At 37.5% G+C, this 288,203-nt stretch overlaps 4 protein-coding genes across 8 annotated transcripts; 1 reads left to right on the forward strand and 3 right to left on the reverse strand.

The window, feature by feature from the left end:
- Positions 1–39,878: 39,878 nt before the first annotated feature.
- Positions 39,879–56,839, reverse strand: SMPDL3A (sphingomyelin phosphodiesterase acid like 3A). The gene is made up of 8 exons (XM_028117030.2): positions 56,606–56,839; positions 51,311–51,524; positions 50,025–50,169; positions 45,463–45,559; positions 44,530–44,699; positions 43,889–44,069; positions 42,190–42,314; positions 39,879–40,512 (listed from the first exon to the last, which is right to left on the reverse strand). The coding sequence occupies exons 1-8, from the start codon at positions 56,715–56,717 to the stop codon at positions 40,195–40,197; spliced, it is 1,362 nt and encodes a 453-aa protein (XP_027972831.1). The 5' UTR covers positions 56,718–56,839; the 3' UTR covers positions 39,879–40,194.
- A 5,854-nt stretch (positions 56,840–62,693) lies between these two features.
- FABP7 (fatty acid binding protein 7) lies at positions 62,694–64,189 on the reverse strand. Its single transcript, XM_028117031.2, has 3 exons — positions 64,117–64,189; positions 63,504–63,676; positions 62,694–62,885 (listed from the first exon to the last, which is right to left on the reverse strand). The coding sequence occupies exons 1-3, from the start codon at positions 64,187–64,189 to the stop codon at positions 62,694–62,696; spliced, it is 438 nt and encodes a 145-aa protein (XP_027972832.1).
- Positions 64,190–98,515: 34,326 nt separating this feature from the next.
- On the reverse strand, positions 98,516–201,164 carry PKIB (cAMP-dependent protein kinase inhibitor beta). Of its 5 annotated transcripts, none has more exons than XM_028117045.2 (4): positions 200,864–201,164; positions 177,442–177,539; positions 104,171–104,347; positions 98,518–99,526 (listed from the first exon to the last, which is right to left on the reverse strand). In XM_028117045.2, exons 3-4 carry the CDS (start codon positions 104,337–104,339, stop codon positions 99,459–99,461), a joined length of 237 nt encoding a protein of 78 aa, XP_027972846.1. In that variant the 5' UTR covers positions 104,340–104,347; positions 177,442–177,539; positions 200,864–201,164; the 3' UTR covers positions 98,518–99,458. The 5 variants fall into 5 exon arrangements, with proteins under 5 accessions (XP_027972843.1, XP_027972846.1, XP_087880380.1 ...); XM_088024252.1 differs by lacking the exon at positions 200,864–201,164 and adding an exon at positions 139,107–139,174 and having other exon boundaries at positions 98,519–99,526; XM_088024253.1 differs by lacking the exon at positions 200,864–201,164 and adding an exon at positions 139,107–139,174 and having other exon boundaries at positions 98,519–99,526; positions 177,438–177,482.
- A 57,333-nt stretch (positions 201,165–258,497) lies between these two features.
- On the forward strand, positions 258,498–259,162 carry LOC114219533 (small ribosomal subunit protein eS8). Its single transcript, XM_028117076.2, has one exon. The coding sequence runs from the start codon at positions 258,505–258,507 to the stop codon at positions 259,129–259,131; it is 627 nt and encodes a 208-aa protein (XP_027972877.1). The 5' UTR covers positions 258,498–258,504; the 3' UTR covers positions 259,132–259,162.
- The last annotated feature ends 29,041 nt before the right edge of the window (positions 259,163–288,203 follow it).

Below are 288,203 nucleotides of genomic sequence, written 5' to 3' on the forward strand. Positions count from 1 at the left end.
GCTGAGCAGCATTGCGATAGCAATAACAAGAATCACAACCCCATCAGGGAAAGCTATAGTGCCCGATGGTGGTGAGATACTACTCTTTATCTCCTCTAATCTAAGGGGTATGATACTCCCCTTCTTGCCCTTTCCACCTGAAATCCTAAAGTAATCTCTGATAGTCCGTCTCATAATCCAGCCATTCTTCAGTTGCTGTTGAATTCGCTCTTTTGGTTATTTCTGCCTGTTTCTCTTGCCTCCTTTACCCTTAAACTCCCACCCAGTTTATGGTGATTTCCCTTTAGTTTATTAAATAGCTGCTTAGAGAACTTCCTCCACATGGCTTGCTTGTGTTGATGCTGCAATTTGGCTAATTTCCTAAAGATCCTCACTATCATTTAATATCGAAATTTGTCATAGAATCAGTGAAGAGTTGCAAGATAAGAGTTTCCCAAGCACAGATGGTATGTCTTACCCTGTGCTAAGTTCTGCCAAAACAATTATACATATGTCTATAAAATAGGGCCTATTCCATCCTAGGTACTGCAGAGGACTCAAGAAAGTATATAGCAATAGGTTCTCAAGAATGTATAACTCCAGAGAAAGGGCAAAAGGAAACTAATTATTTAGCTCTTAACATTACCCTCACAATAAACCAAAGGAATCGTTACTATTACTCCCATTTTATAAGTGAAAAGCAACCAGAAGTTCACAAAGATTAGGAAACTTGCCCAATATCCCAGAGTGAGAAGAAATAGACTCATGATTGAAAGTATTTAACACCATAATAATCCCCATATTATACTGGAGGAGGGAGAGAAGTACCCGATACACCATAACACGAGGGAAAATAGAGAACATGTAGCAACAAAATGACTTGTATATTTAACGAAGGCGAAATCACATCTGGTAAGGGAAACTGGAAAGGATTCAGGATTTCCGAGATGCCTTGGAAAAAGGTCAAAATTTCAACAGGTGCATCTGGAGAAAAATGCAAAGGTCTGTAAAGATATCCTTAAAACAAGTGACTTTAGCATGATCACAAGATACAGAATAAACACACAAATATCCACGGCATTTCTACGTACTAGCAATGTATGTTTGAAAACTGATTTCAAAAACAATACTATTTACAATAGCTCCCTCCAAAATGAAATAGGTATAAATCTAACAGAACATTTTCCAGGTCTATATGCTAAAAACTACAAAATGCTAATGAAATAAATCAAAGACCTAAATAAATGGAGAGACATGCCATGTTCAAGGATCTGAAGACTCAAGATGGTAAAGATGGCAATTTTCCCCAAATTTATCTATAGACTGAATGCATTCCAATAAAAATCCCAGCAGGGCTTTTTGTGTTTAGAGACAATATAATTCTAAAATTTATATGGAAGGACAGAGAAACTAGAATAGCAAAATAATTTTGAAAAAGAATAATAAATTTGTTTCTCAGACTATGGACTCTGAGAAACAAACTGAGGGTTCTAGAGGGGAGAGGGTGGGGGGATGGGTTAGCCTGATGATGGGTATTAAAGAGGGCACGTACTGCATGGAGCACTGGGTGTTATACACAAACAATGAATCATGGAACACGATGTAACGTGTGGTGATTAACATAGCATAATAAAATAAAATTAAAAAAAAGAATAATAAACTTGAAGGAATCACTCTACCCGATTTTAAGACTTACTATAAAAGTATAGTAATCAAGATAGTGTGGTCTTAGCAGAGAGACAGACACATAGACTAGTGGAACAGAAAAGAGAGCCAAGAAATGGACCCAAACAGGTATGGCCATTAGATTTTTGACAAAAGTGCCAAAGAAATTCAGTGAAGGATATTCTTTTCAACAGTGAGAGAACAACTGGATATCCATATGCTAAAGAAAAAAAAGAACTTGACCTAAACCTCATGTCTTATACAAAAGTTAACTCAAAATGTATCATATCTAAATATAATATATAAAGATATAAGTCTCTCAGAAGAACATAGAAAATCTCTATAACTTGGAGTTAGGCAAAGAATTTTTAACATGACACCAAAAACAAGATCTTTGAAAGGGAAAAACTCGATAAATTGGAGTTCATCAAAATAAAAAACTTTAAGTCTGCTAAAGACACTGTCAAGGAAATGCAAAAGACAAGCTTCAAACTAGGAGAAAATATTTGCAAATTAAATACTCAATAAAGGACTTGGATTCAAATATATAGAAATATATAAAAACTCCATAAACTAAATAGTAGGCTAAAAGCAACTCCATTGGAAAATAGACCAAAGAATTGAACAGAACAGGGTTATGCAGAAAATAAAAGATCTTCAGCATTATTAACCATTAAGGAGATGCAAATTAAAACCACATTGAGGGGGTGCCTCCATGGCTCAGTCGGTTAAGCATCTGCCTTCAGCTCAGGCCATGATCTCAGGGTCCTGGGATGAAGCCCCGCATCGGGCTCTCTGCTCAGCGGGGAGCCTGCTTCTCTCTATCCCTCTGCCTCTCCCCTCCACTTGTTCTCTCTCTCAAATAAATAAATAAAATCTTAAAAACACACACACACACATTGAGGGGCACCTGGGTGGCTCAGTCGGTTAGGTGACCGACTTTTGGTTTCATCTCGGGTCATGATCTCTGGGTCATGAGATTGAGCCTGCAGTCAGTCTCTGCACTCAGTGGGGAGTCTGCTTGAGATTCTCTCTCTCTCCTTCTCTCTCTGCCCCTCCCCCACTTGTGCTCTCTTTCTCTCTCTCTAAAATAAAGAAATAAAATCTTTAAAAAAAAAAACAACACACAGGCGCCTGGGTGGCTCAGTTGGTTAAGCGACTGCTTTCGGCTCAGGTCATGATCCTGGAGTCCTGGGATCGAGTCCCATATTGGGCTCCCTGCTCGGCAGGGAGTCTGCTTCTCCCTCTGACCCTCTTCCCTCTCGTGCTCTCTATCTCTCATTCTCTCTCTCTTAAATAAATAAATAAAATCTTTTAAAAAAAAACACACACATTGAGATACTACTTCTCAGAGTAGCTAAAATTAAAACTGTTAACAATACCTCACCAGCTGGTGAGGATGCAGAGCAAGAGAGACTCATATATTGCTGGTGGAAATGCAAAATGATATAGCCACTCTGAAAAAATAGTTTTCCAGTGTTTTATAAAGACAAACACTTCCCATATGACATGGCAATCCAATGTATAGTTGTTATGGACTCAATATGTCCCTCCAAATTCATATGTTGAAATTTTTATCCCCAATGTGATCGTATGAGGAGGTGGTGCCTTTGGAAAATAATTAGGTCATGAGGATGGAGCCCTAATGAATGCAATTAGTGCCCTTATTAAAAGAGCCCACAGGGGCGCCTGGGTGGATCAGTTGTTTAAGCATCTACCTCTTGATTTCAGCTCAGGCCATGATCTCAGGGTCATGAGATCGAGCCCCACATCAGGCTTTGCGCTGAGCATGGAGCCTGCTTGAGAGTCTCTCTCTCCCTCTCCCTCTACCCCTCCCTCTCTCTCTTTCTAAAATTAAAATTAAGATAAAATAAAATACCATAAATGAAAATAAAAGAGTTCACAGAGGGCTTCCTAACTCTCTTTCTGCCATGGGAAGATACAGTGAGAAGTCAGAGTCTGCAGTACAGAAGAGGGTCTTTGCCAGCAACTTATTTGAAATAGGTTAAGAAAGAGGGAGATGAGACTGAGTAATCAAAGATGTCACTTGTTATATGCTATAAATGATATTTTGGGGGAATTTTTGACAAAGGTCAGGAAGGAGTTCTTTCTCCCTGCCAAGTCCCAAACTAATGTATTTACACATCAGGAACAAAGGGTTCATAACACTAAGAGACAGATAAGAGTCTAAAGCATTTTCCAGCAATGTCCTTTTCTTTTCTTTTTTTTTTTTTAAGATTTTATTTATTTATTTGACCTAGAGAGAGAGAGGTGAGCAGAAGGAGAGGGAGAAGCAGGCTCCCTGATGAGCAGGGAGCTCGACGCAGTGCTCCATCCCAGGACCCTGAGATCATGACCTGAGCTGAAGGCAGACGCTTAACCAACTGAGCCACCCAGGCGCCCCAATTTTCTACTCAGGATAACATTAGGTAATAATCAGAGTTACCCAAGTTGTTCCTCAGCTCCCCAAGGGTGCAGCCTCTCCTTGGCCTGTTTTAAAGGTGGAGCACCCTGGGCATCTCCCACACCTAACCACCACCACCACCACCACGCACTGTCAAATACTTATTCTGTTTCACCTCCTAGAGAGGGGATTTGATTTCCTCATTTATATCCAAAATAACCAACACAGATGACATCTAGTTATACTTTTTTCCTTCTCATTTGAGGCCCTAAGCGGCAGCCATCCTTTACTTTCTAATAGAGACAAGTTTGCAAATGACACAGAGCCAGATGTAAGAGCTAAAGAATGCCTGCCTCTTTCCTTCCCTCTCCTCCTAGAAACCTCTAGAATAAGCCCCGCCTTGCTGTGCTTGTCTTTTTAAAAACAGCTTATCAAGCCTATCCATTCTCAAGTGAAGGAGGAAGCTTTGTCACTGAGCAGATTGCTCAAACGCACGCCCTGCATCCCAGCCAGCTTCACGGCAAAAAGCATAGTGCGTGCTTGGTATTTCTGTATCAGTCGCAATTAGAGCTTCAAAAGGCTTTATAATTTTTTACTGCATTTACATGTCTTACCTCAGTTGAGTAGTTTTATACTCATTTTAAAGATGGGAAAGCTAATGTTCAGATTGGTTATGAGCTTAGTCATAGAACTAGGAAATGGCAGAGTCTGGGCTCAAACATTCTGATTCCTAATCTTTTTTTTTTTTTTTTTTTGCTTTTTCCTGATATGACCAAGACACTCTTACTCTTTTTGTTTATAGAAACCCCTGGTCTTTTCTTTATTTGAAATGAGATTAAGGATCAATATTTTTAACCAGTACCAGAGAATTGGTCCACATTCACCATCTCATTATTCTCTCTTTAGCCCAGCAAGCGGGCTATTTGTTTCCACAGGTTAAATTAGAATATTCTGGGCTTTACTTTTCATGTGCAAAATACAGTAGTGGATTATAAACAAGAAACACTCTCCACAAAGAGATATCCAGTGCATTCTCTGTTGGATTCAGCCACAGATTACCAGATTTATTGACCCCCTGGGTTTTTTTCTTTTTAGCTTGTAGAAATTTATAAAATGTAATCAATGGGCTTATTTCAGCGAAACTATTCTCTGCCATATTATTAAGAAATAAATTACTTTCTGAGGAAAGCTAATAAAAATTTCTGCAGGTGTTTATTTTCGCCCAAGAATTTTTAGAATGGAGATTATAGAGGAGATAGAGAGAGGATCTCATATGAACTCTGTGACATTTAGAAATTTCAGTCTTGACAGGTAAAGAAATGTTATGCTAACATAATGTTTTCATATGTATATTTTGGCTACTTGGTCTTTATATTTGGAATTGTGGAAGTGTTTATATTAGCTTTATAAGCACAACGATGTGAATGCATGGATAAGTGCCTTCAAGGCAAAATATACATTCATTTGTAGAAATCCAATCTAGAGCTGTAGATGCCGTTTACTATCTGATGGTTTTATTAATTTTACGGGCTGAATCCTTCCACCATTGTCCATCCGGCAGGTCTGGGCATCTGGAGTACCCAATCATGCATGCTGACAAGGGGCTGTTTCTGGCACTCAAACATCAGTGCTGACCAAACACCTGCAAGAACCAACTCCGGTGCCATCCTCAACCCTCTGCCCAGCTTCCTTTCCCAAATGTGTAGGGACGACCCTCCTTGTGAAGGGATTGCCAAAATGAGGTCATAGACAGCCGGTATCGGGTTTTGTGGTGCTCAGTTAAAATGTGAAGCATGCCCCCCACCCAAATACTCAATGACCCCACCTGCACTAGACTTTTCTCTCTCCAGCCCAAACAACTGATTATGTAACTTCTGGAGTGAACTGCCATCCTTTGGCTGTCAGATCTTAAGACAAGATCTGATAAACTCTTCTACAGAAATGCCAATAGATATAATGTTTGTTATCCTTCTTAGGCCTATATTACAGAATGAAGATATTTTATAAATATATATAATATCTTCATTGTATACACACACATATATAATATCTTAGGATATCATAGGATTATATATATATATATATCCTATTATGGAATGAAAATATATAATATATACATATATATGTATATATATATGTCATGTTTTGTTTCTAAAGGGTTATTTTGAGTAACAGAAGTAAGCTGGAGAAATAGATATATATGATCAGCATCTTTCCAGGGTCATTCTTAAGAACCTTCAAATTATAATAAATTTTATAAAAGGGGGGGAAAAAGCCCTTGTGTGTTTTCTTGGACAGCTGTCCTAACTGGGAGTGCTACAATAAAAGTTGTATCAGCAGCAAGCAGAATATTCAAATCCCAGAGGCAATAACTAGAAGAAGGTATGCCCAGGCACAAAGAATCCTGTTCTTTGGGTAATACAAACAAAAGTTTAAGCATATTTTCTAAATTCAAAGGTAACTTTTACACAGGAAAATTTCAACTATAGATAAAGCAGAATTGATTTTCTAAATCACCCTAATTTATTATACTTTATTTAATAAACATTTTAATTAAAGTTTAACACACATCAAGGATGCAAATCATAAGTCTATAGCTCGATGAATTTTCACAAAATAAATACATTCATGAAATAAGCACTGAGATCGAGAAACAGAATATTCCCAGCACCTCAAAAGACCCCTCATACCCTTTTCAAGTGACTGACTACCTTCCAGGTATAATTGGAGTAACCGTTCTACCCTCTAACACCATAGAATAGCTTTGTCAATGTGCTTTTAAATAGAAACAACTCTGCCATTTTATATTAGTCATATTATTACCTATATGGTATTAAGTCAAAAACACAATAATTAGAGACACTGGTTCTCTTAAGGTATTCTTTGTTTTTCTGAGAGTGTAGCATCTTGAATTATCAAGATCTGCAAGTGCCCAGTTTGAAAAGATGACTTTTTACTACCAGACCCTAAGACAGAAGAGTAATGATACTGAAGGAAGTCACTATATCAAGTGAGCAAGAGCATCATTACTGCAGCATGAAATACAGCTTGGCTTCGGCCGTAAATTCAGAGTAAACTTCCTTTATGTGTAACACTTTATTATTTTATTATTATCAAGGAGAAATATAACTTTGCCTTTAGCCATGTTCAAATCTTCTGAGGGAGAAATATTAAATATATAAACAAGTGAGGAATGAACTTCAGCATTGTAATACATTATGAATATATTTGAGGCATAAAATCTATAATAAATGGATGGAACCAGTACTAGTACATTTCATATTTAAAAAGTGGCTGGTAATACCTCATTGTGGCTGAGCAATTTATAGATTGGGTAGTTGTTTTCCTTACTCTTCACTCAAATAGTCCATCAATTTTCATGTTTTTTAAAAGTTGGGTGATGATTTAATCAGAGCCTGAGTTTCAGGTTTTTTAAAAGTTGGATGATGAGTTGATCAGATTTCCCTACTACCAATTTTACTTTTTTTCAAGGCAGAAAGGAAGTGGAAGAAATAAACTGACCTATAAACCCTCATTATCCCTTGGTAGTTTTTTCCATGAACCATGGACCCTGATAAGTATAGTATGAGAAAAGGGGGAAGAGAACTATTATTGCATGTTCATGAAGCAACTAGGTGGATATAGTTCTTTATTGGTAGCTGCAATAAAATATAGCCCTACTTCCTATGAACTTAAAGTTCAAAATTAAGTTACATCAAGCTTTTCTTCCAAGGTAAACTCATAGGCAGTTGCATTTACCTTTCTGTAAGAATAGAAGGAAATAGCCACATGGGTGGTTCTGAATGGTGGATGTTACTAAAGCTCTTATCATTGAATCTGCTTTTAGTAATAAGTCACAGCACTTCTAACAGAACAATGAAACAATCTTGTAAAGACCTAAGGCATCAGGATGGGGAAAGTAACCACCACTTCTGTTGGACCCAATCTCAACTTCTTCCTAAATTCTACGTCAAGCTGATGGATGTAATCATGTCTCTGACTAATAAAAAAAAAAACATACCGTTTTCCTCTCCTTTGAAGCTGTCACTCAAATAAGGAAAACAAACGTTGTAGCTTCAAATTATTTATTTGATATGGTACAGGAATAGGGTAAATAGATACAGGAGTAAAGCAAAAGAAAAAATTATCAATTAAAATAGTTGCTAATTCTTAAAAAGAGCTGGATGCCAAAATTGTAACATATTTCATAGGACAATTAGAAGACTCTCAGGTTTATTATTTTTTTAAGTTTATTTTGTTTGTTTATTTATTTATTTATTTATTTATTTATTTATTTTTAGTAATCTCTATACCCAACATGGGGCTCAAACTCACGACCCCCAGATCAAGAGTCACATGCTTTTCTTTCCTGAGCCAGCCAGGTGCCCTGAATTTATTTCTTTAAAAAAACAAGTTTCCTATCTCAAAGCCCTGGGAAGAGAGGGAGAGCAGGAAAAAAAGCCCCAAGGATGAAAATGGAGTATCATAAGAGTGGTAGTCCAAGCTGAGGTAGAGACAGAACCTGAAACAATCCCTTGAACTTGTAGCTAAAGTAGTTTTTGCTTTGATCTAGGCATGGGTGTCCTGAGGGCTTAAATTTACTACCAAAAGCAGTAGTTCTCAAAATGTGGTCGCCAGGGCGGCAGCATTAGCATCACCCAGAAACTTAGAAGAAATGCAAATTCCCAGGCTGAACCCCCAACCCTACCGAAGCAGAAACTCGGCCATAGAGCGCAGCGCCCTCTTCCCAGGGATTCCAATACAAGCTGAGCTTTGAGAACCACTGGTCTAAAGCAGGTCAGTAAACTTTTTCTGTAAAAGGCCAGAGAGTTTTAGATTTTGCTATTTGTACTACGCTTGTCACAGCTCCTCAACTCTTCTGGGTAGTGAAAAAGCAGCCATAGACAACGCGTAAACGGACGAGCATGGAACCTTTGCAATAACATTTTGTTCAGAAAAAACGTCCGTGGGCCAATTTGGCCCAATGGTCATGGCTGACTGCTATATAGAAGAAACCTGATGGGAGAAAAGGAAGGAGGCACATTGGCTCACCACTTCTCCCTTCCCGCCTTTTCTCTTGTTGTTCCTGACACCTAGTGATGAGTCCAGAAGGCACCAAAGTACCTTCTAACATGTGTGCACATCCCTGCTTCTAACTGTGCATAGGAAGTACTCAAGCCATTTAGTAATTATGGGTAAGGCACAGAGAAGACAGCAGTAGAAAGGGATGAACATCACCAATTTGTCCATCAGCAGAAGTCCAGAGCTAAGAGGGAAAGAGTAGCCTTAAGACTGAAAATAAACCCCATAACCATCGCTTATCCAAATTTTTGTGTAATTTTCCTAAAGGAAATGTTCCCTATGATTCTATCTTCTCTCTTAAGGAAATAAAGAGGGGGGGAAAAAAGAAGCCTGACATCTTCATTCACCCCCCAACTCAAAATATACAGGTATGGCTGACCACAATGAGATTGATAGCAGACTTGCCACTCACATATCTCCACCTGAATATCTTTCTGGAACACTCAACAAATCTCAGAAATGATCACCTTATCTCAGAGGCTCTCAAACTCTATCAAGCATCACAATCACCCAGAGATCTTGTTAAAACACATTTCTGGGCCCTACCCCCAGAGTCCCTGATTCAATATGTTGGGTTAGGGCATCAGAATTTACATCTCTAACAAGTTTCCAGGTGATGCTAATGATGCTAATCTGGAAAACACACATTGAGAACCACTAACTATGTTCTTCCTTTCATGTTCCCAATCTTAACTGGCAAAATCATCACTTCACATGGGTAACCGAATACATGAGTCATTTTTGACTCATCACTGTCTCTTACCGCCACATTAAATAAGCATCAAGTCAAATCAAGTTTGCCCCTTCAGTATTTTGGAAATCCAGCCCCTCTTTACCATGCTTATTGTCTCTTACCCACACATTAAGTAAGCATCAAGTCAAATCAAGCTTGCCCCTTCAGTATTTTGGAAATCCAGCCCCTCTTTACCCTGCTTATTGTCAATGAATTAGTTTAGGCCATTGTTCCCATACTTTTCACATACTTTGCATATAAAAAATAACTATACCCATAGGCTGTAGAGGTAAGCAAATCTAACTGTAGGTTATTGGGGACAACAGGCCGGAGATTCCTCCAACCACCCTCAGGGATGGGGGGGTCCATCTCTCTGCACAGCTCTTCCCCATTGATTCCATGAGGAAAGCTTATTTGAGGCATTTTTAATCAGATGTCTTGAATACTATTGTAGCTAACTAAACATTCTACCTAATTCCAGATTTGGCACTTCAAACACATGTTCTACTAGACAAAGTGATTTTTTAAAATTATAAGTTAACCAAATACTTTAAGACCAAATACTTATCTCTCCTTGTACCTTATAAAGTGAACACTGAGGGGAGGGTATGTGCTATGGTGAGCGCTGTGAATTGTGCAAGACTGTTGATTCACAGATCTGTACCTCTGAAACAAATAATACATTATATGTTAAAAAAAAAGTGAACATTGAGTTCAGTTGGCACACACCGTGTATCAGCCATAATTCCAACAGGATATCGATGTCATACTTGAAATAAGACCATTCAAGAGGGTTTATTGACAAAGGTGAGGGTGTAGAGCAACAATTCTTGAGCAGCAGTGATTTTACTCCTGGGGACATTGGGCAATGTCTGTAAACATTATCAAGACTGACGGGGGTGATTTGGGTGGGCAGAAGCCAGGGATGCTACTATACATCTTACAATGCATAGGATGGCACTGTGTAACAAAGAATTAGACAACGCACCATGTCGATAATGCTAAGGTGGAGAAACCATGCCACAGAGTAAGTTCTAATTAAATGTTTGTCAAGCTGAACTAAACTTGAACTGCAAACACAATTCCCTTGTGCAACTAATTCTACTTGAGTCAACTGAAGAGGAATTATGAGAGGTGATCTGTGCAGAATGATGGAACCTCCTGGTTATGTTGGGCTCTGGCAGCTAGTTTAAGTTCACCTTTTTGAAGAAAACTGACCTGCCCCAGTTAGTAGCTTTTATGTGGCTGAGGTGTCCCCAGGTTTCCTGAGATGAGCCCAACGTGTCAACATTTTGCTCCAAGGAAAATGCTAAACATGGGCTGAAGTATCACATTAATGGAAATAGGCTGTAGAAAAGTCACATTAATGCATTCATGAAAAATACTCATTGAGAGCTTACTATATTCAAACACTATTCAAAACAAGCTTGAAAGGGACACTTGGGTGGCTCAGTGGGTTAAGCATTTAACTCTGATTTCACCTCAGGTCATGATCTCAGTGTTGTGAGATTGAGCCCCACGTGGGGCTCCACACTGGGCCTTGAGCCTGCTTAAGATTCGTTCACTCCCTCTGCCCCTACCCCACCTCTCTCTCTCTCTCTCAAAAAAAAAAGCTTGAATATACATCTTAAGATAATCTAAAGAAGGTTTAGCTCTGATATTACAGGTAAATCTTAACTCTTAGGTTACAGAATGACGTTTGTCCTTTGAGATTGCCCTTGCTACGGGAAAGACAGTAAGGCCCTAGTGATGAGTCCAACAAGACAGAATGGAGAGAGGGGAGGTTTCCTTAGCCTGTTGGCACCATCCTCCATTATGTCAAATGAAACTACCTATGGTCTGCATAAGAAAATGTTCTGTTTTCCAACCACTAGGGATGATGAAACAGGCATTTGTGTTCTTGACTAATTTGGGGTTGGAAGGATATACTAATGAATTACTCCTTGGAAATAATTAATTAATATCTCTATCAATGAAAGCAGAATAGTTGATAGCCTATATTGTGTCATTTACATGTCATGTGGCCCAAATATATCCATTTATTATGTTATGCTAAAACAGATGAAGTAAACACACAGGATTCTCTCTCCCGCAGCCACAACAGAAATTAGTAATCAATCATGGCACTCTCTCCTCCTGAGCCTGGGCATGGCCTCAGATTCCTTCTATACATAACCTTCAGGAGGCTACTATTAATAGACAGGAATTGGCACTTCAGGTAAAATCTATTTGTGCTTCCTTGGCAAAGATATTGACCCAGGGTGGGCCTTATCAACATGTAAATATGTACCAGGAAAGAATAACTCAGTGACACTATATAATCTTATTTTATTTAGTTTGTCTCTTTCTTAGTTGAGACCTGATAGGATAGAACGTGGAACAATTTAGTTCTGATAAGTGGGCTGGAGCCAAAGATGGGAGGAAATTATCCATGGCAAGAGGTGATAAATTTATATTATAAATGTTTATCTCCACTCTGGATCCCCTAAATTCCAATCGCATATATCTAATCACCCTCCCTTGCATGTTCAACAGACACATCTAGCATTTTAGCCCTAGAGATTTCTGATTTGTCCTCAGATGAAACAACAGGGACTGGATTGAACCACTGCCACCAAGCAGCCCAATATAATAAGACTAGCAAAACAGAAAAAATTATATGAAATGAATTTTTAGACACTGGACAACAGGGAGTGTGAACAGTGATCCCCAAGAGAAGGGCAACAAACAAGGTGAGCCCATGCTTGCCATAGTTAACTGCCTGAAGAGACGTTCCAGGCTGTAGAGCAATGAGAAGGAAACTAGACAGAGCCCAATGGAGTTGAGAAGACAGAGATTTGAGTTCAGAGAGTCTAATGCAGCTAGAATTTGTGAGACAGATCCCAGAGAAGAGGGAGCTACACAGAGACAATTCAAGTCTTGTTGGAGTGCTGATGTGAATGTAGGTGAAAGGAAACTGAGATTGGAGAAGGAATCTTCCAAAAGCAATAGGCAGAACAATTTTAATAGAAAAGGATACAGGGTTGCGAAAACTTAATACTTTCACCAGCCAAAGGAGAAAGACCTTGTAATACGTGGAGCGTTGGGTAATATCCTCAGAAGAGTATGACCTTAATGTTGGGGACAAATAAGACCCGGACTAAAGGGTGCTCTGGACTCACCCTAACAAAGCTTAAGGAAGATCCCAAGTAACTTCACTGCATGCCAGAACAGTGTCCAGCACTATTAAAATGAATACAACACATTCTAGCACCCAACAACATAAAATTCATAATGTCTGTCCTCAGTTTACAAAAAAAGGCAACAAATAAGCAGGATATATGATCTATCACCAGGAGGAAAGTCAATCAGTAGCAACAGAACTAGAATTTGCAGAGATGGTGAAATTAGCAGACAATGAATTTCAAACACTGTTATACTCCACATACTCAAGAAGGTGGAAGAAAACATGACAATTATGAGGGAAGAATCAAATGTAATTTGTAGAGATAGAAGTATAACATCAGAAATGAAAAATATGGAAGAAATTAACCACAGGTCAGACCCTACAAAAGAGAAGATCAGTCAACTTAAAGGTGTTGAAGTGATATCAGAAATGAAAAATATGGAAGAAATTAACCACAGGTTAGACACTACAAAAGAAAAGATCAGTCAACTTAAAGGTGTTGAAGTAAACTTAAAGCAATAGAAAATACCCACACTGAAGCACAGAGAGAAAAAGACTTCAAAAAAAAAAAAAAAAACGAACAATACAGCAATGACCCGTGAGGCAATATCAAGCAATCTAACACAGTGTAACTGGAGACCCAGAAAGGAGAAGTGATAGAAAAAGTCCTTGAAGAAATAATAACCAAAACTGTTCTAAATTTGGTGAAAACTATAAGCCCATATATCCAAGAAGCTCAAAGAACCCCAAAGAAAAAGAAACCACACCAACACACATCAAAATCAAATTGCTGCAAACTGGTGATAAAGAAGATTTAAAAGCAGCTGGGGAAAAAGGTAAATTCAGAGCATGAAGGCCAGGATGACAATAGAATTGTCAGAAACTATGAAAGCCAGAAGACAATAAGGCAACTGAATGTATTGGAAAGAAAGGTGAGGACTGTCAACCTAGAATTCTATATCCAATGAAAATAACTTTCAACAATGAAACTGAAATAAAGATTGTTTCAGATCCTGAAAAAGTGAAGGGATTAATCACCAACAGAAGTGCTCTAAAAGAAAGATTAAAGGAAGTTCTTCTGAAAGAAGGAAAATTACACCAGACAGTTGCTAATTTGGCTCTATGTAAGGGAATGAAGAGTACTGTAAGTGGTAAATATGAGGATAAATATAAAAATGAAAATATCCCAAACTGAGCTTCTGAATTTTTCCTCAAAATCTGCTTCTTGCTCAGCCTTTCCATATCACATTTTAATGACAACTCCATCCTTCCATCTTAAGGTCAAAAATTTTGTAATGGACATTGACTTGTCTTTTTCGCACACATCCTACGTCAAATCATGGCTCTAACTTCAGAACGTGTCCAGAATCTTCCCTCCATAGCTCTCTCCCTGGTGCTCACCTGCATCACTCTGCCTCAGCCTTCTAATTGGCTTCTTGGCTCCTAACACCACAGTGTATTCACAACTCAGAGGTCACGGGAATACTGTAAAAACATAGGGCGCTTCACGTCCCACTTCTATTCACAAAGCCCGAGTGGTTCCCCATGTCATCAAGAGAAAAGCCCAAGTCTTGCTCCCGCCCACAGGCTTCGTAGGGCGCTCCTTTCCACAATCTTTGCCCTGCTCTGTCTTGTCCCCCGCGCCCTCCCTGTCACTCAGCTCAGGGTGCACTGGCCTTCTCAGACACAGGAAGGACTCTCTCCCCTCAACATTTTCGCATTTCCTCTTCCTAGGTCGTTTTCCCCAGACACGATCATGATTTATTCCCTCGTTTCCTTCAAATCTTTTCACAAATGTCGTATTCACTGAGGACTTCCCTGAACACACTATTAATAAAGTCGCAACTTTCGGCCCACACACTCCTACCTGCTTCCCGGATGTATTGCTGTTCACAGTCCTCATGTATTGTATCATGTGCGTACTGTCTTTCGCTCTGCACTCGAACATAAGCTCCACGAGGGAAGGAACACCGTATTTTGTTTTTACTGCTGAAACTCCAGCGCATAGAGCAATGGCAGGCAGTTAGTAGACCTCAATAAATGTTTGTTGAATGAAAGAGTAAAGGAACGGGCTTCACCTAGTCCTGTAGCTGTAGTACATGTTCCTTGTCACCAGATGGCAGCACAATAGCATTAAGGTTTTAAAGAAGGAGGAAAACCCGAAACCCAGGTCCACACACAGATGAGGAGAGGTTTTTCCAAACCCAGGTGGTGTGGTGGAATCTGCGTAGAAAAGACATCAGGGGTAGTTGAATCAACCTTTTTTTTCGGTGTGTGACTTTGAGCTTCACTTCACTCTCTGAGTCTCAGTTTCTTCACATTCAAGGGCTAGCACTAGATTTGTTTACCTCTGCTTCACTTTTGGCCCTAATATTCCATGATTCTAAATTAAATGGGACCCCTGCTCACCCACCCTCCTCTTTTAAAATTCATATGCAAGCTACAAGGTAGAGCAATGTCTTTCCCATAAAGTTGTATTCGAGCTACTGGGAATTCATTAATTCCCCGCCAGTTCAATAGAAAGACCCTTTTGTGTGAAGACTATATGAAGGAGGGAGCTTCATTCGATTTATTTATTCCCACCTCTATATTCTTTTAATGAGACAGAGCAATACTTCTGGAAAGGGAAGAAAGTTAGGACCAATCTAGAGATTCCCAGGGCTCTGAGATAGTGCTAATTAAATGCTGTGGTTTCTTTCCTTTGTTATTAATTTTGGGGAGAAGCTAATATGTACAGCAATTTGAGGCATAGGAGACACTGTCTCCCAGAAAAGAGGCCATTTAAATTCATCCATCAGAGGAAATGACCGAATTTATTTTCCTAACGATGGAGGAGTTTTTCTCTGAAAGAGGCAGCCTTTCTAAAATTGATCAGGGGAGGGCAGTAAAGAGTTACATATAGCTACTAGTCAATAAAGTATTCATACCAGAGAGAATTCTCTTTTAAGCTACTTTATTGTAAGTTTTCCTGCCCCCCCCATAAAATTCACTCACCATTTTGTTGGTTTGAAAAAATTAAAGTGTCATCAAAAGGTGTGGATAATATTTTAGTCACTTAGCAAAGCACTTCAGAATAAAAACTCCCAAATCCCATGTTACCATTGTGAAATGAAGCCTACTATCATAGGCAAGAGAAATCCTTTTTTTCATGATCAGATATTTAAGTGACTTTAATGAGATCTTTTTTATGGGTTTAAATGCATTAATTTCTAGAGTATTTTTTTCTTAGTCCTGGCATTTGACTTATTTCAGAATGTCTAATCCACATTCATGTCTCACAGAACTTTATTTTTGGAAAAGGGGAACATGAATAGACACACAGGTTGGCTTCTTAGTGCTGGCTATTATTATCTTAAAGCAAAATCAACCTAGGAGCTTGTTTTGGTTTTTTTTTTTTTTTTTTTGCCTAACTCCACTGATGTATGTGGGTGTCTCTGGTTGGAAATATATGTGGCTGCTTAAGAAACAAGGAGGGAAAAGGTATCTTGTCATGTACCGAAAGAGCACTAAATAAATACATCTGATTTTCTCATTTTCTGTTAAAATAGCAGGTAAGGGTATCTGGAATGCATCAAATCATCCAAGCTCAATCCTGGCTATGTTCTCATAATCCACAGTTATTTCCTTTGTACCACTTACCAAAACTGGAATTATCTAATTATTTGTGTTTTTTATTCTCTATCTTTATCACCTAGAACTGTACCACCCCCCGCACTTGCCAAATCTCTCCCCATTCAGGGCAATATCCCTGGCAATGTGCATAATGCCTGTTCGGATATCAGGGGCCCAATACGTATTTGTGCTGGAATAAATAAATTCTTCTAGCTTATCAGCCCCAAGGACAGGGAGGGTCTCATAGTCTTCTTCAAATTCCTAGTATTTAGCACACAACATGGTAAGGCATGTAAATCTAGTCAATGTTTCTTAGATGAAGCATAATCTAATTTATTTCTTCTCTCTACAGGATACCACAGTGAACAAAATGAGTTTCATGTTCTCATGAAAACATTCTAGTAAAAGCTGGAGGAACAGAAGTAACAGACATGTGCATGAAAAATAATTAAAATATTCAACAGTGATAAATGTACATAAACTCCGATAGCACGTCAAGAAAGTCTGCTTTGGGTAACTGACAGTCAAGCTCAGAGCTGAAGGCACCGTCCTCTGAAGAGCACAGAAGAATCTCCCAGGCAAGACAATAGCTTGTGCAAAGGCCCTGTGCAGGAGTTTTGGCAGGCTCGAAAAATCAGTGAAGCCAGAAGGATTTGCTGAAGAAAGGTGCGTGCGGCCATCCATCCATGCCATTCTTGGCAATGGAAACCAAAGAAAAGGAGATTTAAAGGGATGATACAAGAATTGTATCATTGCACCCCTGTAATAACAGGGGCGCCTGGGTGGCTCAGTTGGTTGAGCGGCTGCCTTTGCTCAGATCATGATCCAGGAGTCCCAGGATCGAGTCCCACATCGGGCTCCCTGCTCAGCGGGGAGTCTGCTTCTCCCTCTGACCCTCCCCCCTCTCATGCTCTCTCTCTCTCTCTCATTCTCTCTCTCAAATAAATAAATAAAATCTTTAAAAAAAAGAATTGTAATAACAGGACAATCATCTAATAACAAACACAAAGGAATCTTATACTAAGCACTCAAAAGCATAATGTTCAATACCCTTAGCATTTGATTTTGCAGCATTATATAAAGAATCCCCTGCAAAAGCTTAGGGAAATATTATGCTTATAATGCTGCTTTAAATACCAGGATGCAAAATTGCTAAACAGGATAAGTTCAGGGCACCTGGGTGGCTCAGTCGGTTAAGCATCTGCGTTAAGCATCTGCCTTCAGCTCAGGTCATGATTCCAGGGTCCTGGGATCGAGCCCAGCATCGGGCTCTCTGCTTGGTGAGGAGCCAGCTTCTCCCTCCCCCTCTGCCTGCCGCTCTGCCTACTTGTGCTCTCTCTCTCTGTCAAATGAATAAATAAAATCTTAAAAAAAAAAAACGGGATAGGTTGCACGTGGGTGGCTCAGTTGGTGAAGCATCCACCTTCAGCTCAGGTCATGAACCCAGGGTCCTGGGATTGAGCCCCACAACGGGCTCTGTGCTCCACGGGGAGCCTGCTTCTCCCTTCCCACTCCCCCTGCTTGTGTTCCCTCTCTCGCTGTCTCTCTCTCTGTCAAATACATAAATAAAATCTTTAAAAAAAATAAAAAAACAGGATAAGTTCAATGAGGCACATTCTTGGTTCTAGAAATACAACAGTGGACAAAACAGAAAAGGCACCTGTCCTCATGGAGCTTATATATATATTAGTGAGGGACAAAAAAAAAAAAATCACACAAAAGAATGAAATTATTTCATCTGTGACAAGTGTTACAAAGGAAAAGTGCCAGGATCAACTTGGCAGGTTGGATGCCTTCCAGGTCCCCTTCCCAAATATTCTATCAACCAACAAATAAGGCGATTATTAAGAGAGGTTTCCTTTAAGTAGTGGAATGATGGGACAGTTTTCTCCTTTATGTTTTCTGCATTTTCTAATTTTTTTTGCAATGAGAATGTTATTTGACTTATGTAATCAAATTAGCAGAATGTATTAAATAATATGTAAAGATATTCTCATTAACATTTCAGTTGTTAACGATAAAGTTAGGAATCTCCCCTTCCCAGGGAGAGGAGACTCGAATAAAGGAATATTATAAATGAGCTTTATTAAAAGTGACAAAAAGATTTGAGGTCTGTGATTTGGTGCCTCTGCTTCATAACTGTAACAAGTGTTCTCTGCAAAAGTAATCTCTTCTCAGAAGTATAAGAAAGCATACTTTAATACTTTTAACACCGTTGCTTTCTTCTTTAATTTATGAAAAGTATTATCTGCAGAGATACCATTATTAGCTCCATGTGATCAAAAAGAGATTTCTGCAATTCTGTCTTAGATAAGCAGTAAGAAGTGCTCTCAGGAGTTTGGTCTACATGTTATGGAGACGTTAGTGGACATCAGCAGAAGGAAGCTCCTTATTTTAAAAACTTTCTTGATCAGATGTTCAAACTCAGAGTCCAAATACTGTTGATTGCCACAAAACCAACTGTGGAAATGAGTCATCTGTATTGACTATAGTTGTTTCAATAGGACATAGAGCGTATTATTGCTTCGTTTATCCAGGAAAGAGGGTGGTCAGTGTGATAGTCCTCAGGTGGCAGCAACAGGAAAATCAGTGCCTCACATGCAATACACCTCCCCAGACCAGTTTGTGCCCCTGATGAGGAATGACACAAGAGAGGCAAGGGGTACCGGCTCACCTTTTATTTAAATCATGCAATCTACCGTAAGCAATGTAATATGAGATCTGAAGAGAGATTATCCAGAATGTTAAGAAAACAGGAGGAAACATTCTACTTCTTTGATCAAAACCAAAACAAACAAAAGTGTTATTTTCTTTGTCTCTGCTCTGCTAATGCACAAATACTTTTCTAGATGAAAGTTAATGTAACCACCGGAAAAATGGGGAGGAAGTTGTGAGGCGGAGGGACCAATAAAGTCCCAACACAGGCAAGGCTGATATCGTGGACCCATTTCTCACCACACCGTAAATTTTTCTTCATCTTCTGTCTCCCTTTACTTCCCCCTCCCATTTTAGAACCTCAGTGAAAAATGTGTGTGTGTGTGTGTGTGTGTGTGTGTGTGTGTATAGAGAGAGAGAGAGAGTTCATATAGAGAGAGAGAGTCTATATATAGAGAGTCGTCGTTATAGTGAATTCAGGGATTCTCACGGAAAAGCAAGCATGTCTTGCTCTTTTTCCCAGGCTTTCTTGTCTTTTTTTGAAAGACCAAAAAAAGGAAAAAAAAAAAGAAAGAAAAAGAAAAAGCAACAAGGGGAGACTGTTTGGCGCTGCCCAGCTCCCCATCATGCGATGCTGATGTAACGGGCTGGGGGCGCGCGGACTGGCTGCCCGAGAACTGGTCATGCTCTCTTCACACATGGAGCGGCAATCAGCTTACAACTAAATCACATCTGAACACAATCTGTCTCCACAAAGGCTATCAAAGAGGCGGCATTCAAGAGCTGACAAAGCATCTCAAAAGCCAGAAAGAAAAGGAGATCCTGAAGCTGCTGAAGGGGAAGGCTTCCAACAGTAATACCACTCTGTGTGGGCATTGTGCAGCCTACAGAGGGAGAATGACGGATGGAGCATCGTCTGAAGTTCACACTTGGAAAACGCTTCATGTTTAACACCAGGACTTAGAAGAAAGTGCCAAGATACAGAATAAACAAATAAATAAGGAGAAGAGGAAAAGGAAGATGTTGTGTGGTAACAGCGGAACTGATGGTGTTTGTTAAATCTTAGGCTTCCAGTGAACTCAGCTAATTATTCACAAGCAGGAATTTGTGAATTGCATATAATTTGCATGTCATTTATTTTCTAATATAAGCATTAGGAAAAGTCATTTCTTGAAAATTCAAATGCTTTTGTTGGAAGCACTTAAAAAAATTTAACACTGACCAAAGACCATCAAATGATATCTAAAATAGCATTTAGTAAATCTGTTCTTCCTGGGCAGAGATTGTTAGTTAATACACTATAAATTATTTACAGTCACATCATTGATCATCTCAGAAATGGATTGTACTAGAAGAAATGTAGCAGTTCTGACTTAATCTGGCCCTGAGATCTGAACCAATTCTCCTCACAGGATAGTTTGTGTGTGAAATGGAGATGGAGAGACACTTCAGAAAACATACTCCAGTTCAATCCGAGTAGTCCTGTTTCTTACTTTTTTTTCAGAAGTTACTACTCAACATCAAAAATGATTTGTTCAAAGAAATGCATAATAAAATTGCACTGTCATCGATCACATGGTTGAAAGTCATTTGATCCAGTAATTCCATTTCTAGAAACGGATGCTAGGAAAATAATAAAAAATCTACTTGAAGATTGATGTATAAGAATATCCCTTATAGCATTATTTGTTATGGCAAAGCATTGGAAACAGCCTAGATTTCTAACACTAAGTAAATGGTTATATTATTGGTTATATTATTTGTTTTAACTGCTATGTCAATGATTACCCCTGTTTTAAAGAACATTAACTACTAAAATCCCTCAAGAGATTGTGGCCCCCGGCTCCATGCTAAGAGGGCTGCGCTCAGCTTTCTGCTTTGACCTAATCCTCCGTTCCTTGTCTCAGGCTGCTGCCTATCCCCTTCCTTTCTAGTTTTCCACAGGGACTCAGCTTTGCATCTCTCTCCTCAAAATGCCATGCTATAAAACTGGTTCCAGTCCCTAATCTCTCAGCTGCCTTCCCCTCCTTCACACAACTCAGGAGGGAGCAAGGTGGCACATTTCTCAGTCCTGAATTGGAAAATTATTGGTACTTAGGAACCCAATTAAGGAAGAGGGTCTTGCCATTAGGAATCCATGCAGTATCTGGCTATTCCAGAGCCAGACATACAACAGGGACTCACTTTCTGGGAAATCTATTTGCTTGGGGCAGAACCCACACTAAGGAGGTAAGGAACAAGGCTGGATCCAAAGGAATTCAAAGCAGCTGCTTAAGACTCTGTTTATTTTAATAATCTATCTCTGTTATTTTTAAAAATCTATCCATATATTGAAAGCAGCTACCTCACTTACAACAGGATTTGTTATTCAGTCATTAAAGAAGGGTATTCACTTTTTCCACATTGCAGTATTTCTAAGTGACCTTTTATTTTGGATCTGGGGAATTTTGACACAGTGGGGGTCGTGAGCCATAGAAAGATCCTAGATAGATGAGAGTACTGTCTTTTTTTGTAAAATGGGAGGAGGGTGGTTATGAATGAGACAATGGAAAAGGACTGTCTTGAGGCTCTATCATAGGTGCTTTCTTAGGTGGATAAATTTTAGAAAGAGTGACCTTGGAAAATGCCAGCATTATCTGGCATTAACTATATTCTCTTCAAGCTCTAATGTTGCTATGATTACATAATTCCAGGGATAGAGTAGGTACTGGGAATTTCAAGTCCTTCCATCTATATTCAGACAAACAAAAACTAATGCTAAACATGCAAAAAAAAGAAAAAAAGAAAAAAAGAAAAAAGAAAAGAACCATTTCTTGGACTTTCGGGCAAGCCCCCAACTTCTTATTACAAATTACAAAGACGTTTTTTCATAATTACCTCCACTCCAAAGTGCTTCTTCATTTGCAACAAAAGCCAGATTTTCAAACCTTTCCTCCTGCAAATATTAGTGTTTAATTATAAATTCCAGATGCTTCAAAGAGAAATATAATCTAAGGGAAACATGTCTGCAGTGACTTGGACAGTAAAAGAGACACGGTAGGGCTGATTAAGTCTGCCTTAAAACTCTGCAGTAAAAAGCAGGTACCACAAAAATCCCCTGTTGCTAAATCACTGTTGTTCTTTCAGTGATAATAACGTAATAGCAGCAGGAAGCACCAGGAAATGAGGAAGATCCCAGGTCACTGGTACAATGAAAATACCCTTTAAAGTAGTGCTGGGTAAGTTCTTTCATTATAACCTGCCCGTTTTCATCACTAAAAACTTAAAATTTTGAAAATATAAATTAGTGTATTTGATTTTGCATAAGACATTAGGTCATTACAACCGCAAACACAAAAGAAAGCTTTACATTTTCCTTCTTCTCTAAGCTTTAAAGGGAAATGTGAGAGAAGCAGTTCCTTTCCCCAGGAAAATGTAGCTCCCAGTCACATGGCTTCTGGCTACTCATTGCTGCGTTAATATAGGAAAGAAAGAAAGCATTTTTTCAGGATCATTTAAATAGAGGGATGAATATGTCTTAAAGAGAAATGGAAAGAAGCCACGCTAGAAAGGTTATCCATTTTAAAGGCTCAGAAAGAAACTGAAAATGGCTGTGGGAAAGTAAAAAGCATGGTTCCTACAGATCTTGAACTTGGCCTTTTGGGAGAACAGATAGATTCTACCCAGTGCTTGCAGCGTCTAATCCCTATCACCTCCAGGAGAAGAAAGCCTGTAATGAAAGCTGATTACCTCACAACATGCCCCTGAAAGAATGAGCCCTCTACTTTACACTGCTTACTGAGTTACAGGGTTACCATGGTTCAGGCAGCCTCATTACAAGCGATGCTAAACATGCAGTGTGTGAATGGAGATGACATAAAGGCACCGGGGATGGTGCTGTGTGAAATCCAATGGTCCCTTGTTGTAGAACAACAAAACCATCTGCTTGAATGGTGAGTATAGCAAGAGAGAAAGAAGTTCAAGAAAGCATAATTAAGTTGCCTTCTATGCAAAATTTCGTAAGCTACCTAAAGCAATTAAGAAATAGTTTATGACACCTAAGCAAAAAAAAAAAAAAGTGGACCTTTTAGAGAGTAAGAAGAGTGTGAATAAAACAAACCTGACAGTTTTGTCCCTAATCTTTATCACTTGGTTTAAAGTATTCTGTTATTTCTCAGGCCACAGACTGCAGGAAATAACAACCATTGTTGTTTCAGTAAGTTTCACTTTTGTTTCGGTTTTTAGCTTGGAAGTTTTTCTTGAATTACCTTTTTCATATTTTATTTTACTTTTTAACATTTTATTTTAGGCCTATGTATGTGTGTGTGCGTGTGTGTGTGTGTCTGAGTGTGTACGCGCATGTGCGTGCTAGGCTTTTTTTTTTCTGACTTATTTGACAGTTGCAGACACCATGCTCTTTACCCTTCAATACTTACTTCAGTGTGTATTCCAAGAACAAGGACATTTTCTTACCTCACTACAGATAATTATCAAATGCAGAGCTTTACATGAGTGCAATATTATACAATTTACATCTTATTTTCAATCTTCACTAATTATCCCAATCATGTTCTTTTTGGAAATTTCTGTCCCAGTCCAGGACTTTGCACTGCATTTACCTGTCAGGTCTCCTTGGTCCCTTTCTTCTTTTTTTTTTTTTTTTAAGGTTTTATTTATTTTTTTGAGAGAGAGAGAGAATGAGAGAAAGCATGAGAGGGAAGAGGGTCAGAGGGAGGAGCAGACTCCCTGCTGAGCAGGAAGCCCGATGTGGGACTCGATCCCGGGACTCCAGGATCATGACCTGAGCCGAAGGCAGTCGCTTAACCAACTGAGCCACCCAGGCGCCCCATCCTTGGTCCCTTTCAACTAAAATAATTCCTAGTCTTTTGTTTGCTTTAATGACATTAATCTTTTTGAAGATTATGGACCAGCTGTTTCACAGAATGTCTCTCAATGTGGTTTTGTCCGTTGTTTCCTTAAGTGTACATTCATTTACACTACACATCGTAGGCAGGGGTAGCATGTCATTAATGAATCACAACAGGATGCTCAGCTGTTTGTTAGTGACTTTAAAGATTAAGGCTTGGTTAAGGTGGCATCTGCCGGGTTTCTCTATGAGAAAGTTACTCTTAATTTTTATAATTAACGTGTAATCTGTTGGGAGACACTTTGAGATCATAGTTTTAGCATTTTAACATCCATCAGTGATGCTTGCTGGAAATAATTATTAAATGATGGTTGAAAAATAATTTCAGTAGCTTTTGAAAAAAACTATATTGGTAGAAACTAAGAAAAGAGATTTGGATTTTGTCATTTCTCATTTTTATGTCTTTGGATATATGAAGAGATGCTTGTGCAATTTGATCGAACACGCAATTTAACCGACTTCCTAAAATGATACAGAAATGTTTCTTTCCCACTCACATTATCTTTGAATAGGAAGCCTTTTCTCTCATGAGGGTACCTTAATGTGTGCATAAATGCATGTGTGTGTAGCAGTTATATTATTTATTGCTTCTTAAGAAAGATCTGTGGCATAATATATACTGGAGATATATATATATACATATATAGTGTGTGTGTGTGTGTGTGTGCGCGCGCGCATGTGTGTGTTTTCCAGTATAATCCTTATTTCTTCATGCAGTTGTAGGACTTTTCCTCTGTGAACAAAAGGATTGGTGGGTGGATGTCCAAATTATGGATCCTTTTTAAATATCAGATGCTCTGGGGGCCCAGAAGCAGTGCAGAAACTTGAAAATCATTCCATAAACTGGAATAATCAGGTATATGGGAACTAATTTTGTAGCTTGCATAAAATGGATGCTCAATAGACTAAAATGGATAATTGACTGAGCTCCATTAAATACATAATGAGCTGTTAAAAAAAGATAAAAGAAAGTTTTCTAGCAACATATTAAAGGTAACAATGCACTTAGTACGTAAAAGTCAAGATTGAACAAAACTCTTTTATACTTGAAAGGTTACATTTTACCTACTCTGAAGCAATAGAAAAAAGATAAACTCTTTCTTGCATGATTCCTAAATTATATCTTGGTCAGGAGAAAAAGCAAACCGAGATAAACAATAGAAGTGTTAAATTAACAGAAGCAGGTCAAAACAACATCCTGCAGCTTTAGTGTTGGTTGTGTTTTCAACTCATCAATAACCATGGAGTATTTCTTTATAAGAAGGCACGTAGTATCTGAGGAGTGCCGATTCCGAGCTCTCAGAACAGGAAGAATCTAATATGACAGACACAAGAGGCTTCCTGAATAAACACAACATTTTGAAATATCGACGGGCAATTTTCAAAAAAAATCCATCGTCTGACTCAGTTGTGAAATATATAACTAAAATTGTTCTGGTGGAAGAGTTTATTATTGGTTGTCCTGTGAACCTGATGAATCATGCATCACTGTGGAAAGTCCTGGAAACTACAAACTTGCCTGGTATAATGGAAATAGTACTGAACTTGGAAGCCAGAAGGCTTGGGCTTGAGTTTCAGCTTCTTTACTTAATTGGGTATATCCCCTGGGGAGGTTACTCAATCTTTCTGAGTCAACTCTACCCATAAGTAATGGGGCAGATAGGTTAAAATGTTTTTGAAATATTAAAGTGCTAAAAAAGTACATTATTTTGAAAGTCCATGGAGGAAATAAGTGATAAAATGTTTAATCTCATTGAGGGGTAACTTATGGATATTAGAACCGATTAAACTGATAATGCCCCTAAATATTGAAGTTCACTAGATATGCCTAAAATGTTTGGGGCTGGACTTCAAATGACATCTGTCTAGCAGTTCATCATACTGCTGCCCCATGAATTCTTATTCAGAATAAAATCAAAAGGCACAACAATAATTTAAGCTCCGTAAAGATGGGGATATTTTTTCCTGTATCCTTAGTGCCTAAAACAGCACCTAGCATGAAGGAGGAATTTCATAAATACTTGATGAAAGGCTAAATTAATTAACTAGGACTAGGTGTCATCCTATTGTGAGAATCTGGGAAGTATTTGAATTGATAACTAGTTGGGAAGAAAAATTACCCACCTCCGTAAAATATACAGTCAAGCAATGCAAACTGCTGGCTTGAAAGAAGAAACTTTGTCCCTACCCCATTGTCTGCCACTGGCTCAGAAGCACAAGGTATTTACCAACCAGAAATCAAGGCATGTGCCTTTCTCCAGCCAGAGTGCAGAAACCTGAGTGTTAGTTTCCTTCATCCTCAATTGATCTATCTCTTTCTGTAAAAAAATTAGACTAAGACCCCCAGAAAATAAATAGGCAAGAAATAAGGAGGAGAAATGTTTGTAGAACTGTGGAAGATGTAGTCTTCATAAAAAAAATTATACGTACACGAGGGCACCTGGGTGGCTCAGTTAAGCATCTGACTTAGACTCAGGTCATGATCTCAGGGTCCTGGCTGGGATCGAGCCCCGGGTTGAATTCCCTGCTCAGTGGGATGTCTGCTTGTCCCCCTTCCTATGCCCTACCTCCCTCACTCTCTCTCTCTCAAATAAATAAAATCTTTAAAAAAAAATTATGTGGGGGTTCCTGCGTGGCTCAGTTGGTTAAGCGTCTGCCTTCAGTTCAGGTCATGATCACAGAGTCCTGGGATCCAGCCCAGTATCAGGCTCCCTGTTCAGTGGGGAGCCTGCTTCTCCCTCTCCCTCTGCAGCTCCCCCCGCCGACAAATAAATAAACAAAATCTTTTAAAAAATTATATGTATGAATGTAGGATGAGCCCAAATACTACAGAAAATTATGCCTTGTCCCATAATAATGGTGTTTTAGCATCTCAGACAACCAAATAGTAGAGACAAAATAAGATATCAGCTTAAGTCAACAGAACCCCATTCTCTATATGTTTGGCATATATTTAAATTAGCCTAGGAGGTAAGCGGCAATGTGCTGTCCAACTTTAGATCAAATAATATATTGACTAAAATTCAGGGTTGCACTGTGACTTACTTTAAAATACCCCATCGAAGACATAGTGTTATGTATGTGTCACTTAGTTTAAGCTTCAGCTCTAGGGGCAGTCCATTTGTAATCGAAAAGTTCACATGCTTGAAGGATCAATGAACTTTCCATCAAGAATACAGGCCTGGAAGTGGTCAGTGTGGGTCCTAATCAGAAAGCTATTGCTCTGCTAATTTTCACACAATTGCAAAAATGGGTTTTTATTGGTCAAAACAATGGCCTGTGGACTGGCATGATGAATGTTGGAAATGAACTCTCAAAAGTTAAATTAATGATATTCAAAGTATTTCAATTAGCTAAAACAGCATGGCTAGAAAGATGGATGGATGGATGGATAGATAGATAGATGATAGACATAGACAAATATGCATGTATTTTTTAAGAGATACTCATTCCTACCACATAAACAAGGTAGAAGAGCCCAGAAAGATCAGCAGCCTTTAGGGATGATGCCTTAGATTAAAACTCTACCCTCTTTGCCTTCAAAAATGAATCTTGAGGGCTTTGAGTGGTGCCCTGTCCAGCCATATTGGAGCCTGAGCTCAGTAACAAAACAAGTGTGCCCTTTTACGCACTAGCCAAAATGTTCTCCCATATTTTGAACCAAATGGAAAAAGTTAATGGAATCTCTATAATCAAAAATACAACCATATATAAAACCCTGCATTGGCATAATGGGATCAGATGCCATTGTTAACCTTCATAATCGTTATGGAAGGCCAGTAACGACTGGCTACTCAGAAATGACTTTTTTATTGCATAATAATGCAGAAACTTAAACAGTCTGTCTTTATTTAAAATTTTGACATTTTGCTCATAATAAATTATTTTGCATTCATTTTGACTTTTTAAAATATTGACTTTAAATTTTTCTCTTGATTACTAAGTTTTTTGGTAACTCTTCAAATTTTGCACCAGATGCTAATGACTCACCGCCCCGATTTTGAGTGTCAGAGAATGCTACAAGACTGAAACATCTTGTTTCTAGAATTTTGGCACTTGGCTCCAGCAAACCTTTTATTCCAAGTAGTACTCAAAGCACCTCAGTGGATGATGAACTGTATCTTCTAGAGACTATAAAATAAGTAGTGTAAAATTTTTGTTTTGTTTTTATTTTCTATTGTTTTATGTTATCTTACTCATAAATAGTTAGTTTATAATTGTCTCTATGTGTGGTATAACTTAGCTCAAACCAGCTTTCATTTTAACCAGCCACCCAACAATTTCAGGATGGCTACCAATATCTGCCAAAAAGAAACCAAGAGCAAGCTGACTTAGGTTAGTTCCTAACACTCAAGGACAACCAAAGAATGAAATCAAGGGTAATGCAAATTCAGTTTCATTTACCTACATTTTTGTAGCACTTACTATGTGCCAGACATTATTTTACATGCTCTACAAAAATTGACTCACAACAAACTTCCATGTGAAATACTGTTAGCATCTCTGTTTATAGATGAGAAAACTTTCTTCTCTCTCAGTAAAAGGCAGAATCAGGTTTACTTCAGTTGAAACTGCATGACGGAAAAAGTCCACATGGATATTATATAAAACTAACACAGCAAAAGGAAAACAAAAACAAAAACACTGAAACTTAGGACTCAGAGGGGGACTATATTTTTAAATAATTCATCAAAAGAACAAAAAAAATTAGAAACCTTGTTAAAATCCTCCATGTAATGCAAAAACAATTCATAATTATGAAAAATCAGGCAAAACAAGGCAGCAAATCAATTAGAGTTATCTACTCTAACAATTTTTGGGAGAGCAGAGTAAGTTTTATTGTTAAGTTACATGTAAATCTTCATAAAGCCTTCATTAAAAATGTTTCTGCTCCACTCTTGGTTTAAATATACTTAAAACTCAATTGCAGCACTGATTAGCACAAAAATATTCTGGTTCAGAAAAATGTCTCAAAGACTGGCATTTAATGCTATCCATTCTCAGAGTGTGTCATGTGAATTCTATGGGTGGATATAATTTCTGAATTTAGAACTTCTCAGCCTAATAGCCCTTTTTTTCCTCCAGCTTTATTGAGATGTAATTGATATACAGCATAGTGAAAGTTTAAAGTGTACATGTTGATTTGATACATTTATATATTGCAATAGTACTACAACCTTAGCATTAACTAGCACCTCCATCACATCATATAATTACCACTTTTTTTGTGGTAAGTATAACAATTTTTAATTATTTATTTATGTATGTGTCTTCCCTTTTGTTTCATGATTCAGTTACTTTTGTACACTCATACCTTGCCTGCACACAAGAGGCATTAAAAAATGTTTAATGAATAAATGTAGGAATCCACTCCTCCCTTTCCATAAAATAGGTGTTGAACATATGAGTAACTTAAATAAACACATTACAAATGAGCCCACAATTTAATATTCTGTGGCCTGTCATTCTCAACTAAAGAAGATGGATAACATCTTAAAAGTACTCTTATTGAAAAGATCCTCTTTTGCTTCTAAAGTATAAAGATTCCATATGAAAAATATTGGTTCTTTCTGATACAGCAAACATATCCATAAAATATAACAATAAGTAGGGGTGACTGGGTGGCTCAGTTGATTAAGTGTCCAACTCTTGATTTCAGCTCAGGTCATGATCTCATGGTCGTGAGATAGAGCCCCGCATCCAGCTCTGTGCTGAGCATAGAGCCTGTTTAAGATGCTCTCTTTCCCTCTGCACTGCCTCACATCCCCCCACCCCCGGTTAGAGCATGCATGCACTTTCCCTCTCTCTCACTGAAAAAAGAGATCTCAAATGCCTCTAACTAGAAGCCTTACTTCAATACCTTATCATATCACTTCCCCATGACCTCTTACTCACTACACCTCCTCGGTACCACAATGGTAAGGGGACATGATACCCTTCTTTTCTTATGTCTCAAAACCTCCACCTCCTTTCTCAGTTCCTTTTCCTCAACCTGCCAATGCCAGAATCCATCTTCTCTACCTCAACTAGAATAGGGATGCTTCAATTATGTAGGATGGCTGACTAATCAACTCATTACCCTTTTGGGTAAATAAGTTTCAGTCGATGTACTGCCTAAGCCAAACATTTCCATCTTAAACTTTTAATCTCTGCTCAATGGTAAGTTTCATCTATTCATCTGGGAATTCAGGCACCAGCAGAAAATTAAGAAAAACATCTCCAAAAGGTATATACGATTTATTCATTCAACACTCTTCATTATAAAGCTGATTTGCCTATTTGTCAAGCATTGTGCTAGGCACTGGGGATATGAAGCTGAGTAAAGCAGAGCCCTCATCCTCTCAGAACTAATGCAAGAGAGGAAATGAGAGAAAAAGGAGGCATGATAATAGCATTAATGTTTTTAAATAAGGTGCAATGGTAGTCCCGAGAGGAAGATTCATTCTACATGAAGAGGGTAGATAAGTTTTGACAACAAAGGCAATTTTTATGTTGGGTCTTTTAGAAAAAATAGTATTGGAGAGAGAAATAAATGGTGGAGGGAGTAGACTGAGAAAAGGAACAATGTGAGCAAAGGTGAAGAAAATGGGTAATTGTATTTGTGTTTAGAAACTGATCGTCTATTTTAATTAGAATACATCCATGGCCGTCTTTCTAAATTACCAGTTTGAGGACACAGACTTTTTAAAAGGGAATGTATTATATATAGAATAGAATGCAAAAGAGCTGAAGTTTTACAACATAAGAGAAAGAAGTTTTATACTGATTTAATTTTTAAAATTAAAGAAGAGATACATATTGTAGAAAGGAACTCATTTTATTAAAAGATAAGGATGCTGAGGGCTGCTAAAATTTAATGAGGACAATTTTGCAAAACAGGAACTTTAGTTATGTCTTAAAAAACTAAAGTTATAAAATAGGTATGATCCTTATCTTTTCATTATTTCTTTCAATGTTTCATGGAGTGGTTGCCTACATTATGCATATGCATGTAATTACTCCAAGAAGAAGCAACCCAAGTAAGGGATTCTGTAGCAAGAGGAAATCCATTCTCCACCAAAAGAATAGATAGCTCATCAATAATTGAATCAATACTATTTTTCTTTTCCATAACTGTCCTCAACATTTGTCTAGAATGGTTTAGGCAATACCAGTAAGGAGGCAGGCAGACGATACACTTTCATAAGTCAGTCTTATTTATTCCTAACAAATTTTAAATATTGTAGAAATAGTCATACTAGTAGTGTCTAAGTTGGTTTGGCTTCTTTCTTAGGATACTAATTTATTTTTAAAAAGAAACCCTAAAATCCTAAAGAGTTGATTAGCAAAATGTTTAATGAACAAGATGAATTCTTCAGCGCCTGCATCAGCTATAAGACACAAGGATACCCTCAATCTGTTACTCTACCCCCCCACTTACTCCCCACCAGCCTTCTCCTCACCTAGAAATCCCAACTCCCTCATGACACCACCAGCTTCCAGTTTTCCAGCCACAAATCTAGGAATCATCCTTTATTTCTCTCTGTACTTCATCTCTTACATCCATGTCATCAACAAATCCTGCTGCTTCTACTTCCAAAATATATCACAAAATGGGCTACTTTTCTCCACTGCCTCGGCCTCCGTCCACCTACAATCCCCTCAGTGCGACTATTCAAACCCTCCCAATGTCTCCATGCTTTCATTTTGAAGCATTCTCCAAGAAGAGTTAAAACAAATCAATTTTTAAATGCTGGGTTTCTAATTCCCCTTACAGAAAGTGAGTATATGATATTTAACGTATAAAAAATGTATACAGAAAAATAGGGCAAACCTCAGTGTAGCCACTGGACTATACTAGGAAATAAAACTTTACCAACACATTTCAATCCCCTTACCTATCTCTCCAATCAACTTTCTCGTTCACTAACCTCCAACATTCCTGTATTTGATGTTTATTTTACCAGCATACCTCTTTTTGGTGTGCTACAGATGTATCTCTAAGCAATGCTATTTCTTCATTTTTAAAATTTGATATAAATGGTATGATACTGTATTTATTCCTTGGCAACTTGTTTTTTCACTCATTGTTATGCTTGTGACATTTATGAATGTTAATTTTCAGTTCTGCATAATACTCCACTTTCTGAATAAATAATATTTCATTCATCCATTCTCCTGTTGAGGTATATTTAAGTGGCTTTTAGAGTTTTTTATTGTTACTACAAACAATGCTTCCATAGATATTTTTATACTCTTACTGCATATTTTTGAGAGCTTAATCTTAGGTATACTCCTCAGACTAAATTGCTAAGCAGCAGAGAATTTCATCTTCAAATTTATATTATAGAACCGACCCACTGTAGTTATTTTCAGTGATTCAGTTCTTTTGGAAGATAAAATAGCTCCAGTAGTTAGAGGAAGGTGAATACTACGTTCACCTGCCAAGGGTCTAGAGTAATAGAATTCTTTCAGGAGTCTGAATGCAAGATCAGATGATGTCTCAGGACAAGGCAACACGCGGAGGGCTGCTGAATCCACGAAGCAAATTCTTCAACTGCATTCATGCAAGATGGAAGATGTCTGCTCAGTTTAGCCAACACACTCATAATATGCAAAGATATTACTATTATAAATGGGAAGAATTCATTCGAATAGATATTTCTAGTATTGCATACATAAGCAGGTGCATTTTGCCCTTAAATCTCTCTACCCACTGAAATCAGTGGCTCTTATTAAGACCTATCTGCCATTTTCCTCACTTTTGCACCCCTCCTTCCTATCAACAAAACTGGTTTCAAAGTAGCAATTTTAAAAATCTAAGCAGGATGTAGGTTATGAATTTGTCAAAGTGCTATCCATAACCAGAGACAAATCAATACAAGTTTTAGTGTGGCATTATAATATTTATCACATATCTGAATCCCAAATTTGACTGCCTGTTGCAGGAAAGATCAACACTCAGGAGACAAGTGTTGATTGGGAAGGAAAAGGAGCTTTATTCAGGAGGCTGACCACCTGGAAGACTGCAGGCAATGAACAGGTCAGGGCTAGATGGTCTCCAGGAGGGAATCTGAGAGATCTGTCCCTGAAGATGCGGAGGCTTCTTTTGTCTCGAGGAAACTGCCTGTTGATTCCCAACTGCCAGTTTCACTTTTGACTTGAAGGGAAAGGAAAAGAACATTTGGAGCAAGGTGACTACGGGTGAGTTTGTCAGAAGGTGAGTGGACCAGGTGAGTTTTTCAGAAGTGCACAGCGATGTAGTTTTTTGTGACGTGCCAGGTGATTTTGTTGTTGTCTGAGCTCTTCTGTTCTGGGAGAGGCACAACATTTGAGAGAAACTAAGAACTTGAATAACAGTCAATTTCTTCAAGATTCAGGGCAGATATGTTGTGTGTGTGTGTGTGTGTGTGTGTGTGTGTGTGTGTGTGTGTGTGTGTTTATAATCTCTTGTGTAATGGGAAATTCTATTTCTATCCCGCCAATTACCCCTGTTTGGTTGGATTTTGAATAAATGGAAAGAATACAGCCAGGAATCTATGACTCAGAAAAGATGGTTTTCTATTTTTTTTAAGATTCTATTTATTAATTTGACAGAGAGCACTAGCGAGAGCAAGCACAAATGGGGGACAGAGGCAGAGGGAGAAGCAGGCTCCCCGCTGAGCAGGGAGCCCGATGGAGGGCTCGATCCCAGGACCCCGGAATCATGACCTGAGCTGAAGGCAGGCACTTAACCAACTGAGCCACCCAGGTGGCCCAATTTTCTATTTTAATACTGCCTGGCCAATATGCCATCTAGAATCAGATGAGAGATGGTCCCTAAATGGATCTTTAAAATATTACACTATTTTACAGTTAGAGTTTTTTTTGTCAAAGGGCAGGAAAGGATGATGAGATACCCTATGTTCAGGCCTTCATGTCCTTACATCATAAAGATGCTGCTCAGGAAACCAGTAACTTAATGGCGCAGAGACTAAAAGAAAGACCAAAAGTGCATCTTGATGATGTGAATGAAAATCAAAGAGAGAAGGAGGAGGAAGAATATACGGTAAATCTAGCTCTACTGTTTCCTCTGCCAGAGTTCTTACCTCCACCTTCTTCTCCTCCTGTTGGGGCTTTAATCCCACCATCCTATGGGATGTGACAAGGGAATCCTGGAATCGTCTCTCCCTTTAAGACCTGACAGGGTATCCAATTTGGACAGGGAGCACCTACTATGGTGCCTAGGCAATATCCTTTGAGACAATACCCATTAGAGAGCATTGATGCTCAAGGATAGCCACTCAGATATTATTGGACATAAACTCCTTTTTCAATTTCAGACTTAATGAATTGGAAAAAAATGACAATCTCTCTTATAGGGATGACCCCCAAAAGGTGGTGGAACTCTTTTTGAGCATTTTTGTGACCAATCAACCAACTTGAGCAGACATATAAGCTTTAATGAATATGGTATTAACTGCCAACAAAACACAGCTAGTACTAGCTAAAGCAGATGAGGAAATCCAGCCCAAACCCCAGACCCAGCAACTGCTGTCCTATTGGTTGAGTGCAACTGGAACCCAAACCGTTTGAGCATTATCAGTGGTGTAGGATGGCAGGTTTAAGTAAAGAGGTTCCTAGGAGCAGTACAGTTTGGGTAAGATTCAAGAATCAAGGAAAGAAATAACTGAAAACCCAGCAGCCTGGTTAGAAAGAACTTATCAAGCCTGTTGGAAATATACATATTGACCCAGGGGCCCCAGAAACATGACCTTCATTGGACAGAGCACCCCTGATAGATAGAAAAAAACTCCAAAAGGAGAAAGGAACAATAGGAATGAATGAAGAAGCCCTGGGGCTCCCTGTACCTCACTGATCATTTCCCCACAGGATCCCCAGGTACAATTGACAGTAGGCAACCAACTGATGGACTTTTGAGTAGATACAGGGGTCACACACAGTGTCTTGAATACTAAATTGACACGGAATGCCCAGAAGACTGTCTCCATGGTTGGGATCTCAGGTCAAGCACAACAAAGCCCAGCAAAGGGCCATATATACAGAAAATGGCCCATATCATCACCCAGAGATGCCCTATATGTGCAAAGAATAATCAGAAAATGAGAGACACCCACCAAGCCAAGGGATATAATATAAACGGGAATTGGCAAATAGACTTTATACAATGCCTAGAACTACAAGGAATTTTAAATATTTAATAGTGTTTGTAGATACCTTTTTGGGATGGGTTGACTTTTTGGGATGGGTTGAAGATTACCCCACCCAAAAGGAAAAATCTTCAAACATTGTAAGACTCTTGCTAAAGGAAATTTTCCTAGGTTTGGTTTACCCTACACTATTCAGAATGATAATGGACCTGCCTTTGGATTTAATGTGGTACAGAAAGGAAATACTGCTTCACAGATCAACTAGAAATCATATGTTTCATGGAAACCTCAAGGAAAAATAGCAAAAATGAATCATACACTGAAAAAGACTTTGGCCAAAATCTCTCAAGAAACAAACTTGAAATGGGATAAAGTTCTATTGCCCTGCTCTGCATTAGGGTGGCCCCCAGAAGCAGGCTAAAATCAAGCCCTTTTGAGATTATAAATGGAAGACCCTTTCAGAACTCGGCTCTGGGGACAGCACCTTTAGACTAAGAAAGTGAAAATGGGAGTAAACAACATGTAAAACTTTTGAGTCAAATATGGACTGTTTTGCAGAGGTTTGTCCCCTCTAGGTCTATGTATCCATCAGATGAGCCACTACATCCTTTCAGGCCTGGAGACACAGTACTATTAAAGACCTGGAAAAATTAAGGACCCAGTCAGCAGTTGGCTGAGAAATGGTTGGGACCTTGTGAAGTCTTACTAACCACTCATACTTCTCTAAAACTTGCAGGGGTAAAGTCATGGATGCACCATACCAGGGTGAAGAAGGCTCCACCTACTGACAACAAGAGGCCACTAAAACCCCCCTGCTGGGAAAGCCATCATATTCAGGATTTAAAATACTCCTCCGGGAAAGGAAATCCATGACAACTGGGTTTACTCTGTGATCCATATTAACCATGTCTTCTCTCACCCTGGATTGGAAAGACAGGACGCTAGGATGGGTAATTCAGACTTTGGCTGCAGCTACATGTGCTATTGATTGTTGGAGATGTCATCCAAAAACCCGGCCGGTGCTGGACTATGGAGACCCCTTGGTCCACTCCATTTATAACATCTCAGAAATCCCCAAAGGCAATTGGTTTCCAATCCCTAAGGCCAGGATAAAAATGTATAGGGTTAGAGGGCGCCTGGCTGGCTCAACCAGCAGAACACATGACTCTTGATTATGGGGTCACGAGTTCATATCCCACACTGGGCATAAAGCTTACTTAATTAAAAAAAAAGACTATTTAAAAATATATAGTGTTAGAATAGCTAGATTCTCTCAAAATGATCACGAGGCACCCTGGTGTCTCATAGTCCCTCTAAGTACTGTATTAAAAGAGGTTATTTTCAAAGGACAGAAAATAGGCAGCTATTCCCCAGTTAGATATCACATGAAACCATCTCACAAAGGGGACCAGCTCCCTATGTGTGAACAAGAGTCTTGTTTACTTTCTGGCTACGGATGACAGCCATAGCCAGGTTCAGGCAAGCAGAGATTGGATGGACTGAGCTGCCCTGTTGGTAAGCTGATTCTCACGAAGACTTGAGAAAGACTCCACCTTTCGTCATTGTTCTCTGGCTGGGTTTATCTTTACTTGCAAATCAGATAGAGTCCCCTGGGCCACGGATTGTATTACAAATTCCTCTACCCTTTCTGGACACCCCAAGAATCCCCTCGTCCCTCTGCTTGGCTAATGAGACTAAACATTGGGTTAGTTCCCTGAAATTATTTACTAGACTGACTGTGACCACACAGGTAATATCCTTGATGGGGATGAATATTTCTTTGGTTACACAGTGTTGCCATAATGGGAAGCTGCCGCCCAGCAACATGTGCTTTACAACTTGTCCCAAACTCTAACCATCACGAAACCACCAAATCTTTGGCTAACTTGAGCAAATATCATTAGATTCCCTAAAGGCCTGGATAAGCATATGGCCCTAGACTATATCCTAGCTTATCAAGGGGGAGCTTATGTTGCTGCAAATTCATCTTACTGCACTTATATCAATACCTCCTCAGAAGTGAAAACCAGTATTGATAAAATCAGAAAGCAAGCCACTTGGTTGCAACAAACTCTAGATTGCCATGCGCCCCTGTTCCAGAGAGGATGGAACTGGTTCATAAACATCTTGTCCTGGATACCATCAGGACTTAGGTCCATATGAGAAGGCATTCTAAGGCATTCTAAAATTAGGACTCACCCTCATGTTAGTAGTATTATGTGTATACATAGGAATTAAGCTCATTACAATGTGTGCGACAAAACTGTGCAAGCCAGTCACATCAGTTGTGCATAAAGGAATGCTTCAAACCCACATTAACATGTTCCATTCGAAGGCCCTGACTATGCCCTATATCAGCATAGAGAAGCTATGGAAAATGGACTTTGGTCCTTAATCCCATAGATATGGAATGGTAAATTGACAGTGGGGAATTGAGGCTGCCTTGATCTTCATAACTAGCAAGATGGTCTTTAATAGGTGTTCTTAAGTTCATATGATTGATTTACTAACCCTCCTTGTGAATCTATAAATCTTACCTTCTTTTCTAGAAGGAGAAAAGCCCTCACACATTCCAGAACAGGAATTAGGCCTCTTGCACTACCCTCAAGCACTGAAAGTTGTAAAGAGGCACCACTAGATCTACAGAGAATCAAGAAATGATACAGGCCACTGCACCCCCTCACTGATTAATAAGACCTCCTGTCCTTCTAAAACCCTCTTGGTGAGACAGAAACCTCAGAGTTGGCTTTTGGACAAGTGTCTGCCTTCTCTCCAGGTGGCTGGCCTTCTGAATAAAGCTCATATTCCTTTCCAATCAACACTTGTCTCTTGAGTATTGACCTTTCAAACAATGGGCAGCTGAATTTGAGATTTGGCAATAATAACCTGAAAAAAAAGCCATGATAAATAATTGTAACATGCTCTGATTTTAGAATGGTAAAATTCATTTAATTACTGATAAAATCCCTGAATATTACTTGAAATATGAGACCATTTATTTCTATTTTAAGGTAAAAGTAATCTGAACACAAAAAGATAGCGTTAAATATTTTAAGCCATAGAATAACGTAAAAAGGACCCTGCCTGTTCACTGCCCCAAATCCTACCCGTTACAAGAATTTCCTCCACCATAACCCTGCAAACCCAAACTTCTTCACTCCCACTGCAGGGACTCATTTGCAGTCAGTGCACACCATCTTTGGTTTTCGCCATTTAAAATTCTTTTTCTTATATGGTATAAACCTGTTTTTCTTAAAACTTCTGACCATGAGTATAAATATATATAAATACATAATGTAGGCATTTGACAATACCAACTTTGATTATAAAATTGAAGGCAGGATGAATTCTAAATAATGAGATTATTTTATAACAATGAATTTTTGCTTTGTTCCCAGATCCTCACTTTTTTCTAATTAAGAAAATATTTCCTTAATGAATATCGATAGTCTCTTAGATGTTATATTTTTATTTTGCAATATTTGTCTTCTCAGCCCTTTGGAAATCAGAATAATTTAGTGTCATTATGGTGAGATCTCACATGTATAAGGTTGTTTTGTTTTGTTTTGTTTTACACAAGTCAAACCAGTCACAGGATAATGAGTTTAACCCTTGTTGACTGACCTCAGGACTGACCTCAGGTTGATTGTATTCAGTGAGCCAAAGTATTGAGGTTTCCTAAATCTCCAGGCCTCCTCCTCTGCTCTTCTACTCGAATTCTCCCACTTAGCCCTGAAGCAAAGAGCAGCTTGAGGGAAGCTGCTGAGAGGCAAGCAACCGTGGGAGAACCCAAAAAACAATCCCACAAAATAAAAGATAAAATTTTTATCTTCTCTTGAAGTATCGTGACAAAGAAAACACCACTGCTGCATCCTCACAAATTTCTTTGAGAAATACTCATACCTTTCAATTCCTTTCGACAATTATTTACCAAGTGCCACGCACTGGGCCAGGATCTAGGCCTTATGCTAGTACTGCAGTTACAAGAAGCACAACTTGTGACATTCTCTTCCTTAAACGTTAGCGGTACTAAAGAGGACTCCCCTTCATTCACAGAGTAAAGACAGCTAAGCAACTCATGTCCTGTGGTGTTTCCAGGCTCCATGATGGCCTTGATGAGACCTTGGTGTTTTCCCAACAGTAGACAGTGCAGGGAAGCAATGTTAGCCTCAGTTTACACATGAGATTTAAACAGTTTGAACCTCAGTTTACACATAAGTTTTTACGAGTGAATTAAAAGAAAATTTTCCTATTAAAAATAATTCATCATGGAAAAAATAAAACAAGATGAAATCAGAGAGGGAGACAAAACATAAAGAGACTCTTAATCATCAGAAACAAGCTGAGGGTTGCTGGAGGGGAGGGAGTGGGGGGAGGGAGTAACTGGGTGATGGACATTAAGGAGGGCATGTGATGTAATGAGCACTGGGTGTCATGTAAGACTGATGAAACAGTGACCTCTACCTCTGAAACCAATAATACATTATATGTTAATTGCATTTAAATAAAACTAAATATATTAAAAAAATAAAAATAATTCATCATACTTGAGGAGAAACATTTGCTTTATTGCATAAATGACAATTTCAAGAATGTACAAGAGTTTACATTAGATCTATAAACTGGAAGATAAAATAGTCACATCCAGACATCATTCTAGAAATGCGCAGTTCAAATATATTCGATATAATAAAGACTTAGAATGTTACAAATATCTACATTTGAGGATTATAAAAAAGAAAGAAAAGATAGGAATTCTGCTTGCCCACTCAGTAACTCACAAAGATTTATGTAACAATTCCCACAAACTAATCTCAGAAACAGAACAGTGTTACATTTTCTATGAACACAAACCTTGAAATACTAGGGATGGAACTTTATATAATGTTGTTTGAGGCAATCTACATAGGAACTATGATCAAGACTCAAAATTGCACAAATTTGATAGGTCTTACACTTCCCATCACAAATTACACTGCTGTCGTAACTCACAAAGAAGTAATTGTAGTATTTTGTAAACTGCTCACTGCCTAGGACTGCAAATTGTTTAGCTAATCCGTACAAACTTTTTGGCTGCAAATCTTCAATGCTGTAGGTCTGAGTTAGCACATACTCCAGCTTCCAATTGGGTTCTCCCTTTAGATTTGCATCTGTCAGGTTCAAATAATACTGCAACATATCCTATAACAAAAACAAAGCTGGGTTCATTCTTTGGCATATAAAGTACTGCACAGCAAGAAGAGTCCTTATTAGGATTTGTGTGACATTCTTCATTTAAAGTTGTAGTCATTTAAAAACAGCGAGAATTGGTTTTGTTAAAAAAAAAAAGTCCCAATAGAAAAATCTATATTGCTTTTTTCTATGGGAAATAATGAAGGAACATAACAGAAAATAATCTCAACGATACAGAGAGATGTACAAAATAAAAAGCTTTTGATTCACACACCTCAAAAGTAACCACTGCTAATCAAATCCCTGCATATAAATCAGTGGTGTGCTGAGGCCCCTTGTATCAGCTTGTATCAGCTCGCAGAGCCGACAATCCAATTTTCAGCAGTCTTGCAAGGTAACTGACATCACTTTGGCAGCTTAAAATTGGCCGTGATGGGAGTTCTGCATCATGGAAATCGGCACTATAAATTAAAGTGGGTCTTTTTTCCCCAATGAACAACTTGTTAAACATTTATCAGCACTCCAGTGTATGTGTGTTGTTCTAGACTTTATGTACAAACCAAATATAAATATTTAGAATATATATACCTATTTACTATCTTTTTGGCTTTTTCAAAAAATGAAGTTATACAATGCACTGTTTTGCACTATTAAAAATAATTCAGTGCTATATCACGGCATCTTTTCATGTCAGTATGTGTGTCTGTATATACACACACATGTATATGTACATGTATACACATATATAATATATATAATATATATGTATATATACGCGTATGTGTATCTGATGTTCAGATCCAAAAATAGGAAACTAATAGTTGTAAAAATAATTCAGTCAATTGTTTCATTTAATCTAATGTTTACAAATTAAATCAGACTTTCCCTGCGCTTCTTCCTTCATAAAAACATGTTCTACAGAATAAGAGAGCTACTTCCTATTAAATTTATCTAGAAAAAATGCATTTACATCAATAGAGCTTTAATTGAAAATTTCTCTTCAAATTATATTAATTAAAAGGGGCAGTACTCATAAGCAAAACACCCAGCCTTTCGAGGCTAAATTGATCTAAAACATAGTCATGTGTAAGCTCCAGAGAACGTGTGTCTCAAAAATAAATGTCCAGCTCAATTTATTTTCTTTACAAAAAAAAAATTTGCCAACATGTATTAAGTGCTTACTATAAGCCAAGCATTTTTCTAAGTGTTTTACATATATCTGTTCACATAATCCTGACAGCAACTCTGTGAGGTCAGTAATGCTTAGTTTAATCCTCCTTTTACAGACGAATAGCCTGGGGACAAGGAAGTTAGGTAAAACAACTCTTGAAAGAGTAGGGCTTTAGAGTCTGCAATGATCTGCACAACTATGTTTTAGGGAAGAGTAATTAGTAACAAATAGGGCTTAGTGAAAAGCTTCAGTATGTATACAAATCCATAAATCAGGCCCTGCCCAATGTGCTAAACCAACGAGAAGTCCTTAAAAGGACAGAAACAACCTCCCAAAAGCTGACCTCCTATACCCTCAGCATATTAGCAAATGCTGATAGGCCAAATATAAAAAAGAAGAAAGACATCATGAGATTTCAATGTAGAAACAACTTACATAGTTAAGCTGAAAACGTTCAACTAAACTAATGAAAACTGTACAAAGACATGAATAATTCTAAAATTGTGCCAACTTACCAGTAATTTATAATCATGAGGATCATACTGAAATAGCCTGACGCCGGGATTGTTGGTCTGTTTTTGCAAAACACTCTTCACTGGGGTAACAGCAGGAGCCACAAACAAAGAATTTATTGGACTTCCTGGATAAAACATATGTACATAAACATATTTTTTTTTTAAATTGAGTTTAACTTTATTAAAAATGTGAACAAATTCAAGATTAAGAGATTAACAGACATAACAGCCAAATGACATATGATCCTTGATGAATTCTGACTTGAAACAACTATAAAGAGACACTTTTGAGAAAATAGAGGAATCTTTATTACGATTTGGTATTAGATGATACCAAAGAATTTTTGTTGATCTTGTTAGGTAAGTCAATCATATTAAGATTTTGTAAGTTAGGGGCGCCTGGGTAGCTCAGTCGGTTAAGCGTCTGCCTTCGGCTCAGGTCATGATCCCAGGGTCCTGGGATCGAGCCCCATATCAGGCTCCCTGCTCAGTGGGAAGCCTGCTTCTCCCTCTCCCACTCCCCCTGCTTGTGTTCCTGCTCTCTCTGTGTCTCTCTCTGTCGAACAAATAAAATCTTTAAAAAAAAAAAGAAAGATTATGTAAGCTAGTCATATATTTTAGCAATGCACACAGAAGCACGTAGGGCTAAAATAGATCTAATGTTTGAGACTCACTTTCAAATACTTGAGGAAAAGAAAAAAGAATAAAAAAATGAATAGATAAAGCAAATGTGGCAAAATCTTGATAGGTGTTAAATATAAGTGACGGTACATGGGGGGTTGTTTTATTATCCTCTGCTTTTGGGCATATTTGAAAATTTTCATAATAACAAAATCCAAGTTATTACAAGTACACACATACAAAAATACAAAACTAGTTTGTTCTATGCATCTAACTAGAACAATATGCCAATAATGACACATAAGGATCTGATTAGTGTCACCATGTTTTTATACATAGCTACTATAGGACTAAATTTCTGAGTAAAAAAAGCTATCAAATGCTGGAAAATGGTCATTTTTTTACCAAGCCTATTCATTGTAGATGAAAGAGGTAATGCATTTTGAAAACATTCCCCAATTGCTGAAAAAAATACATAGTTTTTTCCCTAGCTGACTACTCTAAAATCAGAACTCTTATTTTGTTAACTCCCAATTTCCTGTCCTTGTGAGGAGGTCATCTTTAAAAATAGGTAATCATTGTTTGATGCTCGAGCTTCTTCTATGTTTTTTTCTTCTAATTCTGAGTAAATGACAATGTTGATTTGCATTTAAAATTAAGTGCTTGATATATTTTAAACCAATGGTAAATTGTGCTTTGCTAATCAAATTCTGAGAAGTAAAACGAATCATATCACAAGAAATTTGAGTCTAGGAGGTAAATAACGAACAGCAGTATTTCTCTAAACGTGAGGATCTGAACGAAAAGTGGAGTGAGCTAAGGGTTTCAGAGTGGTTTTTTGTTGACAGCTATCAAATGATGGTGGCCCCATGGAACAAATAGGGAGAAACCCAACTGCAGGCCTAAATATGAATTAGACACTTGACTTACAAGCAAAGAAGATAATTCAGAAAAATCTGGGGCTGGCAAGTTGATTTAGTGAAACTTTTAATTTGCTGGCTCAATGAAAATTACCGGATACCTACTGCTCTGCTCTAGCATCTTGGACTGGCGAGATGCAAACAAAATATCGTATTACCTTTTTTATCAGAAAGAACCATCATGCTATCTCTGTGAGTGTGTCCATAAAATTGTCCTGCAATGACACTGCTGTATTTTCTGAAAATATCTATCAATTTCTCATTATGGAATTCCCTCATTGCTGTGGTGCTGCTGGAATAGGGCAGATACCCCACCGGAATATGTGCTATGATGTACACCTGGGAAAAAGAAACACAAGGAAAACTGATGAGAATCTTTTTGCACACTTACCACAATCAAATGACAGTTAGATACCCGAGATTGAAAGTATATTAATTAAAATTTAGAAAGCTAATATCCCACCTCTCTTATGCCCCCAAAAAGATAAAATTCTAAAACTATTAATATCACTATATTTGCATTTGACTCATTTAAACTACACTGTTGATGATATTTGGTAACTGTGACCTTGGTCACAATTTTTTTTTTATAAAAAAACAGATATCAGTCAATCCTCAAAGCATTAAAAGCAATGCAAAATCAAACAAACACAACAGAGTTAATTAAACCATAAGGTGTTTCGTGTGAAAACATCTTCAAATTTTAATACTTTTATTAATACCTGACCCCACTCGAGTTAACAAATGCACACATTTCGCCCCTGTTTATGCCCTGATAGATTTGGTCTCTGGGATCTACCTTCTCCTTATTTTGCTGAGAGGTGTTCAGTGTATTCTCGAGCCATTCAAACTGATTTGCTGGGTCAGTCTCATTCAGAGTCATGATATTTGGGCCGTAGTACAAGTTTGTGTTTAGACTGATGATCCTAAGGTTCAGATTAGGTGATACTTTCTGTGAATAAAAGCCCCCTACAAAAAGAAATTTAAGACACACTCTAGAAAAACACACGTAGAGATTCACAGTGACTATGAAAGTAAATTCTTAATTATGGCTCACAAGCCAGTCAGCAAGGTTATACTTATTTCTCATTATTTAGTTTGTATGTACACAGGCTGTTCTTAAATAAGAATCAGGTTTAACACTTACTGGAAACTTACTGTGTGCCAGGTCCAGCGGCAGCCTTCCCACATACCGAGCTAATCACAACAGTTGTGTCCAATATTCAGATGAAACATGAATTGTTTGGGCACTAGGCCATGAGGTATCGAATTTTAGAAAAGAAATATTAGTGCATCAACTTCTACCTCTGCATGTTTGGGGAGTTAAGATGAGAGATAGAATGAAATATAAAATGCAAAGAATGGGAACACAGTTGGACCTTGCCAGAGACTGCCGTGGAAGAGACATCAGATAAACCAGAGCTGCTACAGTCTCCGGGGGGCTGAGGCTTAAAGGCAAAACGCCCCTCACACCCGTGAGCCGGTGATGACAATACCCAAGGAGCTGCTGCAGTGGTACTTTTAGAGCTAGCCCCTGACCTTGGACCTGCTCCCTTTGCCCTGGGTCCGCTCACCACCCCTACCTCTCCTCAGCTTTCAAAGATGACTTATGGCCTCCAGAAAAACTGGGCACATGCAGAATGAATACACCCAAGCAAACATTAAAGATCTTGGTCTAAACAACATGAATAAAAATAGAGACAAATTAAGGATGAATAAATCTTTCACTTACCTTTCCGTAAAGTACGAATAGCTTCTTCATCTAACCAGGGTTTCCAGAGATCTGCTACTGCGTTGTATAACTTGCTGGTGACTACAGGCAGTTGATCCTGGCCACAAACAATATAACCCACCATTGAAACTTTAAAGACACGTGGATTAACTAATTTAAACATTACTTGAGCACATACTACTATGTTAGACATCTGGAGATGCAAGGATGAATCCTAGATAGACGTAACCTTCAAGGAATTTATAACTCAAGGAGACAAAAAAATATATATAATCAATCACCTATAAGACAATGTGCAAGGTGATACCACAAAGGTTCTAGGAGGATAGAGGCATGAATAATTGAGTCTGGCCCACAGCATCAGGGGGAAAGTGAAGAGAACATACAAACCAGGCCTTGAATAATGATTTCATCAAGTTGACAAGAAAGGGCATCAAAGCAAAGACAATGACCCAGACGCCTACATGCACAGTGTAATTTATAGAGAAAAGCACTTTTGCTGGTTGGCCAGGATATAGGATGGATGTGGGAGTGAGCTCATTAAACAGACACAGAGGCAGGTTTGAGTCTGAACATGCACACTGGTATAGCACGCTGAGGGAATGGTTTTAGAACTAAACAATGTCCTCTGAAATGCTCACCCCAGTATAAAACTTCTGAACTTCTTGAATGAAAATTTACAAGCACATGATTTTGATTAGAAGACGTCTCTTTATATCAACAGGTTTTGATTTTTTTTTTTGAAGATTTTATTTATTTATTTGACAGACAGAGAGACACGGCGAGATAGGGAACACAAGCAGGGGGAGTGGGAGAGGGAGAAGCAGGCTCACCGCTGAGCAGGGAGCCCGATGAGGAGCTCGATCCCAGGACCCTGGGATCATGACCTGAGCCAAAGGCAGACGCTTAAAGACTGAGCCACTCAGGCGCCCCACAGGTTTTGATTTTTTAAACAATATGTGTATAAAACATATTTATTATCATAAAGTATTTTTTATCATCCTATTTTATCATATTATAAAGAATCTTTATGGTAACATAAGCTTTAAGGAAGGAAAAATACCCCAAACTTTAAGAAAATACATACTGAATAAAAATGCACAAATCATGTGTGAAATTTGGTAATTATTCCTATTTTTCATTTTAAAAAATTGTATTAATAAACTGAAGCCATTTTCTTCACTCTCCTTATATTCTTCTGTATATTGGTAATATGGACCTATCTCTTAAAGGAGTTTTCCTGTCAGCATTAGTTAAAATGCTTAGTTATTTTTCAAGATGACACCCAAGTTACATTCATTCCTAATACATATCTCTAATACATGATGAAAATATAAGTACATTCAGGGAATGTAATAACCAAATGACTTGTTCTAACTAGAACTAACTATCCTAAGTATATTTTCAGTTTATGTAAGATATCAGAATCATCTGTCTGAAAATCATACAGTGACTTACAAATCAATCCGGATTCTGATTAAAAATTGGTTGTCATCAACATCAAAAACTTAAAAGTGTTAGCCATGCCAACATACTGTTATGGTCATGTGCAATCTTAAAATTACACAAAATTACTCTAGACTCTTCTCTCAACTTTAGATACGAGAAATATGAGCACCAGAGAAGTTAGATGATTCATCCAGCGACAGCTGATCAATTCCAGAGCTCAGTCTAAATCCCAGGTCTTTCCACCATCACTCCTATGTCTAATTATCTAGTGTCCCATGCCATTATCTCAATCCTCTTTGGCTGTGACATGAGCACTGCCAAGAAATGAGGTATAATGAGAAGTGATTCACCCATAAGTTTGTTGGCACCAGTCTTGCCAGTGTAGGAGTAAATGAGGACCCTGGCCCAGACTGCTTCCTTGGGTGGCAACTGGAAGGAATCCCTGGGCTGCCCATGCTAATATCTACTTCTGATGTAATGGGTGGGAATGTGCATCTGTATATGTATGCTTAAGTAACTAGGTTTATGTGCATGTTTATGAGATTAAAATGAAGAATTAATAGTTAACAAATTTGCTCAATTTATTACTAACATATTTGTTACTAACATTCACCAGAATTCGACCTTGGCTATCCATCTGTGAGAGAATTTGTTGTGGGGCTTTCATGTTACATTTGACATTTCTGAAACTGGGGTGGAAGGGTGGAAGTAGAATAATAGAAGATTTTCAGATATAAAGTCATAAGCTAGAAAGAGAAAAAAATTAACTCTTTAAGGTATACAGGCTGCCCAATATACCCTAGCTATACATATAATAGGATGTATTTTAGAATTTAGATATCATCTATATCTTTGAATTATTATAAGATTTGACTTCACAAAAAGAAGACAGAAATAAAAGTAAAATGAAACAAATCCCCAAAGGAGTTAGGAAAAATGTATCCCATGTCACTGCTTATTGCTGTAATAACTGCCACTTTCTACTTACTGAGGGCTTAGTATGTGCCAGGCAAGAAGCCGTGGCCTTTTCATGTAATATCACTAATTCTCACAAAAACTTTCCAGCATAGCTATTTATTGCTCCTATTTATAAATGAGTGACTTATGTGTCAAGGACAGTAAGTGAATTATCCAAGTTAGTCAAGCTGTTAGGAGTAGAGCAGGATGGGGTTTTACATTCTAGTGAATACAACTCTAAACCCCATGTGTTCTCCACAACGCCATTCTGCCTGTCACCTAAAGCATATAAAAACAATGTGTGTGGGGCACCTGGGTGGCTCAGTCAGTTAGGCGGCTGACTCTTGTTTTCGGCTCAGGCCATGATCTCAGGGTCCTGTGATTGAGCCCCTCGTCGGGCTCCATGCTCAGTGGGGAGTCTGCTTCAAGATTCTTTCTCTCCCTTTGTCCCTTTCCCCTCTCACTCTCTCTCTCTCAAATAAATAAAAAATCTTTAAAAAACAAAACAAAACACCAACGTGGGTAACATTTGGCTTCTAGAGATTGTTTATCCCCAAGCCTTTGCTCTGTGTGGTCTACCATCTTAGCAGTAACAAAGTTGACCACCGGCTTACAGGATGACTTGGCAAAGACTAACATATTGTTCATTTCAAGCCTGGAGGCCAGTGCCAAGAAATTACTCGAAACTTAAGCTCATCCTAGAGTACAACTTTTCAAAATCATTCTACTTCGGTGATCAAACCCCTCATGAAGCATTCTTTTGACATGAGATAGAAAAGATATTCTAAGCAAGGAGATAAATCTAGACAAAGAGAGGTAGGAAAGTAAATACCATGTTCAGGAATACTGAACATGTGAATCTGGCAAGAACAAGGGATATATGAAAAAATGTTAGTCTAATTGAACACCAAAGATCCAGGATGTGGGCTCTACAACTAAGCAATTGTGAGCACGTGAACAAACAATGTGACATTTCTGGGCCTCAGTTTTCCCATCTATAAAATGAAGAGTTGATCTAGACCAAGGATCAGCAAATTTTTTCCTATAAAGGGCCAAATAATAAGTATTTTAAGCTTATGGGCCATATAGTCTCTGTGGCCACAAATCTACTCTGCTGTTCTAGCGCAAAATCAGAAATTAGCCACAAGCAATACAGAAAGAAGAGCCACGGCTGTGTTCTGATAAAACTTTATTAACAAAAACAAGTGGCATGCCCAATTTGGACCACAGATCACAGTTTGTCAAGCCCTGAACTAAAAAAACGATCTCTGAGATCTCTTGAATCTGTATAAGTCTAAGATTCTACATTACTCTAACAGGACCCTGTAGGCAGGGCCCAGCATCCAACTGTTATGTATAGGCTGTTTAACAAATGGCCACTCTAATAGGTTGAGACCTGGACTTATCAGCCATTAAATATTCTGAACACAATCTCTGTCTTGAATCACATCTTAATTAGATAAACTAGACTTGAAAAGGAACCTCCCTTTTTGGTTCTTATGATAGTTTGCTATGTTTTGGGTTGGGTTTTTTTTTTAATATTTTTTATTTATCTATTTGAGAGAAACAGAGATAGCGAGAGACAGCATGAGCAGGGAGGAGAGGGAGATGCAGGCTCCCCGCTAAGCAGGGAGCCTGATGTGGGGCTTGATCCAGGGACCTGAGCCAAAGGCAGACACTTAACCAACTGAACCACCCAGCCGTCCCTATGTTTTTGTTTTTAATCACAATCTAGCATAGATCAGAGTGTGGAGAACTGTGTATGTCCAACAGAAATTCTGCAAGATGTTAACATTTGTCAATATTAAACTTCCTTGCTAACCTTATCATGGAAATGTGAATGGATAACAAAATGATTCAAAAGAATGTAGAAATTGAGGAAGAATATGAAGGAAAACAAGAACCAATAATCCATAAACTAGGCAATTTGCTTCCATAACTCACTAAGAACATAACTTTTTTTATGGATTATTAAGAGTCACTTTAAAGTCTCCAAAGCACTTGTCTTACCTTCTTCAATAGTTATTAAGAGCACACTCCCCTACTGCCATGAGCCCCGCTCCCACGCCCTACCATCAGCTAGTTATTGTCATAGTTTTGACGGTTCTGATGGGAAAAATCCTTTAAAAGCTTTTGGAAGTTAAAATCAAATTTACCTGTGGCCAATAGTCATGATTACCCAGTGCAGGGAAAACCTGGAGATTTGGAAAGACACTCCGGATGGTCGTTGTCATATTAGCAATTACATCTATGACTTTGTCTGTTGAGAGTTCATGCACTGGAACATGAGGTGGGCTATCCCTGAAAAAGAGACAGAATCATAGAGAACAAAATCAATTTCTAAACTTTTTTTTTAAGATTTATTTGTTTATTTTAGAGAGAGAGTGCAGGCAGGGGGAGGGGCAGAAGGAGAGGGTGCAAGCAGGGGAGGGGTAGAGGGACGGGGAGAAAGAATCCTCAAGCAGACTCCCTGCCGAGTGTGGAGCCTGGAGTGGGGCTTGATCCCAGGACCCTGAGATCATGACCTGATCTGAAATCAAGAGTCAGCAGCTTAACCGACTGAGTCACCCAGGCGCCCAGAGAACAAAATCAATTTCTATAACAAGTCACTAGATTTATGCATGATGTCTTGTTACCCTGAGGGTAAACTGTACACTTCCACAACAAAACAACAGATGATTTTTAAGAGTTGATAAACTACTCTTCATTTACCTTTCTCCCATAGAGAGTCCTATTTTTAAAAAATTGCATAATACAAATACAAGCCTATTACACCACTTGACAGAAGATTTATGAGAAGCAAATATTTTAGCAACTAAAAGCACAGATTCCAGAGCTAAAATGCCCAGCTTTGCCATGTACTAGCTATGTGCCCTTGAGCAAGTTACTTAGATGCTCAGCCTTCATCTCTTCATCTGTAAAATGGGAATAATAATAATATCAATTGCAAAGATTACATGAGTTATAATGTATAAATTAAATAGCACCATGGTCATTAGAGCCGGCACAGGAAATCTAGACCTCGTCAGTCTGTCATGACAGACAGAATTAATTATATCACCAGGAGATGATATTTACAAAATTGCTATCACAGGTTAACTCCCATTGTAGCCTTTTATTTTTGATTATCTAATCAAGACCTATTATCACATTAATAAACACCTCAAAACACTGATGTAAGTGTTCTGTTTGTGGAGTCATCTCTTAGCTAACATCGACATTTTTCTAGAGCCTGTATACTAAAAAAAATAAAAATTCAGAGACTTCTAAAATCTTCCTTATCTCTAATAATCTAATGATTAATTTGATATAGTATTTTTAAAACCCAAATAATTCTTAACCTAAAACCTAATTAATCTTCATAGGAATTCAGCATTCTAATGAAGCTTAGGACACCATAGATAAATATTGAGTAACTAACGGTATTTATATAGTCACTTACCCTGTCCATATCATGAAAGATGCTTCTTGTCCTGAATTTTTAATAAAATCAAATGCTGACAAAATAAGGTGATATGGGGAATCACACAGAACATCTCCAAAAGGGCCAGGATTGGAGGCATTGGCGCCTTTAGATGAAGCACACACTTTTGTGTGGTCATCTGTGATGTGGTAAGTAGGGTCTAAGTGCAAGTCAGTCACATGCCAAAACTGTCCTGTTGATTAGAAAAGAAATGGTGTTAAATCTACTTCCCTTTAGCAATTCCTATAAAAATATTTACAGTAAAACTAGAGATAGTCCTCCCTGTGATGGAGGAAAGCCTTAATGATTGAAATGTTCATTTGCCCTGGAGGTAAATACAATACTTCTCTGTCAGAAGATGAAGATTCTGAAGATAGTAAGAAGAATTTACTAAAATTTACTACTTACATGTGTCAGAACTCATGAGCTCAGGGATGGCATGACTACCCAACAAAGATTACATAACAAATGTTAAGTTGCATAATGAAATATAGGGAGATATCCTTCTGGGAGGTCACTAAAAATATATATTGTGTCTTAGTATGTTTCCTTCCTTGTAGAATTTAAGGTTTTAGAGTTTATTTATGTTCGTCTTGTGGAAAAATTGACATAGAAACATGATGTGGTCTGTTAGAGTTTCACAGTGAATAGATTGCAGAACCAGGAACTAAATCTCACTCCTACTTTCTTGAAAATCCTTGCCTCTCAACATTAATGGAAAAAGAATATAAATTTTTAATACTAGCTTTAAGCCAAAAGTAGGGATTGCCAGAAGTTCTTAAAAGGTACTAAATACAGGAAAACCTCCTAGTGTACACTTGTATCAAATGTTACTAATATTAAGGAAAGCATTTGTTAAAGAGGATGAAACCTCAGGAAGAAACCGAGAACTCATTTGAGAACATGGGAAAGATTCTTTAATTGAAGGAAATACAAATATAAATAATCATAGTAGTACCTCTCTTTATTAAACATTTGTGCCGGGCATTATAATAAGGAAACTAAATATACTATGTCATTTCATTCTCAAAACTTGAAGTAGGAATCACTGTTCTCATTTTAGAGTTGAAAAACGAATGCTGGGTCAATTAGGAAATTTGCTCAGGTACACACAGCTAATAATGGCAGAGTCAAAATCTGAACCCCATTTTGAAAGGTCCTCCAGTTTGCTTATACCTAATTTACATATATCATCTATGATTTTGCTGCCTTATTTGCAATTAATAAATTATTTTAATATTGAGGCTTTCTCACACTTTGAATTTGGAGTTCACTCTGATGATGTCTAATTTATATCAGAAACACATCGGAAGTGACATAGCAGCTAATCCTACACCAGAAACGTGGAGCAAACAAGTAGAAGGCAAACTTGTATCTGTCGGTACAAAGGTGACAAAGGCTGAGTATGGATGTGAGCAAACACCTGAAAAGAACCCAAAGCTGGGATAATAAAGCAAAAAACTGAAAACTGTTAACTTGTTAAGGTGAAAAAAGTATGTTATAATTGGGTTGTTTTTTCTCCGCAACATTGTTATAATTATATAACTTATTTAAGTTGACAGCTAAGAAGTAGTAGACAGAAGATCCAGGAGAAAGTAGACATAAAGCAGGCTTTAGGATCAGTTATTTGGTATTCCGTCCCCATTTGAAAACATTTGCCAAGAGAGATTTATTTTATTCTTTAATGCAGAAAAATACTCCAACTTTTATTTTTAGCTTAGACATACTTTAGCCAGAGCACAAAGTAGGATTGGCAAGCAGCTCAGAATCATCCTGGAGGCTGTCCTTCTTGGCGTATAAATATATATTACCTCTTATTTTTATGCAAACTTTTTTTAATTATGTGTATAATGTTAAGATACAATAAACTGCAAACAGAACAATATAGTGTTGTGATTAAGAGTGGGGACTCCAGAGTGAAACTACCATGACTTTCAATCCTGAGTGACACAGTTGGTTGAGCTATCAACTCTTGGTTTCGGCTCAGGTCATGATCTCAGGGTCATGGATCTAGACCCGCGTGGGGCTCCACGCTCAGCACAAAGTCCACTTAAGACTCTCTTCCTCTCCCTCTGCCCTTCACACCCTGCTCTTTCTCTCTCTCTCAAATAAATAATCTTTAAAAATCAATCAATCCATCCAAGCTCCACTTACTAATCTAATGTTGTGATCTTGGCTTGTTTTATCTGCAAAATGGGAATATCACTGCCTCCTGTATGAGAGTTAAGTGATTTAGTAGAACAAAGCTCTTCGGAGATACCTGGCATCTAGTAAACTCAACGTTAGTTATACTGTTATTTTTCGACCCCAAGCTTGAATTGAAGATTGAACCTCCTCATCTCTAAGTAAGAGTCAGAATTTATCAAGTACTTACTATAAGTTTCGTAGTGTTTTTTAATGCTTTACATGCATTAACTCATCATTATTTTCAATTTACAGATAAGGAATTGCAGCACACAGAGATTAATTCAAATCACATGTGTCATATACAACAGAGTCGAGCTAGGGATTCAGGAAATCTAACACCAGATTCCATGCTGCTCTTAACCACTGAACTGCTGGCCTCGCTGTGTGTGCTCATCTTCAAATGTCCTTCCGTCCCACTTGCCTCATGTAAAATAGATGACAACACCTGCATGAGATACCGTGATGATTAAGGAACATGAGATAATATTAAAATTTTATAAACCCAAACTGGAAACACATTAAGAACACATCTCTAGTACCTAGATTTATGTATCTTCAGTATCTGGAAGATGTCTGACCTACAGTGGGCCCTCAATAAACATTCTTTAATTAGGCATAGGCAGATTTCAGGATTTCCTCAAGATCACATGGTGACTCAGTAATGAAAGCTGAACCAGAAACAGTCTCTCCAGACTTCCAGTAGAGTGCTCTTTCCACTAACTTGCATTGCCAGATCCAGGTAAGTGAGGGGGTAATTACTGAGGTGCACTGAAGGAAGTCTTTAAATAGAAGCCAAGAGGAGCTCAGCCAGGTTCTTAGCCTGGGATTTATGAATAATGAACCTCTGGAGGCCTCACCTTCCACCTCTAGTGAAATTATAGATAAAGTGCAGTGTGTGTGTGTGTGTGTGTGTGTGTGTGTGTGTGTGTGTGTCTGTGTGTCTAAGGCCACAAACCTGGCCTGTGGCAGAGCCCACACTCTGCTACAGATTCTCTGGTTTGCAGTCCCAAGTTCTTTTCACTACACAATGATTTCTCTCTTGCTCTGCAGATAATATTCAACAAGATTTCCACAAATATATATGCATATGCATGTGTGTGTTGTCAACATAGCTAGATAAATGCTCAACACTATACCAAAAAAAACCCCTTATAATTTATCTAAAAACATAATAATTTATCCTAAAGAATGTAGTAAACCATAATTCAGATGTTTAGACACATTATTGTTTCAAATAGGTATTTTTGTTTGTTTGCTTATAATGTCAGTTCCTACCAAATACTCCCGTAGGCCCTGACCTACTAATTCTTTTTTTTTTTTAAGATTTTATTTATTTATTTGAGAGAGAGCACACACAAGCAGGGGGAGTGGCAGGCAGAGGGAGAGGGAAAAGCAAGCTCCCCACAGAGCAGGGAGCCTGATGCGGAACTTGATCCCAGGACCCTGGGAGCACGAACTGAGCCACAGGCAGATGCTGAACCAACTGAGCCACCCAGGCGCCCTTAACTCTAAAGAGTTGTAGACAAACACAGCCACATAAGGTCTCCCTGGGTTGTTGTCCTCTGACCCCTGGGACTTGACAGGACTGGGAATTTACACATACACACACACACACACACACACACACACACACACACACACACACACACACCAAGGAAGCAGGAGCCAGTCAAGGTGGGTATTGTAAAGGAAGCAATTTGGGATGGGGTCAGGAAGAAAGAGAAGGTCACATCAAGTGGAAAACATATAAAATAATATATCCAGTGAAACTGCTGAGTCGACACGTCAGCAGGTCTTTAAACACCAGTTACTGCATCCTTACCCCCTCCCTAAGTGACTCAGCCTTATAGCTTCCCTATCAAAATGGGGAAGTGTAAGTGAAGATACCCTACACATCAGAAAGCTGTTGTTGAGGCATTCTGCAATCAGATCCTTAAAGCTGAACAGCAAATTTGCCATTGGGTGGTCCCATGCAAGCTGGGACATTTTATCTCAAAATCCGAAACAGTCCCATAATTAAAGAAAAACAACACTAGCTTTAATAAAAGCAGAAACCAGCATGCATAAGTATTTCGGGACAATTTCTTGTTATGACTGACAGTTGGGAAACCAGATTCACAGTTCTTGCTTTCAACTGCCTGACAGCTGAGTCATGAAAACTTGGCTCTCAGACAAAGAGGAGGGATTTTTTTTCAGAGCGTTTCCGAAGTTGTGTGAGAGCAAGAGCGTCAGAGAAGAGGGGAGGTTTCAGCACCAAGCACTGTGCTCGCTGAGGCGGGGGGGTACATTGATCTTTGAAACTGAAGGCTCAAAAGGCATTCAAAAATCTTAAAACTCATTAAACAGGTTGTTGGGCCCCCATTCTCAGAGTTTCGTACTCCATAGGTCTGGGGTGGGTTGGAAACTTGCCTTTCTAACAAATTTAGTTGATGCTGATGCTGATGCTGCTGGTGCCGTACCACATTTTGAGAACCACTACTGCAACAGCTACTGAATTAAAGTGTTAAGAATGAATAAAATTGGTCCCACCCACAGAGAACCCCGTGGCATCCAGGTCCCACAAGTTCTAAGATAGACTAAGAGGTGGGCAGCGTCGAGACTGTGATGGTCCTCTGCTGGAGGAGTGGGAAGAAAAGGCCACCACACCCCGGCGAGCAGGACAGAAGACACCCCGAGTCCCACCGAAATGTACACCCCTGTGGGGAAGAGAAAACTCCGCCGCTCCCCTACGCTCTGGGCAGATCAAGCCCTCTGGGAAGGCGGGACATCCAGCTACTCTCTTCAGTTTTCCCTGGGACAAGCAGAGATCTTCCTTCCTCCGGGGACAAACACCGGAGGAATCTGGTCTCCGCAGCCCCCTGCAGCGCCCTCCACTGGCAAGGATACTTCCCCAGCCCGACCTCCCGCCCGTCGCTAGGCGCTCTGGTCCCGCAGTAGCCCTCCTTCTCCCAGCGCCCAGCGCGTCTGGGGCTCCACTCCCCTGAGCCCCGGCGGGGGCGCACTTCTGCCCCCAAGCACTTCTGAGCACGGGCGCTTTAACCCGGCGCTCTCCGGCAGGTCCCGGCGTGGAAAGGTTTGCGGACTCACCCATGGCCGGAGCGGGACCCGGGCTGCCACCCGGCGCCAGGGGCAGCCCGAACCCGGGACGGCCATGCCAGGCGACCAACAGGCAGCAGACGAGCGCACCCAGCAGCGCCATCGCGGGTCAAGGTCACGAGCCGGGGAACCTGGGGCTGTCTGGCCCGGGGGTGGAGAGAAGGCAGAAGGCTGAGGGTGTAGACGCCCAGCGGTCACGTGCGAGGGCAGATTCCAAAACGAGTGGGTTCGTTTGACCTTCTGCAACTGTCTAGCGATTACCTGCCCTTTTATGTCTTAGCGTCAGTGACTGGCCTAGGAAGGAATGTGCTTGGGCAAACCCCAAGCAGATCATCTTTCCTAAACGCCACTGGCACCAAACGGATGAGGCTCCTCTGCGGAACACACGCAGAGAACCTTGGAAGTATCATAATTTGGAGTAGGTCATCAGAAGTTTTGGATAGCACAGTGGATCTCAAAGGGCGGTCCCTAGACTAACAGCATCGGGACCACCTGGGAATTTTAGTTAGAAATGAAAATTCCCGGGTCCCATCCCGGATCAATGGCATCGGAAACTCAGGAGGGAGGGTAGGAGTAGTTCAGTAATTTGTGTTTTTAATAGCCCTCCGGGTGATGCTAAAGTGATGGTGATGTTTGAGAACACTGCTCAGAGACACTAGGTTTTAGTTTTTTGGTTGTTTGGGGGTTTTGTTTGCTCAACTGAGTTAGAACAATGTCTCAGAACTGTGCTTTAAGTGGTCCAGAGATACATGAAAAGCATAGAGCCAGTTGATTTTACTCTTCTAAGAAATTTTTGGAGATGCTCAGTCTGACAATGGAACCAAGATCCCCAAACTGCTTTGGGTTCTGTGTTCCTTCTTTTACCATTTATGATATAAGGATGCTGATCTCTTTAAGATAAAAAACATATAGCTTAAATTTGTAGGGCATGGAATTCCTTTGGAGAAGAAAATGTCCCGCAGAATGACTAACCTCATAAAAGAGGTTGTTAAATGTATTTGTTTCTCATCAGAGGAAACCTTATATTGTGTCCTGTGTAATGGGAAAGTGCCACATGAAAGGGACTTTGAAATGGGAATTGAGGTGCCTCCATCTAGGTTCATGTATTGCCAGAGTGCTTAAGTCCTGCCTCAGTTTTAGGATAATTCAAAAGCCTTTCTAGAACCAAAATGCTTTCCAGCGGTGGACAGAACGGTCTTTGGAATTTCTCAGTCCACAACCTCAAAAGTCTGGAGGAAAATGGGCAGGGGAAAAAATGGTGAACAGATGAGAGAGTAACTGTAAGGACAGCAAAATAACTTGTGTGTTTCTAGCCCAAACATTTTCAAAGATAGGAAAAGGATTTTTTTTAAGTGTAAAAATAGCAATTTTCGGTCTTCTCCATCCCATCTCCCCAGTTTCCGTTAAGCTTTAGTGGAAGTGGATTGATTGTGAAACAATTCTTCAGTAAGTAAGCATAAAATACCACCTGCACATTTTGAAACCTAAGAAATGCTTGAAATCCTAAAAAGACAACGGGTAGAAACATCATTCTGCCTTCTACTCCCTCTGCTTTCTTTTGTTTTCCTTTATACCTAGTCTCTAAGAAGCACAAAGCTCAGTGCCTCAACATCTCTGCCTTTTCACCTTAGCTTTGGAAATGTATTGATAGGTCCCCATGTTCCAGAAGGAGGAATGGTTTGTTGTGAACGTGTACATTTGGGTGAGAGAGAAAACATGTGACCGAGTGGAAGCCACTGCTTACTCATCATCAGTGGTCCAAGTGTGGATTTCCCAAGACAGCCTTTACTCAAGTTTGCAGACCTTGGGATTTCACAAACGTTTTTCCAGGGCCTGTTGGTCAAATTCCCTGTGGGCTTGGTAATTTTCCCTTTTCTATTAACTGTGTTAAAAACAAAAACAAAAAGGACAAATCAGAAAAGTTAGTACACTGGCAGATTACTGTAAGAGCTGGAATACTGCTTGAAGAAAAACTGATTTGCAACTACCCTGTAAACATTTAGGAGGCAAAAACATTTGTTAATTACTTTCCCAGAAAAATACATTTGGTCCACCACTGCCACCCTTGATCTTTGTAATTGTAATTTTCATTTTGTTCTCATTTAGGCCACCCAAAACCTTTCCCATTCTTCACTCTGCGAGACAGTTGTTATGGAAATAAACGGCAGCAGGATGTTATTTGGCCTAATTATACTGAGCCAAAGCTGCCAAATCCCCATCCTGGGCCTTGTGTCTTTAAGAATAGAGAGGCCAGAATCCATGCTTCTACTGGAGCTTAGGCTGGAATCACCAAGAGAAATCAGTCCTCCAACAGAAGCAAAGATGAAGGGTGTCTGAACAATTTGGAGCAAACACTGTCTCGATGTTCTGTGTCATGCTTTTAAACACAAAGTTATGGGGTGCCTGGGTGGCTCAGTTGGTTTAGCAGCAGGCACTTCATCTCAGTGTTGTGAGTTCAAGCCCTGCATTGGGCTCCACTCTGGACTTGGATCCTACTAAAAAAAATGGGGAGTGGGGGGATAGAGCCTGTGGTTTTAGGAATTTTCATCTTAGCCAGCCTTATCTTGGCATTTGGTAATAAGTGTATTCAAATGTTAAATCCTATAGCTACACTTTAGTTTTTTTCTACTCTTCATTATAGTAATTAAAGTGATCCAATAGTCAGATAATAGTATCATTATGGTGAATTTTGTAAGTTGAAGTAAGTTTCCTCATGCTTATATTGGTAAGTTAATTGGGCCTTGAATTAATTTATAGAAATTTACTGAAATCGGATGGCTGATTAAATGAATATTGCATATTTTTTCTGAAAAAATATTTACCCTATTTTCCTACCAGAGGCTAACAGAGAAAAGATTTCCTAAGGAGTGATCAGGGAAACTAAAACTCTTGCTTTTTTTTTTTTTTTCCTCAGAAGAGATGTTAAATGAAATGTCAATTTTTGAGAAGAAATGAAGGGGAAAATCACAAGGTTTACAGTTCTCAGTATTATTCATTAATCATGAGAATGTGGACATGTAAAGCTAATATTCAATTTCCTCTTCAGTAAACTAAAAATAATAGTATCTGCCTTACCCGTTTCACATTGTTGGTTTGGGGAATTGGCTAAAAAAGTATTTTACAAACATGAAATACAAAATAACATTTGATGTTTCTACTTACAAAGGCAAATCCTAGCCAGTTACAAATAGATATTTACTTTCCCTTGGTCAACTCAGTTCGGACAACTCCCACCCCACCCCCACCCCCCAAAAGAAGGGAATTTGAATGCCTTAATGCATTCTCCATTTTAGCACTCTTATTGACTTAGTTGAGCTCAATGTACTTGTCTGGAGACACATCTTTATAATCCAGGATAAAATTCACTTTCTTTTCCTATATACCTTTCAAAAAGAAGCAAGTTACATGACATTTTGATTATGTGATATTTTGACTATATTTACCTTTAAATATAAATAAGACATTTTCATGTATATCATTTTGCTTCAACAAACTACCTGTTTCTAATAGCAGCACAACCCACCATTACAAGGCTCCTTTGGGTTCTGGCCAAATGAATTTAATTGTCAAAAATTCTCTATGGCAGTCTCAACCAAAACTGTGGCATTTCCACTTTTCCCCAGGCTTCTGCTTGTTTCTTTTTAATTCATATTTTAAACAAAGTGCTAACTTTTCCAGCTTTACCTTATACAGTAAGAAAGGCTATTTTGTCTAAAACCTCCTAATGTCTAATTCCCCGCTAGATTGCTGATATTAAAAACAACGACAAAATTTCTCATGGATGTAAGATTTTTATTCCAATTTGATTTGCATTCCAATGGAAATTATAAAATGTATTCACTTTATTTTAAAAATGTGGCTTAAAATTTTTAACGTGAATTATAAAACATGATAAATCTGCAGATCAAAATTGGGCTAGTTGCAGTAAAAAGTTTTTAAAACAAGTTTTTAAAGCACCGTTTTCTACCTCCACATCAGAGATAACCTTTAATTAGTGATCACCCATGCTGTAAGAGCAGGATAACACTGAGACTTGAGTAAACAGAAAAATTGTAGAGATTTTCCAACCCCAGATCAGGAACCTTTCTATGCCTTCTCATAGTGGCGAACGGCAACCACATCACCAAAAGTAAGAGTCTGAAAGATGCAAAAGATAATCAAATCTTTTTACACAAGAATATCAGTAGCTGAAATTTCTAAAGATTCTCCTATATATAATTTATGTGTTATGCAAAAGAATAATGTCATTTACAAACATTAAATGCTGCATCAGCTCTTCACTTCTTAAAATAAAAAGAAAAGAAACTTTTTTATTTATGGAGTGAATAACACGTATACACAGTTCATGTCTCTAAAAGGAAAATGAACTGAAACACCGAGATTAACTATGTAGATTCAGGTCAAAAGAATTCCTTTTGCCTTAAATTATCAAGGTAATTGGAGCAAAATAGCTATCTGCTTTGAAAGTGAATCTGTTTTCATAACAGATAAATTTTGAAGAATTTTTAGAAAATCCAAATAATTTGGACAAATGGTATTTGGAATGACTGGTTTCAAAGTCATCAGGAAAAAGTAAAGTTACAAATGTTCTCATTGCTTTGGTCATCATACTTTAGCCGACGTGGACCTAGGTGGCCAGGTGGGTATGATATGGAACATGGGCTTTTATGTCAAATTGGAAGAATTGTTCTAAAACCTCTACAAAACCTAGGGAGGTTTTTAATGTTCATTATTTTCATGTGTTGACATGACTTTCAAGAATATAGCATGCTTTCATCATCCATTGTTTTAATCTTTTTTGAAATCAGTCTTTACTGATCAGTCATACATGCCAAAGCTGAACTATCCACTGTCCTGTATCCATGGGAAAAAATGGAGATAAAAGCATAAAGGAGAATCTCAGATTGGATCTTTTATAAATCAGTCCTTTTCTTCGACGATCAGTGCAGAAATAAGTGGGCAAATATTCGTTCACGTAAAAGGAAAACTGATCCTCTGTTATCCATCCCATTTCCACCCATGAAAAGAAGTATGAATAATGTAAGCCCTGTGTCTTAATCTAGAACAGCCCTGATAGCAGCAGTTATGGAGAAGAGAAAAAAAACAACAATTTCCTTAAATCACAAAAACGAGAAACCCCTTTCGTCCACTTAGAAGGAATAGGTACAGCAATACCCACCCCCCCAAAAAACCCCAAATGATATATTTACTATTTTAATGTTATCAAAATACCATTACTCAGTTCACAAAATAGTGCCTGGATGTTAGATTAAGGCATTACATTTTCCCCAGTTTATGATGTTACTCCATTATTAGAGAAGTTTTATTTTATTTTATATCTTACAGGTTTTTACATGACTACCAGTATTGAACAGGCATGTTTACAAGGCACCTTATGCCTCAAAAGAAAGACTGGAAGGAAGTAACCCCAAAATGGTTCCCTCTAAAGAAATACTACACTTTTCTGTTACATCCTAAATTATATGCCCTGAACATATGGAATTTTATAAACTAAAATATAAAATGCTTAAAGATCTGTTATTTATTACAGTAGCTGTAATTTCTCTGATATTCAGGAAACTTGAGATTTTTATAGTAATATCACTCCCTTTATATATTTCCATGAATATTTTTTTAAAGATTTTATTTGTTTGTTTGTTTAGAGAGCGAGAAAGAGAGAGAGCGTGAGCGGGGTGAGGGGGTGGGAGAGGAGCAGAGGGAGAGGGAGAGAATCTCCAGCAGACTCCGCACTGAGCACAGAGCCCTACATGAGGCTTGATCTCACGACACTGAGATTATGTCCTGAGTCGTAACCAAAAGTCAGATGCTTAACAGACTGAGCCACACAGATGTCCCCACGAATATTTTTTATATTTAGATTTCATTTGAGGTTTAGACATTCATGGTAATCCTACACATTCTTTTGGCACAGTTGTAGCTAAATCAGTGGCAACTTTTTAAAAATACGCTACGTAGAATTTTTCTTCTTTTGTATAATTAAAGAGGCAGATCTGAGGATACAGTTAGCTAGGACATTTGTACTTCCTCTGTTTTATGCATGGTCAAAGAACCTTTGTTATCAACGAAGGGAGGGAGGGAGAAGGAGCTGGGGAACAGGAGTGAGCTGTGCCAAGCTAGAAGGAACCAAGGGACAATTGCCATTACTTACCATAGCCATTTTGCCATCCTTAATTTCTCTTACAAAATTTGTTTCTTTGCCATCCCATTTCTGTACATGAACAAGTTTGTCCCCATCCAGGCTAACAACAGACTGAGACCAACAACAAAATGCAGAACATAGCAAAAGGTTCAGATTAGATTCTCATATAAAAATCAAGTGAAGTGGTTTTTGAAGGAACTACATAATTGAATAAATGGTGGGCAACTAATTATCATATTAGTACCATACCCTCTGTTGCTTCTAGAGTCATTATAGAAGCTAATAATTCATAATTTGATTGAAATGTGTACTTCTAAATGCAAAAACTTCATCAGAAATGAAAATCCTGAACAAGTACTCTCAGACCAGTCACTCTACTCTTTTAAACAAAGCTTTAAGATGAGGCAAACTATTTAGTCAAACTGAGGCAATCAGAGAGATTAAGCAAAATGCAGTCTTTATTTTAAATGAACACTGTTACTTTTTGAAATACAGATATGAAAAGAAAAGTGCAGAGTAAGAAATAGACGAGATTTGGGCTATAGTCAGCACCCACTGTTCAGAACATCACATGTGTGCACTAGAATGCGAAATTAATCCTCATGTCCTCTTTGAATTGAAATACAGAGAACATTCTCTACTTCTCATCATCTAAAAAAGAGAACCATGCAGACTCTCTCTTTTATTCCCTGCTCCCCACCCCCTTCCCGCGAAGGCTCGGCTCCTTACCTTACAGTTTCTGTCGTCTGCAGTGGTTTCGTCAAACTCTTCTCCCAGATGGAAACGAATCTCTGTGTTCTTAAATGTGCTTTGAGTCCTGATCACCACTTTGTCCCCATCCTGACTGATGATCACTGTTGGTTTAGTCACGTTTCCCACCTGCCTAGTGGCAAAGCCCACACCTAAAGAAAAGCCATACAGTTAGCTACAACTTCCCAAATAAGTCACATGACGAGAATCTGCTTTACTATTCTGGAATCCGGGCCCTCAAGTGTAAGTTTCATCAGCCCCCTAATCAGCCAACACAACTACTGAGCTATAATCACATATGGATGCTTAATTGGATGAACAAATGGGAAGTGGATGCTGAAGAGAAAACAAAAAGGCACAGAAGCTTCCCATCCTCCACAGACTACCAAATGCCCCATTATTTAGCCCCAGGCAAGAAAGCAGACACATGCCACATTAAAAATCCCTTCTGTGGGAAATGCCTAGCCTAGCATTCGATTACGAAAATAAGGTCTGTCTTTGTCACTCGCCAATCTCATGGGTGAAGAAAGGAATGGGCGTACTACGGAAGCTGCAGGTTAAAAGGAGAGCAGCACATCTTATTTTTACCTACCTAGAGCCTTCATGTACTCGTCGAAGTTCTGGCTGTCCGTCAGCTTCCAGGTAGCACAGAAAGCCTCCACCATCCTTGCCCTTTCTGTCAGCTTTGAAAACAGGTAAGAGACAAGAGGGAGGATCTCTGGATCTTACTGCCACTGCAACTCAGAAGACCGCTTTGCACCTCACTGCAGCTCCTGCCTTCTTATTTGGAAAAGAGGCAGGCAGAAAGCCAAGGATTTGAATTGCAAACGCACCCTCCCAGTGTCCCCCTTTCCAGGAGGCTGTTGCTGGGGGAGGGGGGGAGGGGGAGCTCAAGTGAGGTTCCAATCTGCTTTGTGATTGGCTTAGGCCACTGGGTTAGCGGAGTAGGGCGAGTGCCTCCCTAACCTCACTCTAGCCTTTCTGCTGAGAAAGCTCTGCAAGGATTCAATGGGGCTGGAGGCAGGGAATGGGGGAAATGAGAGAGGGTCTTTCAGGTTTGGCTCAAAAACTTGGCAAAGGCAATTTCAGACTGTGCGGGAAGAAAAAGATGCACAATAGGACATTCAGATTGATTTCCGTTAATGGCAAAGCTGGTTACAAATGAGGACCCCCTTTAAAGAAAACCACTGAAATATCAGACTCTTCAGACAAAAGAGGCTGAATAGTGTCTTTTATTTTCTCTCATATTTACAGGGAGAGCAAAACACAAGCTACAACATGCCAAACTAGGAAAAGAAGAGGGGGAGGGGGTATAAATGCCTTCCCTAGATTGTACAACCAGAATGCTACTCCGTCTGAGTATCAATGGGGCACTAACTAACTTTGGCCTCTACCCAGCACAAACTGAGTGAATTTAAAGATCCATTGTCCTTTCTAAGAATCTGAGAGCCAGACTGAAATGGAAAAGGGACCTAAGGAAGAGTATGGTTAGGACTCATTAATGAGGTGCAAAATAAAAGAATGTTCTTTTTTCTCTCCTTCAACAGATTATAGAATCCATGTGGAAAAATTGAACATAAAATCATTTAATAAGATTTTGAATACATTATATGTTAAAAAAAGAAGAAGAAGAAGAAGATAGCAGGAAGGGAAAAATGAAAGGGGGGGAATCGGAGGGGGAGACGAACCATGAGACACTATGGACTCTGAGAAACAAACTGAGGGTTCTAGAGGGGAGGGGGTGGGGGGATGGGTTAGCCTGGTGATGGGTAGTAAAGAGGGCACGCTCTGCATGGAGCACTGGGTGTTATACGCAAACAATGAATCATGGAACACTACATCAAAAACTAATGATGTAATATATGGTGATTAACATAACATAATAAAATTAAAAATATATATATATATAATATCATAGAACATCTTATATGACCCAAATCATCAAAATCAAATAATTTTGGCAGTGAGATTACTATCCATATGGCTGAGAAATAAATCATGTTTATTAAAGACTAAAAAAAAAATAAGATTTTGAATGACCTGCACTGTAAGACCTTTTGATTTCCTGAGGCCACATCTATGTAAATACCATCTGTATATAAGTTGGGTATTAACAATGGGGGTAGGAATTGGAGAAATTGTGAGAATCAGAGGAGCTTTAGCTTTCCTTTTTCTGATTCAGGGTACCCCCAAGTAGCAAAATACCTCAAGAGTTCTAAGTAGAGTATTTAATGGAGGTCTCTGAAACTACCTTCCCCAGAGGTTCTTCGTGCTTTACTTAGTGTAGACCAAGATGAAAAGTAGGTTCCCTGGCTTTCATGGGGATGGAACAAGGGAATCTGATTTGGCAATTCCTGCTCTCCTCTATCTGCTAGCATTTAAGCCTCAGCCCACTGCCTTTTAGCTTCTGCCCACACCGCAGATGAGACACAAGCCTCAGAACATGTCTCATTCCCCTGCCAGCTCCAAGATTCTACTGTGATGTTTCAAAGATACCTCAAAAGTGCTCTTTTAATATAAATTTAATCTTTACCCATACCTGGCCTTTCTCCAGTTTTCACCATGTTTGTAAATGGCACCATCAGCCACCCCACGGCACAAGCCTGAAAATCTGGAATCATTTCTAACACTCTATTCTCTAAAATCAAAATCAATGTCAAGTTCTATCTATTTTGCTTCCTGAATATTTGTCCAATTGTCATCCACCCCCTGTCTCTACAACCACCATCTTAATTCAAGCAGCCACTGTCTTTTATGAATCCTTTTGATGTGGGAAACAAAGGCAGAAGAAAAATTATTAAATCTCCTTACTACTTAAAGCTCACTGACAAGTCTTTGAAACAGGCAGAGTGACATTCCTCTAGGAACTCAACTGCCTCGATGTTAATACTTTGCTAAGGGCAAGAGGCAATTCTAGTCTGACCACCTTCCCCCCATTCCTGTAAGTCTACTTTAACGTATAAGAATTCCTTTGGAAACTTCCTTTATCTTTACACCCCCAAGATACATGTTGCCAATCATCCACTAAGCATATGACCCACCGACATACATCTGAAGAGTCTCATGACTGAGTTTTTACTAAACAGTGATAAATGACCTTTTCTTAAAAATAGCTAGCCCCCTCAGGATCCTGGAGACACTGTTTCCAAAATGCCAGGAATTGGAGGAACTGTGGGGAATCAGAGAGGTTTTGGCTTTACTTGTTCTGACTCAGGGTACCCCCCAAATAGCAAAATACCTCAAGAGTTCTAAGTAGAGTATTTAACGGAGGCTCTGAAGGTCCCTAACCCTCTCCCAACTTGAAAGTATATAACGGGCCACTCCTCACAGCCCCAGCACAGCTCTTTGTGCCCACAGGTCCTGTCCCCATGCTTTAATAAAACCACTTTTTTTGCACCAAAGGTGTCTCAAGAATTCTTTCTTGGCTTCGAACCCTAACATCTTTCTTACATCACTATGGCAACAGCCTCTCAACTGTTCTTCCTTCGGCCATGCCTGATCTCCAGTTCTTTCCCGACACTGGAGCCTGAGTGACCTTTTAAAATACAAATCTGCATCTTCCTAGTGACAAAAGGTGTTGAGACCCTTTTCATGTGCTGCTCTGCTATTTGTATATCTTCTTTGGTGAAGCGACTGTTCAAATCTTTTGTCCATTTTTAATTGGGTTGTTTGTCTTACTGCTACTGAATTATAGAGTCCTCAATATATTCTAGATACAAGTCATTTGTTTCTTCATTTTCTTCATTTTTTTGATCGTATTAATGGTTTCATTGGTGTGTCAAAATTTATCAGGTATGTACATTAAGTATGTGCAGTTGACTCTATGCTGATTATAGCACAGTAAAGCCATTTTTAAAAATCTAAATTTTTTTATTATTATGTTCAATTAGCCAGCATATAGTACATTATTTGTTTTTTAACATAATAAATAAATAAATAAAAATCTAAATCTTATCTTGCTCCTCTCCTGCCTAAACTCCTTCATATGACTTCCTCCTGCCCTCACATTAAAGAACAAAATTTCTAACATTGTATATACCTGGCCTGCCCCTAACATTTGAAGGACTTGGAGTAAGAACTCAAAGGGAGGCTGACATGCCATTGTGTCTCAACCATAAAAGTTAGGGATCCAACGATGCCCACAGCCTCACCAGTGTCCCAGCTAGAACTCAAAGCCTACCCCTCTACCCTTTCCTGACAGGTCATCCTGTGGCTCCTTGCAGGCCTGAGCACAGATCTGGTGAGGCAGGCGGGCAGAAGCTGATCTGGAATCCCCTAAACCTGGGATGGGGACTAACCTGGACTTGGTGTTGTGCTGACATGACTGAAGATGCCAGAGGCCACCATGAAAAGCCTGAAATGAAACCAACCCAGAGAAAGCAAAGCGTATACAGTCAGACCCTTCTGACATCAGTTGAGCCTTTGAACCAAGTCCCTAAAGCTAGCTCCATCTATGACCTTTTCATAAATTCTCTTTTTTGTTAAATCTAGATGACTAATTAATCCATTATGCAAACAATCCTCTATGATGGAAGTTCTTAGACCATTTTATTTTGTAACATCAGAATATTCTTATATGTTCCATTTAATAAAATATGCTAAAACTAGTAGAATGTTTAAGTATTATTCTAAAATATAATAAATCATTTCTTTTCCATTGTCCAAGAATGTAAGATCATTGAAATTGTACATATTCACCTTAGCTCCTTATAGATCATGGTGCTGAAATTATTCAACCATACTCATTTATTTCTTCCACTCTCTACATAAGGATATAAGTTGATGATATACTAATTTTAACTTAAAACTTATAGTCTGTAACTCTGATTCTTTCTTACCTCATATAAAACATAAAATCTCAGCAATTTAGAGACAGTCTTTTGGTTGTATATTAATATAATGTGAAGTGGAAGAGAATTTTGTTATATACATGTCTATAGTAGAAATTTAAGGAAAAGCCACGTGACGATTTTATAATTCTCTAAACTGACACTTTAACCTTACTCTTTTTAATTATTTAAGATGTATTAGTTTATACCTAAGAATGTTTGCTTTCAAATAATAGGTTATTTTTCTCTGATTATTGGAGATTTTACTAGAAGAGAAAGTGAAAGAATAGCGAAGAGACTGTGTTGTGCTAAGAATGATTCAACTAATAGATATTTTTTCCAATTTTCCTACACCTGAGAGCAGTTTATGATTTTGCTATGGCTTTTATAACACAAATGCATCCACAGGCTTTAGAAAGGAAATACTGTGACAGATTGACCACTCTTTCATGGCTATTTCCTTTATGTATTAACTAATGACAATAAATGAAATAAAGATTTTTTTTTAAATAGTGAAATTAAAGGAACAAAGAAAGAAAAGTTGCTTTGGGAGATCTTGGCAAAATCTCCACGTGGAGTTGAATCTCCTGGCACCTGCTTTATGGTATTTTTTTCCTCTTAAGAAAACAGAAAGTATTAATTTTAACACTGTTCTTGAGCAAAGTAAGCCAACCATGCATAGCTTGAATTGGAATTGCTGGGCCATAGATTAACCTTCAATTTTGGAAGATAATGCCAAAATGTTTTCCAAAATGGATGCACCAGTTTAGGCCCCCACAAGTGGATTCACATCTTCCCCAACACTTAGTATTGACAAGCTTTTTTAAAATAGGCCCATCAGATGCATATAAAATGACAATTTTGTCTTGATTTGTGTTTTCCTAATCTCTAATGAGGTGAACATCTCTTCATGTGTTTATTGGTCTATGGTTCCTTCCTCTGTGAAATATCTATCCATCTTCTGCCCAATATCATGTAGATTGTTTGTGTTTTTCTTATTGCATGTTCTTGATCCTAATTGTTTTAGAGTGTGGTTGTCATGAATATCTTCTGTAAATTTGTAACTCACTTTCTTTAATGTAGCTTTTGATAGCCAAAATTCTTACTTTTTAATTTTTTTTTTAAAGATTTTATTTTATTTGACAGAGAGAGAGCACAAGTGGGTGGATTGGCAAGCAGAGGGAGAGGGAAGGGGAGAAGCAAACTCCCTGCTGAGCAGAGAGCAGGGTTCTGGGATCATGACCTGAGCCAAAGGCAGATGCTTAACCAACTGAGCCACCGAGGCATCCCTTTAAGTTCTTGCTTTTAATATTGTCAAATATATTAATATTTTATTTTATGGTCAATGTGTTTTGTCTTATTTAAGGAAATAGCTTACCCAAGTTCCAAAAGATAATTATCTGTATTTTCTACCAAGAGTTTTAAAGTTTTAACACTTGAGCACTTAACTATCTGGACTATATTTTTACGTGTCGTGAGAAGTAGGGACCCAAACTATACTCACCTCTGTAATTTTCAACATTCCATACATGTGTTGATCTCTGCATCCTATTTAATGCTACTAATCAATTTTAAAATCCCTCTACTATTGTTAAGTCATCTTAATTTTTATAGCTTTGGGACAATCCAGTATGTGGAAGAGCAATTCTCCCCAACTTGTTATTCTTCTTTGGAAATATCCTAACTATTCATGGCCCTTATTTTTATATATATACTAAAATTCTATTAACATCCATAAAGAAATTTTTTAATTGGAATTACACCTATTTTATAGATCAATTTAGAAGAATTGATACCTTTATGTGTTCTTATTTATGTAAATGATGTATCTATTTATAGAGTCTTCAATATTGTGTAATAATGTTTCATCATTTTCCCTCTAATGCTTTTGTACATATACTCTATAGACTTAGATAACTGGGGTTCCCTGAGACTACGGAAAAGAATATCTTCTCCTTAATTATATTTTCTAGTGGTTTGCTGCCATTTCATAGAAATATAACTGACCTTGGGAAACATCTGATCTGTAGCCTGTTCACTACTATCTTATTATTTTAATAACCCATAGATTATTTTTCTAGGTAAATAATGATAGCATATATAAATTATGCTATTTCAACTTACTCGTCTCTGATATAATTTTTCCTATAATATTGTACTAAGAACTTCAACTCAAGGTCAAATATAAGGTAAAAGCATTGTTGTCTCATTCCTGATTTTTAAAGGAATGCTTCTAATGTTCACCTATTTACTATGTCATTTCCAGGATTTTTATAAATCATCTCTTTTTATAGTAACAATGTTCCCTTAAATTCCAGGTTCCCCAATTATTTTTATTATGAATGGGTATGCTGGTGGGTCATATGCCCTTTTGCCATCTAATATAGTGTGCCTTTAAAGCTTAAAATAAAGCAAGAAAGTCTTTGATCTACTCCACCATCTGCCTCCTGGCCACAGGATGTTAGGTCTGTGCCAACCAGAAACCTAGCAAGACATATTTCCTTGGATATTGCAAACAGGAACATTACATTTTAGATTGTTATAATTCTATTCCCTCTTTCCTGCCCTTTCCTTCTCCTCCCTTGAAATTAGAAAAGGGCAGGAAGTAGCTAGCATAATGCTCCCTTAGAAGTGTGGTTTCTACATACATGGTGCTATTATCTCAAGCAAATAGTTTAAAACCACTTAAGCAGTAAATGATGAATATGGTCATTTTTTTGCAAGTATATCCCCAAAGTGTCAGAGAACTAAGCAGTGAGGACAGAACATTCCAATTCATTTCACATTTGTTTCACAACTGGAAGCTGATCCCACCAAATCTACCCTCTAGCTAAGATAGCTCATTCAGACAGCTCCTCTATCTGAGGGGAGGGGTCTATCAGTTACTATCTGTGTAGCAAGTTTAGTTAAAAAAAAAAAAAAAACAAAAAACACTACTCACACTGTATGTAACAAATGCCACATCTGAATGATTATTTCTTTTACTACACTTGATCTTAGCCAAAAGGCAATAACCAAAAAATAATAATCAAATAACACATGAAATCTGTGGGCATATCTACAAAAAAGTAAAGGTCACATTATCCTGACAACAGAGAACAAGAGTATACCCTTGAAAATTTTATCAAAAGAAACAGAAGAAAAAAAAAACAGAAAAATATATCTGGCATATTAATAGGTGCGAGTGGCTTCTATAAGACAAGAGAAGAACTGGGGTGCCTGGGTGGCTCAGTCAGTTAAGCAGCTGCCTTCAGCTCAGGTCATGATCTCAGGGTCCTGGGATGGAGCCCCACATTGGGTTCCCTGTGGGTCTCTCCCTCTGCTGCTCCCTCTCTTGTGCTCTGTCTCTCACTCTCTCTCGCGCTCATCTGCACACACACACTCTCTCTCTCAAATAAATAAATAAGATATTAAAAAAAAAAGACAGGAGCAAGAACCCATAAGAAGAGAACAGATTGAAATAAAGGATAAGCCTAATGAAAACAACAACAACAAAAAGACTGAGATTCAAAACTAAGCTGAATGTGATCAAAAGACGCAAGGAAATTAATAACTAAATAGAAGGTATTATATCAACCGAAGAGACAGTAATAAATAGAATGATATTGTTTGAAGAGACTCTCCAGAATGCAGGGAGACATTGTGAGTAGTGAAAGTGAAAACGTTAGGTATGAAGAGAATGAAAATGCAGCCTAATTATTACAGATATCATTAAGGTAGACATCAAAACAAATGGAATAAACAAAATCATAATTGAGAAAAACTTTCTGTAGCTGAATATAGGCACCAGTATATAGATCAAAATAGCACACCATTTCATATAATAAATGAAAATAGAATCCAAACTCTATTTCTAGCAATATTTTTGAATCAGATATAATTCAAAGAAGTAAACATATAAATAAGGGGAAAAGCCAACAGACATTCAATCAGAGTTGAAAAGACCCATAAAATGTTATAAGAAGTATAGCTGACCAGTCTTTCCATAGCATTTACATACCAAATCAATATAGAGTAATGTCACAGAGTGTTTGAAAACAGCTGTGGTTCAAATCTGTTTTCATTATATGTGAATGTAGAAGACATGTTCTCTTTGAAAAATCAATCAACAGGCATTCTTATTATACCATTTTCATGTGTTGTTTGTCTGCAGGAAGAGACTACATTAGGCAATGGACTTGAGAACCCAACTTACTCTATAATTTTATTTCTCTTACAAATTAGTAAATTCTGATGGCATAATCCAATCCTGACAGCCTAGTTTTGTCTGCTCCTGGGACAAGATCAAGCTTTGCTGTCAAAATGTGTTTCAAAATTCTCAAGATCAAGTCCGAATTTAGAACAATGATAAACACTTTAAGGAAATGGCTTGCAACTCATAGAAAAGATACATACATTAATCCTTTCTCTAAAGGGAGGCTCTTAGGTGCGGGAAGGGAGGATGTGTTCAGTTAAAGAAAGCATATAAAAAGTACTCATCGTTTTGACTTATAATGTCAAGGGTCAGCATGCAGTTTTTATCAAAGAGGTGATGGGTCATAGAAGATTGAAGTAATGCTTCAGTTCAAGATTTCTTGGGGATCCTTTTGGAGAGGATAATCTTTCTGTCTCTTTGAACATCTCCTTTTCAAAATTTTAAGAGATCAGAATTGAGTTAAAATTTATAAATTCTGTCAGCAAGGATTGAATCATTATAATATGTAGTGTTTCCATTTAGAGACCATAGGTGTTAGCTCCATTTATCCAAAGTATGATACTTCTTTCAGGAAAATGTTTACTTTCCACATAAAGTCTGTATCCTCAATCCTTTTACTCTCCTCAAGACAACTTTCAATTGAACAAATAATTAAAACAAAAACAAAATGAAGCAAAACTCCATAACCCAGGGATTAGCATTTTTAATCTTAAATCTATTCAAATTTAGTACTCAAATAAGTTAATATAATAATCTTTGGCTGCCCTATATTAAAATCCTATTATGAGAAGATTTTCTTGTTTTGACTTTGAAAGATTACTGTCCAGGCTTAAAACAGGGTTTCTTCCACTGGCTCTCTGTACATTTTTCCTTAGATAAATTACCTAACCACATTAACCATCTGAATCCTGGTCTAGAAATGATGACATTACTCTAGATCATCACTCAGATTCCTTCTTTGTTAAATGTCCTAGGATTCTCTGATACTTCTACATTATGTTGGTCTATTTTCAAATTTAACTTCATGGAAACCCTGTCAGAGAGTTTAAGAGATCTTGGACATATTTATGTTAACAGTGACCTTGTATGAGCCTTAGCCACTCACCCAGATAGAATTGGGGAAGGAAGAAGGAACTAAATAGCTATGTTTGAGGTTCTTTGGTAAATAAAGCTAACTTTAACCTGTAAATCTCATAAATTTTGTTTCAAAACAAGTTTTATTTCAAAATTTGATTATTCACTTAATGAGGAACTATACACTAGTCACCTTCAAAAATGCAAAAGCACTCATTTTAAGTTGTTATAATGATACATGCTCAACTCACTATTATTTTTCAAGTATTTATGGCTAACAAAATGGCCCTAGTCAACATCAAAGAAAATGCTCAGCAAAGACTCATTTTATTGTTCACAACAATTTTGAAACAAGTAGTGCATTCAAGAAGCCACATTTACAAATTTATTCCTCAAAAACCTCCATTTTCTCATTTCTTGTATTTTGTGGTTTTCATTTTATCCATTTTGGATGAAACAACATAAAATATATATATAACTATGTATATATAATATATAAAAGCACTATATATGGCAGAAAATAATATACAATATAATAAGATATAGTAATACATAACAATGTAAAAATAGAGCGACTTTATTTAAATAAAATCGAAATGTTATAACAAATTAAGATATTGTTTTCAAAAAGAGCCACTTTAAAAAAATTAGCTATTCCAATTGACCAATTTAATAATTAATGTACAACTACTCCTCAGCCATATTTTTACAGTCAAAAAGAAAAAGAATTACACCTAAAAAGCTTAAAGTGCCTATAACAATTAAATGCTAAAAAAAGTTCAATTAACCCAAAAAAAAAGACAGGTGCAGAAGAAAAAAGGAACAAAGAACACATGGGATTGGACAAATAGAAAACAAAGAAAACATGGTAGAATTAAGTATATGTACATATATATTCCTGGGATATGCTTTCTACAAGAAAGTTTACTTTAAATAGAAAGTCACATATGTTAAAAGTGATAGGAAAAATATCATGCAAATGTTAATCGAAGAAAGCTGAAGTGGTTGTGTTATTATGAGACAAAATAGAACAGTACAAGGAAACTTACTGTGGACAAAGAGGGACATTTTATATAATGAAAGTCTCAGTTACTATTTCTTGCAAAGGGGCTAAAGACATAATGAAATATAGAGTGATGAAAATAATCTCTGTCTTGATTAGTCTGTTGTACACTTGGGTGTACATTTGATAAAATTACCAAACCGTACACTTTAAATAGATACATTTGTTGCATTTGAATTATATCTTAATAAAGCTTTAAAAAAGGGGTTCCTGGGTCGGTTAAGTGTCCGACTCTTGATTTCAGCTCAGGTCATGATCTCAGGGTCATGAGATTGAGCCACATGTTGGGATCCAAGCTCAGTGGGGAGACTGCTTGAGATTCTCTCTCTCCCTCCGACCCTCCTGCCCACCCCCCCAACATGTGCTCCCTTCCTCCCTCTCTCTCTCTAAAATAAATAAATAAATCTTTTAAAAAATAAAGTTAAAAAAAGATGAAGAGGGGATGCCTGGGTGGCTCAGTCATTAAGCGTCTGCCTTCGGCTCAGGTCATGATCCCAGGGTCCTGGGATGGAGCCCTGCATCGGGCTCCCTGCTCGGCAGGCAAGACTGCTTCTCCCTCTCCCACTCCCCCTGCTTGTGTTCCCTCTCTCGCTGTGTCTCTCTCTGTCAAATAAATAAATAAAATCTTTAAAAAAAAAAGATGAAGAAAAAATTGACATCTGCCAAATGAACCATAAGTAGGCTAGAGGTAGCCTTACAGCATAGCAATTCAGATCATGTGCTCTTTGGCCAGACTGTCAGAGGAGAAGTCCTGCCTCTCCTCCTTATCATATAGAAAATTAGCTAAATCAGTTCATTTCTCTGTGCTTCAGTTCCTCTTTAAAATGAGCAGAGTCATAGTTAAACAGTCATTGTAAGGAAAATGAATTAATATAAATAAAGTGCTTAGTAAGTTACTCAATAGAAGTTAGTTATTATCATGTCCTGTATTCTCTGCTTAAACCTGATTAACTGTGGATGCTTCTGACAACCTGTAACATTATTTTAATGCATTGAAAGTAGAAGAATAGAAGGAGAAAAAGAAAGAAAAATAGCCAATTTTATTGGAAATAATTTCTAATTTATTGGAAATAATTTTTTAACCTAGGGATTAATTAGAATTCATTTTCACGTCTAGATTTTTAGCTTGAGCAATGCCAAACCTCTTCCTGTAATTTGATTTGCATAGTTGGCAGACACCCTGTGGGGAAAGATGGCAGCCAAATGCAATTTGGAATTGTTGCCAAGAGTTCTTGTTACTTGATGTGGAGACTTTTAGGAAGAACTTCTGGACTCTATACAGATAAGGTGTACTTAATTAATATGTTTGAATAAATGAATGAATGCGAGGGTGTAAGACTCATTCTGAGTATGTGATGCTAGTGGCCCTGCTTCATAACTTTATAAAGGAAAAACCCAAGAAGAAAGCAAAATATGATGTTGGTCCCAACGGAACTTAACAAACTTCTCAAAGCACTATGCAGGTCTACCATTTTATAAGATTTAGAAGCAGCCCTGCTCATTGCTGTCCTATTGAGCAATGGTGTCTAAATATTTTTTATTTTGCACCTCATCAATAAAAAATGCTTGTCCTTCATGTATATAATTTATTCACTTATTCATAATTTATATGTTTATATTACTATATTAATATAGTATGAATTTTACATAAAAATATGAACTGAAGAATGAGATGAAGATGAAATAATTTCATTTACCATCCTGCTAATTGCAGATGGCTTCCTATTGCCATTAGCTACTATTTCAAGGCCAAATATACTCTTAAGGGTGAGGGTTATCTTCAGTAATAATGAGCATAAATTCACATTTCAAGTGGACTTCTTGTAACTGTGAACTTTCCAAGCCAATATGTTTTTGTTAAAATGATCTATATGCTCCCAATTTATATTTTAGAATGTGGCTTAGAAAAACTCACACTAGGAATAGAACACATTAGCAGCACTCATTTTTTTGTTATAATGTTGTACATTATTAACATTGTCTTAAATCTTCAGTATTTTTGTACACATTTTCCCAATCTTTTTATCTCATTTTATAATGCTTTGTTTAAATAAACCTAGATAACATTATTTGAGAATTCACTTCAGTGGATTCACATACAAGCCAGTAATTCACAGTAAACTGAAACGGGATGAAAAATGGGACTACCACTAGACTACCACGTCGCTTTTTCCTCAGGACATTTCATGACGAGTGACAGACATTATACCTGTGTGAAGGGCCAGTATCAATCCACATCTAAAGGTAGTAAAAATTAATGTAAGTCTTGTTTTATATAAAGTTAAATATAAATAGGAGTACTAATAATTTCTTCTGGAATCTTAATAGATCATCTTGCAGACTCTGGGATTCATGTACCCTCCTTGACAGACCAATCAGGAAAGGAAGTCCACAAGCCACATAAAGAGGAGAGAACCCTCAAGGATAGCATGTATGAATTTGTAGTCCAGACCTACATATTATAACATATGTCTTTCTTTTCCTATAACTGAACTTGATTACTAACTCAACTTCCCATTTTTATCTAAGGGCAGAAAACTTGACACAGTCCCTTATCGGCAAATTCAGTAAAATTTGTGATTATTGAAGCATTTTAGGTTTACACTAAGTCAATTCAAGAATTTCCTCTTCTTCCTTCTCTGCAAGGTTTCATCCAAGATCCGAAGACCAGGGATGAAATGGAGGTGCCAGAGAACAGGGGCCAGGAAGAAGTGGCGTTATGGTGGTATCTTGGCATCTAGTTCTCATTCCTCTTTGGGCATTGGCACTCATCTCCCGTGTATCTGATGCCGCTGGTTCCTGCCCCATATGAGAGAAAGGGCAGTGTCGAGAAACATTACCAGACTTTTGGCTGGAGCCACTGCTTGAGGCTAGACTTCGAGGCACCTATTGTCACCACTGGGTGGTGAACAGGGAAGGGGAAAGCCAAAAAAAAAGAAGAAGAAGAAGTTGTAAAGGCTAACACTCTTGAGCTGAAAAAGGTTGAACTTCTGAATTATTTGAAGGTCCCTGGGAAAATTAAGAAAAAGGGTACAGTCTCTGGAGAGAAGTCCTCGAGGGGGTGGAAGGCCTGAGAAGTCCGGTGCAGCGAAAGAGTTGCCTTAGGAGTGGCAGCATTTCTTTCACCGAAACCGAAGGCATATGGCACAGCATGTGGCCAGAGAAGCAGGGAATCCAGTGGATCGGATTGGAGAAATGAGAAAATACTTGCCTGATTTTCCTCTCCAGAAGACTAAAATTAAACTGTAAATGAATTGAGATTATCTAGGTTTGTTGGAGATGAGGTAGAATCCGTTTTGTGGAATTCCTGTTTGAAACCAAGTTTGAATGTAGAAAAATAAAATTACATTTCTTACACAACTGAGTCTTGCGGGCTTATAGTGGTACCCACAATACGTGGAAGCTTCTCTCTACCAAATACATGCATTACAGAACCTAATCATCTTGAGGTGAGAGATGCGAGAGAATTGGTGGGTGGGAATGAGGTGGACTCTAAAGTCAAACTAATTTCAGATAAACCTCTGGGTGTGAGCAAATGACTGAATTCTTAAATTTTCTAGGTAGGGGTATGGGAATCTATGTAAGGGAAGAAACAAGAGTCAACAGAACTTTATGAATTGCTACAGAAATTCAATCTTCTAAATCCCTGGAAAATACCTAGGAAAGAGTGAAAGTTATATTAAAGCCCATTCCTTAGGTTCTGAATTTCTTTAAAAAATTATCTATGGAAACACAGCAAGACACAGAATTTCTTTTACCTTGCAGATTTGCCATCAAGCAGTGGCTTGAGGTTATGTGCCAGGAGATAGACCTTGCTTTGGGAGAGGAGTTTGGACTCCCCTCCCTGGTAATGCCAGAGAGAACCACTTAGTCCCTGAGAAAGAACTCTGTCAGACAACTGCTAAATATTTAGTCTGGAGAAAGCATTTTTCTTTTTCTTTGCCTTTAGGAAAACAGCATTTTGTTCTTAGCTTATGCTCTTAAAAAGAAACCATAGCTAAAAACAACAAAGGCCATGCAGGCTTAGGCAGACTCAATAGGTCAGAGAGGGGCCCCAGACCCTAGGCAGCCTAAGCTCAACTAACGTTTTCTTGAACAATTGAGGCAAAGACTAGCCAGTTGCCATGTGGAGGGAGTGGATATGGCTAGAACTCTGGTGGGGAACCTGGCCACATTTTCTGTAGACTCTGAGTGCCATAAGGCTTGGTTTGCTGGAAGGGAGAGATTATCTCAGTTCGTACCTATTGTCCTGGCAAAATTAGAAATGATGTCCCCTTTCACTTTCAAAATGTCTGAAGCTTGGACAAAGTGTAAAAAGCATCTTAGCTATAAGCAAAGCCAACCCTTCACACCTTATATAAAAGCTTTCATCAGAGCTTATTCGTGAAGGATGGCTTCAGCCTGCATGATGGTCAGTGTCCTCAGAGGAGGGCAAGGAGGGCCAGGAGTGGCTTAGGCCAGCACTGGAAGGAGGAAAATCCCCTCTAAAAATGACTGGCAATTCTACTCAAGGGGGTTGCAAATGGAAGCCACTATTTGGGCTTAACCCTGGAGGCGGGGGAGGAAATGTCACCCAGAGGACCATGGGATACATTGCGTGATGCGGAACTTACTCTTCTTGTGAAATAGATTTTTGTATGGAAAAACCAGCTCTCAAATTTTTTGGAGATTGCAGACAGGGACAAATGCACCTAAATGAGAAGTCAGTTTTCTTTCTCCGAACACAAAGAGTGACTAGACCAAAATAGTATTTGGAAAAGTAAATCATTGATTCTTTCTTTTTGCTCCTTAGCCTTTTTCTCAATCACATTAGTAAATTACCTAGCTAGTCAGCTAAGTCACCAAGGGAGGAGAGTTTTCCACAGACAAAGGCAGGAATGGGGTATGGTGGAAAGCCTGGGGTGGGCAGTAGATTTTCAGTCAGAGAAGTAGAAGTATTTGGGTTTGGGGACTCAGGCATAAACAAGAGCCAGTCCCCCATCTCAGATTCTATAAGGTCCATAGGAAGGAAAGATGACCTGGGCAGAGGCAGAGGGATGAGAGAAAGCAAAGGGGGTTGAGGAGGGAAGCCAGAGAGCTTGGGAGCTAGCAAGTCCCTGATGAGGCCCAGGGTCCTTCATTGGCTCCCTTTCCCCAGGCCTAGTCCTGAGGTGTAGTACAGAACGAAATCCTGTACATGTTTGGAAGGATCTGAGAAAGAGTTTGTGCCTCAGTTCTCAAGTGGAGAGAGAGGAGGTAGCAAGCTTAATTAAGTTCCTTTCTTATCCAGAAGCAGAGCAAAGTGTTAAAATAGAGATAGCCATTTGCTTATCTAAGTAGGTGTGTCTGACACAGAACTTTCCTGAGCTAAATGTGCGGAAAAAAGGTGTGAAAATAGCTAAATGTGAAATGAAACCAGAAAGGCCTGTAGCCAGGATGTGGTAGTTACCTGAATGGAAACTTTAGAGGAATGGTACTTCTCAGCAAGGGTACCGGCATTCATAGTGATGAAAATCGAGGACAAGATGTATCTGACCATACTTTGCTCCTTGGGGACCCACCATCATCACCTGGAATGTATGCCTAACAGCAAGGATGAAGGTGGAGGTAATAAGAGTAGTAGCCAAGATACAGGGCTTCCTACAGACCAACCACTATTCTTTTTTTTGTTGTTGTTATGTTAATCACCATATATTACATCATTAGTTTTTGGTGCAGTGTTCCATGATTCATTGTTTGTTCATAACACCCAGTGCTCCATGCAGAACGTGCCCTCCTCAATACCCATCACCAGGCTAACCCATGCCCCTACCCCCTCCCCTCTAGAACCCTCAGTTTGTTTTTCAGAGTCCATCATCTCTCATGATTCGTCTCCCCCTCTGACATACTCCCCTTTTCTTCCTCTCCTGTTATCTTCTTCTTTTTCTTTTTTCTTAAAATATGTTGCGTTATTTGTTTCAGAAGTACAGATCTGTGATTCAACAGTCTTGCACAATTCACAGCGCTCACCGTAGCACATACTCTCCCCAATGTCTATCACCCAGCCACCCCATCCCTCCCACCCCCAACCACTCCAGTAACACTCAGTTTGTTTCCTGAGATTAAGAATTCCTCATATCAGTGAGGTCATGTGATACATGTCTTTCTCTGATTGACTTATTTCACTCAGCATAACACCCTCCAATTCCATCCACGTCGTTGCAAATGGCAAGATCTCATTCCTTTTGATGGCTGCATAATATTCCATTGTGTATATATACCACCTCTTCTTTATCCATTCATCTGTCAATGGGCATCTTGGCTCTTTCCACAGTTTGGCTATGGTGGACATTGCTGCTATAAACATTGGGGTACACGTACCCCTTCGGGTCCCTACATTTGTATCTTTGTGGTAAATACCCAGTAGTGCAATTGCTGGATCGAATGGTAGCTCTAATTTCAACTGTTTGAGGAACCTCCATACTGTTTTCCAGAGTGGTTGCACCAGCTTGCATTCCCACCAACAGTGTAGGAGGGTTCCCCTTTCTCCACATCCCCGCCAACATCTGTCGTTCCCTGACTAGTTAATTTTAGCCATTCTGACGGGTGTGAGGTGGTATCTCATTGAGGTTTTGATTTGGATTTCCCTGATGCCGAGCAATGTTGAGCACTTTTTCATGTGCCTGTTGACCAGCCACTATTCTATGCAGTTTATATATATGAACACATTTAATTCTCACAACAATCCTAAGATAGAGGTACTATTATGAAACCCATTTTGCAGATGAAGAAGCAGGCACACAGAGGTTAAGAATAAAAATCCAGAATTAATTTAGATTAAGTAGAATTGACTGACATCAGTTTTATGATTACTTCTAGACTGCTCAAAAAATTATATATGTGTGTATGTATAAATGTATGATATAATTGAATTTTCACACAAAGATTTAAACCCACTGAAAAGACGCTTAAGTGTGAATTTTTTAATTATGAGTTATTATATATAACAGATAATGGCAAGTCAAAGTAACAGCATAGTTAAAAAAAAAAACCCACAAAACAAACAAACAAAACCCCAAACCAGAAAATGTCAGAGTAACTGAAGCAATCCCAAAGAACAGGATAAATGCCACAATATTTCCTCTTCAACGTAAACCTAGCCTTTCAGTGTTTCCTTATTTTCTCTTTTGTCAGCTACCTCGTGACTTCATTTTTCTCTCTTCATGGGCCTTATCCTAGAGTAAGTCATTTCAATGCTGTTTTTATCAACAGCTTATATTTCTTTCACAACACCCAGGGTTAGACTAAGTTTCTTGTCTCTGTTCATTCCACCTTTAACACCAGCAGATCCCAAAGTAAGAGTAAAAATGGAGGCTCACATACTGTTAAGTACATGTTCTATGATTTCATGAGGGTGACAATTGGCAAAATATCAAAAACAAAAGAATTCAGTTATTATTGCCCATGTCTGATTGCACTGTTAATGAACTACCAACATATGAATGGGTAATAATGACAAGCATAATTTGTGAATTGTTATACAATTATTACATAAAGTATATTTTCTTGCCTTCATTTAAGCAAAATAATTAGGTAGTAATAATCAAGATTTTCCCCCTATTTTGTATTCTATTGGGAGTAATTATTCTAAAGGATTAAAAGAGAGTATGAAACTATATTCAATATGTACAAAACTTGAACAGTTTCATTAAAAAGGAGATTAAAATTAACATAAAAATGTAAAAATGAAAATTATTTGTATGTTTTCAAAACACTTTTCTTCTGAAATGTCCAACATTATCTATTAAAATTATAAAGCCAATACAAAAAACTAATGAATATTAAACATATTTAAATTAATAAATATTAAACATTTTAATTTTTAAAATTCACATAGATCTTGTTATATATGTCAATAAAGTGTAAACCTCTCAGAATTCTAGTATTCAATTTTCATCTAGTTGAACTGGCCTCACAATGTATATCCAAAAGTAATATCAATTACATACTACTGTAAACCTTAAAAATAAAATAGCTAACTACTTTACCAGCAAAATGAGCTTATTTGGGAATAGCAGAGGAATTGGAATTCCAGAGATGCAGACTATGGTGAACTGTTAGCAAGTCCAGAGAACAAGGGAGTGGAGGTTTCTTTTATAGAGGAAAAGAAGGAGGTGAAGAGAGGCTGTTTGGAATGAAACGGTGTTCAAGATTGTGGCGACTTATTGGCTGGAAATGTGGCAGTTTCTCATTGGCTGGGTTGATATCAGCTGGGCAAGGAGCAAATTCTCCCTACTCCTCCTGGGGTAGTAAACTAAGCTGCTTCCTGTTGGGTAAAATAAACTGCAACAAATGGTGCATGGGTGAAGGTAATAATAGTAGTAGCCAAGATACAGGGCTTCCTAGTGCAAGTTCCTTGCACTTCTTTCCTCTAAGTAATATGGAAATGTTCACATATACACCAATGTAGAGAGAATATGAATCATCATTTAGCTTCCACTGTTACCACCATGGTCACATGTTCTTTAAAAATGTGTGTAGTATCACAAAATATTTTCAAAACTCAGGAAAATAAGATGTTTGCCCTTTGCTGATTTGCTCCTTTAATAAATATAGGTATCGAAGTCTTCTCCTTCTATTGAATTTCACTGGGTTCATATGGGGCCAACCCTCTTTGTTCCTTGCCACAGTGGGAAGAACCAGTACCAGTCATTGCCCATCCAAGTACCTTCTTTCTAGAGCCAAAAGGTTCAGTACAGGAGCATATCTTCAGTCAAACTGACACAGTATTCCAGAAATTATTTGCTAGAACTGTTGGGGAACAACAGTCTCTTTCCTCTGTGAGATCTTTAAGGTGGGAGTCAGGAGTTTGGGATTGTTGGTGGCTTTCTTGTCAGTCACACATCTAGTCCTAGAAAAATCAAGCCAGACAGAGATAAGCAGAAGCAAGGGAGAGGGGCAGATCCCTGGTGACACAGCTAGAGCCCCTGAATACACCAGACACAGAGGGCTAGGAAATATAGACAGAGAACAACAGCACTATTGAAGGCTCTGGACTTCTTTTCTTCAGAAGTCATACCTCTGGACTCTAGTTACGTGAATCAATAAATTCTTTTTGTTTAAATTCAGATTGAGTGTCTGCATCTTGGAGTCAAAGAGCCCTATGAGTAATTTAAGTTCATCTACAATAACTTGATTAAGATGGTTAAATACAGTCATACAAGATACAATGTAGACATGACCAGCAGGGGGTTGGAGGAAGGCAGACAGGAGAGTGTCTGTACTCAGTGGTGATAGGAGTGATACAAATCGCCCCATCATAAAAAGTGGGCATTGAAGATCCTCTCACAGCTAGTTTAGTAGTACTGAGTATCTGTGCAGCAAAGATTTACTGGTTTAGTGTCCTCACATGAGAGATATTTTGAGGTTTGAAAACAGTGAAAGTATTCAAGGTGTGAATGATGTTTTGGGACGTGAGGAAGAAAGTCTCCATGTCAATATCTCCACCTCCCCTGCCTGCTCGCTCCTGTTGGTGCACGTCTTCCAGAGAACTGAAAATCTGGAAACTGTGGGTCAAGTTGCAATGTTTCAGTTATTTTATTTTGAGAGACGGAGATTTTTAAAAATTGTAAGAAAAATTGAGAAATTAATCATTGTTATGAAAAATAAAAATGGAATACTTGGGAAAATCCATGTTAATTTACCCATTTCTGTGACATTAGCATATATGAAAGAAATAGTGAAATAGGGTTAAAATAAAGCTTTTTCTCTCTTTTTTAAAAACATACTTGACTAGAAATAGGAAATTTAGAATAACAAATCATTAAGTTTTAAAATCCCAATATCAAGTTGCTTAAGAAACCATGTAATCCCGACAATAAAGTTGAATTAGCTCATCACCAAAGAGCCATAGAAAAAGTACTAATTTGACTAAAATCTTTTGGGACAGTATATTGAAAATCAAGATTTAAATCTTTTCATTACCATAAAGGAATTAAGAACCACCATAAGCAAAAGGTTTTACATTTAAGAGCATTATGATAGCCATCTTTTAAAAGATATGAGGTCATTCTCACCAAATATTAAAAACTATGGTCAAACTTAAGCTTGGTGTATCTTAATTACTGGCCATTTTTATTCTGAATATAGTCTCAAAAACTATAGGATACTATGAAATGTATAGCTATTATAGATAATATAAATGCATTTATTTATTATCAATGGAGTTTTGTTTTATTATGTGTAATTCAACAAATAGAAGAGGTATTTTCTTAGCTAAAAAAACATGTTCTATGCTTAATACTGCCATACTTCTTGGAGATTAAATAGTCTCTAAGTTGTTACAGATTTATTGTAAATATATTAAAATAGAAGAATCTCTTAAGAATCTTTTATGAAAAATATGCAATGTGGTTAAATAATTCAGTTGAGTAGTGAAACATATCAGTACTTTTGCAAATAAATAAGTTTATTTAATTTAAGCATAAACTTGCAAATGGTTGGGTTTTTAAAACTGTACAGCTAAGAATTTTAGAGACCTGTGGGCGTTCCCAAATTTTTTTTTTAATTTTTTTTTTTAGATTTTATTTATTTATTTGAGAGAGAAAGAGAGACAGAGATAGTGAGAGACAGCACAAGTGGGGAGGAGAGAGAGAAGCAGGCTCCCCACAGAGCAAGGAGCCCGATGCGGGGCTCGATCCCAGGACCCCGGGATCATGACCTGAGCCGAAAGCAGTCGCTTAACCGACTGAGCCACCCAGGCGCCCCCCCAAATTTTTTTTAAAAGATTAGTATACCTGTGGATAATACACCTGAAATAAATTCTTAACTGCAATAGAATTTTATGTTCAAATTTTCAAAATAAGATACAGAATTTATTACACAATGATGATAAAATATACCCTTTAAACAATATTGATGAGTTTATAGATTTTTGTTGTTCTTATATATTTATATGCACATATAAATATATACATACATACATTTTTCTGTGTGTGTGCGTATGTGTGCATGCATTTTCTTCTCATAAAAAGAGGTGCTGAAACAAAACAGCTTAGAAGTGAAACAGTCTTTGTTAAAAGGACGATCTAGGAACATTTAATTCATAGTGATTCCCAAACTAAGATTGCTAGATCCACTTTGTGGTATTATTAAAAACTATTTAAAGCATGTTAAGGACTACTTAATATTTCATCAATACATCATCCAATTGCTTATTAAAATGTCTGTGCCACTGTACATTTCCACCAGCATGAGAGACACAATAACTTATTAAGATTAAACTCTTAACATATACTAGGACTGTGCTGAACACATTAAGCTCATTTAAATCATCACTCATCACTCTAGGAAGTCGCTGCTATTGTTATTCTCAATTTGCTGTAGGAAGATGGAAACTTGCCCAGGGCTGGTAATCACAGAGGCATAACAGCCATTGTCTCAGGTCTGTTGGCCTCAGACCCTGGCTCTTAACCACCACACCATATTGCTTTATTTTGGCTAATTCAATAGTCGGAAAAAGCAAAATATGTATTTTATTCACATTCTCTTATTATTTTTTCAAACATTTGTTTTTCCTCCTTTGTGAACTATTTTCTGGTATTGATGTGGGAAGCAAAGGAGGAAGAAAAATTATGAAATTTCTTTACTACTTACAGCCCTTTGACAAGTCCTTGGAACAGGCACAGTGACATTCCCCTAGGGACTCAACTGCCTGGATGTTGACACTTTGCTAAGGGCAAAAGACAATCTTAGCCCTACCCCTAGGTTCCTGTAAGTCTACTTTAACATATAAAAATTCCTTTGGAAACTTTCCCTATCTCTACCCCTCAAGATACATGTTGGCAATCATCCTCCAAGCATATGACCCACCGACATACACCTGAAGGGTCTCATTAAGTAAGGGACGGGCAGGGCTAGGTAAGGAGAGATAGGTAGGGGGCTACCTGATCAGCCTCACAGAAATTCCGGAAATGCTGAGACCTAACTAAATCAGAAATACGGGAACAAACCAGACCACCCTGCCCTGGGCATCAGAGGTGGGGTCTTTTTATGGCAGTCACATTGTGACCGACAAAGAATAACCAGACCCCAAAGAAGAAACCATCAAAGGTGTTATCACCAGTCTTTACTCAAACCAAGATGTCACAAGAATGTTAAGGCCACCAGCATCCTGGTCAGTTCTAAATAAAAAACTGTCAGTGGAGGCCCACATTGGCAGCCCTGTCGGGACCCCTCTCACTCCTGAGAGCTTTCTCTGTATCCCTGCTTAATAAAACTCTTATCACCTTACTCACTCTCCTTTGTCGGCGACATTCATTCTTCGACTCCGTGAGACAAGAATTTCACTCTCCCACTTCAGTATCATCCCTTATTTATTTTTTAACTTGAATACTAATGCTTTTCATACTGTTTTGAGTTCTTTTATATTGTCTAAGGAATTATATTTTGCTCAATTTTTATCTTTGTTTTATATAATGAATTCTTTCTTAAATAGTAAAACCTAGAGAATTTTTTCAGAATAGAATTTGTAAAAGAACTTCTGGGTCAATTCCCTCATGTAGTATTTGAGGAGACTCAAGGTCACCCACTCAGCTAATTGCTAATCTCTGAGTATAATGTGGAAGGCAGCAGGTAAGAAATATACTATGTTAACATTATATAATACCAGAATAGATTGGAACTTCCAAAATTATTTATTTTATTACAATCATTATTTTTGAATTAGACCTCTTTTTTACCCTTTTATAGGATTTGCTTAGAATTGAAGTATGTGGCAGGGCTCCTGGGTGGCTCAGTGGATTAAGCAGCTGACTCTTGGTTTTGGCTCAGGTCATGATGATCTCAGGGCCCGTGGATGGAGGTGGGGCCCTGGGATGGAGGTAAAGCTCCCTGCTCAGCAGGGAGTCTGCTTGTGGATTCTCTCTCTCCTGCTCTCTGCCCCTCCCCCTGCTGTCACATGCACACACTCTTTCTCAAATAAATAAATAAATAAATCTTTAAAAAAGGAATTAAAATATGTGGCTATTTTGTTCAACTAAAACATAAAAAGACTTAAAAAATGTATGCAGAAGTGATATAAAATATGCAGAGATGTAGTATATCTGCTTGGCTTTCTTTTCAGTGTTACCTGGATCCAGGAAAATAAATACAACTGAGAAAAATCCACCAGGCTTTTCTTGGCTTTCTCTACTTCATTCCTATTTTGGAAAAAATCTTGACCTTAATCCAAATAGGTGGCCAAGGGTTGAGTATTACATTTGCTTTGCTACTGGTCCTGCTGTGAACTTAGATTTTGCTTTTTCTCTGCTAGAAGAAAGTGAAGAGTAAATGATTGACAAAGTGATTCCCAAGGAGGAAATTCAAACATTTGTCAAAAGCCAAAGATAATTTTATTTCATGCTATGCCTTTCTAATTTGTTGTCTATAAGCATAAATGTTTATGATCTAGGATTCATTCTATCTCACAAGATAGCATATGATTTTGTAAGATTTCTTTATAGAAACCTGTGTTCATATAAAGGCAAAATAAGATGACATAAGCAAAGTATGTTTCCAAACAACCGCAAAAATTCTCACACTCTTTATTCCTGTTTTTGCTTTAAAGAAAGAGATAGCATGAGTCATTATGGAAAACAACCACGCTTATTATTCCTGTTACCCCAACCCCCTTCCCACACTACTCCAAACACACACACACACACACACACATACACACACACACACACACACCAAGAATTCAGCCCCCAAAATACAAGAAGGACAACTTTGTAGAGATGGGTTTATTAATAATAATGTAATATTAACATTTTCTGGAAAACACAGTAAACTGTAGGAAAGACAAATTCAAATAGGGGGTATAGAGCACTTTAAAATATTCTTGTTCTTTATAATTATTTGATTAAACAGAAAACAGTGATAACAGAATCCGTAGAAGCTTCATGTTGATGGAAGATAAAAAACTGACTTGTAAAATGTGACATTTTTTTGTCTCTACACTAAATGGCTTCAAGTGTACCAAACTCTTTACACGGAAAAATGCTTTCCAACAGCATCCTTGGCAATCTGTAAAGATGATCTCGCATTGCCAAATGGGCTTTGAGCTGCTTCCTAATTTACTTTTTTCTCAGTTTGTTACTTGATGTTACACATACTAATGTGCCATCCTAGGCTAATTTGACTTCCAAACCCTCACCATGCCTGTGTTTCAATGCTCCTGTTCTTCTTCTATTACCCTCCAAAATCACTGAAATCAACCACTGCTATTATTAGGAGAAAAGCAGAATATAGAAAATATGGTGCCCATAACTAAGATGCCTGAAACATGTTTGTTTTCCAGCTGATGCTCATGGAGCAGAAATTCAGGGTATCTTTTAACAACTATTCAGTAGAGAGAGAACCACTCCTAGTTAAGTTGCCTAGGCAACCATTTGGAGCAAAATCTGCAGTTAAATTTTTTTCTCTCATGTTCTATTTTTCTAGAAATGGCTAATATCTTCCCCTTACTTTTCAATATCTATTTCTCCTCACATTTTTCTTTATACATTATTTTCAGCATTTCTTCTCCTCTTGCTTTTTTTTCTCTTTTTTTCTTCTACTAATTACCCAAACTTTCTTTCCCTTAGGAAAGAGATCAACAAATATTTGCCTTTAAAGTTGGCCTGTCAACTACCATCTGGTTACTATTTTGTTCCTTTTTAGAAAATCAACTGTAGACCTTTAATAAAAATGGAAATTCTGCTCACTTACGCTAAAAATCAACTGTAGACCTTTCGTAAATTTGGAAATTCTGCTCACTTACTCTAAAAATCAACTATAGACCTTTCATAAATTTGGAAATTCTACTCACTCTAAAAATCACCTGTAGACCTTTCATAAATTTGGAAATTCTACTCATTTACACTAAAAATAAACTGTAAACCTTTCATAAATACGGGAATTCTGCTCACTTACACTACCAGAGCATGGTTGAGTACCAGTTTATTAAAATGCGGAAGTCCCCATTTTAGAGACAACAGTGGTTCAGACTCTGATTTCCACATCATCCTGCTTTCTCTGAAGGCTGAGGGCATTTGAAGTGCTATTTCTTAAGCAACACCAGAAACAAACAAAGGGTGAAGAACCTTTGATCTGAGGAGAGATTGCTTTTGTTAGCAGACTGCTGGCTAGGGTGAGTTAGATTTGTAAGAATTAGATTGTTTAGGGAGGGGAATACGTGAATGCTGAGCCGTCATTTGTATGGACTGAGATTTCTTACAGCTTCCCGGATCTGGCTCTGATGTGGAGATCTTTTTGACAGATTCAGCTAGTTTTGGTTAATTGCCACCCATTTCTCATTTGACTAAGAATAGAGCATAAATATTTTCATTTAGATAACTTAAAATAAAGGTGTTTGATAACTTTCATTTTACTGCTTCACTACTCAAAACAACAAACAAAAAACACTTCTTAAAGTGAGTTGCTATTGCCTACAGTGTAGGGTCCAGATGCCTTGGCCTGCCTTTCCCAAGTCTCTAGAATCTGTTCTGAATCTCATTTCCGATCTTATTTCCCATATCTTCCACCACTCTCTGCACCTCAATACCAACCACACCAGCCCATTTCTCTCCAAATATACTATGTCATTTCTGTCTCCTCTCAGCCTTTGGTCATAACTGAAATGCTCTTCCTATTCCACCAATCACATTGTCCATCATCTGCAGCTGGGCCCATATTCAGGGAGGCAGGAGATACCCTGAATAGAGCACCCAGAAAGGCAGCCGGTGAGGTTTTCCCTCTTCTCTTTTCTGATGGTTGTTGCCAAAGACCTCAAATTCCAGAGCCATCTAAGAATAAGGACCAGATGAGGTGAGGAGTCATAGATTATTTCAAGGGGTGAAAGTCTTAAGAAAGAGAGAAGAATGTCCTTATGGTCACCAGCCACTCAGATGAGGTGGGCTCCTTCCCAAGTGTAACATGGTGTCTCAGGACATAAGGAAGTCAGACATGTATTAGTGGAGAGCTACCAATTTCTATATCTTGAAGAAGCAGGGAGGGGAAGTGAGGATAGCTTTAGAAAGGCACTCAATGTAATTAAATTGAATAAATGAAAGTTTTATATAGTATTACTTGTTAGGGAAACTCTGATCATTTCTTCAATTAATACTGAGAATTTATGTTATCACTCATTTGTTGAATATGTGGACACATAATGTCCGGTCTGCCTCCTCTTAGCTGGAAAAGTGAAATAAGTAGCCAGAAAAAAATTTTAAACAAACAAAATATGAATTTGTTTGCAAGCTAAAAGTATATATTCTACTATTACTGATAGCCAGTTTCATTTCTCAAAGTATCTCTTAAAATGAGCTTGAAAATCAGAAACTATCAGATAAGATTTAGAGGACTCCTAAACAACTTCATTCTACATAGAAGAAAACTGAAATTCCAAGAAATAAAGAATGCTTGTATTTGAAAAGAACCTGCCAATGAAAAAGAACCATTCTCTTTTGGATTTTCTGTCCATACTGGTGACAGAACCATCCAGCCCACTGGTGCTCACTTTGGGCTAGTAGGTCAAGTAACTACTAAGCTATCTCCTTGGGTCTACAGCCTCTGATGGAACACCCTCCCTGCAACAAAACCTCACAGAATCTCCTGAGCAACAACCTACATCCATTGCTGCAAGCTGTTCTCACCTGCAGAGTGGGGCCATTCATTTTGTCAATTACCAGTGGGGGGGACAAACATTTGGGGAAGGGACCCAAGGCCATCTTGGCTATGGGGGGCAAGGGGAAGAGCGCTAGGAAGATGGCATGTATGGAGGGCTGGCTGGAGGTGGGAGGAAGGTAGGCTTCTAGGAAGTTGCCCAGAACCTTGGTGCGAAACAGCACTCCCTCAGCACATACTGCTCAGCAGAGGAAATCAGTGTTTCTTGTTCTCCCTATTGAGAGTCATCGTTCTCTGGAAAACCCCAGCAGTGACAAGAAGCTTGAAAAGAAGAAACTCATCCCCATGGCTAGACCAAAACTACCAAAGAGAGGCAATGGGACTCGGGCACAGCCTGGAGGCGGTAACACTATGGATGTAAGAGAACCCCAGGGGAAAGAAGCTCAGGGCTCAATTCTGCAGCTGTTGAGTTGTTTTGAAATGGACTTTGTTTTAAAATCTTGCCTTTAAGCACAACTTTGACTTCAATCATTATCTTAAACATTTTACTGGCCCATGCCTCAGTTTCTTCAGTTGTAAAATGGGGACAATAATGCCTACATTAGGATTATGAGAATTTAGAGAGTATATGTGGGCAAAGCACTTAGAAAAGTACCTGGCATATAGTAAACACTGGGTTTACTCTCCTTCGAGAAGATGGTATAAGTTAGTGGTTACAAGCACAGATTCTGTTTCCGATCTGCTTTGGTTTGAAACTTGGCTTTGCCATTTACTAGTGTGATCTTGGGCAAGGACTTCTCTGGCCTGTTTTTTCATATGTTGTGCTGTTAAGGGAACTAAATGAACACACATAAAGCCTTAGTACATTAAGTGTTAACTGTTAATGCATATTAAGCATTATCTCTCCCTTCCCCTTCTCACTCACCCACATGTGGCCTGTCACTGAATCTGGAACGTGTGACTCCAGAGGTATCAAGAAGCTGTGCTCAGGACCTCTTACCGCCCGCAGGGACCTTGTCAAGACTACTTGGCCAGCATCCCCTTTGTGCACTCAACTTTCCCACACAACGTGCAAGGGAAGTTATGGGAAAAGATTTCCGTTTCCCTTCCTGCCCTTGGGAGACCAGGAATAATCACTTAGTTAACCCACATTCTATTTTCATGAAACCCATCTTTCTCCTAAGTGGAAGAGAAACTCTGAAGTGATAGAAGATATTTTTAATTAAATCAAGAATAAAGCCACATAGTCATATGTCATTTACTTGGGCTTAAGCTGCCCAGGGCTTTTCAAAGTCTCAAAGTCACAACTGAAAATAGTACTTCTAAGTTTAAAAAACATCAAAGGCCAGTTCTGAATTTAAGATTGTAGAGAATTCAGAACTGTTTTTAACTTGATTTTAATGAATAAGACATTTGTGCATAACCATCTTAAATTTCAAAAAAGAAAGAAATCCAGTTGACCCTGTTGTACAAAGAACTCTTTGTTGCATGGAAGAAAAAGTTGCAGCCGTATTTCTAAGAAGTGTATTTTTAAGATGTATTAGAGCACCCTCTTTTGGTACCTAAGAACATAGGGTGTCCTAAAAATTCAATAGCCAGAGATTCGTGCATTTCCTAAGCCCATAATTTCCTTTCTAAACTATCTCAGAAAAATTGTGTCTGAAATACTGTAATTGTTTGTTGTTGTTGTTGTTTTATTTTTGCAATAATCCTGAACAACACAAAGAGCAGAACTGGTAAAAAACAAACAAATCAAAACAAAACAAATTGGAAACCTTAGGAAAAGGGATTAAATTTGACCCATGTGAAATCAGTAAGAAATGTGGTGCCAGCGCCACCTAGTGTCGATTTTGAGTAATCCTTGCATATAAAAAAAAATTTACCCCAAAGACTACAATTTAGGTTACAATTAGGTCACAATTCTGCAACCAAATTCACATTTATTGACTGACATTCCCCTTCTTTTTTTTCTCTTGTTCTCCAGAATCTTTATAACATCAAATAACGGAAATATTTTAGGAGTAAATTTTTTCCACTAAGAGAAATCCAATTTAGGTGAAAATTTTTTTATAAAACTGGAATACTTGGATGTCTAATATGTCTAAAGCACCATGAAATCCTTCAAAGAGCTATCAAAGTACATTCCATACATTCTAAGGTGGGGCAAGACTTTTTCTCTAATCTCTTGCTCTGAGAATGGTTCCCCGAGGCCTCCAAAGTGATCCCCACCTGGTGCTTCAGGTTCTTCTCGGCCATCTGCGTGGCCAAATATTATTCAGCCCCCGAAATAGATCTGCATGGAAGAAAGGCGATCATTCATTTGCCTCTGTGGCCCTACCTTTAAGATATTTATGGTTAGTTCATGACAGATTATTTTTGGGATTCCCACAGATTATCAACGTGACTTTTCCAGTCAGAGGCAGCCCCAAGACAAATGCAAAATGAGGCAAGTTTGGGTCTCTTCTTTTCAGCGGAGCCTGTATGCCTTTGCCTCATTTTCAGGGTACTACCTTCCACCCAAAAAAGCCACAAACTCCTCACCAATTTCCGTCCCTCAGAGTCTGGCAAGTTAATATGAATTAAACCACAATTGCACTTGCCATATAGAATCTTTTCTGCAGTAAGGTAAAATATAAATGAATGAATGAATAAATGCCAAACAAATAAATAAAATTCCTGGTGCTGAGACATAAATGCCTCATGATGGCTAATGGGCTATGCTGCCTATATACAACCTTTCAATTTTTTTTAGGAATCCTGAGTGGAATTCAGAAAAACTTAATAAGACTGGCAGATGAGATGGTTTGAAGAAAGGGCCTTTTTGTGCCAGAGAGGCAGTGCATATTCTGGCTCTGAGAACCTCATCCCAGGTCACTGTTGTTACTTTCTTACATGTGTGCATTCCCAAAGGCACTTCCTGAATCCATTTTTTATCTGTAAAATGAGTAACATTAGCAACTATTTTGTATGATCATTAATCTGAAGCTTCAGGGGGATCTACTATGGTACTTAGTAAGCACCACTCAAAGAATGGCTATATAATAATAGTAATTATTATTATATAATATATATACATATTATTTTCGTTATTCCTATTGGTATATGCTCAATAAGAAATCTGTCCTAGAATTCTAATAGGGAGCAACAACACTTTTCCAGCCTTTTGTTTGAGTCAATGCTTCCATTTTTAAATAGCTGCAGATTTTCAGTGTTCAATAAGAACTGTCATCAATAACTCTGGAAAAAATAGAATCCACTCTGATTAATCAGTTTTAGCTAAAGAGGTGCTGGTTTTAGCTAAAGAGGTGCTGCTCATGGAAAGAAAAGAAAGCAAAGAAATAGGAGGAAAATATACTTTGGCAAATAACATAGAAAAGAACAGACATTCACTTTAAAGTCTCTGCCACTCTTTATGCTCAGGAAATTATTAATAATAATTGCTAATAATAATAACAGCTTTTCTATGTATCAGGCACTTTCCTTAGCACTTTACTAGTATTCACCATTTGACTCGCACAATTTATCATTTTACACATGGGTGAGGAAATTGCAGCACAGAGACTAAAATAACAAAGTCATGACAGCAAATGGCAGAACTGTAATTTGAATTTGAGGTGTCAGATAAGGCAATAGGCTAGTGTGCTTTGGTAACTCTCTCCCCGCCCCCCATCTCTCTCTCTCTACCACCATCATCTGCCCAAACTGGCCAAAGCCAACTGAGCTAGCAAAACTGAAGCTAATGCACCATTTCCTTTTATTTATTTATTTATTTTTTGCAAATAGGACATCTTGCTCTGTAGTCACTCAGATTCTAAGACAGTTCCAACCTCTCCAGCCCAAATCACAAAAAGATCTCTTGGCACATGGCATAGAATTTTTTGTTGTTGTTCTGCTTTCTCCTCCTTTATAGCTTTATCATTCCCTCTTGTCCTGGTTTATCTGACAGTACTAATTAAGACTTTACAGCTATTGACTAAAGCAAGTGGCTTATAAATAGACAATGGCAAAAATGGGCTTGGAGACTTTCTTTAATGAGCCCCAACTAGATAGTTTTGTTGACACTGTCTTTGACAAAACAGCAAAGGTTCTCCCAAAATAACCTGATTTTTTCAAGAAGTTGGTAGACAAATTCAATTTTGCCTTTAAACTACGATTGAACTCTCATTCTTCTTTGTCTGGAGTCCATCTTAGCAAAAAAATAAAAATAAAAATAATAAATAATAAATCCTTTCATTAGTAAATATGCAATAAGGCTGATACCTTCTGTAACACAAAATACTTATAAATATGTATATAATGGGGAACACCTGGTTGGCTCAGTCGGGTCATGATCCCAGGGTCCTGGGATCGAGTCTCACATCGGACTCCCTGCTCAGCAGGGAGCCTGCTTCTCCCTTTCCCTCTGCCTGCTTCTCCCCCTGCTTGTGCTCTCTCTCTCTCTCTGGCAAATAAATAAATAAATAAAATCTTTTAAATATGTATATAATGGGACATGTATGTGTGCATTGTGATGAATAAGTGATTTAGGATATACATTTGGGATGTGTGTCATTATCAGCAATAGTGAGGAAAGACATGGCTTCATTTCTCATCTTCTAATTCTAGATGAGAAGTAAATACCATATATAATACTATGACCCAAGAGTTGTTAATTTTTTTCTTCTACATTTTCACGGAATGAGTTACTCATTTAAATACTCAAAATTCTGTTTTGTTGCAGTAACTGTCATAAAACATTAGTGAGGTGACTCATTGTTAAAGGATAATAATACTCAACACCTATCAGCAGCTCATTAGCATATCTGAATTGGCACTAATGTGGTAATTACTATGAATCGTCAATTTCCATTATAGTGTCTTCTCCCAGCACCAAGAACAGGGGATGTTTGTGAAATCACACAGGAAGGCAGAATATAGCCAAATTAATGAGTTCAGTTGCCCACTACCTCCACTACCAGAGAATAATGGCAAAGCATCTGGAATAAAAATGATGATGATGTTAGCCAATATTTATTGAATAAGTATTCTTTGCCAGCCATTCGTCAACTGTTTTACATATACTATCTCATTTACTACTTCCACTCACCCTACAAGGTATGTACTATTCTTAATACCATTCTACAGAGGACAAAGCTGAGACTTGGAAACGATGTAAATTGCCCCAAATCATGCAGCAAGTGAGTAGCAGAGATAGAATTCAAACTCAAGTCATATGGATCCAAAATCCACATGCTTATAAAACTCAACACTCAAAACAAATAATCCAACGTAAAAATGGGCAGAAGACATAAATAGAAATTTTTCCAAAGAAGACATACAGATGGCCAATATACATGAAGAGATGCTCAACATCACTCATCATCAGGGAAATCAAAACTACAATGAGATAGCACCTCACATCGGTCAGAATGGCTAAAATCAACAATATTGGTGAAGATGTGGAGAAATGGGAACCCTCTTGCACTGTTGGTGGGAATGCAAGAATGTAGAAAACAATATGGAGTTTCCTCAAAAAGTTAAAAATAGAACTACCCTATGATCAGCAATTGCACCACTAGGTATTTACTCGAAGAATACAAAAATACTAATTCAAAGGGATACATGCACCCCAATGTTTATAGCAGTATTATCTAAATTATCTAAATAGCCACATTATGGAAACAGCCCAAGTGTCCATTGACTGATGAATGGATAAAGAAGACATGGTATATATATATCTATATATATAGATATATACACACACACACACACACACACACTATTTAACATATAATGGAATATGACTCAGCCATAAAAAAGAATGAAATCTTACCATTTGCAATGACATGGATGGAGCTAGAAAGTATTATGCTAAGCAAAATAAGTCAAAGAAAGACAAATACCATATTATTTCACTCATATGTGGAATTTAAGATACAAAACAAATGAGCAAAGGGAAAAAAAGAGAGAGGGAAGCAAACCAAGAAACAGACTCTTGACTAAAGAGAACAAACTGATGGTTACCAGAGGGGAGGTGGGTGGGGGATGGGTCAAATAGGTGGTGGGGATAAAGGAGGACTCTTGTGATGAGCACGGGGTATACAGATGCGTTAAATCACTATATTGTACACCAGAAACGAATACTATACTGTATGTTAACTAGAATTTAAATAAAAACTTAAGAAAAAGAATGAGGCAAAAAATAATTATTTCAGAAAGTGAGACTTTATAAATGTAAGAAAGCAGGGGAGCTATGAGGACTCAATTTGATGTTGGCCACCATGTTTTTATAATGAATCCAATGTGTGTAATTCCTTCACCCAGATCAAAAAAAGAAATTATTGTATAAATACTAAACATTTGGACAATAGGAATGATCTGACAATTTGTAGACAATAAAGCACTAATGCTTAATAAAAAAAAAATCGACGTGCTTAACAGTTTAATTCTACTTCAGGGTTTCTTAAGCTCAGCACTACTGACCCCCATAGCCAGATAATTCTTTGCCGTCAGGGTCTCCTGGTAGGACTGCAGGATGCTTGGCAGCTTGGCAGCATCCCTAGTCTCTGCCCACTAGGTGGCAGTAGCGCTTTCTCTCCCCGGCCCCCACCCTAGCTGCGTCAAAAATGTCTCCAGATACTGCCAAATGTCCTCTCTGAGGCCAAATTGTCACTCCCGCAAGTTAAAAACTACTGTTCTACTCTAACACTCTTTATACTGTTTACATAATAGCATGTCATTCCATAACTCTCTGAAATATAGTTTTAATGGCTATAATACATTTTATTGAAAATTAATTTAGTGCTACACCTAAGATATTAATTTACATTCTTCTATAAAAAAATTGTATTTGAGAAAACAATCGGGTTCTTTGAAGTCTACCACTCTGGTATATGTAAGATATTAAGTTAGACTTTGTCGATGAAATAATACGTAGGAAGTGATTTATACTGTAAAGTTTAACTTCCTCCTTTAAAATGTGTCGCCCTTTTTCAGTTGGTATAGCTAATACGATAAAAATAAGACTTGTATCAGTAACAACTTTCTTGAACAATGAAGAGTTTATTTGATTACTGTATACAGACATGACCTAAGTCAACAATCAAATAAAAGAGCATGCATATATATCTGAAAATGAAAATAAATTCATTAATCCATTGTTTAAAAATTCAGAATTTTATTATTTTCCTAAAATGTCTAATAAATCAAAATTTACTAAAACTTTGGTTTTGTTTTTGTTCCTTTTAAAATATATGCTTAAATATATATTAAAAGCAAGCATTTTGCTATTTCTACCTACAACATTCACTAAATATTTATGTGCTATGTTAGCTACTTTAAGAAAGATATAAAAACTGAGGTCTGCATTCCTGAGGAGATCATTTTAGAAACAAGTCACAAGACACAAAAGCCCTAAGAATAAGAAAAGACAGTATAAAGCAACTAGTAAAGTGTTTTGTATAATTCATATCAAAGAAAAACATATGCACACACATACGCCAAAGTTAAGGAAGACAGCAAAATTCATTTAATAAGCATGTTCCACATAAAAAATTTGTCACAAATTTTGTGTTCTGAGAGTCCACATGAAAAATCACAGTATACATAGACTAGAAGCAAAATGAATCAAACAAAAACATCCTGGAGATATACACGTTGTCAAACTTTTGCAATTTTTCCAAATCCTTTTAGGGTTTGGGGAAAAGTGGTGCATTTTTGGTTAAAAATAAATATTCTCTATGTGTTTTTGATTATTATTCCTTCCTGTCAAAAAAAAATGTCCTACAAATTCCATAAAGTTTTAAATGAACAGTGTTTGCTTTATATTTACCAAGAAACGGGTTATCTGTTACCATAAAAATGGAATTAAAAATAGATCTGGCCAAGTAAATCTAAATGAGAGCAGTGGATTTTGTTGGGTTTATAGATAATGATATGTATTTAAGTGACCATACATTCTTAACCTTTTCCTTGAGTGCAATTTGGAAGTAATATGCCTTTTAATAACCTACATTGGACATCAATGGTTGCATTCCAGGTGAGTAGCATCACAACAAAATTGTCTAATACACACATGTTGCTTAGGGCTGCAATGTTACCATAGTTACTACCAGATCAAACATTTCAGGAAAGCAGAGCCATTAAGTCTTTCAATGTACAGAAATTCAGTACTTTTGATAGTTTTTGAGCCTTCATTTTTCTTCTTTCTTTGGCTTTTCCAATTGCCTTTGTGTTGTTTCTTCATTTTTCTTTTTTACATCTAAAAAAAATAAATATTTTTATTCACTTATAGAATATAGTGAAATATACTTCATATTATACTGGAATGAAACAGCTGAGATTTCCTTTATGCACCCTAATCATTTTCTCCTTGATTCCAACACGCTTTGCCCTCAATCTAGATATAGACACTACACAAAGGAAAGAAATATGAGTCGGTTTGGCAATCTACATTCTGCTAGTTACCTTTCTCTCCTATTCTCCAGAAGTATTACATGTCAGGCAGTCTCCTGAAGTATTATTACAATCTCCATTTATAGACTAGTCCATCAAAGCATAAATAGGTTAAGTGACTTGCTCCAAGTCACAGAGCTAGTAAATGACAGAGACACAATTTGGACCTCACCAAGTGGTTCCATAGCCCCACCCCCTTAATGATTTCCCCATAGGCATCACACTCTCTCTGAGTTCCTCACACTTTCTACCTCCCTTGCTCTTAGGAGATGATCTTTCTACTTCACAGGAAAAAAAAAAATCAAAGCCATCAGGGCGCCTGGGTGGCTCAGATGGTTAAGTGTCTGCCTTCGGCTCAGGTCACGATCCCAGGGTCCTGGGATCAAGTCCCGCATCGGGCTCCCTGCTCCTTGGGAGCCTGCTTCTCCCTCTGCTTCTCTCTCTCTCTCTCTCTCTCTCTCTCTCTCTCTCTCTCCCTCTCTCTCTTTCCCTCTGTCTCTCATGAATAAATAAATAAAATCTTTAAAAAATAAAAAAATAAACCACTAAATCTGTGGTGATCTGTTAAAAAAAATCAAAGCCATCAGATAAAAGCTCCCTCAACTTTCTGCCACCAAACCTCTAAAACCCCATCGTCTGTATTCATTCCTACTACCTTCCCTCCTATTACAATGGAAAATGTGCTCCTCAGGACCAGCTGCACAATTTATTGGAGCCCAGTGCAAAGTGAAAATGCAGCACCCCTTATTCAAAAAATATGGAAAACTTCAAGACAGCCACAGTAGAGCCTGACACCAAGTGCAAATCTCTTCTGAGCCCAAGGGCACTGTTCAACCACACTCACCCAGACCTTTGGAGCCGGTCTGGTGCTGCTCAGACTTTCCAGGTCTATTCCTTCATGATCGGGGATCCCATCCATTTCTACCTCATCAGGAAGCTGACAAGAGTCAGCTCTTGTCAGGACAATCATCCTCCACCTCCCTTTCACCTGACTTTCCCTTTCTCCTGACTCCTCATTTCCTCAAGTCACCACCGCCTTCACACTAACAAAGGCCTTCTTTCAACCACAAATCTTCCACATACTGTCTTGTCTTTTATCCTTTAAAGTGTATCATCTTTTGCTGTCTCCATTTTAAATGAAAACTATTAAGTCTCTACTGCTTCTCCAAAAGTGCTTACTGAAATCATCACTGGCATCTCTGAAGTTAAATCTGACGGACTCTATTCAGTTCTTCAACTTTCATTCAGGAAATATGTATTAAGCATGTATTATGTACCAAGCAGTGGGGAAAAAAAAAATCCAGCTCTCAGGAGACTTTTAATGAGGAATATGGGGAAGAAGCAGAACAAGTAAAATGTGTGGTATGTGAGGAGTCCTAAGTGCTATGGAGGAAATGAAAGAATAGGTGTTGTCAAGAAGCCTTGGGGCCTGGAGGTTGTGGTTTTAGATAGGATTTCCTGGGGAGAAGGGGCATGCGAACGAAGCCCTGAGAAGGGGTGGGGTGAGCTATGCCGGTAGCAGGGAGAGAGCGTCCCAAGCAGAGGGAACAGCAAGGTCAAAGGCATCAATGTGCAGGAAGGAACTGTAAGATAGGCAAGCAGAGAGCTCAAGTAGACAGATGGATATATGAGTGTGAAGTCAGAGCAGCGTCTGGCTCGAGATAACAAATCTGTGAGTGATCAGGAAGATGACATTATCCCAGTGAAATTGAACGATCACTCAAGAGGAGGGAATGTTGATAGAGAAGAAGTCAAAAAACAGTTCTGGTACCATCTACTTCATTAAGAGATAGGGGACATTAAGAAACAACAGCAGGGGAAGGAACAGCGAGTGAAGCAGGAAGAAAAACCAGGAGAGTGGAGTGTCCAGGAAGCCCAGGGAAGAACTGGAAGAAGTGTTGAGGGGAAGAGGCCACGATCCACCAAGACACAACTGCCAAGAGATCGTGTAGGGTGGAGACTAAGAACGGACCACTGATTTCATCAGAGACAATGTCATTTGTGATCTTGAAATAGAGGGGTGGTGTGGTGAGGATCAGAGAAAGACAAAGGATTTGTAGGCATGTCCATTCTAAGAGCTTTTTACTAGCTGCTCCTTCTGCAAAGACCGTGCTTACCTCTGATCTTTGTGTGCCTCCTGCTTTCTTCAGCTGCCACTCAAAACACACCATCGTCATTCAGGTCTCAGGAAGGGTTGCCCTAATTTCTCGGTCTAGAGTCACGCTGTAACTCTACCACAACATCCTATTTGATTCTCTGATAGAACATATCACTGTTGACATATATTTACTTGTTTATGATTTAACTCTCCCATTGGAGATAGAAGATCCATGACAGCAAGACTCTGTCTGTCTGATTCACCACTACGCTACTGGGTTTTAGAACGGTGCTTAGCACCTAGTGGGCACTAAACTGAACGATGGATCAAATAGCGATGGGGGGGTTAAAGAAAGGCCCTTTGTGACATTTACAGCTGCCACCCTCTGTCACCTCTTGCTGATATGTTACCAGGCATCATTGTCCTCCCTATGATGGTTATTAATTTGTAAGAGATAGATTAAGACAGAGTCTGAACCAGGCAAATCTCAGGCAGGTTAATTTCATGCAGGACGCAAGGCATTTGAGATCCTAGAGTTCTTCCCACCTAAAAATACTTATCAAAAACAACGACAACAAAAACCAAAGAGGACAGATCTGAGGGAAACTACCTAACAACCACTTAATAATCCACCTAATAATCCCTTTGCCCTACCCTCTCAGGGAATGTGATCTTGCTTGGAACAATGCTTTCTTTTCTTTTGCTAGTCATTTCCTTGGCCCACCCTCCTTCTCATAAAAACTTTTCATTTTGTACAACTCCTTCTCATAAAAACTTTTCATTTTGTACAACTCCTCAGGGCTCCCCTCTAACTTGCTAGATAGGATGTTGCCTGATTCATGAATCCCTTAATAAAGTCAATTAGATCTTCAAATTTACTTAGTTGGATTTTTGTTATTTAACAACATAAAAATAGTAACAATATTCTTTCAAATAACGGTCTCTCTAGTGACCAAAATCAAACGGTGAAGACTACTAATTCTCCTACAGTGTATTTTTTTCTCTTTCTCTCGTTTAGGTAATGTCAACAAGCATTAAGGTTTGTGTGTGTGTGTGTGTGTGTGTGTGTGTGTGTGTGTGTGTGTGTGTGTGTGTGTGTGTGTTTGGGGTATGTGAACTTTAATTAGGCCTGTCATACTAATAAGTAACTTAGCTTCTCTACCTCTCTGGTTGAGGATGGCCCTTCAACAGCAATATCATGTTCTGGTAACCATATTCCATTTTCAAACTTAAAAGGCCAAAACCATTACACACATTTTTATTTTTTTTTCTTTCTTATCATTTTCCCATCTTATAATAGTTTGTATGTACATGTGTACTTTTTTGCTATTATTTGTAGTGTCTCATATGAGAAATGCAATGACCTCTGGGAACAGGTGAGGTGTCCCTGGCCAAACAAAGATATACTTATTTCATAGGGATCAAACCAGGAACATTTGTAACTTTGCCAGGTAACAAATAATGTCCTGAGGCAGAGGACCAAGAGCTTTCTTCTGGGACTTGCATGAATAGTGTGGATGTGTAGAAGCTGTTAGCCTCTTGCCTCCTTGGCAGCAAGAATTAATTTCTACACACATACTAAAGTCTCCCTTGACATCTAAAATGGGGCACAAGGCACAGGTAGGTATCTTGGTAATGACTTGGAACTGAAACTTTCTTTAACCTTCGTGAAAGTTTTTTAAATAAAAAGACTTCTTTAAAAATTTACTGACAGTATGATTATATTTATTTCCAGAAGACTAAACTCCGGAAGCTACATGAACTGTATGTAAGCAATGGGGAGACAAACCCAAGTTCTCCTTCATCGGTCTGACAGCTCCCCTTTGTCCTTAATTCAACTTTTTCCACTGAAGAATGGTTACCTTTTATACAAATACTCACCTTACAGATCTCATCTTCAATTGATAATAAACTCCTTTTAAATATGAGAAATGGAAGGACTTATAGAATACTATAGTGAAGCACAAGCTTCCAAAGTGGTTTGCTAATGGATGACAGGAGGAAAACTATCTTATTTCTGAGTGTTTCTTGATAAATTTTTAAGTTTATTGAGGGAAGGGATTATATTTGTTCACATTTTATTCCCAATAATGAGCACTACGAGTGACTCTACATGCCCACCAAATACATAAATGTTCAACTTGCACATACACATCAGGAGAGAAAAAGATGAAGCTGTTCACTTTCAGAAAGCCTAAAAAAAATGTACTTAGCCTTCAACAAAAATTGAAAGATCTTAGTCAACACGTAAGAAAAAAGAGCACTTATAACTCGTTAAAAGTGAGACTGTTCCAGAGGCAAGGATTGATTAAGAAGAGAGGGCTGCTAATTCGAAGAGAATTTGTGTGTTACCTTCCTTTATGGAGAGGGCCTCCAGTTTGAGGGGCAACTCTGAGGGCCCACCTGTCCCGGCTGAGCCCTGGATGTCTGGCACAGCATTCCGGCGGCCGGTCCTGGCCGAAGATGCAAAATTATTGACCACAGACTCCACATCAGTCATTTCTGATGGATCTGTCCTCATAACAACATCTGCAAATAGAACGTGCACATGAAGAAGAGGATGAGCCTATTTTGAGGTAAATGTTCACGGTGGCAGTGAAAGGTATGGCCAGATCAGAACCACAACAGGCTTGAGAATGGAATCACTGATCCCACCTTGCATCTCTGTCTACTGTTAGAGTCCTGAAGCTTCCATTTGCACATTCGCAGCATAGAGCAGGAAGTGCTCAGTGTGAGCCAGCTTGCTATAAATAACCCCTGAGCCGAATAAGCCACTTGGATGCTTTAGGGTGCAGTAATCTCTTGCCTTTTGTTCTATTTTTCTGTGGATGGATCAGACAAACCAGGGCTTGGAAGGAAATGAAAACTGACTTGTTCGGCCACTCCTGTAGAGACCCTGCCTGCCAGGATTTGTTTGTGGTGCTTGTTCAGGCTGAAATAAATCACTATAATTTGTAGGGCCCACATGAAACACACTCAGCTCTTACTCCTTAGAAATTCAACTTTATCTCAGAGGCATTTTGCCCCAGTGACAGCTGTGTATTGCGTTCTGCTCGGGTCTCAGACCTAATTTTCAACAGCCTCATGTTCGTGTTTAGGAGAGTAGAACCTGTATTGCCTCTTCTTGCCTTTAAGTGGGCCTGGTAATTCCTAGCGCTTTTCAAAGCATTCTTTATCATCCTAGTAATTGTCTCTATGAAAGAATTCTCAGGAAATCACTTACTGTACAGGGAGGCAGGGAGGCAGCCGATACTGTTTGTTCTAAAACTAACCCTCTTTCATATGATGTTTTCTAATGAACCTTCCCTAAGAAGTCAAAGCTGAGTAGGATCTCAAAAGCTGGTGGTGGCAGCAAACATTTATTGAGAACCTATTAAGTCCTAGGCTTTCAGCTGGGCAACTGAGAGTACAAAGGAATAACAGACTCTCCGTTTTTAGGGGACTTTTACTCTCAAAGGGGAAAAAGAAGGTATACATGTGAGGACAGATACCACAGAATGTGCTCAGTACCAACCAAGGGATGGAGACAATCAATTGTGGTACTTGAGGGCAGAAATATGTGAGTCTTGACCTACCCAAAGCAAACCAAGGTTTTCACTGTTGTTGGAAGGGGGCCCTTTCCAATCGGTTAACTTCAATTCAGGAAATGCTAAAAATAAAGTGAAATAGTCACAAAACAAGTGCGTTTCGTATTCGAAACACAACTCTTTTGGTTCAGCAGACCCAAGAAATGGCACGCTGAGATTAGCATGGGCCTCAGGAGTCCGGGAGTAGGCAAGGCTCCTTCCCCAAATTGGCTCATCTTTGCAGGAATCGTGGAAAATTTGAGAACAAGGCTAGATTTTCAGACACAACTTTGGAATCAATTAGACTTCTCACTGTTCAGTATTTGCCAACTGTCTGGCATTGACGGACAGCACAGAGTAATCTAAAGGGCACTGGACTGTTAGACAAAAAGAACTTCACCACATTACAGGCGTGTAGGTGATACTGGCTAATCCATTTAATTTCTCTGAGTCACAGTTCCTCCCTGTGTAAGGGATATAAAAACATTAGCCTGGCTGATTCACAGTGTTCTTGGGAAGAACTAATGAGATAGAGGATATAGAAACTCCTCATAACTCTAAAACCATGTTTGTTTATTGGCATCTTTGTTCACATCTCACAAAGTTTTATCTACTCCACTGCCCCTCTATATATCCCTTTAATCCTACCAAGAAATAGCTTCCTACTGGAAGAGGAAGTTTCCTAAGAGGGAAACCAGATTTATTCAATACAACATGAACATTTTCATACCTATTATCTCATTTTAAACCTCCCAATAATCTTATGAGCTAGTAAGGAATAACCCCCACTACATGGATATGGAAACCAGGGCTCAGGGGGTTTAAATGATTTATTTAATCACACAGCTGCTAACAGGGCAGACAAGCAAGCAAATCCAGTTTCAGTTCACTCTTAAGGCATGATGATATGGATTACCAAACAATTATCTTCCCAAATCGCTATACATGAGTAATATGTATAGACAGACAGACAATAGCTACTTTCAATTCTGCCCTTCATTACTTTTTAAATAGGGAAAATTACATATATACGTATGTATGTATGTATGTGTGTTTGTGAGGGAGAAAGAGAGGGAGAGGTTCCCTATCATTTCACAGGTGTTCTTTACTGGCTTAAATGTTTGGTTATCTTGTGAGCCTCCTCCTTGCGCCCCCAGCCCCATGATACATGAATGATAATTAGAGATCTCTTCTCTATAGCTTGTGAGATGTGACTGACACCAAGTTTGGAAAAAAGACCCCATTTGCAGGCTTCTACTCTGTCCTCAGCCAGTTAACAGCACATCAGAAGCCATGGACATGATCAAGTGTTTATTTCTGTGGAGCATCTTCCTATGTCACACAAATAAGTTAACTATACTAAGATTGGAGGACCAGTTCTATGAATACCTTGATTATTCCTGGCCTGATAGTCCAAAATCTTAAAATTGAAGATAACGATACATATAAAAATATTAAGATATGCTATTTAGAATATTTAAATGCTATATATTTTATGTTAAAGGTGTGAGCAAACTTCTTTAGTAAGATGATCTATGTTAAAAGAAATATTGAATTAGAATTTGTATATAATTGAAAGGGAACTTCCAAAAGGTGGCCTATAGAGTAGGCCGTCAACATGGAAGAAGAAATTCTGGTCTCCAAGTTTATTTCAAGGCTTCTTTGCTGTTGGCTGCTATTTTGGAAGTTTCTGCTTTTGCCTTTACATCATTATTTCAGACATAGGCTTTCTAAATGAATCCTTTTTTGCTGATTAGTGTTAGAAAACAAGATCATCACAAAACTCTCAAAAAGTTTGTCAAAGTTATACTCGTTAACTACCATTTTAAGATCAGAAACAGAACTGGATGTGCAGGGTGGCCAAGCCTCAACAGGCTGCTTAACTCGGGAGCTTTACTTGGTCATTTCCAAGCTCTCTCTCTTCCCAGGACCATCTTCCTTTGAGAGCCTGCCACTGACACCAGTGCTGAGTGACCAGGATGCCAAGCTCCTCCACAAAACAGCAGTTCACCCAGACTGGCCCTCAGGGCTGTGGCGAGAGGGAGTTCTCTACTGTGAAAAGTCATGTCATCTTCCTGACAGAAGGTGTCGGTGACTTAGAGCTCACTGGTGGGTAGGTACACTGGAACCCACGGGGTGATTCTCAAATGGGCTCTTTTCATTCTCTGGCAAGGAGATTTATTGCAGCATTGGAAATAATCTGAAAGTCTGTGAGGGAAGAACGGTCGAATAAACTATATAATATTATATTATGGAACATTATACAGCTACTATAAAGAATGTGTTAAATCCAGTTAGATCTACCTACGGAAATGTGTCCATGACACATTGTAAAATAAAGCAAATTTTAAAAGTAATACTTACAGTGTGGGGGAGGGGAAGTAATGAATATAATATGATCTCAACTTTGTAAAAAGAATAAAAAACGCTAGCTGAAAATATAAGAGAGAACAAGGAGAATATTAACCATTTGGTGGTACTTCCTTATGTATGTTAACTTGTAATAATGAGCCTGTATTATCATTGTAATCTAAAAGTACTGAAAGACATTCATCTGGCAAAACTAAGAATACACAGATATTCTAGCACAGAGTCTCTAAGAGTCACACTTTGACAATTTAGCCAAAAATAGCGTATCTTTAAGTGTAAGCTTCTCCCTGTCCCAAAGAGTCATCTTACATGCCTGTCGTTATTGTCTTCTGCAACATTGATTGCATATGTCTGATTTTTTTTTCTTTAGAGGGATGATTATATACGTTGTAAAAGAACAAAATGGAGCAACCAAGTCTAGCTAAGAGTCTCCTTTAAAATAGTGTTGGGAGGCCATAAGGGAGGAGGAATTTATGCACATCCTCAACGGAGAAACTATGAACTTTTTGAACTTTTAAGCCAGCCGCAAGCCCTCAGCCTGGACTTAACTTCCTCCTCACCATGGCAACTGGATCACCCACGGTCTTCGTTTCTAAAGGAGCCAATTCGGTTTAACAAGCTTCAATCCTTCCTTTGCATACACAACCAATTCCAGTTAACCCAACTTCAATCCCTCTTTCTCACACAGAGGACCTAAATGAAAACTACACTCCTAACCTTCCACCTTTATAACTCTGCCTGCCCACCGCCACCCCCCCGCCTTTGTCTTCCTTGGAACACAATTTGGGTGTCTACCTGAATCTGTGTTTCCCGAACTGCAATTCTAATTGCCCAAATAAATGTCTATCCGCTTTGATTTTCAGTGAATCCTTTCTTGGTCAACATTATAGAGAGGAGAGAACTGCTCTCTTCAAATGCTTTGTGACATTTAAAAAATATATAAATCCACAGAAAGAGGAGGAAATAGTACTAATAAATAAATACAGAAGAGAGATTAACATCCAAGTTCTTTTAATTTTCTGGGCTTAAAAAAGCTAATTAGGTTTGTTTGCTAACCAACGCAGCTGACTCACTAGCAACTCTTCCTCTTCTTCTTCTACAGAATTAGGCGGGGAATCTGGATGAGTTCTGCTTTGTCAACTGCGGGTGATTACAGGAGCTGAAACCATTTGGACATTTGGAGATTTCAGAGATGTCCTCGCATGCCCCCAGCAAGATGATGTAATTTTCATCTCTTTTGAAAACACACCATTTTCAGGGTGCCTTAACCAAAGCCCGTCCCCCAGTCCCATATACACACAGGCCGGCATTTGCATCTATGCAATATCGAAAATGCAACAGCAGCACAACTGAAGAGGACAAAGATGTTCAAGCTAAATGGAGACCTGGAGGAAGACATATATATATATGTAATATATATGTACTTATATATACATATGTATGTACACATGTGTATTTATATATATTTATGTATATAAAATCACTAGTCAGCTCCCAGTGGGCTCAAAAAAGCCTGCTAAGAAAGGAGTGTGTTAGTACGTTGTAAGTATAATCAGAAACAAAAGTTTTTGCAACTTCTTTCTCTCCCAGCGGAGATGGCCCACCCTCTTAGCTCACACTCATTCTTTTCTCAAGTTTCCTTACTTGAAGCCAAGACGGCAAGAAGGTGGTTAACTTCTCTCTAATCTCTGGATCCATATCACTCACTTCATCTCCCACTGTGAAACTCATTCTGCATGTAAGACTTGAAATACACTTCTTACCTGCTAAATTAGTTCTTTGGGGGTATGAGTCAAGCTATCTGAAAAAAAAAACACTTAAAGTAACAAGGAAGAACATGTATTTTGGAAAATTAGTGCTTTTCCTGGTCAAAAGAAAGAGAGGATGAGATAGAGTGAGACATGGACTGGTCTCAGTTGATAAACAAAGTCCTCATCTGTCTCTCTCCTGCTTTCAGCACCTTGATACCTTATGCTAGATTTCTTCAGTTCTCTGCCTACAGCTCGTATTTTGCAAAATTTTCTGTTCTGGAGTGCAAAAACTTCTTCCAAACAAGGTGAGAGAACTATAATAATTGCCTTTTAATGTGGACCAACAAAAACAGATGATTATTTATTCATCCAGTTGACATTTATCAAGCTCCTACTAAATTATTAAGTGCCCGGCCCTGTGCTAGGCCCACAAGCTACAGAGGAATCCACAGTCTGGTGAGATCAAACACATTTTGATCTTTTCAGTAGCTTTCTTGTCCTCAAACCCTGTTCTTTGGAAATAAAGTGTCCACCTCTAAAAATGGGAATCCTAACACAGCTATTCACCTAAGTACCAAGACCATTTTAGGCTAAACAGAGTTTACATGAAATGTATACCTATATAAAACTTTTTTTTTTAACTTAGAGACTTTTTTTTTTTTTTTTGGTAATTCCTCCACATATGGAACTTCTGTGCCTCAAGTACAAGCCAAAGGAAATTCTACCTCTTGTCTGTTGACACACATATTATTTTTCATGCTTAAATTCTTGCCTGATAATGATTTAAACAGACCCTTCAACATATATTGGTAGGCACATGAAAGCTATTTTTCCCACCAGAATTTTTGACAACTTAAACCTATAAAATTCTAAATATAAAGTCCAATTGATTTTCCCATAATCTTCCAGATAAAGTAGTGAGCAAATCTGAATAGCTTTGTGGCATAATAACATTCTTATACTAAGATAGGGTCACTTAGAATAACAATACGGACTGATGTGGATAAAGATAAGAACATCAACTTCACTAAGCATGCAATCTCCTTGAATGTAGGGGTCACATTTAACTGGTCATCCTACTTTTTCTTTTCCTGCTAGAAACTCTTGCCCAAAACACGCCCTCCATAAAGGATTGTGGGGAGTTAGTTTGCCACAGGCCAACCCCTACCCCTTGCAGCTTCCCAAAATAGTAAGTGATACAGACCCAGACACTTCCGTGATGCATTAACGTGATACAGCCAGTTTGTGTCAAAGTCTTTTCTAAGTTCAGACAGTATTCTTTCTGCCATTATCATGACTCCCCCTGCTCCTCTCCAAAACAGATTTCCCTAATTATTAGTATGTTATCTCGAGTAGCCCATACGTGTGTGTGTGTGGGAATTATGCATGATGGGTGGTATCCAGCACACACAGTGATATTTTCAGTTCTCCTTTAGATGAACGTAATTCTAAATGGTCTTAAGTTGTTGCAGAGTATCCCTCTTATTTTACATCTGACATAGATTTGGCCTTTTACTTCCCACCTTTTTATTTCTATCTTTCTGAGTGATCAGAATTTGAGAGCACTTAGCTTGAATTAGAAGGAACCATTTTCATTCCCCCCGCCCCCCCCCCCCCCCCCCCGCTCTTTACCTCAAACCCTACCTGTACGCCTTCATTCTCACGTATTCCTCACATTTTCCTTTCTATTCAAGGGACTCAAGTATCATTGTTTTCTTATTTCATTAAGGTACCGGAGCCTACTTAAGGAAGTATTTGGATTCAATTCAAAAAGTATTTATTTAACACCGACTGTGTGTAAAGCACTGTGCTATTTACCACAATAAGTAAAGACTTCCCCTGCCTCAACTGGAGACCTGGAAAGGCTGCATGACAGGCAGCTCCCCGACATGCACACAGGAAGGAGTGGTTAGTTCCAAAAGAGAAGATGGGGCAGAGCTGCAGAGGGGGGTCCCGGAGAAAGAGCGAGCAAATTCCAGAGAGAGACTGCTCTCAGATCATTCACTTCTCATCTTTGCCTTTTCCAACCATTTTTGGACACAAAATAACTTTTTAATTCGAACACAAAATAACCTCTCAAAATAACTTTTGAAATCTTAGATTTCAAAAAAGGCACAAAGACTCTCCAAGCTCACAAAAGCCCAAGAACTGAATTTGCACTACTGGGAAAATGAAATAATTTTGAGGATCCCATGGTTTGCTTGCACCACTTCCATGCCTGAGTGAACACAACCTGTCTGTGCAAGTCCTAAGAAGTCATTTCCTTTTTTTAATGAGATGGTGGTTTTAAAATGTCAAGTGACTTTCGATGACATCAGTAGGAAGGAGAAAAAGGGAAGCTAATCTGACCAACATGGTCATGGTAAAAATGCCTTTGTATCCCTCTACCTAGTACATGGGCTGGCACATAGTTGCCTAATAAATTCAATAAATAAATATTGAATTAATAGCTGCTATCTATAAATTATGGGCAGGCAAACATAGCTAGTGAAGGTGCTTTTAATTATTAATATTCTCAATAAAGACTGAAAGTTCAGTTAATCAAATATTAAAATGAATTTTATGACATCACCAATAAAGTAGGGCAGGATGTAGGCTAGTGGCAAATACAATGCCTTGCAGGTGTGGGTAACATCAATTGTCATATGCAGAGCAGAAGTTAATGCAAAAACTCTTATGGAATCACCCTCACCCAAGGCATATGAATAGTTACATTCTTCAGACATCGGGTCTCTGGAAGGGATTCATAAACATTAAACTGTGAACAGAGTGCCCTACCTAAAGTCAGTTAACACACAATTCTATCAGCTTTCCCTTGTGCAAATATGAAGTCCTCTAACACTTTAAATAGCCCAGATCCTATAGTTTTAACTCATTTAACTAATTCTCTTTTATCATTTTCATTCTCAACAAGGGGAAAAAAATAGAGCCTTTAGCCTCTGGGCTTATTTTCTTTACCTGAGATTATTATTGAGAGTGATACATCTATGACAAAAAATAGTCCCATAATTATTATTCCATTGTAAAGGTAATCTAAAGCAATAGCTTAAGCTTGGATACTTTAAACTGCCTGCTTTTATTTCAGAAAATTTTTATAACTTATATATGCTCATCTGTCTTCAAAAGGAAAAATGTAGTGATACAAAACAAAAGAAATATTTTTACTAACGTACACAAATTTATATATATAAATGTGTACCATATTCATCAAAGCCATTACTTTAGGAACTACATTTGTATTCCACCTCTCAAAATATTTTTGTGATTTCATCAGTGCAACCCACTTTATACTCCTATATAATATAATGGAAGAATAATGCTACATTTAAAATACAATGTTATATTTTATAGTGAATTGTTTTTAATTAAAAACTATCCCAATTGATCACCCATTTCTTTGTACTGAAATGACTTCAGGTTTTCTTCAAAGCTTCCTTAAGTAATTTAGATTTGCATATATTCAGAAGAATTCTATTTCAATATTTCAGAGCAGAGCTTTGAGCAAAGACAGCATTACTGAACTACCTTAATACACCCTTGGAATGACTGCCCTTAAATCAGTCCTCATATTTATTAAGCAGCCCAAATGGAATAGTGGAAAGTTTGGTCACCTAAAAGTGAGCATGTAGCAGAATCTTGCATTGCCTTCTAATAAAATTGCAACTTTCTTTCCTTTTTTTTTTTAATTTTATTTATTTATTTGACAGAGAGAGACACAGTGAGAGAGGGTACACAAGCAGGGGGAGTGAGAGAGGGAGAAGCAGGCTTTCTGCTGAGCAGGGAGCCCAACGTGGGGCTCGATCCCAGGACCCTGGTATCATGACCTGAGCTGAAGGCAGACGCTTAACAACTGAGCCACAAAGGTGCCCCTAAACTTGCAACTTTCAACAAGACATTTAACTTCTCTGTTAATTAAGTTTCTACATTTATCAAAAGTAGAATTAATATTACCTATTTTACTACCTTGGAACCCAACAAACTAATGGATATAAACATGCTTGGTTAACGACCACACAAATGAAATTTGTTTAGAAATCAATCATATTAATTTATAGGCACTATAATAGATTATCATTATAAACATTGATTATCCTGTTAAAGAAGGCTTTTCCTTTGGCGCTAGAGACAGCCTCTGACATTGTAAGTTACAAAGACAAGAAAAGATTAACACAGAGATATTTCCAGAAATTTGGTGTTTCGGAGGAAAACAGCATAAAAAATTTACATTCTTTCCCCCGAAACCCCTCCAAGTTGGCTACCGTTCTGCAACATCTCTTCCACATAAGCCACCTGTCACAGAAGACCACATCTTACACCATTCATCATGGTTTCTCCCTAAGGGTAAACCGTTTGTATACTTTCAGCAATGAACTATGTTTGGGTGTTTCATTACTAGCTAAAATGGGATTGGAATTCTCTATTTCTTCATGAAACCTGAAAAACAATTCTTAATCTGAGTAATAGCATAACAACATTATATGGTGAGGAAAGAAGGATCACAAAATTAGCAAGAGAATTCTGCCTTTTCAATAAGCCTCCTCACCCCCTTTAAAACAATGTCTTCTCCCGGTTACTCCTAACCTCCCTTAACTCGCTCTATTTTCCCTTAGCACTTAGTAGCTATAACACATATTATAACTTACTATGATTGCACTGCTGTTTACTATCTCCCTCTACTACAGTGTAAGCTCCACAAAGGCATAGGTTTTTGTAGGCACAGGTTTTTATAGGTTTTTCACTGATGTATCCATAGCACTAAGTCATGCCTGGCACTCACTCAGTAGGTACTCTGATAGAGTTTGTTTACTGAATGAAACAATTATCCTTCCACATTTCTCTTTCAAAATGAATTCTTTTCTTTTTGCATATGAAAATAATACATGCTCATTGTTGGGAAAAAAATGACAATTCTTCTGGAAGAAAAAAAAGGAAATTTCCTTTTACCCATTATCCAGTGATAGTACTATTATAATTCTGGCGCATATCCTAACAGAATTTTTTCAGTGTTCACAAACACAGATGCACACAAACATCTTACATGTCTGTATTTTGAAGTTAAATTATATTTATTTAATATCATTTTGTCATATCTTTTATAAATCATTTGATCATATCTTATAAAATATAATCATTTTCAGGCTGACACAATTCTGAATTTTTAATGAAAGTTTGAAAAAAGGAAATTTTCTAGCAAATCAACATTTCAGGGCTCATACCAACTATGTAAAATAGACAGAGCCAAAAGCTCAAACATGAAAAACATGACTGAGGACTGAAATCATTCACAAACCTTTCCTTAATTAAATTGAATAAAGTTGATTTATAGGTAAGATGCTTTTTAAAATGTACACAACTTTAAAAGTTCCAGTAATGTCTTTTTCTCCTATTTCATCAAAGTAAAAAAAAAAAATTCTTTAGGATGTCTTTTAGTCTCTTTTTGAATAGATTTAATTTTCATCTTTTTTTCTTCCAAATGAGAAAAATGAGGAAATGATTGAGCCTTTTCAAGCTCTGATTTGTTTCCTAAGTTCTCTTCAGTATTTTATTTTTCTTTGCAGAAGAAGAAATCATTTTAGTGTTTCATCAAGCAAAAAATTCAATCAAAATCACAGTAGCAAAAATTTTAAAGTTGTTTTGAGGATTTTCTGGATCATATAGGCAAAAAAAAAAAAAAAAATTCCCAACCAAATAGCAAGTAACTTCAGAAAGAAAAGTCCTACCATTGAAAGATTTTTGTTCTTCAAATTATGTATATTGATGTTTGCCTAAAATTAGGTTAATAGAAATGAAATTATTTATATGGATGCATCTAACTTTTTAAAAAAGCCTTTTGTAAAAATAATACAGTCTGTTACTATGTTTCTTTAATATTATATAAGTTCATTAGAAAAAAATGAATCTTCATGAAAAATGGTATCTAAAATATATTCAACAGGCATAATAAAAAAGTTCAAAGCCAGTATATATAATAATTTTCAAAACAGATGCTCAGAAAAGCATGATAAGGGAAATATCCAAAATTTTAACAGTAGTTCTTCATGAGTGGTGTTATTATACATGATTTCTATTCTCAGAACTTTGTGCTTTCTAAATTTTCTATGATGAAGATTTTTATTACGTGAAAAAAGGTATAAACATGGGTTGAACACACACCATTTTAAATCACTTTAGTGAAATTCAGTGCATGTGATTCTGTACTGTGGGGCAGTCATTACCATCTTCATTTTAAAGGTGAGAAAACTGAGGATCATAAAAATGAAATGATTTGGCTAAGCAACAGAGCTAGCGAATGGCAGAGGCAAGCCCAGAAACCATTTCATCTGACACCTCATACATTGCTCCTTCTATTACATCTCACCAAATATTTGTTGAACAGAGATTCAGCCTTCATTCAGCCAACTGTTATTGAGCATCCTTCATTCAGGACAAGATTCTAGAGAAATAAGACTAAACACTGTAATTACCAGAGTGGGGACACACACAAAAAAGCATAATGCATGGTCTTTACTCTGAAAAAGTATGTGACCTAATTGTACAGACGAAATACATGCACATTAAAGGGAATGTAAAAACAGAAGTCAACATATGATATATCCATCTAAGTGGTATAAATGAAAAATGCTATAGAAGTATAAAAGGGAAATGGCTATTGAATTTTGGGGTGATTAAAAAAGACTTCATAGAAGCTATAGAACACACATTGGGCCCTAATATTTGGGAGGGATTCATACAGATAAAAAAGACAAGAAAAGGCTTACCAAGCCAGGGAAATAATGCAAGCTAACACATGAAGTGAGTGTAAAAGGCAACTTCCAAGTAAAGGAAAAGGAAACATCTAGCTCTCATGGAATGTTAAGCCATGTAGAGTTGGAAAAATAAGTTGGATCATCGTCGTCACTGTAACCCAAATTGCAAAGAAAATGAATGCCATTAAAAGGAGATTGTGGGGGCACCTGGTGGCTAAGTTGGTTAAGTATCCCCCACTCTTGATTTCAGCTCAGGTTGTGATCTCAGGGTCATGAGTTCAAGCCCGGTGTTAGGCTCCACACTCAGCAGAGAGTCTGCTTCTCTCTCTCTCTCTCTCCCTCTCCTTCTGCCCCCCCCCCGTCCCCCCACCCCCCACCCCGGCACACAAGCTCTCTCTCTCCCTCAAATAAATAAATAAATCTTAAAAAAAAAAAAAAAAAAAAAGGAGATTGTGTTCCTCCCTCTGAGCCCTGGGGAACCATAAACACTTCTAAGTCACATAATAAAAGTGTGCATAAGATGCATTGTCGGCAAATAGAGACTGATGTGAAGGAGTATTGTTAGAAGGCTATTAAAAATGGAAGTTCTGTAAGCAAATCCACCGTAAGAGTGATATGCTGATCACAGAATTTATATGTAAATGCAACATACCCAAGAATAACTTCTTATTTAAAAAGGAAGGAAAAAGGTAGAAGGACTTACAATGAGAACTCATTATAAAGTTTAAGGACTTAGATCATCAGATATAAAGATTGATTACAAAGTTTTAGGTATTAAGATAGTGTGGCATTCTTCAAGGATAGACAGAATAATAGAATAAAATAGAGATTCCAGAAATAGACACATACATATGGTCTTTGATTTGTGAAAAGGGCAAAGCTGGTGATGTGATCACTGAACCATTGCTGGTGATCTTGGAGGATTCTTAGAGAGGAAACACCAGAAAACTAGGTATTGACATTGATGGGAAGATTGTTGATCATGGAAAAAAAGAGATGGGGCTTATAATAATTTGTGACAAAATTCTAAGATTATTAAATAAGTGACTTCAAGTTATGGTTTCTTCCCTTGAATTTTGTATTTAAATATTGTCATACAGATAAATTGAAAAAACAGTGTATAACCTCCATTTGATTTCAACAATTGGTAACAGCTATATTTACTCTCTCTCTGTAAACATACACACAGTTTTTGTCAATCATTTGAAAGGAAGCTTCTGATACCATAACACTTCACATCAAATAGTTCAGCATGTATCTAAGAACTACATTCCTCTTTATATCCATAATACCATTGTATTTCCACAACATTTTTTTTTTTTGCACATTGCAATTCTCAGATAATTCCCCCTTTCCCTTAAAGTACAGCTTTTAGAAATTCCTTTGGGAAATTAGTGGGTTTTGTATGTCTGAAAAGATCTATTTTATCCTCATCTTGGTACACTATTCTAGGTTGAAGTTACCTTCTACAAGCACTTCAAAATACTAACCTACTTTATTCCATTTTTGCTGTTAAGACGGTTGTTGAATATAATAATTTTATGTGGCAACTTGGCTGAACCATAGGGTGCCCAGTATTTGTTTAAACAATATTCTGGGTGTGTCTGTGAGGGTGTTTCTGGAATTAACATTTGGATCAATGGACTAAGTAAAGAAGATTGCCTTCTCCAAGCCACTGAAGTCCTCAATATAATAAAAGACTAAGGAAGGAAAAATTTGCCCTCTCTGCCTGACTGTCTCACAGCTGGGGCACCAGTCTCTCCCCTGCCTTCAGATTCAGACTGGGACTGGAACTTAAATCATCGCTCTTCTGCTTCTAAGGCCCTCAGACTTGGAAGGGAACTATACCATTGTCTCTCCTGGGTCTCCAGCTTACTGACTACAGATCTTGGAATTTCTCAATCTCCATAATAGCATGAGTCAATTATTTATAATAAATATATACCCTATTGGTTCTGTTTTTCTAGAGAACCCTGATTAATACACTGATGGTATAATTGTCATACTTGGTGGTTTGTGGAGTCTTTTTTTCTGGCTAATTTTGAGGGTTTATCTCTTTGGTGTTCTGAAATGTCATACAAGGTGCCTAGGTACCTTTTTGTTTAACCTTCTCAAGATTTGTTAATATTCCTGAATTTAAGACTCACCAATTCTGGAAAATTCTCAGGTGGTATTTATTTAAATATTACTTTTTTTCTTTATTATTTCCTTGGGAATTCCAATTAGACACATGAGGTAGACACTCTATTAACCATGTCTCTCAACCTTTCATAGTTTCCCTTTCTTTTGTTTCTCTGTGTTATATTCTGCATGTATTCAATTTTTTTTTTAAAGATTTTATTTATTTTTCAACAGAGAGAGACAGAGAGAGAGGGAACACAAGCAGGGGGAGTGGGAGAGGGAGAAGCAGGCTTCCCACTGAGCGGGGAGCCCAATGCGGGACTCGATCCCAGGACCCTGGGATCATGACCTGAGCCAAAGGCAGACACTTAACGACTGAGCCACCCAGGCACCCGTATTCTGCATGTACTCAGATCTATCTTCCCATTCACTAGTTATCTCTTCATCTGTGTCTAATCTGCTACATAAACTACATATCAAGTTTTAATTTATATTTTCCATTTCTAGACAATCTGTTTTGCTCTTTTTCAAGCCTGCTTCACTGTATTATACTATTTTGTTCTTTATTTATAACTTAAATACCCACATTTATCTTTTCAAATATATGAAGTCTATTTTTTAAAATTCTGTATGAATAATCCTAATATCTGAATTCTTTATACTGTGATTATGTTATTTGTTTCTGTATAATCTATCTCATGGTGGCTTATTTCCTTGCATGTTTCATGATTTATGGTTGTAAACTTATATTTTTTAAAACTTTTTCCTTGAAATAACCTGAGACCCTAATTAAAGTGTTTTCCTTTATATAGGCTCTGAATTTGCCTCTACTGGGGTCCGGGAGCACTACTAAATTGGTTAGCTTTAAATTCTCAGCATGAAATTTTTCACACTACAAAGTTGCAAACCTGTGTGATTTCCGCTTATAATAAATGATCAGGAGAATTTCCTCCCCTTTTCCACCTAAGTCAAGGACAAGACTGGCAAGTATCCTCACTGTCTTCCTCTGAAGGTTAGGGTTTTGCCACATTATCCTTGGACTGAGCATGTCATTCTTCAAAAGCCTAAGCCTTATGCTGGGGACCCAATTTGATTTTCCAATTTGAGTGGTTCCTAAGTTTCTTTCCTTGTCCCCAGAACATGGCTTTTTAAAACAGAAATTGTGAATTACTGGGAACTCAGAGAAGTGAGTACACCACTCACATGCCCCTAGATTTGTGATTTCTCATTGTTCTGGGCTTATGAAGAATTCTCTTATTTGCCAACATGAGCATTAATTTTAAAAATTTTTATAAAGGGGGCACCTGGGAGGCTCAGTCAGTTAAATGTCTAATTCTTGATTTTGGTTCTGGTCATGATCTCAGGGTCGTGAGCTCAAGCTCTGCATAGGGCTCCATGATGGGCATGGAGTCTGCTTAAGAGTCTCTCTCTCTCTCTCTCTCTCCCCTTCGGCCCCTCCCCCCAATGCATGTGTGCACATGCTCTCTCTAAATAAATAAATAAATAAATAAAATCTTAAAAAAAATTTTTTGAAAATATATCCTACATTGTAGAATGTTGTGTACTAGGGCTTTCTAAAGGACATTAAGTCTTCCATTATTTTATAAAAAGAAGTTCTAGTTAAGTTTCAATAATTTTTTTTAAATAATGCTCACTGTCTTGTTTCATGGTATAGTGGTGGAGACAAAGGGGTTTTGTTTTATATTTATATTTTAAGTGATCTCTACATCCAACATGGTGCTCAGACTTACAACCCTGTGATTTAGAGTTGGATTCTCAATGAACTAAGCCAGCCAGGTGCCCCTCAATAATTTTTTATACAAGTAACAGCAAGATATTCATTTTACTCAGTCAAAAAAACAGATGTGCAATGATGTAAATGCATTATTCTTTAACAGAACTTATTTTAACTCACAGATCCCCATTTTTCCTTCAGAGAAGAAAATAGTTTTGTGATTTCAAGTATAATCATTCACCTCCACATTAAAATTTATTCTCTCTGGGGTAAATTTCCAACCAACTCACAATCATACACAGAATTCATTTCTCCATGTGGTGTAAGGCCTAAAATAAGGCTTAATATTATATGCTGCCTTGACATCTGGGAGGGCTTTCAAATGGCCTAAATATAAGTTTCCTTCCCCACTCTGTTCTCATGGATAAGGTATGCTAGCCAAACAAAGGGACCAGGCACAGTTCCTACTTATCCTTAAGTTGTGGTTTTTGCAAGCCTGTGGAATTATTCAAACAAACCAATCATATCATCTTGTAAGAACCAGGAGGCACCACACACTCGTGTTACTACAAAGTTTGCCTCCTATATTCTCCTTGGTTGTTCACTCTGTTCCTAAGTGCAATCCCTATGAAGCCCTGCATGGCCTTCAGTACCCTTCTTCCTGAGCTATAAATATATGTGACTAAAAATTTGCTGTCAATCTCATCTGTTCAGTGGCAAGTGCTGAATGTTTAGCTATTCCCATAGCCCCAGGGCAGGAATCTCTCCCTTACCAAGGGGGTGAATAAGAGGCAATAGAAACCACTGTGTCCCAAACCACATGATAAGCTCCACCGTGACTGAGGACACCTGGTCAGCCTTAATTAATTGCTCTTGGTTAACTAATCTGATTCTGTGATATGGTAAGGCTGCCTGAGATGGAAGAGCTAATTGCTGGCAGGATTGGGCTATGTCCTGTGTGATACTCTGTTGTATTTACCAGGTGTTGCCATCACTTTCCACCCTAAAACTCTCTTGCCCCCAAGATGAGAATTGTTATTTCACTGTATCCTGCTATAACCTGGTGATGTCAGGTTTAGTCTGTTTGGCAGGTGGTCTCTGCTTACCAAGGATCAGCCTACGTCACCCTGCCTGCCTGGTGACTATCAGCAGCTGCTTGGGGAAGCTATACAGACATTGTAATTGTGCACCTCTGGGACAGGCCCACAGATAGCCTTTTGTGAGGTTTGTGGAAAGAAAGGAGATCACCACCCTGTAGAGAATTGAGCATAGCATCCCAGTTGTTCATGCAAGGGTAGTGACCTTGCTGGTTTCCTGTGCCGTTGCTTCCCTTGCCACTGTTGCTTGCGCTCTCCTGACCCTCAGGAGTATCGAGGTGCACATCCATCGTGGCCCGTGGCCCAGGGGCTGGTGAAAAAAAAAAGGTAGGGGGAGGAAGGAACATTGGTACTCAACTGCTCTCCCAAAACAAAACTCATAGCCAGTGTACCTAGGCTTTGCTCAGTATTGCTGCCTACCAGCACACCAAAGGGCTAGTCTTGCAATCATTGGCCTTATGGTCTCTGTCTAAGCCATAGACAAAATGACTTTACTGGATATGGACCTTGATCCCAGGAAGACTGGCATTCCCTGGACGAAGAGGCAACCCCCTACAAAGGAGGCTGCCAAGGTCCTGAAACTTTCCCCATAAATACCTAGAAGGTCTGCAGTACAGGTGATTGTGCAGACAGAAACTGAAAGCTGCAACTTTGTGTGGCTAAAAACCTAAAATACTTTCAGCGATTTTGAACAGAGAGAGAAAAAAAAAAAAAGGAAGTCCACATGACAGAAGAGGTGGGGCCACAGCAGAAGAGGGTTCTGATCCAACAAGTCTGGTGGTAGGCCCACAACTCTTCCACAGCACCACTCTGCTCACCATGTCTCCGTTGCAACAAACATCCTAATCCTCAACAAAACACCCATGGCACCCTTGTGGCATCATGAAGGGGTTAATTCAAATGGAACATAAGCCCATGGTCTATAAACCAGCTATTGCTATTGGGGATACTCCCAACCATGATGATACTGATTTGAGGTTCTCTGGGGGAAGAAACTTATAAATATGATAGGAGTGGAGAGCACCATTCCCCACCCCCACCTCAAGTATATCCAGTCACCAAACAACAATAACAAGATAAATAAAAAAAGAAAAGAAAGTATGAACCCTGAACACAGGAAGAGAAAACCAACAAGAAACAACTTAAAACAAAGGCCTATAATTTGACCTAACTGGAAATCCAAAATTTACTGAAACATATATATAGCAAAAGATAAAAGGACACTGATTGTCTTGTGTGCCTGTATAATCTAGATTCTGAATTAATTTTTTTTAAGATTTATTTATTTATTTAAGAGAGATAAAGGTGAGGGAGGGGCAGAAGGAGAGAATCTTTAAGCATACCCCCTGCTGAGCGTGGAGTCCAACATGGGTTTTGATCCCATGACCCATGAGATCATGACCTGAACTGAAACCAAGAGTTAGATACTTAAATGACTGAGCCACCCAGGCATCCCTGAATTAATTTTAATATCTGCAGAAATTCACCAATTGATCTTAACGAATACTAAGGCTAAAATTACAGTTATACCTTGAATCACACTAAAGATAAACATGGCATCCCTTATAATGAGGGATTTACTTAAGGGAGTTACTGAATATAAGGTAGAAGACAAATAGGTATGACTCTCCTTAACTATAGGAACTTTTGTCTAGCTTAAATTCCCTATGGTTATAGCACTCATTGCCCTAAAATATCCCATAGTGAGCATGGACACTCTTACCCAATAAAAAATAAATGAAAATTACTGGCTTAACAAAATAAGAACTCACGACCCATCCCCTACTCCCTACCCCCCCAACCCCATTAAATAGTTAACATGACTCAATGTAATTTAAAACAATGTCCTCAAGGATTAAAACCTTGTTATTTAAAAGGTAAGGAGTGAATTCTTCCCTGATCCCACTGCTATTCCATTTAACAGCTTTATTTGGCCTGTTCCTTAAATCTGGAACAAATGAATGGTGGCCTATAGTGGATTGCCGCAACTGTAATGCCATGGTCCCATCCCATTAAGGTCTCTACACCCAACGACCTAATTACTGAAATTGCTGACTCCATCCAATCAGCATTGGGCTCTATGTTCAGCGAGGAGTCCACTTGGGATTCTCTCGCTCCCTCTCTCCCTCTCTCCCTGCCCCTCCCCACTCTTGTGCTCTGTAAATAAATAAATAAAATCTTTAAAAAGAATAAAAAGAAACAGGTATTGACCATCTCAGCACTCACATGGTTAAGACAACTTCAACATTTTTAGTCCCTTTTGGGTTCTGGAGGTAACATATTCTTCAATTACAAATTTTACTTAACGTCACTAATGTTGTTATTAACAAATTAGCCCACCTTGAAAGGGGATCCCACCAATAAAAGGCTCTAAAAATCTGTCCAAATTGAAATCAACAAGCACTCCAGTTTGTACCCTCAGAAACCTCTTCACCATAAGAGGCTTCAGTAACCATCTTTCATGGCTCCTAGAGTTTCTGGACCACCTATGCTGGCCATAACTTGCCCATGGACTTCTGATGCAAGAAATTGCCTTTCTTGGCTTGGCACTATATACCATTAGAATAGCAATTACTGGCCATATAGTGGGTTTTTCTGGAAATAAAACTCTCACAAACCTTGAGCCCGTTACCCTTTGTACCTGGCTAGCCGTTATGCCTTGAGTTATTAAAGCAGCACCCCAAAAGCTCAGCATAGCTTCTGAGCCTTCCTTGCTACTGGATAAAGTCAAACCTCGGCCCTCTGATATGATCCACCCGCAGAGGGGGTGGCTCTTCAGTTTCTCGACAGATGTCACAGTGCTGGTGGAGGCCATGCCTTTCCCAGAGCCTTCAGCTACTTGGGGGGCCCGTTAGAATCAAATAAATGACTAGCAGTGGGAGTTCATACATTTTACTGTTGATATCATCACAATCATACATGATGGGACTCAGTGGAGAGCTGCTGTTTTTCATCCCTTAACCAGGATGTCGCTGATAAAGGAGAAAACCTAAGGGTCAGCATGATTGGCACACTTTAGGTGATAACAATTGGTCCCATCTGTACATTTTTGTACATTGCCCAAGAGTTGCCTCCTTTGGGGTAAAGAACTCTGGGAATCTCTTCACAGAACCCAAAATAAAAATCAAGGTAACAGAATTCTCTACACATACTAAGACTACAATACAAAGCTTCACTAGGGTACCCCTTATCCCCTTTGGAGCTCTAGATACACTAATAGTGACCAAAGCACTCATTTCACTTGTCAGAATACACAATACTGTACCTCTGAAACAAACAATACATTATATGTTAAAAAAAAGAAGAAGAAGAAGAAGAAGATAGCAGGAGGGGAAGAATGAAGGGGGGGAATCGGAGGGGGAGACGAACCACAAGAGACTATGGACTCTGAGAAACAAACTGAGGGTTCTAGAGGGGAGGAGGGTGGGGAGATGGGTTAGCCTAGTGATGGGTATTAAAGAGGGCACATTCTGCATCGAGCACTGGGTGTTATATGCAAACAATGAATCATGGAACACTACATCAAAAAGTAATGATGTATGGTGATTAATATAACATAATAATAAAAAAAATACACAATACTGGGATCTTGAAGAAAGCATTCAAACTTTCAGCTCCTCTATAGGACCCAGGCAGCCAGCCCCAGGCAGCAAGTTTAATTGAGGGTCTATTTAAACCACCCTGTGCCCTTCTTGAGTTCATTTTAGTCTTTCTCCTGCACCCGTCTGGGTGGGGGTCTGGGAACTCCACGTGGCCCATCTGCTGAGGCACTTCTTCTCACCATTGCTTCTCTATCTTCCTAGGGTTCTGCTAAATATGAAGCTTCTTTAAGATGCTATGTTTCCCTGAGAATTAAGTCATAGTTCTGTCTATATTTGGGTTTCCTAACTTCATTCAAATTTCTATTGCTTAATTCCCCTCCAGCTCAACCCAGAGAACTGGGCACCTTCCCAGAGACTCAGATAATACCGAGGACCTTGTCACATCTTGAATTCCTCTCTCACCAGCTAGTGAATGATTCAATTCTCTTCCCAGAAACAAAAACTAACTTTTATGTTGTCATATACTCTTTCCCACTCTAAAGTCTGTTCTCAATTTTCCAGTTACAGATAACTTAAAAAATCCTTTCTCTCAAAAAGTCAGGTTATTTCCAGAGACAACTTCGACTTTCAAGACTATGGCTCTTTGTTCACATTTTAAAAAACTAATGAGGGGTGCCTGGGTGGTCCAGTTGGTCAGTCAGGTTACTCTGTTTTGGCTCAGGTCATGATCGCAGGGTCATGAGATCGAGTTCCGTGTCAGGCTTTCATGCTCAGTGTGGAGTCTGTTTAGGATTCTCTCTCCCTCTCCCTCTACCCCTCCTGCTTATGCTCTCTCTAAAATAAATAAATAAATCTTTAAAAAAACTAATCAGAAACTTAAGTGAACATGTATCATTGCACAACAAACAATGTCTCTGGAAAGCATTAAAGGAAGTGTAAAGGAGTAATTATTTTAATTATCAGCTAGACACATTTAAAACAGCTACTCTTAATTGATCCTTTAGTTACCTAGGTATAATGGATTGCTTTATATACATTATTTTATTTAATCTTTACCACAAATGTTAGAGATACAGGGTCAGGTGAGATAGGGTGGGAATTATACCCATAGTCCAAATGAGACAAACAAAATTGAATCTTTCACATATTAGGAACTTGTTCCAAATTAAGATTTAAGCCTTGTTACATGTGATTCCAAAACATGGTTTTCTGTTTCATTTTATTGCCTCCCTTCTAGATTCATAGACCCTTATAACTTTAGAAGAGATTAGATAGCATAGAAATGCCCAGAATTATAGAGTTAGGGACCAGACACCACCTAAAATTCACCTCTATGCCATCTACCATACACATGAATCACCTTATCAAGAATATTTTCTTGATTTTAACCTCATATTCTCCATAGTGTTGAATCAAACTCACATTTTGCAAGCAATTCATCTAATATGAAAATTTTCATTCAATTTTGAATCTTAAAAATAAAGATCATTGATTGCAATAATATGCACAACTTTGAATAAAAATTAATTTTTTATTCTCTTTATACTTCTAATTAACTATTATATAATATATATACACATGGTATAATTATATAATCTGTGAACACACACATTCAGATGTCTTAAAATTCTTTCCCAGAGTAAAATGAAAGCAAATTCTTATTGCTGGTGGTATAATCTCTATAATTTAATTACTGTTATTTTCAGGTTGTTAATTTTACTTTCCAACTTATCTTACATCACAATTACCAGAATTCAATGAAAATAGTAAGAGGTCAATATAAACTTTTATGTGGGGCGCCTGGGTGGCTCAGTTGGTTAGGCGACTGCCTTCGCCTCAGGTCATGATCCTGGAGTCCCGGGATCAAGTCCCGCATCAGGCTCCCTGCTCAGCAGGGAGTCTGCTTCTCCCTCTGACCCTCCCCCCTCTCATGCGCTCTCTCTCTCTCTCATTCTCTCTCTCTCAAATAAATCAATAAAATCTTTAAAAATATATATATAAACTTTTATGTAAAGACCATAAAACTTTTTTTGGGGGGTAATTTTAGACTATTTGTTTATTTATTTTTCCTGTATTCCATCTTTGTGGTTCTAGTTTGCATTTTGTGGAAAGACATTTTCTGATTACAAAGGAGAGGAGGCCCCAATGAATGCAACAAAGGAAATCCACTATTAGACTTCCTGGGGGTAACTGACCATTGATTGCAATGTATTTACCAGGCTTTTTAGTCATTTTTATACAGTAAGACAAATAAATATGCATCTTACTGTAAAATACTGAACTTTCCCCTTGAAAGCTATAACTATGATTTGGTGACCTTCTCCAAGCTGCCCCACCTATATACACCTTGGCTCGAAGATCCTTTAGCTCGGTAGCTGCTAAATGATTAGGCACTCTGTTTCATCCATCTGCCCTGACAGGGACCTCTTTGGAATTTTTTAATAAGCTTTGGATACTTTCTTTTTATAGCTTTGCCAACATAATCATAATGCATCCTAACACCGGGCAGTATAAATTAATTCCTTTTCTGTCTTATGAGCCACTTCACAGAGAAGAAGCAGATTTTTCACCTTAACACTTGATTAAATTGTGGAAAAAAGACGACCAAAAAATAGGTCTCTGGGAAAACTGTATCTCACTTATGCCAGCCCAGAGACTAAAAGTAAATTTAAAGCAAATGAGCTCTTCCTAAGATTTTTTTTTTTTTTTAAGTCTTGACAGGGGAGAGGGAGAAAAATAGATAGAGGAAGAGACGGGGCAAGGGTATGGTAAAAAGCCTATTTACTTAAAATTAATCTTGTCCCAGATGAACTAGAGCTTCCCAAATTTGCCTGCTTATAAGGCTCACCCGGGTAGTCTGTTAACAATACAAACCACAGCCTCCAATTCAGTGAGTTTGACACCATGTTCATTATAAGCACCCAAGGAGATTCATGGTGTCACACAAATTTGGGAATGACTGAATTGGAGTAAAGGTTTGAGATCAGATTCTCTAATAATGCATTGAAAAAAAATCCCACAAACAAATATAAGTCCATAAATTTTTGGGCTTCAGGGTCTAACAGCATGTATCACCCCAAAGAATGGTTGTTTTAGCAAAGTATACCAACGCACATGCACAACCTTAGAGATGTATTCATCTAATTTCCAAGGTTATTGCAAATTTTCTTGTAGTAGATTAAAAATTAAATTAATCCCAAAATTAACTTTTTCCATAGCTGCTCTATCAGGCTCTATCAGTCATCCCCTGGACTTTTTCACCATTCACTCTAACAGTCAACCCTCAAGTCCACCTCTAAATAAGTTTAATATATTTTTCATGAAAAGTTCTGTGTGGGTGACTTGTTTTACCCCTTAGAAGACCCTACCTCCTGGGAGGCAAGAACAAATAGGTTCTACATGTGGACAGTGGATAGTAGTTGTTCAATGAGTGCTTTCCAAATGAACCTCACATCAATCTGATTTTGCAATCCACATCATCTGTAGATCCTGTCTGAGCAGATAGGAAGCTTATGTTATCAAACCTAAAAGCACTCTTTGGCATTTCAAGTATTAGTACATTTATACTCTAGGCCTGGCAATATTTCTGAACCAAGAAAGACATTTCAAATCAACCTGCCACCCTGATCCATTTCACATTAGATTTCTTTTTTTTTTAAGATTTTATTTATTTATTTGAGAGAGAGAGAGAGCACAAGCAGGGGGAGTGGCAGAGCAGAGGGAGAAGCAGACTCCTTACTGAGTGAAGATCCCAGTGCAGGACTCAATCCCAGGACTCTGGGATCATGACTGGGGCCAGATGCAGACACTTAACCAACTGAGCCACCCAGGCGCCCCAATTTCACATCAGATTTCTCATTGTTATCCTTTGACATTTGATCAAGGATGCTGAAGAATTTTGGTATAGAAAAATTCCCCCAAATCCATCATAATTAAAATAACTGAAGAAAATACTAAAAAGCTGACTCATTTGCAATAATCTGAAAATTAGTGTATCTATAGACAGTTCTAAATATCTTCACTAGCAGGGGAAGCCAAGGAGGAAGGAAGCATGGAAACATGGATACATTAGATATAGCAGAAACAATTGCTCACCAAAGCTTGTTTACCTTAGAAAGTCAGCCTGAGGGACCAGAACATTCTGGATGATATTGATCAAGATATCTTTGGGTCTTTCAAATAGATTGTAAAAAAAAATGGACTAAGGAAAAGGCAAGGTTGAAGAAGATTTCACTTAATTCAACTAATATTTGGAGAGCATCATGTATAGATGTGCATCTTTTGAATTAAAAAATCAGAAACAATCTTTTGAGATGTGATGAATGTAAAACAGCTGTTTGTAAGAGGACAAATACTGAGAATGAATATATGAAGACAGTGAAGTAAGGGAAACAAACATTACATGATTACATTAAAACACATTTAGCAAAACATAGGCACTTACTCCTTCACTTATTCATTCACAGAAATATGTTGTACGTGTGGTTCCCTACAAGAAAAACTCCAAAGTCTTAGACCAAAGAAGCAAATCGTTAATGGTGGCACTTCTGCAAATTAGCTAATAGAAAAGAACTGTTATTTGGGAAAGATGGGGGAAAGACTTTCCTGAATTATCAGCATTTTGTCTTCTGCCCATGTTTAAGGTTGGGGCAAGGAGGTTGGAGTTGCATCTGTGTTTTTAGCAGCACCAATTACATAACATCGGGCAGATTCCTCAACCTCTTTCAGCCTCAGTTTCCCTTGACCCTGTCTTGTTATGTTTCCTCGATGAGTAAATCCCTTCATTTTCCATTTGCAGTGAGGACAGTAGAACCTAGATCTTTAGAGTTTTCTTTAATTAAGTAGCTTTTAGCTGTCACCACTTTCACTCCTCTTAGCTTCACACAATTCTGCTGAAACCCACTAAACTTCCTAATCACTCATCAAAAATAACCAGAAACTAAAGAGGAAAGTAGTCATTAAACCATATTCTAGGGCGCCTGGGTGGCTCAGTCGTTAAGCATCTGCCTTCGGCTCAGGTCATGATCCCAGGGTCCTGGGATCGAGTCCCACATCGGGCTCCCTGCTCAGCAGGAAGCCTGCTTCTCCCTCTCCCACTCCCCCTGCTTGTGTTCCCTCTCTCACTGTGTGTCTCTGTCAAATAAATAAAATCTTTAAAAAAAAAATTAAAAAAAAACATATTCTAAGCATTTATAAACCAATTTGTTTCACTTTTAAGACCTGTGGACTAAATGCATTTATTGCAATAACCTCAAAATTTGGAATTTTTTGAGCTAGATGGAATAACTTTACTAAAAATATATTTTACTTGTACTAAAAAGTGTGAGCTTAAAGAAAAACTAATCACTATGTACACGATAGCTCTTGTTTCATTTGAATGAGGAATGTTCTTGTTCAAGTCACTCTTGTGTCACCAGGAGACTGTCCCTGGGTCTTTTAGTCTCAGAAGAGATGACTCAAGTTCTAAGCTACATACTCCACCCTGGAGTAGTAAGGTTTCTGAAAACCATGAAGCCTTGCATGTTGGGGACTGCAGGACAGTGACAATAATCATGCCTCACATTGTATGGAGAGGAATATTCTGGCATTTTCAGAAGCCCTGTTAGGAAATAATGAAAACAATAGATGTTCATGGTTTTTTTTTTTTTTTTTTTGCTTACCTGTGTGTGTGACTTTCCCCAGCAAATCATCCATGAGACATGGAGGGAAAGCAGAGCTGCCTATCTTCTGTTAACTTACATAGTCTTCATATTTTATCTTTTTATTTTATTTTATTTTATTTTAAAGATTTTATTTATTTATTTGACCCAGGCACCCCTAGTCTTCACATTTTAAAATATTAATTGCCAAAATTAAAATTCAAAACCTGTTTCCCAGTAAATTCTTTATCAGAAGGCTTTCTGTAGTCTGAAAACATCATGTTTCTTTGATGTGTTTTTAATTTAAGCTAGCCCAGTCATAACAGAATATTTTCACTGAGTATTTTTTTTCCATAGGCACTTACTCAACTGAGGCCAAGTTGAGTGGCCATTTTGCCGCTAGTTAATGCATGCAGTAAACTCTTTGGAGTCTAAGAATCTTCTTCTTCTTTTAATACCTTCTGTAATTTGCCTCGGGATTTACCTGGGAAACATATATTGAGATATTCTCATCTTTGTTTCTCATATACATAGTAGTAATTATAACTGTAAATAGAATTTTTGGTCTTCTTAAAATTGCATTTTTAAAATATTATCTGCACTCTGACAAAGTCTCTTCCTTTATTTTAGTGGTAACTCTCATTTTTAAAATTAAGGGTCATGATGGAAACATATGATTCAACCCCTAATTCTATCACCATCTATAACTGGGAGCAAGTGACTAATTTTTCATAACACTTTTTAATGACCTGTGAAGTTCAGTAGCTGAGTGAAAATTAATAAGTGTGTTTTCTGCTTTTAAGGATATATAGAAATATTTCAATAGGCTAATTTTAAAAATTGAGATGTAAGATTTGCACAAGGCACTCAAATGTCTATCTGACCTTGACCATAGCACACCTAATCCAGTTTTTTTTTCCTATTTTACAATGTCTTTTTTTTTTAAGACTTTATTTATTTGAGAGAGAGAGAGACAGCACGAGCAGGGAGAGAGGCAGAGGGAGCAGAGCAGGGAGCCTGATGTGGGGCTCAATTCCAGGACCCTAGGATCAGGATCTGAGCCGAAGGCAGATGCTTAACTGACTAAGCCACCGAGATGACCCCTATTTTACAATTTCATAGAGTTGATGCAAAGCCAAACTAATCAATGCTACTGAAAACAGTCAAGAGAAAAACAAAACAATAGACATTCCATAAGTAACTTGGAGATATCTGAGAGTTTTGGAGCTAGAAGGAGCTTTAATCATCAGCAAATAATAAAAAAAATTAAATTAACAAGAAAGGAATCCTGATTTCAAAGATGAGAAAAAGGAGACCAGATTGCTGGTATGACAGAGATCTCATTAATTTCAGAATCAAGTCTAGACAGCATGTCACTGGACATCTGGGCCGGTATTTATCCCACAATAATGATGGTTTCTAATTTTCTCAAGGATAAAACCATTTTGTAAACATCAGATCACCTATGGACATGGTGGATGTAATTTGCAATAGGAAAAGACCAAGCCTTTGGGTGTGTGTGGGAGAGGAAGGCAGACCTTTTGCTACCCCTTTCTAGGAAGGTCATGCCTTCAAGTGCTTAGGGGAAGGTTTCTGATTCTAAAGTCTCTTAGGGAAAGACATGTCCATATCCTGACCCTGTGCCGTGCTTAGAAGTCAATCTATGTTCTTCTAAGGCTTTGTGAAAATAATCATTCACCCCTTTGATGGGAGAGCCCTCTTGCTTGGGAGTAGATTGTTGGGGTAGAGGCTCATTAAATACTACTACTTGGGAATGATAATATTCAGACAATAACAGTTACTTATTGTTGTAATTTTAAAGTTGTATTCACTGGGCTCTGAATTGCATAACAACTTCTAGGATGTAAAATCACAACATGTACTGATTTCTTTATGTGCAGGGAGAGGGATTCTAGCCTAGGGTCCAGGGAGGCAAGACAATATTGAAGCAACTTTGCCTGTGGAAGGAGGGTAGAAACCTGAAACAAGGCTGGACACTAAGGACACAGCCAACCAGTAGGGATCCCCTCCATAAATGGGCATAATTAATGGACTCTAGTAGTAAATGATGTTGAATATCTAATGCTATGTTTCCCATCTCTGCACTATAATTCTCACATATTATCCTCCAGTCTTGGGTAAAGTTTACTATGCACCACAACCATCTTAATGATATCTTTGCTTTGGGCAACAAAGAGAGGACCCTGAGGACAATCCTAGTCTGATTTCAACTAGAGAGAGTTGCAGCAGCATCAAAAAAGTTGTAGGAAACAGCAGAAAGTGGTGATCAGAAAGACCAGAGCAGGGCGCCTGGGTGGCTCAGTTGGTTAGGCGACTGCCTTCGGCTCAGGTCATGATCCTGGAGTCCCGGGATCGAGCCCTGCATCGGGCTCCCTGCTCAGCAAGGAGTTTGCTTCTCTCTCTGACCCTCTTCCCTCTCGTGCTCTCTATCTCTCATTCTCTCTCTCTCTCAAATAAATAAATAAAATCTTAAAAAAAAAAAAAAAAAAGAAAGACCAGAGCATCAGATGAGAAAAGTGAAGGTAGCACTCAGGATGGAGTCCTGGAATCTGAAGATTCTCAGAAATAGTAGGTGTGGGGAAAAAATGGTTTGTACATCCTGTAGTATGGCAGATACAACTTGTTCATTGAGATTTAATGGAAAATGATGCCTCAAGGATTGAAGAATTTAGATATCTGACTGAGAAAATACATAACAGATGAAAAGGTACTATGAAATAAATATTTCAAAGCAACAAATTCTCATTTTTATAACAACAATCTATATACATTTGGAAAATGGTAATATATATGGTATATGACAGTATTTATTTAGACACATATGCATACATGGTTTGTGGACCCCTCTAATAATTCTGTAGAATCCTAGGAGACCAGGATCCCCATGTTGGTAAATGCTGGACTATATCATAAATCGTCGTCCTAGTGGCCAACAACCTGTCTCCTGTAACAACTGGAACTTTAATCTCTAAAATGTAAGCTTTCTTCCACCTACCTTTAATTCACCCCTTCCTCCATCTAGAATTACAGGCTATTCAAGCTAAAGAACTTTGTTGAGCTCATGTAATCTAATCCTTTCAGTTGGCTCTCCGAGATTGAAAGGCTAGATAATCATAGCCAATGTTCATAGACAGTTCCGGGGGGTCTCAGCAATGTTATCCGTAGAATAGATTGCAAAAATCTCTTATGCTAGATTCCACCCCAATCCAGGCCAATCATTTGTTCAGTCTGAGTCCTGGTAGCCTATTTTGAGCCCTGAAAGCCCACCACCACTTGAGGGCCAAGGGCTCACATTAGTGGCATTCTTCACTAGGCCTTATCCAAGCCTTATTTGTTAGACTATGATCGTCATGTGGCAAAGAATCATTCTTGTGTGAAAAAAGTAAAATGTCACTCCTGAAAATTCCAAATTATTTTCAGCAAGCTTGGGATGGAAAAGTCTCATTTAATTAGCAAGTGCAATAAAGATGTGACATTTACAAACTAATTGTAACACATTTCCATTCTTCATTGGTACACTGAATGATGACATATTGTTCTTTTATAGTTGCCATTTCCAAGTTTTAATTGCTTTGGTTTAATTGGTTTAATCCAAAAAATGTCAATTCAGTAATTACCACTATGCTGTTGGAATTAGCTTCATTTATCGTGCAAAAGAACATTGACTTCAGAAAGGGAAAAACAATTATAATATAATACCAGGGGAAATATTATATCATTAAGATATTAAAAAACAATGTTGTATATAACTGGAACTAGCTTATTTTATGGGGATAAAGAAAATGTTCTTTTTTGAATTCTAAATAATAATATACCAAATAAATAATCAAATATAAGTTAACTAATCCAGAATCACATTTGCTCTTTTATAAATTTATTAATTTGCTTGGAAAATATCTATTGAGTGCCAATTATATGCTTGGCAAAACAGTTATAGAACTACTTTCATGGAATCTAATGAGAAAAAAATAATGAACACAAATCCATGTATAAATACAAACTGTGGTCTTAGGTGAAAAAATAGTTTGTTTTTTGAGTGTATCAGAACCTGATTCATTGACAAGATGAGCTGAGATATTAAGAAAAGGAGCTAGCTGGTTGATAGAGAGGCAGAAGGAGAGTATTTCACGCAGAGGAGAAGAACATAGCACATTTCAGAAGCTGAGGGAAGGCCAGTGTGGCCTAAGCACAGAGAAGAAGGTGGAAAATGGCACAAGATGAAGTGGATCAGTTAACAGGGTCTACATCATTGGGGCATGTTAAGGATTTGTTCTATCCTAACAGCAATGGAAAGTCATCGACATTTTTGAAGCAATAGCATGATGATCAAAATTGAACTTCAAAAAGATCACTTTGGCGCAGATTGGAAAAGAAGAGTGTATTCAAGAGATGAGTTTGGAGACAATTGCAGTATCCCAGGTGAGAGATAATGACCAGTAAGAAGGTAGAGTTTATGCCTTCAATTTAACAATCCATAAGGTCTAAAGTTATTTGTGTTCTACAAATGACCTATTTTCACAGAATTACACGTATCAGACTCAAAGGGAAAAGGGAGTGATAAAATAGAAGTTGTGCCTGCTTTAGAATGAAATACACCTGGTTTGGCTCTGGTCTGAACTTTTGGCTCCACTACTTATTAGCTAAGGGACCTTATACAAGGCATTAAGCTCTCTGAGCCTCAGCTTTCACATCTTTTGAGCACAGAATACTACCTCCCACAGCTGAGAAGACTAAGTGTGACAATGTGTGTGATATTCTCAGCATGTGGAAGGCCAGTTAGTATGAAGAGCCCCGGGACGGATCGGCTGGTTTCTTCCCCTCATGTTAGAGATTCTCGAATTCCTTTTGAAACCGGTTCCACCTCCTGGGTTTCTTTCTCCATGAACAGCACTAAAATCCACCCAGTTGCACAGGTCAGAAGCCTAGCAGGCATCCTTTTCCCTCACCTCCATGATCATCAAGTCATATAAACTCTATTCTCTAAATAGCTCTTTAGTTGATGGACCAACTACTGCTCTGTTCACTTTTTTACTAACCTAGTTAAGGTCACCACATCTCCAGATTGGATTATCCCCTTCACTGTTTATCCTGCTTCAGTTTTCTTTTCCTCTTCCGTTCTTAAATTCAGCCACACAAATCTTAAATCTCAGCTCTTCGACCCTTCTCCTTAAGCCAAGAAAAAGTCGCCCAGTTCCTTAGCATGACTAACAACACCCTGTATGATCTACATTCTGCTTATATCCCAGCCTTTCCTCTTGCTTCTCCTCCCATGTGGTCCAGCAGCTGAGAGAAACTGCTCCCCACTGAGGATTTGTAGTTCTCAGAAATACTCCCTTCACCCCCAGACACAGGCCAATGGATGGATGCAGTTCCTCCTGGCTGGAGCATTCTCCTTCCAAAGCTTCTCTTCACCCAATCAATACCTACTCAAAACTGAGGCTTTGGCTCAGATAGCACTTCATTTGGGAGGTACTTTTCCTCCACCTGACTGTATCTCAGAAATGTAGGACAGCCTATAACTTGAATTTCATTATTTGAATGAACTGAGTGAGCACTCAAGTGGGGCCTAAAGAGTCTCACTGGATTGGCACAAGTCACATAGGTTGGGGTTGGTAGTGTGAGTAGAAGACCCAGGTCTCCTGCTACACGTTACAGTGTCCCTTTCTCACCATCATGCCAACACCCACCTTATTCATCTCTGATTGCATTAGCTCTCTTCATTAAACCTTAGAAACATTCACTTCATGTGGTTGCAAAAGGTTGCAAACTTATCCTATGGGTTATGATTTTTTCACTCGAAACAGACTGATGTCACTTCCTTTCCCAATATTTCTTTGATTCTCCTGACATGGTAGCCATGGCTACTATAACACTCTCAAGCACTCCTGCAGATTTGTTATACTTATCTCCTTCCCCATGACACTGTAAACTCTTCTGAAACTAGGACCATGCTAGCTTCATTTTACATCTCTGGTACCCAAGACTGTTCTTGGGACACAGTAGTATTTAATATCTGTTGAACTTAATGGCACTCCAGAGCTAAAGGGGCAACTAACATGATGTAAAGAATGCTAAGAGAAATGATGCAAGAGTAAATGAAAGACAAAAGCAATGATGCAAGAGTAAAATGACAGACAAAAGCAATGATGGCTTTGCCATCCAGAGATAGTTGGAGAAAAAGCAGATGACTCTGGCTAAGATAAAGAATCAGGAAGGTAACTGAGAAGATGGTGCCCCTGCTGGAAGAGGCTGCCTCTCCTGGGGAGTATCTTCAGTCCCTCAGTGGCCTTCCTGCCTCTTTGTTGTTCAAGATAGAGAATTAGAGATGGGGAGGAAGAAGCTGTTACTTTCAGACAGCTGAACAGTTAAGTAGGAAAGCTGACTCATACAGCACTTTCTATGCCTGCTGGGAAGCCTACAGCCAGCACAAGAGTAGCTGGTTTCACAGGTTGCATGTTATTGAAATGGCAGAATCAAAGTCAACCAACTGCAATGGAAATGGAACTGAGCTGGGAACAGAAATTCAAAAGTTAGTTCTGGTCTTGTCCTGTGGCCTTTATCAGACCTCTGAGACTCATTTTCCTCCTCTGTGAAACAAAGGGTTTAAACTAGATGGTCTCCAACAGTCCTTTCTCACTCAGGGGTTCCACAATTTATGGCCTTGACTTGATTTACTTAAAGCAGTTACCCAACCAAGGCAGAGAAGACTGCCAATCTGGTTAATGTACATAAATGCAGATATCCAAGCTCATTCCTTCACCCCTGGAACTTGAACTGGACTAGCTGAAGCACTGACAAATAAGGATGTCCCCTCATCTACTTATGGGAAGCACAGCTATAAGCTTTATCAATTAAAAGGCAGAGATATGGTGAGGCTGTAGAGCAGTGGTTTGCAAAAATCAAAATCAGCATGGCAACTTGTTTAAAACACAAATTGCAAAGCCTTGCTCCAGATCTGCCAAATTGGAATCTCCAAGATGGTGCCCTAGGAATATGTATTTTGTACAAAGTTCCCTTGTGATTTGATAAATCAACCACTTTGAGGCTCATTTTTAAAAGAAAATTTGTGTTTCTCAAAGAGTAGCCTGTTATGTAGGTCATTTTCATGTGAATTATCTGAGATGCTCTTTAAAAATATCTGGGAATGTGGCCAAAAATCTCCATTCTCACAATTCTCTCAGTGATTTTATAAATAGTTTATATACACGGACAAATGAAATCATTATGTGGGCAAAACCTCAAAGTCTGTGAAACAATATAGTAAAGATAGGAAATTTTGATTGCAGTAGTTTATTTCAGTATTATTATTTATATTGTATTGTTTCATCATTTCACTTAATCCCCATACAAGCCTACAATATAAGCATTTTTAACTTCATTTTATTGATAAATTGAAGCATTAAAGAATTCAGGTAACTTGCTCAAACACACAAGATTCAAATATGGATGCATTGGAACTAAAAATTAATGTCACGTAGCTAGGAAACCACCTATATTGTGATAGAGTGTGTAATTAAAATTTCAGTACACCTTTTAATTAAACAATTTGCTGAGATCTTATCTGATGAAGCAAGCAAGAAATAGGTCTTAGTTCCTGTTGTTTGGTTTTATTAGCTACTACACAAGTGTTAATTCCATTATAACAATCATAGATTACCCAAGATAAAATGACTATGAACTACTAAGCAACAAAGTTTCAGGGATATCCTAGAATCATAAAATGATCTAAGGTAGTCATCAATTCTAGTCAACAATCTTCAAACACAAGTATTTACAGTTGAGAAGCCCAGAAGTATGCTAAGCTCTTACCACCTAGTGAAGAACCCATCAGCTCCAGACCTTAGTTATCTGACTTCTTCATTAATCTCCCTTCACTCCATGGGCTCTAGACTCTGCTCTTCAACTCAGTATGACAACTATTTGTCTTAGTGCTAAATAGGACTACATTAGATTTCAAATGTCTTTCAGGGAATAAAATATTAAATGCTGTTGCTACAGATACACTTTTAGGACAAAGCTTTTTTCTTCTTCTTCTCATTGAGTCTTCTCAACTTATCTGATAAAATACATGCTTGTAAAAAGATGTGCTTGTCTTGACTTCTTGCTAAATCGAAGCAGGAAGGGTCTCCCTGATTCCCTGTTTCTGAGTTGGCCAGTTTTGGATCTAGCAGAGTAAAAGACATTTCAAAAATATGATGAAACTGACTGAAGCTTAGCTATTATGAGACCTAGCTTTGATTTTGTAAAAAATTTCACTGAAAGTATAATTGGAAAATACAAACTCGTCCGAAGCCATGTAACTTTTAACAGAATACAAATTCTTCCCTTTCCTGGGTTCACACCCTACCCTTTTCCTCTTCCTTCTCATTGATGTTACAGACTTCCTAAAATATGTGGACACACAGATATTTTCACAAAGGGGAAAAAGTAATGAAAATGACATCAAGAAATAAAAATTGCCAAAAAATAAGTCAAACGTTCACTAGGTGTAGATAGATTTGATGACAGTTTTCTGACCGAGGTTTTGGTTTCTTTGTTTTGTTTTTTGAGAGGTGATTTTCTGTGTGTTTTACTCTCACTCAAATTTTGCATGCCAATTCAGATTGTATAGCTATATCCTGTCAAGTGTATTCCTGAAGGAGCCAATTTTTCCATAAAATCAATATCTAATTTTCTAAATAAAGAAAAAAGGATACTTACAAGTCTCTGATTAAAATATGCTGTTATTTCTAAGAGGTTTAGGAAGAAATTCTGATAAACTTTCTTTCCTGTAAATTAATAAAAAAAAAAGCTATTAAGAACCAGAAAAGGAATAAATTCAGTTAGATTAACAAATTTTATTTATTTTTTTGAAAGATTTTATTTATTTGAGAGAGAGAGCATGAGCAGGGGGAGGGGCAGAGGGAGAAGCAGGCTCCACACTGAGCAGGGAGCCTGGGATCATGACCTGAGCCAAAGGCATACACTTAACCGACTGAGCCACCCAGACACCCTTAGATTAACAAATTTTAATCATTTTGTTTTTACAGAGTTACAACTGGTAAATACCATGACTCGACTTTCTTAAGAAAAGCAAAACCTCCAATTCTACAATAAAATTTTCTGTTAAGGGCGCCTGGGTGGCTCAATTGGTTAAGCGGCTGCCTTCGGCTCAGGTCATGATCCTGGAGTCCGGGGATCGAGTCCTGCATCTGGCTCTCTGCTCAGCAGGGTGTCTGCTTCTCCCTCTGACCCTCTTCCCTCTCGTGCTCTCTATCTCTCATTCTCTCTCTCTCAAAAAAATAAATAAAATCTTTAAAAAAAAGAAAATTCATCTAAAAAAATTTTCTGTTAAAAGTCAAAAGGCCCTCATTTCAAATAACAGGTGTTAGTACTCTTCTTGGACTATTGCAACAACATCCTAAATGACTCTTCTTGTAAGCATTCTTGCTTCCTGCAACTCCATTCTTTACTCAGATGTCAGATGGAATTATTTCAAAGTAAATGTGCTCACAGTCATTGTATAGTTAATCCTTCACAGCCTTCCCATCACCTACAGGATCAAGTCTAAGCCCTTTTATAGCATGTATGGTGCCCTCCAGGAGTTGACCCTTCATTTTCACCCATGCCCAGCCTGCATTAATCCTAAAGTTCTGAGGTCATACCCAGTTAATGGCCCCCTTGGCCTTATTTATATTGCCCCTGTGACTGAGGTTCTTTGACCTCGATCCCCTCCTTATCCCCTGGCTAGCATGTATTTATCCATTCAGGGTTAACTTGGGCACCCCTTTCCCAGAAGACTTATATGCCCCTCGGGCTAGTACATTCCCTCCCCTGTGCTCTGAACACTGGTGTATCTCCATTATTGAACTTATAAATTTCTGATTACTGTCTTCCCATCTCCACCTCACACAATTTTCAAAGCCTTTTGAGGACATTGGCTGTGACTCATTCCTCTTGCACAACATTTTGTACATGGTAGGAGAAATAAAATAAATATCTGTTGAATGTCAAGGTGCATGAGGTATTTTTCAGACTCAGCACTGCCTGAATGCATACTTTATCACTGTGAAAGAATTTTAAAATCCAAAATGGACATCTTTTAACCTCGTTTCTGTACCCAGCTTCCCATATGGTTTGCACTGTTCCTCTCACTCTGTATCTGGGACTATTTTCCTTCCATTGAGTCTAATTTGTTCAGGCCAAATACAAGGAACTGAGAAGAGGAAGAGAAAAATAAATGAAAACACGATCATGGGGGAAGTTGTAATAAAATAAAAATTTATAAGCTTCAAAATTTATGTAATATAATGTAAATATTCACCCCTAAAAACAAGATTACAAAAACATACTTTTGTAGTCCTAATTTTTTTTCAAACATCTGCATACAGCTCTTGGCAAAGATCTAGTAGAAACTGCAAACAGGAACCCAATTTAAAGTCAGTTTGATAAAACTAAACATTGTTATTTGTGTCTTTCAAATGCATGTTTTAAAAAAAATCCCTATTGTATACCTTTACCAAATTAGTGTTTTCATTTTATGAATTTCCACTATTTTTGCCCATTGTAATAGAACCAAGAAACAAAAAAAGAAATAGTATGCTGACATAATTATTTTTCCCTCTCTACCTCTTTGCAGCTTACGTTATGTCCAAGTATACTTATGGGATGGACTTTGAAAATAATATTCCATACATATTTTTGATAACTCACACCCATCAAAATTTAGACTTACGAGGGATATGCTAAAGATTAAGAGACTGGGAGAGTCTCCACTTATCCTTAGTTATCAACTATCAACAATTTTACTAACAAAAGAGCAGTAATTTCTGAAAAGGTTTCAAGAACAGCGGCATGACCCTAACAACAACAAAATTGTTTTGAGTATACATCTCCTATTTATGAATATTACTATTTATAAATTATAAGTATCACTCTACTAATAGACTAATATAAGTTATATGTTATATTATAAATAAATATATATTAGATACATTAACAGAAATTTTAAAATGAAATAAAAATAATATAACCGGGTATTCGACTATGTTCTTCCTGAACTTCAGTATAGGATGCACAATCTATAGGACATTGCTATTGCACAAGGTCTAATTCTCTCTCCTACCTCTCTTAGAACTACTATTAAATCTAGAGAAAACACAGTGTTATACATGAAGGCTAGGAGATATTCAAGGCAGTCTCACCAAAGGGTGTTTGTTGCATGCCTGACAAAGAGTAGCAGATCAAGGTGTGGGTAGGTCAGCAGAAATCCATCATATCAGAACTACAGGTACACTCAGAATTGTGAATCATCTAGTCCAGTGATTCTCAAACTATTTTTTAAATATTTTTTTTTCCAAATGAACTCTTTAGCAGATGGCCAATATGTAAGACACATACAGGCAGAACTGCTCTGGTTAAAGCAGCTCCCAGGCTCTACCCACTCTCTCCTCTTGCCTCCTCTCCTCCTCTTCTGAAGATGTAGTCTGAAAATGACATAACCACTCTGCCATTAGAGATGAGGCTACCAGGCTAGAGATGGGAACAAGAGCAGCCATTTCAAGACAGAATGTAATAAAGCAGCTAAAATTACTCCAACTGGCCACTTGTTCATCCTCCCATTTAATACCCCTGCCTTGTTTTCATGGAGTGGTTTCCCTGTGTATCCTGATTTGATCTCAGTTGTAAATGTAAATACTTAAACTATGATGATCTGATGGCATTTAAGATAATTTTTGCTTCTAGTGTTTGGTAAAATAATGAGTATTTATTTTCTCTTTGAAATATATATATCCTCACTTGAAAGTTTTAATGACTCAAGCAGCCAGCCATGTCGATATACAAATAATTTACATAAAGAAGAAGGATCCAGCGTACTTCAAACACGAGATTTCAGGAGGTCCCTGAATCCTCAGAAATCAAGATAAATAACATTTAATGCAATTTTTTAAAAAAATCAAAATTAGTGACTAAAACTAATTAAAAACTCTATGATGAAACTTTATGATGAAAAAAAAAAACATCAAAAATCTAAATAAAGATTTGACCCTGTATTTGTAACTCAGCTTCACATACCTTGCCCTAGACCTGGACCTGGTCCAGCATCTTCTCTGAAAGAATAAAGAACTAAATATAAAAATAACATCAGATTAGTTGTATTAAGTAAATGTAGGTCTCTATTACCTAGGATTATAGAAAAAGAAGAAAATGCAGTCTCGAGGACAAAGTCCAAACAAGGTGTGTTCTGTGATATACATCTTCACACCTCAGTCTGCAGGACTAAGCATGAGGTTACTGTGTTTGGGAACAAAGAAGCAACTGGACAACTGTAACACATGAGGTGATCTTCAGTTCATGCTTGCATTTGAGAAATTTTACAATTTCTATGAGCTACTAAACCTAATTAAAGCTGCTTCAATAAGCATTCTTCTATTTTCATTTTGTTTTTTAAAAGTAAATCATAGTTCTAAAATGCATAAAAACCTGAAAGTTGAAAAGTGTCAAGTGAACACCATCTGATTCCTAAAAGCAAACTAACCACTTCGACTGCAAGACCTCATTTCAAAAGGCTGTTCTTAAAATGTATTTAACCTCTCAAGCATGACAATGGTGAAAACAAGCTTCAAACAAATGAATCATTGTGACATTAGCAAGTATGTACGTTCATGAAGATGTTTCCATCCACAGCACCAGTTTAAGGAAAATAAATGACTCCGTGATTGACACAGAGTAGGCACTCAACCCATATTTACTGGATAAATAAATGAATCAATGAACTTTGAAAAAAAGATTAGAAACAGGTAGAATAGGACCAGATTACAAAGAGCTTTGAAGGTTAAGAGCAAAGGTTAAACAAGGGGGGGGGGGAAGTGGCTCTTTAAAGAAAGAATGGGTGGCTTGATAATGAGCCATCAGTAAACCCAGCTAAAAGTCACCAAAAGTAATCTTGGCAATGGGCAATAAAGACCCGCCAAAAGGTAAAGACAATAGAATTGGAGTAAGGAAGGTGTAGCAGATGCTGCTGGTTGGCTCCCAAAGTTCTTCTCCTTGTCTTCTGTAGAAATAGGAAGTTTAGCTGGGCACACAGCTAAGGACCATATAACCAAGCCTCCCATGGTGCTAGATAAGGCCATGCAACTGGATTTTGCCATTTAAAGATGGGCTCTGAGAAGAAGTAATGTATTTCATTTCTAGGTTATACCCTGAAAGAGAGGGGAATGTGGCTTCTGCCTCCTCTTGTCCCCTTTTTGAACATTGGTCTGTACCTGTGGGGCTGAGCCATCGTTAATCAAGCAGACTAGGACAATCAAGACTTTGGGGATGACAAAGCAACACAATGGAAGGAGCCTGCACTCCTAACATGGCCATGCCTCTCTTCCACCCCTGTACCAGCAACCTGAGCTGTACACAACACAAAACTACATTTACATTGTGTTTAATCTAGCTAGTTTGGCTCTTTGTGATAACTGGCAAACTGATCTCTTAACTGATACAGATGAGTCTAAAAAACATTTCAAAATGGAAAAATCCGTGGAACGTGGGGATAGCTATAGTGAATGAAGGAAAGCAGTGAGCTGAAACAATTCCAAGGTTTTATGTTTGGGGAACTAGGAGAGTGGAACCACTAACAAAATAACAGGTGAGGAGGGGAGCTGGTGACATTTAAATGGTCCCAGCGGAGCCCAGGGGACGTGAATGGTAAGTCACTGGAACTATGAGCCTGGGACTCAGGCAAGAGGAGAAAACTGAAATTTCAGTTTTCAGAAAATGGAAATTTCAGCAATTTTGTGTAGAATATAGTTGAAAAGATGAGAATTGATAGAATCTCAGGCTCAGAGAGATCAATGTGTCAAAAACTGAGTAACAGGTGTTCTCCCAGAAGGCAGGAAGAAGAAGCAGTAATCAGCAAAGGCAAAAAAAAAAAAGTTTGTTCTTCTCTTAATAAGAGAAGGGTAAGGGTAATGATTTGAAATCATGGAATAACAGAACTAACCTTAATCCAAGAAGATAAACAAATTTAAAAGGGATTTGATGTAGGCTATACTTCTTAAATCCGTTTAAAGTTCTCATGAAAAATTAAAGCAAGCATTTCTTGAAATAGAAAAGCATTAATCAGGGTTCTGAACAAGTCAGGTCTCAATCGTGCTTTAGTTTCCATTTAAATGTCCAGAATCCCAAGACAGAAAAGAACAAGCAACAGGTATGTATACCATTTTCTCTTTTCCTTATTCTCACAGTAGAGGAAGGAACAAGATGAGAGGAGTAAAGGGAGTGGAAGCAGAAGTTTTGCTACTGTTCTCATCCTTTCTAGGAGGCTGATGTTTGGAAATGACCAAATGAAACAAAAGCCTCCTCCCCAACTTTTATTAAGTTACATTCAAAGACGCAGTGGACCTCAGTTTCACTTTGGATCTAAATTTAATTCACATTGGATCTAAATTTATGCTTTGAAATTAATACAAGGTTGGCAACAGGCAAGTCAACTGTGACATCTACGAGTCTGGGAATCTGTACCACTTGCCAGATGCTTTCCAATTACTGGAAGATCACCAGCATTCCAGAATATTCAGGCAGCATTGTGTGCCACACTCTTAGGTAGTTTTTCCTCCCCACCTGGCCACTGCCACCCACCCAGCAGGACATTTTTTAGGGAGCCGTCAGACCAGAGATTTCTGTTCGTCATTCCACTGTCCAGCACTATCCACTTCAGACCGATGACATTAACTATATGAGCTTTTTCTTAAGATTTTTCTTAAAAAAAAAAAGTATTTTCTCCCTAGCTTTAGGCCGCAGAATGTACACTGTAGTTACCCAAGGACATCAAAATTCCAGGATTCTTTACTTTCATTGATCCAGGATTCTTATTTTCATTGAAACCAGTCATACGAATTCACTTTGTATGAAGAATTGATATTCCCCTCCTTTCCTTTGAAGAGAAGTCTGTTAGTAATCTCTTCCTCTTTTCCTCTTCACATAGTGACTGCATTATCCATGGTCTTTACATGGGGGTTAGTTTTTGTCCTTATTGTTTTTAGCATTATACTTGAGTTTCATAATCTTTTTCAAAGTTCTTAATACTGGCTCGAACTGAAGGATTCTACCCTCCCCTTTTTTTAAATGTAACAATCAGACATTACTATTTATTCCTTTAAGTAAATCAGGGTAGAAAGGCTTGCCCTAAAATGACCTCTCTTTTATAAATAGTTGCAAAATACCTGAATAAAAGTTACTGTACACCATCAAATTAGCTTGGGGCAAAAAAAAAAAAAAAAGCTTTCTTCTAATCTTGAGCTGATAGAAGGGAAGAATGTGTGTGTGTATCAGGGGCGGGGGTAGGAAGGAGGATTGTGTTTAGTTAGCATACAACATGCAAAATTGTCATGCTTTGCTCCCATCTGTCCTGCACATCTCCTCAGGTGTGGCTTGTGTGGTTTGAAAATTCCTGGCATCGAACATATAAACTGAAAGCCACTCTGATCACTCAGGAAAGCCCCTTTCTCTACCTCCTTATCATGTGTCATAGAAAAACCACCTCGCTAAAGCACCAGTTGCACATTTATTATAAACTACTCACTGTTTCTTAATTTTGCTTGCCACGCTTCAATAAAGGAAGTTATGTTTTAAATTTTTCCAACAATATTAAACTTCTTAGCCTGTATTACTTTCTTGCTTCTGTCACAGTCCTCGAACACCAGGAAATAATTTCATAAGTCTCAGATGTGTTCCAAATGATTTACAACATCTTAATAGGTATAACTCGGGCTAAAGAGAACACTGTTAGGCATCACAGTTAAGAATGTAATTTCAATGTTAATTAAAAAAAAAAATAGACTTAAAATTTTAAGTACTAACCCCAATACTCTTATATTCATACTAGCATATTTAGATCTGGCATTTATGTTTACAAAGAAAGCCAATGAAAATGATGTGATATATGAAAGTGAATATACCAACGCGGGAGGGAAGGCAGTTAACAATTGTGAAGTGTTCGTGATTTTCCAGATGTCTTAAACATTCTCACACTGAATCCTTACAAAAGCCCTCGAAAGTAGATATTAATACTATTGGATGCCTGAAAGAGCCTGTAGTTATAATAGAGCCAGCACCAAGCAGTGTCAAGATTGGAACCCACGTCTGCCTGACACCAAGTCATACTGTCTCAAGAACAGCAGTGTAACTTGATTAATTCAACCCACAGGAGCAGCGAAAAGTAAATATGTGGAAAATATGCCACATTTTTTTCAAAGTGGTTTTTATAGGACATTCTATTAGCATTGTATTTGAATACCAAATGCTCCACCCTCACCTTGATGAGATCAGTAACCTATTCAAAGGAGCCAGCTCTGTTTTTTTAGAAGCACAGCAATATCCTTGAAGACAGTTCAGGACAGCACTGGATGATGGACATGAAGGAGGGCATGTGATGCAATGAGCACTGGTTTATTATATAAGACTGATGAATCACTAAACTCTACCTCTGAAACTAATAATACACTATATATTAATTAATTGAATTTAAATTAAAAATAAAGACAAATTAACCAACATAAAAAAAACAAAAAAACAAAAAAACCCATGTTGCCATCCTCCCATATCTACCAGAAAGTGATTTCACAGACTCTTAGAGTAAGGGGTGCAAAGTGGGCGAGGAGTACCAAGAAATAGATCCTCAATTTTAAATAATATATATTATTAAATGTAAAAATATTACAATATATATTATTCTATATAAATACATTTATTATTATTATTTATCATTATTATTATTATTTAGTGCCTTTTTGGGTAAGACAAGATGCTTTCGTGAAATGGACATAATGACCTCTTACAAAACAGTAAAGCCTTCGGACTGCAGTTTCTCTATCTGCACAGATAGCCTGTGGGAGCTTTAAGGGTTTTTGCAAAGTAACCCTTCTTGAAACTTGTTGAGAGGCAGTGTCAAAGGCGGGAACACGGGGCAAAGGAAGTCAGACAGTCCAAAAGTTTTGGTCAGAGAAGGCTAAAGCTGGGACAGATTCTAATACTAAAGACAGTATAATGCTATGCACATGAGCTTTGGAGCCAGACTGTCTCTAGAACTTAATAGCTATAACTTGGATAACTTTGGCCCAACTTTCTTTATTTATAATGTGGAAAGAAAACTTCTGCCTCACAGAATACGTTATGAATGTTAAATGAGACAATGTCTGAAAAGTACTCAGTATAATGCCTAACACATAGGAAGTGCTTAATAAATGATAGTCATTATTAGGATGTTCCTAGTACCCAAGGAGAAACTGTACTTTAGAAGGTTAAGTGACTAGTACAAGATCATAGGCCATTTCTTTATTGTGAGGGGAAGGGAATATAAACTCAGCTTCATCTGAAACCAAACTGCTTCTAAATAACCAATTACCAGGGCACCTGGGTGGCTGTCAGTTAGGCAGCCGAATCTTGGTTTACAGGTCAGGTCATGATCTCATGGGTCTTGCGATCAAGCCTTGGCTGATGGTCGGCACTCAGCAGGGAGTCTGCTTGAAGACTCTCTCCCTCTGCCCCTCTCCACATGCTCACCTGCTCCCTTGCTCACTCGCTCTCTAAATAAATAAATCTTTAAAAAATTTTTAAAAATAAATAACCAATTACCAACATAGGACCAGAAAAGGTCTGAGAAAGTTTCAAATGCACTTTATTTTTTTCACTAACAAAACTAACTTTACAGCCAACTCTTTTCTTTCTCTTCCTGACCTCCATTTCCTTTCAAATCTAACTGTGTGAATTCCTGTGTGATTTTGATTCTGTTAGTTCTTGGGCTAAAGGTCTCCTTCTTGCATCTACTTTGTCCTGATATTCTTAGTTATGGCTATTTCTTTCTCCTACAGTCTAGGAAAAACACACATGAAAGAGAAACATACAGAGGAACATTATTCAAAAAGCATTTATCTTTGCTCACTATTTAACATCCTGCAGATTTAGATGTTTCTATCTGAATAAGATACAGAATGTCAGTCTCAGATTTTAGAAGAATATTAATAAAAAAAAAACCTGAAATAACTTTTTGAGATAAATCCATTCTTAAAGGGTCTTTCAAGAGTTACTCTTAAGCACCAACTGTAAAAACAGTCTCTGAAAAGCAAACTGACCAGGTAAAGACTTCGTAGTCAGTTCATCAGTAAAGAGACTCAGGCCATAATGTTCATTTCTGGTTTTCCTATTTATCTTTGCTAAGGGATGCAGCCTAGTCTTTGTTTCTTTTTGACATTGCTGTTGCTTGTTGTCATTGTCATTTTAAAGATTTTTCTTTAACTCAGGTGTATGGGTCAACTAAAAAAAAACTTCACTTTTCTAATTTATGATCCGGCTAGAACTGGAGAGGTATTTGGAGCGGGCCACTGCGTTAGGCTATATAGCCGGCGCTTCATGACTACCACTCACACGGTAGTCCCACACTCACAGATGAATTTAAATTGAATTGAATTTAAAATTAAATTTAAATTTAATTGATGCCATTGAAGTACAAATTTATAACAAAGGAAAATCTTAATACACATTTTTAAAGATTTATTTTCCCCCCGGAGTGTTGTTTACTAGACCCATTCAATTCTTTATATTAAATACATTTGCTTTTTAGAAGATGAATTAACTTATTCACATATGCTTCACTTTAACTGATTTAGATATGCTTCACATTAAGACACTAAATTCAATGCACAGTTGTGGAAAGCACAAGAGGCAAAACTCAACAAAAATTTATTTAATGTCAAAATCATCCCCTTCCTTGCATTTGCGAGTGACTACATGTCTCAGACTTAGGCCAGTGACATTTATTACTAGCTGCATTTACATCTCCAATAACAGCACCTTATTCATGTCAGGATTTATCTGGCTCAGAGAAAAATGGCAGCTGCAGTGGTGATTCACTAAAACCAATTCTCAGTGAAGCACCTGCTGCCAAAAGCTGAGCTTCTCACATCAATCATTTGCTGATTGTCACAGCTAGTTGAGTCATATCATCTGCTCCGTCTATTGATTTCATGGTTGTTGATATTTGCGTTGCGTTGCAGTACTACTGTTGTCATATCATATGCTGCGCTAGTTGAAATAACATCAGCTTGGGGACCCTTCAAATATGAGAAAATTCACATCATCATGAAAATACAACCATTTTGGGAAGGAGTTGGTGAAAGAGCAATCATTCTAACTGCTAAGAGACTAACTTATTTTTAGTAGAATGAGTCCCCCCACTTCTGGACTTCTCTGAGGGATTAGCCTCAGTCAGTGACACTTCAGCAGTGTCACAAATACCAGATTTGGTGTCATAGGTTGAATTGTGTCTCTTAAAGAGACATGTTGAAGTCCTAACCTCAGTACCGATGAATGTGATCTTATTTGGAAATAGAATCTCTGTAGGTATAACCAAGCTGAGATGAGGTTATATTGAATTAGGGTAGGCCCTTAATCCAATATGACTGTGTATCCTTATAAAAAGAGGGAAGACAATGTGAAAATGCAGAGATACAGGGAAAATGTCATGGAAAGATGGAGGCAGAAATTGGAGTAATGCACCTACAAGCCAAGGAGTACCTGGTGTTACCAGAAGCTGTAAGAGACAAGGAAGGATCCTCCTCTAGAGGCTTTGGAGGGAGCATAGCCATGCCAACACTTTAGTTTCAGACTTCTGGCTTCCAGACTGCGAAAAAAATAAATTTCTGTTCTTTTTTTTTTTTAAAGATTTTATTTATTTATTTGACAGAGGGAGACACCACAAGAGAGGGAACACAAGCAGGGGGAGTGGGAGAGGGAGAAGGAGCCTTCCCGCTGAACAGAGAGCCCGACACGGGGCTCAATCCCAGGACCCTGGGATCATTACCTGAGCTGAAAGCAGATGCTTAAAGACTGACCCACCCAGGCGCCCCAATTTCTGTTCTTTTTAAGCCATTCAGTTTGTGATACTTTGTTATGGCAGCCCTTCTGGGGCATGGATCTGGGGATGGTGAAAGAATCTCAGCTGCTCCCGGAGGGTATGGGTATAAACAGTGTTGACCCAGGGAACCATAGTGCCTACACAGATTTTTCTTACAGGCCACATTTACTCAGATTAGAGACTTTTCTCAAGTTAAAGCATCCTTAAGATTATAGATAACTCTGAGGATAAACAAAATCAGGACATGACTAACAGATCTCAGATTTAAAATATGTAAAAATAGCTTGAGATGAACCAATTATCCCACAACACCTTATGTTTCTAGTGCTTCCTGGTGTTAATCTCATGACCTGTCAGTATTAACAGATGTCAAGCTGTCACCACATTTACTCATGCCTAAAAGTTCCAACACACTCAAAAAAATGAACAGATGTATTAGAATCACTAGAGTACCCATTTCCATGAAGTTTTTCAAAGCAAAGGAAGTGCAGAAGAAATGGCACATTGAGGATAAGGAAGACAGAAATACACTTAAGGGATTGAGCCATTAAATTAAATCTTCATAATTCTTAAGTTTTTCTCTTGGAAGGTAGAAAAACATAGCAGCTAGATTCAGACACCCTTGAGTTATGCTAGCCCCACCACTAATGAGTTCTGTGTCTTTGGGCAAGTTACATATCCTCTCTAAACTTCAATTCACTCATTAGTAAATGAGACTAATAATCCTACCAACTTTATAAAGAAAGCATTTGGTAATTATAGGAATTATTATTATTATTATTACTAATCTCCATGTTAACTTAAGTTGCCACTTCACTCACGGAAAAGATGTGCCTCTACACCTCTGCCTTCTATTTTTAATCCAGAAAGAAATAAAGCTAGCTGCAAAATGGGTCGACTCTAAAAAGTACCCATAGTGCCATAGCCTCACTTGGACTACATGCAATTGCACAGAAAGAGAAAATCTTTTGCACATTTATTGTTAAGAATTTTTCTAAAACATTCTAATCCCTTTCTCCTGTTTGGTAAATGGAAGATACTGGACTTGATACTATCTTTTTAATCACTGAGCCTCTTGCAGTTTTTGATGGTCAGTATGTATTCTGAATATCAAATATCATTAGGATGATCTTTTTTACATAATACTTTAATAAATATATCAAAATGGACTTCCATAATGTACAAAGCATGCTCACTGTGCTAAATCTATCCCCTTATAGTGTTATCCTATTCTTTCGCCTCGTTTTGTTTCATCTTCCATAGGTAGAATTTCAGATATCTAAAAAGCCAGTTATCATGCCCTAACTCTTTTCTTCTCAAACTAAATAAATATCAACTATATATAACTTGTTATTTTTAAAACCTCTTCCAACCTGTTGATGAACAGTTACGTTTTGAACCTAAATATAGTTATTTACTTTTAAGGCTGACAACTTTAATATTGTTGATTTCAGCTCATCAATCTGGTCGGAAATAAGTATCAATTCTACCAAATGCTGCCCCTTCCAATCTTGTGTCATCAACCAAGATGAAAAAGAAATGCCTTCTAATATTAAACAGAACTCACCCAAAAACAGTGCTAAGGAGAATATCACTAGAGATTTTTCTCCACCTTGAAATGGGTCCATCCAAGAAAGGAACATAGAGTTTATAGATAGATTTTGGATCTGAAGACTTAAGATGGCTAAGATGGCAGTACTCCCCAAATTGATCTACAGATTCAAATATAAGCAACATTAAAATCCCAGCTTGCTTTTTTGCAGAAATTGACAAACTGATTCTAAAATTCAGCTGGAAAGTAGGAAATGTAAAACAGCCAAAACAATTTTGAAAAAGAACAAAGTTGGAGGACTACACATCTTGATTTCAAAACTTAACACAAAGCTTTAGTAACCAAGACAGTGTGATGCTGACATAAGGATAGACACGTAGATCAATGGAACAGAATTGAGAGTCTAGGAAAAAAAACACACATTTATGGTCACTTGATTTTCCACAAGAGTGTCAAGACAATTGAGTGGGGGAAAGAATAGTCTTTTCAACAAATGGTGCTGGGACAACTGGATATCCAGGCGCAAAAGAATGAAGTTGGACCCATCTCACACCATACACAAGAATTAATTCAAAATGGATCAAAGAGCTAAATGTAAGAGCTAAAACTGTAAAACTTTTAGAAGAAAAATAAGTAAATCTTCATGACCTTGCTTTAGGCAATAGTTTCCTAGATGTAACACCAAAAGCGCAAGTAACAAAAGAAAAATAATAAACTGAACTTCACTAAAATTAAAAACTTTTGTGCATTAAAGGATACCCTCAAAAAGTGAAAAGTTTATCCACAGAATTGAAGAAACTATTTGCCAACCATATATCTGATTAGCAACTCGCACCTAGAATATATGTGAACTATTACAATTAAATAATAAAAGATAAATAACCCAATTTAGAAAATGGGCAACAGGCATTAATAGACATTTCTCCAAAGAAAGTATGCAAATAGCCAAAAGGCACATGAAAAGATGTGCAACATCATCATCCAATTGGGAAATGCAAATTGAAACCACAATGAAATCCCACTTTATACCAGGATGGCTGTGGACAATGACAAGTATTGGCAAGGCTATGGAGAAACTGAAAGCCGCATCCAGTGCTGGTTAGAATGTGAAGTGGTGCAGCCTCTTTGGGAAATAGTTTGCCAATTCCTCAAATTGTTAAACATAGTTACTTTATGACCCAGCCATCCTACTCCTAGGTTTACACCCAAGAGAAATAAAAGCATATACTCATGTGAAAACTCATGCAAGCATAACATTTTAACATTGCTTCACAGCAATGTCGTTCATAATAACCAAAAAGTGGGAACGATGCAAATATCTATCAATTGATGTACGCATAAACAAAATGTAGTCTGTCCTTGCCATTTAATATTACTCAGCAATAAAAAGGAATAAAGTACTGACACATGCTCTAACATGGATGAAACCTGAAAACATTATGCTAAATGAAACGAAACACATGTATGTTTCCATTTATATAAAATGCCCCAAATATGCTAATTTATAGAAACAAAGTAGATTTGTGGCTTCCTAGGGCTGGTGTGGAGGGAATGGTTTGGGGAGAACTGAGGAGTCACACTGATGGCTTTAGTTTCTCTTCGTGGTGATGAAAATGATCTAAAGCTGTTTTTGGTGACACATGAATATACTAGAAACCATTGAACTATATACTTTAAATGGATCGCTTTTATGGTATGTGAATTGTATGTCAACAAAGATTTTTTTTTTAAGTTAAATACATTTACCGGGGCACCTGGGTGGCTCAGTTGGTTAAATGTCCGACTCTTGATTTCTGCTCAGGTCATGATCTCAGGGTCGTGGGAGCCAGCCCCACATCGGGTTCCACACTGAGTATGGAGCCTGCTTAAGATTTTTTTCCCTCCCTTTCCCTCTGCCCCTCCCCTGCCTCTCTCCCTCCTTCTCTAAAAAAAAAAAAAAAAAGTTATACTTACTGCAAAACATCGTCGAGGATGGTAATGTTCAGTGTGAATACTAATATGAGGGAGGATTTATGTGCAATGTGCAAGTTTATCCATACAGCCATTTATTCTTAAAGAATTTTGAAAAACAAATCTCAACTTGAACTTGATTCTTTTTTCGACAAAGAGAATGTAGAATTAGGATGCCCGCTTGTTACATTGAACATATTTTGTATATGTTCTCTACCTTTTGATTATTTTTCTAAAACGGTAAGAAATATCTAATATGAATATTCAATCTACAAGTATAAATGTTTGTATATAGAAAGGTTTATTAAAGGAGCAAGTGTTTTAGATAAATGGTAATATTGATTTCAGAAATGCACAAATCACTGAGATTTTCTCCTCTATTTACAAATCAGTTCCAAATCTGTTTTCCTGAAGAAGCCACATATTTCCATACAAAAGCATGCCCTCTTTGGTCTCTTAATCATAGACACAATCATCCTTTTGACCATAAAATAGTATGGGGAGGGGGTTGCCTTATCTTATTTTGATCAAGAATTTGTGCTTGATGGAACAGGAATTTTTTGGTGTAAATAACCATGTGCTTATTTAATTCCAAGATATTCAAGCCTTTCTTTCTCTTTTTTTAAATTTTATTTTATTTTATTATGTTATGTTAGTGCTTTCCAGTGATTACCGTTCTAAACATACAGCAAGCTCTTCTTGCTATGAAGCCTATGCAAGGAGGAAGTGACTACGTCTATGGTTTAGCTTCTAAGAGAACAACTGATCACAGAGCTACAGAATGCTAGAGTTGGAAGGAGCCTTAGAGAAGAATATATTTAACTCTTTAATCTCAATCCTCTAATTTCAGAACAGAGGCCCTCTATGCCATAGTTCCTGAACGAGTTGCCAAAATATGGAGCAGAGGCAGAGTTAGATCAGGTCTTCTGAGTGCCTCCCCAGTGTTCTTTTTACCACCTCAGACTGTCTTTCAGTGCATAACACAATATGGGCTTCTTTGCTCTTGACCATGTTGTCAACAACAATGTGCATACAAGTATGATAAACCTGCCATGTTTTGTGGGACTTTTCTTATGCACATCAGAATCCTCTGGGTTCTGCTCTGTTCAGAAAACACCTGCAAATGAGTCAGTGTTTAGCTTTCTCATTCATCCAGAAATTTGACATTTCTAACTCATTTGTAAAAGCAAACTGAAGTACATAATTAATTTTCATGTTCTTTCAGAATATTTTAATATCATGCTGTGCAGCATAAATGTTTTTCTTGTTTTTTCTTTTTCTTTTGTGCAGTGCTTTCTATTGTTGACTGTCATTCTCTGTGTCTTTTTATATAAAAGGTTCTTGGGTCTTACTTTTTTCCTTATTTGTGTCCTCTAAAAACAGTCTGAGCAGAAATCTCTCAGCTAATAGATTTTCAAATTACTTCACTTTTCCATTTACAGATTCTCCTCTTGCTATTTCATTTAATCAATGCCAGTCCATACATAGACAACTTTACCCAAAAAAAGTTTGAGACAGAGTGTTCACTAAATTAGAATTTTAGATGCTAGTTAAGAATATGACTTCTTTCAAACAGTGAAATTCTTGCCATGAACCTTAAGGATGACAGAAGAATATTCTCTTCTACTAAGTTGAAGCTTACTCAGTGCTTGTATGGAAAAAAAATATGCCAAGTACCTATAGATAAATCATATAACAGTCAAATGGTCTTGAAGAATAATTTAACACTTTGTTTGATTTATCAAAAGATTCATGATTCACAGTGTCTTTTAAAACCATAATTTAAATTTTGCATCATCTCTGAGGGAAACAGCATAGTAAGGGCTGAATATTCTTCATGCCAACAATTTTGAAAATATGGAATAACTCTATGGCTTGAAATTTAAAACTGCATTCAAGTATATTTTATGTGTATATATAAAGTCTCATTAATTTTGCTATGTACATTTATGGAGTAAATAAAATTCTAATGAAAAGTAGAGATCTTCAAACTTGTCAAGAAAACAAATTATTTTAAAGTATTGGGAAGTATCTATTTCCATGTAAATAATATGCAAATAAAAATATTGTATTCATTTAAACAGTCCATATGACATCTATTTGGTGAAGCCTAGTTTTTGTTCCTCATGAAAAAAATTGCTTTGATTAAAAATATTAAGTGGAGCTTACTGTTTAATATTATTATAAAATGTTAGTAACACTAGGCTATGATTCTATTGTATTCAACACTATGTTCCCAGTATTTAGAAGAGTGCCTGGCAGATGGTAAGTAGGTGCTTAATAAAAATTTGTCAAAGAGTGCTAAATAAATTAACAAGTATCATTGTTAATATAAACATCTAACATTACCAAGTGCTTTGAATGTGCCAGGAACTGTGCTAAGCTTGATTTTATTGCTTTCATCCTCTAACAGACCAACTGGAGACAAACTACTGTCATTTCCATTTTATAGGTTAGGCTAAGTTCAGAAGGCGAAGTCCATCCCCAGGGGTGCCCATTGAGCAAGTTTAAGGATCTAAACCCAGTTCTCCCTGACTGCAGAACCTGACCTTCATCCCTACTCTATAGTAACAATAATGGTACTAATAATATTAGCAATGCTGTAATAACAATAATAATAATATTGTTGAGCCATTCGTGTGTGTGTTACACACGGTTTTAAGCCTTCACGCATGTTAATTCATCTAACCCTTATATATTCTTATAAATCAGATACTACAATTCTCAACTTTTGGAAAAGCAGACAGAGTCTGTTATTCTGGTTTCCCCTCAATTATTTCCAATTATTAGGCTTGTTTTTATTATGGCTTTTTTGAGTAATAAGCCAAAGAAGAAAAGTATAGTTTTGGTCTTTCCATACTTTGTTCCAAGGCCTGTTTCTGGTGGGACTCTGGTTAAGGCATAAACATATAATAAAAATAACTTCTACCGAGCAATTAAAATATGCTAGGTAACTAATGTGACTTATTATCACAGTCCTCCTAACATCCTGAAGATAAATATGATTATCCTCATTTCATTCATGAGAAAACTGAGGCTAGGAGAGGTTGCCCAGACCACAAGCTGGTTAGTGCCATGGTCAAGATCCAACCTCAGGTCTTGAGTCTAATCCAAACACACTGACGAAATATTGGTACTTCTCATCTTCTGGGGATAAAAACTTTCCTAGAACTTTGGCGAACTAAAATTGACCCATTCCTACCTTGCTCCCCAAAAGCAGCCTCTTCTCTATGAGCTTCACCACTGTGATTTCAATGATACATTAAAGCAATAAAGACAGTGTTAGGTTAGTGTGGTTGGTTTGGAGTCAATACTAACATATTTCTGGAATTCTTTTCCATAGTGGACCCAGAGCAGTCCCTGGACAAGAAACTCACTGATGGTAACCTGATTTGTTTTCACTCCACCGTCTCATGGAATATAAACTCTTCCATTTGTCTTTAGTAATGTTAATGCCTTATGCTTATAATACTGCATTTTTCATGTTTTATCACATTCAAAGCTGACCAAATCCATTCATAAAAATATCTCATTAAGGGGCACCTAGGTGGCTCAGTGAATTAAGTATCTGACTCTTAATTTCAGCTCATGTCATGATCTCAGGGTTGTGAGATGGAGCCCCATGTCAGTTCTGCACTCAGTGGGGAGTCTGCTTGAGATTCTTTCCCTCTCCTTCTGCCCCTCCCCCCACCTCTCTCTCTCTCTCTCCCTCTCTAAAAAAAATAAAATTATATATAGAGGCACCTGGGTGGCTCAGTCATTAAGTGTCTACCTTCGGTTCAGGTCATGATCCCAGGATCCTGGGATGGAGCCCTACATCAGGCTCCTTGCTCAGCAGGAAGCCTGCTTCTCCCTCTCCCACTCCCCCTGCTTGTGTTCCCTCTCTCGCTGTTTCTCTCTCTGTCAAATAAATAAAATCTTTAAAAAAAAGAATTACATATATATCATTAATTCTAACAGTTTTTCTGAAATAACAATACAATGTTTATTTTGTGATAAAGTATAGAGGCAAACGCACAATTAGAATGAATGCTGAGAACTTCCCTATTGAAGAGACCCACAATTTTTTCACATACCTGTCTTCGGTGACCCCTGGTTCAGATTTAAGGCAAAAAGACGTAGAACTAGTGATGGTCCTGAATCAGGTCTGCTCTTGCCAAGAACATGAGGCTCTCCCCTGGCCCTAATTTAGAAAGAGTTCTGCATGGAGGTTCCCAATTACTAAGGAAAAGTCAAGCTTGAACTCCAACTTTGTTATACTTCTATATGTATATATATGTAATGTGCACATTACATCATAATGAGAGAAGTAATTGCAAGCTTGAAAAAAGAACAATGAGTATATAAATGAATGAAGGCAATTAATGAAAAGTTAAAAGTCAGGCAATTGGATTTATTGCACCTCAAGGGATAGTATTTATGTCATAATCTTAAAGGATTCAGCAACCTAAACCAATACATTTCCTACTCCATGAGTAACATGTAACCAAAAATTTATAAAAGTATATAAATATATATTATAATTAATTATAATTCTATAAATATATAAATAATATATACATAAATATACATAAGTAATCACTTATCTGAATTTGTAAATCAATTGTGACGCATCATTTACTAAGGATTATTCAATTCTCATAATTATATAACTAATCCAGTGCCCATATGTGCAGGTGTCATCAAGGCACCATAGAAATGACTTCACTCAAACCACTTCTGCAAATATAAGTTATATTTAATATTTCCTACTAATTACTCCAGAACCAGCATAAAGCTAACATCTTCCAAAAATATTTTAGAGACCCCCAGAAAATTAAAAGTATATATTTCTAATTAGTCTTACTTCACAAACTAAGGTTCCATCCAGGCCCATTTTTCTTTGAAGTTTGCATGAGATATTAGTAAATTTAATGCATATCCTAATCAACATGATGTAAAGAACTTAATCTAGAGATTCAGGACAACATCAAAGAATTAGGATTTGTGAGGGGCACCTTGGTGGTACAGTTGGTTAAGCGACCAACTCTTGGTTTCTTCTGAGGTTATGATCTCAGGGTGGTGAGATCAAGCCCCATGTTAGGCTCCACCCTCAGTGCAGAGTCTGCTTGAGTTTCTCTCTCCCTCTCCCTCTCCCCCTCCTCCCTGCTCTCTTTCTTTCTCTCTCTCTCAAATAAATAAATAAATATTTTTTAAAAAAGGACTTGTGAGTATTTCTTTAGGGTTATCATATATATCACCACAAATCTGATAATTGACAAGTCTCTTATCTTTAGTCATGTCCCTTAATTGCTCTAGCAAGAGCTACAGATTCCTGCATCTGTGAAGCTGGACTGAGAGAACTTATATTGGTTGTTTGAGTACATTGAGATGTGGCTGAAAGTTAGTGTTTAAGTTGAATTACTCCCTAATCTTTCCAAGCTTAGAAACACACAGCTGAAAAAAAAAAAAAAAAAGAGCTCAATAACTATCAATACAGTTTGTTGAAAACATCAATGTAAGAAAGATCCCAAGAAACTCTTGCTTAACGATGAGGAAGAAGGAAGCAGCATGCAGATATCCCCAAACCAAGAGACAATCCAAATACTTCTGTAATTGTTCACTCATAAATTCCTTTCACTACAAACTCTACATATTACCCTCAAAACAAAGCTAAATTAGCTGCAAAATTAAATTACTTTTATTAGCACTGTATTAAGTCTATTCTCTTTTGCAACTTACACTTTTTTCCATAATACTCGTCACAATTAGTAGCTGTATATTTGCCTATTTGTCTTCTCTGCTAGACTATTACTTCCTCTGTGAAGGGGGGGACCATTTCCACTTTTGTTCCATGTCCTTAGGCCCCAGTAGGCCCTCAATATATTTTTATCAAATATATGGTATTTAGATACAAGAATTTAAAATTCCTCAGCGAAATGCAGGAAAGGAAACATGGAGACCAAAAGTTATTTAAATTTCTGACCATATTAGCAGTAAAAACAAAAGGTAAACTGACATGAGACATATTTTTCTTGTACATGAGAAAAATAAATCTAAAGTATTTAGATGTCAAAATTTCCTTTCTCAATACTAATTTATGAGAGAGTATAAAACTTTTAAAAAGATAATGGTAATATATTCCAATAGGTTGTGAGTAAATCAACACAGAAAAACAGAACACTAGTAACTGGGAACAAGGCTTACAACTGTTTTTAGAGTTTGAGGATAAAATACCAAAATGTAGGTTCCATTCTTAAAATCTACACTCACACAATAATACCAGTTGGTATTTATGGTTCTCCTTAGCCTTGGTTAACAACCCTAAACATAGACTTTCAATAAATGTCTGTTAATACAATTAACATCCTAGAGGTAAAAGGTAATGATTACGGGTTTGCCTTTAGAATATAAATTATGGAGGCACAGCTGAAGGACTGGAGGAAATGTCTGGAATGACAACTCTCATCTCCACCCTTTGCGTATATATTTGTGTCCACACTTTTATGTTCAGAAGGTAGAGTGGGGGGCAGCAGCAAGAAAAACACATTCTGTTAAGTGCCTATCCTGTACTATGCACTTCTCACACACATGATCTTATTCCAACATAATGTTCTGAATTATCTCCATTTTTCTTTACAAGGAAACCACAGTTTAGAAAATTTCACCTCTTAAGATATAAAGAATTCCAGCCCTGGTGCAACTAGTTAGTCCCCAGAGCTTAAATTCCTCATACTACATCCCACTGCCAGAGCAGAACATCAGGAGTCAAGCTTGGGCAAGACTGGGAGAGGCAACAGAGGGAATCTGGTTGTCCTTAAGCATTAAAATAATCTGGTCTAAAGCACAGGTAATGTCCCGCTGATCATAAATAGAAAGGGGAAAGGCACCCAGTGGAAGAGAGGGCTGCTGATTATTACCAGGAAGCACCGCCCACCCCAACTGTTTTTCTTCAAACAATCCTTTTCAGCTGTACTAAATGGAACAGGGAGTTTGATACAGAGGGAAAAGTACATGTTTTGGAACCAGACTCCTCCTACTCCCATTCCCTCCCACTCCCCTGCTGCCTCCCCTGCCATCCCCCAGTTTGAACTGTAATGCATCAGATAAGCTGCCTTCAAGGTTTCCTACAAAAATCTCACAGCCATAGATTGCACCTGAAATCCTGTCAGAACAATTTATGTATTACCTTTTGGCTACCAGAGCATATACAAGAGTCCAGAATGGCCTAACACACATCATTATTCCAATAAACAAGTCATATGAGCTTTGCTAGAAGGTGGTAGTCACCTGGGAAAAATAATCCAGGAGGACCTGCCACTTTGTTTTGTGATTGATAACCAAATGCTTTCTCAGGAATATGTGCCCCTTTCCCTCAGAAGACATCATTTTAGTCACACGTCAGCCTTCTTTTTCTGAAGTACATTTTAAACATTTTAAACAACATACCAAGAAAGCTCAACTATCCAGGGACCAGCTTTCTGGAATTTTCAAATTCTAGAATTCTTAAACAAAACTAAATTCCAAATCTGTTGAAAGAATCAGCCCTCAATAGGCAGCAATGAATGAATACAATGGAAAAGACTCCTGGACCCAAAAATCAAGGCTGACCCACTTTGTTATGGACGTTTTAACTGCGTAGCAATTTAAAGACGCTAATAGCCACAGACTGCAAATAAGATGATTTTCTGGAAGGTGAGAAAATCTGTTGAGGAAAGGTCACTACAGGTACCTCTTTTTGGGGAAAAAAAAAAAAAAAATGGACTACATCATGCTACCAAAGAGCATATTGTAGCTGCAATACTTCATTCTATTTTTAAGGAAAAATTAATGACTAAAAAGCAAACTATTGTCTAGAACTTTTTCAAGAAACCAAGCCCTAGAGCCTGTACTTGGGTAATTAGCCATAATCTTTATGGACACATCATTTATATCTGCCTATAAGTGTGACGACTATGAGTAATCAAGAACAAAACTGAACTATTAGAATTGTCAGTCTTATGTGTTAACTATTCCAGGCTATAGTCCCCAATTATTCAATCAAACCCTAATCTAGCTGCTGTTGTAAAGGAATTCTGTAGATGTAATTAGCATCTATAATCAATTGATTTAAATAAAGGAGATTATCCTTGGTAATCTGGGTGGGCCTGACCTAATCAGTCAAAAGAACAGAACAGTGGTTTCCCTGAGGAAGAAAAAATTCTACTTGTAGGCTGAAAATTCAGTTCCTGTCAGAGAGTTTCTAGCCTGCCAACCTGACCTATGGATTTTGGACTTGCCTAGCCAGCCTCCATAATCTCATAAACTATAATCATATAATCTCTCTCTTGGCAGAAACTAGCAGGGAAAAGAAAGGGATAAATTTAGGGCTTGAAAGTCCCAATTCAAGCTCTGCATAAATTACCTGAAAGCTTCTATGTCTTCCCAGAGGGATACCCTTGTCTTCTGTAGCTGTAGGGTTGAGATTTCAAACCCCAAATTTCATTCTATAAATTGCTAAATTACAACATCTGTTAAAGTGAGGGTATTGATTGGGAAAGAATGGGATGCTGAAAATTGCAATACAGACATATGAGAAATTCCAATGAAGCTGAGGATGTCAAACCCCTAAATTATGCTGAGTCATTTTTGCCAGTAGAAGCCATTCTTCCACTCCTGTCTGAAGAGGTCCATCCCTGCTTTCTTGAAAAACTTGTAATAGTCTCTCCTGAAGTAGAAGCCTTGCAAGACATTGCTGATTCTCCTCAGGATCTACCCCTGCCACCCCTCTTTGTTTCTAGACCAACCAATAACGAGATTCATGGTCCAGCAGTATCCGAAGGGTAAGGTACAAAGTGTGGCCCATGAGAAAGTATGCTACATACCAAATAAGCAGCACTATTTTTCTAAATTATTGGATAATTGTGGCAGAAACATAAAGTTGAATCAGAACGAGTTTATTGATATGGGTTCACTAAGCAGAGATTCTGGATTCAATGTTTTAGTTCAAGGGTTAGAAAAAGGTCTAACATTTTGGTTGGTTGGTTGAAACATGGACCAACATTAAATGAAATCAAAAGGCCATAACTGACTGCCTTGGTATACTATAGCATAATTGTTAAAGTGGCTTATTATGTAATACCTGCTTACCTCCCCCAGGACCCAAACGACACACCTTTCACTATGATGTAAGAAATACATTTGTGAGGGGAACCCCAGTATCCTTGAAGAAATCTGGGGTCACTCTAATAGGTCAAAAATTACAGTGAGAATTGCTGCCACTGAACTGAATCCCTAAATACAATGAGGAAAATTGGATGCTGGGGGCAAGCAGCAGCACTTAACCACCAAAGACAAAGTAGATGTAGTTACCAAAATGGACAGCAGAGCCAAAACAATACTTAGAATAGTCTGACTTGCCCAGAGAAACCGATGTCATTGGGTATGTGATCATGGTGTCCCTAGACAATGGATGGGCTATCTAATACTTGATCTATATCAGCCTAAGAGTTCTAGGACTAATGAACAGAGGTCTCTGTTGAATTATCAAACAGAGTCACAACCTCTCAATCAATCCCTAACCTTGACCTAGTTTATAGACCCAGAACCCCTTTGAACGAAGGGGAGGCCAACTCCCCTTGAGAACGTGTTGTACTGACAAAAATTCATACAGTTGATCTTTCTCCCAGGCTATGAGTGCCAGTGGCAGGCAGGGACGTTGTCTGGAGATGTGGCAAGCCCTGCTGGTGAATTACAATGCAAACCCTGAGGCTTTTGGAAAAAAGCCCTCCCTTCTGCAGATACCTACTCTCCTTTTGAGAAACAGCTTTCGGCTTACTATGGGGCCTTAGAAGAAAACGAACACCTAATCATGGGACCAAATTGCCATGAGACCTGAGCTGCTAATCACGAACTGGTTGCTGTCTGACCCAGCAAGCCATAAAGCGGGGCACGCACAGCAGCACTCCAGATCAACCGGAAGACGTCTGTATGAGATTAGGTTCGAGCAGGCCCTGAAGGCATAAATAAATTACAGGATGAAGTGACGCAAATGCCCATGGCCCATACTCCTGCTACATTACCTAATCTCTACCCATCCATACCTATTGTCTCAGGAGAACTTCCCTAAAGCTAGTTGATTGCGGAAGAGAAAAGTTGGGCCTGGTTTTCAGGTGGTTCTGTGCAGTATGCAGGTCCCACCTGAATGTGGACAGCTGTTGCAAGGCAGCCCTTTTCTCAGATATCTTGGAGGCACAATGGCGAAGGGAAATCATCCCGGGGGGGCAGAACTTTGAACAGTATTGCCAGGTGTCCATATTGCTTGGAAGGAGAAAAGGCCAGAGGTATAAAACTGTCCTGACTTCTAGGCTGTGGCAAATACTTTGAATGGTCAGTAATTTGGAAAGAAAATGTTCAGAAAATTGGTGACAAGGAAATTAGGGGAAGAGGTATATTGGTACTCAGACCACTCTGAATGGGCAGCAAACATGAAGATATTTGTGTCCCCTGTGAATGTTTACCAAAGGCTGCCCTCAGCAGAGGAAGATTTTAATAATCAAATGGATTAAATGACCCTTTGTGTGGATACTGTGCCTCTTTCCCCAGCCGCTGCTGTCATTACCCAATGGACTCATGAACAGTGGCTATGGTAGCAGAAGTGATGATGATACATGGGCTCAGCAACACAAGATTGTACTCACTAGGCCAACCTGGCTACAGCCACCGCTGAGTGCCCAATCAGCCAGCAGCAGATACACACTGAGTTCCCAGTATGGCACCATTCCCCAGGAGCTTCTTTCCCTAGGGACCGTATTTCTCCCAAAATTACCATCCATGGATTTATAGAATGTTTTCTCTACTATGATGATATTCCACACAACATCGCTGCTGATCAAGGAGTTCACAGCAAATGAAGACCAACAATACTCACTCACTGGTAACACCATGTCCTCCATCACTCTGAAGCAGAGGGCATGATACAACAGTGGAATGGCCCTTGAAGACTCAGTCACCATGCTAATGAGGTGGCAGCACCTGGCTGGGCTCTGGCAATATCCTCCAAAAGGCTACATATGCTCTAAATCAACATTTAATTTGGGCGCCTGGGTGGCTCACTTGGTTAAGCGACTGCCTTTGCCTCAGGTCATGATCCTGGAGTCCTGGGATCGAGTCCCGCATCGGGTTCCCTGCTTGGCAGGGAGTCTGCCTCTCCCTCTGACCCTTCTCTCTCTCTCTCTCACATTCTCTCCCTCAAATAAATAAATAAAATCTTTTAAAAAATAAGTAAATAAATCAACATTTAATTTATAATACTCTGTCTCCCACAGCTAGGATTCATGAATAGGAATCAAGGGGTGGAAATGGGAGTGGCACCACTCCCTGTTACCAATCACTCATGATTAGCAATCAACTAGCAATCTCATTTGATAAATAAATGCAAGGTTTCTCTAGACAATATTCATGATTATAAAGAAAATCTTTTAGAAAGAACCATGGATTTCCTTCTATTGAAAACAGTACTTGGGGAAATAATGACTGAAGCTTTGGAATTTCATAATAGCCAAGTTAACAACAACAACAAAAAAAGTGAATGTCAGTGTAAGATTTAATTCAAAATCTAAGGAACAGGAAACTTTAACAGAAAGCTGTGAAAAGCTAAGACACAGACAAAAGACTCAATTTCAAATTTTCTCTTTTAGTCCTTGGAGGTAGACGTCTTAGTTGGATGCCGAACATTTCCAAGTAACATAAGTTAGCCTGAATTCCCCTAAATGATGATTGTCAGGGAAAGGCCAGTGAACACTCCATGTCGTTGTAAGGAAATTAATTTCAGCAACTTCTACACTATTTTCTCCTCCATTTCAAGTAAGCTTAGCCAAAAACAACCACCTACTTGCTAATCCTGTCATTTTTATACTCTCTTCTCTGATATATGACCTCTTAGAATAAATCCAAGGAGAGGAAGGAATAACAACACCTCTCTATTGTATGTTTCACTTAACCTAGGCCCCATGTGAGCAGTTTCAATTGCGTGGAATTTAATCTTAACTGAAGGTTACTGCAAGCCTTAAAACAAAACAAAAACAAAAAACAACAACGGCAAGGTTCATTACATCAAAGTTGCCTTCTAATCTAACTCATTAGAAATAAAGCACAGTTTAGTAATTAATTAACATGCTTGAGTTTTTCAGTTTTCAAAAGACAGTCACATGAGTCTATACTGAGGACTATCAAAGTCAGCATCTGTAAAGACCTGCCTGGCTCCCTGCTCCAGCTTCCCTCCAAGCCACGCAACTCCCAGACTGAGGATGTCACAAGTCCTTTTTACTCTGAGGCCTCTCCCCCATTCTCCCATAACAGGGTCTCTGCTTTAATGCCCTGCATCGTACCCTATTTCCTCCAAAATGGGCCTGTACACTAGTCTACCCAGTTTTCCCAGGGCCTGAATTTTACGCACCAGCCCCAACCCTAACCCTGGGGCCCCACTATCTGTGATCAGACCTCTCTGTTTATCTGCCTGGATATCACCTGCTTCCAGACTCTGTGTCACCATGGCACGCCCACCTGCTGGGACACCATCTGCTGCCCCTGGCTGGTCTTCCTGGACTCCGACCCCCTGCCTGTCAGGACAGCCTCCTGTAGCTGTCATCATCCTCCCTAGAGAGTAAGCCCACTAGCTTGACTGGATTTTCTCCCATCAACTGAAACAAATTCCAATTTCAATAGCCTCTTTTACTCTGGTAGGCATTGCTGTCCTGTTAAAAAAACAAACTAATCCATCCCTCTACCAACAAGCTCTTATTCTGATGTTAGACTGCTCTATGCCTACAAAATATTTTAATTAATAGGTTTCAAGCTTAATTAAAAGATATTGCAAGTTCTTTAACAAAGAGTTATATATGTGTGAGAAGCTTAAAAAGATAGAAGCCATATACCAACCTGTACTAAAGAAACCTGAGAGACGGTGGAATATTCTTACTGATACTACAGAGGTGAAAAGCAATCATCAAATTCAGTTTTCCGAACAGCTTGCCATCTGCTAGCACATTTATAAAGACAGAAATTGAAAAATGAAATAAATGACATTAACCCTTTAGAAGGTAAACAAAATGTCTACACAATGCAAAAAACAAGTTCCAAGCAGTTTTAGAGGTGTCACAGTATATACCACTATGAGATGGATACATACTTTGCCTAGGTTTTAAAACAATTCTTTAGGTATGCATATGTGCTTTAAAACAAATAACAGGGGCACCTGGCTGGCTCAGTTGGTGGAGTGTATGACTCTTGATCTCAGGGTTGTGGGTTCGAGCCTCACATTGGATGTAGAGATTACTTAAAAATAAACTCTAAAATTTTTTAATTTACTTTTTTAAAAAGATTTTATTTATTTATATTTAATTTTTTTAAAGAGAGAGAGAGAGCACATGCAAGTGGGGGGAGGGGCAGAGGGCAAGGGAGAGAGAAAACTTAAAGCAGACTCCCTGCTGAGCATGGAGTCTGATGTGGGGTACGATCTCACAAGCCTGAGATCATGACCTGAGCCAAAATCAATAGTCGGACACTCAACCGACTGAGCCAACCAGGTGCCCCTAAAAAAAATTTTTAAATGACCAAAAAAAAAAAATCATCAGTGTTCAACCACATAGCCACTAATACTCTGTACACAATGTTTTCAATAGCATAAGTTTAATGAGTTGAAGGTGTGTTGAAAACAAAGGCAAGAAACAGAAACTTAAAATGATACAATCTTCCAAATGGAGATATTCTCATAGAAATCAAACCCAATGAAGTCCAATCACATTAAAATTTTATTAAATAGTCATGTGGGCACTAAAACTTTTTATAAATACCAGTTAATTTAATCTTCTTAATAACTGTATAGGATAGATACTATTGTCAGTTCCATTTTATAAATGACAGCCCTGAAACAGAAAGGTTAAGTAACCTGCCCTAGAACAAACAGCCAATAAATGGCACAAGCAGGACTGACATTTGGCAATTAATGATTTGATCCACTGCACATGCTCTATCTCTAAATGACTTACTAAGACTCATGCAGCTAGGAAGTGGCAAAGCAAGGTATAGAATAGAGATTTCGGAGAACCTGGGTGGCTCAGTCGTTAAGCGTCTGCCTTCAGCTCAGGTCATGATCCCAGGGTCCTGGGATCGAGTCCCACATCGGGCTCCCTGCTCTGCAGGAAGCCTGCTTCTCCCTCTCCCACTCCCCCTGCTTGTGTTCCCTCTCTCGCTGTCTGTCAAATAAATAAACAAAATCTTAAAGAGGAAAAAAAAAGAATAGAGATTTCATTTCCAATGTTCAGTGCACTTTCCACCAAATCTTTCCTGGTGTTCAAATGTTTGCCTAGCATCAGAGAGACCTGAAATGACATATGGTGGGCTAGTAAATTGCCACAAGCAAAACAGCCAAAGAGTATGATAAAGTGTTGTTGAAATTACAATTGATGTGATGAGATTACGTTATGATATGCATTTAAATAATAACAACAGACTCTTCAACTAACATAACATATAGCAAGCAATGTTAAATGAAGTGGCTCCTTTTGGGGGCAGTCAGCTCACAAAGCTGAGCCATGTTCCACATAATCTACAAATAACATATAACCACGAACCAGACAAACCAAAGAGGAGCTTTCATAGGTCGGCAGTGTGGATATGACTGAGGGACAGTGTCCTTTCGGCCACCCTGCAGCCGCCATGCCCACACATATGGAACGGTAATACACTGAAGACTTTAATAATACTCAGCAGCTACAACATTCATGATGTCTTCCAGCAATGTGAAGATACGTGATCTGAGACAAATAACAATAATCAGCTCGTGTGCAGCTCTTGGACAATGATTTCATCTTTTTAAAAGTTATATCCCTGACCTTTTAGGGTTGTGTTTTAAAACAACCACAAGCACTTCCCTACCAACGGATTTTTATTTTTCATGACTATACAAGTTCTATGCTATTCACAAGGTAGGATAATAGACTGATGTTAAATTAATAAAAAAAATAGTATGTGTTCTCAAGCATCTGTAAATTAAAATTTTACAGGCTAAACTTATTTGTAAAATAATCAAATTACCATAATTTTATTAAAAACCCACTTAGGTGAAACTTGATACTTAACACATGATAAATCTTCACTTTCAGAATACCATATAATTTATATAGAGGACATTAGCAATTGAATTTTATTTCCAGCAGGTAGTCAAGAATACTGGTTTTATTTATCTTACAACTGTATAAAACATCTTGGAAAACAAAAACAAATTTGAAACAAGTAAAATTTAAAAACTATTTGCAAGCCTTTAATCCAAGGTTGCATTAGAAGTTTAAAATAAAAATGAAATGATGACTTATTTGTCCTAACTCCATGTACTATAAATTATCCAATTCAATACCACCTTACTATGAAGAACGCCAGAGATGGAGCCTGTTTAAAGAGAACCGCAGACCTGAGTTGGAACGGAAATCCCTTGGCTAACTGGGGAGTGACTTCTCTGTTTCCCGTACAATCTTGGCACACCCAAACCTTGCAGCAACAGACACGTCATGTTCATTAACTTGCCAGTTGTCAACAAGAAAACTACAGGGTAAAGCAAAGCTGATAAGTAACTGGAAAATAAGTGACCTCTGATCACCAGTGAAACCTGATTTACCTGATCACATTCTGCTACCTATTGGGACAGAGTGTTAATCCAGTGGAAAGAGGCAATATTGAGGCTTACCTGGGCAGGGGAGAGAGCAATCATAGGGAAAAATGATGGACTAAAGCCATACTGTACCAGCTATTCTGAAGGCAGGGTATCAGGCATTTTCCTGATGAGGTGGCCCTAAGAATCCATTATCTTCTATCTTTCTTAAACATAAGAAAACATGATGAAAAGAACAATGGACTGGAAAGCTTTGTCTATTTTACCCCATGCTTGTTTGAATTTGAGATTTGGGCTGGGTATATTGAGGGCTTCCATTAACCATCTGTGTAACCCAGAAAGTCATTCCACCTCCCAGAGCCTGGTTTTGTTGCTGTTGTTGTTTTGTTTTGTTCTTCATTTGTGAGCTAATTCTCCATTGTGATTTGCCTGGGAAAGTCTTAGTTTATTTACATTTTCCTGACTTCCCATCCGGCTTAGGTTTTGTCATTTTCAAAAGGTCTTAGTGCTGACAACATATAAAGACGTTAAGTTAGAATGATGTTTTCTCCTAACTCATCCAGCAATAACATCCTGTCATCCATGAGCCCGATTTAGGAGCAAGGGCGGCCAGTAGATGTGAATAGCAAATGTCTTATCAAGGAAAACACAAATTTCACCAGGGAGAACAGAGCTGGAACTATATATAACTACATGGATCTCAAAAACATAGTGTTGGGAAAAGCACTCTGATATTATTTTTGTAAATTTTAAAAACACAAACCAGGACTAAATATTGAAATGGTTGCATAAATACATGAGTAAAGTATAAAGTAGATCGGAACAATAGACACTAATGCATAAGATGCTTCTGAAAGGAGATTGAACTAATTGTGGATTTTTAATTTCTTTAAAAAAAGATTAAACAAATATTATAAAATGAGATGTGATAATTCTGAAGAGAGAGGAGTGGATTTTATTCTTTGCTGATTTTATTCTCTGCATTGCTTAAATGTCTCAATATATAAATTACAGAACATGGGCTACCGAAACAAAAGAAGCTAATCAAAGGCAGGCCTGGAAAAGCAAGCATACAGAATGGCTTGTTAATTGCAGCTGGTAAACATAACTTGCAGTCAGCCAGTCGCTGAGTTGGTGTTACAGGCAATCACTAATTGCTTTATTGGCTCATGTTGGCATGAGCTGACTGTAGGACAACCACCTGAGGTTCTTTTGGCCTTCTTAATGGGTAATTCAAATTATTCAGTGGTTGATACCAAGCACATAACTGTAACACAGAAACTGATTGCAACACAGATATGACAACCAAAGCCCCTGCAACTTTCAAAGTCATCCAATGCACATAAGCAGGCTCTCCTTGAACAGGTCATAACACATTATCCAAGGGCCTTTTTGATTTAACAGAGGTTGACCATACGGGTCCCTTGGTATAATTCAGAGAGCTAGAGACTGAGCTAAAAAAGGAATCTTTCCAGCATCTAAGAACAGATAAATAATATTCAAATGCTAACAAAATGTAACAACTGACCCAATGTGTTTTATAATGTTGTATGTGTTTACCATTTTTCACTGTACATTTTAGAAAGATTTTGTTTTTATAAATCCCAGGATAGGGCAAGAGGGACTTTCTACATTAATGGGTATCCTTTTTATTTTCTGGATTGTTTAAGGCAGTCCAAGTATTTCCCAAGATAAGACTCTAGGTTCCCATTATAACAGTACCATTTATCAAGTGTCTATTATAGGCTAAACATTTTAAATTAGTTCATTTACACTTATTTTATTCAATTCTCACCACTGTCCTGTGAGACAAATACTAACATTATCCCCATCTGTCTGATGTAGGCATTTAAGGCCCAGAGATGGGAAATTTGGCCAAGGTCTAGGAGTTAAGTACAAAGCTGGTGTGCCTGATTCCAAAGCAGCCTTAGAGTCTCTCACTGAATTGTCTTCAGGGGAGCCCTTATTATATCAACGATCTCAGTAATAAGAGATCCTAGAACTTTCATCAGAGATATGTTAACTAACAACCCTCCATCCCCAGCCCCTTACCATCCTATATATTAATTCCTTGTGCCACATTCTTTCCTAGCGGTGGAACCATCTCAATGACCAGAGTAGCTTATTATTAACTTCAGGTAGCTTTTACTTTGATTAAATAAAAATGGGTCTTCCTCTGATTCCCATCCACTCAACCTAGTTTTTCTTCTCAATCATGTAGAACAGATGATATTCCTCACATAACTGAAGAAAGTTAGCATGTCATCCGCAGGACCCCCCCAAACTACTAAATAAAGGGCAGTCTCTCTTTGGGGTCTCCTCACAGTTCTGGCAGTTCGCAGACCCTGGGGAATTGCAAAGTGTCTTCTGCTGTGTATCCTCAGCGCTCACAACAGAGCCTGGCACAGGGTAAATGGGGTAAGTGCTCAGTAAATACTCACTGAACCAAGGAATGAGAAAATGAGTTTTGCGAACACCACGAACATTAAATGACTATTATTTTGATCACTAACAATTAGTGCTAAACTGTCAATGACCACCTCCATTCTTTGTTTGTGTTCCCTTTTCTCCCCCATTACAGGGGTGTCTGTGTGCTCTGCTCTTTTGTTGGTTAGTTGTTACTTGTTTGGTTGCCCATTTTCCCCTCCAGAACTAACTGCTTACAAATAGTTTTCTAACAATCTTCAAAGATGACAGTCCGGCTAGCATGAATATCAACAAGATTTATTTCTCTGTCTTTAGGATTGTGCTTGTTCGGGTTTTTTTACTCTTAACACAAAATGGTGAAGCTTCTCTTTTGCTTTCATTATGGGAAGAAAACGTTCTATAACATTTCTTTTGGCTAGTTCCAGGCCTTTTTCTGAGGATGGTCAATAATATATACATACTAAGTGTATATCTATGAACAAATAAAATACATGCATAAACAAATATTTGTTTAGCAGGGTTATTAGAGCTAGGGTCTAAGCGGGATTATTTCTTTTAAGATTCAGACATTTCCAGGCATGTCTCATGAGCCAGCAGGATGAATGGATAAATCTGCCAAGGATATAACTTCATGAATACTTAAGAGTTTTTATAGGAAGGACACTGATAATGGCTTTTAGCCAATCCCCAAACCAAGACCTCTAAGAGAAAAAGCCACCCATTAACAGCCCCACTCTTATGTCAGAGAAGGAGAAACATCTTTAGAGTTGGTAGCTGAAGAGAGTTGAAGAAACAAACCTGATCCAAGGGCAATGGTCAGGTTAGAAAGGAGGGGAAAGTGGCTGAATGTAGAACATTGGGCAAGTTGACCCTGGAGTCAAAAAGCCATCACAGATGGGGAAGAGACGGCAGGAAGGGAGGGTCTCCATGTCAGCTGAGGAACCACTACAGAAAGGCATGGAGCAAGGGGAGTGACCTCTGGAGGAAAGCAGTGGCCAGGTATCCACACATTTGACCAGAGACACTGAGAAGGACTGGATGTGAACAGAAAAAAAGACCCTAGGAAGTTCATGGGCCTGCTGCTTCCTCTTTCTCATGAGACATTTGGAGCTCGGAGTTTAGCAATTTTTCTAACAGGTTCCAGGATAGAAAATTACTGTTTTGTTAGTATTAGTGTGAATTGTCATAGTCCAAGCTGATATCACCTGGGATATTTAAAGTAAAACTTTTTTTCTTTATTTCATTGTCCATTGGTGACAATGAATTTTGCTTTCCCACTTGCTCCAGGGCCCCAGCATTGAAGGAGCAAAGCTACTCTGGAGGGAAAGGAAGAAAACAATCTTTCTTGCACCATACTCTACAATAAAACAGGAAATACTTCTCTCCAAATTTGATCATTGTGACACTCCTCTGCAATTATCGACTAGACCACAATCCAAGCAGGAAACTGTAATGATTTCAGTTTTATTAGAGATAACATATTTTAACACATTATATAAATTCAAACATTACTCAGTGATGTTGTACATTACTTCCATTGAAATGGAATGCCTTGGCATATGTTAAGAATTATAAAACTGTCTAGCTAAAATCCCTTACTCTCTTGGATGTTATAACTCAAATTTAGTTGACCTTTTTAGCTGGAATAATTCTAATTTCTATGCCACTATTTGGTCATCTCTAGAATCCCATCTTTATTTTGAGCTAAGACATACTGTACATTCACTCTACAAAAATGTCGGTAATGCTCTGTGCCTACAGCAGGTACAATACCAAATGACTACTATTCCAGGATGGGTTCCGCTTTATTAAGCCTTCAGACAGTAGTGTATTTGGAATATTAGTCAGAACTTGTTGATCTATTAATTCCCAAAAAATCAAGAAAAAAGAATTTTCAAATTTCACATTGCTAAGCATTCTGCTTGAGTCTTTTTTCTCCTTTATGTACAGAAGTTTTGATATGTTCATATTCAAGTCTATCAAGCTTCAATTATGGTTTCTACCTTTGATGTCATATTAGAAAAGATTATAAAAGTATTCACCAATCTATTTTCTTCCAGTTATGTCTCACTGTTTTTTTTCTTCTTTAATCTGATAGATATTTGTATATTGTATGAATAAAAGATCCAATGTCAGAGTTTTTCCTAACATTAATCAATTATTGGAACTGTGTTCAGGTAATAATATTTTCTTCACCAACATGAAATGCTGTCTTTATTAAACATCATCTTATATGCTTAAATCTGTTTGGGGAATTTTCAAGCTTAGTTCCTCTAAGTCTCTATTTTAGTAAAAAGTGCTATACCATCTTAGTGGTTGCAACTTTATAATCTTTTTTAATACTTGGAAATGAAATTCCTTCTTCATTATTCTTTCTCAAAAATGTGTTTTCCCTTTCTTCCACATGAATTTTAAAAATCCTTTTGCCAACATCTCGCTAAAAATCTCTTTGTTTTTAAATGGAATTGCACTAATTTTTGTAAATTAATTTGGGGAATCCAACACCATTACAATATTTGCTATTCTCATCCAGGAATACAATGTAAATCTCCATTACTGCTGATCTTATTTTGTGTTTCTCAATAAAATGTTATTACTGTCTTCATTTAAGTCTTATACATTTCTTATGCAGTTTACTGATAGATTGTAATATTTCACTGCTGTTATAAATGGGATTTCTTCATCATGTTTCAGCTGTTATAGAAAAGTCAACGGATTTATTCACTTATCTTTTGTATGGCCACTTAACAAAGTTTCTTATTCTAATAGTTCTTCAGTTAATTTTCTTGGGCTTTTTAGTAAAAAAAATATATAAACATTTTTAAGTGAAAAAGATGTCTCCTCTTTTCTAATAATTATAACCTTTGAGAGACACATGAGTTAAACTGCTTTAGTTCTAATCAGTTCTACCACTTAACTAGCTGTGTGATCTTGGCCAAGTTACTTAGCTTCTCTGGGCCTTGGCTTCTTGATTTATAAAATGAAGATGATAATAGTTCATATCCTAGGATTGTGAGGGTTAAATGAGTTAATATTTGTAAAGTATTTAGAATAGTTTCTAGCATATATAATAAGAATTTTAAAAATGTTAGTCATTTTTAAAATTTGTTGTATTGGCTAGAATTTATAGAATGATGTTAACTGTAAATGATGAAATCGGACACCCAGGAGTCTAATGTAGACAGTGGCAATATGTTCATTTTCATGTGTTATCAGAGCATTTTTACTTTCATGTCCACCTTTAAATTTATTACTGCAGAGAGTAACATGTCTTAATTGAAATGTACCTTTTATTAGGAAGCAATTTATACCAATAACTTTTTCAAAAACATTTCTCTTTCTATATATATATATAAATAACTAAAATTTCCATACTAAGAAAAAATAGCAAGTAAAGTTGTAAACTTTAATTTTGTATTTCAGAAAAATTGAGACTAATATAAAACAATTTATTGAGTCTAACATTTTTCTGTTTTCTTGAAATTGCTTTTTCACAATTTAATAATATCTCATTATTTCTAAATTACTATGTTGTATGTATGTGTGTTTTATTAAAAGAAATACAGTTGAATTTTATCAAATGTTATTTGGAATTCTATTAGGAAATAAAAAGGAGGGGTTCTATTCTTTAGCCTATGACTATGAAACTATTTTAATAAATTTCCCAATATTGAACCACTTTTACATTCCTAGAATAAACATCATTTGTTGTATTGTTCTATTTTGTTGATTTCTACATTCCTATATCCAGTTGAATCAATGAATTTCTGTGATTCTCTTTTTTGTCCTACTTTTATTAGTGTTTGGGGGAGGTTTTTTTGTTTTTGTTTTTTTTAGTGTTATGCTTTTTATTAGATGAATCAGAAAAATGTTCATCTCTTTTGTAGAGTTCATAGAGTATGGGATAATGTGTTCCTGAAAAAAATGTGTATTTTCAACCACTGATTATAAATACCTGATGAAAACAAGATACTTTGCTCATCTAAACAGGATATTTTAGCTCCTGCCAAATTTTCCTACCCAAGCTGGTCAAGAACATAGGCTTAAGCATCAGACAAAATTAGGCTCAAATCCTAACTTCACCACCCACTGGCTAAATGTGTGCACTTGGCAAGGTGCATTTTTATCACAGGGAAAAATCATACTTTCCTTACCTTCCTCACATGGAGTTTTTAATGAGGATTATAGAAGATTATATTTATAAACCACTATACACTCCACCCACAATAAAGACTCAATAAATTATTTTATATTAGTCTCAATTTTTCTGAAATGCAAAATTAAAGTTTACAACTTGCTATTTTTTCTTAGTATGGAAATTTTAGTTATATATATATATATAAAAAGGGAAATGTTTTTGATAAAGTTATTGGTATAAATTGCTTCCTAATAAAAGGTGCATTTCAATTAAGACATGTTACTCTCTGCAGTAATAAATTTAAAGGTGGACATGAAAGTAAAAATGCTCTGATAACACATGAAAATGAACATATTGCCACTGTCTACATGAAATTACTATGGGTTATTAAAAAAAAAAAAGTTGTACTGGTTTTGAGAAAAACAAGCAATGAGCCTAAACCAAATTTAATGTCTTCCACTCTTTCCTGTTCCCTTGGAGCTTTTTGTTCTCATGGGAATCTGAGAGTGGGAGGAGAATGTTAGAACCCTCACAAAGGCTGAGGTTTATTCCATGTTTTCTGATTGGCCATCTGAACTGCAACAGGGGGGTCAGTCTCTCTCTCTCTGGCTGGGAGAATGCAGCACTAAGAGATTGAAGTGGCCTCAAATATAAGTCCTACCAACATAACAGAATTTTTGTGAAATATTAAGACTGCAACATGAATGTAGCCTCATTTTTAAAGGGCCCATGATAGATGAATATAAGCATATACAGATATAGACACATAAAATATATATACTATATAGACATATGAGTATATACAGAGATCTATCTATATATATATATATATATATATTCATAGTCACCTGCACAAATGGGTGTCATTTATATATATATACATTATCGTCATATATATGTTATTTATAAATATGAAATATGTGATATACATGATATATAGACACATATCACCAGCACAAAGAAATCTGTTTCTCAAAAAAAGAGTATTTCAGATTTATGTATACCAATCAGTGTCATCAAGAAATATTTGCTTGTATTTACTATGGTCTCTGAGGAGATTAAAATTGACCCGATAGGTAATATAATGACTTTCTCTTCTGTTTTAAAGGCTATAAATTTAAAACATTATTTTGGTAGGCTGACTTCCTCTGCTAAGAACAACTTCAATAAGCACAGCTAATAATGTAAATATCAAACCAAGCTCGGTCTCTGTACTAATCACCGGTCTCTGGCAAACACAGGATGAAAATGTCTATCTCAAATTCTCAGCATGCATTATTTGCTATTAATTTGACAATAACAATAGATTCTACTAAGCTGCAATTAAACTGTATTGATTTGTTTTCTAAAATAAAGACCTACCACCGTACCTCTTGTTGGCTGTCCTCTGGCTTTATAGTAACAAAGATATTTTTAGGGACATCCTCAACAGCAGGATTGATGGATCAAAAGCTTACCTACCTCTGTCTTTCTGCCCCCTGTGTGGCCTCAATAACTTGACGGTTCCCAGCTTCCCCTGGAGTTCTCTTGTTTGAGTGCCTTTCAGTATACCGTGATCCCTGAAAGAAACAAAGGGGAAAAAAGATTTATTAAGATTAACATCTCTCATTCCTGGTCTCTTTTGGAAAAGAATAAATGGTTCCTGGGGCAATAACACTGTCTAATTTAACAACACAATGCCACACAATTTTAAAACAACATTCATTGTTATTTTTTCATTCCTCATCCTGATTTCTTTTTTATACTCTTCTGATTTATAGCAGGAAGAGGATAAATTTCCTTGAGTTCAATACTCCCTTATAAGTGAGGAGTGTTTTTCTTCTTATTCGTTCACTGTTCAAACTCATCAACTGTATTCTGAGCAATCTCTTCTGTTTTGCTTCTAAGACTGGGTAACGAGAGCAGTCACACACATTCTTACTAAATGGTAAAATCAACAATATAGCAAGATATATATTTTTATTCAGCTTTTCAAATTTCCATTGAAAATAGATTCATGAGCTGAGTGACAACCTTTCTCAAATGTGTGATTTTAAAAGCAATAAATCCCCACAGCAGTCCATCTTTGAATTCCAATGCCAAGGAGCAAGGACATTGTCTTTCCCATAATATTTGGAATTCTGGAAGAGAAAACAAACCCCATAAAATTCAGCCTGCATGTAAATGCCTTGAAATCAAAAGGTAACTTGAAAATTTGCTGTGAATAGGCATCTGACCCACTTGCTTGGTTTTCCTGTTCATATCCTTTTCAGTACTTATATAGCAAAAGCCCCTATTTTACAACTAATACAGAAAACAACTTGGTTATTTTCATTTCCACATATATTCCTGATAGAGGTGGCTACAACTGATCACTGGGTGAACCAGACCCCCTTTTGCCTGGGCAGTCTACATATGTGAGCACATGGTAAATGCCTAGTTGTCCTAGATGAGAGCACCATGTTTCATGTTACAGAGATTTATCTGTTCCTTTTTCTACAAAATGTGGGGCCAGGAGCATCAATATTCCTATGCTTGTATGTGCCGCCTAACTTGACGAGGGTTATTCAGAGCAGGAAAGAGTCCGGGGCTGTCAGCTGTTTTCTCCTCTCCCCTCTTCCTCATAAACCACCAAGTTCTGTCTATTTCAGGCTCAGAATGATCCTCAGCTCACCCTTCCAATTCCATTCCTACAGGCCCACACCTTCCTCCACCCCATCAGTTCTTAGAGATGTTAAGACACCTCTCACTAGGTTCCCTGGTTTGACACATGCCCCTTCCAGTCCACATTGCACAGATCATTCATGTTGGGACACTCACTGAACTTTTCATTTGTATGAACCCCAAGAATTATACATAGTGGAAATACTGAATCATTATTCTCAAATAAAGTATCTTGTCTCCCAAATGCCAACAGCATTATGGTAGCCATCTATTAAGGTAGTTTTCAAATAATTTCACTACTCTTCTCTTTCCTTTGCTTTCCATATTTCCTCACAGCTTACAAGTAACCCAGCACAAGAAAGCACTAAGGCATTGTAATAAAGAGGCAGTGACCTTAGTTCTAGTTCCAGCTCATCCATTTATCACCTGTTGACTTTGACGAGTCATCTCCTTTCTTGTTAGGTAAATGGCAGAGCCTTGTTTATCAAATGGGGATGGAGATATTTATCCTGCTTATCTCTCTAGGTTGTTCTGGAAATCAAGGGTGATCCCATACAATAAAATACCAAATGTGCAATACTGCTATTACCTTCCCTGAAGAACTGCAGAGATAAAAACTGTGCTTCTTGTGTGTTAAGTCTAGATTCAGACTGGAATCCCAGAAAAGGTAGCTGTGATCACACTTTTAAGTCTTGCAGCTTCCCTTTGGGACTGTGATGTTCTAAAGAGTTTTGTTTTGGCTTCCAAAGGGGGAAAAATACCAAAGGAATCATACTCTAACATATTTGGATTTCCAAGACATGCTGAATCTAAAGAGGAAAGAAAGGGAGAAGGGGCTCAAAACAGTGACAAATTTTAATTGGCTAAAACTACCGTTAACTAAAATAACCCAACTGCCATTTGTGGCACAAATGTTCAGGCAATCTCCTTAAAACCTAGATAATTCCTCCAGACATTACTGGACCCTTTCCAATATGAAATATTTGCCTATTCTTTATCATTGTGTTGTAGGTTTTAACTGGAGAATGTGGAATGTGTATAACAGGATGAGTTTGTTTGGCTTCTAAAGGGGAAATACAAAATATCAACCCAAACACCACTTCATATATAAACAGCACTGCAGCCTCAGTTCAAGGACGTTTTTATTTTAGACTAAAAAAAGAAAAAAGGAGGGGGGAATATATTTGAACTCATGCACCTAAACAAACCAAAGAAAGCATAGAAATTAAGTATATAGAGAGAAGCGCAGAGTGATAGGAATAAAGACTACAGCTTTATTTTCCTAAAATTTGGTGAGATGAATGTTAATCAGAGTTTACAAAGTTAAAATTTTCCTTTGAATTGCATAGATATAATCAGGTAAAGAAAATAACCCTCCATGAAGTATAATTTTTCTTGAAATTATTGTTGCATATTAAGAAGGATCGATAAGTGTATTTATTTATTCATTCAGATACTCAAAACCCACACTTACTGAGTGCCTTCCATGCATGAGACTTTGCACAAGATGTGATAAGATGTGCTGGTTTGAACCCCTTGGCCATATTGGGCTAGCAACAAATGAAAAAGAACTGCACAAATAGGACATATAAAAAACACCCTGCTCTTCTGCCTAGAATGCATATCATCCTTTGCTCTCTGTAGCAGACTCTGAGCCATCCTTAAAGGATCCCAACTCAAACGCTGCTCCTTTTGTAAAGCTCTTTGGAATTGCTCTAGTTTGATACTAATCATAAGCCCTGCCATTAAATCACTTCGTTCAAAACTCTCTGGTGTGCTAACCATGGTCAGTTTTGCATTAACAGCACTGTGTGTGACCATCTTCCCTAGCAGCCTGTGAACATCTTGAGTGGCAATGTTTTATTCATCCATCCACAGGACTTAGCACGACACACTGTAAGTACTCAATTAGTGATTACTGAATGGAAAATTCATACATCTTTACTTGCATAAGAAAAAGATACATCATAACTTTAAAATAAAGCTTTGCAAATGTTTTATGTTCACTCTCGCTCTATTTCTAAAAAGATGAATTTATACATGAATGTGAAAATATGGAAAACATATATTCATTTATAAACATCTTTACAATAAAATTAGCATTATTCTATTCAAATTCCTTTATTTACTTATTCTTAAAAGTTTCCCTCTCATTAACTCAACCTATTCTCTCCTATTTTTCCTACTATATATGCTTGATTTCTTTTTTTTTAAGATTTTATTTATTTGAGAGAGAAAGAGAGAGAGCGCACGCGAGAGAGAGAGAGCACGAGACTGGTGAGGGTCAGAGGGAGAAACAGATTCTTCACTGCGCAGGGAGCCTGATGCGGGACTGGATCCTGGGACTCCAGCATCATGACCTGAGCCAAAGGCAATCGCTTAACTGACTGAACCACCCAGGAGTCCTATATGCTTTATTTCTATAACAGTATTTTTTTAATTTTATTTATTTATTTGAGAGAGAGAGAGAGACAGAGATAGCAAAAGAGAGCATGAGTGGGTAGGAGACAGAGAAGCAGGCTTTTAGCCAAGCTGGGAGCCCGATGCAGGGCTCGATCCCAGGACCCTGGGATCATGACCTGGGCCGAAGGCAGACGCTTAACTGACTGAGCCACCCAGGCGCCCCTCTATAACAGTTTTTAAACCAACCTGCTAACCAAATCCTTAGCAACTGCTGTAACTTCAAAAGCTTTAGGAACTATTGTACATATATAAAATTCTAAATAACCTGTTTCATCCACTCATTCAGTCAACAAACATTGTTGTCTACCATATGGGAGATACCACAGAAGAAACACAGACCCTTTCAGGAGAGAGAAGTTTACAGCTAGAGTAGTTGATAAGAAATATACACCAATGACCAAAATCAAAATGCCACCTAAATGTCATATTTTTAATTTATCTGAAATTATGAAATATTTTTTGAATGAAGCCTCGGTAGCTGAAGAATGAATTAAGAGGAACGGATGAAAATTACTAAGAATCAGAGATCTATTCATGTTTCCCTTTCAGTTAAGACAAATAGTTAAACAGCCAGCTGTCCTCTTAGATTCAAGTCAATGGTATAAACATTTTTAATAAGCAAAGTAAAACCAAGTTTTCTAATTAGAAATGTACTGCCTGCATTGTACAACTGCTTTTATATAGGAATTTGGCAAAGTTGATTAACTTTGTCTTAAAAATGTTGACAAACTCTGCCCCCATAATCCCACTGTGAAATCCCCTTGACCCTTTTGGTCCCCAGGATAACTCTCTTTTTACTTCACTGTCAGTGTCGCTGCTGCTGGGACGAAGAGGAGACAAAGGGATTTCAACATTTAATAAACACATGTTCTGTGTCATAAGCCTTGCTAGACACTTAGCATTTTATTCCATTTCATCATCACAATTAATATACCACTTAGCGGACTTTTTTCAAAGCTTAGAAATGGCGAGATAGCTCCCCCCAAGGTCACATAGCTAATAAGTTACGGAGACAGGATTCAAATTCAGTTCTATCTGACTCTAAAGCCTATGATCGATCCACTGTGCACCATGATGCCTCACAATATTCTTGGGATATTTTCTTTTGGGACTTTTCCCTATATTATTTTTCTCTTACGACTAAACAGTAGTTCCAAAATAAAATAAAATAAAATAAACAGTAGTTCCTTAACACTTACTGTTTTGCTTCAAAGCTCTAGGAAATACGAATTTTTTTTTTTGAGAATTGATCCAAAAACAATTCACTTATTCACTTCCTTTAATTTTTCTTTTAACCACTTCCCATTCCTGCACATCTCGTACACCAAAAAAATATATATATATATACATACATATATATATATACACGTCACATCTCATACTGAAGAGAAACAACCTCAGTGCCAAGTGCCTGCTGAATTTATCTTACACATTCACAGAATTTGGGTGGATGTAAAGAAGCATGATTAAAAAGGCTCCCTTCTGTGGACTATAGGCCCATAGCACAAAATAAGCAAACTTAGTTATGTAAATGATTTCATAGTTTGCACTCTCTTGCATTCTCTCATCATATCATTAGAACCTGAAACAAGTCTGTTGTGACTACTGACTGGGTCGCTCTCATGAAATAACATGGAACTTAAAGTATTCTGTAATGATCGAGAGCACAGATTCTAAAGACAAACTTTCTGATCATAAATCTTCACTGCGTACATTTGGCCCCATTACTTAACCTTTCTGGGCAGGCCTACACTTCCCCACAGGCAAAATAATCTTAACAATAATACCCATCACATACAGTTACTGGGAGGTTTAAATGACATGGGTACTTAATTGAAGTTAAAAAGAATAAAGCTGGGTATATACTGTGCTTAATGTTTTAGATTTATTACCACTCTTCTATAACTTTGTATAAAAATAAATAGAATGCTCCTACCAATAATACATATGATAAAAAGAGCAAAATGATCACATCTAAATGGTAAGTAGCGATAAATAAGGCATCTTAGAAAAACATCAAAATTTTCTATGTAGTATTGATATAAATATCCAAGTAGTCCTCTCACTGACCGGCTTAGATACATTAGTGAGTGTGCATTATGAGTGTAAAACAAAAATCTGTGTGAAATTCTTGAGAGGAATTTTTAAGCTTTTAAGTTTTTGTTGTTGTTGTTGTCGTCATTGTTGTTTTTAAAGAATATAGTTCCCTCAAAGAATATAGACCTAATGCCACAAAGAAGCTTCCCCTTTGTCCCCATGGCAGCAGGCAGTTACAGCCCAAGGCCAGAAGCACTAGACGGAAATGAAGTGGGATGAAGGGACATAACGTTCATACCACTTGTCTCTAACTGGTCAGTGTTAATTATTTCTCAAATCTGACAGCTGCACGTTCCTTTGCTTCACACTTTAGCCTTTGATGTGACCATGTGCTATTCCAAGATATTGAAAGAGCTCAATTTTGGCCTTCAAAATATGTGCCTGGATCTTCAGGAGAAGCCAGTGCTCAACACAGGCAACTTTAAATCCTAAAAGCAGAACTCAGCCTTCTTATGAAAGCTGATTAGTTTTGACATTTTATCAACTCTCCTGAAGAGTCATTTATGGACTGTGTCAAATATTAAAAATAAAGTAAGATGTGGACCTGGTTAATTATATTCTGACTCGACCAGACCAGAGTCAGCTTGCTGATTTTTCTCAAGTGTAAGTATTCGCTTTGGCTAAATACTGTCAATAGGGAAAGTTACATATTCCATGAGGCATAAAGAAAAATTACTTTTCCATTACCCAGAAGCTTACCTGGCAACTAAGCCTGAAGGAGGAAAAAAACTGGAAAGAACGTATTTGAAATGAGAACTCTGGCTGCAACAGCTACCTGACTTGCTCCCAGTTCATGTTTAATTAAATTTACATCAATAATTCCATAAACTGCTTGCATGTTCATAGAATATAAATTATCATCTTTGATTCTAAGGTCAAATACTTACTGCTAACAACCCTTGTGCCTCTGAGGGAGGCTTGGCCCCCTGCCAAACTGTACTACGCCGTCCATGGGGGCCGGCCCACTACTGTAAAACTCCATGGGAAATGATGCATCACCATGGCTCCTGGTTGCTCGGTAACAACCCCTTATGAGTGCTCCATGGGGACTGCTGGGCAATAGCAGTGCTGAGTCTGACCCAGCTGCTCCCAGAGCACTGCTTCTCGAGAGGTAACAGGAGGCCAGGGGCCCTAAGTGACTAATTACATAATCTACACATTTCTCAGAATGCTCTCCAACTGTCGCTAAATAAAAATCAGAGCAGAGCTAGTTCCTTCCCTGAAGGGTACTCTTGAATGTATCCTTAATTTAAACTCTATCCCTGGATCTTTAGAGAAGCTGACAGAAAACTAATGCATCAGAGCCAAAATCTGTGGCCAAAAAAAATCTATTTAAAAAAGCACATAAACGCATAAAGGAGGTCATTCTTTTTTCAACCACATTTAAAATATGGCTTTCAAAGCTTTCATAATTTCAAAGAATTTTGCTATTTAGATATCATCTGTTAACAGACCAAAAAATGGGAAAAACATAAGAATTTTACAAGTCTGTTCCTAACATATTTTAACACATAACTCAAAGTACAGCAATTTCTAGGAAAGACCTTCAATTCTAATCAATAGTTAAACCCACATTTACATCTTCAGTTTCAATGTCTCCTTCTACACTCAACAAATCTAAACTGTCATATTTTTTCATCTATATCCAACCTACCTCTTAGGACAAAGGCCTAATCAATCTAAAAACCTTAGGACAAAAGCCTAACCAATCTAAAAACTTACACATCAGTGCATGAGTACAGCCTTGCCCCAATCTTCCCTACCGTCCCTTACATCTCTATTGTAGAGGAAGAGGTAGGTGCTATGAAAGACATGGGCTTGCAACCAGGACACCATAGATACAAATAGGATTCTGCTGCTCCACTAATTCAAAACCATCAGTCAAGTCCAAGCTGTTTAGTATATATGTAAGGCATTTCTGAATCTACTTCCCATCAAACTTCCAGCCACATCTGCTTAGTCCACCATGTGATTTAATTGTAGTTCCCTGAACACATCACACACTCTAAGTCTCTTTCCTCTTCCCAGGACACATTCCCCTTTGCCTGGCGAACTATTGGTTATCTGTCAAGATGTAACAATAAAATCACCTCCTCTGAGAAACTGTCTCTGATTTTAGAATGACTCATAACCACCTCTGAGCATCTTTATTCCTGATTCACACTGCTATGATGGCGTTGGTCATACTGTTTCACAGTTATTTACCTACTTCACATTAGCCCATTGTTCAAAGGCCTTATTCTATCCAACCTGCTTTCCTCAGTGCCTGGCATATTCCTTAGCATTAAGAATGAGTTTATACTATAGTTTAATAATGATGAGAAAATTGTGTTCCTAGGCAAAATGGTAAAATACATGAGGATTGGGCATTTTTAACCTGTTAATTAAACAATTTACTAAAAAACAAAAATAAACTAGTCTCCTGACTTTTGGGCTAGTCTTTTTCTCCCTAAAGTATGAGGAATCATTGAAGGTAAATAAGCAGATACCTCTGCATTGATGCAATCCATCCAGTATTATGGCTAAAATAATCAGATTGCATATGCCCCTTTTGTTATAATTATAATAACATGAAACTCAATGGAGCTATATGGTCTGGCAACCAAATCACTAAAAGCTGGTCTGGAGCTGGTCTCTGGGAAGATAATTTCCCATTCAGATTAGAAACTCTTAAAACAGCTTTCAGAGAGGGGCACCTGGGTGGCTCAGTTGGTTAAGCACCCAACTCTTGATTTCAGCTCAGGTCATGATCTCAGGGTCATGATCTCAGGGTTCTGAGATTGAGCCCAACATTAGGCTCCACACTCAGTGGGGAGTCTGCTGGAGATTCTCTCTTCCTCTCCCTCTCCCTCCACCCCTCCCCCACTCATGCATGCTCTCCTTTTCTCTCTCAAATAAATAAATTTTTAAAAAAGTTTTCACAGAAATCTTGGTGGAACTAAAATACAGAAGAGAATATAAAAGAAATTAACTAACTAAAGGACAAATAAAAAGCAAGGAAAAGTTATTCTAATTTTAAAATTCCCTAAATAATAAGTCACAAAATTTTATTTATTCAACATCTGTGTTCCTCAAAGCACTAATTTTAAAAATAGGAACATGACCAAACAAAACACAAAAGCCCACAAGTGTTGCAACCAAGTGTAATATCTCAAAGCCGCTCAACCTCTTACCTCACCACCACCAGAGATACAGGCCTCCATTTTCGAATATAACAATGCTTTTATGATTTTTCCATGATAAGTTCACACATATGTTTATGCAACCATCTTGCCAAATACTCTGATATTAACAGCAACATGACTGTCTAGGTTAACCCATGCAACACAAACTCTAATCAATGGAAATCTGAATTGTGAGCCTATAAACCAGAATTCTTAGTCTATTAAGAGTTTGTCGGTTCCACACACAGCTAAGGCTGTGCACTTCCGAAACTAGGAAACTTGTATTATTGGAAGTATTTGTGTGTCAGAAAGTACTCACAACCACGTAATAAATTTTGTATATCAAAGAAGTCTTATTTGATAGTATATATATTAAAGCATATTTATATATTAAAACAAAAAAAACACATTATAAAGTAGAATGAGAATTTAATACTTGTCAGATGAGTATAAAACTTCAGAGAAACTGCCCTTTTCTATGGAGCACTTTGAGTTATGCCTCTAGATTTCTGGGAATTTTTTGGTGGAGAAGAACAATTTGACCACGGCAGAACAGAGTTGGGCCATCATTTCCTTTGTTCTGGATAAGACACTGCTATTAATACAACTTACAAATATACTACTTTTGTTGGACAAACACTTGACAATACCAATTCATATTGAATTGGCTATAAACCAGAATCCTTTAGTATTTTTTAAACCAATTCTACTAATAACCATTTTTTCTCTATTTAGTTTCTTTTAAAAAATACACACCACTCTTGTATTTATCCTCATCTAAAGAAACTGTCAAAATAATTTTTGACTCAGAGTGCAGCACTGATTATATGACTCCCTACTCAAAAACTTGTGAGAATACAAATTAACTATAAATTTAAGTCCAAAATCTGCATGCCAGCATTTAAGATTTTTCACTACAGCTCCAATGTATCTTTCCACCCTTATCTTCTCCCAGTCCCTAAATAATTCTACATAGCTCTGTCCCACTCTTTTCTGTATTTGTACCTTTGTTTATGCTGTTTTCTCAATCAGGCATATCTTGCCCATTCATTGAAATTCCATCAGTCCTTCAAGGACCATCTCAATTACTACATGTTCTATAAAGTCTTTCTGATTAATCTCAAAGTTTATCTTTCTCTTCTTTGAAACCCCACAGCAATTTTTAGTTCTTTTGTGGTCCTTACTACTGTCTGCCTTGCAGGAAAGTTGTCTATTATCTTCCCCCACCTCCTCAGAACAGATGTAATTCTAAGCTTCTTTAGAAAGGATGGAGTCTCATTCATTCCTGTATGCACTATATCACTAACCACAAGTACCTGAATCCAAGAGGGTGCTTTTTGATAGATACTTGTTTATTTGAATTTAGTTAAGTATTCATATCAGAGTTGCATGCGATGAGTTCCAAAATTCATTAAAAGCTTTTTCTATTATTATTTATTTTATTTTATTCGAAGATTTTATTTATTTATTTGACAGAGAGAGAGCACAAGCAGGGGGAGCAGCAGAGGGAGAAGGAGAAGTAGGTTTCCCACTGAGCAGAGAGCCTGACTTGGGGCTCGATCTCAGGACCCTGGGATCACGACCTGAGCTGAAGGCAGATACTTAACCAACTGAGCCACCCAGGCACCCCAAAGCTTTTTTTTTTAAATACCATAACACTTTATTTATTATTTATTATTTTTAAGTAATCTCTATACCCAATGTGGGGCTCGAACTCACGACCCCAAGATTGAGAATCATATGCTCCCCCAGCTAAGCCAGTCAGGTGCTCCCATAAAAAGCTTTAATGAAGGACATCCATAAGCGTCCAGAGAAATGAACCTGAAAATGAATGGGCACATGTAGCACTAAAATATGGAACTATAGACTCTAATAGAATAATTCAGGTACTTTTTTCAATGTACTGATTTCATGATGAAGAACTGAAATCATATTATTCATATTAGTATAGTCAAGTTGACAAAAAACTGAAATCTGAAAAGATTAAGAGACTTCTTCAGGGTCACATGACTAATTAAAATCTGAGTTGGCCTTACAATCAAGCTTTTTAATTTCTAGTTTAGTTATAATTTCTACTTTTATCTCCCAAATCATGTGTCAATATGTTTTCTTTTTTTGTTGTTATTATGTCTTCTTAAATGTAGCTGCAAAAATATTTGTGTAAAGAAGGATTCCCTTATTTATTATTTATCTTCAAAATATTATTTTAATAGGCAGAATTTAAAATAAAATCCATTAGTGATGATTAAAGAGGATTACAACAAACAAAATTTATTTATACAAAGCTTAATTATTTTGTAACTTAACTACAAAGAATAGAGTAAAGAATCAGGATATTAAAAATGCTGCTAAATAAATGTCATAAAACCTACGCACTAATAACATTTACAGTCTTTATTCACAAGACAGTCTTACAAGTTTAATCAGCACCCATTTGTGCTTCTGTTTTGTTTTAGCCTGTGTGTCACCAGTTTGACGGATAGTAAAAATTTCATCTTCTCAACATCCATTTCCACTTTGAGAAGCTTTCCCTCCTATATTTACTCCATGTGATTCGGTTGTTTCCAAGAATAAAGTTGAGACTCAGATCTTACAAATCTGAGCTCCAGATGCACCTAGCCACAGTGATTAGTTCAGAAGTGGTACATGACTCAAACCTGCCCCAGAAGACTTATTACATTTTTCCAACCCAGTAATGCTTAAAGAGTGAGTTCATGATGCAAGTTAGTCCATCTTAGGACTGGTGCGAAAGCTACTAGGTAAAAATACTTTTTTCTCTTTGAATTTAAACTTGAGAATTTAGGCTAGGAGCTGTTGATAGCTATTTTGTCACCAAGCAGAGCATGAAGATAAAGACAGGCGATATATAAGAAGAAACTAAGGGATTTCAAAAATTTCAAAAGTGTAGACTCTTTAAAGTCATTGACTTACTCTACATAGATAGCGTAGATAGCATCCTGGGAAACCTCTCAGGTCCAGAAAACCAGGAAAGTTGCTCATGTTCTTTGGGAGTATAAGGATCCCTCTAGTAATTTGCATAAACAAGAAGATAGGAGGACATTAGGTCACGAAGGACTCAAAATAGATGAGGCTGTGAAGTTGCTACAGTTGTAGGGGAGAAGGTGGTCAGGGACTAGCCAGAACCACACAGAGTTCTTAGGTTCTTCACTGACTTGTGCTGATGGAAACATGCAAAACATCTTACTCCAAGCAGTTTAAAAGTATGGAGCGTGAAAATAGATGGGTCAAAAATCAGCCATCCCAGTGAAGCCGCAGGACAAATGTAGGTATAAATCTTTGGATTGGTGTTAAAAAAAAAAAAAAAAAGGAATATAGGGTGCTATGCCCAGAGAGTTTCTGAATTTGAAGCTGTAGGAAGGAATAATTTCATATGATAACAAGTCCAGGGTGTGGCTACAGAAATGGTTGCGTAAGAAGCAGTAAAGAAAAGATTACTGATTGGGTTGTAGAGATCAAAAACTGAGAGGTTGTGGGGTTAGATGTACATATGAAGTCACCCAGATTGAGGACAGAAGGCTGGGAAAAGATGACCAGTCACTAGAGTGTTGAGTGAAGGAAGAGTTTGTTCAAGGCGTGAGTAGATGATAGGAATGAGCAATGGTAGAGAGCAGTATAGCCAGATGGCTCAAAGAAATTGGGGTGAGTAAAAGAGGGCGGAGAAATAATGGTTTAGAGATGGGATATGGAGAGATGTAGGGCATATGACCCACCTATCTACCCTGAGATTCATGAACTGTGGAATAATAAACAGTTTCCAACAGAAAGAGCTCGGAGGAAGTGAGATACCAAGTTTCAAGGATAGGGAAAAAAGTGGAGGTAAAGAGGAGTTTACCGTGATTGAATAGGTGTTCCAGAGGGCATGATCAAATGGTTTTGAAGAAGAACAAAAAGCAGAGATTAGGTCAAGGAGAGACAGCACAAAGCATTATAAAGTTTCAAGGCAGAGAGAAAAAAATGAGACAAAAGAAAAAAACAGAGGTTTGAAGCGTTAGAAAATTATCTGTTTTTCAGGACTAAAAAAAATTTTATGTTCCCAAACTGGTAATATGGGAATTTAGGAAGAGCTAGTAATTATGATATGGGGCGTGGAATTCCTTTTCCTTCTGGGGTGAGGTGGTGAGTGACAGATGTAGATCAAGGCATCTTAGGGAGACAATCAAAGAGTCTGCAGTCATGTGCAGGAACAGTGGCAAAAAAAAGTGTGTGAGTAGAAAGTCTGTGGGACTTCACAATAGTAGGGACAGGTATAAAGAAGTTGGGCTCCAAGGAGGTACAGGAACAAGGAGCCATGGGATGGGATTCAAATCAGTGGAGAAGGGATCAGTTATAGAACAAATGGATTCAAGACAAGACTAGCCATTAAAAAAATAATAATAATAATAAAGGTATTTCCCCTAGTTCAATGCCTACTAAAATAATTTCCAAAGGATTAAAAATTTAAATAAAAAAAAATCCAAAATGCTATAAAAAAGTAGGTGAATATTTTATAAGTGGGAAGGTTCTTCTCAAGCTTAACAAAACAAGAAACTACACAAGAAGAAATTGATAGCTTTGACATCCATAAAATGTTAAGTATTCTACAAAGCAATGTTCCCTAAATAACAGCAAAAAAAAAAAAAAGAAAGAAAGAAACTGATTTAAAAATTGCAGTGTAAGGGGCGCCTGGGTGGCTCAGTTGGTTAAGCATCTGCCTTCGGCTCAGATCATGGTCCTGGGATGGAACCCCGAGTTGGGCTCCCTAGGGGCTCAGTGGAGAGCCTGCTTCTCCCTCTCCCTTTGCCCCTCCCCCCTGCTCATGCTCTCTCATTCACTCTCACTCTATCTCAAATAAATAAATAAAATCTTTAAAAATAATAATAAAAATAAAAATTGCAGTGTAACAGACACACAAGGAGTTAATAATCTTATGAATAAAAAGTTCAAAACAAACAAAAAAGGATTAAAGGTAGGCAAAGAATATAAAAAGCAACTCAGAAAAATTAAACTAAAATATCCAATAAACATATTAACTAACTAAAAATAGTCAAAGAAATTTGATCAAAGAAATACAAATATGAGCTATCTTTTCCCACTGATTTCTAAATTTTAAATTTTTGAAACACTATTAGTATATTAGTAAAAATGTTAGAGTATAAAACCTACAGGCCCTCTGAAATTTTGCAAAATGTATCAAAAGTCTTTAAAAAGTGAATGTTATGACCTACCAATTCTATATCTAGAAATTTATCCAAAGGAATTAATCAAACAGGTATGTAAAGTGTATAAAAATTATGAACAAAGTTATTTACTATAATATTTTTAATAAAACCAAACTTGGAGGCATTCTGCATATTTACCAATAAGGATTATTTAAAAATGTAACAGAACACTATGCAGCTGTTAAAAATATAATTTGTTGCCTAGGAAACATATATTGAGATGATATATTAAGTGAGAGATAAGTGTATCTGTTACATCAGTTTTGGTTTTTTAAAGCTACATATGTGCAAAGGATTTTATAATTCATGGTGGAAATACCGGTAGAGACTATTTTCTTCTTAATGCAATTCTGAAATTTCTTGATTTTTCAATGTAATGTATATTACCTCAAAAACACTTTAAAAATTTTAAAGTTTAAAACTTAGTAGTATTTTAAGTGGCAAACATTACCTGATCTGGAAATAACATGCACAATAACTCATAATATAACAAGGGATAATTGACAAAAAAAGATAAGATTGAGTAAGAATCTGTGATTCTTGGTAAAGAATTTACAATAGCAAGCACATATTGTTCTTGGAAAAACTGAATTCTATATTTGAACACTGCTAATATTTAAAGCAATGTATTGTAATGCATTGGGTATGTTTTTCTTTTGTTTTCTCAATTCTCAAATCAGTGATTACCACAGGATGGAGCAAAATTAGAATGTACCCATTTGGTAAACTGGAAAGTGAACTGAAAGTTCACCTAGCCAAAAACTATTCATTGGGTCACTTTACATAAGAAGGAAAATATGCTAGTTTTTTAAAAATTTGCAATAGGATAATCTGTATCCTATTATATATAAAAATATAACCTTATAAATGTACCAAGACTGGAAGATAATCAGTATTGAATATTAAAAATGAAATTTAAAAATCTTTAAATGTTCTTAATTACATATGGCTTTATGATAAAAAATATCTGAAAGAAGTTAACAAGTAAACTTTTAACAATCTTTTTGTAAGATAATTTGAGATGTTTTTAGATAAAACCTAAACTGTTGTCATTATACAAAATCCTGATTTCATTAATCCATTATTTAAAGTGGAATCATATTGAGATAAAACCAACAAACTGAAGAATTGAACCCACTGACTATTAAGACCAATAATAATTATTGATAAATAATATAAAAAGTTTTCAGCAAATTAGGATAAAATAGGGTACTTAAAGTTGGTAAAAATAAACATCTATGAGGAAAAAAGTGCTTTGTTTCCCCCATTTTGCAGTTAAAACTGAAAGGTTTATATGTCTTTTCAAAAGATTCAAACTAGAACCCAAAACACGGACTCCTCAGAGTTGGAACAACTTATCCTGGGTTTTACCTGAATCTTAATATTTTTTGGCAAAATTCCACAAACATCTCAGGGAGCGGACCCAGATCTACCCTGTGATATGTGATATGTGATACCCTGAAAATATGTCTCACTTCCCCCTGAAAACCTGCTCCCTCTTTATTTGCAAACAAATAAAAATTTCACACCCCCATGTTGTAGACTGGTCCCATTTCTGCACTGTCAAATCCATATGCTACAAATGAATGGAAAACCTGATTCAGTAGTACAAGGCTTTGACTATGTCAGGATACAGTGGATACACTGCCCAAGTTATCACATTGCTTTTTTGTAACCATCTTAACAACCGATACTGAGGAGGGGCGTCTGGGTGGCTCAGTTGGTTAAGCGACTGCCTTCGGCTCGGGTCATGATCCCGGAGTCCTGGGATCGAGTCCCGCATTGGGCTCCTGGCTCAGCGGGGAGCCTGCTTCTCCTTCTGACCTTCTCCCCTCTCATGCTGTTTCTCTCTCTCTCTCTCTCTCTCTCTCAAATAAATAAATTTAAAAAATCTTAAAAAAAAAACAACCGATACTGAGGAGGGGCATAGGACATGTGTCATATTCAGCAGGGACAATTAAGAATGTCCAATATGGAGGGGCATCTGGGTGGCTCAGTTGGTTAAGCAACTGCCTTCAGCTCAGGTCATGATCCTGGAGTCCCTGGATCGAGTCCTGCATGGGGCTCCCTGCTCAGCAGGGAGTCTGCTTCTCCCTCTGACCCTGCCCCCTCTCATGTTCTCTCTCTCTCTCATTCTCTCTCTCTCAAATAAATAAATAAAATCTTTAAAAAAAAAAAAAAAGAATGTCCAATATGGAAAAAAAGAAAAAAGAAGGTCCAATTATGAGGGGCACCTGGCTGGCACATGTGACTTTTGATTTTGGGGTCACGAGTTAGAGCCCCACATTGCGTTTAGAGCTTACATTAAAACAACAATTAAAAAAGAAAACTAATAGGGGGCTAATTTAGGAATATTGTAAAATGAATAATATATTAATGAAAAAATAAATGTTTTTAAAAAAGAATGAGTGAATGAGCTGAGTATTTCAAGTTAGAATGGCAGGCTGTGAATTTAGGCACCAACCAAACCTGGCTTTTTATCTCAACTCTGCCACTTTCTTCACCTACTTATTTAGAAAATAGAGCCATAAGGCCAACTCCACAGGTTGGAGAATAAATGAAATATGTGAAAGCACCTAGCCTGGACCTGGTATGTTGCTCAGTAAATAGAAGTTTCTGACCCTGGCGGGCGCCTGGCTCAACCATCAATGCTTGTCTTCAACTCTTGGTTTCGCCTTAGATCGTGATCTCTCATTCGTGAGATTGAGCCTGCATGGGGCTCTGCACTCCGAATGAACTCTGCTTAAGACTCTCCCTCTTCCTCGCCCCCTCCCCACTGTGCTCTCCCTCTCTCTCTAAAATAAATAAAATAAATCTTTAAAAAAGAAGTTTCCATTCCCTTAACATGTATAATCATTTCCACTGAAAGAAAAAATAATTATGGTCCCTTAGAAAAATTTCAAGCTTATGTTACAAATTGAAAAATACATGTTGAAGGCCTCTACTTTTGTTCGAATCCCATTAGCTCCTTTGGAAATCCGCTCCATGAATTATTTTTTCTGTACCTTCAGGCTCTTGCACACTAATTACTTCATGCTTCTAAAGAGAGAACCAAGGCTCTCCTTGGAACAGTAACTAAAAATTAATTTGACCCTATGTCCTCACCCCCACTATCCACCCATTTTTTCTTCCATCTTTTGGCTATAATCCTAGGATGAGTACTCAACACTGGCTGACCCCATTCCCTTACTTTCCATTTCTCACCCAGTAAAATCTGGCTTCCACCTCCCGATCATAAAGCTGTAACTCTGCCTTTCCACTTGTCAAATAAAAAATCCTTTCAGCCCTTCTACTGGGTCATCTCAGGAGTATGACCTATTGATCATGCCACACATTTTGATGCTCTACATACCCTTGCTGCTATGACAATGCCCTTTCCAGTTTCTCTTCTTGGGCTCCCAGGAGAACTTACTTCCCAGATTTCCACTTTCTCCCATTTCCCTTCTTATTCCATGTGCTAACCATAGGAGGTCTCATTATTATATTTACCTCCTGGATGCTAAAGTCAGCTAAATGTACACTTCCTGAGCTTGTTAAAAAACAGCCTCTTGGATATCTTTACCTCTGATTCCTCTTTTACTCATCCTCCTCCCCCATACCCACTATATTAGTTTCCTAGGGCTTCCATAACAAATTGCCACTTGATTTAGGGGCCTTAAAACAAGATGAATTGACTCCCACACAGCCTGGGAGGCCAGCAATCCAAAATCAAGGTGTCAACAAGGCTGATTCTTTCTTGGGGGACTCAGAAAGAGATCTGTTCCGTGACTCTCTCCTAGCTTCTGGTGGTGGCTGGCAAATCCCTTGCATCTACATAACTCCAAACTCTGCCTCCATTGTCATGTGTTTGCCTTCCTCTATGTGTCTCTGTCTCTGTGTCTTTTCTTATTAGGACACCAGTCATATTGCATGAAGGGCCCATCCTACTCTGGTATGACCTCATCTTAACCAATTACAACTGCAGTGACCTTTCTAAATAAGGTCACATCCTGAGGATCCAAGAAGTACATGAATTTTGAGGAAATTTGGGTTATCCAACCCAGTAAATCTGCCAAATCTTCCCTCATTCTTATACTGCCTCAGACCTCAAGCCAAGATCTGAGAAGCACTCTTCACACCCACCTCTCTCTAACTTCATATCCCACTTATCAAGCCTGATCATTTTCAGCTTCTAATATTTCTAGACTTCAAATACTCTTGTTCATCTCTAATTATTTATCCCTCATCCCTGACTTACTCTTTAGCATCTCTTGCTTGGGCTATACATGAGTCTGCCCAACCCCCCTCAAATTCAGCCTCCTCAGAACTAGAAGAGTATCTATAGCTACAAATACACAGTTTCATGGCATATTAGAAAAGATGTAGAGTTGCTTTTTATTTTTGTTACTTCTTCCTTACTTCAATGAACACAATTATGATAGATATCCTTTTTCAGGGATGTAGAAACTAAGAGGCAGAGTGGTTTCTGTGGAAGCCTTGGACTTCATAACATCTTTTGGCTTGATGGACCCTTTATAAACCTTTAGAATGTGAAAAAATCCATCATATCTACAATCTAGCTTTTTATTAGATTTCAAGGCCTCTTTGGGGAAGGCAGACAAGGGGGGTTTATTTCAGTGTTTTGAAATTTAATAGTGTATCTGGCTCCAGAGACTCCATGACAGAAACACTTATTTTCATCTTTTAAATAAACAAACATAATAAACTAATATAATTGCATGAGTTGTAAGACATCCTTAGTTACATGTGCACACGTGTGTGCACACACATACACACACTGATTTCTAAAGTATTGTTTTCAGGGCACTTGGGTGGCTCAGTCGGTTAAGTCAAATCAACTCTTGATTTCAGCTCAGGTCATGATCTCAGGATTGTGAGATCAAGTCCCGCATCAGGCTCTGTGCTGAACATGGAGTCTGCTTAAGAGTCTCTCTCCCTTTCCCTCTGCTCCTCCCCCCACTCACATTCTCTCTCAAAAAAATAAAAAATAAAATAAAAAATAATATATATACAGTTTAATATATATGTAGTTTAATATATATATAGTTTTATATAGCTATATATCTATCTATATAGTTTTCTTTTGAGACATATTAGCCCAGCCCATAAAGATTAATCTAGAAGTCTAGAAGTAAAGAATGATATAGTCATTTAAGTAGATGCATGTTTGGGAAAAATTGCTTAACTCTTCCTTGTTTTCCATGGTTTTATTCCTAAAACTATCACACTCGACCTCAGTTTCCGCCTTTATTTCACTCAAAAAAATGAAAGCCTTAGAGTTAACCATGATGATTTCCATATTCCCAAATGGGGATTCTTTTTCATCAACATGGTAGATATTAGGGCTTAGCAGGAAGTCGGGACTATGGGAAGGAAGAATTTAAGAGGTAAAAGAAAAAATTTAGCTCCATTTATTTTCCCTGTAAATTCTGCTAACAGTGTTCAAGCACTCTTGGCTCCAAGACTACATAATCTTAAAGTGTCTCCATATCCTTGGCCCTCCTTGCAGTCTGAGAAATCCTGTTCTAACTGATCCAGGATTCTAGGTAAGATTATCTCCTCCTGTTCAGGTATATATACAAATCCAAATTATTTTGTTCTTATTTAGACAGCTCTGAAATTCTTTTCTAACTAAACATTCCAACTCTTGGACACCATGATATTTTAAAAATAGGAGTGACTGGAGGACACAAATCCTCTCTGACTTATAAAGCCTACAACATACACCATTCCTGGGCATAGCACTGCTTTTGCCATTGAGAACTGAAATAATTTATCTTACTTTGGTGAAAAGCAGACTATATGATTTCTCAAAATCAATTGTATTTCCAATAAAAAAAAATTAATAATAACCACTTTTGGCTTTCTGAGCATGTTCAAATTCTTAACCTGAATTCTTTTTATGGAATGTCACTAACTGATAATGACTTATAAAAAGTACATACAGCATATTAACATGAAAATTTCTGAGACCAACAAGATTCAGAAGAGCACTGTACTAACAGCAGCTTTGTTTTGTTTTGTTTTGTTTTGTTTTGTTTTGTTTTGGCAGCAGTGGGTGCAAAGGAGAGGGAGAGAGAGTCTTAAGCAGACTCCACACTGAGTGCAGAGCCTGATGCTGGGCTGGATCTCATGACCCTTAGTTCATGACCTGAGCTGAAACCAAGAATTGGACACTTAACCAACGCCACCCATGCACCCCAGTGGCAGAAGTTTTAAAACAGGAATACAGGAGCCCTAGATTTATCCTTAATACATGATTTTTGTACATATTACAAATCAATCACGGGCCTTAGATCTCTATACCTAAGAATAGACTATGTTTAATTATTATTTAAAAGAATTATGAGGCATCATGGCTAAGGAAGCTTACTTTATTACAGGATTTATAGGGTTTTTTTTTAATATTCAGAAATAAATGATTTTTTACTCAATTAAAATCTTGTATTGAAGGAATAGAAAACCATTGAATTTACTACCAAGCCATTCAGGTCTGAGTCTCATCAACATTTAAAACGCAACTTTCAAATTGCTTTCTTTTCCATTTTCAATGGACACTAAAGGAAATTTAGTCTTCATTAAGCCTGATTTACACTCCTTAACCATTAAAACAAAAGAAATGGGGGAAAGGTATGAATAGGCAGAGAACAGAGGATATTTAGGGCAATGAAAATACTCTGTATGATATTATAATGATGGATGCCTGTCATTACACATTTGTCCAATCCCATAGAATGTACAAGAGTGAATCCTCAGGTAAACTATGGATTTTGAATGATTACAGTGTGTCGATGTAGGTTCATCCATTGTAACAAATGTACCACTCTAGAGGGGGATTTTGATAATGGGGAAGGCTATGCATGTCTGGGGGCTCAGAGTATATAGGAAATCTCTATACCTTCCTTTCAATTTTGCTATGAATCTAAAACTGCTCTAAAACAACTGTCCTTAAAATATTTTATTTCTGAAAAATACTACTTCTTTTTCAAAATTATTTGAGCTCTAAATTTGAAAGGAAACAAAGTGTTTCCTCTCCCAAACTTCTCTCTACATATGTATCAAATCATACAAGATCTAGTAAGAAACACTTACTAGTAAGAAACACTTATTTCTCCAGAATTTTCTACATTTCATAAATATATAACTTCTACATAAAAATCATTCTATAATGCTCTTTCAAAGTTAGACATGTTTATCATACAACCCAGCAATTTCAAGTCTAAATATCTACCCAAGAGAAATGAAAACACATATATCCACTAAGATTTGCATGTAAATGCCGTTAGCATCATGATTCATAATAGCCTCAAACTGAAAATAATCCAAATGTGCACTCACTGATGAATAGATAGACAGAATGTGGTATATCCATACAATGGAAAACTATTAAATAAAAAGGAATGAAATACTGCTACATGCTACAACCTAGATGAATCTCAAAAACATTATGCTAAGTGAAAGAAGCCATAAACAAAAAACCTCATATTGTATGACTCCATTTATATGAAATGTCCAGAAAAGGCAAATCTAGAGACTGAAAAGAGATTAGTGGTTGCCTGAAGCTGGTGTGAGAACAGAGATTAACTATAAATGGACATGAGGGATCTCTTGGGTGTGATGAAAATGTTAAAATTGAATCATGGTGATTTTTTTACAACTTGGTAACTTTTCCTTCAAAATCACTGAAAGGGGTAAATTTCTAAATATGTAAATTTCTAGTTTAAAATTGACTAAAGAGGAGAAAATTTGTTTAACACAAATGAAATGTGACACATTTTTAAATATCCTGCATAAAGCATTCCATTAGCCTTCGATATTTTACTACAGAAATATGTGGTAAGGATAAGACTAAAATCAATTACTAAAGACTTCCCTCCCCCCAAAAAATCATACTTCGCTTCAAAATTCAATCATTTTATCTTCCAGAATATCTTTGTAGAAAATGAACTCTTTTGAGATAGTGTCAACAGAGAGGCATTGACCAGTATGGATCATATTAGCAGGAAACAAAAAAAGGTTTTCAAAATGCTGGTCTAACCAACCTTGATCCAGAATCTATCTATTCCATTACACTACTTTCTGTGAGCTATGTGGCCATCACATCTCATTTTAATAACCCAAATTCTGAGCTTTCTGAATACTAAATCCTAGAAGGATTTTTTAAATGTGTAGCAATGTCGATATGAAGAAAGGCATCTTGTAAAGAGTGGAGAGATGGATTTTGAATCTACATGTACACAAAGAGAAATGCAGTGCTCATAGTAATTCTTATCCAATACTTTTTCGGTATCCAAACCATTAATTGTTTTTAGTTTTTGATTATTTTCTAAGTGGATGTTTAAGTGGTCTTCTGCCTTGAATCTCCACTTTCCAGTCCTGCAGACTCTGACTAATAATACCTGCTGGGTTGGGGCGGGGGTTGTTTTTGGCTTTTGTGGGTTTTTTTTAAGTGTGTTTCCTGTTTGTCCCACTCATGCCAAGCGCTTTCCAAAGGAACCGAGTTCCGCTGAGCTTCCTGGGATGAGTTCTACGAAGCTGGGACTGGCCTGTCTGTCTCCGCCTCACTCAGCAGGGAGCCGGCAGCGGCAGCTGGGCCATCTTTCCCAGAAGACACTTCCAGGTGCTTCCCCAAGGGGTTGCAGCAGCAGCAACGAGGACCCACGCCTTCCATCTCCTAAGCCCCTAGACCACTTTACACTCGGGTCCCTCGCGGGCAGGGGTCCTAGGCTTGGGGAAATCCCAATAGCTGCAGGGAACCCTCAGGATCATCCGGTCTAATCAGTCCCATATTTTGCCAAAGAATGAACGGAGACTAGTGGAGTGAGGCAAGTTGGCTAAAGCCACGGAGCTCGACGCTGGCAGAGCGGGTTAGGGCTCGGGTCTCTGCCGAGCGGGTGGCCGCGAGTTTGGAACGCGCAGCCCGAGGAAAACGACGTAGCGTTGCGGGCGAGAGAGACTAAGGGCTCAACAACTTACGACAGGAGGTCACTAATGTACACCTTCAGAGCAGAGCCGGCAAAAAAGCAGGTGACCGGACTTCCTTGGTTACCCCTGTTGACCTAAGCGCCCTTTTCCACTCTAAAGGTACCTTAGCTTGCATAGTAATGATGTGGTCGCTCTAGCATACGGGGCACCTGCTTTGAATTCCCCCGTGTTTGTGCAGACTGAGAGGCAAATGGGAAAGTTGCACTTACCACATCTTCTCTCATTCAGTCTCCCCTGCAACTCCCCAAGTCCTTTTCCTCCTTCCTCGCACCAGCCACGCTCACGCCCGCTACCCCTCCACCTGGTACGTACCAGCGGCTCGCAGAGCTTCTTGGGTCAGGTGTTTTCGCGCTCCGGCTCGCCCAGCGTCCCTGTGGCCGAGAACAGCGACGCGGGCTCCAGCTCGCTGCCGCCTCTACAGTCCACTGGGATGCGGCCGCGTCTGAGCTGCGGAGCTGGGGCGCAGCCAGGAGGTGGCAGTGACTCGGGGGCGGAGGGTGCGGCCGCCGGGACCCGCCCCCAGCGCAGAGCGCGCCCCCCACCACTCTCTTCCTTGTCCACTTGGCAGTGCAGCCCTGGGCGACTTGGGGCTCGAGGGCTAGCGCGACGGAGGCTCTTCCTTAATGGCTTTCCTGCGTGCACGTTAACAGACAACTAATCGTCGGGGATCGTCACGGCACCGATGTCCTCCCCGCCTGCCACTCTCAGTTCCCCTGGGTGACTGTTCAGTTTCTAAGAATTCGCTTGATATAAGTGCGGGAATTTCGCTTCTCTCTCTCTTCCCAGACGCTACAACTTGTCGGTTGACCCATCTGTGCACGCCCGGAGGGTTTGTGCTCCAAGTGTCGTAAGGTTGCCTTTTGATCTAATCGCGGCTGTTTGGAGAAGGTAGGAATGTGCGTAGTTTTCTTATCTGCACCCGGAATTTGGGTCTTCGTGATTATTAGCAGATTATTTTAACAGATTGGGAAACAACATGCAATGCCGACCACTTTTGGACAAAGTAAAACTGATAACAATGCATATCCAGTTTCATCTAAAGGTTCTCACTAAGGAAAATGAGGTCCGTATTATTAGGGTTTCATTGTGTCCTTTAAAAGCCATATTAAATGGATGACAATACTGCTGAAAAAACTAAGGTACGGTTCTCTGCTTCCTGAGAAGGTGGTTTGTCCTCACTGAAGTCCTGAGATCACCTCTGTTTTCCTGAAAGTCATTTTTAGTGCTCAAAATCTTAATACCAATATGGTACTGTGCTCTGGCTTCCTACCCAAGGCCTATGATACCTGCCACTTCACTACTGACTACTTCTAAATTCCCTTTCTAGGCAAAGGCTATGTGAGATATGAAAATATAATCAGGGAAATAATTCATTTAAAGTATCTACTAATGGTGCTATAATCAGGCCCTTTAAATTATATATTTCTGCCTTCACAATGTAGTAATAATCATTGCTTGCCATTTTCACTTAATAAACTAAGGCCCAGGAAGGTTTGAATGAAGTGAAATAGCTAACAAGACTGCAAATCAGTTTTTGAACTTAGATCTTTCTGCCTTTAAGGTTGATCAACTTTTGGGGCACCTGGGTGGCTCAGTCAGTTAAGTGTCCAACTCTTGATTTCAACCCATGTTATGATCTCAAGATTGTGAGATTGAGACCCAGGTGGAGCCCGGGATTTGGGCTCCACAATGGGCGTGAAGCCTGCTTAAGACTCTCTTGCTCTCCCTACCCCACCTTAAAAAAAAAAGGTTGCTTGACTTTTTTTTAAACCTACACTCTGTTAATAAAGCTTGTGATTTTTCTAGAAGCTGACCTGTACGTTTTATTTTCTAAAAACATAGTTACTTGTGTGGTCATACAAATATTAATTAAAGAGATTCAGAGTTATTTATACTGTTAATGTAACTTCAAAACTTACTATTTGACATTATCAAATATATTTGTATATCAAATATATTCTAAATATTATTACTAAGGGAAATTATTCTAAGTTTTAATTATTTTAGATAACCTATAATAGAGAATGATACTAAAATGTTTAGATATGTGAGTTACACTACCATGACTGGATTTTTATGATTCTGCATCTGTATTCCTTATACTCATAAAATTTGTTTTGTAAAACCTGTATTTTCGGTTAAATTTGATAAAATGATTAGTCCTCATTGATATACTTTTAAATTATATACTTGAAATAATTAGAACCACTTGAATTTATGTTCCATGAACACTGTATCTTTAGTAGCTCAAATAGTACCTGTCAAAACAAGTGCTTAAAAGCAGTTTTTAAATGAAAAAATGTAATCTCATTTCCTTCAATTAAGACAAAATAATGACTTAAGAAAATGCTATTTATAGAATGCTTTTGTCTACTTATACTGGATTGAAGATTTTTGGTAGTCTCTCATTTCTATGAGGCAAGTAAGGGAGATGATGCAATCAGGCAAACAGCCTAAAGGTTTGTAGTAGCTGCTGCTAGGAATGGTGGAGAGAAGCTGATCATAAGCCCGAAGAAATACTTTTGAGTCCAGAAATTGGTGGAAGTAGTAGCACACCATTATGTGAATTTGAATAAAATATATGACTCTAAATGCAGAAAGGCTAATCAACTTTGGGGTTTTACCAAGTGATCTGATGAAAAAGCAAGGAGAAAACTTGGCTGCCATTACTAAGAGAGTAGTTGAAGGACAGAGCTATGAGATTAATGTAATATGACATAGGAGAATAGATGAAGACATAAATAAGGAGAGAAAAAGAAGTCAAGGAACTACAGATATAAATCAAATGAAGGAGAGAGAAAAATAAATTGTAGTCAAGGCAGTATCCCGCCTTCAAGTTTCTTGAAAGTTCTAGTAGTAGTGATGACATGATTTATGGAAGAAAAGTGGGTGAGGTTAGCTGACAAATGAAGATCAAGAAATTGGAGACTAAGGTACTGAAAAGGCCATCCACATGGACACGGCAGCCACCCACAGTGATAAGAAGCCATGAGATAGAGAAGGAGTGAGTCAGATACCAAAGATTCCCATGAATGTGGTGGAATGATCTGGAACTGAGTGGATGACAGTGCAGAGTTGGGGCAGGAGGTACACATACAGGGAGCAAGAGGCTAAACAGATCAAGGGCTGGTATAAGAGGTGGTACACTGTTCAAAACAATAGTAGGGAGCTACAAGGATGCCAATGCTGCCTCTCTTTGGGGTCCTGGGGAGTTAAAATAATGAGTATTTTATATTGAGGGAAGGTCTATGGGAAACTATTCTCAGAAAAAAAGCTGATTTTTCACATGAAGCAAGAAAATGGATAAAGCATAGTGTGAATAATTATGAAGGTAGTGGGGTTTATCAGTATTGCACAAAGACTCTGCCAAGTCGGAGTGGATACATTTAGGAGGCAGAGCTGGCCTCATGGGTATGCAACCTGTGCAGGAGCACAGGGCTCTACTTTGAAGAAGGCCCCATGCTTGGCTCTTCTGTTCTTGTCTTGAAATTCTTAATTTTAAAATGACCCCATTTCCATTTTCAACGGTTCCCTCAAATTATATAGCCAGTCCTGTTTGTAGGAAGTGGAGAAGTGGAAGTGTGGTGAAGCAAGAAACAGTGCAATCCCACTGAAGATTAAAGTATGGGAGAGACTAAATCAGGAGATTGTATTTTGAGGGGAAACCAAGAATGGTGGAGGAAGAGGTGGGGCTTCAAGGTTTCAGATGACTTCAGGTTTTGCTGTCTTCAGGGCCAGGCTAGCTGAGACCTGGGCAGGAAAGGCACACAGCAGTCCCTACCAGCCTGCTTTATGTTGCCATCAGCTAGTGTGCTCATTTCCTAGGGCTGCTGTAACACACCTCCACAAACTTGGTGACTTGAATCAGCAGAATTTTATTTTCTCACGGTCTGGAAGCCAAAGATCAAAATCAAGGTGTTGGCAGGACAATGCTCCCTCTGAAGGCTCTAGGGGAGAATCCTTTTTTGCCTCCTTAGCTTTTGATGGCTATAGGTCACCATTGGTGTTCCTTGGCATGTAGCTGCATAACTCCAATCTCTGCCTCCACCTTCGCATATTCTCTGTGTTTCTTCTCTGCTGTCTGTATCAGATTTAGGATCCACCTGGTTAAACCTGGATGATCACATCTGGAGCTCCTGATCTTAATTACATCTTCAAAGACCCTTTTTCCAAATAAGGTTACATTCACAAGTACTGGGGTTAGGACTTAAACATATCTTTTCGGAGACTGGCAACCAGTCCACACAGTGAGGTTGGCTGAGGCCACAGGAATAGCCAGTCTGAATGACACTGGGAGCTGATAGTTTTTCAGGTCTATTTGGAAAACCAAGGTAACTATAATAATATGAAGTTTATCAATATTTCTAAAGCTTTCCAACCATGAAATTTAATACATATGAACCAGAAGATTAAAACTGTCTAGAGAGACTTTACATCCCTAGGAGTGGCTATCTATCCTTCGGAACAAAATGCACTGAGGAGAGAAGTCATGTACTTGGTTCAGTATCCCGACTGGTTATAGAGAATTGAGCAAATGGTACCTTCCACTCCTCCTCTTCAGCCGTCTTCCATTCTGGAGGACATATATGGTCCCCTGGTACTAAGGAGAGCCTACAGGATGACTGCATTTCATCCCTCCCTGAAAATATAAGATTTAGAAGGACTGGAAGAGTGATCTTGTGAATCTGTAGCAGAGGCTGAGCTAGCGTCCCAAACCATGACTTATAAAGAACAATCTTAAAAAATTCCTAGAGAAGGAAGAAAGAAATGTTGAAACTGATTCTAACTGTGCTACCGCATCCTCCTCCTCCAGCTGACAGGCACTCCGAAAAATGGTTGAGTAGCTGTCAAAATCAAATGGACTCCCCTTAAAAGGAGTCACACTCTTCTGCTTAAAATAGAACAGGAGCCATAAATTCCATCAAAGCTTCCACCCATTATATTCTGGGTGAAAACAGTGAGAGGATCCCAAGTTGTGGCAGGAGGGCATCAACATAACTGGGCCGAGATTCGCAGCAGGTTAGAGGAGCATCCATCTTTGGTTGACCTTGAAAGAAGTTGCCCTGAGACAGAGCTTGGATGACATAGTGACCTTGGCAGAAGGGAGTGGAGCCTGAACTGCCCAGTGGTGACTCTGCTCCTATTGTGTGGAAGAAATGATATCACAGACCCACATGCATCAAGGGCTGGTAATCCATCTATCTGAGGCTATAGAGTAAGGCAGAGGGAAGAGGAAGAGAGTGCTTTCATTTTAGTATTTAGAGTAGAAATTTCCTAACAAAGTATTCCCAATGATCATTATAGTTATATGTTTCTCTTGCTTCTAGTCAAAGGAGCATCATTTCACAGTGTAACAAGGTATATGAAAACAAACAAACACTGAAAACAGGAAATCTTGGATTCTGATCCCAAGTAGCAATGTCACTAATAGTGTGTACTCTCACTAACGTCAGTTTTCTCTGAAGGGACATGGAAGGTATATGATCAAATGATTGTTCTGCTCTAAAATTCTATAAAAGTCTGAATTGGCTTTCTTATTCATTCCAAACTCCTCCACCCAACATTTAGAACACTGAATGGACCCATCTCCATCTCACTTCAATTCTTATCATTTCCCAACACAGATCCTTTTTCCAGATAAGCTAGTCAACTTACCAGTCCCTGTGACTGACTTTTGTGTTCCAGGACTCATAACTGGTGCAGGGAATATGCTTATTTTCACCACCTTCTACTCTTAGACAATGTCATTTAATTTCTTCAGATTCCTGTTCACAAATAATCTACTTATGGAGACCTATTGATGAATTTTTTCCATCTCTGATCATTTGTGCAAACATATGCTATGTGTCTGGGGAGTATAGCAATTTTAAATTAAAAGAAAAATAGTATTTTTCTTAAGTTTCATGTGTATTAAGTCTTCTAATTATACTGCAAGTTTCTTAGCAGAAAGTTCTTATATTCTGTAATAGTATTTTCCAACTTCATCCACTAAACAAGACAATGTTTTAGGACTAATAAAAATAAAATTGCTAACCATGGAGCCATACACTGGTACAGCATCAACAAAGTTCTTGGCCCAGAGTTGGCATTCCATAAATATTTTTATGTAAATATATAAGTAAATCAATCAAAACCTTTCTACTCAACCATGATTTTATACACACACACAAGCACACATTAAAAACACCAACCATTCTTCCTCTTTTCAATATGATGACATTTCCCCAATATGTGGTAGTTTATTTGGCCAAATCAATCTTATTTTTAACAACATGTTTTAGAAATAGTTAAAACATTTTAATAGACTTTTATTTGAATTGCTTCTGTGTACATTCATAAAATCAGAGATGAGAGCTTTAAGAATAGATGATCATCATATTTCAAAAATTAATTAATAACTTCTAACACGGGGGATCTCAGCATCTCTAGAATTTTCTTTGTCTCTGTCTCTCTCTTTTTTTTAAGTAAGCGCTACACCCAATGTGGGACTTGAACTCATGACTCTGAAATAGACAGTCACATGTTGTACCAACTGAGCCAGCCAGGCCCTCTAGAATTTTCTCTTATTACACATTTTATCAGAAGTCCAATAACATTTGCATGATACCTATTATATTATTCATAGTAAATATTATTTATTATGGCCCTGAATTACTCAATAACTATAGATAACTATATTCAATCTAAGTTATCTTATAAAATGATTTGGGTCTTTTTTGATTTGGGGCAAATGGTAACATAACTTAAGTGTCACTGATGGAAGTTAGGATGGGTGGGGCCTCCTAAAAAGGGAGGCCTCTGAGATGTTCCTGGGGCATTGGATTTGAATGCTACCCTCTTAAAAATTTCCTTGAAAACTGAGAATTTAAACAACTCAATTGCAGCCCTCTTTTTTTTTTTTAATTTTCTTTACACAATACAGAGTTAGAAAAGCTGTAAAAATTAACATTAGCCCATAAATCTAAGGCAAATGCAATATTGTGATTTATAAGAAATAATATATTTTGGTCATTCAGATGAATGGTGACCAAAATATATTTCTCATTTGTATTTGGTTTCCTTCCATGGTTTCTGGCTCACAGTTCCTAAAACCTTTGGAACTTCCTGTGCTAAGTATGATAAAGGTATCTTTTGTTATGTTAAAGAGATCACTTTTGGAAAGCTCTTTAGGTGACCTAGGGACAGGGAACTGATTTCTAGAAGAACCAACCATGCGATTAGAGGTTTGGAACCTTCAGTCCCAGCCCCAGACTTCTGGGGATGGGAGAGGAGCTGGAGGTTGAATCAGCCAATGCCAATGACTTAGTCAATCATGACTGTGCAATGTAGCCTCCATAAAACCCCTAAAGTACAGGGTTGGGAGAACTTCCACGTGGGTGAACACATGGAGGCACCTGGTGAGGTCATAGATGCTCCTCACCCTTTCCCCATACTTCATCCTATGTATCTCTTCATCTGGCTGTTGACTCACATCCTTTTTCATATCCTTAATAAACTGGTAAATGTGTTTCCCTGAGTTCTGTGAGTCACTCTGGCAAATTAAAAGAACCTAGGGAGGAGGTCACTGGAACCTCCAATCCATAGCTGGTAGGTCAGAAGTATAGGTATCAGCCTGGGGTTTGCAACCAGGGTCTGAAGCTGAAGAAGGATAGTTGGAAGAAAGGCAGACAGGGACAAGGGTGGTACCCCACTCTAAGAGGAAACCACCCTTAAAAGGATTTTACATCACCCTGGAAGGAGCCTTCCACCCCTTCCCACATGATAGATGATAAAAACCTGATTGGATGGAAGGGTTAATCGGATTAAAACAGCCCACCAACTAGCCCATAAAAAACCCCAGACTTAGAAACTCCAGTGGCAACCCTCTTGGGTCCCCTCCCTTTTTTTTTTTTCAATATATTTTATTATTGCTCAATAAAACCTTGCTTTGCTGTCCACCACTCTGTCTGGTCCACCTCTTCATTCTTCAGAGTGGCATGACCAAGAACTGCGGGCACCCAAGGAGAAGGAAATCTTGTAACAAATTGGGGGTGGAGAATAATCTTGTAGGACAGAGCCCTTATCCCGTGGAATCTGATGCTATCTTCAGGTAGACAGTGTCAAAATTGTGTTGAATTCTTGGACACCCTACTGGTGTCTGAGAATTGCTTGGTGTTGTGGTGGGAGACCCCCTCACCACACTGGAATTGGGTCCAGGAACCCAAAAGAGTTATTGTCAGTAGAGCAAATACCAACAAAAAATTGTATGCCTTAATTTAAAGTATCTTAACAATTGAAATATAATCTTTAGCAGTAACGTTTGTCTGGGTTTCTTGGATTAGATGCATTTTATCCATGATTCTCCTTATTAGTTGTAGCCCTAGACAAAAATTTAAGTAAGTAAAGCCTGTCCCCTTTCTGCATCTTTTTCATCTTCTCCTTCCCAACTGTTTAAGTTCTCCTGTGAGCCATGAGTGGGTTTATAAACATACTGTCCCACTCAGTAGCTTTTTGTGCAACACTCTTTGAGATCAACAGTGAAGGAGTAGAGCAGAGTACTGACATTGCAGAAGAGAACTCTAGAGAAATAGTAATATCTGAGAACAAATACTTGATATCCAAAGGTTAGAGTTTAAGCACCGCTCTGATACCTATGAGGGGACATCTTCCTTTACAAATGAGACTTTAGCATTACTAATTAATAGAAATGCATAAGATAAATCTTTTCTCCAACCTTGTATTGATTAAAAAGAGGGGTGGGGGGAAAGGTTTGGAAGGAATAAGGAGTGACTACAATCAATCACCTTGAGGACTTATCAGATAAGGCCCATACTTTCCTGATTCTAAGCTATTTAATGAAGATTCCTTTTCTTAAGTAATAAGGAAAATTTTGATATAGAATTCTATATTGGTCGACATGTTCTTTTTCCCAATACTTTTTAAAAGTTGTTATACTTTGTCCTACGTACAAAATATGTTTTTATTCTGTTTTTAAGATTTTCTCTTTGCCAGTGGTTTTAAGCTATTTTATTATGAGCTCTTTGGTGTAGGTTTCTCCATGTTTCATGCACTTGAGGTCCATTGCATGTCTTGGGTTGGAAACGTTTCAGTAATTTCTTCAAATAATCTTTCTGCCCACACCCCCTACCCCCTGCCTCTTGAGGATTTCAATTAACACATTTTGCCACAGACCACAGTTACTCTGTTCATTTGTTTTTGGTCTTTTTCCTCTCTGTGTTTTATTTTGAAGAGTCCTTTTGCTATCTTCAAGTTCACTGATTTGTTTTATTCTGCAGGTTGACTCTACTGTGAATTTTATACAAGTGTCCATCTAATCTCAGACATTGTATTTTACATCTCTAGAAGTTTGATCCAGGTCTGTTACATATCTTCTGTGCCTCTACTTACTGTGCTCCATCTCTCCTCTACATCGGATATAGCTACAATAACTTCTATAATGTCATCACCTACTAATTCCATAGTCTATGTCAATTTTGGATTGTTTCTATTGATGGCTTTTTCTCTTCATTTTAGGTCATATTTCTCTGCTTCTTTACATGTGTCATAATTTCTTATTAGATGCCAGACATTGTGATTTTTGCCTTGTCAGGTGGGTGATGGATAGTTTTGCATTCCTATTAGAATTCTTGAATTTTGTTCTTGGCCATAGTTAAGTTACTTGGAAGGAGTTTATCCTTTTGAGGCTCTCCATTAAATTTTATGAGGTAGGATTAGAGAGATCTCTTTAGTTTAAGGCTAATTTTGCTCCACTACTGAGGTAATAACTTTTTTGAGTACTCCATCTAATGTGTTCTGAATTCTGACTAAAATTCTGTGTAAGAACATGAATACTCTCAGCTCTGTTTGAACTTTGGTGATTGGTCTTTATGTTTCTTCATGTGGTTCTTGTTTCCTTACATGCATAAACTGATTTGTACTCAACTGAAGACTTGGGGTATCTTCTGGAGATTTCAGGAGTTATTGGTCTGTGAAGTTCTCTCTGGGCAGGGACTCTGCCCTGCAACCTCTAACAATGCCTGTCCCCCCAGATGACCACTTTCATCCCTTCGACTCTGAGATAAGACCAGATTTAGCCTGGGTTCCCCCTCCCTGAACTATTACTAGGAAATCCTCTTCAGACACTGAGCTGAAGCAATCATAGCACTTACTTCATTTGCTTCCTCTTTCCCAGGAATCACTATCCTGTGCTGTCTGATGTTCAATATCTGCAAACATTGTTTTATCTGCTTTTATAATTGTTTCAGACAGGAGGGTAAATCTGGCCTCTATTACCCCATCTTCACTAGAAGCAGAAGTCCATATAGTAATTTGTTTTTGCTTTTTAGTTTTAGTGTTTTCTTTGTTTTTTCGTATAAATCCTTTCCATAAAACACTTAGTAATAGTTCACTGCACAAAATAGACTTTTTATAAATGTTTTAGAGTGAATGAAATAAATATTAAAGAGAAAGGAGAAATTCTATTCACTTACATGTTGTTGCTCAGAGAAAAATCTATCTGGAGAATTCAGTGAAGGACACGATTCTAAGAGGACAGTTCTGTTCTCAGCTCTATTTGTAACAACTTCTCTGGCCTTAACTTTTTATGCCTACGTTTTCATATAAAATGGTAATGGATGTTGACACTCCTCTCTAAAATTAAGAAAGGTTTTTCTACATTATATTGAAACAAAGACAATCTTAACTAGGATTATATTGAAATTCTATCTATATTGCCTCTGAAGTACTTTAACAATTGTGAATGTTATCTGTTTATGAGTTATTCATTATCAACAAGGGAGCTGATTCCAAGTCATGCTCTGGAAATCATCTGATAAAGTCACCATTAATAGCAACATTGATGATATATCTCAAGGAAGGGGAAAAATAAAAATTATTTCTCATTTCAACAGTGATAATATTCTCAGCTTTCACATTAACTGAGTGACTTAATGGGTCTTTATTAATAAATGTCCCCATTTTTCCACAAAACATCTCTATGATGGTTATATAAAAGCAGCTTATGCAAATTTCTGCCGTATTTCAAAAGTAAAAGCATTAAACTTGCCGCATCCAGCTCTTTTCCCATCATTCCTCCTGGTTCATATCAAGCCATATCAGGCATTCAAAATAAAGAAAATTAAATAGCACAAATACATGGAAGTATTCTGTATCTACCCCAAAACCCATGTGTGCAGATCTATAGACACATTTGACCTAATGTGTTAGAAGATTTAATTTCATTCCAATGAACAGTAAAGGGACAATTTATGGCTGAATATGTTAGTTTGGCAGCACACACCTTTACCATCAATGATATTTATAGTCTGTGAAAGTTCATGACGGAAAGTGACCTCCAAACATTCTTAGATTTCAAATCAAAAATATTAACCTTAACTGACCCTAAATACCAGAGTTATGTAAGTCATTGTTATGCAAGATCCCCAGACCAGTAGAATTCATATCAGCAATGAGCTTGTTAGAAACATAGGATCTCAGATGTCACCCCAGACCTAATGAGTCACAGTATGCATTTAATAAGACCCCCCCAACTGATTTGTACTCACATTAAATTTGAGAAGCACTGGTGTACATCGCCTTACATCCCTAACTCAGTGGCTAAACCCAGGGTTTTACTCTAGATAAAGTATATTTTTCTTACTCTAAGAAAGGCCATGCCTCTCACCATTGTACAATAATCTTGGTGTTGAATTCAATTTCTGTAATGACAATTGCAACTTACAGGCAAAGGTTTAGGTGCATGAGTGAGGTGTTGTAGAAAATCATTCAAGAAAGCAAGGATCTTTCCTTCCTGAAAATATGTCCCAGATCTCTTGATTCTTAACTATAAGACACTGCATATGACTATACAATATTAAAAATGCAAATCCTTCATGATTCTTTTAATGATTAGAATTTTCCAGAATTTACTCAAGCCCCTAATTTAAAATAAAAACCAATTTTCATTGTTCTGATAGAAAGGTTGGATATAGTTGTTGAAAAACCCAATCATAATAATAGAAATTTAGATCAAGAAAGTATACTAGAGGTTATTTAGTTCTCCTATTTTAGACCACCTCCTGTTATTTAAAGGGAAGTAATCTTCAATAAAAAATTGCAGAACTTGTTAATTATCCTCTATATAACTGACCCTGCCAACTTCCAAAAAGAACTTATTATTATAAAATACCACTATGGGGCACCTGGGTGGCTCAGTAGGTTAGGGCTCCCACTCTGGGTTTCCTCTTAGGTAGTGATCTCAGGGTCCTGGTATCAAGCTCCATGCTCAGCAGGGAGTCTCTTGAAGACTCTCTCCCCTTGGCCCTCTTCCTCCTCCCCCATGTGCATGCACTCCCTGTCTCAAATAAATAAATACATCTTTTAAAAAAATAAAGGAAAATACCGCTATATGAAATAAAACTGTTAAACTAGATTTATTTTTAAAACTGTATAAAGGAATGAAATAAATATATCAACCACCTGGCCTGTGTTTACTGAGATTAAACATTAAATTTGGCTCTCCACTTCCTGGAAATTAAGTCAAAAAAGGGAAGCAAAACAGAATATATAACCAGTTAGCATTTGCAATCCCATGTATAGAATCTCAGTTGAGGATATTAATAACCACATAGTTCATTTTGCTTTTTAAAACCTTCTATACAGATGATCAATTTTTTGAACCAGACTTTTATCTGAAGAGTTATATTTCTACAGTAAATGAAAGATGGCTATGGCTATATTTGGTTCCATGTCATTCTAACTGTTGAATAAAGTCTAATATACACAAAAAAGTCTAAATTCTATGGGCTAAATTCTGAATAAAGGAAACTGGTAAGAACAAAGATCTGGTTTAATTTTTTAAAAATGAAAAACTTTGACTTCCTAATGTTTGATAAAGTCATATTTACCTGGTCAAAACCCTCTAGTTAGGTATCCATGAAACAACTGGTATTATGTAAATAGAGTGCTTTTTGCTCAATATAAATAGTATTCCTTAGATGAAGACACTTTGAGAACTAATAGTTTTCATGTACATTTGTATAGGCTTATTCTCTGACAATGTTGGTATTAAGACCAGAAAAAGAATACTGCGTTCTTGACTTGGGTTTCAAATACTATCTTGAAAATTAAATTTGAATAAGTTCAGATCTATGAGAAGTTATTTTACAAAGGATAGTAAATGGATATTTTTCATTTCTAGTAAAGGTAGCAGTAGAAATCAGTCTATTGAAAAAGAGCAAAGCAAAGCATTAATTTCCAGTAGTCGTTCAGTTATTCAGAGGAAAAGCATATAGTCATTAAAAGTTTTTCTACCCTGGCAATGTGTGTGTACGTGGCAGGGTGGCAGATGGTGGTATGTGTGTGTATGTGGCAGGGTGGCGGGTGGTGGTATGTGTGTGTACGTGGCAGGATGGTAGGTGGTGGTGGTGTGTGTGTGTACGTGGCAGTGTGGCGGGTGGTTGTGGTATGTGTGTGTACGTGGCAGGGTGTTGGGTGGTGGTATGTGTGTGTACATGGCAGGGTGGGGGTGGTGGTATGTGTGTGTGCATGGCAGGGTGGCGGGTGGTTGTGGTATGTGTGTGTCCGTGGCAGGGTGGCGGGTGGTGGTGTGTGTGTGTGCGTGGCAGGGTGGCGGGTGGTGGTGTGTGTGTGTGCGTGGCAGGGTGGGGGGTGGCGGTATGTGTGTGTGTGTGCATGGCAGGGTGGTGGGTGGTTGTGGTATGTGTGTGTATGTGGCGGGGTGGTGGTGGAGGGTGGTATGTGTGTGTGTTGAGAAATAGAAATTAGATGAAAGACCTTCCTAACTATACAATTATTTAACAAGGAGAAAGGGGAGCATGTGGATTTCCCACCCACTTTAGTTATCTCTAAAGTTAGGGATAACTTAGATAAACCATAACCTGCTCATATGGCTGAGATCGACATGTTTTGTTCTTTGCTTTTTGTGTTTTTGGTTTTTTTCTTAAAGTAAAGCTTGTGATAGATATGCCCATGAAGGGAAGAATCAGTTCTAAAGGAACCATGCAGCTGGGGAATAGTTTAGCATTGGCAGACCATCTCCATGCTTTTATCTACTTCCATCTACTCCCCCAATCCTTGTCAATTGAAGTCAGTTATCATCTGTGTGCAGAGGACAGCCCTGTAGGCAGAACACTGAGCAGCTTCATCTCCCCACTATCACTTTTATCTCCAGCCTCTCCCTGGCCATGTTCTGACCGACTGTCCCTTCCCCTTTGGCCACACTAAACCAAGAAAAATGGCTGATTGTTCTGTCCTTACGAAAACCCTGAAAAGCTTGCCACAGGGTTTAAACTATCATATCTGTAAGATATGTGTCTATATTCATCAAATTAACTAAAAAGCTAAATAATCTATACTTTTTTGTAGAACACTGATAAAAAGCTATCATTTTACTGTCTGCCTACATTTATAAACTTATACTAGAAGGAGAAAAAAGTAATTCCTCTCCAGCTTACTGAGTACTCCGAAGCTAAGTGCTTTTCTTTCATTATATCATTTATTACCTCCTTAAAACAACATGCGAGGTATGCAGTATCATTGCCTTTAACAAAAGGGTAAACTGAGGCATAGATAGATAAGTAACTTACACAAGATCTTACAACCTGTAAGTAGCAGAATCAGGTTTCAAAACTTAGGTAAACATGTTTAAATATCCCCCTTTTTTTTCTCCTGATCCTGATTTTTACTCATTTCTTCTGATATCCACTGATGTCAAAACATATGTAATAATTAAGTGCAGAAGCAACAAAAGATAAAATATTTCAGAATAGCTAAACCCTGAAAATTCTGATCTTTTTCAGAGTCTACGACATAATGAATACTTAAGTATTTGGACTTGAAAAAATTGGTTTCTTATTACTAATGAAATGAATTCTGTTGACAAAAACATGATCAGTTTCACTGTGTTTTTTCACTACTGCTCCCTATTCTTTGTGATTTTCTTCATTTCTTATAATAATTAGATACCAGTAACTCATTTATCTCTTTTATAGAACGCTAGCTGGCCTAGAATGACAACCTCCTCCTGCACATCTGCATATTCCCTCCCAGTCCCTGGTGTAAGATGAGGTCAAAATAGAGGCATACTGAGTTTTTATTGGATCCTGTGATTTTAAAAACTTTTCTTATATTACACAAATAATTCTGAATACATTCTATTTTTTACAAATTAAACACGGAGATGAACTCAAGCCACCTTTGAAAGCCACCTTCAACTTTTAGTCCTACCTCCCCTATAGGTAACTGTATCACAAATTTAATATATTTATTTGCCATCTTTTCTTAATTCTTTCATATACATGTCATGTAGATCTGGAACTACTTTATATATTGTTTTTTTACATGTTTGTGGTGTTTTACATACTGTAGATACTCTGCAACTTTTATTTTTATTGTACAATGTCTTAGAATTCTGTTGCTATTACCAAACATAAGTATGACTCATTCTTTTTAACTGTTGCAAAGTAACAACTTTATTTCATAGAATAAAAATATTAAGATTCATTTAACCACTCCCCATACAGAAACATTTAGGTTTTTTCCAGGATTTTATTATTATAAACATTACTGGAATAAGTTGTTTTTATGAATCCTTATATACATGTATTATTCTAGAGTAGATACTGAGAAATAAGATTTCTGACTACATCTTGCTCTAAGAGATATTTCTGTGGTAGGAAGTTATATTAGGATCATAAAGGCTCAGACACTAAAGTAAGAACCTCCTCAATCCTGGAGTCAAGAGTTATAAAAAGTCTAGCAACTTAGCAGCAGTTGTATTTTTACAATGGAAAACACAATGTAGTGGGAATCAAAGGAAATGGACACTAACCACTCCTTCTGCTAATGAGAAGTTCTGCAGCCTCTCCAGACTTCCATATTCTCACTTACAGTACTAGTGGATGGGACTAGATGATTTATTTCTCAGAAATGTTCCAGATCTATGTGGTATATTTCTGTTCTTCCTTTATTCATTCAACAAGCATAAACAACTCATATATAAGAATCTACAGTGTTTCCATAAGGACAGAAAAAGAAATAATACCAGGAAACCAAGCAATGTATAAACAGATATTCCTTAAACAAATTTATCTAGGCCACAAAATGTGTGCTTTCTAAAAGAAAAAAAAAAGTACAAAAGATAAACACTTCTCATTTATTTAGTTTGCTTTATTTGTCTGAATAAAGCAGTTGTTTGGTATACCTTTATCTGCAAACAATAAAATCTGGAGTAAAGTTATTGCCCTCTCCTCCCATCTTACTCAGGTGGAAGCATAAGAAGATTTGTTCTAACAGGCGCTTAAATGTTTCCTGTGGCCCCAAAGTGGTAATTGCCCAGAAGAGCTATGGCCAATACTGAGACATGGAGTTCTGGGGGCTGTTTCTTGTGTTCTCTAGATTTGTAGCTGTCCAAATTCAACTCAAGGTCCATCTACTGGATTGTTCTCCTAAATACAAGGCCTCCCATCTGCTATATCATAAATTGCACATAGCATGCACACACACTGATTAAAAAAAGGGGGTCAAGAAGGGGAAATATGGGGCAAGGACTTCTCAAGAAGAGACTATTGAATTTAATACTTATGAAAAATGAAAAAGAAAAATATAACCACTTTTTATCCAGGTTTTTAAGATTCCTCTCCTTGAGCACTGAGTCTATACATCTCTTCATTTATTTAAGTTTCTTTGAAGTTACAGTAGCTTCAAAGGCAAAAGGACTATGTGAGGACACAAAAAAAGATGAATCACAATAGACAGTGTAGAGTAAATAATGACACTGAATTATCAGTCTGCTGAGAAGACAGCCAAAAGTGAATTATTATAAAGTGTAGCTATATTAAAATGAGGAAAACATGACATATCAAGACTGCATCTAACAATTACAACATAAATAATGAAAAACCTAAGTAGGAAAGCACCATCAGTAAGTTCCTGTTTGTCAATGCCATCCTTGGTTAAACAGATCAGTTTATTTTCAGCTAGACAGTGTCCACCCATACAAAGTGGGAAATTAAAACACTCTCTGAGTAAGTGACTTCAAAGCATGACTTCACTAACCCTTGGTCGATTACATCAATTTCATTAAGCTTAATTCAGTTCAGAGAACATTTATTATGCACCAGACATGCTATTAATTGCTAGGAACATAAACACGATAATGTGATTCCTACAAAAAAGAGTTTAACTTCCATTGGAAGTATTTCAAAGTTCTCAAATCTCAAAACCAAATTAATTTCAAAGTGTGTCACCTTTAAACAAAGAGAAGGAAAACAAAGAAGAGAAACAGGTTACGTATATATTTTGCAAGAACTCAGCATGATTAACATCCTAAGGAAGTAATAACTCCAAAAACACTAGGAATCACTATTCTGGATAATTTGAGAAAATATATTTTTGCCCAATTTTAATGGGAAGCAGGATAGTAGGGAAGTAGTAGGATAGTAGGGAAGCAGGAGAGTAGGGAAGTAGTAGGAGAGTAGGGAAGTAGTAGGATAGTAGGGAAGCAGGACAGTAAGGAAGTAGTAGGATAGTAGGGAAGTAGTAGGAGAGTAGGGAAGTAGTAGGATAGTGGGGAAGCAGGAGAGTAGGGAAGTAGTAGGAGAGTAGGGAAGTAGTAGGATAGTAGGGAAGTAGTAGGAGAGTAGGGAAGCAGGATAGTAGGGAAGTAGTAGGATAGTAGGGAAGTAGTAGGAGAGTAGGGAAGTAGTAGGATAGTGGGGAAGCAGGATAGTAGGGAAGTAGTAGGATAGTAGGGAAGTAGGATAGTAGGGAAGCAGGATAGTAGCATGGAAAGAACACTGGACTAGAAGCTAAGAAACTAGGATTTAGCTATGCTCTTTCATTAACTGGCAGTGTGTGCTTACATAATTTAATTTCACTTATATATTCTTTAAATTTCTTTAGCTGTGAGAGAGGGAGGAAATTAAATAATGTATGGACACTTTCAACTTTAGCCAGCTATTAGGCTTCCAGTTGTTTGTGTAGAAAAGTAGCAAATAAAGGTAGGTCAGATAGGTGAGTTCAATGAAAGCCAAGTAAAGTAGAAAGGTATTCAATTATTCAGTAGACCATCTGCTGCTCTTTGTATATCTTACTTCACTTGTATTGGATAAATATTCTTCCATTGATCATAATACTTTGCGATTAAGGTATTTACTGAATTTAATATTTTGAAACAACAGTAAGTTCATCAGACAGCTCATACTTAGTCTCAACCTTCCATTTTAAAATTCTTTCTTAGTAGACTAAGGCCACTTTTCTGACTATGAATAAATAATGTGGTAAATATAGTATAACATTTCCTTGGTTCTGTTCACTTTTTAAAATTATACCTAAATCTCTGTGATGTAAAAGTTAATAATATCTGAGATAGGAGATATTTTTACCTAATATTTTTAATCTTTCCTCTAAATGTGGAATGTAAGGGAAAAAAATCCACTAGATTGTTAATCAGTGTATCACAGGCCTCTAACTTGTTGCTATGTGATTTACTTATTAAATTCATTATGCAAAAATAAAACACCTGGTTAGAATTCTATTCATGGTTGAGTTAATCTAGAATTTATTATAATTTCCAAATGGTATTTCACTTTTGTACAGACTTAAACCCTGGTTTGTAGATGTAAATTTTAATTTAACTTATGCATTTGCTGTTCTCCTGAGATAAGAAAAAGTGGTTCTAATTTGGGGAAATATGTACCGAAAAGGTGGGGATATTGTCCTAAAATCTTGTACATATAACCATTCTTACATTCTTCCCATTCCTGATATGTTTTCTTAATGATGAACTGTAAGCATTTTGATTAGATCTTATCTATACTAATTGTCAACCTATACTTTAAATAGCCATTTACCTCATTCATAATTATTAATGACGTATAATCTCTCATAGGTAAGATTAGTCCTTCAGTTCTATATATACTTGTATGCTAAGTGATTTCTCATATACCAAACCTTACAAAGAATTCCACTCAAATCATCTTTCATCTCTTCCAAGTCCTGGACTGGGCCCAGCATTGTACATTCGAGTGAGTGCTGTACACTCATCATCCAAAACCTCATCTCAGGTAGACAAGTAAAGGTAGCACAAATAATTCAAGGCATAAATGCAATCTGATGTCTGGCAGGGGCAGGACTGGTGACAGCAGTCTTCTTAGATCTATTCCAGCAGCACTGCCATCTCTTCTCTCATTTCTCAAACGTCCCAAGAATCCTCTAACAAAAGACATTCCAAAATGGCTGTGGAAAAGCTATGAAAGGTTTAAACTTAGCTGACACTCCCCCTAATGTCAGATAGGATACATTCATACATTTCAAAGGAGTGGGCAGGGTATCAGGCCACCAGAAGAATAATAGGTAAGATCATCCCTTCATTCCTCTGTGGCGTCCCAAGTTAGACTCTCCCAGAGTGCAAAGACACAAAATACTAACTCTCCAGCTCTCCGTCCACATGAAACATTCATCTTACACCCAAATGAAAGTCTGATAATCCTAACCGCTGGCCTTTCTGCTCTATACTCCCTGGTCTCAGAGGATCTTAAGGAACTGTTTACCTCTCAAATTGAAAAAATAATGTAAGTTTGTGAAAATAAATAAATAAACTAATTCAGAATGGCTTATTCCTATTGTTATTAATATGATCAGCATCATTGTACCTAGAATAAAACTAAAAAGACACATTAGGGGCGCCTGGGTGGCTCAGTTGGTTAAACGACTGCCTTCGGCTCAGGTCATGATCCTGGAGTCCCCAGGATCGAGTCCCACATCGGGCTCCCTGCTCAGCGGGGAGTCTGCTTCTCCCTCTGATCCTCTTCTCTCTCGTGCTCTCTATCTCTCATTCTCTCTCTCTCAAATAAATAAATAAAATCTTTAAAAAAAATTAAAAAATTAAAAAAATAAAAAGACACATTAGGATTATAGCGGCAGAATGCATATGTGTGTGATTCTGTGTGTGTGTGTGTGTTTTAATTAAGTAAATGGTGGGAAGGGGTGTAGGGCTAAACTAGCATCCTAAAGTAATAGCAGTAAAGATTTAATGGAATAATCTGGTAAACAAAGGAAAATGTTAAAGAGGCATTTCAGGGAATCATTTGTGAACAATTGTATTCTCCAAGATGAATTATTAGTCAAATCTTTAATATATGTCATACTGGTTTATTACCCATGTCATTATTAGAACAAAAATTCGCAATTCTAAGAACAATTGAATATTGCTATTAAGAATGTGTAAGTCCTTCCACAGAAGTGCTTTAGCACTCTTGTCTCACCCTTTGTTGTCTCCATAATGTAGGAGATACTATTAATATTTCTGTTTTAAGGCTAGTAATAAAATTTTCTGAAATATATTCTCAAAATTATTAAATACTCTATTAATTTGTTCAAAATAATCTTCACCAAAGCTTAGTTTGTTTGATTCTTAGTGTATTATGCAATGAAATCAAATAGCAACCCATATAATCAACCCATTTGAGAAAAATAGCCAAAAAGAAAAGAAAAATATTAATGATGGGAGTATTTTTCTGTCATGATTGCTAAGGCTATTCCATATCTTAATCTCTTCAGATTATCTAGTATTAATACTCAGTAGATGATTATGAAGTCAGGAAAACATAACACAACTTGCACAGTGAAAGATGACAAAATGCAAGAATAAGGTGTCCAAATTTCTACTACTTTATTCAGTAACTGTCTCTTTCATAACTACTGTGTGTTAAGTACCATTTTAAGTCTTAGGATGTATAAAAACAAAACATGAAAATCTCTGACCTTGTGGAGCCTATATTCCAGTTCTACTTGAAGATATTTATATAGATTGGTATGTTAATAGGACCATCATTGCCTTTATCACAGAGATACAAAGATATTGTACCTTCTACAAATACCATCCATCATCATAAAGAAGGCAGTTATCATCCCAGGTACATAGGGTAGAAAATGCATCTGGTCATATATTTCTCTGTCTAGCCCCTACAGCAGGTAACACCATCCCTAGCTTCAACTTCTTTGAAAGACATATTTACAAACATTAATAAGAGTGACATTTGAGGGGGAAAGAAAACAGACTTTATATTCAGAATCTGTTTGTTTAATAATACACTATGGTATAAAACTGCCTTTTGGCCTTTGGAATCATTCCCACTCATTCGCATCTGAATGAAAGCCAAAGTCAACAACTGAGTGAGTTGTTGGAAGGTAACCACATCTCCTTATTCCTCTGTTAACATTCTCTTATTCACCTCTCTTTTTTCATGGCAAATAGAAGAAAGTAAAGAGAAGCCCGGTGGCAGGACTGATAAGTTCTGCTTGCTGAAGAATATTTACTGAGGAGAGACAGTAAGGTTCAAGGATGACCTGGAAGACTGTAGGACTTTAACTTTTTTTGTATAGAATGTTAACTATTATAGTATTAGTTCCATGGAGGTGACAGAAAATAAACAATTACAGAGTCCACTCATCCATCAACAGGCACAAACATTTTTGAGCATCCGCTGTGTATTAACCATGAAACATATATTGTATGGTTCATAGTGTAAAAGACAATCTCTGCACTCAAAGAAAGAAAACCCTCTCTCTCCATATATGTGTGTGTGTGTGTGTGTGTGTGTGTGTGTGTGTGTGTGTGTGTGTGTATTCTCTCTCCATATATATATATATATATATATGTATGGACATATATCTATCTATATCTATCTATCTATATAGATGGATATCTATCACCTATCATCTATCTATTACCACCATGAACAATGGATGATTCATAGTTCACATGTATATATTCACATATATAAATGTATGCATATGTACACATACATATATGCTCATGTATCTGTATGGTTCATATGTAAAAGGAGGGCATAAACATTTTTAAAATACAGAATGATGGGGGCACCCAGGTGGCTCAGTTGTTAAGCGTCTGCCTTCGGCTCAGGTCATGATCCCAGGGTCTTGGGATCAAGCCCCGCATCGGGCTCCCTGCTCAGCAAGAAGCCTGCTTCTCCCTCCCCCACTCCTCCTGTTTGTGTTCCCTCTCTGGCTGTCTCTCTCTGTCAAATAAATAAATAAAATCTTTAAAAAAAAGTACAGAATGATGTCATATTTTACATTTCACACCCACTACCTGCCCTATATGCAGACCATTCTTGCCCATAAAGATAGAAAGCTAGAACAAAAACTTCGTAATTGTGATGTATAGAAAGATGCAATCATGCAAACATATCCTCATGGCTCAATCAACTAATATTTACTCAGCAGTCGGAGACATCTGGCACAATCAAAGATCTGCAACGATCTCTGCCCACAAAAAGAGATTAAGATGTAATAAGGAAGAAAAACAGAACAAAAGTATGATAAAATGCAAACGCACATGGATAAATCACAGAATTGTAAGAACAAACACGTTAAAAGGAGGATTAAGTTTGTGTAAGAGAGAAAATGAATTTTTTTAAGACTTTAATCTTGATCTCGAAATTTTAAAGATTTGGCCATTGTTTTTCAACATTTATTTGGCAAGTTAGTTACACTTAATAAAGTCTTACATCTTCCATTCCTGATCTAAGTCCTTTGAGAGACTCTCTGACCAAGCAATTTGCATTACTTCTTTTCTGTTCAGTTTTTCCTGGTCATTGCCTGATTTTGATAATAACTAGCAGTCATAGGTCAAGATGGAAAGGAATATCTTTCACTGTTAAGGAAATCTTATAATAAAAACAACTCTGACATGAGTGATAGGGGGAGGAAATTCTCTAAGCAGAAATCTGCATTTCCTAGGAGACCTTAAATTTCAATACCAAGAAATTGCTTGAGACCTGAAAAGTCTATTCTATCTTTTGTATAGAAAAATTATGATAGGATTATAATGGTTCAATTCTTCTGAATCAATGTGATATAGTAGTTAAATTTGTATTTCCACAAAATTACTAGGTCTATTTGAGGAGTGAGTTGATATCCTGGCTGTGTGATCTCCAATGGTCCTTGGCTCTAGTGCGATCCTAGGTATGTCTCAAGCCTGTGATTAATGGATAATCCTCAATATTTGGCAACCTAGAGTTTGTAATATAGATCAGCGGCACCCACCTAGTGGTAGCCAAGACAACAAGAATTGATGATAATGATTGTTTCTCCATCAGCTACGGTTCGCGTGTTTTCTCGAGGGAGTAAAAAAGCAGATTTACCACAGGTGGTGTCAGACAAGATATTGCGCACAATCCAGTAATAATAAGTAAACCTTACTATTCCACTTATCCTTTAATTTTTCATTTTGGAAGCTCACTAAAACAGATTCAATTGATAAAAAGAAAGAAAATGCTGGTGTGCTAGGAACCAGAGCAAATAATATCCTCTGCTGCTTGTATGATACATGCAGATATGATGCAGGAAAATTCCAGTGCCAATGTTGCAGCAGCATGAAGGAGACCTAACTATCAGTGTGAGGCTGGGCAAACCCTGCCCAGGCAAACAATTCATTTCATTAAAAGGCTAACAAAGAAATTAATTTTTAAGAAAGAAAAAGGGAATGAGGAAAAATGTGATGTAGGAGAGATATATTTCTAATTCACTTAATAAATAACATACTAATGGCAATAGGTTTAATAATGATTTTCATTTCATCAGAGAGATGAAAACAGATAACATCGTTACATGCCAAAAACGTTTTCCAGAGATCCCAGTTTCCCATCAAAATCAACCAAATTCTAATTTCTAAAGTTTGGTTTTCTGTAGTTCATAATTTAAGATACTACGAGAATGCTTTTCCATGCTTAGATTCCACTTGAAACATTTCAGGCTATAGAAGAATCTTTAAGAAAATGATTTTAGTGTTTGAATTTAAATGCATTCACATAAAATCCCTATTCTCAAAGAGGGAAAACAAATTTTAAAACCTTTAACATATTGGACTAGTAACACTGGTCAGATATAAAATAGTTGTTATATAATTTCAGTATAAAGTCACCAAAAATATTTTTGTATTATAAAAATTAAAATAAAAATGTGTTAATTTTACTGAATAGAAAGCACTTTAAAACCAACTTTTAATAATTTCAGGACAAAGCTGATGACATTCTCAGTCTATACAGCTGTCTTTGCACTTGAATCTCTCTAAATGGGAAACATCTGGTTGTGCTTAACATGTATCATTTATTCAATGTGGGTCCTTGTGTAAGAACAATTCCAATTTCCCCAAGCTGAACTACGGAGAGGTTGCCACTTTATTATCAGCAATAACATTCATTATTTACAACCTGATCTTGACATAGGGGGCCCAGAGAAAACACCAGAAGATAACTCTTATTATGTGCTATAATACTTTTAATTAAGAGATGATACATCTGAAATTTTAAAATGTGAATGAATAAATGATCAAATACTCAAATACATCATATTTTTGTAAATAGTACTTTGTTACTAATTATTGATTGATACTCATTCACTTCAAGAAATATGTACTGAGCACCTAATTTGATATAGAGCCATAAAGATGAGTAATACACAAATCCCTGCTCTGTAAAAGCCTATAATCTAGTACAGGAAATAAAAATAACTCACATATTCTTATAAGAGAATTTCGAGTAAAGGAAGTGGCACAAAAAATAATAGGAAGAGAATTTAAACAAGAAAACAACTCCAAGGAATTTGATGTACCAGGAAAATCTTCATAGCGGGATATAAAGATGGCTCTTGAGGAACAGGTTAAGGCCTGTCGACCAGAAGGAGAAAAGGAGGCTATCCCATGCAGAGAAAGCACAAATACAAAGACACAGAGATGACAAAGGTTGGGTTGTGTCAGTGCATCGGTGAAAAGTCCAATTTCATTAGAACGTAAGATGTCTATAAGGAAATAATTGGAAATAAACCTGAGAAAGTAGGTTGTAGATAAATTATGGCAGTCTTGAACTCCTGACTATATTCTGAAGTAACAAATCATGGAAGGGGTTTGAGCAGGTGGAGTGATGTGATCAGATCTGGCCAGCAGAAGATTACATCATCAACCATGTACATTGCGGGAAAGAGATGGCAGGCTCTGAGAGCCCAGGCAGGAAGTAATAGAGACCAAGATTAGGGTAGTGACCTTGGCAATGGAAGGAAGTAAAGATTCATTAGAGAGAGGGACCCTGGACGACTAGGCATATAACTGAATGTAGGAAATGGAAAAGACAAAATAACAGTTTGGCATCTCGGTGACTATAAAATCAGTGTTGTAATCGATAGTAACAGGTAAGGCCAGATGAAAATGGATTTTGCATGAAGAATCGATGAGTTCCATTTTGAACAAGCAGAATTCAAGACTTTAGAAAGATGTCAAGGGAGAGAGGTCAAAAATTATATTACCCTTTTTTCCCCCATATAAATAGCAACCTTGAGAGCATGAAGGATCATATGTGATGCTAATTCATTTCCCAAATCCTCTGAAAATATCTTGCTTGGATCCTGATTTTATTTTTGTCCATACCTCCCTAGTCTCCTTTCACTCGCATTTGAAGTAGAATCGATCTTCCTGGCTCTTATTATTACTATTCACATTTCCTTCTAACTCAAGCAGTATTTGTTAATTTCTCACCAAGCACATTTCTCCTCTCTTTTAACACCATCCTAAAATAATTCGTGCCCACAAAGTTTTATACCTTTATACTAAATTTAATAAAGAGGTTATATTTTCCCCTGAACTATGCTCTTTTTCATTTCACTTCAGTTAATGCATTTTAAATAAATGTATGCCTTCCCCATTTAAAATAAATGCATAAATGCAATATGTTAAATATATCTTTTTAAATCAATGTTGTCAGCAATGTTTCTTATAATGCACTTATGTTTACATATAAATTGTATTCCTGGGGCGCCTGGGTGGCTCAGTCTGTTAAGCGGCTGCCTTCGGCTCAAGTCATGATCCTGGGGTCTTGGGATCGAGCCCCACATCTGGCTCCCTGCTCAGCAGAGAGCATGTTTCTCCCTCTCCATCTGCCTGCCACTCTGCCTACTTGTGCTCTCTCTCTCTCTGTCAAATAAATAAATAAAATCTTAAAAAAAAATAAATTGTATTCCTTTCCATCATATTACCTTTTGTGATTTTTTATGCTTATTAAAGTAGTGCTGTTTGTGGTGGAAAACTTGGGAAATACCAAAAAGCATAAAGAAGTGAAAAGATCATTCATAATTCTACAGCCTAGAAATACTACTGTTAATTTGGGGTGCACTTTCTGCATGTTTTGATACATGGGATTATAATTTATGTACAGCTTTATGTCCTGGTCTATTTTTTTAACATATTGTGAGTACATTCTTTGTCACTAAACATTTTTAGAAAATATCTTTAATGGCCACATACTGTTCTCTTTGAGAACAGTACCATAATATCTTTGCCTATCCTTCTATATATTAGGCCTTTGGATAATGTCTAAATTTTTAGGATTATATATATTACGAAGAAAGAGTGCTATCATAAAATAGCTATCAAGTAAATAACTCAATGTTCAGCCCTACATCACGTTGCTAATTGCATTATTTAATTTAATCTTCATGATTTTCTATTAGATATAATTATCCACATTTACAGTTGAGGAAATAGGTTTAGTGAAAAGAAAAAAATAACTTACACTAAGTCACACAACCAGTAAGAAGTAGAGGAGCTATTTGAACCAAAAGTTTTCTGATGCCCAGCTTCTCTCTGACCAGGAAAACCACAGCTTTGATTGGACCTTTAAAATTAAATCCAAGAAGACAAATTATTGAGGCAAAGGGACCAACAAATGCTGCGAGCACATTTGAGAATGTATGTATCTCCTAATGGGCATTAAGAGTAATTAAGTTTTAAACCTTTGCCATTTTTAGAGATGAATATTTTAACTCTTATTTATTACCCTTTTCTTCGATTACTAGTGAAGTCAGCTAAAAACTGATTAACTAGTTTATTATGACTTCCAGCCATTTTTGTCTCCTGTTAGAGAATTGCATGTTCATATACTCTTGCATTTTTCTATCAGGCCTTTGTGTTTTTCATATTGATTTGTATAACCTCTATATACTAAGGATATCACATTTTTCATTTGTGGTAGTTTCCTAGTTCAGACTATTTTGTTTCAATTTTTTGCCATATAAAAATTCACTCATTTTTGGTTCATTTTAGTATACAAACTTTTATAGCAGTTTTAGATTCACAGTAAAATTGAGTAGAAGGTACAGAGATTTCCCATATTCCTCCTTCCCCCGCACATGCAAAGCCGCCCCCATTATCAACATTCCCCACCAGACTGGTACATTTGTTACAAATGATGAGCCTACACTTACATATCATTATCACCCAAATACCATAGTTGATATTAGGGCTCTCTTAGTGATGTACATTCTAACGGTTTGGACACATGCATAATGACATGTATCCACAATTATAGTATCTTAACATTTACATTTTTAAAAGTCAGTTCTATCAGACTTAAATTTATTTGTCTTTTGTACTTTGTAAAGGTTTAAATAACTATTAGATGAACATTTCTTTACAACTATTAGGTGAATTTTCTTTACAAATACTTTGTTTTACTTTATATAGTTTGCATAATCATTTTTATAACTTATTTTAGACATACAAAAAACACATGGAATGATGTAGATACACAGAGCTACAATATAGCTTAAAAAATAGAACATTACTGAGTCTATGTAACCCACCCAGTAACATTCCCTTTCCTTCTCTCTAGAGGTTTTTGCAATTCTGATTTTGACTTTATCTTTCCCAAGAATTTTTTCTCATATATTTTGTTACATATTTTGTATCATTTTGCATTTATGCAATTTTTGCATATATGACATTGCTTTGTGTGCTTAAAATTATTTTGAATATGCTATTGTTTCACAAATACTACCCTACTTACGAATTCTCTAAAAATTCCTTCTTTGATTTAATATGTTTTCAGATTTACCTATGTTGATACAATCAGTAACTGATTTCTTATTAAGTTAGCCAATTTAAAAATTAAGTGAACAATTCACAGTGCTCACCATAGCTGTAAATTGTGCAAGACTGTTGAATCACAGATCTGTACCTCTGAAACAAATAATACATTATATGTTTAAAAAAAAAAAAAAAGAAGAAGAAGAAGATAGCAGGAGGGGAAGAATGAAGGGGGGAAGTCGGAGCGGGAGATGAACCATGAGAGACGATGGACTCTGAAAAACAAACTGAAGGTTCTAGAGGGGAGGGGGGTGGGAGGATGGGTTAGCCTGGTGATGGGTATTAAAGAGGGCATGTTCTGCATGGAGCACTGGGTGTTATACACAAATAATGAATCATGGAACACTACATCAAAAACTAATGGTGTAATGTATGGTGATTAACATAACATAATAAAAAAATGCAAAAAAAAAATTAAGTGACGATAACCAGTCCTAGTGTTTTATCTTGGGTCCTTCCAAAAGTAGACTCTTGAGATGAGGCTTCAAGTGTAAGAAATTTATCTGTATAGTACAAAGAAAGTCGGCAAAGTGGGGAAACAAGACAGGGAAGAGAAAACAGCAGATTAAGAGTGTGTTCTATAAATTGGTGCAGCCACTATGGAAAACAGAATGGAGATTCCTCAATAAATAAAAATCAGAACTACCATATGATCCAGCAATCCCCCTTCCTGATATATATCTGAAGGAAATGAAGTCACTATCTCAAAGAGATATCTGCACTCCTGTGTTCATTGCAGCATTATTTACAATAGTCATAGCATGAAAACAACCTAAGTGTCCAATAGTGAATGGATTAAAAAAATGTTGTGTATATATATATATATACATGATAAATATTATTCAGTCATAAAAAAGAAGGAAATCCTGCCATTTGTGACAACATGGATGAACCTGGAAGACATTATGCTACTTGAAGTAAGACAGAGAAAGGCAAATAATGTATGATCTCATTTTTTTAAGATTTTATTTATTTAGGGCACCTGGGTGGCTCAATTGGTTAAACGACTGCCTTCGGCTCAGGTCATGATCCTGGAGTCCCGGGATCGAGTCCCGCGTCGGGCTCCCTGCTCAGCAAGGAGTCTGCTTCTCCCTCTGACCCTCTTCCCTCTCGTGCTCTCTATCTCTCATTCTCTCTCTCTCAAATAAATAAATAAAATCTTTCAAATAAATAAATAAAATCTTTAAAAAAAAGATTTATTTATTTATTTATTTATTTATTTATTTGAGAGAGAGAGAGAGAACACAAGCAGGGGGAGCAGCAGAGAGAAAGGGAGAGGTAGGCTCCCTGCTGAGCAGGGAGCCTGTCACGGGGCTCCATCCTAGGACGCTGAGATCATAACCTGAGCCAAAGGCAGACTTAACTGACTAAGCCATCCAGGTGCCCCTGTATGATCTTGTTTATATGTGCAATCTAAAAAAACTGAACTCATAAAAACAGAGTTAAATTGGTGGTTGCCAGGGGTGAGACGGTGGAGGAAATGGGCAAAGGTGGTCAAAGGGTACAAATTTCCAGTTATAAGATGAATAAGTTCTGGGAATCTAATGTAAAGCATGTTGACTATAGTTAATACTGTCTTATATGCTTGAAAATTGCTAAGAGAGTAGATCTTAAAAGTTCTCATCATACACACAATAAAAGGTAACTGTGAGGTGATAGATGTGTTAACTAATCTTTTGTGGTAATCATTTTGCAATATATTCCTATATCAAATCATCATGGTATACACCTTAAACTTATATGTTCAAGGTATATGTCAATTATATCTAAGTAAAAATGTGGAAATAAAAGACTGTGTATGAAGCCAGCTACCACAGGTGGGTGGGTGACTGGAGCATCATTCTGTAGATACTGGCATAAAACAAGATGCCTCAAAGGATAGTTACTCATCAGCTCCCATCAGTCATCATTTAAGGGCTGTTCCTGGGATATGTTAATTCCCCACCATTTCTGATCTGCAGCACTCACTTGGACAGAAATCCAGGCAGAGAAATACAGATGTCACCAGTTAGAAGTCACCTGAGTACACCAAAATGGTACAATCCAAGGCAGATAAGGAAGACAACTGTACCATCTACTATAGCCAGGGAGGGCACAGTGAAACTTACATCTCTGTTCCTTTCTAGGAATGATGTAATTTGCCACAATTCTTTTAGAAAGACGGCTATCTATATATCAAGAGCCTTAGAAATGTTGGTACTAAGGTCAACTCCATAAAAATAATATAATTACATATATACCCATATATATGTAATATATAATTATATACATATATGTTCATCACAGTGTTACTTATAATGTTAAAAAATAAGAAAAATTTAAATGTCCAACAATAAAAGAATGGTAGGAAAATTATGTATGTCTAATGGATGAAATTTTGCCATTAAAGCTGAGAATTATGAAGATTATATAGCTGTATGAGAAAATGTTTTTGAGGGAGAAAGAAAGCAAGAAAAAGAAGAAAAATGAGATGTAGTATTTAAGAATGATGATAACACAATTGTGCTGGGGGTTGGGCTTATGTAGTTATATTATTTTTATGCTGAAAATAGCATGTTTTTAAAGCAATATAAGTATTGCTATAAAGATCATCCAAAAATGTTTTAATATGTGCTTTCTATCTATAACTTCTGAGGTTCTATATACAATCTCATCTTGCCATCACAAAAATTTTAGGAAATAAATCAACTTAGTATTAGTGTCCTTATTTTACAGATGAGGAAATTAAATCTCAGAAATGGCCAAATGGCTAGAAAGTGATGGAATTGTGATTAGACTATATTTCTTCTGACTCCTGGCCCTGTGCTCTTTATGACAGTGGTACATATCTGTTATGTTTGCTTGCTCCGCACCCTTTTATAGTAACTGGATTTCTTGTTTTATTTTCAAGAACCTTCTCATCTTCCCATCTCCAAGGGTGGGTAGTAGTAGACCTAAGCCTGACTAGTGAGAGTGCACAGTGATTGAGAAAGAATTGGGCAAGTGACCCAAGTTAGGCCAATCAAGGACAGCCCAGGACTTTTGATGGTTTCTTCCACTGACCTTGCTACACTGCTAGAAAATGGAAAGCTTGGAGTCGCCCATGCTTTGTCAGATCATGAGAGAGTCTGCCTGAAAGTGAAGGAAAACAGAGCTAGAAATGGAGAGAGACTGATTTCTTATGCAATTGTTAAAGCACCTGGATATTCAGATCTGGCCATGCCTCAAGCCAAGGTCTACCCTTGGCTTGAGGCATATGGAGATCACTTGTTGTTACTGACAAATCTTAATAATGTCGAGTTGGTCAAGTCAAGATAGGCTACAAGGTAATGAAAGTTCCCCTCATACTAGCTAGAATGCGGTCCACCTGTGCTATGCAGTAGCAAAGCAGATAGTTCAACTGTTACCTGTCACACCTTTGGACTCAGGTTCTGTGTCTACTGAGGTTAGAACTTGAGGGAACTTGGTAAAAACATGTCAGGATCCTGGAATATTATAGCCAATTCTCAATACTTTAATCTTGACTATTTAAAAGCAAAAAAAAAAAAAAGAAGAAGAAAACACAGTCTTGCTCTATGGCTACATCTAACAATCCAAGACAGCTGAGATTCAAATGAGCCCTGTGCTTTAAAAATTGAAAAAGCCAAATTCCTCATCCTAAGAAAAACTTAGTGCATGGAAAGCCAAGGAGTTTGACAACAACATTGCAGATAAGAGGATCTAGGAGAAGCTACAATATGATTCTCTACGCCCTTCCCAAGAGCCTCAACTGCTACTCCCTGCCTGAAGAAGGTGTTAGGTGAGAGTTTTTCAGGTGGAAATGACAGAAACTCCAATCCAATGATCTTAATTAAAAGACAGTGGAAAGCACTTCCCCTGTCATGCCACCTAGAGATATGGAGAGGATTAGTTATGACTTCCAATCCCAACCAATTGTTCTTTACCATTATAAACCTTTAAGCTAAGAGTTGGAAGGTGGGTAGAGCATTGAGGCCTACTGCTAAGAAACAGAAACTACAGTCTCAGATTTCTCTTGAAACTATGATTCAACATGACCTCAGTTTCCACTTACTAGTTACTAGTCTATAGCATTAACCAAATGCAAATTAACTGGATGCCTATCAAGGTTTTAATGATGTTTTCCTTCCAGAAAAACTCCAGTCCTGGCAAGCAAATGCTCATGAGTACTTAACCCCTAAGCATTCCCTCCACCATCAAAATTTCACCAATAGGAAGTATGTTGCTAACATATGGCAGCCACCAAAAACACATATCAAATATATCCACAAGAAGATAACTGCCAAGTAAAATCCACCATAATGCAGATTCCTTACCAAGGGACTCACTGTCCTTCCACGGCAGTAAAAACTTACAATCTCTAATGAGTAGAACAACTGTTTATTTACTTTTTCCCTCTTCCCATTTCCAAATGAGAATTTTATTGAATTTATCTTTTATTTACTCCACCGTTGTCTATTACATTTCCTGTAGGTGGTTAAACAAATATATCATTAGTCATGGACTGCCAGGCAATAAGAAGGTATATCTGAGACTGACGCACAAAGCAAAGATCCTGATCTAGAGGTAATACAATAACTGTACAACATTCATTTTTACTCTTTAGACAGGAGGTGAACATAGTATTTGTTGTGCATAAAATAGTTGTTTTGTGTTACATAGGAGCAATGTATGTATAAAAATAAATTTTGAAGTATATGAATTAAAAAAAAGTATATGTGTTTGCTGGAAAACCATGTGTGCTATAATAGAGATGTATTGATTTTACCTATCAAGCATCCTTGGCAATAGAACCCCTCTTTTTCTTACAGACCCCTCGATTTTTCAATGCATGATATTTGGATGAACTGCCCCGGATCCAGGAGTATACTCTGACCTTATCATTCACAATCAGAATCAATAATTACTTAAGAGATGGCACATGACCCAAGGCAGGTCAATCAAATTAGCCTGAAGATTTTTGCTGGGAACACCTGGGTGGCTCAGTCGGTTAAGCATCTGCCTTTGGCTCAGGTCATGATCCCGGGTCCTGGGATAGAGCCCCGCATCTGGATCCCTGCTCAGTGGGGAGTCTGCTTCTCCCTCTCCCCCTGTACCCCCCCTCACACTCTCTCTCTCAAATAAATAAATAAAATCCTTAAAAAAATGATTTTTGCTAAAAAGCACTGGAAAAAGAGCACTCCTGTTCTATTGGTATTGGCAAGTTGTGTAGAATATAAGCCTGGAACTACCAATGCTCATCTTTGCTAACAATTAGAAAGCTTTTTGGGGTGGGGGGAGGGGCACAGGGAGATGGAGAGAGAGAATATTAAGCAGACTCCATGCCCACTGCAAAGCCTGATACAGGGCTCAATCTCACAACCCTGTGAGATCATGACCTGAGCTGAAATCAAGAATCAGACGGTTAACTGAGCCACCCAGGTGCCCCACCATTTAGAAAGCTTTTGAGGTGGAAACCACCCAAGAAAGCAGCTTTGAAAGGTGCTGATAGAAAGGGAGACTTTTGATAACGTGTGAGCACCTAAATTTAGCCATGGCCAAAGCCCATATATACAACCTGCATTTCTCAGTTATTTGGATGAGCCATTAAATTCCATTCTCTGCTTCAGTAAGTTCAAGGTGTATTTCTTAAGCAACTGAGCCACCCAGGCTCCCCCTGGAACTGCTCTTAATCATGAGGGCCGAGAGTTGGGAAGAAGAGCTCCTCTCTGTCACTTTATCTGACCACAAAGACCTCCAGAGAATAAGGGTTGCTGTTTCACACTTGTGCCTTCCAAATCTGATGCATGTTCTCTTTTGGTTAACTTTAACTTATAATCTCACAGGGGATACGATTCTGGGAAATGTGGTTCTTAGCTTAACCAAGTTGACGCAGCACAATCCAAAACCATTCTCTCCTAGTCAATTTGTCATCAATGCATACCTTTTTAAACCATATTCCATCTAAAGCAAAAGAAAAACCATGCCTAACATCATGCAACTATCTCTTGCTTAACTGAAAACACACTATTCTTCCCCCACAAAGAAGAATATGCAAAATACCATCTTAGAGTGATTTTTTTCTCCACATTCACTTTTTGATATCCTATAACTAAATACTGAGCCATCAGTTTAACCACTATCTTACTTATATAGTAGGGAAATAGAAAAAGGAAGGAAGAAAGAAAAATGATCAGTTAGTATAGGTAAAAATAAGCTCATGTCAAAATAAAAAAGAAATACTTATAACTACAACACTCCTTATTTCACAACTGGTCATATTATAGCTGATATTTATGACCTTCTTCACCAGCCATTCCATAATCCTTTTGCTCTCAGCAAGCTTCTCAGTTGGTGGTAGTTTCTTCATAGAGAGATCATCAAAATTTTCATTTTGAAATAGTCTATACCTTTATCAGTCCTGCCTCTATTGATTAGTTATAATTCCCCCCCCATTCCAAATATAATCCTAGTTCTCCATTGTATAGGAGTAACCCAATTTCCCCTTCATAGTCGGGAACAATCACTCCAATAATATAATAACTCCCCTTCTTACCAATTGGTAAGGTGGCATGAGGAGCCCACAGGGGCCAGTTAGTCTCAACAATCAGTTTAGTGAAATCCTTGCTATGTCCCCTAGGGGAAGTATCTCTCCCTTGGGAACTAAGACCTCCAAACCAGCAGTCAAAATTTCCAGAAATAAGAGGGAAAATGTTGATAGACAGACACTCCCATTTCTGCCCCCTTGAATCTTGGCTGTGGGGAAAACACTACCATCTTTTGGTCTCAGATCCAGATAATATTACTAACCCTGGAAGACATCACTTCAGCCCCCAAAGGTGTTACTGTCCAGCGGGCACCACAGCTGAGTTTTCACACAGCTCTATCAGGCCAGCTGCTTCAGGGAGATAGGGAGCATGCTAAGTTCAGTGAATTCCAAGAACACAAGCCCATTGCCACACTTCATTTGTTGTGAAATAAGTTTATGAGTCAAGGGTAATTTGGTGTGGAAATCTATGATGTTAAATAAGGCATTCCAGGGCGCCTGGGTGGCTCAGTTGGTTAAGCAACTGCTTTCGGTTCGGGTCATGATCCTGGAGTCTCAGGATCGAGTCCTGCATCGGGCTCCCTGCTCAGCGGGGAGTCTGCTTCTCCCTCTGACCCTTCCCCCTCTCATGTGCTCTCTCTCTCTCATTCTCTCTCTCTCAAATAAATAAATAAATAAAATTTAAAAAAAATCCTCAACTTCCTTTAAAAAAAAAATAAGGCATTCCATAAGTCCAAGGGTGATGGTTTTGGCAGAATTTACAGATAGGGAAGGAAAATCCATATCCAGAGAAGTATCTATTCCAGTGAAAATAAAGCAACATGATGGAAGAGTTCAATGTAATCATCCTGCCAGCACGTGGCTGGCAAGACTACCAGGGGAATAATGCCATATTAGATTTTGTCTATTGGCAGGTTGGACATTCAGCACTGGCTGTGGCCAGATCAGCCTGGTGTTGCTGAGTCCATACAAAACCTCCATCCTTGTTTCCATGGCCACTTTCTGTGTTTATTTGGCAAAGACTGCAGTAGCTGGGGATAGACTCTCACTGACAGCCACAGAATAGCAACTTTTCAAGTGATTATTAGAATCCTCCCTTGCTGATGTCACTCTTTGTTTAACCTTAGCATAGATCATAAATATCTTCATATGTGAGACATAGTCAGAGATCTATCTATATATCTCTTCCTTAGATTATCTTGTAACCAATTTTCTGATTGTGTTCCTTCCAAGTCCCTGACTATTATTCTAAACATTAAGCACTGTATATGGATCAGGGTAGATCCATGTCTCTGGCCATCTCTTCTTCTAGGAAGAAGTGAACAACCATATGCACTGCTCTGAGTGTTGCCCGTTGGAAAGATTTCCCTTACCACTGCCCCTTAGGGCTATCACTCAGTGGAGCTATAGTACAGCAGCTTTCCTCTTTAGAGTCCTGCCAGCATATTGTGCAGACCACATGTAAACCAAACCACAAATTTTGTTCTTACTTAGTAGGTTGGTCATAGGGGGCTCCCTATCAGGCCATAGGTACAGGTTGAGATAGAGGAAGCAACATAGGCAGAAATAGGGGTCATGAGCATCTGTGACACTTGCTCTGCACTAACTTTTGTCTTCAAGACATGCTTGATCCTGATCTTGTATATACTAGTTTAATTTGATGAAGTGCTGTGCAATATACATGCTTAATATTTTAGCTTAGTGCCAAATACCTGGTTCATGGTAGACAGCTCAGATGATTTGGTGACTTAAAGGCCCAGGATCCAGCTTTTAGTTTGGTCCTACTACTTATGACTTGCCCAGTAACAAGTCAAAAGATGCTTTTCAAAAAGGGAGAGTTCTCTGCAGAGGATGCAAAGCTTTGTTCCAAAACTATTAAAGCTCTGTGCTATTACTCACTTGTAGGGACTGCCAAAGTTTCCATTCAGCATCCCAGTCCACCTCTGACCCTTCAAGAGCCATCAGATCTGTGCAGTATGGCAGCCCGGACCTGATACAAAGACTTGTCTTTCTCTGGTTCTACTCAAAACTGGCAGCCTTTGGAAATATTTAGTAAATAAGTTGGAATAGCATACACATTGTCTCCAAAAATCCAAAGAGGCCTACAAGGGGTTTGTCTCTTTCTTAGTGTTAAATGAGGCAGGTACAGTAGCTTGCCCTTCATCCTCAAAGGGCTGTATCAACATGCCCCAGACCGCCAGACCTCCAGATATTTCACAAAGGGGACAAGCCCCTGAACTTTCATGTGGTATTTCTATATTATACAAGGGCTTACATTTCCAAGGTTGTGAGTTTTTCTCTTGTATGTTATGATAAGATTAGCCTTCTGAAAAGTATCATTACTAATAAGGAAGAGCTAAGTGATAGGGAAGAGGATCTTCAAACCAACCATAAGTAATGTTCTGAAAGAAAGCAGAACACTAAGATAAGAGGGGCCCCTGGGTGGCTCAGTCGTTAAGCATCTGCCTTCGGCTCAGGTCATGATCCTGGGGTCCTAGGATCGAGTCCCAGATCGGGCTCCCTGCTCATCAGGAAGCCTGCGTCTCCCTCTCCCACTCCCCCTGCTTGTGTTCCCTCTCTCACTGTCTCTCTCTGTCAAATAAATAAATAAAATCTTTAAAAAAAAAAAAAAAGGAACACTAAGATAAGAAATGAAACCAAAGACTAAATCCTAATAGCAATTTGGAAAAAAAAAAAAAAAGAGGGCCTACAGGGTAGGAAATCACAAAATTAGAATATGAAATTACTCCTCTCCTACCATCAAAAAGCGAATGTCACATTCAAGAGGAATTCTGCAGGTCCTTATCTTCTTCTTTATATTTTGTCCTTGCTTTAAGCATTTGGTATGTCTTTTACTTTCAACCTAATGCTGAGTTCTATCAATTATCCTTACCATAATCTATCAGTTTCCCAATGCCTCCTTGCTGCCTATAAGATAAAATGCTAAAAAACTCATAGCCAAAGTCTCCTTCAAATATGACCCCATCTATCCTTCCAGCCTCAGCTGCCCACACAATCTATTCTCAAACCATGCTGAATTCTTCACCTTTCCTAGAATACACGGTATGTTTTCACAACTACCAGTCCTTGTGTGTACTGGTCCCTCTCCTACAAATGACCTCCCTCTTCTTCTCCTGGATTGCTCAATTCAACCTCAAGATTCAACTCAAATATCATTTCTTCTCTGATTTCCCTTACTTCCCTGATTCCCCCTCAAAAAAGTGAATCAGTCTCTTCTCTGGGTTCCCCACAGCATTTGGATCATAATTGTTAGAGTGTTCACCACAAGAGATTGTTGTTTTTCTATCTATATATGCCTATTTCAGTGAATAGAACAAAGAAGGAGCATAATAAACATTTGCTCAACAAATGAATGGATGGATTTATTACCTTCTGGTTTGCCAAGATCCTCCACTGTAGAGCCCCATCTATTCACCTGCAATTTGCTGTTGATTTTGTTTTAAATCTTTAAAAGGAAAGTTATTTTTCCAAAAGAGCTCTGTAAGCAATTATCTAAAGCCATTAACAGAATGTCCCTTTGAAATAATTTGTTTAGAGGTCATTTAGAAGTCTGCTATTCAATGTCTAATTTGTTGATATTTTTGGTGGTCAACCTTTGCATGAATCTCTATATAAGAAAGAGAATTGACTAGGTAATTAAAAAGTTGATCTTTTTATAGTTTACTCTAAGTTACATACTTATCTCAGCCAGAATAGTGGACAGAGACCTTTATCAAAGTCCTTGTTTTCCAATGTACTGTGACATTTGACAGATAATCCCTCTACTGCTCAGTTATCTTTCCACTGCAAAATGAAGATAATTCTTGCCCATCTTATAGATTTCTTGAAAATAACAGTTTATTAAGTGAGTACAAACACTAGTCAAATGCAAGCATTATGAGTATTTTTTGTGCCTAATAAAACATATTGATACATTTAGTGAGTACCAATGATTTGTATACTCTATGATTTATTTAATATTATATCTCTACCAACCTGCACAATGTCAGAGCAAAATAGAAATCCAATTAACATATATTTAAATATCTGCATTTCAAAGAAAATCATTGAGACAGTACCTGGAAAATTCAGAAGTCTTTGCTTCGTAGTTGGAGTTAATAATTTTTTTGCCACTATTGTCGCTAAAATATTACTTTCACCAGAAAGAAACAAGTAATTTGTAGTCACACTAGTCTAGTGTAGTAGTCCTTGTGTCTAGTTCAAATTCCAGCCCAGGTAAATCCCAACACAGTGGTATAGAGTTTTAAATTGGTAAATTTAAGGAATCTATGAAATGCTAACTTCTGAATTTTTTTTTTGAGAACTACAGATTCTCAGTCATTCTTGCTGACCTATAAATGCAAATGTCCACCAGAATACCGAAATACACTGATAATTTGTTTTACCTAAATTAGAAGTGTTACTTTGCTCCAACTAAGTTAGAAGCACCTGTGTCACTTTGCACCAGTCCTGTGAGTTGTGAAGAGCACCAAGCTCAAGCTGGTCTGCCAGCTACTTTGAAAACAGTGGGGGCGCCTGGGGGGCTCAGTCGGTTAAGCATCCGACTCCTTATTTTGGCTCAGGTCATGGTCTCAAGGTCGTGAGATTGAGCTCCGCATTGGGGCTCCTCACTGGGCATGGAACCTGCTTAGGATTCTCTCTCTCCTACTCCCTTTGCCCCTCCCCCACCCCCTTTCTAAAAAAACCCAACCAACCAAAAAAATGAAATAGCAAGTTAGTACAGCTGTAATTGTGGCAACAGCAGTGGAAGTAGGGCTACACATCAAGGAAGAATCATCCTACCAGGTACTTACTATTTTTCCCTCTCCTGAAATTTCACCTTGATTTTGCTTTACATTCGTAGTTCAGTTCTCTATGGAAGAAATTGTAAATTAGATTCCTTACAAATTCAACACATTGATTCATTCTGCATAGATTTATTAAGTTTTTACTATGTGACAAAATGGCAATGTGCTAGGTCTGGTAACGGAAAGAAAGATAAAGAGTTCACTGTAAACTCAGGGGTTCATACCTGTGAACAGCTTATGCCCTAAGGGAACAAGAGGCAAAAAACAAAACAAAACAAGCAAACAAACAAAAAACAAATCTCAAGAGAGAGAAAAGATCAGGAAAGTCTTTCAGAAAAGGTGGCATTGAACAATCTTGTGAGATGACTATGCTGCTGAGTTAAGGTATGTCTAAAGTAAGGGAACTGCACACACTTAAGGCCCAGGAATATTAACCTGCTTTGTGAATTGTGAAACCTCTTAGAAAGAAAAAAAAAAAGGAGTGTTTAGAGATGGGGAGCAAAGTACAGGGCATTCAAAGATAGCCAGGGTATATATGCATAGATGGTCAAGGCAGATACCATGCCATTCCCCTGTAGGCGATAGACAGTCTCTTAGGCTTGAAGAGCAGGCTCACAGTCACTGTAGCAGTCAGGACTGAATCAGAGTAATTTGAACAGGGATGGGTAATATAAAGAATTACTAACTATAACAGCAGGTTACGAACTATAATACCCAGGGATTACCTAGTAAGAAGTAAAAAGAACTGTAGAGAATATAGGAATAGCAGCTATAGGAAGCAGTTACTACCTCTTAGGATGAGATAGAGCCCAAGGACAAGCCTACCTCTGTTCCCAAAGGCTCCGATCCAGACCTTGTTGGAGAGGGCACGGAAGTGGCTCACTGAATGCAGAGAGGACGCTGTGATGCTGCACTGGTGGAACTTGCTGGAAATATACCCACCAGAGTGCCAGTGAAAACTACTCACAGAGAGATGACTCACTGGAGGCCTCTTGTTATAAAACTGCCTTAGGGTGGAGATGCTGAGGAAGCTGCCGGCTGCTGGGTTCTGCTGCCCAGCGTGAACTGCAAAGCTGGGTACTGGAGAGGCTGTCTGGTCTGGAAAAGTCTGGGGCTGCAGAAGCCCCCCAAGCTTGAGGAGCCAGACAAAAGGAACACACTGGAACTAGGAAGGAAAGCCCCTTACTCCTTAAATGTCTTTCCAGCACCCTCTAGTGACAAAGCTGAACGTTGTGCTACCTGCAAAGAAAATATTTCATTGGCCCATCTCAATTTTCCCAGAGCAGGTGAAAAGGGTGAATTTGGAGTGAGGGAAAGCAGTGGAGACAGCACAGAACCAATATGTTTTTGTATCAAGAATGCACAAAAGGCTTAGCAATGGGTCCACCTCTAGAACTGGCAGGGAAGACAGAGGCTAAAAATGGAGGATGGGTGGAATACTGTTTAAGTAGTTAGATCCACTGATTCCTTCCCTCACGCCCTGCAGCAGGCTGAATGTCTTCCTTCAACCCAGAAGGAAGACCAGAGTTTTAGTCTTTGAAGACAAACAGAAGGTCTCTGGGCTGGGACATGCCAGACACAGTGTGAAAACTAAGTGAAAAAGTGAATACAGAATGCTGAATGCTGAATGCTGAATGTTGAGACCACTGTGTTTTCCCTCCTGGCTTCCAGAAGCTGGCTCAATGTTGACAACTTTTAGTTCCACACCCTTAAAATGAGAAGATAAGACCAATAGGACATCTGAGGAAGTCTCTTTCATGAAGGATAGAGACAAAAACAGTAATTGGAACAAAGACCTTAAAAGGAGAAGAAAGCAAAAGAGGGGGGCGGGGAGAAAGCTCAAATATTCTCAAAGAAATCAGAAAACTGCAAGACTTAAAGAACATTTGGTGGGACGGCTGGGTGGCTCAGTCAGATAAGCGTCTGCCTTGGGCTCAGGTCATGATCCCAGGGTCCTGGGATCGAGTCCCGCATCGGGCTCCCTGCTCCGCGGACAACCTGCTTCCCCTTCTGCCTGCCGCTCCCCCTGCTTGTGCTCTCTCTCTCTCTCTCTCTCTGACAAATAAATAAATGAAATCTTAAAAAAAAAAAGAACATTTGGGAAACAAAGGACAAGATAAAAAGTAGGAGATGAAAAACCCAAGAGTAGTGATGAAAGATTATGTCAAGGAAGTGATCCAGAAATTGGAGGACAAAGATAAAGAGATGGGAAATGACAGAAATGAGAAAATCAGAAGATGGTTTGGGAGGCAAAATATTTGCATCATGGATGTTTCGAAAAGGGAAATCCGGGAAATCAGTTTTTGTCTCCGTCCTTCATGAAAGAGACTTCCTCAGATGTCCTATTGGTCTTATCTTCTCATTTTAAGGGTGTGGGACTAAAAGTAGCCAGGAAATCACCAATATTATTTTAAATAATGATAATAATAATTTAAGAAACTTTCTCTGTTCTGAAAGACATGAGTTCCCAGATTAAAAGGGCCCACTAAGTGATAGGGGGAAAAAAAAGATGAAAAATAGATCCAACTAAGGCCCATAAGTGCAATTTCAGGATAATGAGATACGTTTCAAGAGAGAAAAAAAGAACTGTACTATGTCATGCAAAAATAAGGAATAATACTGTTCTCTAAAAGGAGTGGAGCAGCCCTTTCAAAATTAAGAAGAAATAATCATTTCAGTATAGAAATTGATGCCCAACCTTCTAGCGTTATGTTAAAATAAAGATATTTTCATGTATGCAAATTCTTAAAATTGTATTTCCCATGCCATGCAGCCTTTCTCAAGAAATAACTGGAAGATGTGCTCCAATAAAACAAGGAGTAAAAAAGAAAGACGAAAAAAGATATCAACAAAACAGGACACTAGGGGCACCTGGGTAGCTCAATTGGTTAAGCCCCTGCCTTCGGCTCAGGTCATGATCCCAGGTTCCTGGGATCGAGCCCCACACTGGGCTCCCTGCTCACAGGGAACTTGCTTCTCCCTCTCTTCCCTGCTCATGCTCTCTCTCTCATGCTATCTCTCTCAAAGAAAACAGGACAGATATCAGAAGAAAATCAAGGGAATTCTCAGCATGGCAAGGAAGAGAAATTCCTGGACAAGTGCTTTGCAGTATCCCTAAAAAGAATGGAGGTCTTCAGATGGGTGACTCCATAAAAAAATAATTGGAACTGATGGATTACCTACGAATGATCTTGGGGAAATGGCACTAAAAGGTTATTGTGAAAAGTTAACAAAAGTTTAAATGAAATCAATCTAATAAAAAATCAAGGCTATTATTTTCAAGAAAGATAAAAGCATAAAAGGAGATATAACTTCAGTAAATTACTAAAATGATCAACTATAAATATTGACACAGTCATAATAATGTCAGCAATTAATTAAATCTAAACAAAACTTTTAACGTAACTTTATTGTAAGAAGTGGGGAGGGAAAGCAAGGAGATGAAAGTGTTGGGGAGGATTAATTGTTTTCTTCCCTTCAGCCTCCTTCTAGCTGGACTAAGAATCAAATTGACATGAGACAGATTAACAGGAGAAAATCAAATTCAGTTTTGTATGAACGGGAAATCCACACAGACATGACATTCCAAAGACAGTCGAGCAAAATGAGATACATATGTTATCCTGAACTAAGGAGAATGGGGTAGGGGTTTGGGACTTCAAAGGGAAAGAATGCAGTTCATAGGGCAATAAGAAGAAGAAGAATAGAGGTTTGATAATTAGATTTTTGTCCCACCATACAGATGGGTCACTCAGATAAAATTTATCTCTGGTAATAACTCCTATTCTGGAAAAGACTCTCAATTTAGATTCTCCTATATAGTTAGGGGAGGAACAGAAGTTTCTCTTGAGCCCTCAGGCTTCTTGATTGCCTTCAACTCAAAATAGTCCACAAAATAGCCCACGCCAAAATACACCACTTTGGTCAACTCAAAATACACCAAAGTGGTGTATTTTGGCGTGGGCCTTGGCCCCTACAGAAGTTTCCGGGAGATAAATCCTCACCATATTAGAAATTCAATAGATAACATCTAAAATTGAATAATCAAAATATAAGAGTATAGGCATATTATTTAGAAATATTGATATGTATGAATCTGAGAAGAATTTGACAGAAAATTATAATATTTTGTTACATATATTTGACTTATAAACTGTGTAAATATTACTTTTTCAAAAATGACATTAGCCTAAAAAGGAAAAAAGAATATATTAGTTAAAAATGTTTTCATATTCACACTCATGGAACAAATTTGTGCTGAGAATTTATTGTGTGCCCAGCTCAATGTTCTGCACTGGGGATTAAACTGAAATAAGACAGAGTCCCTGAGCTCAAGGAGCTGACAAGTTTAGACAGGCTTAGAGGGGTGGCGAGAGAAACATGAAACAAAGAAATTAGAGGACGTTGCCGTCAGTGCTAATTGTAGGGTATGAACTGTAGCATGGAGAATTTAATTATCTAGAGAAATATGAAAAAAAATTCTTGAAAATAAATATTTTCCACTTAAAACAGATTACTGTATCATCTCATTAATAATAATCATAGCTGCTTTTTTTTTCTTTTTTACAGCCTCATATGTATGAGATACTCACACCAGGTTTCTTACCTACACCTTTTGACTTAATCCTAATTCTAATAGGGCAAATCTTATTAGCCTCATTTTACAGATGAGCTGAATCATAGTAGCTTTAAGAATAGAAGAGATTCACATCTGTGTTGATGGCTGACACATGATTCAGACTCAAAGGGAGGGAATGAACTAAATTATCTTCTTGGCTTACTTCAAGTACTGTGATTTTACAGTGTATTTCTTTCTGTGGGTTGTAGTTGAGAAAGTGGAAAGTCACTGCCATAAGGTTATCAGAAGCTCACAATAGTATTGAAATAGACCTGTGTGCTAGAACATGGAGAGGTCTCTGTCATACAAAACATTCCTTTAAAATTCAACGTTAACTATGTAACTATATATATATATATATACACATATAATATATAATTACCTAAGAAAGTATTTTGTCTTTCACTTTAAGTAAATTTCTTAAAATTTCCATGTGAATGAATTCAAAGTACAATCAAAATATGCCTAAGTGTTCTCTTCTTTTGTAACTCCCAAAATGCTAATATTGTCAATTGTACTCTAATATATTCTGAATAATATAATTTAAACCCTAGCTACTTCATTTTTCTGACGATTTAGTCATTGTTCACCTGCCATATTTGTCTCTCTTTATAACCAAAAATAAAAGATGAAAACTGAATAATAAATAAAATGCTTCATTCTATTTTGTATTCATTCTGCCATCCTATTATTGAAACTCTTTGAATAATATCTAGAGATGACCCATATAACTATCACAGTACTGTATTCTAAATTGAAACTAAATAATTATATTTGATGTATTTTCCTCCTATTATTCTCTATGTATGCTTTCTATCTTGATGTCAGATGACCATTCTAAAAAGAGTAGGATGAAATTTCATATTTGCTAAGAGATTTCTTTGTTTATGTTTCAGAAATGCTTGGAAACTTAAGAGTTCAGCTGTTGAAAGTCTATATACCCTTGAGAAATTATAGAAGCTTTTAAAATCCTTCTCATAAAAGTCTCATAAGAGGTTATTTTCACATTTAAAATGCACTGTGGATTTCTTTTTTGACCAGAAAATGAGTTGAGAGTTGTCTGTAAGCTACTGTAATTCCCAGGTGTGTTTTCAGTTAATTAGAGTCATGTCCAAACAGGTCTGTTGAAATTAAATTACCTTTGTTCTTCCTTTACAACACATTTCCAAGTCTGGGAGGAAAGAGATTCAATAAACTAGCAACCAGGTTCCTATTCTCTGAAATATGAATGGTAAATAAAATGTTCTAAAGTTACACAGAGATTTCTTTTATGGATTTAGCTTCATTATTCACTGATCTAAAGCTGACTTGTATGAATTAAATGGTAAATAAAAAAATGACACCAGGCAGCAGTCATAATCCCTTCTGTCCCTTCCTCTGTGTGGCACTTATTCTGAGCCCTTGTTAACACATGCTGCGTTCTACCTCACATTGTGTTGTGTGTGTCTCATCCCCCTACTACAATATAGCATGTTAAGAAAGCCACCTTTTCTTATTTAACTTCTTATTCCCACTGTACCTAGCTCTGATTTTGTACATATTTAGCATTCAATACATTATTTTTATTAGTGCTTTTAAAAAAATATGATTAAGGAGTATTTGAAGAATACGGTAAAGCAAAAAAAAAAAGAAAGAAAGAAAAGGAAAAAAAAGAAATCAAATGAACACAATTTCTTCCTCTAAATATACAGAGATAATGTTTTAAAATATCCCTCCCCTTACTTTTTTCCTGTTTGTGGCCATTTTTATATGGTTATAAGCATGATAGTCACTTAATTTGTACATAAAGTTAGACAGTGAAGATGAACAGTCTCCATGTTAATTTACAATCATAAAATAGTTCAATAGCTACGTAATATTTCACCTAGAGGGTATTAAAACATAAAATTATTCCACATTCTTCTATTGTGAGACATAAAGTTTGTTGCAAACTAAGCTGAGTCTCTAAGCCCCCAGTGTTTCTGAAATGCATCCTTTTGAGAATAGAAGTGGGGCAAGTGATCTGGTGATGAGATCACATCTTAAAGTGTAGGTTTTAGGATGAATTGTATCCAACTAAGGGATCCTTGTATTAGCCACAGCTCTGATGTATGACATACTGTGGTCATCAGACATTATTGGCAATATTGTCCCCCTACTTTTCTACCTTGGCCACTCAAAAAACTGACTTTCTCAAGAAAGAAAACTGTTTGTAGCTTCCAGCAGCTGAGGACCTTGTTTCTGGTGGACATTAAGTTACCCCATATTTATACTGCTAATTGGAATGCTTCCATTAGGGGTGCCTAGTGGCTCAGTCGGTTAAGCATTTGCCTTTGGCTCTGGTCATGATCCCAGGGTCCTGGGATCCAGCTTTGCATCAGGCTCCCTGCTCAGCGAGGAGTCTGTTTCTCCCTCTCCCCCTGCCCCTCTCTGCCACTCATGTTCTGTCTCTCTCTCTTTCTCAAATAAATAAATAAAATCTTTTAAAAAGAAAAAAAAAGAACGCTTCCATTAAAGAGAAATGAGCCTTTAATCTGAGAAGACTCCTGTTCCTGGGACTTCACCACACATTAACAAGACCTCTTGACTCTATTCACAGACCCCCAGGGCAATCTCTCTGGGTTCTACCTCTAACCCACACACTTAATCCCAATAACTACTCTGTTGTCCCAGATACCAGTCTCTGCTCTATACTTATATTCACCTCTCTGTTTAGTCCTTTTAAAGCTGGTGGTCCATTCAGATAATTTTTTTTTCTTTTTTTTTTTTTAGGAAAGAGTGGGAAACCTCCATTAAGTTCTACTATGGACCCTCCCTTTTCTGGCATACTCCGTTCTTACAGCCAGGCCCAGATCTCAAAAGCCCCTTCCAGATCAGAGCCCTGCACTGTTTCCCTTGAACAAGAAGCTGGGGAGCTTCTTGTTCAAGGGAAAAATCAGTATTGGTTTTTTGAAAGATTATTTTCACATTTCAAATGTTTGTAAGTTTTACTTAATATACTATGTTCAGACCTGAATATTGGGCCTGAATATTTTTAAGGTTTATAAAAATTTATTGATATATTTTCTTTAGAGCCAAGATTAGTTAAGAACTTTTCTCAAAGTGACACCACTAATGAGGTATAGAGCAAGGGCTTAAATCTGTATGTGTTTTAATTCCCAAGTCTATATGCTTAACCTCTCACCAGTTTGCCTCTCCTATGACCACACAGTCCAACTATCCTGGAAAGAAAAACAGGTAGCAGAACTAATAAGAAGAAATGAGGAAGAAGGCATCATCTTGCATGGTTAGTGGACTTCTTAACCACACAAACTATGGTTGGCATACAGGTCATTACTGGATAAATGAATAAGAATAAGCAGTATAAAACCACAGGGTCAAAATTTTATAGTTGTCATTTTAATAATTAATTACATAATGGACCCAACATGTCACACTTTACTAACAAAGAACTTATACAGAACAAAAGCAAATATTGTTTGAATAAATAGTGACTATATAAGAGGAACCCATAATTGAATATTTTTTAGAGAAGAAAGAAAATAGAAATAGTCAATGATTTACAAAGAATATTTAAAAACCTTAATTTTAAATTGGGTACTTGTAATCAAACTGCTTAGAGAGTTACTATCTGATGAGTGAAACTCTCACCTAGATAAAGTCCCTGAACATTAAAAATTAATTAATTAATTAAAATTTCAGCTTACAAAGACCAAACAGGTTTTGCAGACATAGATTAACTAAAAACAGATTTCCATGACAAGATAAAACAAAACAAAAATTCCAAGCCATGTATTGAGAAAAAAAAGAAAGAAACGAAAGGAGACACAAACTGAGGTCAGTCCTTTCAAATTTAGAGGGGAGAAAGGAACTTGTTTAGAATATTGTATAAATTACCCCTGAAGTCAAAGATGCAGCTTTTTTCACTAAGAGGAAAGTTGACCATTCCGAATGCATTACAGCAACTACAAAAAGTTCTGGAAGAGGTAACGTGTGTGCTGGGGAGAGGAAATCACTAATCTAGAGAAAATATGAATGAACGTGCACTGGACTTTTTTTTTTTTGCCTTCCTTTCTAGAAATCCCACATAGATAGAAATAACATCAGTATTTCTAGTTTCCAGCTACCTTCTCTGAATCTTTTCCTTAATTTAAAAATGGCTATAATAATATCAAGCAGAGTTGTTGTGGTGACTAGCAGTGATCTGTATAGAGAGATGTATTTAAAATACCTCGGCATAGATTAGATTATGAGTGAATATTATTGTTGTTGTTATAATTAACAGAAAAGAATTAGATTCTTTGAAAAGAAGAAATCAGATCACAGGTGAAATTTATATACGATGGTTCTATTATCGGTGAATATTATTGTTGATGTTGTTAACAGAAAAGAATTAGATTAGCTCATAGGTGAAATTCATATTTATTGGGAGTTGGAAGAGTGAGAAGGTGAATGGGCAGAAGATTGCAAAACACAAGATATGACAAGAATAAGAGGAGGATAGGGAAGATGGTAGATAGAGGAGACAAGAATTGGGAAGCCCAGTTCACACAAATAAAGATAGAGAGAAGGTAAGATGTAAGGCATTAGAAGGTTTGAGGGTCATGCAATATGACTGAGATAATAGTTCAAGTTATACCTCGTGAGAAACAGTGAGAGAAAGAGGTGGCAGACATGTGAGAAAGGAAGCAGGAGTCAGACATCATCTTAATACGATCGGGTAATGTTTTCCTGAGTTAGTTTTTGGCTGTAAATTGTTCTTGTTGCTTGGGTAATCAAATACAAAATAAGCTCACCTTAAAATATAGTTGTTGTTCTCCATGCATGAAAAGTCTACAAATAAAACAGTACATGAAGTCTCTTATGCCCTGAGAATTAAAATGCATTGTAACATGAAAGAATAAACTATTTTTGTTCCTTTAGTTATTTTACACACACTATTTAGATCAGAAATCAGTCTTGGGCACCTGGGTGGCTCAGTTGGTTAAGCAACTGCCTTCAGCTCAGGTCATGATCCTGGAGTCCCGGGATCAAGTCTTACATCGGGCTTCCCGCTCAGCAGGGAGTCTGCTTCTCCCTCTGACCCTCTTCCCTCTCGTGCTCTCTCTCTCATTCTCTCTCTGAAATAAATAAATAAAATCTTTTAAAAAAAAAAAGAAATCAGTCTTGATGGTGGAAATTTAAAAATTAAAGAATTTCTACTTTCTAACTATAATAGAGAAGTTGATACTGGACTTGCCCTTCCACAATAAACAAATAGAAAACAGGGTAAAATATATGAAACAATGGTCTTCAGACATTGGCCAACAAGCAGTCCAAGGCTGTGATCCCTTTAAGGGAGACAATTGAGGTTAGCTTTACAACATCCTTGCTATCTCCCTAGAGGCCTTTTCTAGACCATGGGTTGGGAAGAAGGACCCATACATAGCATGATGATTTCTCTGATTATGAAGACAGAGATTGGAATTTGGATTGACTGAGGTAGCTGTGCTGAATAATAGAAATCTGACCAAAACTTTCTCTCTATAGTTCAATTTGGCCAGAATCATGTCTCCATATAACTAATCTTCCTTTAGAACCATAAGGATTATTGTATTCACTTTGCTGATATGAAAGGGAAAGAGAAAAAAGTGGTAGATTCAATGCAACCACTATCAAAATCCGATGGATATTTTTGAAGAAATACAAAGATTTATTCCAAAATTCAAATCAAATCTCAAAAAACCCTGAAGAGCCAAAACAATTTTGAAAAAGAAGAACAACATAGGACTCACACTTCCTTATTTCAAAACTTACTACAAAGCTACAATAATCAAAACAGTGTTTTATTGGTATAAACACATACAGATAGGCCAATGAAATAGAATAAAGAACTAAGAAGTAAGCCTTAGCATATATGGTCAAATTATCTTTGACAAAGATGTCAAGACTATTTGCTGGGTAAATGATAGTCTTTTCAACAAATGGTGCTGGGAAAGCTGGATGGATATCCACATGCCAGAAAATGAAGTTGCACCCTTACCTTACTCCATATACAAAAATTAAGTCAAAATAGATCAAAGACCTAAAAGTAAGGGGCGCCTGGCTCATTCAGTCAGTAGAGCATGCAACTCTTGATCTCAGGGTTGTGAGTTCAAGTCCCATGTTGGGTGCAGAGATTACTTAAAAATAAAATCTTTGGTTATATATAAGTGATGAATCACTAAAGTCTACTTTTGAAACCAATATTACACTATATGTTAACTAACTAGAATTTAAATAAAAACTTTTAAAAATAAGGAACACCTGGGTGGCTCAGTCAGTTAAATGGCTGCCTTCAGCTCAGGTCATGATCCCAGGAGTCCAGGAATCAAGCCCCGCATGGAGCTCTCTGCGCAGCATGGAACCTGCTTCTCCCTCTCCCTCTGCCTGCTGCTCTACCTACTTGTGCTCTCTCTCTCTCTGTCAAATAAATAAATAAATGAAATCTTTTAAAAAATGTTTAAAAATAAAATAAAATCTTTAAAAAAAAAGACTGAAAAGTAAGTGCTAAAACCATAAAAGTCTTAGAAGAAAATATAGGAGAAAAACTTCATGACATTGGATTTGGTGATGATTTATTTGATGTGATACCAAAAGCATAGGGACAAAAACAAACATAGACAAATGGGAATACATTAAATTTAAAAACTTCTGTGCAAAGAACACTATAAAGAGAATAAAAAGGTAACCCATGGAATGGGAGAAAATATCTGCAAATCATTTATCTGATAAGGAATTTTTATCCAGAATATATAAAGAACTCCCCAAACTCAACAACAATAAAAAACAAACAAGGGGTGCCTCGGTGGCACAGTCAGTTAAGCCTCAGACTCCTGGTTTCAGCTCAGGTTGTGATTTCAGCGTCGTGAGATAGAGCCCCAAGTTGGGCTTCACACTCAGTGTAGAGCCTGCTTGAGATTCTCTCTTTCCCTTTCCCTCTGCCCCTCCCCACCCCTGCATATATGTGCACACTCTGTCTCTCTCTATATATTTTTTTAAATGGGCATAGGACATGAATAGATAGTTCTCCAAATAAGATATACAAATGGCCAATAAACACATGAAAAGATGCTCAACATTATTAATTGTTAGGGAAATTCAAAGCAAAACTACAATGAGAGATACCTCATGTGCATTAGGATGGCTACTATTAAAATAAAAAAACAAACAAGACAGAGAATAACAAGTGTTCGTAAGGATGTAGAGAATTTGGGATCCTTGTACACTGTTGGTAGGATTGTAAAATGGTACAACCACTATGGAAACCAGTATAGAGTTTCCTCAAAAAATTAAAAGTAAAACTACCATATGATCCAGCAATCTCACTTGCAAACAAACTAAAAATAGGGTCTCAAAGAGATATTTGCACACTCATGTTCAAAGCAGCACTACTCATAATAGATAGCTTACAGGTGGAAGCAATCCAAATGTCCATCAGTGGATAAGTGGGGGGGAAATGTGGCATATACATGCAGTGGAATGTTATTCAGCCTAAAAAGGGAAGGAAATTGTGTCATTTGGTACAACATGGGATGAACCTTGAAGATATTATGCTAAATGAAATAAGCCAGTCACAAAAAGATAAATCCTGTATGATTCCATTTATATGAGGTTATCTATATTATACAAATTCATAGAAATAAAAATTAGAATGGTCATTACTGGGGCTATAAGGAAGAGGAAAAGGGGAGTTGTTTTTTCATGGGAATAAAATTTCAAATTTGCAAGATGGAAAAGTTCTGGAGATCTGATCTACAACATAAATGTACTTACCACTACTGAACTGTAAATTTAAAAATTATTAAGATGATAAATTTATATTATGTATTTTTACCACAATAAAAAAATAATGTATTCCTATCCTGTACAGTAATGTGTATACTTCCAATAATGCTTCCTTGAAGGTAAAAGATGATGGTAAGAAAAATTGAGTCCTGTGTCTGAGGATAGAGATAAATTTTATTTCAGATTCAAACAAGGAAGGGAGAAGAAACTTGTGATTATAGTACATCAACTTTCTAACAAAGAATTAACTGTTGGAAGATGTTTTGAAATTGAATATGGAATTCACGGGAAGGAACTCTGATGGGAGAGCTTATGTTTAATTATCCACTTGTAAAACTCTATGCAACAACACTGTTGATACTTAATGAAGAAATCCTTAAAGATAAATGCATGACCATAGATAGTAGCCATGGCAGCGATAGGTCCTGTGTGCTTCCTCCTGTGGAAATAAGTATATTCAGTTTCAGCAGAAAGATTTTTGACACTTTCCTCATGAACAGTTTGAAGAAAAAAGGCCAGATTATGCTGAGGAAGCTACAAAGGAAGTCGTATATCTACAAAGAGAGTCTGAGAAGAAACAATCACTTTATACTAGAGAAGCGGTCTAGCATCAATGCAGGAGGAAAAAAACCAGATGAGAAAACCACATGCACACTTAGATACACTCTAAGGATCTGAATTTTAAACTTATAAAGTATCATAAACACTTAGTGGACACTAACTATTCTAAGTGTCAGGGACATGATGATTAACAAAAAGACATCACTCTTTTCCTTTAAGAGCTTGAAGAAACTAACCCATACATCAATAGTTTCAATGTAATCTAACAAATGCTATGATAAGGTATGAGTAGAGTGCCAGGAAAGCAAACTAAAAAGGCACTTGGACCTGCCTGACATTTAGGAAAGGTGTCTTGGAATTGATGCCTGACGTTGGTCACCATGGATGAGTATGACATAGCTGGGAATATTAAATTGCTTTGGTAATGAATGGCATTGCAGGGAGAAATTTTTGAGAGGTAGGAAACTGCATGATAAATGTGGAAAATGCAAATAGTTCAGCACAAGCGTGGAGAGAAGAGATTAGCATGTCATATCTGGGCTATGGTGGACCTTAAAACCCTTGCTAGTGTGATGTCTTCTGCTTCCATCTAGGGCTGGTATAAGAAATGTTGCTTCCTCCTGCTTGGAAGGCATCTCCTGCAGTTCTCCACCTGCTGCTCTGTCTCAGTCTTTAGTTCTCAGCTTCAAATGGTTCCCCTTCAGAGATGTCCTGACAACCTCTGATTAAAGCAGAGCCTTGATCCCTCAGTTTCTCTGATGAAATCTCCCCGAACATACTTGAGCAGTTAGTTCCTCTCACTGCTAAAAGATCTGCATATGCTATTCTAAAATACTGTATTAAAGTAAGAGTATCTGTTGATTTTCTTCTATCTCCTTCTAGATTGTGAACTCTTAAAGCAGGGTTGGTAACATAGGCCCACAGGTCAAATCCAGCCCACTGCCTGTTTTCTACAGCCAACAAACTAAGAATGGTTTTCATATTTTTTAATGGTTGGGAAAAAACTCAAAAGAAGAATATTTCATGACATGCAGATTATATAAAATTCAAATTTCCGTATCCATAAAGTTTTATTGGAATACAACTGTGCTCATTCATTTTTTACGGTTGTTTTGCACAACAGCAGAGTTGAGTAGTTGTGAGACAGAGACCATGTTATCTTGTAAAGCCAAAAATATTTACTCTTTTGTCCTTTACAGAAAAAGCTGGCCAATTCCTATTTTAGAGGGCAAAGTTGGTATTTTATTCTTTTTTAAATCCCTGTTGCTTAGTGTATAGTGTTTAGTGAACATTTGTTTAATATTTGGACATTTTCTAGAAGTGTTAAAAAATAAAATATTTTTAAATTTTTTTTAATAAAAGTCAGAACAGTGGTTACTTTGGGGATTGACTGATGCCTGGGACTGAGTACAAGGGAAGTTTCTGGGGTTCTAGAAATATTCTATAACTTGATTTGGATGGCCATCAGGATGTGCTCATTCTGTAAAAATTCTAAGAAATGTGCACTTACTTGTGTGCTTTTCTGAATATATATGCTATGTTTCAACAAAAAGTCAACAACAGCAACAAAAACCAAAACCTCTGAGTGATTGGAAATATTTCCAACAACCTTTTTACTTCTAAAAATTCTGAGATTCTAAGACAAAAATTCACCAAATAAATATTCAGATGATCCATATGGCCAGGTACCTGTATCATTCTGGACCATCGGTGGGAACAGGGTATCAGCACAGAGTAAGCTAGGATGGAAGTCAGAATCAGGTATCTGTTCATCCCCATTCCTTAATAGGCACATCTTTCAGATGTCCCTGGAAGAACTTAAAGGACAGACCAGGAAAGAGCCTTCCCTGTTCCAATGTTCAATGGGGATCTCTCATTCTTCCATTACTCCTTGTCTCTTCTCCCTAATTTCATTCTTTGGCTACTCCTATTTACAATACATGTTTCAATATTGCCTTATTGGGTGGAATTTCTTCACCTGCTTTCTGATACTGTTCTGTCTTACTTGATTCTAAATATTCTATATCCCCTCAATTTCAGTCAACCTGGTTCTTGCTACAAACTAGGTCTAAGTGAAAGATGATGCAGCTGCAAACTAGGACACATAGCAGCTAGAGAGGCCTTCCCCAGCACACACACTAATGGAGGGATCTGGGACACAGGAAACTACATATGGATTACAAACATGAAAGCAGGCCAGGCTTGGGGTCTGTAGCAGAACAATCAGAATTGGGAATTCAGACAAAGGTTATGGAACCAGTTATCTGTAACATATTAAAAAGGAAAACATATTCATAATCCAAGAGTCTATCTTAGCAGTAGGCACAAAGAGACTTGGAAGTTGAAGGCAAGAATGTGGGCAAGTGACTGGACATTAGTGATCAGAATCATGAGTGATGAATGTGTTAAAAGGCACAGGGAACTGAAAGTTAGCTTTTTTTTTTTAAGATTTTATTTTTAAGTAATCTCTACAACCAATATGGGACTTGAACTCACAACCCAGATATCAAGAGTCACATGCTCTACCAACTGAGCCACCAGGCACTGAGAAAGTCAATTTTTTGATTCATTTTGAGATCTCCTATGGGGTTACATTAAAGCAAAAACCAGTCCTCAGAGAAGTTGGTCTGAAGCCTGAAGGTGAGGATGAGTGGAATCACCTAGATGATATGAAGACCAAATGACCAGAACAGAAGATGGCTCAATATTTACACTATGTCCTCCAGGGGGCCAGATACAGGTTTGCTCCTTAATCATAAGTAGTTACATTTGTGCTCTTTGAGATTTATACTTTCTGGTGCAGGACACCAAAATTTTATTACACTAGATTCTACAGGGAATTCACTAGTCATTATAGCTCCTTTAATTAACAGTGATTTTAAATATGAGCCAGGAATCTAAAAACTTCTGAGGAAACAGTTAACTAAAATTTTAATTAATAAACAAGATCTCCAGTGAAGATTTTTGACTTATTTAAATGAACAAATGAACAAACATGTAGATGACACTCATTTATATGTGGTAACATCATGATAATCTGTCATTTGTTCTTAAAGCAACTTCTTAAGGGCATCTATTAGAAAATAATTTGTCCTTCAAGTTTCTGTGTTGTATATCAAACTATGAAAAGGCCTTGTTCTTATTCTCAAGTATTATTTAATTCCAACTTTATCTTGTTTAGATTAACTTGATCTTCCCATGAATCTGAATGAATAAAATTTTTCTAATGAAAATTAGCTGTTTTGTCCTATGAGTTATAAAGTATTTAAAAATACTTTATAAAATAAAAGTAGTAATTTGAAAATCTTTTATTCTCTGTAAGTGACAACCATTGATGCTTACTGAGCTCAAAGAGGTCAGAAATCAAAAACTAAATATAAAAGACCTTTTTTATATTTTATTGTTTGGCTTTCAAAATAAGATGTTATGCCTGGAACAAATAGCTCAAATCCAAAGGTTTATAATGAAATGATAATTCTGTGAATAGAAAACAATTTAGCATTGCGTATTAGGGTTGAATTTTTGATGAGTTCGTTAACCTCCATTTAAAGTCAAGTCTTTACTTTTTCTTCACAAAGAAGAATGTAAATTTATAAGAAACTACATTAATACCAATTATAAGATTAAAATAATTTTACAGTTGGGTTATCTCTATAAGCATACCATGAGAGAAGGAATTGTTCAAAAACTTTACCATTTACTCTTGCAAAGACCTCAGTCACAGAACCATAGAATAAATGTGATACCAAGCCTGAATAAAATTACTCTCTAAAGCAGGATTTCTTATCTTGGTATCCACAGAAAGAAGATTGGTAAGGACCCTGAAACTGTCTTCTTTAAGTCCGTTAGATATAATAAACACTTATACTGCAGCTTTAAACATCCGTATGTATGCCAGCTTTGTGAACCTGACTCCTCATTTTATTATTCTGCTCCATTTTGCTAAAGGTAGCTTGTTTTTCCAAGTGTGTTTTAAATAGTCTTATGAGCCTTAAGGTTTTATGGAACTTTATCAGTGGAACTTCTTTGAGGCCTGGATAAGATAGTTTGTCCCCTTAACATGTTCCCTTTGGGATACCTGGATTGGCCTCTGCGTCTCACTCCAATCTCTCAAATTGCATGCAAGCCCAGTGTTCCTGACTTTAATAATCTACCCCATTAAAATAAAATCTAAACTGCCGGGGAGCAACACATGCCCTCAGTACAAATGTTGACTCTAACACTGACCTAGAGAGAGACTCATGTCTTACTGTTTCTGGTCTTTGAGGATTCCATCACTTTCCCTACCTACACATTTTATTTTTTTTAAGATTTTATTTATTTATTTGACAGAGAGAGACACAGCGAGAGAGGGAACACAAGCAGGGGGAGTGGGAGAGGGAGAAGCAGGCTTCCCGCAGAGCAGGGAGCCCGATGCGGGGCTCGATCCCAGGACCCCGGGATCATGACCTGAGCCAAAGGCAGACGCTCAACCAGCTGAGCCACCCAGGCACCCCTACACATTTTATTTTTTAAATATTTTATCCAGCAGTTTGTTTTTTACTTTCACTCCAGCATCCAGGTGGAAGGAGAATACCACCTCTGTAATTTGTTTTTCTCAACGTACAGAGTTAAGAGCTGGTGAAACTACACATTGCAAATGCTTCTGCTCTTACAGGTATACCATCACTTTTCTTCACATTTCACTGGCCAGAATGCCATATGGCTGAGCCGAGTCTCAATGCTGTGGGAAGGTATGTTCTATCCAAGGAAAGCACTATGAGCACATGGCAGCTGATGGAGGTATATTATTCTTTTAGAGGGCGGGAGAGAATGAATAATTGGAAACAATAATACAATCTGCCACAACAGAGATCACAGATGGAAGAGTGAATGTGGGGAGTGAGATGATGTGTTTGCATGAGACATGTTATGCTTGAAATATCTGTGAGACATTCAAGCACAGATGCTGAGCAAGCAATGGAATATATGGGTCAGAAGTTGAGGAAAAAAATCCGAATGGGAGATATATAGTTTAGAATCATTTATATTAAAAATGGTAGCTGCAATCTTATGGAAATAAATGAAAATTTCCAGAGATAAGAGAGTAGACTTGCTGTTTGGACATTAACATTTGAATTCTTCCAATTTTCCTTAAAACACAAAGCCCTCTTGGTCTTTCATTTTCCATTTTTTTTATGGAAACATAGAAATCAAGAAATATTTCTCTATTATAAGAAAAACAACAGTCCATGTTTTAAGCAACAACCGAAGCTTAGACTCAGTGCATTAAGAATATCAAAGAGTGGTTGTTGGAGGAGATTGTGCATGTTTTGCAAAGGGGCCATCCAGCACACAGCTCCAGCTATCACCAGGTGGAAATACTAGCTTAGGTTGTCCAGACAGTCCAGTTTTCCAGGAAAAGCTGAAAACAGATTTCATATGTAATCCCCCAATTTTTAAATTGGATACATTTCAAAATATTTCCAAGGTCAAATTATTTGTTATTTGTTATTATTACTATTATTTTATTAAGCTTTTTCTTTTAATTCCAGTATAGTTGCCATACAGTGTTATATTAATTTCAGGTGTACAGTACAGTGATGCAACAATTCTATACATTACTCAATGCTCGTCACAAAAAGTGTACTCATTAATCCCTGTCACCTATTTCACCCATTCTGGTAACCATTAGTTTGTTCTCTAGTGTTAAGAGTATGTTCCTTGGGAGCACCGAGAGAGATGGGCATCTCTCGGGATAACTGGCACAAGCGCCGCAAGACCGGGGGCAAGAGAAAGCCCTACCACAAGAAGCGGAAGTATGAGCTGGGACGCCCCGCTGCCAACACTAAGATTGGCCCCCGCCGCATACACACAGTCCGAGTCCGGGGAGGCAATAAGAAGTACCGTGCCTTGAGGCTAGACGTGGGGAACTTCTCCTGGGGCTCTGAGTGTTGTACGCGAAAAACAAGGATTATTGATGTTGTCTACAACGCATCCAACAATGAACTGGTCCGCACCAAGACCCTGGTGAAGAACTGTATTGTGCTCATTGACAGCACACCGTACCGACAGTGGTACGAGTCCCACTATGCACTGCCCCTGGGCCGCAAGAAGGGGGCCAAGCTGACGCCCGAGGAGGAAGAGATTTTAAACAAAAAACGATCAAAGAAAATTCAGAAGAAATACGATGAAAGGAAGAAGAATGCCAAAATCAGCAGTCTTCTGGAGGAGCAATTCCAGCAGGGCAAGCTTCTTGCGTGCATTGCTTCAAGACCAGGCCAATGTGGCCGAGCAGATGGCTACGTGCTAGAGGGCAAGGAGCTAGAGTTCTATCTGAGGAAAATCAAAGCCCGGAAAGGCAAATAAATCTTCCTCCTATCTTTGGTCACATAATAAAGGTGTTTATTGTCCTGAAAAAAAAAAAAAGAGTATGTTCCTTGGTTTGTTTCTCTTTTTCTTTGTTCATTTGTTTTGTTTCTGATATTCCACATATAAGTGAAATCATACGGTATTTGTCTTTCTCTGACTGACTTATTTTGCTTAGCATTATATTCTCTAGCTCCATCCATGTTGTTACAAATGGCAAAATTTCAATTTTTATGGCTGAATAATATTCCATTGTATATATACCACATGTTCCTTATCCTTCACCTATCAATGGACACTTGGGCTATTATAAGTAATGCCGTAATTTGGCTATTATAAGTAATGCCGGGAAAATAGAAGTACACATATCGCTTTGAATTAGTGTTTTTGTATTTTGGGGGTAAATACCTAGTGATTACTCAGTCATAGGGTAGTTCTATTTTTAACTTTTTGAGGAACCTCCATACTGTTTTCCACAGTGGCTGCACCAGTTTGCATTCCCACCAACAGTTCAAGATGGTTGCTTTTTCTTTTTTTTTCTTTTTAAAGATTTTGTTTCTTTATTTGACAGAGAGAGACACAGCGAGAGAGGGAACACAAGCAGGGGGAGTGGGAGAGGGAGAAGCAGGCTTCCCGCGGAGCAGAGAGCCTGATGCGGGGCCCGATCCCAGGCCCCTGGAATCATGACCCGAGCCGAAGGCAGACGCTTAACAACTGAGCCACCCAGGTGCCCCAGGATGGTTGCTTTTTCTCCACATCTTCACCAACACCTACTGTTTCTTGTGTTGTTGATTTTATCCATTCTGACAGGTGTGAGGTGATATCTCATTGTGGTTTTGATTTGAATTTCCCCTTTGAGCATCTTTTCAGGTGTCTCTTGGCCAGCTATGTCTCTTTGGAGACATGTCTGTTCATATCTTCTGTCTACTTTTTAATTGGATTATTTGCTTTTTGGGTGTTGAATTGTGTTTGTTCTTTATATATTTGGACACTAATTTATCAGGTACATCATTTACAAAAATCTTCTCACATTTACTAAGTTGTCTTTTAGTTTTATTGATTGTTTCCTTCACTGTGCAGAAGACTTCTATCAACTATTTGTAGGCAGATTTGGCCTATAGAGTCACTAGTTTCCAATCTCTGATAGAGATTGACAAGAGGACAAAGAGAGAAACTTGAGAACACTTAAGGAATGAACAGAAAAAGAAAATGCCACTGAGAAGAGAAGAGGACTGGGGAGTAACATAACCCAGAGGAAAAGAATATTTCAAGAAGACTCTGATTATTTTAAGGCATTGATGCTTTCCTATTTCTCAAAAATGCACAAAATAAAATGTATCTTATATTGCTTGAAGTAAAGATAGAATCCTGAAGTGCTAGTGTGTTAGGATACCACCACGTTTTTAAAGATGCTAAGACATGCTCTGAAAAGTGTCTGCAATGCAAATCTTTACATATTTCTAAACCAATACATTTATTACCTTTATGTAAAATGTCCTTCAGTGGATAAAATATGTAATTATGTCATACCAAAATATGAGAGATGTGAAAAATATTATATAACATGGCAAATATTTAGTTTTCGAAAATTTTTTATTTAAATTCAATTTAATTAACATATACTGTATTATTAGTTTCAGAGGTACAGTTTAGTGATTCACCAGTTGCATACAACACCCAGTGCTCATTACTTCAAGTGCCTTCCTTAACACCCATCACTCAATTACCCTATCCCCCCATGTACCTCCCCTCCAGCAACCCTCAGTTTGTTTCCTGTGGTTAAGAGACTCTTATGATTTGCCTCCCTCTCTGTTTTCATCTTATTTTATTTTTTCTTCCCTTCCCCTATGTTCACCTATAGTGCAGTTTGTTGGAAATATGCTAAAATCATTTTTCATGCTATGGGAAATAACTCTCTGTGCATCCATGTGTCTCTAACAAACATACTGAAATTAGACAGAAAATGCATTCAGAGAAACTAACATCAACTTTCAAGGAGTTAAATGAAGGGCAGCATTGTTTGATTCAACTGCTGGACACTGATCACTTAATGGCTTGAAAACTATTTCAACCGTAGTAAATAAAGCAGTGTTTCATTAGACTCATATGTATTCCAAGTTGTTGAGGCCCATACTCCTCAAGACAAGGTGAACTTTATAGTTAAATGAATTATTTTATCAAAAGGAAAATGCATTTAATAGACGGTAAAGATTTTAAAATAAGAAATTACCGAGATTATTAAAGATTCCTAAAGCCAGGATGCCCAAGATCAAAAGACTTGACACCCACTGACCTCAGAAAAGAAACTAATTACTCATTGCTGCAAAGTCTACCTCAAAAGACAATAAATATAGGTCCAGTCCACTGAATTAGGAATGAAAAAATGCTTTTAAATATACCCCTCATTGGCATCTTTCCAAAGAATATGAATAGTTAAAATATATATTTTAACCCCTAGAAAATATTTGAGTAACTGCCATAAAAGGCATTGGAATCAACTCATTATTGTTATTGGAAACTATAACGTAGGTGGATGTTTGGCTAAATAGAAATCTTTTTGGATTTGTTTTGGCCTTTCCATATTCTTTTTTTCTTTAAGATTTATTTATTTATTTTAGAGAGAGAGCATAGGACAGCAGGGGTGGGGGGCAGGGGGTATGGAGGGAAAGGGAGAAGCAGACTCCCCACAAGCAGGGAGCCCAGAGCAATCCCATGATATCATGGGCTGAACGAAAACCAAGAGTCTGATGCTCAACTGACTGAACCACCTGGGAACCCCAGTCTTTCCATATTCTTTTCCTCTCCTCTATATTTGTTTTGTATTGTAATCCCTATTTTCTTCGGAAAATTGTCCTTCGTCAACCCTGGTCTGGAAAGTGGGCTGCTAAAAAAATCACAGTGCCTCATCTTCACAACCTAAGACATGGATTTGTGACCAAGGCCTAACCAACCATGGTTGTCCACTGCCCTGCTATAGAAAATAGGAGAGGAATAGGCAAGACTATAGGTAGGTATTTAATCTGCCTTGTAACATCCCCAAATAAACAAGTCCTCTCTTTTGGGGTACTTAACTGAACTGACATGTATCCTTTTGAAGGAAGCTTATGGTAGTAGAAGAGAATGAAACTACAACAATAAAAGAAAAAAGAGAAGTGATAGAAAAAGAGAAAATCCTGAAGACTTTATTTAAATCCCTGGATCTAGTCATCTTGAAGTACAAGATAAATTCCTTTATTTCCTTAAGCCAGTTTGCATTGGGTTTTAAGAAACAGAAACATTTATATAAATTATTAACATCAAACACCAACTATCCATAATAATAGTAGCATTTGGATTAATTTACAAGTAATACATAGGCCTCTTATGAGGCATAATTTTTACTTCCTCTGTGACTTTTAAATCTCTACAAGAGTTGCTATGTGAAAATTTCAGAGACTCACTACCCCTGCCTGATTTTTTCAAGGAAGATATGTAATTAGCTATGAAAAATTACTGAAAAGTGATCTTTAACAGAAAAGAAACCAGGATCTACACAATTCGTGAGCTGCAGAATTCATCTCCAAAAAGTCTGGAATTTGCTTTATTCAGTACAAAAAGAAAATATTTTTGGTACTTATCTCATAGCAAATAAATTTCTCCATATCTAAGAAAATGTAGTATCTATTTATTTTATAGAAATTGACCATATCTAAGAGTCCATGCATGGACGAGGGGTAAATTCTTAATTCTCTGTAGCAACCAGAATAATTCTAGAGATAATCTCATACAGCATTTTTGTGTGTGAACTCCCAGCTACATGGTGTAAAAGTTTACAACTACCAATGTGGAAAAAGACTCGAAGTTATTTCTTGTGCTGTATAAGTTACTGCAAACAAAAATTTACAGAAAAGAGCTAAAATAGAGAGGCAATCTTCTGTTTCCTTCCTCATTATTACAATTCTATTTCATTAATATTTATTGAGCACCTAGTATGTCCTGGATAGTGAATATTAAAAATGAACATGAGGGGCACCTGGGTGGCTCAGTCAGTTAAGTGTGGCTCAGTCAGTTGTCTGTCTTTGACTCAGGTCATGGTCCCAGGGTCCTGGGATGGAGCCTCATGCAGGGCTCCTTGCTCAGCGGAGAGCCTGCTTCTCCCTCTCTCTCTGCTGCTCTCCTGCCTGTGCTCTCTCTCTAATAAATAAATAAAATCTTTAAAAATAAATAAATAAATAAATAAATATGAACATGATATAAACTCTGCTGCCTAGAAATACAAAGCCTATTGAGGAATTTTCTTCCATTATTCCTAATCTCATTGGGTGGGTTATTAAGGCAAGAGCTTTCTCTATCACAGGCCAATCTGGGCACTGTCTCAATAAATACACCAAAAAACTGATTTATTTATAGAAGCACAGTTGAAAGGATTAGTTTTGTATAGTCTTATTTCTGTGGTGCAAAGCTAAGTCTCATTCTCTTAGTTGTATTGTTTCATTCCACTTACCCACTCTCACCAAAACCACCCTGACTAAAAGTGTTCAAAAAACTTTAAAAACTGGGTTCAGGGTATACATGAAATACATGAACTTCCTGCATTATCTTTGTAACTCTTTGATGAATCTAAAATAATTCTAAAAATTTTTATTTTTTAAAAAACTGAATGTGAGGATAATGAGCTTTCTTTGTAGGTATTTTGCCAGCAATTATCAATGAATAGTCCAAGAATCATAGGACACTGAAAAACATATGAAATGCTAACACTATTATCTTCTGTATTAAGTATTTTCCTGAAATGAAAACAGAATTGAGATTTATTTTAGAGGTAATTTTTTTTTTTTACCATTCCTTTTCAATACATGTTTTTGAACCAAAAGAACCAAAACACATTAAAGAAGCTTAGTGGAGTTTAGCAATCATCTGCCAATGTTTCCCAAAGGAAGCATCATCGACAATTTGGTTGGGACAATTTTCTATATTACAACAATACCTTATGAATTAAAGGATAACTAATATTCTGCCCCCTGCTCTGTAGCACTCTTTAGTTACTGTGACAATTAAAATAAATACAAATATTTCCAAATACCTTCTGGAAGGCAGTACCATCTGGCACCACTAGCTTAATCTCTGTTTTTAGAAAGGGGAAAATAGAAATCCAGAGTAGTCATATAGGCTTGATTAAGGGTGACAAAACTAGTGAAGTCAAAATGGCAGGCAGGCTTTTCTTAATCAATATTTCTAAAAAACAGTCCAGTGTTTTTTAATGCTATAGCTTTCCTTTCAAGTTTTCTGAATTTTTGATGTTTGGACTCAGTGTGAACTAATAAACCAAATTTTCAAACAAGAAAACTCAAGGCCTGTGTGGAGTTGGATTTAGTAACTGATTTTGAATTACTAATAGATTTTTTTTTATTTTGTTCTCTATTGACATGAGCATATGCTTCATGACTCTAAAGGACAACTTAAGAAAACAGTTAAAAATTAAAAGCAGGCAATAAAGCAAACAGTAGGGATAGGAAAGATCTTACTCCTTTCCCGCAGAGCCACAGAAGATAAATGACTGCAAGAACAGGATTAGTGGGAACCTAATCCTGCAACCTGGCTATGGATCCAAGAAAAGAATTCTATATACCTAGAGTAAAGAGTACAAACAGGAAGGTCAAAGTCAAGTCAGCAAATATTAGACTGGCTAGACCACCTCTTATGTAAAGATAATTAAGGAAATTTAAGGCCCAGGAAAAGATTCTGAAGGACAAGAGAAAGGAAACATAAACCTGAATCTCAGAAAAAGGATGAGCACGTGAATTTTGTATTCTAATGAAGGAGAAAAACATTTTAGAAAACTTGGAGTTCTTGGTCTCATGCAAAGAGACAAAGCAGAACTCCAGGCTAAATATTCTATTTATGAGACACCACCAATATCAAAGTTACAGGATAATGAACACCTATGTGCTAGAAAAGCACAGCATCAAAATATACATAAAATCTAATAGAAACGTGAAGAAATTGAGAAAAATAATCCCACAATTTTCCATATAAGATTTTAATACTTCTCATGCTTTGACAGCTCAAAAGGATTTATTTTTTTAAATTGAGAAAATTTTGGAAAGCCTAATTAATGAAGTTGAGTTTAGATATACAAATAGATAACTTATCATGGGAAATATATCCTTTTCAAGAATGCATGAAACAAAAAGTAATCAACTACTGTGACACAAAACCTCAATTTTCCCAGAGCAGAAATGACAATAGCCATATTCTCTGACTACAATGTAATAAAAAGATAATTTAATGATAATAACTTAAACCAAAAGGCTTACCCTTGTGGAAAATGGAAAACATGTCCTAAAAAATTGTTGGGTTAAAAGAGAACCAAAGCTACCAGTAAAAAATTTTGAGAAAATTTTTAAAAATAGGAACTCCTTCTATTAAAATGCATAAGATATGGCAAAGCTTTAAGTAGACAAACACATAACTTTTTATACATCAATTATTATTAATATAGAAAAATAAAAAGAACAAGCACTTCAACAAAATAAAACATGAGGTGTTAGAGCAATGAAAATTATAATAAAAGTCAAATTAGAAGCTGAAAGAAAAAGATAGCAAGCAAAACCTGATTCGTTAGGGGGAAAAATTATTTGAAAGAATGTCTCTGAAATCCCTTATTCTAGTCCAGGAATTAGTGGAAAAGAAATATAAATACATTTCTGGAAGAGTCTTTGGTCTCATATTATTTCTGGGTGCTCAATGGTAATTCTGATTTAGAGTCCAGAGGTGGCCCGAGGTCAGAGATCCAAAAGAAGCACATACTTCCTGGCAAGCTCACAGCTTCCCTATGACCTGGTCCTCTTTCAGAGTTTTTGTCCCATGAGCACTACACATGATGGTGATTCTCCCAGTATGCTTATAACTAATGCTTCTTAAACCCAAGCACTACTTTCTGCATTTAGCAAAAGTAAAACACTCTATTTATTTATCTGGATCTCCAAGACCAAGCTAGAATCAGTATCCTAAGTTCCTGCGCCTCTAGCTCACTGCTCTGGTGGCCCTCTGCTGCCCCCTCTTGGTTCTAGGCAATACTCTGTCAGGCACTAGGTACAAATGGCTTAAAGCCTCAGAATAAAACCTCCAAACTTCAGAAATACCTATGTAAACCAATACACAGTTAGTGGGTCTTTGCTTTTAGTAGTGTAATAAAATTACAAATGTTTTTTGTTACTCATAATCCTCACATATAAGTAAAAGAAATTTGCCTACTGTAAAAGCACAATATTTTTACCAAGTAGTTTCAGAAATTAACTTCAGCTCAAAGCTTTCTAGATTAACTTTAGTTTTCTAGATTAAAACAGTCAAGACATACACTAATGAATGGGCCCAATAATTCAGTGATTCTTTACGTTTCTGAGTCATGAACAGATTTGAAAACTACAGCCCAGAAGCCATCTACCAGGACACCATGATATAGTTCCATGATTCATTTTCAAGAAAAGATTTGTTGCACCAACTTGGGAAAGTGTTTGCCTGACCAAGGCCACCATACCCCTTCTCATGGCCTATACCAACAACTGATTGATGTCAGGTCATAAAGGCCCCACTCAACTCTAAAGTGTCATTCTGGCTCCAGAGGTTCCACATGAAATTAGTTGAGGCTACGGGTAGGCCTGTATCACAGCACAATTTCTCCCTCTGCCTATCCCTGTTTCCTCCTCATCCCTGCTGCAGGTACCAATCCCAAGAGCACTACTTATCCTTATTTACTTAATAAGGATATTAATAAATATCCTCATGCTAAACTTCATCTCAGAGTTTTCCTGGGGAACCCAACATGTCACAACTATATTCAAGCCTGCATAAAGCAGCATTTTCCCTTTCTCAGGGGAATTATTCAAAAGCTACAAGAAGAAGCTTTTATAAGTTCACAAACCATTTTTGGAGAACTTGGAAACACATATAATTCCCCGACTCCATTTTATAATAAACAGTGACAAAAACAGATGACATTCATTGGGAACAAAAAGGAGGCAATGGAAACAAGAATCTGTAGAGAGAAATCCTAAGAGCAGGGAACCAGTGAAAATAGATCTCCAAAAGCATCAGCAAAAATATACTTCCTGAAAATTGAGGTACATCTTGAAGTCAAAAAGTAATATTCCAAGGTTATGATCCTTGGTGCAAGGACTAGCTAGAGTTGGCACATCTTTCTTCCTTTGAAGAGGTGGGGCTATAAAAAGAATTATACAGAAAAGTCATATTTGCAGGAAGCAGTATGACTGTGTAACAGAAAAAGAGAAAGCCTATGCTCTATGAAAATTAGCTAGCCTAAAACCCAACTTTGTCATCTTCTCCCAAAAGGAAAATCTTACAAATGATGAATTCAAGAAAACGTAACTCATTCAATGATGAGTAATAGTTTAAAAGGACAGAATTGATTTTTTTAAATACCACTTTTTTTAAAAGTCTATTCTCCCTTCCACTCTTTAAAAAATATTTATCTATTCCTTTCTCTTGAGGCAGCCAAGACCTGTGAAACCTATAGGGCCAAGGAGACTGTTGAGGCTGTTGAAGTAGGCAGGGCAGAGGAGGCAACCAGCTGGGTCAGTAGTTTGATTACATATAAAAGGAATGAGCAAATAAGTAAATGATTTAAAAATAATGGGAACCAGATTTTTCACTATTAGAAAAAGGCATTACAAATATGGAAAAGCCAAAAGCCAAAATCAGCCAAACTCAACAATACTGATTTGGAATTGGAATTATCACTGTGAATGCATGGTATTTATTATATAGATGTAGATCTAGAAATAGATACAAATGCTTGTATGTAAGCATAGATGGATGATTGGATGGATGGATGGATGGATGGATGGATGGATGGATGGATGGATAGATAGATAGATAGATAGATAGATAGATAGATAGATAGATAGACAGATAGATAGAAAAATAGATAGATAGGTAGATATTTCCTCTGCCTGATGGGAAACCTTAGAAGCCACTACATACCAGAAGCAGCAAATAGACCTAGTGGTCAGATCTTGGTTTCTAAACAGCATTTTCCACTACATAGAATGAGAACTCCTTGGGACAATAAAAGAACAATATGAACCTGGAGATCTTGTGCCAGAAAGTAAGAAAGAGCTGAAGAGAAAATGATGGGGAAATGTCAAAAAGACACAGGATTCAGCTTTGGGAAAGGGAGATCTCACTTACCAAATATAGTTGTCTCTCCTAATCTGTGGGGAATATATTCTAAGACCTTCAATGGAAGCCTAAAACTGTGAATAGTACAGAACCTATATATACTATATTTTTTCCCATACATACGTACCTATGATAAGGTTTAATTTACAAATTTGGGCGCCTGGGTGGCTCAGTCAGTGAAGTGTCTGACTCTTGGTTTCAGCTCAGGTCATGATCTCAGGGTCCTGGGATTGAGCCTAGTGTCAGGCTCCACAATCAGCGTGGAGTTTGCTTGAGATTCTCTCTCCCTCTTCCTCTCCCCCTCCCCCCATATGCGCTCTCATTTTCTCTAAAATAAATAAATATATCTTTAAAAAATGTTTAATTTACAAATTAGGTACAGTAAGAGATTAACAACAATAATACAGCTAGAATAATTATAACAATATACTGTAATAAAAGTTATGTAAATGTGGTCTCCATCAAAATATCTTACTGCAGTGTAGTTACACTTCTTGCGATGGTGTAAGATGATAAAATGCCTGTGTGATAAGATGAAGTGAGATGAAGTTAGGTGAATGATGTAGGCATGTGACATAGCCTTAGGCTACTATTAACCTTCTCACATACAGCAAAAGGCAGATCATCTGCTTAGAGGATGATTGAACACAGGTAACTGAAATAGCAGAAAGCTAAAGCATGGATAAGAGGGGATTACTGTATGTAGCAAATTGACATCAAATTAATAATTATAGCAAAGGATTATCAACCCATTAAGTAGAATTCTGTAAGTGTGTGTATATGTGTGTGCGTGTGTATACATGAGAATAAATAAAGTGGGGGAAAGCTATTACTTCCAGCAGAACTCAAATAAAATGTAGAAATAATGGTGAGGGGCACCTGGGTGACTCAGTCGGTTAAGTGTCGGACTCTTGGCTTCGGCTCAGGTCATGATCTCAGGGTTGTGAGATGAAGCCTCAAGTTGGGCTCTGTGCTGGGTGTGGAGCCCGCTTAAGATTCTCTCTCCCCCTCTCTCTCTGCCCCTCCCTGGCCCCTCTTCTCGCTCTCACTCTCTCTACAAAAAAAAAAAAAAAATGAAATTAGAAAATCACAATTTGGCACTCAGCAGAGTAAGAATATATTAAGGTAAAAATGGATACAAAAGTGAATGGGTAAACAATTATTGACTAACAAGATATTTACATAATATCAAAATATCTCTCTTCAAAATACTTCAAATTACAAGGAGAATGGAGAAACTTGGCAGATACCACTTAAACAAGTGATAAAAGTTATTATCACCAATAATGGAACAAATTGATATCATATGCTTACTAATGGGGTACAATGAGAAGAATACAGCTTTACTTCTGTAATATTCCTGCCCCAAATGCATAACCTGAATCTAATCATAAGGAACATCAGACAAATCCAAAGATGAGAGGCATTCAACAGTTTAACTGGACTGACATGCTTCAAAAAACAACAGGGTCTGTGTGTTATACACAAACAATGAATCATGGAACACTACATCAAAAACTAATGATGCAATGTGTGGTGATTAACATAACATAATAATAAAAAAAAAGAACAGGGTTATGGAAAAAAAGGAAAGACTGAGAATTGGCTCTAGATATCAAGATAACAAACAGACATGACAACTAAATGCAACATGTAATCCTTCACTGGATCCTGGACCAGATTTTTTAAAATCTATCTATCTATCTAATTACCATAATTAGGTAGGTAGGTAGATATAGGTAGGTAAGTAGATAGATAGATACTGCTGAAACATAGAAGATAAAACTAAAAATCAAACCAGTGAAAGAGAAATAAATTTAAAATTAATAAAGACAAATTTACAGGTATAGAAGATGAAGAGGGTGGGATCAAGCAACTATGATTGGAAGCTTCAAAGAAAAAGCTAAAATAATGAAATAGAACAAATAGTTAATCACATAATTTGTAAAAAATGTTATAGTTGTTACTCTGGAATGAACATAGTAATTACTTGAGACTGAGTTTAGGGGGACTAAGATGACTGCAGGACTTTTCATATCTGAAATATGACCCAAAATGATGAAACCAGATTCAAGACTTCTTCCATTGCCACAGGAAGAAGTAGCATCATGACTTAGACAAAAATAAAGTGCTTTATTTCTAAGTTTATATGTTCAATCTATCAGTTACATTTTTATGTGTGTCTCTGAATATATTCTGTCTAGAAGAGAACCATAAACTGGCACTAGAGGTTGCTGCAGGGGAAAGAAATTTGTTGGGGATTTGGAGGACAAAAGTGGAAGAGAGGCTTAATTTTGGTGACCAACATCTGCTGCCACACAAAAAAGAGAAAAGGCAAGAAAGATGTAGGGCAATATCCAAACCTTACACTGTATCAATCCATACTGCTCAAGTGTACTCATTTTTAATTCATGATAAAGAAGACATCAACAGATCCAGTTAAGGATTCCATCCTCAGGCACACTTCAGTCTGCTGAGGATTTCTTTCACCACCCTTCAGGTCAGAAACCTGAACTTCATCTTCTGTTTTAACATTGCCTTTGATGTTTCTGCTGTTAACTAACCATCTCCCTCTCTCTTCAGCCTTTGACTTGGAAGTGTGTTAACCATCCCTTTGTTTCTTAATTTGTTTCTTGTTTGCTATGTGTACTTCCCTTGGATTCTAATTTCTGTATTCCAGTCACATGCTACTGATTTTATCCTGAATCTTAATCATTCCAGAGAATTTAATGTTGTTTTTATTGCTGATACTTCTGCCTTTTACCTGGAGGATGATGCTACTTTGAAAAATTAGTTTGTTCTAATATTTTAACCCAAACCCCCCAAATAAATACTTTATGGATGACTATCTGTTCTATTTGTAAAGTAAGATTCTAATTTTCCTTTGGGAAATAAATTCAGTGTATAGATTCTTACTTACAATTCTTATTTATATCCCATGTAATAGATTAATCCAGTTTTCCCATTTTGTCTCATTTTATTCTTAATGGAAATATAAACCACCTAGTTACCATGTTCTGAAAAAGAGTATATTTGAACAGTGTGTCCCCAATCCTAATCCATGAGATGTGATATATGCTAATTGTTTTGTTTTGTTTTGTTTTGTTTCAGGAGACAGAAAGTCCTGAGTTGTATAAATTAAACACTGGCTTAATAGGTTTATCACAGGATTTCTCAAAGCCTTTAAAATATAATGTGTGCTGTGAATCTCTAACAAAGAAAGCACTTATTTGAAAAAGATCTCTTTACTTTGGCCCCCCTTTTACTTCAGAATTCTCCTTTCTTAACAGAACTACATAAAATCTTCCCATAACAATTCCTCAGTATTTTCCAAAAATTAAATCATATGTATTCTTTGAAGTTGTCCATATTCCAAGAGTTGATGGGAATGATTCTCAGTTAAGATATAGAGTTGGACTCTGATTCTAAGGCACAGTCCTACATCTTTTAACAAATACAGGGACTGAACACGTGGCATTATTTTATATGATTTAGTTTGTATCAATTAGGTTTTAGGTATTTGATAAAGGCATTTTTTTTTTTACCTCAGATATTTATTGAAAAGTGTATGGATATGGGGGGAGGGGCAAGATGGCAGAGTAATAAGAGACCTAAATTTCATCTGGTCCAGGAATTCAGCTAGATAGTTATCAAACCATTCAGAACACCTACAAACTCAACAAGAGCTGGAAGAAAAGAATAGCTGCAATTCTATGAACAGAAAAGCAACCACTTTCTGGAAGGTAGGATGTGGAGAGAAGTGAATCCGAGGCAATATTTGGGAAGATAGACCACGGGGGGAGGGAGCCCCATCAGCCAGCTACTGGCAAGTAATAGAAGAGCGAACACAAAATCAGAACTTTTAGAAGTTTGCTCTGGGGCACCTGGGTGGCTCAGTTGGTTGGGCGACTGCCTTTGTCTCAGGTCATGATCCTGTAGTCCTAGGACTGAGTCCCGCATCAGGCTCCCTGCTCAGCAGGAAGTCTGCTTCTCCCTCTGACCCTCCCCCCTCTCATGCTCTCTCTGTCTCATTCCCTCTCTCAAATAAATAAAATCTTAAAAAAAATAAATTTTTAAGTCTGCTCTGCTGAGGGACGTCGCTCCAGTGGTGAAGCAGGGGGGGTGGAATCCTCTCTGGGACAGTATCTCAGGACCCTCGAGATCACAGAAAGACCTGGGGTGCCTGAGTGTGGCAGAGCTCCCAGGTATCAGAGTAGGGAAGCTAGCTGCAAACATGGAGCTGAGAAGTGGACTCTTAGCTCAGGGCTGCCATAAACCATGAAAGGGGCACAGTTGGGCCACTATCTTCAAGCCAGGACCCAACAAGTGGCAGATCCGGGGAGACACCCCTTCCTCCCCCCAGGAGGAGTGGCGCAAGAGTGCACTGCAGGAATCTGCTGGGTTTGGAGACTCCAACTAGGTTGTGTGCAAAGACATTTGAGAATCACTGCAACAGGCCCCTCCCCCAGAAGATCAGCAAGAACATCCAGCCAAGACCAAGTTTACTTATCAATGAGAACGGCAAAACCCAAGTGCTAGGGGAATACAGCACATAGAATTCATGGCTTTTTTTCCCCATGGTATTTTAAGTCTTTCAAAGTTAATTTTTTTAATTTTCTTTTTCTATTTTTTTAGTTGAATTTTTCTTCTTTCCTTTTTCAACCAACATCTTATCAATTCCCTTTTTAAAATCTTTTTTAACATTCATTTTTACAGTCATATTCTATCCTTCATTGTATTTAACCTTATTTTTTGTGTGTATATATATATATATATATATATATATATATATATATATATATAAGTTTTTCTTTCTTATAAAATTCTGGGATACAGTTACTTCTAACAGGCCAAAATATACCCTAAATCTAGTGTATGACCTTTTCCTAGTTTCCTGCATTATCACATTCTCTTTTTTCTTTTAATATTTTTTCATTCTTTTTTAAACCAACTTCTTGTCAATTCATTTTTTAAAATCTTTTTTAATTTTCACCTTTATAGTTACATTCCATCCCTTCATCGTATTTATCCTTATTTTTGTATATATAAATTTTTCTTTCATTAAAATTTCGGGAGGAAATTTCTTCTAACAGACCAAAATACACCCAAAATCTAGTGTGTGGCTCTGTTCTATTCACCAGCCTGATCATATTCTTTTTTTTTTTTTCCTTTCTTTTCCCCCCAGTTTTGGGTCTCTTCTGATTTGTTTAGAAGATGTGTTATTTTTCTGGGATCATTGTTACCCTTTTAGCATTTTGTTCTCTCATTCATCTATTCTCCTCTGGACAAAATGACAAGACAGAAAAACTCACCTCAAAAAAAGAACAAGGGACAGTACCAACCGCCAGGGACCTAATAAATACAGACATTATTAAGATGTCGGGACTAGAGTTCAGAATGATGATTATAAAGACACTAGCTGGGGTTGAAAAAAAAGCATAGAAGATACTATAGAATCCCCTTCTGGAGAAATAAAAGAACTAAAATCTAACCAAGTCGAAATCAAAAAGGCTATTAATGAGGTGCAATCAAAAATGGAGGCTCTAACTCCTAGGATAAATGAGGCAGAAGAGAGAATTAGTGATAATAGAAGACCAAATGATGGAGAATAAAGAAGCTGAGAAAAAGAGAGATAAACAACTACTGGATAACGAGGGGAGAATTAAAGAGATAAGTGATACCAGAAAGTGAAACAACATTAGAATAATTGGGATCCCAGAAGAAGAAGAAAGAGAGAGGGGCAGAAGGTATATTGGAGCCAATTATAGCAGAGAACTTCCCTAATTTGGGGAAGGAAACAGGCATCAAAATCCAGAAGGCACAGAGAACCCCCCTCAAAATCAATAAAAATAGGTCAACACCCTGACATCTAATAGTAAAACTCACAAGACTCAGAGACAAAGAGAAAATCCTGAAAGCAGCTCAGGACAAGAGGTCTGTAACCTACAATGGTAGAAACATTAGACTGGCAGCAGACCTATCCACAGAGACCTGGCAGACCAGAAAGGACTGGCATGATATATTCAGAGTACTAAACAAGAAAAATATGCAGCCAAGAATACTATATCCAGCTAGGCTGTCATTGAAAATAGAAGGAGAGATAAAAAGCTTCCACGACAAACAAAAACTAAAAGAATTTGTGAACACCAAACCGCCCTACAAGAAATATTGAAAGGGGTCCTCTAAGCAAAGAGAGAGCCTAAAAGTAACATAGACCAGAAAGCAACACAGACAATATACAGTAATAGTCACCTTACAGGCAATACAATGGCACTAAATTCATATCTTTCAAAAGTTACCCTGAATGTAAATGGGCTAAATGCCCCAATCAAAAGACACAGGGTATCAGATTGGATAAAAAAACAAGACCCATTGATATGCTGTCTGCAAGAGACTCATTTTAGACCCAAAGACACCTCCAGATTGAAACTGAGGGGGTGGAAAACCATTTATCATGCTAATGGACACCAAAAGAAAGCTGGGGTGGCAATCCTTATATCAGACAAATTAGATTTTAAACCAAAGACTGTAATAAGAGATGAGGAAGGACACTATATCCTACTTAAAGGGTCTAACCAACAAGAAGATCTAACAATTGTAAATATCTATGCCCCTAACATGAGAGCAGACATTTATATAAGCCAATTAATAACAAAAGCAAAGAAACACATCGACAACAATACAATAATAGTGGGGGACTTTAACAACCCCTTCACTGAAAAGGACAGATCATCTAAGCAAAAGATCAACAAGGAAATAAAGACTTTAAATGACACACTGGACCAGATGGACTTCACAGATATATTCAGAACCTTCCGTCCCAAAGCAACAGAATACATATTCTTCTCTAGTGCCCATGGAACATTCTCCAGAATAGATCACATCCTAGGTCACGAATCAGGTCTCAACTGGTACCAAAAGCCTGGGATCATTCCCTGCATATTTTCAGACCACAATGCTTTGAAACTAGAACTCAATCACAAGAGGAAAATCGGAAAGAATTCAAATACATGGAGGCTAAAGAGCATCCTACTAAAGAATGAATGGGTCAACCAGGAAATTAAAGAAGAATTTAAAAAATTCATGGAAAGAAATGAAAATGAAAACACAACTGTTCACAATCTTTGGGATACAGCAAAGGCAGTCCTAAGAGGAAAGTATATAGCAATACAAGGCTTTCTCAAGAAACAAGAAAGATCTCAAATACACAATCTAACCCTACACCTAAAGGAGCTGGAGAAAGAACAGCAAATAAAGCCTAAACCTAACAGGAGAAGAGAAATAATAAAGATCAGAGCAGAAATCAATGAAGTAGAAACCAGTAGAACAGATTAACGAAACTAGGAGCTGGTTCTTTGAAAGAATAAGATTGATAAACCCCTGGCCAGACTTATCAAAAAGAAAAGAGAAAGGACCCAAATAAATAAAATCATGAATGAAAGAGGAGAGATCACAACCAACACCAAAGAAATACAATTATAAGAACATATTATGAGCAACTATATGCCAGCAAATTAGATAATCTGGAAAAAATTGATGGATTCCTAGAGATGTATCAACTACCAAAACTGAACCAGGAAGAAATAGAAAACATGAACAGATCCATAACCACTGAGGAAATTGAAGCAGTCATCAAAAATCTCCCAACAAACAAGAGCCCAGGGCCAGATGGCTTCCCAGGGGAATTCTACCAAACATTTAAAGAAGAATTAATACGTATTCTTCTGAAACTGTTCCAAAAAATAGAAATGGAAGGAAAACTTGAAAACTCATTTTAGGAGGCCAGCATTACCTTGATCCCAAAACCGAAAAAGACCCCATCAAAAAGGAGAACTACAGACCAATATCCCTGATGAACATGGATGCAAAAATTCTCACCAAAATACTAGCCAACAGGATCCAAAAATATATTAAAAGGATTATTCACTATGACCAAGTGGGATTTATTCCTGGGCTGCAAGTTTGGTTCAACATCCGCAAATCAATCAATGTGATACAATACATTAATAAAAGAAAGAACAAGAACCATATGATCCTCTCAATAGATGCAGAAAAAGCATTTGACAAAGTACAGCATCCTTTCTTGATTAAAACTCTTTACAGTTTAGGGAGAGAGGGTACATACCTCAGTATCATAAAAGCCATCTATGAAAAACCCACAGCAAATATCATTCTCAATGGGGAAAAATGGAGAGCTTTTCCGCTAAGGTCAGGAACACGGCAGGGATGTCCACTATCACCACTGCTATTCAACATAGTATTAGAAATCCTACCCACAGCAATCAGACAACAAAAAGAAACAAAAGGCATCTGAATCAGCAAAGAAGTCAAACTCTCACTGTTTGCAGATGATATGATACTTTATGTGGAAAACCCAAAAGACTCCACCCCAAAACTGTTAGAACTCATACAGGAATTCAGTAAAGTGGCAGGATATAAAATCAATCCACAGAAATCAGTGGCATTTCTATACACCACCAAGACAAAAGAAAGAGAAATTAAAGAGTCGATCCCATTTACAATTGCACCCAAAATCATAAGATACCTAGGAATAAATCTAACCAAAGAGGCAAAGAATCTGTACTCAGAAAACTATAGAATACTCATGAAAGAAATTGAGGAAGACACAAAGAAATGGGAAAACGTTCCATGCTCATGGATTGGAAGAATAAATATTGTGAAAATGTCTATGCTACCTAGAGCAATCTACACATTTAATGCAATCCCTATCAAAATACCATCCACTTTTTTCAAAGAAATGGAACAAATAATCCTAAAATTTGTATGGAACCAGAAAAGACCCCGAATAACCACAGGAATGTTGAAAAAGAAAAGCAAAGCTGATGGTATCATAATTCCAGACTTTAAACTCTAGTACAAAGCTGTCATCATCAAGACAGTATGGTACTGGCACAAAAACAGACACATAGATCCATGGAACAGAATAGAGAGCCCAGAAATGGACCCTCAACTATATGGTCAACTCATCTTCGACAAAGCAGGAAAGAATGTCCAACGGAAAAAAGACAGTCTCTTCAACAAATGGTGTTGGGGAAATTGGACAGCCACATGCAGAAAAATGAAACTGGACCATTTCCTTACACCACACATAAAAATAGACTCAAAATGGATGAAAGACCTCAATGTGAGACAGGAATCCATCAAAATCCTAGAAGAGAACACAAGCAGCAACCTCTTCGACCTCAGCTGCAGCAACTTCTTCCCAGACACCTCGCCAAAGGCAGGGGAAGCCAGGGCAAAAATGAACTATTGGGACTTCATCAAGATAAAAAGCTTTTATACAGCAAAAGAAACAGTCAACAAAACCAAAAGACAACTAACAGAGTGACATACCAGATAAAGGGCTAGTATCCAAAATCTTTAAAGAACTTATCAAACTCAACATCCAAAGAACAAATAATCCAATCAAGAAATGGGCAGAAGACATGAACAGACATTTCTGCAAAGAAGACATCCAAATGGCCAACAGACACATGAAAAAGTGTTCAACATCACTCGGCATCAGGGAAATTGAAATCAAAACCTCAATGAGATACCACCTCACACCTGTCAGAATGGCTAAAATTAACAAGTCAGGAAATGACAGATGTTGGTGAGGATGTGGAGAAAGGGGAACCCTCCTACACTGTTGGTGGGAATGCAAGGTGGTGCATCCACCCTGGAAAACGGTACAGAGGTTCCTCAAAAAGTTGAAAATAGAGCTACCATACAATCCAGCAATTGCACTACTGGGTATTTACCCCCAAGATACAAATGTAGTCATCCAAAGGGGCACCTGCACCCCTATGTCCGCAATAGCCAAACTATGGAAAGAGCCTAGATGTCCATCAACAGATGAATGGATAAAGAAGATGTGGTATATATATATATATAATGGAATATTATGTAGCTATCAAAAAAGATGAAATCTTGCCATTTGCAATGACGTGGATGGAACTAGAGGGTATTATGCTAAGCGAAATAAGTCAATCAGAGAAAGACAAGTGTCATATGATCTCACTGATACGAGGAATTTGAGAAACAAGACAGAGGATCATAGGGGAAGGGAGGGAAAAAATGAAACAAGATGAAACCGGAGAGGGAGACAACCCATAAGAGACTCAAGACTTAATCTCAGGAAACAAACTGAGGGTTGCTGGAGTGGTGGGGGGTGGGAGGAATGGGGTTGCTGGGTGATGGACATTGGGGAGCATATGTGCTATGGTGAGCACTGTGAATTGTGTAAGACTGGTGAATCACAGACCTGTAACCCTGAAACAAATAATACATTATATGTTAATTTTTTTAAATGTAAATTTAAAAAAAGTGTATGAATATGTTTGCCACAGAAATGTCATGTGGAAAACATTCAAGGCACAAGGAAATGCATTGATTCATTCAATACTTATTAACTAAGTCCCTGCTCAGTGTAGGGCACTAAGCTGATGATGGTAGTAAAACTACAAGGAGGATGAGGCGTGTTTCAGGGAGAAGAACCAGCATGAGGTAAGGCCCTAGATAGGAAAGAGTTCAATGTCTCAAGAGAAATAAATAAAAGGGAGAATGTTGTGGTTCTGTGTGGCAGAGGGCCAGGGGCTGTTAAAGAGAAGTTGTGAGTCATGGTACTGTTCATCTTAATCATTTGTTTAAATCCTAAATATTTAAAATTTACCTCAGCCTAGCAATATTCAGTAGATCTTTCTATTTTTATTTTTTAAAGATTTATTTGTTTATTTTAGGGGGGTGGGGGGGAAAAGGGGAGAGTGAGAGAAGACGACTCCCCACTGGGTGCAGAGTCCTTTTGCAGGGCTTTATCCCATGACCCTGAGATCATGACCGGAGCTGAAATCAAGAGTTGGATGCTTAACCTACTGAGCCACCCAGGCCCCAGATCTTTTCCTTTACATCATAAATGCTTATTTAAGACTGGAAACTTCTTGAAGGTAGGGATAATCTCTTAATCATTTTCAATTCCTCCAAGTACTGGCACATTTAAATCCCAGCCAGTGAACATTCACAACATGTCTCAACCATATCCTCAGCAGTCTGGGCATGCACTGTTCCTGGTATTAATGTATATTGTGAGTAGAGGTCATTTACAATTCTGAATTTCAATGAAATAAATATAAATCTGACATAAATATAGCTATTGAGCACTACTAAATGACAGCAGAGTCAAATATGTAGGATCAAATTCTCAAAATAATAATACAGTACGTATTAACAGGTAAGTAGTTATTTAGTAGCTACCTGAAGTTCTGCCACTTACTAGCTGGGTATCCTTAGGCAAGTCACTTGATTTCTCCAGGCTTCAGACTTCTCATCTGCAAAATAAAATACTATTTTCTTTATAGAGTTGTGATAAGGATTAAATGAGTCGATACATGTAAATACTTATAACAGCTTGCATACAGTATAAGTTTTGTATTATTATTATTATTAATGATGGTGATGATGATGATGTTAAGAGTCATGTAGCAACTAGGTGATTATTTTTCCTATCCTGGAATAAATGTCTGTGCCTCCAAACTGAACATGAAACCAATGAACTAACTTGGAAAGTGGATAAACAGTCAACTAAAATATTCTTGTTGACTTTTACTTTTTAAATGGAATATCATTCAAGAGTGTCAGCTCTCTTAAATTGATACTCATGTTTAATGTAAATATATATTATAAGTATATCAGAGTCATCAACGGACAAAAGAAAATTGCTTCTGAAAATTCAAACACTGCCTAGATAGATTATTAAAAAGAAAACAAATCTGGTAATAATTTAAAACCACAATTCATGTCAAAACTGTAAGATTTTTAAAGTGCATCTATTCTAGAGTACTACATTACCTTGCCTTGGGCAGGACTAAACCTTACTACTGCTGAGAGACAATATACACAATCTCTTTCAGATTGAAGGCTATTTTGCACTCCATATATTTCTCCTCTACCCCAGGACATAATCAATAACCTTATAAAATAAGTCAGGATTCCTAATCTTAAACATTCTGACCCAAGTGCCAACTGTTTCGGTGTGTAGTTTCAAGATAAAATTTAAACATCAATATAGAATAAAACTCTTATCTGGAACTGAAATACTAATTTAAACATAAATATATACAGAATCAATAACCTATTTTTAAAGAGATAGTCAGCTGTTCTACTTTCTCAGACAAAACGTTGGTTATATTTATATAAAAGCAACCATAGTTATTGGCTGGCATAAATAATGCTTACACAAATCTCTCAAGCATTACAATGCCTTCTGTTTATGAAGCCTACATTCTGGCTTTACATACAAAAGCAAGATCAAGCTGTGAAAGTCAAAAGAATTTATGACATTGTTCCACTACTAGAGACTACAGAAGAAGGTATTATTGAAGAAGCACTGAAGAGCTCTTAAAGATTCAAAAATCAATCCATTTGCAGCTAACTGTTGGCTGCAGGCATTTATGGAAGAGGGAACAAATGCATTAGAAAAATCTTATTTTTACTTATAAGTAAATGCGAAATTAAAAATCCTCTGGTAGTTTGGGGAACAACAAATGACAAATTTTAAAAATGACAAACAAGATGTGCCTGTAATGATGGAATTATTTGCAATCACACTACAGGTGAGGTGTTATATTTTTTATTCACTTACATAATACTTACAATCAAACTTTATCCTTTGAGTTCAATTTGTTCTTCTATTTCTCTCCTCAGTGACTGGAAGCATCTAATGGGTTTTGTTGTTAAAAGCAATCATATTTTCTGTAAGACTTGCTGCCTTCTCCACATCTTTTAATTCCAATTCTCTATGTCAGGACTGATACCATCTGGAAAAGAGGATGAATTAAATGCCATGAACCTTTAAATTAGCTTGATATTTCTGGGGCGCCTGGATGGCTCAGTCATTAAGCGTCTGCCTTCGGCTCTGGTCATGATCCCAGGGTCCTGGGATCGAGCCCCACATCAGGCTCCCTGCTCAGCCAGGAGCCTGCTTCTCCCTCTCCCACTCCCCCTGCTTGTGTTCCCTCTCTCGCTGTGTCTCTCTGTCAAATAAATAAAATCTTTAAAAAATAATAATATTAAAATATTTTCTTAAAAGATTAGGTTACTTTCCACAGACAACAATTACAAAAAGATTAAGGAGAATAAAAATTCATTAATCAAAAAATGACAAACTCTACAGTTATTGCCAAAATCAGAGCACCTGTGCTAGGCTGAATAATGGCCCCTCCAAAGAGGGACACATCCTAATTTCTAGAATCTGTGAATATGTCACTTTATAAAGCAAAGGGGACTTTGCAGGTATAATTAAGATAAGGATATAGAGGTGGGAAATTAGCCTGGATTATCCAGGTGGGCTCAGTGTAATCACAAGGGTCCTTATAAAATAAAAAGGGAGGCAGAAAAATAAGAAAGAGATATGACAACACAAGCAGAGGTCAAACTGATAAGCATCTATAGGCCAAAGAATGTGAGTAGCCTCTAAAGCCAGAAAAAGCAAGGAAATGGATTCTCCCCAAAACTTCCAGAAGAATGCAGTCCTGCCAACACCTTGATTTTAGCCCAAAGAGACCTATTTTGGACTTCTGACCCACAAAACCAGAAGATAATAAATTTTGTGTTGCTTTAGGCCACTGGGTTTGTGCTAATTTGCTACAACAGCAATAGAAAAATACTTATAGCACCTTTTGAGCATTTACTATGTGCAACTACACATTTTAAATGTATTATGTCATTTAATCATCCTAAGAGCTCTATAAAGTAGATACTGGAGTGCCATCACCAAGGCAGTGTCATAGCTCAATTTCCTCACAAGAATAATAACTATTCAAAAACAAAATACCACTGAGACAATCCTAGAACAGGAAAGTGAGACTCATGCACCCCTTGCACCACAGAGACCAAGACAGACTGCATTACAAGGGTAAGAGAAGCAGCTACATGTTGACCACACTGCCCCTACACCAGGCCAGTGCAGCACCATATGAAAATGTCTCTTCTGAGTCTCCAATTCTTTCAGTGGGAAAAGAGAACACACAGGGGACAACCAGCTTCCCCCCAACATTGTGGATTGTTTTGTGGGAGCCTCTACTCTGATCTTTCCCCAGGGGGATTGCAGGGGAATTTGCAGGGCTCAGTCACTGAGAATTTGACTGTGACAGAGAAGGGAGGATGGGCCTGTAACAACCAGCATAGGGATCTTGGCAGACTGAGTTCATACCTGCAGTGCACAAGTACTAATCCAAACAGTAGTTTTGCTCATCTACAGAACCAAGTCAGGGATACATTCGGATCAGGGAACTCAGTGGGGTGCATATATGCCTGGTTTGAATCCTCAAACAAGAAGTTTTGCTGGCCCTAGAGCCTAGTTTGCCCACACCTAGGCAAAAAGCTGAGTGACACACGACCCACTGTGGAGAGGGTCTCTTGGCCATATCTGGCCAAAACGGCTGGGAGAACAGCTGAAAGTAGTGTGGAAGAGTGGCATTTGAGCAGAGAGGTGGGTGGATAGAGCTGATTGCCGCCAGAGCAAAGCCAATACTGAGCATAGAGGATCCCCCTGCTACACACAGACAGGGGGATTAATTCATATCCAAAGGGCTGAGATTGCCTCACAGCCCTTCCCAATAAGACAGCCTGTTTAGAAAATTGAGATTTTCCTGGAGTGGCCCCTCTCCTTCCTGCCCAGATAAGGGAGCTGAAACATAGCCCCACCCACTGTGGCTCTTCGCCACATCTGACCAGAAGGGCTGGTGAGAACACCTAGAATCTGTGTGGCCCCCTGATGCTTGAGCTGACAGAAATGCAGGCAGAGCCAATTGTTTTCAGAGCAGAGAGTGGGCCTGTTTGGCCAGGGAACTTGGGGCATGAGTCATCTTGAGTTAAGACAACAAAGAGCTTTACCAGCTTTAAAGTTCCTTCTCCCACTGCACCTAAGCAGAGAAACTAATTCATAGCCCCATTCATTACTGACTACAGCCTCAGTCTTCCTGACCAAGGAACCCAACCAAAACATTCAGGAAGCTGTGTAGCCCACTCAACAGCTCTGCTTATAGTAGCACTTAAACAGAGAGCATAGCATGTGACCTTCTCCATCTGCAGAGCAAAACCAGGGGCCTCATCTGGCCAGAGAATTCCGTGAACAATCTTGCCTGATTTGGGTCCCCAAACAAAGAGCTGCACAGGCCCTGGGACATATCCTGCTGTCCTGAAACCCAAATAAGCTGACTTGTGAAGAACTGTCTCTGCCAAAGCAAACCTGTAAAATCTAGAAGAGGAACCCAATTATTCAAATGCACAGATAGCAATATAAAGAATCAAGGATCACAAAAAACTAAAACAAACAAGCAACAACAACAAAAAAAACCCAGGTAAACCATCAAAGGAAACTAACATAGCTCTAATAACTGATCTTAAAGAAATAGAGATCTATGAACTGTCAGACAAAAAATTCCAAATAATCCTCTTAAAGTTTAGTGAACTACAAGAACACACAGACAACTAAATGAAATTAGGAAAACAATGCATGAACAAAACAAGAAGTTCAACAAAGCAACAGAAGCCATCAAAAAAAAAAAAAAAACCTAGAAATCCTAGAGTTGAAAAATAAAATAATTGAACTGAAGAATTCAGTAGAGAGTTTCAAAAGCAGACTTGACCATGCAGAAGAATGAATCAGTGACCTGGAAATAATACATTAGAAATTACCCAGTTAGAGGAACAAAAAGAAAAAAGGATGAAAAAGAGTGAAGGTCTATGAGACCTATAGGACGTAATGAAAAGAAACAATATTCACATTATGAGAATTCCAGAAGGGAAAGAGAAAGGGACAGAAAGTATATTTAAAGCAATAATGGCTAAAAACTTCCCAAACCTGAGGATAGAAATAAACATCAAGATCCATGAGGCCCAAAGGACTCCAAATAGGTAGAACCTAAATAGGGTTACATTAAGACACATTATAATTAAATTGTCAAAAGTCAAAGACAAGAAAGAATTTTAAAAGCAGCAAGAGAAAAGAGAAGTTACATACAAGGGAAACCCCACAAGACTATAGGTGGATTTCTCAAAACAAACATTCCAAGCTAGTAGAGTATAGGATGACATTCTCAATATATTGAAAGAAAAAAATCAAGCAAGAATACTGCAACTGGCAAAGCTTTCTTTCAGAAATGAAGTAGGGATAAAAACTTTCCAGAACAAACAAAAGCCGAGGGAGCTCATTACCACTAGACCTGACTTTTAAGAAATGCTAAAGGGAGTTCTTTGAGTGGAAATAAAAAGATGCTAATTAACATCATAAAAATATAAAAAGATAATCTTAAACTCACTGGTAATCTTAAATATATAGTCAAAATAGATTCTGTAATTTGGTAGTGGTGGCATATAATACACTTACAACTCTAGTTTAAAAAATAAACATCATAGGGGCGCATGGATGGCTCACTCAGTTAAGCATCTGACTTTTGATTTTGGCTCAGATCATGATCTTAGGATTGTGATATTGAGCCCCACATCAGGTTCTGCACTGAGCACAGAGCCTGCTTAAGCTTCTCTCTCTCCTCTCCTTCTGCCCCTCCTCCCACTTGCACTTGTACTCTCTCTCTCTCTCCAAATAAATAAATAAAGATAACCAAAACTACAATAATCTTATTATTTACACAATATAAAAATATGTAAATTGTAACACCAATAGCCTAAAATGTGAGGGGGAGAAGAAGCAAAAGTGTAAAGTTTAGGGATGGTTTTGAAGTTGTTATCAGGTTAAAATAGGGTGTCATAATTTTGAGATGTTTTATGTAAGCCCCATGGTAACCACAAGGGAAAAACCTTTACCAATGACACAAAAGAACATGATAAAGAAGCTAAAGCTACTGATACCAAAAGATATCAAAACATGAAAAAAGACAGCAGGATAAAAAACAAGAAACAATGAATCTACAAAACAACCAGAAAACAATAAAATGGCAATAGTAAGTCCTTATCTACCAATAATTACTTTAATGTAAATAGATTAAATTCTCTAATCAAAAAAGAATGGCTGAAGGGTGCCTGGGTGGCTCAGTCGGTTAGGCATCTGCCTTTGGCTCAGGTCATGAGCCCAAGGTCCTGGGATCAAGCCCCACATCGGGCTCCCTGCTCAGCGGGGAATCTGCTTCTCTCTCTCCTTCCCCCTGTGTGAGTGCTCTCTCCCTCTCTCTCTAGTTCTCACTCTCTCTCAAATAAATTAAAAAAAAAAAAACTTAAAAAAAGAAAAAGAATGGCTGAGTGAATTAAAAAAAAAAAAAAAACAAGATCCAACAATATGCTGTCTATAGGAGATTCACCTTAGCTTTAAAAGCACACAGACTGAAAGTTAAGGGATAGAAAGTCATTTCAAGCAAATGGTAACAACAACAAAACAGGGTTAGCTACACATACAACAGACAAATAGACTTTAAACTAAGTATGATAAAAAGAGATAAAGAAGGGCATTATATAATGATAAAGGGGTCAATAATAAGACATAACAATTGTAAAAATGTATGTTCCCAATATTGGAGCCCCTAAATATATAAAACAAAACTAATAGATCTAAAAGGAAAAATGAATGGTAATACAATAATAGTTGAGGATTTTAATCCCCAACTCTCAAGAATGGATAGGTCATACAGACAGAGAATTAATAAGGAAAACAGAAGATCGGAGCAACATTATAGACCAAATGGATCTAACAGACATATACAGAACATTCTGTCCAACAATAACAGAATACATATTTTTTTCAAGAACACAAGGAACATTTTCTAGGATAGACTATATGTTAGGCCACAAAAACAGGCAAATTCAAGAAGACTGAAATCATACCAAGTATCTTATCTGACCACAATGGCATGAAGCTAGAAATTAACAGCAAGAGAAAACCTGGAAAATTCATGAACATAGAAATTATGAATAACTAATGGATCAAAGAAGAAATTAAAGGGGTAATATAAATGTTTCCTGAGACAAACAAAAATGGAAAACCAACATTTCAGAACTTATGGGATGCAGCAAAAGCAGTTCTAAGAGGGAAGTTCATAGAAATAAGTGCCTACAATAAGAAGCAAAAAAGATCCCAAATAAGGCACCTAACTCTATGCCCTAAGGAACTAGAAAAAGAACAACCTGAACCCAGAGTTAGCAGAAGAAAGGAAATAATAAAGATGAGAATAGAAATAAATTAGAACAGAAAAACAATAGAAAAGATTAACCAAACTAAGGGTTAGTTCTTTAAAAAGATAAAATTGAGAAACCATTAGCTAGACTAACCAAGGCTAAAAAAAGAAAGGACCTAAATCAATAAACTTATAAGTGAAAAAGGAGACATTACAACTGATACCACAGAAATACAAAGTATCATTAGAGGCTACTATGAACTATATACCAACAAACTAGACGATCTAAAAGAAATGGAGGGGCACCTGGGTGGCTCAGTCAGTTAAGCATCCAACTCTTGATTTCTGCTTAGGTCATAATCTCAGAGTCATGAGATTGAGCCCCACCCTGAGCTCTATGCTGGGTGAGGAGCCTGCTTTAAGATTCACTCTCTCTCTCTCTCTCTCTCTCTCTTCCCCTCTGTCCCCACCCCACACTCTCTTCTCTCTCTCTCTAAAAAAAGAAGAAAGAAAGAAAGAAAGAAAGAAAGAAAGAAAGAAAGAAAGAAAGAAAGAAAGAAAGAAAGAAAGAAAAATGGAAAAGTTCTCAGAAACACATATCACTTACAAAGACTGAATGAGGAAGAAATAGAAAATCTGAATAGACCAATTATACCATTTAACAAGAAATTAACACCAATCTTTCTCAAATTCTCCAAAACAACTGAAGAAAAGAATCATATAATTATCACAATAGATACCAAAAAAGCATTTGACAAAATTTAACATCCATTCATGATAAAAAAAAAACTCTTCACAAATTAGGCATAGAGGGAACATACCTCAACATAATAATGGTCATATATGACAAGCCCATAGCTAAACTCATACTCAATGGTGAAAGGTTGAAAACTTTTCTTCTAAGATCAGGAATAAGACAAGGGTGACCATTCTCACCACTCCTCTTCAACATAGTACTAGAAGTCCTAGCTAGAGCAATCAGGCATGAAAAAGAAATAAAATGTATCAGAATTGGAAAGGAAGAAGTAAAATTTTCTCTATTTGCAGATAACATAATTTTATATATGGAAAACCTGAAGACTCAATCAAAAACCTGTTAGATCTAATCAGTGAATTCAGTAATGTTGCAAGATACAAAATTAGCATACAAAATTCAGTAGAAGTTCTAAACACTAACAACAAATTTTATGAAAAAGAAGTTAAGAAACCAATCCCATGTACAATAACATCAAAAACAATAAAATACTTAGAAATAAATTTAACCAAGGAGCTGAAAGATCTCTACTCTGAAAACTACAAGAGACATTAATGAAAGAAATTGAAGAAGACACAAATAAATGAGAAGCTATCCCATGTTCATGGATTGGAAGCATTAATATTGTTAAAATGTCAATTCTACCAAAAGCCATCTACAGATTCAATGTAATAACTTCCAAGATTCCAATGGCATTTTTTTTACAGAATTAGAAAAAAACACTCTTAAAATTTATATGGAACCACAAAAGATCCTGAATAGCCAAAGAAATCCTGAGAAAGAAGAACAAAGCAGGAGGTGTCACACTTCCTGATTTCAAGCTATCCTATAAAACTATAGCAATTAGGACAGTATAGTTATGTTGTAAAAACAGACAAATATATCAGTGGAACAGAACTGAGAACCCAGAAATGAAACCTAAGCATATGTGGTCAACTAATATTTGACATGGAAGCCAAGAATATTCAATGGAGAAAAGATAGTCTCTTCAATAAATTGTGCTGGGATAACTGGAT

This window comes from Eumetopias jubatus, unplaced genomic scaffold (genome assembly GCF_037043125.1).
Source record: "Eumetopias jubatus isolate StellerSeaLion01/CBP00866 unplaced genomic scaffold, mEumJub1_p1.0 scaffold_6, whole genome shotgun sequence".
NCBI classification, from domain to species: domain Eukaryota; kingdom Metazoa; phylum Chordata; class Mammalia; order Carnivora; family Otariidae; genus Eumetopias; species Eumetopias jubatus.

Coding starts and splice junctions, on each gene's coding strand:
- SMPDL3A (XM_028117030.2), bottom strand. CDS start 56,717: ATGGCGCTGCTGGGTGCGCTCGTCTGCTGCCTGTTGGTCGCCTGGCAT. Junction 44,070..44,529: donor CTCAGCAAAATAAGGAGAAG/GTAGATCCCAGA, acceptor TCTTTTTCCCAG/GTGTACATCATAGCACATAT. Junction 42,315..43,888: donor GGTTCTTTCTGATAAAAAAG/GTAATACGATAT, acceptor TGTTTTATCCAG/GAAGTCCAATAAATTCTTTG.
- FABP7 (XM_028117031.2), bottom strand. CDS start 64,189: ATGGTGGAGGCTTTCTGTGCTACCTGGAAGCTGACGGACAGCCAGAAC. Junction 63,677..64,116: donor CGAGTACATGAAGGCTCTAG/GTAGGTAAAAAT, acceptor GCTTTTCTTTAG/GTGTGGGCTTTGCCACTAGG. Junction 62,886..63,503: donor CAGACGACAGAAACTGTAAG/GTAAGGAGCCGA, acceptor TGTTGGTCTCAG/TCTGTTGTTAGCCTGGATGG.
- PKIB (XM_028117042.2), bottom strand. CDS start 121,494: ATGGATGTGCACCTCGATACTCCTGAGGGTCAGGAGAGCGCAAGCAAC. Junction 104,348..121,409: donor CGGCACAGGAAACCAGCAAG/GTCACTACCCTT, acceptor TTCTATTTGCAG/ATGTTGTTATGAGGACAGAT. Junction 99,527..104,170: donor GGCCCTCTCCATAAAGGAAG/GTAACACACAAA, acceptor TATTTTTTTTAG/ATGTAAAAAAGAAAAATGAA.
- LOC114219533 (XM_028117076.2), top strand. CDS start 258,505: ATGGGCATCTCTCGGGATAACTGGCACAAGCGCCGCAAGACCGGGGGC.